At 42.5% G+C, this 288,358-nt stretch overlaps 3 protein-coding genes and 2 long non-coding RNA genes across 15 annotated transcripts; 3 read left to right on the forward strand and 2 right to left on the reverse strand.

Moving 5' to 3' along the window:
• The first annotated feature begins 122 nt into the window (after window positions 1-122).
• On the forward strand, window positions 123-6,132 carry LOC142601928 (uncharacterized). The gene is made up of 3 exons (XR_012835504.1): window positions 123-562; window positions 3,142-3,228; window positions 5,981-6,132. It is a non-coding gene; the product is annotated as an uncharacterized LOC142601928 (long non-coding RNA).
• Window positions 6,133-10,176: 4,044 nt separating this feature from the next.
• LOC142601929 (uncharacterized) lies at window positions 10,177-12,487 on the reverse strand. Its single transcript, XR_012835505.1, has 3 exons — window positions 12,429-12,487; window positions 11,967-12,040; window positions 10,177-10,376 (listed from the first exon to the last, which is right to left on the reverse strand). It is a non-coding gene; the product is annotated as an uncharacterized LOC142601929 (long non-coding RNA).
• Window positions 12,488-14,012: 1,525 nt separating this feature from the next.
• On the forward strand, window positions 14,013-59,409 carry RRAS2 (RAS related 2). Its single transcript, XM_075755096.1, has 6 exons — window positions 14,013-14,364; window positions 46,074-46,161; window positions 46,875-46,977; window positions 49,302-49,410; window positions 57,359-57,477; window positions 57,946-59,409. Exons 1-6 carry the CDS (start codon window positions 14,260-14,262, stop codon window positions 58,031-58,033), a joined length of 612 nt encoding a protein of 203 aa, XP_075611211.1. The 5' UTR covers window positions 14,013-14,259; the 3' UTR covers window positions 58,034-59,409.
• Window positions 59,410-77,600: 18,191 nt separating this feature from the next.
• TUB (TUB bipartite transcription factor) lies at window positions 77,601-234,454 on the forward strand. 10 transcript variants are annotated; one of them, XM_075755112.1, is made up of 14 exons: window positions 77,949-78,070; window positions 192,658-192,709; window positions 194,143-194,305; window positions 205,856-205,990; window positions 217,238-217,405; window positions 220,982-221,053; window positions 222,019-222,140; window positions 223,029-223,220; window positions 223,772-223,884; window positions 224,994-225,108; window positions 230,197-230,295; window positions 230,693-230,864; window positions 232,194-232,319; window positions 234,213-234,454. In XM_075755112.1, exons 1-14 carry the CDS (start codon window positions 78,015-78,017, stop codon window positions 234,335-234,337), a joined length of 1,710 nt encoding a protein of 569 aa, XP_075611227.1. In that variant the 5' UTR covers window positions 77,949-78,014; the 3' UTR covers window positions 234,338-234,454. The 10 variants fall into 10 exon arrangements, with proteins under 10 accessions (XP_075611217.1, XP_075611218.1, XP_075611222.1 ...); XM_075755102.1 differs by lacking the exon at window positions 234,213-234,454 and having other exon boundaries at window positions 77,601-78,070; window positions 205,853-205,990; window positions 232,194-233,320; XM_075755103.1 differs by lacking the exon at window positions 234,213-234,454 and having other exon boundaries at window positions 77,620-78,070; window positions 232,194-233,320.
• Window positions 234,455-250,632: 16,178 nt separating this feature from the next.
• Window positions 250,633-270,363, reverse strand: RIC3 (RIC3 acetylcholine receptor chaperone). Of its 2 annotated transcripts, none has more exons than XM_075755129.1 (6): window positions 270,154-270,363; window positions 262,337-262,560; window positions 260,946-261,024; window positions 258,547-258,640; window positions 252,419-252,564; window positions 250,633-251,309 (listed from the first exon to the last, which is right to left on the reverse strand). In XM_075755129.1, exons 1-6 carry the CDS (start codon window positions 270,299-270,301, stop codon window positions 250,819-250,821), a joined length of 1,182 nt encoding a protein of 393 aa, XP_075611244.1. In that variant the 5' UTR covers window positions 270,302-270,363; the 3' UTR covers window positions 250,633-250,818. The 2 variants fall into 2 exon arrangements, with proteins under 2 accessions (XP_075611244.1, XP_075611243.1); XM_075755128.1 differs by having other exon boundaries at window positions 252,419-252,567.
• Window positions 270,364-288,358: the final 17,995 nt, after the last annotated feature.

The following is a 288,358-nucleotide window of genomic DNA, read 5'->3' on the forward strand; positions in this document are numbered from 1 at the left end:
TTTGCTTGCTGTACCTTCTGTTGCTGTTCCCCCTTGCTGAAGCACCTATCTCTCTTATCTCTCTTTTTTATTGTTAGTTTGTTGTTGGGTTTTGTTGTTTCTTTGTCTGTTTTTTTTAAATTTGGGAACATCAATCCTTTTCTCCTCCCAGGAAACCCAGCGCAGAGCAACCCAGAGCTTGAAGGAAATGGTATCACAGCACCATCAGGAGATTGCCAGGTGGTAATGAGAACATGTTCAAGGTGTCCATGTCCTTGCAAACCTGAGGAAAGAACCATGCAGGGTGGTAACATGGCAGCTGTTCTCCATGTTACAATGTGGTACAGACACCTTGAACAGATCTTTGAGTAAGAGTACACCACTAAATCAGCCACTCATTTGGACATCCATGCTCTGGATAGACCATGTGGGAGATTCACAAGGAGAAGGTGTCCTTTGGATCCCATTTCTTGACCCCACAGAGTCCACCAGAGAAGAAAAATCCAGGAAACCTCTTCAGCTCACTCCTAGCCCCAACCTGCACCGGCGATCCCCTGTGCCAGCACTCCTCACTCCAGCTGGAGTAAGTGGGCTGCTTTTCTAGGAGTTTCTTTTTTGGGGCAATTGGCAGGGGGTATGAGTGGTGGCTTCTTCCACTAGAGTTTCTGGTTCCTCCAGAGCCACTGAGTTATGCTCCCCAGAAGTGCCAGGTAGGCCAGTTAATGGAGCACAAGGAAGATTAATGTCAGCTGTGTCCCCCTCTCTTCAGAGACCTCTTTAGGTGTAGGCTGAAAGGACGCAAAATGGCAGCAGGCTCCAGACCACATGGTGACCATTGGGGCATCTCCTCTCCATAAAAGAGAGCGGCACAACATCTGGAGTGCAGGTGGCCTTTCATGAGGTCCAGAAGGCATCGCTGCTCCATGAATAGAGCATTTTGGCCAAAAGTCTAGGTACAGAGCAAATGGCCAGTTTCTCTAGAGATTAAAAAGGGAGAGAACAGGACAGGACAGAATGTCTTGTGTCACTGTGGATGGCAGAAAGAAGGTTTCCTTAATAAAAGGATGCTTTTTTTTTGTCCTGCAGGATGCAATCAGCTGGTTCCACCCCTTGCCTTTCTGGCCCTTACAAGTCTCACTCCCCCATCCGTACGAGCTGCTTACACAGCCTTATTCCCTCTGCCGCTCTCTCCACTGCCTCCCAAGAAGCAGACAGTGAGCAAATCTCTCCTCACCCTCCCCCCGTTTCTGAGCTGCATGGCACAGCCACTTGTCAGCTGCATTTTTCTCCAGCAAAACACGTAGCCCTCAGCCTGTGATGTTTCCCGAGGGTTGTGGAGGCAGCAGTCACAGCCGCATGCCAGAATTGTCAAAAGGTCAAAAAAGACGTAGAGGGCCAGGGCAGACACAGTTAGAGTAACCATGCTTGCCCAGAAGAGGTGGGTATTGAGGTCCCCTTCAGGGTTAGGGGGTAAGCAGGCAAACCTAAACCCCTCTTCTGGGGAGCAGGACTCCTTCCACTTTAACTTGCTCAGTTCACCCCGTTAATGAAGGCATGGTCAGACATGGGGTCATCATCTGGCTTCTCCAGCTACTCACAGACTGCAGAAAGCTGCATAAGATACTAAGGGCATAAAGCTGCTGAAGATATTGGTCCTTTTTCTCCTGGTCCAGATGGAAAGGTTCAGCTAATTCCTTGCAGAATCTGTGTAGAACTCAGCAGTCATCAGGGCTGCAGTGATTTGTGCGGCTTGTGCAGTTTGCACATTTATGTCTAGTCTGTCAATCAGGACCTGCCATATTGCAGTCAAAGAAAAAAGCACATTCCACTTACTTACTCACAGCATTTCATAGTGTGTGGTTAAACTAGCCCTGTCCTCCATTGTTGTGTGGGAAGGGCTTCATCACCCAACAGCACAGAGGGCTTTCAGCCTCTTCCACATGATAGGCAGGTACCTTCATGCTGTGAATGATCCTGCTTGGAAAGAAAGTTTCAGCATCACCTTTGAACCTGATGCTGGAGGAGGGGAAAACACAGATATCATGAGGCCTTCTAGTGAAGCCTGCCAGGATGTCTATAAATCTGTGTTGGTGGGTCCACTGAGCCCTACTGACAATTGAGTGGTAGCCCTTACAGGTTAGGCAGTTGCAGCTGCTCTGGGACAGGCACTGGATGGGAGAATGGGTCTTGTCACACAGGGAATCTGTGGAGAGCAGTGGCCTGGATGTTTCAATGGTACCTCTGACTTCTGCAGTCCCAACTGAGAAGGTTTGGAGGATGACCTCAGGATCTTTAATCATGACTTTGTCCGTGTTGGATTTGTCCACCACAGCCTGCTTGGCCGCTGGGACTCAGGGGTGACAAGGCTCTGGGGGGCAACCACCATGCAAGTGCAGTGGTGGTGCCAGCAGGTTTAATTTTGTAGTTCTGCATCTTGCTGTTGGTTGACCCACTGGTATGAGCTCATCTCCCTGGCTCAGAGTCTTCAGCTGACAAGGGACAAAGCGATTACACAGACAAAGACTTTCAGAAACTCAATGCCTGTATCTTCTTCCCCAGGCAAAGGGTTGTCCAGGAGGAGCCACTTCATTCTGGGTGTCCTCCTGGAGGAGCTGCCATAACTGCAGTATGAAGCCTCTCGTTGTCCCTCCACCAGTGACCAAACTCAGCACTGGGAGGAGGCCTGGGCAGAAGGTCTACAGTGTCACCTGGAACAGGGCAAGGAACGGGTGAAGCAGGAATATGATCAAAAGCAAAGAACTCGTGCATGGGAGGCCTTGTACCAGAGAGGATGGCTGGGGTAGGATCTGGCAGGTGGAAAGACAACTTGCAGGAAGGCAAAGCTTCAAACCTCCTGCATGGATGTTCAGTCCAGGGAACCAGACTGCATCTTGTCCAAAACGGTACAGCAGTGCATACCGCGGCTGCAGGGACCTTGGCACAGTTGAATTGAATCTCTTGATGCACTCCTATTTCACTGCAGTCCTTGTTAACAGGCAGTTTGCGAGCAAGAACTTAAATGTTTTCATTTGCGGGGGACCAAGTGCACAAATATTCACTTGTGTCTTATAAGCCGTTTTGAAGAACTGCAAATCTAATGCACTAGACTTGATGCCAGAACCCAGCAAAACTGCAGGTCACTTACTGTGCTTCTCTACACAGCTCCTCACCGACGTGATAATGTGAGAAAAAGTTGCTGGTTTCCTGTGCGAGCTCTGCCACGGCCAGGGAAGATGTGCTGACCTCGGGGTGAGATATCTTATGAACACTCTCATCACCACTGAATGGGTTATTTAGCATCGTCTCTGCTGATTTTCATTTTCACCGCCTTCCTTTTTGTCCTTTGCTTTTTAAAATATTGCTGGTTAAAATCAAGCCCTAGCCTTGCCAATCCTTTTGGAAAATGTCCATGCACAAGTTCTACCTGGGGAACCAAGGAACACTTTAGCTGGGGAAGAGTTTGCTGGAATATTGCTGACTAGCGTTCATTTACCACAAGGCAGTAAGGGAAGGTGCCATTTTAAGCACAGGAATTCAGTGAGTGGTGAATGCTCACATTTCAGTGGGCTCACAGTGTAAGCTCCTCAATGTGACGGTTTATTCTCTGTAACTAATAGAAAGATAGATTTAGATTTAGTGGTAGGTCTAATGAATATGATAATTTGTTCCATTATTATTTTGTGTGATTACTCCTTTTTTTTCAATATCTTTTCCTTTAATTGAAGATTTAATAGTGAGTCAAAGCATCTGAAAAATTTTGCTTTGCATTATGGACTTTTAAAAACAGGAGTCAGAGTTGCTAGTAACAGAAAATCCTAGAGATGTGTTTGTTCGATTTTTCTGAAGGAAATTATTTAGCAAGTAGAACATTCGTCTTGCATGATGCTTATCAGAGAAGACAGAATTTAAAAAAATTATACATTGAAAAAGTAGTGTCTGATTACATACAACATGTTCTGCCAGATATTCTGAGACAGCACCAGAAGGCACCACATTTCAAGTGGCAACAATATGTCATGGAAATATCCGAAAAGTCTCCTTTTCAGCAAAATGTCTGTTTATCATGCACTTGTTATCAAGCTGGCCTGTTTGTTTTTACCTTAATTTCCCCATTCTTCAAGCAGTATGTACATTTTCGCTTTTCAGATAGATTCTGATTTGCAGTGATTTAAGAGCATAAAGAAGCAAAATATATATTTTTTTAAAAAATATATATTTAAAATTAATTAATTCCTACAGCAGCTATATTGATCTCATTGATTCATATTGACTTCAGTCCCTTGTTCTCATGTACATAAAAAATGACAACAAAAATAAAATCTATTTCAACGGCTTCTTCACCTGCGGTGCTGGTGGTGGTGATTTAATAGGCTGATTTAAAGGAAGATACAGGGTGTCTGGAGAAAAAGTAAAGGGCTTGTGTTGTTTGTTCGACAGTATGGCTCACTTGACTGATGTAGGCTTTCTGTGTATCCTCAGGCATATTCCTTAGCGTGTTTGTGCTTGAATGCCCTGTCTGCGAACAGGATAATAATATTTCTTCTGTCTATTTAGACGGTAATTTCCATGTGACAGAAACTGGGTTGTACGACGTGTTGGTACAGAATCCACCGATGTGATCCACTAATACTGGTTCTTTAAACTGGTGGTAAAAAAAAGCAGCTTATACAAATAAGAAAAATTAAATGTTAATTCCTCAACTGAATCTCAGTACAAACTAATTTCACATATTTGAACAAGTGCTTTTCTTGGCAATAGGCCTCACTGGTCAAAACCTGATCTGCTGACCACCTTTGAACTAAAAGCTCAATTGCCTCTGGAGACAAACAGAAGGTATTCTGAACGTAGAGTATTCTGCTATGCAGGCAGGGTTTCCTTGAGGTATGTAGATTGGGGCAGGAGGAAAAGAGGAGGAGGAAGAAGAATTGCAAAAACTCTGAAACAGCCTATTTTCTCACCTCCAGCAATTCTTCCATGCCTATTTCCTCATACCTAAATTGGGGCAAGCCAGAAGACAACAATTTCACTTGGGTAGTGTCTGTTGAGTTTTGGAAAAACACTGTTCCAGGTCTTTAAGCTGTTGTTAAACGGTACCTCGGAACACCCAATATCCTGAGAAGGGGCTCCTTGGCCTGTTGATGGTAGGAAGAATGTGGAAGCGGGGGTGACTTCATTGTTCATCGTGTGTTGAGATGTACAGGGAGTGTGATGAGACCAATAGGCTGCAGGACTTGGTGAAGGAATCTGAGGACAAGACCGGCAGAGGAAATCAGTAGAGAGGGAGTTTACCAACAGGGAGTTGCCTGCAGAATGGGAAGAAAAAAATTGGGAAGAATGGTAGACAGCAGAAAAAGACACATTTTAGAGGATTTTTACATTAGCATCTCAGTTCTCATGTCCAAAGAAAATGAACTGCTGAACCCTCTCCCATTCACCCGCAACTAACCCTTACTTGATGAAATGACAGCGCTGAGGCAAATTGTTGTAGGCTGAGAAAACGGAGCTTCACTAAGCAATAGCAGTGATTTCAGCAAGCTGTGACATTTAAAAGCACAGACTAGCCTATCCTTTGCTTACTAGCAGTAGAGATGGCCTATTATGTTTAATGGGCAACCATGGTCAGTAGCTAAGAGTCAACCAAAACAGCGAGGGAAGCTTCAACTGTTTGGGCATCTTGGAAGTATGAAGAAAAGTGGCGCTTTGGTGATAGGATGCAAGAGTGGGGACAGGAAAAATAACCCTTTGAAAGAAATTCATGTCCTCAGGCAGCTTTTAGCCAGAGACAGAGTAATGTTTATGTATCTGTGAAACTCTTTACAGACAGGACCTTGCTGTACAAACCCCATTGCTAACAGTACTGTTTTAAAAAGCCAAATAGGTGGTGAATCCTCACTGCCCTATTTTTAGCACTGGAAATTTAAAAGATGAAGTGAGTGTTTTGAAGGGCAGCTCTTCTGGCTAGAAGCTAATCCCACATTATATGGATTTTTTGTCATTTCAGTCGCTACCAAGAGATTGGAGCACGATATCTTGAAGAATCAAACACTGGACAGACAACTACAGGGGGTTTATTGCTGCCAGACCAGTTCTGATGGTTCAAGGAAGAGCCCCACAGGTCGTATGAACAAAGGGCAAACCTTCCGCTGTCCTCAGGATGTACCTGCATTGCACAGGTAAGTGCACGCTGTAGAGGCAGGGCGAGCAAATAGTCTGGGCAATAAAATCATGGATCCGTATATAAATGTGCTTGTTTAAATATACCTCCTGCCCTATACTGCAATCTCAGTTGTTTAAACCACTCTGAAGTACTGAATCTTTTAAATCTCATCATTTCATAGTCTCAGACATCTGGTAAACTCCATCTGTGCTATGGAACTATGCTATTTCAAGGTCATGCATTTCAGTAAATGATTCCTAGTGCATTTCGCTCCTGTGTGGATTTAGAGTTCTCAGAATTAACCAGACGGATCTCTGCATCCGGCAGAGGTACTGCAATACTGGGACAATGAATTCTAGAAAAATCGCATCAGAAAATTAACACACAGGAATGGGTCATGAAGGGTAAAGGGAAATAGAAATGAGGCTGCGAGGAAATGGCCTTACATAAAGTGAGTTTATAGGAAATAGCGGAGTTGGCAGTTTGCTAAAGAAATCCTATGAAGCACAAACACACCCCCCCTTAGTGCGAAAGGACAGGAATTTTAGTAAGACCAGAGTGCCTCAATCATTAGCTGTCCTTTGATCTCAGCGTAAGAAGGAAACATGCAGAAAATGAAATGTAGGTCATCATACCAAGGATTTATACTAAAATGGTAATACAAGTCTTTATGGTGGAAATTACACTGTAAGTTAGCAAGAGAAATAAAATGCAAGGAAGGATATCTCTGAAAGTATACAAGTCAAAAGAGGGACTTTAAGCTCAAGTGCTGTACAATACCAAGAAGCGAGGAGAAAGCAGCAGGGAAGGGAAACATAATTTTTTTTTTCATTCTTTTCTAATAGACTTAACTGCAGTCAAAGAACAAATTCTCATCTACGTACAGAACAATGTATGTGTTGTTTCTGAATTACATTCTCTCTTTTTAGAACTTTTCTTTAATTCTTCTGGTCATTCAGAATTCTTGTTTTCTCTCCCCAGCATGGAGCTTCTGAAAATGTAGGACATGTGCCTTCTTGTTTCATCATCCAGGTTATTACTGAAATATTTAATAATCCCAGATCGGCTCAGGTCTTCTGGGTAGTTGGGTGGTACCATCCTGTTTTGTCAATGAACCACTAAAAATTACCTAGTCCAGTGTTCCCCCCTGCCCTGCTCCCACTCCAGTGCTGCCATCTACCATAACACTGGGAACTAGCCTGTTTATCAGCACATCGTGAAAGGCAGTATCAGAAGCTTTACTAAAACCAAGATATAGAACGTGTACTGTCTGCTCCTACCCAAATACCTGTTAATGGATCATAGGAGAAAAATATTTTGATTTGACACAATTTGTTCTTGGAGAAAAACATATTGGTTGTCAGTTACCTTCTTGTTTTCTTCTAGGTATTTACAAATAATTTAATTATTTAATACTTCTTCCAGAAAATGAGATTAGGGTGACTGATCCATAATTCTCTACTCTTCCTTTTCTCCCTTTTTAACACATTTATCCTCTTCAGTCTCCTGGACTTCTGACCCGTCTTCTATAAAGTGCTGAGGGCAACCACCAGGGCCTCTGAGACTGCTCACCATGTACTTTACAACAAATTTTGTCAGGCCTGGCTGATTTAGTCCAACCTACCTAAATTATATCTCACTCTTTCTTTCTCTATTCAAGCCAAACTATCATAATTAAGTGGATCTAGATGAGCAGTAGGGGTGCGGAAGCTTTGTGTCAGTGGTGGAAATGTGGCTTTGACATCACAGCTCTCTTGGCTGCACTATTTTACCAACTCCAGGAAAGCAACAGAAGCCAGCTAAGAGGTGTCCACAAACCCTCAGGTGTTTTACAAGGTGAGTGGCAGTGGCTTCTCAGGGCGGGTGGTAAAAGCTAACTACCTCTTTCCGTTTTGGGGCAGCAGGATCATGCATGACCGAAATGCATGTGAAAATCTGCTTGTTCCCAAGTGTGAGATTCAGGGGCTGTTTTGGATATCCAGGCATTTCCTACTCAAGAACTATCTTTTTGTTATCCTCCCTCTCTCTCATCGCTCTGTGGAAACATCATAAATGCAAGAAAGCCAATAGGTTTATGAGCGTTAGGGGAAAATAAGAAGTTTCTTATATCCTGTACGAGGGGAAAAGAAACCAGCAGCGTTTAGCCTTCTGGTGGTGAAGAAAAAACCCAATTTCTTTTTCTTTTGTGGAGGCTCTGGTCATACTGTGGTATGTGAAGCAGCTGGGTGCATCGATGAAGGTAGCCCATTTTCTGGCCGAGGAAATCCAGCTACGGTTTGTGGGATTATCTTTCACAGCGGTGCCGGTTCGCTCCCGTCTGAAGCCCCCCAGATTGTGGAGGTGGTGGGCACAGTGAATTTGGCTGCCGGACACCCTCAGCTGGAGGGGGCTCTCCCACAGTGCGGCAGGAGAGAGGGGCATCTCGCTGGGGTGCGCGCATGAGCCTGGCGGGGTGCACATCCCCCAAACTGCCACAGGCAGGTGGCATGTGCTGCCATTGGGGACGCGCACCGAGACGAGCACGGGGACAGAGAGTTGCAGGTGTCCCCTCAGCTCTCGACCCTGAGCTCGCCACCCGTGGGTTCACCACAGCAAGTCAGGAGCTGCAGGGCTCTGCCCTCTCACGGGGGGCATGTGCTGAAAGGCAGCTGCCTGCTCCTGAGAGACAGCGCTCAGCTTGACCCCTGCGTCGGGAAGTGGTGAGCGCAGTTACCCACCAAGGCATGGGCACCATAACACAAGCTCCTCTGAGATGCTGGGGACCCCCTAGCCAGCAAGGTCTGGCCTTGCCCCAACCCTCTGGCCCAGGGACAGGTCTCCAAGGATGCCGTGAAGACCCCTGCGATGGTATCTCTGCAAGGTGCACGACCAGCGGCTGAGGGAACGCGTGGGGCTCGCCAGCCTCCGGGGAATGCTCTGGTGTCGTCCCACACTACGAGTCAGATGGGTCCAGGGTGACCACAGCAGACGGAAAGAGGTTTGCGGTGGAAGGGATTGAAGGCACCACGCTGCACGGTGAGGCATGGACGTGGCCGCTTTGCCCCAGAGGGCCCGCGCATCTGCCCCGAGCTTGCTTCCCGCTGCGTGTTACAGCCAGTGGTTGTACCCCTAGTTACTCACTTTATCTGGAAAGAGACCAGAAAAGGTACAGTCTCCTTTCCAATAGAGTCAGGGACATCTTGAAAGTAGTAATTTATAGGCGATTTGTGGAGAAATTGGCTTTTTATTCTGGGCTTGGGCTCACTTTTATGGTTTTAGGGTCCCTGGGGAAGGTCTGAAAGGTACTAGTTTGGGTTTCTTTCCTGCTTGTTTCTTATGCTAGCAGTATCAAGAAACAAATATATATGTAAAATATATGTAAATATATAACATCTAAATATATATGAAAAAATCCACAAACACAACCACGACTGATGCTAGAGGATTGCCTGAATGCCTGGGTGTGTAAAACCTGACCTGTTCACCAAAGGACTGATACTGGTGCGTTCTTTAAAAAAAAAAAAATTTAAAAATTCGCCCACGTTAATTGCTCAGTGGAGTTACGTAAGTGTTAGGGAAAACATATACCATCATAAACTTAAACAATCTTGTCTAAAAATCCTATTCCTACGCAGTTTCCTTTACTCTTTTCTCTTGGTATGTTATTGTTTTGTAATTACTACTGGGTATAAACACATCTGATTTTCTAAAGTAATCATAATAATTAATAAAAATTGACAAGGTCATCTTACAAATTACAGCGAAAAAAGGGGAGATGTAGTACTTTTCCTTTGTAGATCAATTTCAAGCCTCAGTGAAAATGACACATTTTGAAGTGTTTACTACAAACTACTTTACTGGAATAGGTAGATACAAAAATAAATGAACATTTATAAAAAGCTGTAGCTACTTTGCTGAAAATAGTTCTACTTCTTACTCAGCTAGAAACTGATAAGTGTGTCTGAGGAGAAATGGCTTATCTTTTAATTTCTGGGTGTTCATTGTAAGTGTAACAAATAGATCACATTTTTTATACAGTGGAAGAATTATTGCCCATTTTATTCTGAATTAGGTCTTATATTCCTATCCCAAGGAAAATCAAATTGTTTAGAACTTTTCTCCCAAGCTTCTTGTTTTATGGCTTTGAGAAAGCTGGTTTCCTCCCATCTTCTAGTCAGCAGTGGAGTTCTGGGTGGGAATTGCAGCATATGGATCTCCTTAGGTCACAACATCCGCAGCGTATGAGGGGTGATGTTCAAGGCTGTGTGAGCAAGGTAAATAAACAAGTGCCAGCATTAGGTGCATATACAATCCTAAATTAGTGGAATAACTCGGCGTAAAAGTTACCTACGATGCTGACTCATGTCACAAAGATTTCATAACTTTTTTCTGTGATAAGCCTGTGAACAAGTTTTCTTTTAATTAAGCTATTATGTTCTCACAGAGCACTTTTTAGCTTTCAATATGTCACGTCTCCTAACCTTCCAAACCCACATCTTTGCCAGGCTGCCAATGTAAAATAAAGTTCTGGATCTTTCCCCCAAGCACTTCCTGAAATCTTTTTTTTCCTGTCATTATGTAAAGCGCTATGGTGCTCTTTCTTTTAAGCTTGCCATCTGGATGTCATTCTTGATTTTGCCTCTTTTTAAATATGCATATTCAGGCCAGACCTGAAATGACGCAGCTTCTTTCTATGTAACAGTTCTAAAAGCTGTACTTTCTTTCCCAGACGTTTCATCAAAACTTTGGTGATGTCTTCATCATCTCAGGTCTTGGTATTTCGAGTTCTTCCTCTCTGTTATGAAACCCTGCGTTTTCTACCTCCCTAGGGATATGCAAACTGGTGCTGCAAAGTTTCTTTCCCTGACTGCATGGACCATACAAACCCCCTTTTGAATCATCTTCCCCCACCTCCTCGTACCAGTCACAAGTTTCTTGCCTTCACCTTTTCATAGAATCTTTTTGGTTGGAAAAGACCTTTAAGATCATCAAGGTACCTCACCACTCAGCCCTTCCTAGGTTAGCTGATCTTGAAATGAAACCTGGCATGCATTGTATCCTCATCTCCATGACTTTATTTACCTGTAAACCTGTTGTCTCCCAAAACCGGGGCTCACAGCAAGGGTTTGTTGGGTTTTTTTTAACTTTTTTAAAGTAATGGATGATTGTGTTAATTGTTCTAATCCTTTAACATATCTGTCTGTGTTGTTTAAAAAAACCCAAGATTTTCTTGTAGAATTCAAAGATTAGATAGGCACATCAGCGAGAATAGCTATTTAAAGGATGTATAATGAAACTAAAACCTAAAAAAAGATAAGGGAAAATAAAAATGTTTGTTTTTCTATAAACCAAGAAATCAGAGACCCTGTTGCAATAGTTTGCATAGAGATTACTGTGTTCTTAAACCTCATTTAAAATCTGCTTTTCACATCACTGCCATTCCTGACAGTGAAGTTTACCGGTTACTGTGCTAACAGACAACTCTGAGATCGTAACTGTATTTTTATTTAAAAACATCCAATACTTGATAAACTAGCAGCAGTTCACTTTCTGTTTTCACTTCATCATAGCCTGCACTTTGGTTTTTCTCAAGCTAGAGAACATAATTAAGAATTAGGAGAGCAGACTTGTCCTGCTGGCTTAATGCTCACACAGGTTGGGGTTCCTGACCGTGGCCAGTAAGTGGATTCGTGGGCGAGAGCAGCAGAACCGGGACACGTGGGAAGTAGCTCGTTTCTCACAGCCAACCAAGTCTTCAGGCTGCCCATGTTTTAGAAACTTCCTGAGTCAAAACTGTGTCCCTGATTGCTGTGCTTCGAAGCTGCTTTATGCGCCGTGACTTTCGTCTAACCTTTTGTCACTCAGATGTAGTTTTGTTTTCCGCAGCTCCTCGTGGCAGTGACTTCCACAGCTCTGTGGACATGTCTGCGGAAAGCAGTATCACTTTTTGTTTGTTTAAACTTGTTTCTTCATACTGTCGCTGGGAGTCCCTTAGTTCTCCTATTTCGAGACTTTCCCTGTTCACCTTTCCCTGGGGTGCTTAGGACTTTACAGACCTCTGTTTTATCTCCCACTCACTTAGGTCTTTTCCGAACTGGAAAATGTTAGGCTATGTATTCTCTCCTGTGCGAGTTGTTCCTTATTTCTGACCAGCCAGGGCAATAAGGAAACAGATGTGGAGAAGCGGCTTGTCACTACAGAAGAACACCAAACCAAGGGGGCCTGAGTCCTGGCATTCCTCTTCCAAAACACAGTTGTGAATCCCAGTGGCAAAGCGCTTCCCTCACCCCCTCTCATACAGTTACCCCATTACCTCACAAGGTATCAGTTTGTTTCCTGTGCGTCGAATGCTCCTCCCTTCCACTGAGCCAGAATGAGCACTGAAAGATGTTATTTATTATTGGTTTATGTTATTATTGTTGGCTTTGGTTTTATAGTTTTGCTTTTTTAAGCAGAGAAATCCAGGGTGAGAACTTCGAAATTCAGCGTGACAAATTAGGAAATGGTAGAATTAAGATTATGGGTACATCATTGATTTACCCCATGTGTATAAACAGTATCATGTTAGTTCTTAATTAGCTCCACAGCATGTTATAGTTCTGTGTTCATCACTGCGTCAGGCAGCCAGCTAACTAACCGGGTCTGTACAGGGAAGGAGGCTTCTGCCAGTGGGACCTCACCTCATTTGTTGCCGAGCCAAAGCATGCGTTGAGTGCAGAAAGTCTGGGCTTCTTGGGTGAATAAGGGGAAGGATCCCTGGATTGCTGTCCCTGCCTCCCTCACAGCTCCAGTGCTGTACAGGACAAGTCCCTTCAACCAAGGTTTCATAGGTGGGCACTCCTGTTTTCCTTGTTTTCCAGGTGGGAGGACCATGTCTGCATCACAGACCGGTTGGTGTGGATACACCATTCAGGAATGCAATCGCAACTGACTTGTCCTGTGCTAGCAAAAGGTTGTACATATGTTTATATATGTAAAAACTATATGACTTTACTGCTATATTTCTTTCCTAAAAGGGGAGAGGGAGAGTGAAGGGAAGAAGGAATTACCTGAAAGTAAGTCTACCAGCAAAAGTTCTGTTTCTTTGTAGCGTGTGCAATGGCCATCTGCCTAGTGTTTGGGATGTCCAGAAACATGTCAGACAGTAAATTATTACCAAAATAGGTCGGTCACTACTGAAAGCAGTGTTCTGCCCCCAGCAGAGATGTAAAGGACCAAGGTGATTTTACCACAGACTGCAACCAGAGCGCTCTGACCGCATGCAGGAAAGGATGAATATGGGGCTGTGACACCCAACGGTGGGTGACACCTGGGGGAGAGGGTGCCCTTGATCCGAATGGCCTAAATGAGTGGGAAACCCATTCACGTGGGTGGGCACAAGAACTCCTGATGAAGAGCGGGGAAGGGCTAAAGCCTCCGTGGCTTGCTTTCCCCTTTCCCTCCTGCTGAGTCTCTGCCCGACGCTGCCGATGCTTTGGCTTTAAACCCCTCAGTGCCGCGGCTCGGCCTCTGTCCGTAGGGCACTAACACCTCCTTCCCCGCTCGGGGGTATGCAGAGAGGCTCGTTAATGCTGATGAAGCACTCGGCGGCGGGAGGACGGGCACCTCGGCAAAGCCCATGGGGAAATCAGTAATTACTTTAGCGCTCTGCTCGGAGGGAGAGTGCGGAGGAGAGGGGTGACCCAGGGGCTGTCATAACCCGCACGTTAAAAACAAAGCGGTGTGGTGTGGTGTGGTGTGGTGTGGTGTGGTGCCGGGCATGGCCTGGCAATGGCCTGCCGCCGGGCCACGCTGCCCCCGGGAACGCAGGGCCGGGGCAATGAGCGGCAAGCCCCACCCCCTCATGCATATGGAGAGATGATTAGCATACCGCTGAGGTGGTCCCGCCCCCCGGGCGGCCATTTGTAGCCGCGGCGCCCTGGCTGCGGGGGTGGGCGGTGCTCCTTCTCCTCCCCTCTGCTCCGCTCGGCGTTGTCGCACCGCACGGCGGGGCGCTGCCGGCGGCGCACTCGGCGGAGCGCAGGGGCGGCGGGGCCTGCGGTTGTTCAGCCCCGGCGGGCCGAGGAGGAAGGAGGCGAGCGGGAGGGAGAGAGGCGCCGGACTCGGCGGCGGCGCTGCCGCGATCGGCTCCGCTCGGTTCCCCCATGGCCGCGGGCTGCAGGGACGGCCCGGGGCAGGAGAAGTACCGGCTGGTGGTGGTGGGCGGCGGTGGCGTGGGCAAGTCGGCGCTCACCATCCAGTTCATCCAGGTGAGGGGCCGCGGCGCCTGAGGAGGGGGAACCGGTCTGCCCGGCCGCGGGGCCTGGGCGCTGCCCGGGGCGGGGGGGGGGGGGAGGGGGGGGCCCGGGGCCGTGGCGGCGGGCGGCAGCTCCCGGAGGCGCCGCGGCCGGCGGTGGCGGGTCTCGCCTCGCCGCCGGGCGGGGAAGCGGGAAGCCAGGGGCGGGGAGGCGGCGGCGTGACCTTGAGGGGCCCGGGGCGGCGGTTGAGGCGCGGCGCCCCGGGGCGGTGCGAGCCCCCGGGAAGGTTCTGGAGGGCGGGAAGGGGCGGACGCCGCCCCCGGCCCGCCGGGCGCCTTCGTCGGGCGGAGGGCTGCGCGGCTCCAGCGACCCTCGCCGCCGGGGTGGGGTTTCGCCGCGCCGGGTCGGGCGCGCACAGCGCCGGAGGTGCGGGGTGGTCGGGGCCGCCGAGGCGCTGGGACCGGCGGCCGACCGGCGGCGCGGGCGGGGTCCGGCTCCCCGCTCCGCCCGGGAAGCGGCAGTCGCGGTAACCGGCCGCGGCCGGGGGAGCAGTGACACTTGGCGTCCGGCTCCGAAATAGCTGCCCCGGGGCTGAGCCTGGGCCGCTGGTGCCGGCCCCGCAAGGGGCGAGGAAGCTCTGGCAGCCCCGCAGTGTCGGAGGGGGGTTGCGGGCAGGGGGCACGCTGCGCCAGCTCCGGCCAGCGATCGCCCGCCGCCCCTCTGAGCTCTTGCTGTTGATGCTTCAACTTCTAGGTAATTGAACTTCCCCCCCTGTTCATTTTAAGAAAAAAACCATGACAGAATAGGTGATACAAAGTGTGCGTATCAGTCTCATAAGGAAGAGTCATTTTTCTCTGATGCTAATTCAGCCATACCCCCTTTAATTCTTTTCATCCTCTGCCCTGTTGCTTTTAGCCTTTCTACCGCTGGCATGGGAGCGTTATTAATCTACCTCTGTCTGTTTATGGTGGAAGGAGGAGATAACTACTTGCGTTCTGCTTGCTGGTATTGCTGATGGCAGATGAGCAAATCTGGAGGAAATGACTTTTTGTTTGTTTTCTTTAATTCCACTGAGGAGAGGCTAACCCTAAGATAGCCTGTCTGACAGTGAGGCAAATTTCTCTTTTAATGCTCGGGGCAACGATATTCTCAAATAATATTTTGTTAGAACAGGTGAGCTGAGAGCAAATAGACTATTTATTTATTTTGGATTTTCTTCACTAGTGCACACATCCATGTGTTCATTAGCTGTAATATTTTGTTGAGAACTTAAGCTCTGCAGCATGGGTGTGAGTAACTATATAGAAAGCAGTACTTTCCCAGTCTGGCTAAGTACTGGATAACTGAATGCCTAGAAGATCCAATATTGTACAGGGTGTTAAAAGAATTGATGCTTTAGGAGAACTTGTTCTTTGGAAATTAGTTTTAACAGAGCATTTGAGATGGAATTGAAATCTGTGTTGTGCAGGTGCCTTGTTTGTTGTGTAGATAGCTGGTCAGGTGCTGGTAAGATCCTGACTCGCTGACCTGTTTGAAGATGATGGTGCTAGAATAACTGCAGTCCGCTCTGTGTGGATTGAGTTCCTCATTGCTTGTATATGAAGATAACTTCTGTGGTTGAGTGAAGCTGGTTTAGCATGCCATTCACTCAAGCATGGTACTGCTGCTTTGGATGGTATTGCCTGCATCTTCCTGTGGGCATCTGAACTGGTTGTGACAAATGTGTGCAGCTGGGCATGGCTTAGGTTTTGTTCTGAGATGCTGCTGAAGGGATCTCTGGAGTCCCTGGCTATGTTAAAGGCTTTTGGATAACTTCACCTTCACAAAATTGCTGTAATTTCTATTAAAGACATAAGGGGGGGGGGGGAAGTGAAGCTTGCACTTGATGCCTTGATAAGTCCATTTAGTTTAATAGCAGTAAGGTTCTGCTGAGTACTAGGTAACTTCAGTGTTTGAGTGCTGGTAGAAGCTTGTTCTTTAAAGTAAAAGCTTGTGCTACACCCCTATAGAAATAGAAGTTTTGGCTCAACTGCTGTGACTGACGCTTCCAGCAAATATCTGCAAAAGAGGAACCTGTGTCTGTGTTGTCACATAAAAAGCTCTCTCCAAATTAATAGTGGAACAAGAAATAGTTCACTTTGAAAGAGTGATGAGGGAACAACACTGTAGCATGAAGCTGACACGTTGAGGGTGAACTTTTCAAAACAACTTATTGTCAGTTTGTATTAAGTTATCTACATCTTTTTGCCCTCTCAGCTGCTTTGTCTTGAGATAAAATATTGCCACCACAAAGTGATGTTTAGCAGAAAATTGAACCTTTTTGAAAAAAAATGAGAAATAGCTGGGAAACAAAGAGCTTCTGAGCAGAACCTCAGGTGACTTAAGAAGAGTTTTGTATTGTTTCCGTGCTTGTTACATAGTTACAGACTACACAGAGACAAGGCTTGGTGTATTATTTATATACCAGAGTATCTTCCTGAGCTCTTAGGTCTCAAAGCTTATGATGTCACCAAGTGTGTGCAATGCCATGCAACCACTTCTGTAGTTTTTGTATGGCAAGTGTGTTGCCAAATACTTTGTTTGTCTTTTGAGACTGCATAGAAACTGCTCCAGATTGTTTTAAAATTGATTACAAACAAATCATGTGCTTCATTTTTGGAATTTTTTAGGATTAAGTGACAAACTTGTAGTTGCCTTCACTACAACATGGAACGATGCTTGCTCTTGCCACGTGACAAATCTTGATGTCAGTGAAGGATTTAAATTCTCTCTTGCTTCTTTATTGCTTGTGTTTAAAATACAGTTGTCAACAACTCAGTTTTGAAGCTTAAAAAGGAAATTTTCTTCTTACTGATACTAGCAAATACTTCCATACTTTGTCTTGCTTTCCTATAATCCTGTATTTAATTTTCAGTAAATTGGTACTCAGGTATGGTTACTCTTGCTCTTACTTGAGTTCTGCTGATTACTTTCCAGTAAACCAAGCTGTTGTGTTGATAGGATATCATGGGGAAGCACGTGCAGTGATTTATGTTGTATCTTTGAAAGACTAAGGAGGATTCATATTTGAAAATGGGAAAACTCTTCCTTCATTTCAGATGAAAATAAATGAGAACACGAGGAACTGAGGATGTAGAGAGAACCAGTTCATCTTCTGTCTTTTGCCAGCTTTCTAGGATTTGCACACAGCACATCCTTGCCAGCCTTGTTTAGGTGTGGAGGGGAAACAGCATTCATTCTTGCAAGAGTAGTAGTGGCTGAGGTTGGACTTTTATTGTGGTAGTGATCAGCACATAAAGCGCTCCGGTGCATGGCGTCCTGTGTGCGAGAGTATCAGTTCCTGAAGATTGTTGTGCCTCAATCTGCGCTGAAACAACAATGTTTTTGTGAGGAGGCTGAGTGAGCGAACCCGTGTCACACAATGAAAGCTCTTTCACATACTGGGTTCAGCATGGTTGGGCTAATTTAGTATAGCGCAGTAGGAATGGTATATGAGATATAACTGGTCACGCACATATAATTGCTTGTGATCTTGCGTTTGCTTCTCAGAAGTTCATCTAACAACTTGGAGAAACTTTAGAGTACAAATTACCAGATCAAAGCTTTTAGCAGTTACATGACTGGTGTGTTCCTCAAAATTCTTTCTCTGGGGAGATAAACAGAGCTCGATATTGCTGTTGGTGGGCCAGGATTCCATCCTGGAAATACAAAATCATTTCCTTTTAAATCAGGATATATGAACTTACTGCTGTCGAGCCTGTGACTGTTAAGACAGGAAGTGAAGACGTTTTAATTGCAGAGAGTTGACGGGATCTGTCACAGCTATAAACTTTAGGAAAGCAGCAGTGAATGGTAGTTCACCATTACACCACAGTATTCTGTAAAACTGTAAGTGATAGAACTAAGCATTCCTTCTCTTATTTAAAACATACACAAATAATCCATCATGCTCACATCCCAAGAGGCAGAAAACTTTTAAAATGCATTGCAGCCAGTTAACTGGCCTCTTAGCAGGCTGAGGTATTTGGGAGTATGAGCTGTGCAGAGCACACAGCTGTTGCCACAATAGCTTTTCTCCAGCTGTCATGCAGAGGTCTGTCACAAAATACCCCACATTCCCTTCTAACTCAACCCTTTGTAATATTCAGGTTTCCTTGCTCAAAGGGAGTACAGCCTAGCAAGTACCTAATCACCCTCTGCATTTTTTTACCCTGCAGTTGCTGTTCACTTCATGTTGGGTTTTTTTGTTTACACTGAACAATGTATAGCTGGTTTTAGCAGCATACAGCAAGAAAGCCACTAATGTCTTATTTCAAATCTGCTCTGCGAAGTAGTGGATGCTTTTGATCAGAATTATTAAAAATATTTGTCATACTGTTTTTCCTCATCATAAAGCTATAGCTTTTGTGTTGTGACAATGATGTGTATATTTTTGCATACTGAGTAAACTTTGGTGGCTTACAACAATATATTATTTAATAAATGTCACTAGAACCTTGAGATGGTATTGACTGGATGTAGTTGAGTGGGGCTGAGTTGAGCTTAGTTTGTCAATCAACTTAATGTTAGCTATGGTAATGCATGAACACATTTGAGACTGCTAAGACACTTAATGCAATATAAAATATATGTAGGGGTCCAGTGTTTTTTTGGGGGGGTGTTTGTTTACTGATTTCATGCTGTATTTACAAGCATAATTCTTACTGCCAACTTTGTATAATAAAATATTTTTCCTGCTGCTGTTAAACTGTCAGTAACAAGTTCTGATTGGAGCTGAGCTTACTGTTCTACTAACTAGTGAGTAAAATGAGTTGGATGTAGATTTGTTGACTCTCTAATGTTAATGTCAGACACTTGTCTGAAAGCAAGCATATATGACTTGCAGATAGGTGGTGAGCAGCTGTTCATGCTTTTTTCCTTTCCTTTTCCAAGCTGCTACTTTCACAAGACTGTTAGTTCTCATTAAGTAGCAATAAAGCTAAAGGTGGGTTATCTCAAAGTATCTTTTATCTCTGATATAGCTGTTGGGCAAGAAAATAGCTTGTTCAGAATTTTATGGTAAAGCTCTGAATTAGAGTAGTAAAGCAGATTGAAAAGCAACAACTGAAAATGCAGCTGGTGTTCAAGCTGATGCACTGGATGTTTGACAGACCCTGATGTCTTAGTGTACCGCTTCTGCGTGCTGGGCTTGGGGGATGTGCAGATCCCCCTGCAGTTTCGAGGTATTCTGACTAACCCTTGCTGACCGTCCAAAAAAAAAAAAAAGTTCTTCAAGTAAGCACATAAGAAAGTCAAAGGAATAAAATGCCATGAATTCCAGGCTGCAGATTCATGCAGGGCTACGTTAGGACTGGTATGCTTACATTTTGATAAAGCGTGGGGCCTTCTTACGGTAAGTAGTGCAATGTAACGCAAGGTGACAAAATACAGTTTAGGACAGTGAGTGACTGATTGTTGGCTTCTATAGAGGTTAAAGGTGGGAAATAAAAATCCTAATCAAAACAAAGCACTTGTGGTGGAGTCACCTGAGATAGTAACGGCTGGTTGTTGCACTTCATGTGAAACTTGAAGTTCTCGGCTCCCTGCTTCCTAGAGCAGTGCTACCAAACAAAAGGTTTGTCTCGCTCGGGTTAGCTGTAGATCTACAGCCTGGGAAATGTAGTAGATGACTTCAGGCTGAACTTGCAGGCAAGAAGGGAGTGTCGGTTTGCTTGTTAGCGTTCTGGTATTGCTAGCGAGGGTATAATGCATCGTAACTTAGCCAGCAGGGACGCTGTGTATTAATGCACTTAAAGGGTAGAACTAAGCTGGGTTCAAAAGCTGGCATAAATTTGGAGTAGTGCTTAAACTTTGAGATGCTGATCATTCCGGCTTTGAGGAATTTACAATCCTTTCCCAAAGTGAAATTCCTTTGGGATAACTTAAACCACACTGCAGTCAGAAAGCACCTTTCCATGTGTGAACCCCTTGCAGCAGTTGCTTATATAGCAAGTAAATATTGATGTACCTTTTGGTTATCAGGTTGCCTTGTTGCCTTCTACCGCCACTTGCACAAGGAGTGCTGGCACAACTTCCCGGATTACTGGCCGGCATGCCCTTTGCACTTAAGGATGAATAGGCAGCCGCTGGCACGTAGCCCTGTTCCTCCTTCCCGTGTTAGAGGGAGAGGCTCCTGGTTTTGGCTGGAGCTCTGAATTCCGGCATTCAGTAGTGGTGCTAAAAGGGTGGCTCTCCTAAGTAGAGCCCTTATATTGAGAGAATTTTGAAGGACCTGAATGGCTTGTGTTTGCATACCTTAGGCAACCTGTCTCCATTTACCTTAAAGCGTTACCAGCACTGAAAATGTTGTGACTGAGCTCTTTGATGTACCCAAAGGTAAATACCAGCTTCATGAAGTGAAATGTAGCAGTCTTCTGGCTAGCTGATAGGAAGCTAGGTTTTTTGCAGACCTTCCTAAATGAGTCACTCTTCAGGTCTAGACTGGTATGACACAAGTGGATAATTTCTCCGTTGGTTCTGATGATTCAGGTGGCTTAGCTGCCCTGGTTTGGTAGTCTTGTCTTCAACTATGGCCATAGGCACTGTTAAAGGAAAATGTAACATCCAGGTAAATGCAGCACTTGCACGCTTCTTGAAATAGAACATATTTGTAATAAAACCAGCATTAAAACTGAGATCACAACTGTAATTGCTCCTTTCTTTTTTTAACTTTCCCTTTGCATATAACACGTCCAAAGATTTCTGTATGTAACTTTGATCAACCAAGTCAAATTTCTACTGAAAGGGGTAGAATGAATGGGGTCCAGATTGAAAAGCTTAATTATCAGTAATACCGGTAGGCAGTGTTTGACTGGCAAGTGGTTTGCCTTACAGAGTTGCTGGAGTTTTGTTTCAAAACACTGATAGTAGTGGTAGCCTGTTTCAGCTCTCTAAGTTTGTAGTGTGGGATCCTAGGTGAATCGTTTGTGTTCTGAGCAGTGAGTGCGGCGCTGCCTATTTGTCTTGAACTGTGTCTGTCTTCACTGAGAGAGATATGCCCTGTGATCATGAACAATTTTTTTTTTCTCTGTTCTTCTTTACTTTCTGTTCTTTGCTGGTTTTATGTCCTATCTCACAGCTTAAGTGTGGTTGTAGCTTGGGTCCAGGATAGCCTGTAAGTCACTTTGTGGGAACAGGTAATAAAAAAGAAAATATTTCTTTCCTCTCTTTATAACTTAATTACTTGAAATAGATAGCAGACAAAAAGAATGTTTACTTAGTCTGCCTTGCCTGTTCTTACTTAGTCTCCTCCGATGACACACCATGCACATACTTAAACTAGTCACATCTCAAAGTGTAAACTGCCTGATACGTAGCACTGCTTCTAGATGGAACTTCACTTTTTTTATAGATTGCTTGCTTTTACTAGGTTGCTTTGAAGAGGGCTGGCTGGAATGCAGCGCACGGGCTGTTCATGGTTAAGTTAAAGAAGGTCACGTATTCATGTCTGAAGCGCTTGATCTTGCGACTAATCAAGCATTGTGCACAACTGCTGCCTGTCATTAAAGTGAGGTCAGGGTTTCTTATCTGCTGTTGGAAAGGGAAAGGCTGGAGAATTTGCACTTTAGCTGTCCTCAAGTATACACAGAGCCTCAAACCTGAGCACTGGGGTGGGGGGGGTTACTGAGGAGAACTGTAGCACAATTCTCTAGTTATGCGGGGAGCTGCCAGGAGCTTTACTTACAGATGGAGATCCTGTTGGATGATTAAGTTCTGTAGTGAATTTTTGTAACATACAAATGTGCTCACACAGAAGCTCACAAAGGGCTGAAAAGGAGAAGGTGTATTTCCAGAGGCTTGTGTGGAGCTCCCCAAGACCGCAGTGGGAAGCGAGGGCTGCGTGTGTGGCTGTGCTGAAGCCGTTGCAGGTCGGAGCAGTGTGCCGGTGCAGCTGGAGAAGTTGAAGGGCCTTGAAAGTGAGTGCAAGTGGATGGTTTGTTTGCTTTTTAGAAGGGACAGCCAGCAGGGAGGCACAAGGCTAGAGAATTGTTTTTATTCTTCAAGGCTGAAGAAACAGGGCTTTGCTGTAATTGAAGGCTTAATTTGATAAGCTAGTGCTACCAGTAAGGAAAAATGCTCGACGGGTCCCCATGCTGCCACAGCAATTTACCACTATAGTTACTTACTCCGTCTAGTTCACTGAAACTCCACGAGTGATCAAAGTTAAAAATAACTAGGGAATGTTTTTACCCGGGATCGGTTACCCCTGTCTGGTTCCCTGTGCAGCTCTGCAAACAACTTCATCTGGCAGTCGTGCTGGTTTAACCAGACCTGCACCAGCTTCTCAGCTGTGTCCAGACAGTAAACTCTAGTTTCTGGTGAATCTAGATAGGAGTGCGTTCAGCCACTAGGAATGTACACAAAAGGGCACTATTAAAGATAGTGTGAAGTACTAGCCGCTAGGACCAGCGTACATTAATAATTAACTAGATGTTAGCACTGACACATAAAAATGCTACAGTTCAAGCAAAAAAAAAAAATAGTGTAACACTAATAACCAAAGTACCCTACAAAGATCTTTATGCAAAAGACCTATGAGAAGTATTATTTCTCAGCAGAGTAACCTTAAGTACACATATTCATAACTATCATGTATGTCACTTTCTTCAAGTCTTTTAAGCCAGAAAATAAACTTGAGCTTCCACACAACTTCCAAGCAAATTATTTTTCCAGTCCTGTTCTGAGTATTCCATAACTGTAGTGAGTCACTAGTTATATTTGCTAGGAAAAGGAGAAATTTTAAAATCACTGCAGCTACTGTTTTGAGTTTTTTCTGACAAAACTAACTTGCTCAGCTCATATCACAGAGCATCGTCAGTATTCCTCATTTAAGCAGATATAAATCTATAAACCTGGCAAGCAAATCTGAATATTTTGCTGCTTATGTGGTGAGTAGACTATTAAACAATAGGATGCCGGTGATAAATCTGTGTGAAGAATCTGACATCTTTGTGTAAAAAAGTGATCTGCTAAACAACTTCTGTTCTTAGACTTACTGTATGCAAGGGAAGTAAGTGGGATTATAATAATATGTACCACTTGAGGTAGGGGGCCTCTAAATTGCATGTTCCTAACAGTATTTCTGTGATTATGTCTCTTTATGAAGATCCTTTATAATCATGTGTAAAAAGTAGTTGTCGATAATACACTTGTGTATGTGCTACCAACTCTACTACTTAAGAAAAAGACCCTGTTAAAAATGTGTATGTTTTCCCCTATTAGCTCATGCTAAGAAGTCTTCATTAGCAAAGCCTGATAAAATAAGCAATGATGATGTATTTAAAAGGATTCTGGCTTTGGATGACCCAGCGTTACTGCAGTTATGAGTGTATTTGTCCTGCAATTTCTGTTGCTGCTTATGATTTTTTTTTTTCTGGCAGTTCATCTTTGAAGTCCTCCAGAAACATACTATCCTTGCCCTTCCATCTTATTCTCCTGCCCACCCCCCCACCCCCCCCAACAACCCCGACAATGTTATCTGAGTCTTGACCACCTGTCAAGATTGAGATTTCCAAGATGCAAATATGTGCTGTCTCATTTTGATTTCCTGTACTTTGACTTTCCTTTAACTGATGTCCTCCTCCCCATGAACCAGGTTCTTACCCTGATGGCAGTTCTCAACTTGAGATCCTGCACAATGTATTGAAATACCATGGGTGGAGACAATATCTCCTGTAGTGCCACACTGAATTTGGAAAACCTTGTTGCTAGGTTGTATGCCATAAACAATTTCCAGACCCTCAAGTTTGAAACTATACCTCTGAGGCCCAAATCCTTAGTGCATAAGCAAGGTAAACCAACTCTGTAAGTTAAGCCAAATGTGTCTTGCCTTACTGTCTGAGAGTATTTAAATGAGAAGTTTTAAACTGTGGAAATACCTTATTTCTACCTCTGTAGGGGTAAGGTGTATGTGGTGGGGTGTCTTTTTTGTGTGTGTGTTTATAGAAATGAAGTGTTCTGCCTGTGGCATCCAGTGGACAGACCACTTTAAAAGTAGTAAGGTGGGATATTCAGTGCTGCCCCTTAACAGGTTATCACCAACCAACAGTGCTGCTGACTGCTTAGCTTTGGTTTGGATGCTTATGCTTCTAGCTCTTTCTAGTCCAGAAGTCCCTTCCCCTAAACTAAGGGAAAAGGTACACTAAAGCACCGTACAATCTTTTGTATGGCTTAAGTACTTGTGTAGCTTTTGGGGCAATATTATTTTATGTTGTACAAGTGATACTACCAACTGCCGAAGTACAAAACCTTATTGCAGCAATCAAACAAGATGAGAGCTTTAACCAAATGTTTAAGCTGTATACCATGCCTGGATTATTGGAGGCTTAATCATCTGGAGGCACTCCAGAATCATCAACAAATCATCAGAAGGGAATTGGGCTGCTCACTGTAACTTCTTGAGCGTGATTTTAGCATTAAATGTCTTCGGCAGTAAAAATAACTTAAGATGCTTCTGCTTCTAGCAGTTACGCGGTTCACAACTTGCTCTGTTACATTGCTTCAGCTGTTGGGGTCAATCCTGTAAGAAGGATCGCAAAGCCCCAGGTACAACTCTGTGTAGGTGATGTGGACTAACACAGCTCTGCTGAGACCCGTGTGCAGGCAGAGCAGGTGGGGGAGGGATGGGACAGGCAGAGACTTCTGCAGCCGGTTAACCACTGCAGAAGATGTGTGTACAACTGCATGAAGCCTTGTGCAATGGGGGAAGCTAACCTGTTCCAGCTCTGCTCGAGATGGAGAATGAGACTTAAGAGTGGTTGCTCTTATCATGTAGAGCAAACACAAGAAGGGTTGCAAAATGCCTCCTGTGTATAACACTGATGAGTGAGTCCTGTTATCTGATAAGAGGATGTTCAGCTGAAATCTCTCTAACTTTAGACTGTGTCAGATCAGCTAATGGAGCAAGAGGCTTGATTTCTTTTGGGTTCAGCTGAAATGTCAAGGCAGCTCTGAGGCTTCAAGCTGTTGTGGTCTTCTGACTAGTCTAGCTACAGTAGGTGCCGGTGCATCTCGGAGACCGCTGAGAGTTAGTTTACTGCCTGTGAGTAGGTTAGTGCTTTGATCCCCTTGGGTATTAGCTCTGAGAGCATTGCTTTGTGTGAGGGGACATATTTAAATTGAGCATTTTGTTTTTAACAAGGATGTTTAAAATCTGAAAAATTTCTGAATTCCTGTGTCTGTGGCCTGAATCTACCAGCTACAGAAAATGTTTTGTCTCCTATGGAGTTTCTGCTTTGTTTCTATCTTGCTGGAAAGGTATGCTCAAATATATTGATGCATACATCTCAAGTTCTTTGGATTTAAAAAAGACACTTCAAGGCTTAGCTTTTGAAGTTGTTAAAGACACTTTTTCCTCTTGCTATCTAGAAGTTTTTGCACCCATTAGAATGGATATAGTCTGTATAAAGGTAACCGAAGGACTTGATAATGTTTTTGTCTGTGAAACTAGTTTTTAAGTCATGTATATGCTACAAAGGTTGATGAAATTCACTAGTATTTGTAGATTTGAAATTGCCCGGTATCTATGTTGGTGGGACTGTAAGGGAAGAGAGCCTCAGATCTGAAGTAGTCAACTTTCTTGTCCCAATATTATTTGCGTTCTTCCAAGTAGGTTACATTCCACACATTTTTAATAGTGGCTTCCCCTCCTCCATAGCTGCTTTGACTTGTTTTGTGGGAGGACTTGAATATTTCGACTGACACACCAGAAGCCTTCTCCCAAAAAAGGAAACTGATAATAGAATTGTTCACTTTGAGTGGAATTTGAAAATAATCTCATCTGTGCTGACTGGATATCTGTTTAGTGGAATTGCAACCTGGGGTTTTAAAATCCCACTGAGTTAGGGATTTTGCTCAAGGTTTAAGAGTTAGGAATTTTTCTAGCTTAAGAGCTAAAATTACACCTTGAAATTCTGTTCTGTGCATTTCTCCAATTTACAAATATTCTGAAGAATATAAACAAAAGCCCTGCATCTCTTGACGTGATCACCTGAAAAAGGCACTGGCTGCCTCCCTGCGTGAGGGAAGGTGGTGATCTGGAAGAATTTGTTCAGGGTGATTGCAGAAGATGAATAATTTAAGCTGTGGCCACTTGCTTGAGACCAGATAATTGAGACCGAGTTTTCTAACAGCTGGACGGCTTATGTTAAAAGTTAAACATTTCCTGCAGTGCACGTACTTTAGCTAGCTGTTTTGTACATGAGTACTTCCATGCCTATGTGAGTAGCCTGAGAAATTTAAAAGTATCTCAACTTTTCTGTGGTGCTAGTAGTTGTTATGAGATGGTACTGTGATTGCCTAACACTATTCAGCTAGGTATTTGTGATCTTTCTGTAACTTCTTCCTTGAATGGATTATGATGCATCTGGCCTCTCCTAAATCTAAAAAATATATGATGTGTAGTAGTGAAAGGGACTCACGCTACTTGACTCTCCTGGGCAAAACCTAGCTAGTTCTGTTACTGCTAACTGAACATCTCCGATTTGGAGCACTGACTTTTTGTCAGCTTCCACACCTAGGGCTTTTAAGTGCTCACCTGGCAGTGGGCTACCATAGCAATTCATAGGAAGATATCCCTAGATGTGTTTATATGTCTTCAGGATCTGGGAATCTTTTCCTAAACCTGAAGCACATAGGCTGTCAGTGCCAAAACATATTTGAAGAGGACTTTAACTCTGCTTTCTTTCTGAAAACAACAACAACAAAAAAAACAAATGCCCCCAACAAACCCCAAACCAAAAAATAAACAATGGGTTAGTGTGGTCTTGATTCTGTTCATCAAGTTTGTAATGCATATGGCCCATCTAATCAGTTTTGAGCTTTGGTCATTATGAAAGGTAGCTTTTAACACATGCACAGGAAGTGAGTCTAGAAGACATGATTTAAATTAAAATACTTTCTAATGCTGGAAGAAAGCTCAAAAGAGAAACTACTTGCCTTTAACTGGTAGCATCCACCCTGTTGCTGTAAATAACAATAGCTTTGCTGCATGTTAAAAGATGGCAGAGCTGTGTGGTAGTAATGCTGCATTCAGAGGCATGTTCACACTTGGTGAGTTAACCAGCGAGAAGATAAGGTGTTCTGAAGGGTTTCTGCTTGTCATACTGATGTACTGCCTGTCCAGAGGCTTCACCTAGGATTACTGGAAATCTGGACAACACTGAAGAGTCCATTAGTCTAAGTACGCTGAAGTTGAACCTGTTTCTAATCTATAAAACTCAGAGAAACTTAACGTGCTTTCCTGTGGTTTCAGTGCAGATGCTGGCTGCTTGCACATTCCACGCTCTGTTTTCTCTTCGCTGAATGCCCTTACCACAACATCACTACTCTGTAGAATATGGGAGCGGAAATAGCAGGGTTTTTTTTTAAAAAAAAACAAAACAAAAACAAAAAACCCACCTCTGATCAAACCCCATGCATTTTAAAACCTTCTTCTGAAAGTAAACAAATTGAAGGTCTTTGCACACTGATCACGTTTTAAGATAGCATTCACTGTACAGCTACCTCTTTATACCTTTACACAAAACATTTGCATAAGTTCTTTGCTCAAGAAAGCAATCAAATAATGACGTTCTCTACTTATTTAAAGTCATACTTTATTGTGTGTGCCTGTCAGACCAGGAAAGAATATGGCACATTACAATTTGAGTTTACAAGTTGCTGCATAGATGATTTTATTAATGAAAATGAGTGCTTTTAGGTGGAGTACACTCTTTCCTTCAGGATGAGATATTTTAAGCTGTCTTCCCCACCAGATGTACTATAAAGCCACTTTTTCAAGTGCTGCTGACCTGGTACACTATTAGAGGGCTGCGGCATGCAATGAATTTGGCTAGTTTGGCACAAGTTTCTCAATTCTGTATGTGTTATGAATCAGACTCTGGTAGTTTATTCATTAGCTGCTCGGTTTCTATCAATGTGAACTCATTTGGAGAGAGGACAACTTGAATTTGTTTTGTTTCTAACGTTTTCATTTGGGGATTTCATAATTGCTACAGACACTCCTGGGTTGCCTTCTTTCTTCTTGCACTTTGCATGGGATAACTAACTCTGCTGTACGTTCTGCACTGTGGCATCACCATCTGCTTGGGTTACGGCCTCCAGAAATGAGGTGGGGAATGGGTGGATTGCTTTGGAGGGGTCCGAAAGGCAGCTCAAAGCAGCAAAGTTGCAATCTTCCTTCTTAGAAAATCTTACGGGACCTGTCAAATTGAAAGACTGTAAACTAGTGTAGTGTAGCCAATTATGGCATTTGATAGTGTAAGTTTAATTTGTCATGTTAGGATGATAAACAAAAAGTATCTTCCTTGTAAGTCCATACCAGTCTGTGTAGAAATCTAATGCTTTCTGTGCTGTTTGTGGGATTCATACTAGTATTGTCTTTTCTGAGCTTGCTATCTGCTCTAAGAATATTGGTATGAGTAACATTAAAGGCAAAATATCTTAGTAATGAGCAAAGTAATGAGTTGCTTTTGTGGCAGTGGCTGTTTACAGAATTTGTCCTGAAGAAGGTAGCTTGCTTCACTGAGGATTTGTTACAAGTTGGTAATCATAAAATCGGAGAGATAGCAGCAGGTAGTGGAACCAGCTTAAGTGGTGCAACACGACTAGCATGATCGAGTTATTTTTCATCAGCTCTTGTCCTTCCTCGCTTTGATTAGACTTGTATGTGGTTTATGTAATATGTTTACCGATGCTTTTCATGACCTATAATCATATGATGTGCACCTGTGTTTTCCTGATAGCGATGCTTTTCTCCTCAACTGATGTCTGTAAAGGAATATTATATAGAGAAGTCAGCATGTATCTTCTAATGCAAATGAAGTGAATCGTGTGATCTGGCTGCTCTGGGCAGGCTCATGGCACCTTGTAAGTTTAGAAAACAAGTTTATTTGAGAATTTATGTAAATTCTTTGTAAGAATGAGAGCACACAGGGGACAGATGGGAAATCACCTTGCTGGAAACCCCCAGAACAAATCTTAACTATAGGCTGTTACAAAACTGAACTGTCTGAATTTGAGCCCTTAGTTTTTAAGTTCATGCCTTCAATGATCCTAAAATTTCAAAAGCGTCAGTCTTGAGGATGGGATGATGAACTGGCCAACGTGAATATGGTGTCAGAGAATCACAAATGCTTTAAACTTATATTGGTGTGCATCCTTTATTTTCCTTTAAAACTTGAATGCCTGCTAAAATACAAGATTGTGTTTTATTCAAAACAGGAGCAGCGGGAGAGGGAGAGAACAATTGAATCTTTTCAAGTGAAATTTGGTAAAGAGCTGTCCTTGAAGGCTTGCCTGGACATCCGTGGGTGGCTCTGAAGACTTAGCTGTGCTCCTCTTAATAAGAAAGTGCAACAGAAAACTGGGCTGGAATGTGTTCTAAATAAGCATAGAAAGCAACAATATTGCAAAAAGATGAGGAGAAAAGTATTTTGCTTAACTGAATTGAGCTGACGTCTGCTGTAAGTAAACTGTTAGTGCTTCTGTCCTCTTCTAGCTGTGACGGGGCATTTCCCTAAAGCGAAGTGTGTGAAAGAATAAGCTGCCATCAAGAGACCGGAACGACCTTTGGGTGTGGGCAGTCTGCTAAGCTTTGGGACACCAGCAAAGGCAATACTAGAAATAACCTCTTTGAAAGGTTTAGATCTCTGCAGCGCAGATAGTTCCCCCCGAGGTTTTTAATGTGAGGAGTAGGTAAGGAGCAAGGGAGGAATGCGAAAAGGAGGATGAACATTTCTAGTTCTGATGGGGGTTTGTGTTCTCTTGATGGTCTTAAATGAATCTACAGAACTTAATAGTCTCCAGAGAGTTTGTTGCTATACTGGAGAAATAGTGTTTTCATATTACAGCTCTATTTGCAGTGTTAATTTGCTAGCCAATTACTTATCTAAAGCTTTTAAACACAGCTTTGCTTGACAGAAGCAAGAGTGGAGAACGTCTGTCTCGGTGCTGCACTATCACAGCACGTGTGCCTGGGTTAGTATCTGGAGCACTTGTGCTTCCAACAACGAACTGCAACATCTATAGTTTCATCAGAAAAGCTCTTCACTGGAGAGCTCAGGTTTTGCCTGTGCATCCAGCTCTTCAAAGAAAATAAAGCACTGTTTCCTTTTAGCAGTTCGTGTGCTTCTGAATGAGACTGGCTGTAGCATTTGCTCTCAGTTTGATCTTTAAGCTCTCCTTCCCCTTGGAGAAACCTCACTCACAAACTGGGTAGAGGACTATTCTGGAACCTGCTCTAACTGCTAAACAGGATGTTAGAGAAGAAAATGTTAGACCTCACTTTCCAGTGATCCTAAGGTCTTATGTGACTCCAGCAAATGTTTCTGGCTTAAACCATGAATTCCCTAAACAACGAGGGATTGTCTGTGGATGTAGTATTCAATGCAAACCGTGCTTTTTATCTGTTACTTGGAATCAGCTCCAGCATGGGAAGTGATGCTCCTTGGTGCAAAACTGCTCTACTCTTTAATTTGCCGCCTTTACTGCTGCCATAAGTGGCTGCCCTGTAAAAAAAAAAAAAAAAAAGTGTTGACTGCATGTGGTGTTTGATTATGTTGCGCCTCAGCTGAATGTTTGCTTGCAGTTTCTTGATGTGGTTCGTAATAGATGTGGCTTTTTGTAATGTGAAAGTAGGCATTTGCACATAAAGCTGGTGTTGTATGGTGTGAAGCAGACCTTAACATGAGAAGTAGTCTGCTAATGCTCGTCTTTAGCAGACTGTTTCACTGGGTTTTGTTAACTGGATGAGGATGGTGCCTTATGGGAGATGTATTTATTTTTTTTGCCATAGTTATAACACATTTAGTTTGGGGGTAATTATATTCTGAGGTAAAACAGCCCTTGCTATTAAGATAATAAATTCTTTAAAAGTGTAAAAGACAGATTAATGCCTAACTGCTTAGGTCCTCTAGCTCAAAGGTCATGTGAAATATTTGTCTAACATTGGTAATGCCATAGATGTTAAGTAATGTTGGTTATCCCTATCTTCTTCTATTCCATGTGGTGTCTATGATAACACCAAGCAAAAAGCAAGCTCTGTCTGAGCTTCCTACGTGCTTCCCTGCCCTGTGATTTGGGGTGATGCTGACTAAGTGTGATATTACACCTGCAGGTGCAGAGATGAAGGGGAAGAAACACTGTGGTTGGTTTTAGTGTAAGCAAATGTTTTGCTGGTAAATATGCTTTTTTTAGATGGAAATTGATGCTTGCTTGACTATGTAGACGGAATACTGAAGGCAAGAGCATTTTTCATAAAATTTGAGAACATAAGCATGTTTCCATTTGACACTCTCTTGACTTTTTAAAATCTAGTTGCTGAGGCTGAAAAATTCTGGCACTGCTTAAGAGCATTTGAATTGTGCTTACTGGGGCTTTAGGATCTCTTCCCTTTTCCCTGTAGATCAGCTACTAAGCTAATTTTAGCAAGACAGTGCTTGTAACCAGTTCTGTGCTATGAAATCTTGCTCACATGTCAGGATTAGCAACTGTAATACCACTCGATAGTTTCTGGTTCCTGGAATTTGAATCTGTACACATTTCCCCATATGTAAGTTGCGACAATATCAGTCACGTCGTGCTTTTAAAGTCTTCCTTAACTGAGAGGATAAGGCCACTCAAGAATTTGGTTCTGTTGACCTCCCTTGTAAATGTTCCTGTTATGAATGATTTGGCTTCACGACCGTGGCACTGCTGGGGTGTGCCTGTGTGCAGCCACTTGCTTGGTGGAACGAAAGGGTGGGCTATCCGTGCATCCTGTGCCAGGAGAGCATCTCCACCTTGCTTGTGTCATTCTGATGGTGATGCGCCTTCATGCACGCTGTAAAAATAATTCGGGTAAAATAGGTAATGCCCAGTTTGATACTCTTGAGCTAAGCATAAGCGAGTATGGATTGGGGGTGAGGTGTGCAGAAAATGTTAGGTTGTACGTAAACATCAGGCGTTGGTCTGCAAATTCCCTGGTTTAAAAGTGAATTCACTGATTCTGAGCAACTCTGTGCCACTGAGGTATGGATGCAAGTGTAGCGTGGGCATGGGCACAGATCTCAAAGAGAAACAGAACACGGGCTGGAGGTACTGTGGGATGGTATGTTTGGGTTCACGTGTGGGACACTGCCACGGAGTGTGGAATAGTAACTTCTAAGCCTTCCCAACCATGAGTCTGGTGGTTTGGGTTTGGTTTTGCTTTTTGTTGTTTTTTCTTCTATTTAGGATAAAATGTTCTCTATTACCCCTTGTATTTCTTCTAGGAACTTAAGCTAACTGTCTCTGCTGTGAAAGTTCCAATACACATGGCTTTGTTTCTGAGAGGTCAGAAATTGAAATGCTAAATTTCCTATTGCAAACAATCCTCATACACCATATTGCATCTTACCACTTGATGAGAAAACCAGTCTGAATACCACTGTTGTCAGATGTGAAAGAGTAATAATCTTTGATCTTGAAATCTGCTGCTGGTGGTAGTAAGAGAGACTATGAAGACTTTCTCCAAGGACATTAAGATTTAACTTCTCTGCAAGCACTGATTAGGCTGGAAAGAAAAGCATTGTATTCTGCTGCTATCTGTGATGGAAAATACTCAGTGTTACTTTTTTCAAAGTAATTTATCCAGCTGAAGCTTCGTTTCAGTCACACAAGTCCACGCTGCAGGTTCTTTTCTTACAGAAACCTGGAGTTTTTGAAAATAATGGTATTAATTTGAACCACTACTTATGAAGCAGTAGTGTCTATCTGTGAGACTAGCCTCTGTTTAAAATACTTGTGCTTTTCAACAGGCATCGTGCCTCATCGTGATTTCAGGTCAGCCAGCAGCATTGAAATATGTGTCGGTATCTCGCTGCTGAGATGGGGGAGGATTTCCCTGTCTTGTTTCAAGGGTGGAGTAACATATTGCATTGCTGTACTAGGTTTGGTTGACAACGACCAAGTCCGATTTTTTTTTTTTTTCCTCCTTTCTGTCAGAACCAGATCTGTCGAACGCTGTGCCCAAGCAGTGGAACAAAACAAAGGGAGCGCTTGTGTGCCAGGAAGATCTGAACACACTGTCCCTAGTGCCAAAAGGCTTACACAGCCTGCCCTGCCTAGGAAGAGATCCCCTTCCCTTCTTTTCGCTTTCACAATTAGGCAGGTTAACCTGACACCTCGGGTTAGAGACAAGGGAAAAAAACCTGCTCTTAAGCTTTTTGTTGTTTGGCTCTAAATCCCAAACTAAGGTTATGAGTACTCCTCCATGTGTCTGGGTTAAAAACCTGACGCTAAAATGTCAATCTCTTGGAAAAAACCTCTCTTCACAGAGGGGACTTTAAGGCTATGGAGCTTATTGCTGGACTCAAGAGTGGCTGGTATGTAGGTGCTCTGTTCTCCTTCGTGGTCCCTGTGGGAGCCCGTGCGCTGGCCCTGCCAGGAGCTGCTGAATCTGAAAGTACAGGTCATGTGGAAAAGAACACTTGTTGACCAGTACAAATTCTCCCCCTATCTGAGGTTTTACTGCTTAGCCACAAACTTCTGAGAAATGGTTTCAGAAGGCAGAAAGCACGTTTTCATCTTACAATACAGTGTGATGACTGATACAGATGTGCAGAAATACCTGGTGTTGGGACATGGCGGGTAGTCCCGACTGCTGAGCTGCCACGGCTGGTGGGACCACAGCGTGGGGCTTGCGTGCGATGAGTCCATCGCCCTGGTTTGGTATGGCTCTCATACCAGGTCTCTTGTGCTGTGAGGAAAGCTTAAGGACCTGCTGTGTTAAAAGTGTGTATTTAGTGTGTTATCACCATGTAGCATTTCTAGCATGAATGTTTTGTTGATAGCTTAACACCCACAAGCTGCTCAGATACCCTTTGCTAATGGGAAATTGCCTATTATGTGTTCATTTTAATTGATTTTGCCAATATTTCATAGGTAGGCAACCAATTCTTTCATTATCATTTAAAATTTTCATGACTCAAAGATAAACTGCTTTGTGTATTTTACTTAGCAGGATGAGGATTTTGGAGGAAGGCTAATAATAATTAGTCTTACTAATGAAAGTAGATGGCTAAATAACACAGCTGCCATTTGAGCATTCTTGGCACTTCTGGTTATGGCACTTCAAAACGTGAAGATTATAGTAATTGTCTGTAGTCTGCAAAATGAGTCTAGACAGTCTAATCTCAGGCCAAAAGGTTGGAGTTGAATAAATACATAATTTGGGCAAATAAAGCTGTTAGAACTGTGCTTATCTTCTGCTACAATGGTTCTTATTAGATATAAGTGCTATTTTATAGCTTTTTCCTAAATAATTAGCTTCTAATGATAATTCAATAAATCTTAAAGTAAAGTACTCCAGACTTCACTAATGAAGCTGAATGTCTTCATGTTGGCTATTGTCCAAACTGGCATTCAGAAATTCCATGGGATTAACTGTGGTAATAGGAAAAAAATATAGGACAGGACCTAGTGTATTGCTATCTATGACTACAGTGATCTCATAGTATAAATGAAGTGTATTACTGGTTCTGAAAGTGTCATCTTAACTTTTAATTACATATGTGCTAATGATTTGCTGTCTCTTTTTCTAACAGAACAAGTGGTGTGAAGAAACCTTCTAGAAGCTTTTACTCCTTTGTTTCAGTCCCTGTTTGGCACTTTTTTAATATATATAAACACATTATATAAAATACGTATGAGTTGAGGGAAAAGGCATCTTTTAGTGCTATGCTGTGAGCTTTTCTGAAATGTGTGGATGTTTAAAGGTAGTTGCAGTTGACTAGTATTTGGGTGGGGCTTTTTTAATTTTTAGTTAGCAATTTGAGCTGTCTGGTCTCCTGATCATGTTGCAGGCAGCTGGGAACCCCGGTGGAAGGTCAAGAGTAGAGATGACAAAACTTCCCTCTTCACTGGCAGGAAGTCACTAATGTAGTTCAATTGTATTGTGAAATACTATCCTACAAATATTTAATCCTAATTTGAATCATTCTAGAAAACTGTAGGCTCTGGGTTTAATGGGCTAATTAACTTGGCTGTATCTCTCTTAAACAAATATTTTAAGAGGAAGTGCATGGAGAACTTGTCTTCCCCAGGCTTTCTACCTGGATCTCTCTGCTGAACTGGGGTCCCAGTCAACGTCTGCTCTGAAGCTATTACAAACCTACAGAACTGGTAAAAGTGCCTGGCATTGTAGAGAACTGAAATGTGATAATAAATATAGCAAAAGGTTTTGACTACCTAAACCAAATCTTTACTTACTACTTTCAGAATAAGAAAGGTATTAACTGAGAAATTTTTGACCTTAGCTTGCTGTACAGTCCCAGGGCTCAAACACTTTTAGGCACTTAAAATGTGATGTAGGAGTTAATGTTACTAAAATGCACTAGAGTTACTGAAGTGAGGCTTTATTTTACTGGCTTGTTTGGGCTAGAAAAACTTCTTACTGCATTAATGCAACTGTATGGGTCCAAATGTCCATAACTTAGGCTAGACAATGTGAAAAGTCCGATTAATGAGCAATTTGTTTGCAACTTCAACTTATTTTTAAAGATTCTGATTTGACATGAATACTTGCACTCTCCTCGAGGCTTTTTTTTTTTGCCATGGAAATAACTTTTCCAATTCGCATTTCAGTACTTCCAGTTCATTCCTCAAGTTGTGAAGTGGTTTCTTTATTAATAGACTGTAAATGCCCTATACATGGGTCTCCTTATAGCCTGTAACCTGAAGTCTGTTGCTGACTGTGCTTTAGTTAGGTTTAAGTTACTGAAATGAAGAGCTATTTTAATTGATTGTAAGTCTTATCCTATTACTCTACTTATATTTATAAATACAAAGCTCTTACTTTACACCATATATTTTGAGGTGTTCTAATGATCTCATGTGTATCAAAAAAGGTATTCCAGTAATTTTACTTCTGCCCCACCAGGGGACTTTTTTGAGTAACCTTACTTTCTTTTCACTTACAGCTATATTCCCCATTACCTGGTTATACAGATACCCTAAAATCAGATAATGTACTACTTAAAAAGGTACTGTGGGTGTCTTGAGGTGGAAAAACTCAGTTCATCCCGAAGAGCTTGTGTGAGCTGCTGTGTTGAAAACTGTCTGAACCTGATAAAAAATTTTTATGGATGAAAAGATAGTATGTAGTGAATATTTTAAACATTCCTTGAATTGCAAGTGGCCGAGATCAGGAAGATTAAGTACTTGGTGTGTTCATAGTTCTTGCACGTATTTACTGTGAAGCAAAAATGAAGTTAAATGAAATCAACTTATCTATGCTTGCAGTGTAGAGTACACTTTACAGTCAGACATGTTTTGACTTGAGCAATTGCATAGCGGCCTTCAAAGAACTTTGTAGGTACTTACTGGCATTAAAAGACATTAATTCAAGGCATTACAGAGAAGTTTTAACAGTGAAAGTGTACATTCTCTCATCTTGAGTAATGGAAAGTGCATCACCAGGAAGTATTCAAGAAGCCGAAGTTTAGTGTGTGTGTTGCCTAAAACAGGTCTCTGAGTGTACTTGATGTTTGGTGTGGTTTGATTTTTGAGAAATTTGAGAATTGGAGGCCAATGTTCACAGGCTGGTGAGCTGCTAATACTGAATTGATATACAGTGTGGAGAGCTGCAAGCTAGGAACTGACAGGAGACGTGAGCACAGTGCAGATTTAGCTTGAGTTTGAAAGGTGAAAGCTGTTTTTAAAAAAAAAATCAATCTGCTGGTTTTTAAGGAATATAGTATTTAAAAAGATGTTCACATGCATTTAAAAAAATATTTAAAAAACCCACTCTCATCAGTATTCCTGTTAAATGTATGTAACCAGTACCCACTCTGTCCATAATTCAAATGTTGAGGCTGCGTTAACGCTTTACAACAGTTAGCATAACACTATGTTTAAGCTTGGCAAGACCTTAGCAAAAAGGCACATTATCTTTTTCGATAAAGTAGTTGTAACAGTTGTTCTTTAAACCTCTATGATTTGAACTCACACTGAGAGGCTGCCTTAGTTATGTTTCAAAGACATTTTCCTTTCCCCAAGCAAATCTGCTGTCTCTGGGTAGATTCTTATTTTTTTCACAGAATCTTGTAATTATCTGTTTAGCAGTTAAAAACTCTTCAGATTTCTGCCTGTAAGCTTGAGCTGTTTTGCAAGTTGTGCCTTGGGTGCCAGGTTTGAGGGAGAAGAGGAGGGAGATTCTTTCCTGTGCTGCTGTGGCCCAGGTGGGGTTGGAGAAGGCAAAGCTGCTTTATTATAAGTGGCAATTAGGGGAGGGCCAAAAACTAACAGGCAGGTTTTTTAGGAGTGTTGAAAGGTGTAAAGAGCTGATGGATGTTCCCTTCCAGGGCACAAAAGTCAGTCTGATTTCAGTCTTTCGTCTTCCTGAGTCTTTGTTGACTGTGTCACCTGCACAATAAGTTGATGCTCCAGAATCAATGTAGCTGTAATCCCTAATGCGGGTTGGTCCTGCTGAACTGTGGATGACATCTGTGGAATTTCCTAGCATATGGCTATCTAGAGAAACATCATTAGAAACAAGTGTGTTTATGGATACAAAGTTCAAGTGTTTGTTTAGGAAATGGGAAAATTGAAGGTGCATAGATAGAATTCAGGTATGTGTGTTAGTCTTCAGATTGAAGACACTTTACCCTCTATACACCTTCTCCCCTTGCGTGTCCCCCCCCAATCCCATCTCATGTTTCCCAACACCTGTGAGGAAAAAACAAAGTTAGTTTGGTTTTAGGCACTTTGGGTAGTGACCACAACAAAGAAAAGAGCTGTTGTTGGCTATGTGTAATAAATATGCCCATGCACTAAACAGGTTTCTTAATAGCTTTCTTTTTCTGATGTGCTTGTTCGGTGATCACTGTATATATGGAGGGGCAGGGAGTAGAGAGAGGAGAATATGTGGCTGTATAATAGGACTAACTCACGCTTTGCTCAAGCAAGCACAAGCTCTTGACAATCCTTGCCTTGCATAAAAAAGTTAAGAGGAGGACTTACCTATATTTAACCAAGTCAGATGTTTATTTTTGTATCCTACCGTATCTTATTCAGAATTTCAGATTTGTATCTCTTCCATCTTTGAATTATGTGTTGGGGGATAAACTAATGGGTGCACTCTGAGGCTGCCATGGGTTATTCAAGAACTTCGCTTTCTCTGTTATGCTTTTCTTTAACAGAATCATTAAGATTTGATTAAGCATGTACCTGATCATAAATATCAGTATTATATGTATTTGTAGTGCTAGTTCTTCAGGAACAAATGAAAACTTTTCAACTTGTGTCTGAATTTCCAAAGGGTTTGGCTTATATATGGCTCACAGCATCTTTCTTTAACTTCTGTTTAATCCTCTTCTTTCTTTGTGTCTCAGTTTTCACTGTTCATGAAATTATCAAGTGTTTCACATCACTGGATAATTGCAGTAATTGTAGTTAGAAATGACATCTGTTTCCCTGGATAGCCATAACAAGGCTGGGAGTATACATTAGAACAGTGGGAAGTAGTGTAAAATGAGGGAAGCATAATTGATTGTTTACAAGAGCTGCCTATCTTTTAAATTTATATTTTTCAGAGGAAAGGAACAGGTGTCTTCCTGTTTGTATAATTAAAAGAAAGTAACTCCTAAAGATTTGTATGAATATGGGATAATTGGAGGAGGATACACCTGGCCTTCTGTAGTATGATCCAGTGTTTTATTCATTCTCTGGAGCCTGGCCTTTACCAGCACAATTCTAGACCTTTGGTCCTCCCCTCTCCCCGATGTTCAATACCAAAATACTCATCCTTATTCTACAAAGCTGCCAGCAAAGCAGCTCAATGCTCTCTCGAGTTTAAAACTATGTTGGGTTGCTGTGGGTGGCTCCTGCAGCCTTTGCGGGACTGTTCCGTGCAGGCCTGAGCCCTCTGCAGAGGTGACACTCCCTGGTGTCAACCCCAACAGCACCCATCTCCTGCTCCCCAGTACCAGCTGATTAGAGCTGTCTGGAAACACGGGGTCCTAGTGAGCCACCTGCTCTGGGAGAGGTGTGTTAAGTACTTAGCCTTTGACAAGCTTGATGTCTAATCAGTTCTGTGCTTTTTTTTTGGTGTTGGTTTGTTTTTTCTGTGACCCAGGTACATGGGGCTCCACAAAATACTAAACTTGTATGTTTTGCTGTGTCTGTTCTGTTACTCTGGAATGCAGTCTGGGTTTAAGTTTGCTTCCAGAAGTCAGTTTAGATTTTTTTTTCCTGTATGTTTTCCTTGTTTTCTAGCCAGCCAACTCAGATATTTCTAAAGAAATTACTTTAGGAGCCTCCTTTGTGTGAAAGGAGGTTCTTCAGTTAATCTGTTCACGTGCTGAGGCCCTAGCAGCTGTTCTGCTGGGCAAGTGAGTTCTGGGTCTGGGCCAGCATAGTGCTTGAGCATAGTGGCATAAGCCTGTCCTCAAGGAACATGTCTGTGGTGACACTGAACCTGCTTGTGCTCCTCTAGGGACAGGGATGGAGATGTAGATTAAAGCTCCTTGAAATGGTCTCTGACCTCCCCTGCAGCCTGGAGGAGGGCACAGTGTGGCACTGTGGTCACGTTAGGATAGACTTGGCTGCCATGTCACTCTTAGGTAGAAGAGCTAAAGGCAGAGGATGTAAGACTTCCATGGGTGGCAAAGCAGTGAAGGTTATACACTGATGTATGCAGTCAGTCGTTTAGATCTTAATTTGTGGTCAGAGAAAGCTTTTACCATGTTGGCAAGTACCTCAAACAGAAAGGTATTCACTTACGGTCCTACTAACTGGCCAGGGCACTGTAGTCCTGATCTTAAACTCTGGCACTGACTCTGTCTGACTTAGAACAAGTGTCAGAAATACTAATTTAAATGAAGCAAGGTGTTTAGAATAGAACTTGGTTGGGTTTCTGTCTTTTTCTGGATTAAATGTTTTTGATTTTATCAATGTAGTATGTGATAGGGCTGTAGCTGACACTGTTGTTTGTCCTCTGCCCGCGGTGTGAAGACATGTCACTACAGATCCTGAACTGGACTTTACATCTGTCGAGTGGGACAGGAGCAGACAAATGTTACTGATGAAGTGCAGAGGAAATGAGGAAGAAGCTAGAAAAAAGATGATGATGTTAGTGGTAGTCAAAGGAGAAACTGCCAAAAGAAATACTCTGTCAAGTAGCACTTATAGCCTAGGAAATGTCTTGGGATCATGTATTTCAGGTATTTGGGAATGTATGCAAGTCTACAGCTGAAGCTTTGGTGTGTAGCATTCACCAACATGTTTGTTTTAAATTCTAACTTACAAATTATAGCTGGGAAGGATTTGGGGGCTATTTGCAATGCTGAAATTCTGGATGTTATTTAAATCCAGAGCTGGCCTGTAACTTCAGCTGGAGGGTGGAAACCCTTGTATTTACTTGCCTCCACTGGGCTGAAACCAAAAATTTAAACATGTGGAAAAAATTCAAATAAGCAACTAGTGACTCTTTGAAACATAAAGTGTATATTTAGTAAATACAAATGGAGATTATAGATGCAGCAAGGATGAATATATATTTTGGCATGTGCCACTCCTTTAACTTGCCCATAGTGGTGTGCTTTCACTGCGCTGGCCTGCCTTTCATTGCGTGCTCTTCAAGCTTTGTGTAAAGATAAAAGGAAGCACGTTTATGCAGCCCATCTCTGGACTGCAGCTTATAGCAGCTCCCTGTTGATAGCGTCTGACTTCTCTCTCACCTTAAAACTTAAATGTCAGTGCAAAAGAAAGTAATCCAGTGGCTTTCCAGCTTGTGGAATGTTGATGAGCTTACGAAGAATAAATAAGCTGCATAAGAACTGTGAAACTTCACCGGGCTTCTCCATCTTTCCATGTAAGATGCCTTCACTAAGGGTAATTGTTTTTATTAATTTATGGAGCGGGGCTCCTGAGCTTGTAAGCGAGTCCAGCTAATGGAGGAATTCCCTTATGTGTATTAAAGGCACCGTAACCAAGGGGGAGAAGATGATAAACTGAAAGCAGACTTTTCACGTTCTCCTTGCCAAAAGACTTGAGTGATTGCAACAATGATTTAGGGATTAATATTACCTTAAATAGAGAAAGACTCCAGAGCAGTATTCGCTATAGTAGTGTCATTGTTCCCCAGCACCGCAAGCAGAAACTCCTGTGAAGGTCAGGTGATCGTGTTTGAAACGCACACACTTGTCATCCTAAAATGTATAGGAAGGGATTGTGGTGGTGTGTTGCCCAGCTGCAAGTGGTGCAGGTGGTGTGGGGATGGGGTTTTTTGTTGGGTTTTGTTTAGGGATTTTTCCCCTCTGCAAAAGGGCTTGTGTCCTTGGCAGGCTTTTCCATCTCTGGACTTGATTGCCTCAGCAGTCTTAGAAAGAGGAAACCTAGAAAACTTGTTGCATAATATTTTGGAGAAATTGAATGGTTGATGAGACTACTGGGCTTGGCTTCTCATTTCCCTTCTAGGAGGTGGGTGGAAAGAGCCTTGATTTTGCTAGTGATTAAGGGAGTGGTGTAACACAAGAGCATGTTCAAGTTACTATCTTCATAGAAGAAACTTACTTCTAATTATTTCATGCAGGCAGTGGCCAACTGCGGTGGAGCCAGCTGAGTGAGGCTTAGGTCTTCCGATTCATCATAGAAACTCAATGGTTCCTAGAAGAGCAGATTTGACAACCTTGTCTGTAATGGGTGACCCTAGAGAGTGGTCCAGTGTGTTTTGTACCAGCTGGCATCCGAGACACCTGCTCTAGCCTTCTAGTATTTTATAGTTTAGCAGGGCAACTGCTTTGAAGTGTTAGATCTTACACGTATGGCTTTCATAAAGGAGACAGCAGCAGGCAGGCCTGGGTATTCAAACGCGGTGGCATCACGCAGCATCGCTGCGCTAAGCATGTGCGTGCTCCTCTAATTTGTCTGGACTTGGCGTCAGTTTAGAACCAGTAGGTTGGCAGTGGTTTGCATCTGCTGGAATTGCACACCTGTTAGTCTTTTTAGCAGTTCTGCCATAAGCTCCTTGACCTCTACAAAGCTATTTTATGCCGGTGTGTGGTCTTGGGTGTGCGGGTACCTTCCCACTGTTGCAGGACAGCATTTGGAAGTAAAGGTACAGCCTCATGGAGTATTTCAGGATATGCTCTGCCATCCCTTAATTCTTTAAATGCTGACTCTATAGCAGCAGTAGGGTCCATTTCTGCCCAGATTGATAAATACTGCATCTGCTACATCTAGTTTTTGTAATCAGCCCTGACTGAATAAGGCCTGCGAGCTGTGGTTGATGTGCTTCCCTGTGGCAAATAGTCCCAGTGCAATTTGGGAAGACTCCTTCAAAACCAGCAGCTATTTCAGGCACATTAGTTTTGTCCAGTGCCCGGAGGTAAACCACAACACTAATTGCCTCGCAAACCTCTCCTGTAGTGGCTGTGACAGCAGACGTGACAGCGCAGCTCCATGGGAGGGAAGAAATAGCTCATAAGAAGCTTGTTAAACGGAGGAGCTTGGGCATCTGCTCGTTCTGAATTGAGGTGTGGCCGATGCTGGATCGGGGAACTTAGTCTTGTTCCCTTTTTTGAGGGAGGAACTGTGTTCCATGTCTTTGTACCTAGTTTGGCACTCTCACTTGGTGTGTAGTTTTGTTTTGTTTTTTAAACAAACAAAAACCAAAAAGGGTGGAGGGAATCATAAAAATGCCCTGGAGATTACAGAACGTGCTGCAGTTCTTGGCCCTTGGACACATAATAAGGAAAATATGAAGAATCCCTCTGAGGTTATTATGGTTTTCTTTTTTCTGACCTCTCTCTGTGAAAACTATTGCCCTTGTTGGATATAAACTTGCTGCTTCAGGTGGTCTACTAATACTGATTCATGGGTGTGAAATAAGTTTATTCCAAATTCTCCCTTTTATTTAAAATTTGGTACACTTTACTGCTTTATTACATGTACGGAGTCAGTAACTTTGACTTCTGCAGGATAGGGAAATGAAACTTGAAGCTGGAGAGGGATAGGGAGTAACTTCAGAGTGCGTGCTTTATCTTCCAAATCAGAACCCTGAATTTCTAGATATACTGATAGCAACACCATGTTTTAGTTGCCTAATGTGTTTTTTTATAAATATCACTTTCTTTAATGAAACATAGGACTTAAATTCTCTTCCTTGTGGTCTTCGCAAGTCAGATTCTGTACATGATTTTATTTACACATTTGTGTGTTCACGTAAGTGAATTTCTCTTCCATCTTTCAAAGATTGTTAAAGGCCACAGAGGATTCGAGACCTAATTTAGAATTTATGAAGAAATTAATTCCTCAAAGTCTGTTCTTGCGTTCCTGGATAACACCTTTTGAGTCATGAATACAGGCAAAAGAAAAGACAAGAGCAGTTTTGCAGGCTGTGCTTTTTCCTTTTTAAATCTTCAGAGAAGCAAGGTAAAGGGACAACTTGTAGTTGGAACAGCATCTTCTGGGGGCTTGTTCTGTGGTGAGATGTTCTACTGTCTGCAAATAAGCACTCTTCTGCTGGAAAACTTCACGTTTGATTGTGTGCTCCATTGAGGATCCTATGCCTGTTGGGTGGTTTGAAATTTTTGGGGGGGGTTGTTTGGTTTTTTGTTTTGTGTGAGTGGGGTTTGGGGGATGGTGGTGGAGGGGAGAGATTGCTTAGCTTGGGTGCGTGTCCTAAAATAAGGGAGAAACCACTTATCGAGAAATGAGCAGCTTGACTTAGACGAAACACTGTGAGAAAAGAGTGAATCTTGTGTCACAGGTACCTCTGGTGGGACAGATTGCTAGGATTTTAACCTTCTTAGAGGAACATGGTGGTTTTAATTTTATTGCTACATCAAGGTAGCTAGTTATACAGTGGTGCCATTGATGCAGAGCAACTGAGTCTACTGTGTAGGTATATCCTGAGAGGACAGTTTACTGACGTCTATTCGAAATGCAAAGGAGACGTGCAGAGCTGTTCAGCGTCTCTGCTCTAGGGGCCAGCAGTCTTTCAGCGTGGTGCCAGATCTAAATGACTAAATCAAGATACTCTTCCTGTAGCCACCTGCACGATGGCAAGGTTGTGGTATATGACCATAGGTTATACATCATATACACAGCTGGTAAAATGTGTTAGAACTGGTGATGTGTTCCTCTCGATACGGCAGCCACAGCTCTGTTGATGAGCTGTGCTGGGAAGCCCGTGTCGGTGCTGTTCAACCAGAAAGCTAGCGTGGACATGTGGGCGTCAGCGGAGCGTGGTCAGGACACAGTACCACAGCCAGCCCTCATCGGCAACTCCCAGTTGAAACTGGACGAGAACAAATGCAACCGCATTAATAAAACCCTATCTGCAAGAACAGAGTTAGTGTGTTCTGCACTGACAGTGATGTGTCTGGAGAAGGTTAGTGGGCTAGTGCTGGAATTTCAGGTTTGGTTTGGGTTTTTTTTCTTGTTTGCCCTATCATGACATCTGTTACCTTGACTTTAGTAAGTTTAGAGGAACAGAGTGGTGTCTTGTTGGTACTTTTGAATTTGTGTGATGGGAAAGATGCTTCAAGGAGAACTATTAATTTTCACATGAATAAGGAGATGCACTCTAGGTGATACCTTAATGCAAGAACATGCCCCCCTCTTTTTTTGCTTCTTAGGAGCTAATATGTAGTCTTAAAGCGTTCCTATTTCTGTACTGGCTTACAGAACTGAATAACGTATGCAGGTAGTACTCCTTCAGTTACTGTGGCATCCACCTGAGTGCATACATGCCCATGTGCTTGATTTCTGAACAGTCAGGGTAGTCTGCCTCCCCAGTACCTGCTGCATGGAGCACAGAGGGGGACAAATTTGATAAGAGTTTGGATTTGTCATGCCAATGTACTTTAGTTTTGGGTGAAGATAACTTTGCTATGACTGCATGCAAGCTAAAAATTCATCCTTTGAAATCTAAACTTGTCTTCAGATAGTATTGTTACCCCAGTCAGTATTCAATACTAGGTCACCCAGTCTCTAGAAATACGCACCAGAATGCACATTGCTCTGTGGTTCGGGCGATAAGTAACACTGGTAGTATCTGGTGGAGCCTGGTGCTTAGGCAATGACTGACGAAGGTGTTCTGTGACTTCTTCTGCTTTCAGGAGTTGTCTTTTTGAAGGATGTGTGTGCTTAAAATCATTAAAACCAGGAGGGAAATCCTGGGAACAAGGATGATCCACTAAACTTTATTCAGCTTAGAAATTAAGTGCCACTTGTGCTGTTGCTAGAAACTGTTATAAAACTGCTAGAGAATTCTAGAAACAGCTGGGAAAATCCTGGCACTTACTAGAAATTACTGGCTCTGGGTGTGGGGGAGGAAATCCTGGAAACTTCTGAGAATTCCAAAAAACTTCTGAACCCAACCAGAAACTTAGCAGTTACTAGGGACCTTAAAAGCTGCTAGAAACTGAAAGCTTCTAGGGAATCCTGCTGGGAAGTGGCAGGAGTTACCATAAATCTCTAGAAAATGCTAGAAATTCTGTGTGAATCCAGTAAATTCAGTGAGTCTGCTAGTAATTTCTACATTTTAGGAGTGTTTACTAGGAATAGGAAAGCTGCTACCTGCTGTGTCTTTGGATGAGGTGGCAAACAGTTGTACACGGATGAAACCTCATCTTCCTTATCAAGTGTACAGTCTTTGCATCTTACTTCATGAGTGTCCTGTATGTGCTTGTCTTACAAACTTGTCTTATTTTCTGCAGTCCTACTTTGTTACGGATTATGATCCGACGATTGAAGACTCCTACACCAAGCAATGTGTGATAGATGAGAGAGCTGCGCGCTTGGACAGTAAGTAGCCCAACTAAAGCGTGGTACTAACAGCCTGTAGCTGTCAGCGCCTGTGTTTGCATCCGTATGCGTAAAATGTAATGCAGGTGAACAAGTGTGCAGCGTGTAGGTTTTGTGTGTGTAGCTGATACAAGCTACCTGCCTTTGTTTTATTAATGAGATACCCAGGATTTGAAGTGCTTATGCCTTGTGTCTGTGACAGTGTTTTTCTTTAAATTAAATTGGACTCTTTAAAGAATTATTCCCGAAGCCTTACTGCCTATAAAACCAGAAGAATTTATATAACTCCTGGCAGTTACCTGGGTGACATGGTGGAATGAAAAACATATAGCTTGGATGTTGTGTGCTGCTTCTCCCAAGTGCAATATAAATGCTTTCCTTTCAAAGTTCCCCCTTGTCAGTGATTTCTCTGAGGACAAAGCAGCAACCCTCCCATCCCCAAGTCTCTCTAAGCATTTTCCAGCTGGTTGTGAGTTAGCAAAAGTCCACCAAACTTTGTTCAGTTTGTTTGGTAGGTTTTGAATTGTTCAGTCAGTCTGAGAACTTGTTGGCAATCTTAGCAAAAATCCAGTAGTATGTGTGAAAAGTGATTTCTGCTTAGCTACGATGTACAGGAGAGGCTTTCACAATATCCTTTTAGTAAGGATTTTTTTTCCTCAGTCTGTACTCTTAAGAATATGAACTGTAGTAATCAATGTTTTGCTTATGTTCAGTTCTGGATACAGCAGGACAGGAAGAATTTGGAGCCATGCGTGAACAGTACATGAGGACAGGGGAGGGTTTTCTGCTTGTCTTCTCAGTCACTGACAGAGGAAGGTAAGCCTGATGTAAATTTATTGTTGTAATTAGTCTTAAACTGCTGCTTATCCTTTATTGAAATAATCTCAAACAGAAACATTAAGTGTATGTTCAGTTTTGGACTCTGTGGTGTGGTGCTCTTTCAGCACTGATGAAAACGCATTTATAAACCAATCACTTATTGAAAGTGTCTGTCTCTTGCAATAGATGACTTGAAAGCACACACAAAAAAAGGCATCTCTGTTTACGCATTTCATTACAGTCCAGAATATTAGTTTCCTGGAAATGACAGAAGTTTAAAATAAGGGCAACATGCTATGGTGTCTGATCAGTTCTTGAAAAATATCCCCTTGCTGTGTGCTCGTCAGAGTGGCTGGTTCTGGCTTTCTGAACGGGTGTATCCGGTTCACGGTATGTCTCTGCATTCTTTTGCAGGCAGTGTTCACTGTACTTACTCCCATGAATTGACTGGAACCTGCATAGCTGATTGACCGCAGGGTTGAGATGAAACATATCTGATCATTGTATGAGTAGGAAACTGCCATATATATACAGACAATTGCTTAATATTTTGGCTGTGATCTTCCTCCACTGAGCTTATCAGATATGTAGTAATAAAGGAGAATTGCTCAGGGATCTGTACTTCCACTTGTTTTGAGTTGCAACAGAAGAGCAATAAAATGACAACAAAATTGTATCTGATTTTCCCCCCTTACAGGTTGAATCTAGGTTCTAATAAGTTAGTTCTAATCTTATTAACAGCTCTATAATGACAATTAAGATAAATATTCTATGGAGTGTAAGTGTGTTTCCATTGAATCTGTACTTTACACTTAAGCACTTAGGAATGCTGCTAAATTTATAAATTCATCTTGATGTACTGTCCAGAAGAGACTCTTAAAGGTATGGCAGAGATCTGGGTCTGTGGATTTAAGACATACCAAACACTTATATTAACATAAATATTTTTGCTACAGAGGACTGTAGACTCTTTTTTGAAGTAATCATGTGAACTTTGTCTAAAAATCTTAAGTTTTTGTTTTCCCTTCTGGCTAAGGGTCTGCCTTCATTTTAAGCAGATCTTGACACATTAAACCTGCATATCGCTCTCTTCTCTGAAGTCTTTCAAAGACTACTGAAGAGCGGTAGTTGTTCTCATTGTTGTTCTGATATCCATTTGATTCAAGACTTAACTTGCCTGTGAACAAAGTTTCTGCTAGCAGTGTCTGTCCTGCTTGAGTGGTGGAAAGTAATTGAAGCAAGAAGAAATCTAAATGACTTGGTAACTTAAACTCTCTTCCTCCAGTTGCTACAGACTTCTGAGCAGAGTAGTAAACCAGCATATCTAAATGGAGGTCCAAGTATGCTTAGTGGCATGCCTCCCTTCTAATTTGCCTTCTTATAATTGCTTTACATGGATGAGGTGGATTGGCATTGTCATGTCTGACTACGTAATTATTTTTCTTTAATGCAACTTTCTTACTGATGATCATCTTGCTTTTAGATTTTAGTTTGCAAATCTACATGTAAATGGCTTCAGACTATATGCCTGGAATTCAGTACAGTGCTTGGGAAGTATGTGCTATGAAGGATATGTGATTGTCTGCAAGCATCTGTGCTGAAGCTCCTTATGTTGCTTTAACAGTCTTTACTTGAAAGCAGTGATTTTTTTCCTCCAAAAATCCTTGTTTAGGCCAGAATTAGCTTATTTAATACACTGTCCTTGGAGAAGCTTTCTGCTTTGCTTACCTTCCCTTAAGGTGGAATATTCCTTACTGCTTGAACAGCATCAGTACCTGATATAACTTAGTTGTTAACTGGAAAGCTCCCTGATCATTTAGCTCTGCCAGTTTTCTGTTCTTAGAGAAATAAAATTTTCCAGCTGTGATAGCTTCCCCCAAAATTCCTAGAAGTAGCTGTGGAGGTTGCCAGCTGAAATATTGATCACCAGGGTCTCTAGACCATAGTTTGACTATTCTAGCCAGTTGAACTCCAAAGTCAGTATTTGTAGAATGGACTGTGGTTGCTTGATTCTCTGCAGCGTGCTGGCATCCAAGTCCCTCCGGATCAAAACGCAGTGAGTGTTTTGCTTACCCTGCAGCCCCACCTAAGCCCAGTGCATAGCACACTGCTAACTTGAGGATTTTTTTTTGGGTTGAGTGGTGAATGATTCTCTAACTGCTCATGCTGTGACAGTGGACTCTTTGGTGGAGTGCCTGCAGCTGTCTGCTTGTGTGGCACGGCAGGGTAAGTCCGAATAGGTGACTCATCGTTTCTGAACTTCTGCAGAACCCGATGATCTATGAATTAATACACTGATGCTCTACTTTATTCTTTTACAGTTTTGAAGAAATCTATAAGTTTCAGCGACAAATTCTTAGAGTGAAAGATCGCGATGAGTTTCCTATGATTCTAGTCGGTAATAAAGCAGATCTGGACCACCAAAGACAGGTAATTCATTTGCTGTTAGTTACTGCTCACTTTCTTCTAGCAACTTCACCATTTTCCTCCCAAAAATAGAATGAGAACAAGAAACAAATGGAAAAAAAATAATTACATACTAACAAATTCTAATGCAAGAAATACAGCTACACTCAGTTTCTGTACTTGAAGAATCTTAGAAGCATGATGGCATTCCGTACAGCACATCTGACTCAGTGGGGTTATGTTGAGACCAAATCTGTTCACATACAGAGTTGAGAGCTTTCTGTCATGACTTGATTACTCAGGCATGAACGTGTCTAATTCCTCTGTTTCGTTACTCACCATAGCGTGCTGTGCCAAGCAGAGTGCATTGCAGTACTGGCTCTAATGATCCTAAGACTTCAGTGCTCTTGCTTTTACCATTCACTGCTGTTACGTATAAATGAGTAGCCATTTGCCGTTTTCTTTCTGGCCACTTAGCTTCTGCGTAACTGACTTAAAGCTTTAAAAGTTGGAAGTACAGCAACTTAATTACGGTTGTATTTATGTACCTTTAAAGTTTTGAAACTAGTAGAGTTCAATCTCTCCTCTAGTTGTAAGAGAGCTTAAAAGATTTAGTTTAGAATGATTTAAAGAAGGAGCTTTAAATTTGTTTTTCCTATTTACTCTTGATATTCATCAAACGGTTTGACCTGAAATGAGAATAATCTTACTACATCAGCAGGGAAGGAACAGGCCTCAAACTTATATTCTTCTTCAGTAACCTGTTTCATAAGTTTAGTATTCTTTCCTGAGACAGTAAGGTGACTCTTAAAGTTTGGTAGCAAACACATGATTGACTTTTATCTGAGAGTAAACTAAATATTATCAAAACAGCTCTAATAACTAAGAGTTTCACAGGGAAAACACAGCTTTAAACGGTAAGATATTCTCGGATTTGTGTAGCAGGATGTGACTTAGTTTCTGTCTGCAAGTGCTTACACAGGTTTTGATCTTTGCTAAATGAAATACTTTCTCTGTCAAAAAACAGTGGCTGGAACAAGAAGAAAATCAGGCTCAAAGCAAAGAACACGAGAGTTTAGTGGGTTAGTATGTTGTTGTTGAATGAATTTCTTGAATACTGCATAAACCTTCAGTACAAAAAAGTTCTTATTGAGTGTGGTCCCTTTATTCACAGCCTCTTTACCCCAGATTCTGGTAGAAGGGTCATGACAAAATTAAAACCTATGCTGAAAGATAATGTCTTAAAAGAAGTTTTCACAGAAGTAGCTCTCAAACTCATCCAGAAGTAACTTCGTATACTCACAAGTGCACAGAACTATCAGCCCATCCCTGAGACAGCAGTGAAACTCTTTGACTCTTCAGTTTCCGTTATGTCCTCAGCAAAATTCCCAAACTTAATCTTGCAGTTCCTGGAGCATAACGTATGTTCTTATGCACAAATGTTGGCATGGAAACCATGTAGGTGAAACCGAACTGTTGTGCAACCCGTAATTGCTAAAGGACAAATATCCAGGTGCTTTGGGAGGGGAATAGCATCATCGCTGTCAGCCGCAGTTCTCAGGGGATGCCTGCAAATGTAGATGATAATCCTATAGATCATTCTAGAAACAGGTACAAACTTTGCTCTCTCTCGTTACACCATGTCTGCCTCCCCTTTAAAGGGAGAGGCGTCTGTCACCTGTTCTGCTGGTCCCTCCATATGTGATTCCTAGATGCTTTTTCAGATGGTAATGGGCTCAAAGCAGCTGTGTTCAAATTGCTTAACTTCAATTTTGCTGCTTATATCTGAACACAAAGCATATGTCCCCAAAAGCTTCTTTTGCTTTTTATGGCTATGTTAATTACCCTAATTGATTAGATGCTGACAAGCATAACTTTTGGTGGTATCACTCATGCAGTTTACTTGCAAATTGATAGATTCGTGACTTCCATCGTAAGTTGGGGCTTGGACAGCCTTCGTTGATGTAGCTGATATAGCACATCTAAGTTTGCTGAAACAGCTAGTTATATGTTCTTAACTCTTCCCTGCCCCTTCCCTGTCACATGGTGTGTTTTCAATTGGCCTTAAGTCACTCTGAAGGAATGGTTTGGGGATGCTGAGCTGACATAGTCCCCAGAAGGGAGAGGCTCTCCTCCCTCTTGACTTCACATTCCTGCTCTTCCCTTTGCTGGCGCTAGCTCTCACTTGAAGCACTTCTGTGAGTTGAATCATCTCTCTAGATGGGGAGAAAAACAGACGAGCTGGAATGGCTTTCTGGGGCCTGTGAGAGTTAAATCAGCTTGCAGAAAGATTGAGTGCCAGCGCTCGAAGCATGGGAAGGGGTGGGACTGTGGCTCAGAGCAGGGAGGAGTTGGGGTGGGGGGAAGAAAGTGAGACTTTGTCTTTTGGCAGCAGCAAGCAGTTAGATGTTATCAGCTGGATGTTAAATGTAACCAGTCTCTGCTTGTTGGTGGGGTTGATTCTGCTCTATCACGTGAACTCTTGATGCAGGCATCCAGTCAGTGAGTTGGACCAGCTTGCTGATCTGGCTGAAAACTAGTCCTGCCGCCACATTTCCCTAAGGGTGGAAAAACTCCAGCCTGACAAGCAAGGTCATCCTGCTTTGGCTACAGGTTTGCTGCACAGGCAGCCGTGATGGGAGGTCTGGGAACAAAGGCAAGAGCACTCCCTCACCTCGGTCAGGAGTGCTGGGGCGAGTGGCGAGTGTGGGGCATCCCCAGGCTGTAACTTGCAGGCAAAAACGTGAGAAGTGCTAGTCCTCTGCATTTCTGCATTTTCAGTCTGCTGATGTGTCAAATGTCGCTTGAGTTACTCTGTAAACCTGGTCAGCCAGGCTAGTGTGTCACACTGCGGTCTGCTTTCTTATCTGGCAGGTCTACAAGAAGTCGTCTTGCTCTTTTAAACTTGTTTAATCACAAATGTACATTTTTCAGCTTCAGCGTTTATAGAAATTCAGGAAGTTGGGTATGGGTTTTTAGAGCAAAACTGCTTGTACTAGTCATCTGCTTTCTTTTCCTGAAAGACAGGAGGCAACTCAGTGAAATAATAAAGAACACATGCTACCTCTGAGACCATAAAAGTAAGTTGAAGTAATTTAGTGTGTGTTTTGATCGGCAAATGATACTCAATAGAATTAACACACAAATCTTCCTGGACCTCAAAAGAGTTCAACTTGTACAAAAGTTTTAGATGTCTCAAGGGTCTGACCACACCCTTATGCAAGTAACTGTATTTTGTAGTTGAACATAGTGCAGACTGCTATCATCATGATAGCATAAATTTGGAAGCAAATGATGCATAACTAATAATCCTACAGTGGCAACTGTTTCTTGGGAAACGTGAACTGGGTTGTACAGCAGAAGTGCACAGATGATAGTATGATCCTGAAGTGTTAGGAGCATACCAAAGGTGTAGTCTAAAATAGTGGTGGCTATAATATACTATAGGTCAACTCACAGGTGTTTTTGGAAGGAGAGGTGAAAGAGAAAGTTTAGAATAGCAATTTGCTATGGTAATAATTCTATAGATAGAGTTAAGCAGACTTACTGTAATTTTGTGACTTCTGTGGTATGGGAGGCAAAGTCTTTAATATCTACATGTTAGGTTGATGAAGAAAAATGAGTTATTAGAGAATGAGCAAACATTAACCTTTAGAATGTTCTTGTGTGATAAGGAGTAAAATTACCAGTGTTTCCAGATTTCCCAATCAGTTACAGATTGGTGACTGTGAAACCAAAATTGAAGCACCATCTCTCATTGCTCTTTCCTTAAAGTAAATGCTGTGTAGCAGCCCTCTCAAATGGGTTAAGTCCGTACAACTCAAACAACACTGGATGTTTCTACAGTAAGACAATTCAGCAGAGCACCAGATGTTTTAGAAATAACCACTGCTGACGGAGGAGTAGACTTGTCAGTGCAGGGTACATATGACTTTTTGTAGATCACTGCTAGCTTCAACTGGGTCAAGTCTGATTGTTCCCCAGATAATAGGGCTTCAAGGAAAATCCAGGTTGCAACAGGAAAGTGCTTGGGTTTCGTTAAATGTTAGTTTTTGCTTTTGCATCATGACTGAACTATACAATGACCTAGTGCTAAGGTCATCTGCATTGCTAGATACATTTAAAGCAAGGTTTAAAGAGGTCCATGTGACTTCAGTTTATGCATAGACAAATGATGAGCAAAGCTGATGATCTCAGGCAAGCAGCCTCATGCTTTGACCTTGATCAGCATCAGCCTAGATGCTGGCAAACAAGCAGTTAATATGTTGGTTTTGCAGACTTGTTGCTTCACTAACAGCTTGGCCTGAGATGACTTATTCCAGGGGGGGAACAGGTACAGGGACCTGGGTAGTGACCTACCCAAATTCTATTAACATTTTGTTTTGGCTTTTTTCGTAGCTATTGTGAACTCTGCATGAAAGTGTGATAATAACTTCTTGAGGTAGTAGACTTTATAGCCCTGTACAGTGATGCTTCTGTTCTCACAAGATGGATCATACCTTCAGGTCTTCCCATGGCTTGCCTGATTTTGAGCTTTATAGATACCACATCAGATGCCTTGTTGCTGGTTATCTGAATACAGCAAGTCAATCTGTTTGAATATATGCCAGTGCTTCATAACTGCAGTTTGTGTGTACCAAAGCGACCTTTTATATGACTAGATGGACAAAATAGAATTAGTGGAGAGTGAACTACCCCTACAGGAAAGCATTACGGTAGCTCCCTGTAAGCGTGAACTAGCAGCACTCATGCGTGGGCTGGTGAAACAGAAAATCAGGATGACAGATGCGCTCTTAAGGGGAGTGATGGGGTGCTCTGCAGGAATGGGCAATGGCTCTGTGCAGGAGCACCATGGGATGACCATATGGAAGTAGAAATGGATTCCTCTCAGACCAGAGGAAGCACTTAACCTGTTACCTGCTAGCACAAGTATAACTTACACAGACTAGGGGCCACGTATCCAGGCAAAATACAGATGCAGTGTTAGGTTAGGCAGCCTTGTAGAGTTTCTTTAGGTGGAGGAAAGAGTAGAAACTTCAGAAATTAATATATTTCTGACAGTTCTCAGATAAAATAGTGAAGAGGGAGGGCCGTGTGAGAGACATTCACAGGATTCTTGTGCAGATGCTCAGATGGAAACTATTTCAGTAAGAGGAGTGTTACTTAGGAAGTTGGAGAATAAGCTTTTCCAGGTTTGACTTGCTCACTTATATCTTCTATAATGGTGTTTAATTTGAGAAACTTTTGCCAAATACTGACCAGCGTGAATGAATGATATCCATAACCAAACAGTACAATATCTTAAAACAAAAAATAAACATTGTAAGTGATTCCTATTCATATTCAGCTTTAAGCTCACTGAAACTAAGATATCTTCACTGTAGAATCAACACACACACATGTGTGTACACACAGTTACTACCAGAATATCTGTGGCGCTCTCTACTTCTGTCAAAATAAAATATAGTGTTCTTTGAAGAAAAAGAAGGATGTTTGTATTTTGCTGGTGACTTCAATAAGATCTCCTGTCACACTTACTGAAAAGTCTGTACGTGGCACAGGTTTGTCCTACTTCAGGAGGGAGAAAGGGAGAACATGAAGATGTAAACTTGGTTTTGTTTTTTTTTTTCCCAAGTATTTCTGTGTTTGTACTTACTACACTTCCCTCGGCTATGAAAATGGAACTGGTATGCTCTGGCCTCTAATTTACATCATGGACACTTCCATTGTGTGCCCAAAATCAAGTATTTTTTTTTAAACTGACTTTGGTCACTAAAATTGACTACAAGCTACTTGACAATATACTTGTAAGATTGACAAAAAGATTAATTTGGAATTAAGCAATTACAGGTCTTCTAGCAAATGTAATAAGGACTTTAATGTTGAATCTATAACTTTTAAAATGCAGAATACTATGGAAGTGTAGCTTAACTTTATTACAGTGTTAGTTTGACTTGTACTTCTAATGTGCTTTGGATAAAATAATGAAGAAAGTAGTAACCACATGCTTCTAAAGACTGGGCTCAGTTTTTCCTCAGGACTACACATTTCTTTCCAGTTATTTTTATTAGACTTCAGTCCCTCACTTTCTGGGTCTATGGTAGACTATGCCAGGGTGAAGAAAAGAGTGGGGGGTTGGCTTTGCAAAACTGCCATATCTGTACTTTAACTTGCTTTTGTCTGGTGAATGAAGCAGAGATACATAAAAAGTTCTCGAGATCCTTATGCAAACTCTCGGGGATTCTGCAATGTCATCAACATACTAGAAAACAGTCTCAATGTAGCCTTCATAAGCTTTGGAGTAAGGATATTCCAACAACTGGGGCTGGAAGGTGGAAGTGGGTTTGCTCTAGCTGGTGGAGCAAAAATCTTGAATATCATCCAGTTTTCAGACACCCATGTAGGACCAAAAGATCACAGTCAGTCTCACTTCATGTTCTGCAGTTAAAAATGCAGCTCTGGTAGTTTATCTTGAGGTCGGGTTGTTTTTTGGGGTGTCTTTTTTTTTTTTTTTTTTTGCTTCAGCAGAACTAAACGTAGAGTTTCTGTGAGTGTTTGAGATCAGCAGATGAATCCTGGGTTACTCCAGCTAATGGCACGAGGTGCTGGGGGCTCCTTGTAGCGCTTCATGAGGGTTTAGTGGGAGCAGCCCTCAATCCAGCAGTATATGTATGAATATAATACCAGGGAGGGTGCTAAGTAAGGACAGAGGAATCAAACTTACTGAGGTGCTGTGCATGAAGGCTCTCAAACAGCATGTGTAGCTGTTAAGCAAGTATTTTGCAAGCTAAAAAGTACTTCTGTATCTTGCACTGTGCTGAATGCCCCCAGTGATGCTTTTCTATTCCCATCTATTTCCATATCTGTGTAGCTGCTTAATCTAAGTGAATATCCAAGTGCCGTTTCAAAACTAAATTAAAAATTTATTTTTTTTGTTCTTATCGTGTCAGTCCTCTACATGCTGGTTTAATGTTTTTATGTGAAAGCAGTGTAATCTTTGACACTTCTTCCACTAGCCATTGTCTTGGCAAGATGTGTTGTACTTCCTTTTATCACTGAAAGCTGCCCTTTCCTCCCCAGCCCTAGGGCTGACCTTCCCGTGGAAGCCTCTCGTGCCTTGCCCTGCTCAGGGTGGCCTTCTGTTGTCTGACCTCGCTGCTTTCTACCTCACCCAAAACCATGCAGTGATCTCCCTTGGTTTTGCTCTGTGACCAACTTATTCCTCCTTCCTATAATGGTCCACTGGCTTCCTGCCTTCTGCTTCATCACTTTAAAATTTATACCAACTCTTCATGACGCTCATTATTTCCTCTTCATTCCCCTTTCCTCTGTTGTCCCAAGGAGTCAAGAGGTAGACAGGATTTCTTTCATATTTCTGGATAGCTTGAAGGCTTCCTGGATTTTTAGATCTTTGTAATTTAAGCTATGTTTAAAACTGGCTGCATTAATATTTTGCTGTGTCATAAATAGATTTTTAATGACTCTTCCAAAGATTCAGAAGCTAAACATCAGTTGTTATTTTAAAAGTAATAATCTGATTTTTTTTTCTCCAGATTTAGCTAGGAGAGGGAGAAGTTGAATTTAGCAATAGCATTCACAGTTTGTAATCCAGCAGATGTTGACTGACGCACTTGATTTGAGGAGGAATGGGGCGCTCTTGTCTGCTTATGAAAGAAAACTTGGTCTTTATTACGCAGAAATGAAGACGAGACAGCTGCAGTGAGGGAAATTCCTTAGAGGGTTAGTCTTTGTTGCAGAAACTTAAAAAAAAAAATTCTTCACTTGCATTTGAAAAGATGTATTACGTGGATTTATTTTCCAGTTGTATTATGTGGACAGTGTGGGAACTATTCTGTGGCCAAATAAGCATTATTATTTGAGGGGAAATAGACCCTTAACATGCATTTGCAGCATCTGCTGATATGAACATGCCTGCAGAAGCCTTGAACTTAATGATTGATGTCTGTTACAGGTGACACAAGAGGAAGGTCAGCAGCTAGCACGGCAACTTAAAGTAACGTACATGGAAGCCTCTGCAAAAATCAGATTGAATGTAGACCAAGCTTTTCATGAACTTGTCAGAGTTATAAGGTATGATAACTTAAGACCAGATAATTAACGCCCCTATGTTACAGCAAATGTATTGAAATGTAGTAGGAGATTGCTGAGAAAATTCTGCCTGTTGTTACCTGTAAACTTCAACCAGTGCTCTCTGTTACAAAATATTTTTGTGTATTAGGAAAAAAGTTTCCATTAATGTAATATGTATTTGAAAGAGAATTTCTTCACCTTAGTCTCTCAGATTTTATTGATTGCCTGCTAGGTAAGCCTTATAAAGAAAATCTGAGATTGGCCTTCTGTAAAGAGAAAAAAAATGGTGTTTCTTAAAAAAAGAAAAAAGCAACACCAAAAAGCTATCACTCGTTTAATCAGTAGTTTGAGTGTCAAAAATAAGTCCATCCTCTATAAAAGTGTAAAAACAGTGACTTTAAACACAGTATGTATTTTTATTTAACTGAAAATGATTCTGTGAATTTAATTTGAACTATCTCTTTCCAGGAAATTTCAAGAACAAGAGTGCCCTCCTTCACCAGAGCCAACACGGAAAGAAAAAGACAAGAAAGGCTGCCATTGTGTTATTTTCTGAGAATCCCAAGAACCAAGCTATCAACTGCCAGATTATTTTTTTTTCTTTCCATCATTTTACATCACTTCTGGTATTGGTCTAGCCTTATATGTGCATGTCCTAAAAGTGGTCACCAGAATAGCCTTAGTCCAAGAAGCTGGCAGAATAGTTCTTGAAGAAGACTCTGTCATCCTGGGGCAGACTTCAAAACAAAACACTAAGGCTGCTTCTTTAATACCACAGTTCCTTCCTTCTCTCTCTTAAGAGCTTGCACCTTGTGGAGTTTTATTCGCAAAGGAGATGAAACAAAACCGTGTAGGACAAGGTGTTGAAGTCATGCATAAGTTGTCTCTTGTGAATTAATTTATTTTTACTTGTGACGTTTCATTAGCTATTTCAGAGACCTATATTGAAGTATACAGAATACTTTTAAAAAAAAAAAAAAAAGGGGGTGGATTGGCTTTTTTGCCCTCAGTTAAATTAGACTTGAGTATTCAGCTAGCCTTAAGAAACCTACACTGAATTTCATTGTCAGCAAAAATTTTCATCTCTCATTTATGCTGCAGTTTTATTTCAGTGGCCAAAACAGTCTACTGTATTTATTTTATGAATCCAGAACAGCTACAGGGTGATTACTACTACTATTAGGATATGGCCAAATACCTGAGCTCATTCTGGATTGAGGCATTTCAGCTTATTAAGAAATTTCACATCACTTGTTTGGAAACAAATTGTGTCTTCCTTTGTATTTCTGGGTAAGGGATTAAGGAAAACTAAAATTGTAGCTGTTTTTGTTTCATGTGATATGAAAATGAATTTGATCTTTCCATTGTCAGAGATGATTAAATGTTTTTGCTATATACTTTTATACATTATTTTCTTATCAAACTAGTTAACAAGTATTTTTATATGTTTGTAAGCAAATATGCTTTCACAGCATAACTTGTGTATATGTAAAGATGAGTATTTAATTCTCACAGTTCACTTTTAACTGACAAAATGTGGGATTTGCCAAACTGTGGTAAACTTCTCCTTACTCTTCCGGTTGTACCCAAGAATGGCCAATTATGTGCCTGCCCAACACACCCATAGAGTAAAATCTAGTGTTGTGTTTTAATGAATTTCAGTATCCCTCACTAAAGACTGACCATTATGTGAATTATTAAACTGTAAGACTTTTAACTGATTGTTTAGTTAAACTGTGGATGGTTGTTTAATTTTGAGTTCTGTGGATTGTGTTTAAACAATTCAAGAGTATGTTCCCTGATATTGAAATACTGAGTGGTATTGCACAGTTGTCACCTTACTGAATGTGTCCAACAGTTCTTTGAAACTTGATTATTAAGCAAACCCTTGTATAACTTCAGGTGCTAGAATTAAAGATGATCTAACCATTACCGGGGGTAAGCACACAGCCTCTTTCTGACTCTTCCAACACCTGAATTTTTTTGGGGTGGGGAAAGGAGGAAGGTAATGGGGACCTGGTTAGGGGATAGATATGTACATCTGCACGACCTTTCTTCAAGCTCGGAAGTAAAGAAAAGCCATTGCAATTTAAATTGTGGTAGATGATGCAAGCTGTCTGTTTTGACTTGCAATACGTAGTCAGTGGTCCCATCAACAATTCTTGTGTTTTCAGGCTATGCTCACTGTCAGGTGCTCTGCTATACATGTCCGCTGAGAAAACAGCGCTTAAACAAGCTCACTTACCTTTATTGCAGCAAAGCATTAAACCCAGAAGTAACACTGGTGCCATGTATAGCAGAGGAATTTAGGGGTTTTTTAATGTAGTTTACATCTGGTTGTGTAATACTGTTTTGAGAGAGTAGCTTCCCCCCCTACTCCCCTTTCATGGTACTGGTAGATGAAAGGCTACTTGTGAATAAGGTGTAGAAGATTCAAACAAGTCACAGTGGAGTTACATTTGGGATATGGATTGCATTTTTCAAGTCAAATGTAAGAAATTACAGCCTGTAGCAAACACCACGTGTTAATGTAAAGCGCTCTGGAGTCAAATCGGTAACTGTGTGGCATTTGAATCAGTTAAGAAAACAAATGACAGGGTGTGTGTTGAGACTAAATTTGCAAGGTACAAATAGCTTTGTTTCATCATGATTTTTCTTTTTAATCTTTCACTCATGATTTGGTTTTAAAATAGACTGTTACATTGGTAGATCTTTTAATATGTAACTCGGTAATTCATAGAGTAGGTGGAGAGCACCACACCCTTGCTTTTTCTCATATGGAGAGCAGAATAGCTTTGAGGTGGTTGATGCTAAGCAACCTACTCCTGTCTGTTAAGCCGCATTGTAAACATGGTAAACCTTATAAGCAAGTTAAACAGAAGTGGGACCACCAGCTGCTGCTATGGAAGTCTGCTCTAAGGTTATTAACTAAGACAGTATATTCCTGTGCATGTGTGTTTAAGGCTTCTGCTGGAAAGGCCGTGCCGGGAAGTCTTCATGGAATGTTACAGTCTCTTTTTGAGTCTGGTTCATGCATGGCACTCTAAGGAGCTGTTAAATACGGGTGGGTTTGATCCTAGTCTTCAGACTTCAAGTAAGTGTTTAGAAAAGTAACATGGGTTTTTGGCTAGTGATGGTGACCTAGGCAGTCATGAGTTCGAAACAAAAGGTATCTCTAATGATTTGCTTTTCCAATTGTACCTGAAGGTAACGGTGAAAAATGGCGCATCTGTCCCTAGTGTGCAGCTTGCAAAGTGCAATAGGGACCTTGTCACACTTCTCAAAAGTAGAGCCCTGATCTATATGCCTTGGATTATTTGTGAATTTACAACATTGCCCCCTTGCTGCAGCATAGCCATTTAGCTGGCAACCTGAGAGTTTCTTAGGACTTTGCCTGGCAGAAGAAATGCTTAAAGATTTATTGCATATGTTTACAGCTACTTCAGTTCAAGGTCATGCTCATAAATAATTTAAATTCACAGTTCAGGAATTTGGGGTGCTTAAAATGTATCCACAAATGACCTCTTCCTCCTCCTAGACCACAGAGGAGGGTCTGGATCTTTGTTTCAAAGCACAAAATAACTCGCTTCTTTCTGGAATCTCCCACTGCTGAGCCTGCTGCTCCACTGGATGAGGATTGACCTGCTCTTAGGCAAAAGCCTTTTTGTGCTGTTGGTGAAGTCTTATGGGTGGTCCAGGATCGGGGAGGAATTGCTTACATGGAAGTTCACTGTAGTTCCTTATGCCTGCTCTGGTTAATGCATTTGCTTTCTCTCACCTAGCGACTCTTCTACATCAGTACTTGTGTGCTAACATATACAGGCGAAGAGTAGAATTTCCAGAGGTATTACATCACCTCCTCTAAAATCTGCTTTTTTGTGACATGGCCTGTTCAGGGGAAGTAGAGCCGCTGATATGGATGATAACTATAAATTTACCTTGATTGTGCAGAAAAGAGAAAAATATTAGGTGGGAGTGTTTGCTTGGTCTGTTTCCAACCTGTTGCATTGGGCATCTGCCTGAGCTGTGTGTCTGCAGCCGGTCAGCCTTTCTGCTCCAGGCTAAAACTAACTAGTGCAATAAAAGTGCAGAGCTGTGTAGGAAAAATCATCCATCTTGTATTCCTATCAAAGTTGTTTTCCTTTCATTTTTCTCGTAATACAAGTTTGCAGTGTTGCAGCATGCAGGACATGCTGTGCAATCATAGAATGGTTTGGGTTGGAAGGGACCGTAAAGATCATCTAGTTCCAACCCCCCTACTGTGGGCAGGGACACCCTCCACTAGACCAGGTTGCCCAAAGCCCCATCCAACCTGGTCTTAAACACTTCCAGGGATGGGGCATCCACAACCTCTCTGGGCAGCCTGTTCCAGTGCCTCAACACCCTCACAGGAAAGAATTTCTTTCTAACATCCAATCTAAATCGACCCTCCTTCAGCTTGAACCCATTACCCCTTGTCCTGTCACTACACTCCCTGATAAACAGTCCCTCACCAGCTTTCCTGTAGGCCCAATGCACCCTGGCAGCGCCCTCCCTCTTCCTGCGGATGGCTCCTCCACCACCACCTCCTGACACTGACAGTATGGTTGGCCCATGGAAGTGCTCAGTGCTCAGGCTGTTGGGCAGGAGGTGATCAGATCAATGCCCTAAGCGAGCCTGGCCAGCCCAGCACAGGGCATGTAATGAGATGAGCTGCTGTGAAAGGGTTAATAAAGCAAAATGTGTTAGAAAGGAGGTAACACCCACTGACACCAAAGGAAACTCTGATTTTATGCGTGGCCTTGTGGTTAGTCGTCATTGATAAACTTCAAGTCTGGATTCAAGGAAAAATATTGGCTAACGATCTTCTGACATCAGTATACGTGACAACATTTCACCCGTGGCATAGCCATGGCCATCGTTGACTGGCCTTGCAACATAATCTCATTACAAAGTTTTAATGAGCTTATTCCAAACAGAAGATTCTTGAAGTCAGTTGCCATAAGCCAACCACTGCCAAAAGTTGCTTGGAAAAGCTCAGGAATCTGTTAAACCAGGAATGTGTTTGTTCCCTTGATGGAGGCATAGATTTTGGAAGTTGGTTACCCTCATGTTCCAGAACCATGATAAAGGAAAGCTCAAACCCAATTTAGAACAACGCTCCAGCTAGAACTGTGGGGGCATGGTGGTGTTTCCCGTGTTACTCGGCTGCCCCGCTGCAGGGCAGCAGTCTCTGCCAAAATCTGCTTAAAATTGTTAGATGGGCTCTTGCTCGGAGCATCCCGAATGGTAAGTGCAGTGCTTGCCTCTGTACATACGGCTTCTCTGCCGTGTCTACCTGCTTCTATTGGGAAGCTACATTAAAATTGCAGGCTTGGAGCAGGCTCTGGGTTTAGAGCGTGGGGGTAAGCAGAAGTATGTTCGGGGTCTCAGTCCCCATGTTGCGTAGCACGTGTTGTAAGGCTAGAAAACTTGTGAACGGTCCTGACACTCAGATATTCTCATAGAGCTCTAACCGCAGGTACACTTGGTTGAGAGGAGTCAGTTTTTGTTCTTAATACTTTGTGGCTAAGTTGCTGTCTTGGTCTTTCTAGGCTTGTTCAGGCTATACGAGGAACAGTAGGAAATGGGGAAAATAACCAAGGAGTGATAATGAAAGGAAGGAGGAAAATAGCCTTGGTATTTTCCCATGTTCTAGCCCGAGTGCATTCAACAAACCAGGTGCAGAAATGAGGATGGGTAGGGCTGTCGTAAGAGCCTTTAGCTGGGAAAATAAAGAGCTTTAAGTGAGAAGCAGCAGATGTGGCAAAGGCAGTGGATTAAACTACAAGGCGAGCATAATGCCCAGCAACAGCACTGTGAACGCGTGCTCTGCTTGCTTTCGGTACGCGTGCTGCTAGACTTCTACGACTGCAGTTATTCTGGAGAGTTTGAGAGATTTCTGTGGATTAAATATGAAGGGCAGATGATGTCCCACACAAATGCTAAATTGCATTAATGCATATAATACAATCAGTAATGTTCCTGAGCCAGCCAGCCAGTAGTATGCAGAACTACGTGCGTCATCTCGCTGCCGGAAAGTGGGTACTAGTCTGGTCAGCTCCGTTTCAAAGTGCATCCTGTGAGTTGTATTAAGATACACAGTGTTTGGTACTCACTAATCTGTAGTGACATCAGCACTTCATAAATTACATTTTTTCTAAAAATGCTTCTGACATGGAAGTATTGTGGAAAAGGAGAAGTTACCATAGCAAAGTATGGGCACCAGAAATGTAAGTAGAGACAATGATAAAACCTCTTAGTTCCTTGTCTCTTAGTCCAGGCACGAATTGATGCATACAAGAGACGGTTTTCATTTCACTTGAACTGGACCCCTGAAGAGCAATAGTATTCTACAAATCCTTCTCTGAATGCTTTTTGCGTTTCTCATGACAAACTTAAAATTCATCTTATTCCGATAATATGAATAGCTTATATGCTTTAAAAATTATTTTGTAAAGCAGTGTTTTGAGACCTAACCAGGACCATGTATCCAGTCCACCATGCAAACGTAATGCAAGGTTGTCCTCGCTGTAAAAGGCTGTAAGCTGAATAGGTGAGGCTAGCACTCTCACAGAAGGATCTGCTAGGAGTAACCGGCGGATTATCTTTGTGTTGTGATTATGTATAACGCAGTGGGCTTGTGTAGGGAACCCACCTTTAAGCAAGGGGTGGAAGTGAGGGTAGAGAAGCAGTAGTAAGAGCCATGTGGAGTGAAGATGAAGGCATGAGGAGGGGAAACAGCTAAAGAAAATGCTGACGATGAGCATGGAAAGTTCAACCAAAGCTGTAGCAGCCCCTCGGTGCTCCTCCAGCTGCTGCAAAAGGTGCCTTGGGCTGCGTGGTGGCTAGGGGCGTGCTGCCACCGGGTTGCTCTGGCCCTGGAGCGGGTCTGAAATAAATTCCGCTATAAATATGAAATGCACGGGGAAACTATTTTATTGACAACCACAAGATGTCACTACTGGAAGGCATACGCATGGTTTTTAAAGGGCTTTTAAGCGCTGCTTTTACCGAGACCCTTGTACAGAGTTAAAGTTCTTAATTTTACAAGCAGGGTAGGAATGAAAGTCAAGAACCATAACAAAGCTGTTGATCTATAATTAAACGGGGCCATGTGTCAGTGCTATTTCAGAGTATTTTGTTCTGTGAACTCTGTAAAATCCAGATGGTCAGTAGCTAGGGAAAAAACGATGTATAAATAGTGGTTCTGAAGAAATTTGTGTGAAAAGCAGGAAGGATGTTTGCAATCTAAAACATTAAACGCATGTTAATTACTATATAGTACAAATACAGGAGACAAAACAAGTAGTATTTGTATATCATTAGTAATGTATGATATGCAGTCAAAAAGTTATGTATAAACACTTCATGCTCAGCTAAATAATACATCTGAATGAGGATTAGTCTTAGTATGAGAAAAATGTGGTCGTTCTCGTCTAGGCACCAGTCCTGACGTTTCCCTGAGGAGCAGGCAAATCTCTTGAACGCGGGCGGTGCTGACCTTTGAAAGTGAAACAAATTTCTAATGCTTTTCTCCTTCCTACTGCAACTTTCAGGCAACACCTGCTGCGATTTTTAAGCAGTAGAAGTTCACGTGTGCTCTAATATTTCTCCTACAAGCTGTAAAATCTGCCTGCCCTTCATTGCCTTTCGGAAGAATGTCATATTCCTGAACTGCCGGCTTCTTGTCTCACCGTAAAAGGCATTCTGTCCTATCTCTGTCTTGTGAGACTAAGCCATTCTGTGTCTCGAGCTGGTTTTTATTACTTACAAAATAAGCAAGTGACTTTATACTTGCCTTAAGTACCGCACTGACAATGTGACCTGGTACTTCTACTTACACAGTCATCCCTCTCATTCGAAAGGCTGACTTTCGGTCATCCTGAGGGCTACCCCTTCAAGGTTTTAGAAGTTATTATATGTTTGCTGTAACTTTTTGCTTCTCCCTAATCCTACTTTTAAAATATACATTTATCCAGTTGTATTTCTGGGAAATAGGAGGAAGAATAGCTCATGAATTCTGAATGTTTTGGCACTACTCTGGTTTTTTTTGGTCTTACGGATCCCTAATGTGCAAGTTGCACACCGACGTTGCTCACCTCCCTACTCCAGTTGCCTTTGTGAACTAGTTGTCATCTTGGGGTTTTTTTTGGGGGAGGTTGGGTGGGGTTTTTTTGGGGGTAGGGCGGGGTTTTTTTTGTGGTGTGTGGGTTTTTTTGGTTTTGTTTTTGGGTTTTTTTTGTAATTAAAAGGAAGCCATACATATCCTTGTTATCTTTTTCTTAAACCTTGAGATCATTCAAATTCTCATTACAATGGCCAGCTGAATGATTAGCCAGAGTCTAATACCACATTTTGTTGGTTTTGTAAGGTGTCTGGAGAAGGCATCTGTCGCTGCCAAGTCCTAAGGTCTGGGCTCTGTCATTGCTGATCTCTTCTTATGCAGTGCTGCCTGGAGCTGCTCTGTGAGGACTTCTTCCCAGTAGTATTATTTCTAGTGTCTTTGGAGAGCTCTGGGTATGCAAATAGAGAATACACACCTGTTTCCCACTTGTAGCACCAGAGCAATCCCTTAGTTCTGGCAATTACTATTTAACTTCTTCGCATTCCTAAGACTGAACCTGACTTACGCCTCTGGACTATTTACTAATTAAGATGCTGCAGATGATTCCTCGCTGGTTTTGCCTTTCAAGAGTTATGTATGACTTGCTGAACGAGGAGAAGAGGGGACTGTTGCTGAATGGGAAGAGTGATTTGGTGACAGTAGGCACATGTACGGCTGAGGTACCCAGTGACTTCGTTGCCTCAGTCGACCAACAGGGTTTCCCAGGCCCATGTGATTAGCGAAAAGGTACAACCAGAAGAGCCAGCGGCAGTGGACGGGGGTCGAGGCGGGGGTTACTTCAGAGAACTCAACCCATATAAAGTCACAAGACCTGACGGGCTCCATCCAAGGTGGTGGGGGAACAAGCTGATGTCCTTGCAAGGCTGCCCTGTCATCTTTGATGACCGTCTTTAATGGAGGTCAGGGAAATTCCTGGTGATTAGAGGAAAGCAAGTGTTGCACACATCTTCAAGCAGTGCCTGGAGAGCAATGTAGGGAGTCAGCCTTGCTTCTGTCCCTGGAAAGTCACACAGTGAGTCCTCCAGGAATGTGTTTCTGGGCACCTAAGAGAAGTGGTACATTCCTGTAGACTGTTCCCCAACCAATTTACCAGGGTCAATCACACCTGACCAGCATGATTGCCTTCTGTGATAAAGGGGCTGAATTTGTGGATGAGGGGAGAGCGGTGGATGTTTATTACCTCAGTTCAGCAAGGCTTTAACCACTTTCTCCCACCATATTTTGATACCACCAAGGTATCAAAGCTAGGACCTTGCAGTCTGGGTGGATGGACAACCAGATGGGTAAAAAACTGACTGGCAGGTTGGGCTCAGAGGGTAATGGGCTGGCCTCCAGGTAGAGTACAGTGACAAGAAGGTGCTAAAAGGGTTTAGCCTGGCACCTGTCATGTTAAATATTTTGGCAGTAACCTGAAGGAGACAACTGAGTGCACTCATCATGTTTGGACATGGTGGTTGGGGGGAACCAGGTGGTAAATGTGGTGGAATTGTCATCCAGAGGGACCCTGACAGGCTGGAGGAATGGCTCAGCAGGAGCCTTGTGGAATTTAACAAGGACAAACGCAAAGCCCTGCACCTGGGAAGGCAGGCAGGCAGGCTCCCCTGCAATGATACAGGCTGGGGACCGTCTGGCCAAACAGGACCTGGGTTCTTGGTGTGTCCTAGCAGCAAAGGCAGCCAGCAGCGCCCTGGGCTGTATTGACAGGAGCATGGCCATTAGGTCAGGGGAAGTGATTAACATCCTTCCTTTTCTCTGCACTTGTGAGACCCCATATAGAAAACTGCACCTGGTTTTGAGCCCCCTGGTACAAGAAAGATGTTGATCACCTCGAGCCAGCCCAAAGGAGGGTAACCAAGGAGGTCTGGGAGCTGGAGCACTTGTCCTGTGAGGAGAGGTTGAGGGAGCTGGTCTTGTTCAGCCTGGGAAAGCTTACAGGGGTGAGAAGGAAACAGCAGCCTCCCTGTACCTCCAATGAAGTCAGTGAGAAGACAGAGCCAGGACCTTCACAACAGCACGTGGTGAGACACAAAGGACATAAGTTGAAACAAGAGGTTCAGATTGAATATAAAGAAGATTTTTTTTCACCATGAAGACAGGCTGCCCAGAGAGACTGTGCAGTCTCTGTCCTTGGAGGTTTTCAGCACCTTACTGGATAAAACCCTGAGCAACATCGACTGACCTCATGGCAGATCCCAGTTTGAGCAGAAGGTTGAATAACAGACCTCCAGACATACCTTTCAACTTTATTTGTTCTATGATTTTTACAGAAGACCAGCATTTGAGAAAGGTACGTACTATGGAGCAAGAACTCGGTTTGAAAGGGAAAAAAGTTCTCCCACCTAATCTGATGATAACAAGAGTGATAATGGCTAACGTGCACTCAAATCTGTTATATCTGTGAGGGAAATTGCTGGTGATTCTCCTTTTGATACAAGAAAGTAGGTAAGAATATCATTATAATTGACGTTCTGGAGAGGTGTCTTTGGGATGAAGGATGCAGGCTGTAGCGAATAACACAGCTGCCCTGAACCTAAGCTGGAATAACCCTGGGTGCATATCAGGGTCTAACCTATCAAACTGTTTCGACCTGGACTGTGACAAGCACCCACCACGTGTTACCTTTGGTTTGGCATGTGGGATCGTACACCCAACCCATCGTAACTGAACCTGACCTGCAGCCTGAGCTGTGACGTGCACACTTCCCTCAGCTGATCGCAGGTGTTGGCTGGTGATACTGCGGTGCTCTTGGGGCCTTGATGGGAAGCCTGTCTAGTCTCTAAAGAACATTCTTGAGAGAACTTTTAAACCCAGCATTTTCAGTTAAAGCAGCTGATGGCTTCAGCTGAGCCGAGCGCCTGTGCCAGGTCCTGGTGTTGGGTTTGCACGCGTGCATGTCAGGAAGGATGTAGTTGCACCAGGCTACAGTGGCTGCCAAGGGCACGCCGGGCTTGCGTGGCAGGTTCAAACTCCTCAGAGATCCAGAAAGGGGAAACTAGTAACTAGAAGCGATGGCTTGTGCGACCAATGTGTTTGAGGGGGGTAATCAGGTACCTTTGTTATATTTCTGAGTCTGTTAAAGGCTCCTTCCCGCTACAGAGAAGTCAGTTGTTTATTGGCAAGAAGTAGTTTGTCAAGTGGGATGACAAGGAGGTGAACAGTGGTGGTTTGCAGCTCAGGTTCAGATTTTTTAGGTGAACAATGAAACAGGCTTTGTAGCTTGTGTGTGGAAGGACAAGGTGCTTTGGTTTTTAATTGTGAGCTGCTGCTTATGAATGGGAAATCAATATGTTATGAGGTTTTCAGTTTAGTTTCCAACTGATCACCTGCCAAAAGGTTCTGGCTACTTAAATACCCAGATACGGGTCCTCTGAAATCAACGCCCAGCACAAGAGCAAACCTCTGCTATGGTTTTATGGTCTGGTGAAGGATTTTGCAATTCAAAGCTCTCTTCAGCCAGAGCTCGATCAAGTGGCTTTTTTCCATATCTGGAAAATATGTTACTCATGTCAGAAAGACATTAAAAAGCTGGAAAGTGTAGTTGGGGTGTATGTGTTTTCCAGCGTGACATCCGCCATTGTTTTGTACAAGCTCCCCTGAGATCCGGTAGGGCTGACAGCTGCGTGGGGCTTTATTGGTATTTTTTGTCAGCTCTCCCAAAGACGGCATTTGTTTGAGGTGTGGTGGCCATCTCGTCTTTGGGTTGTGTGACTGCACTGAGGTGACAAAGGTCCTGCTTCCCAGCAGAGGGGGCAGCGTGAAGTATGTGGTTACTGGGCATACGTCTGTCTGGATTCCATTGCAAAATCTCAAAGTAACTTTTCGATATTTTTGTGTAGTTCATGTTCTGTTGTCTTAAAGTAATCCCAATTTCCCCTGACATTTAAACAACATTAACTTATTTTGTAGAGCTTTAACAAATACTTTTAAGAGGGTAAATTGGCTAACTTGTAACTTTTTTTTCTTTCAGATTCTGATCTAAAAATCCTGAAGAGCCCTGATTTAATGCTCCTGGTACTGAGTTTCTTCTCTAGCAAGATGTACAGTTCCTTAAAAACTCTCATGTCAGAAGCCAGACAGTGATGGTCCTTATTACTGCACTGCTTTAAGGACAGGACTGCCTGGCCAGCTAATTTATCCGCTGTCTCTAGTAGTTGCAGCAATCTGCAGGAGCATCAGTGGTTGTGTTCGTGGACACAACCAAAACAAGCATTAATGGTTTGTTCTGAATCCTGAAGCCGGCAGGCTGCTATTGCTACGGGACACCCTAGATGCTCGTTTGCCTCCCCACGTGGAGCTCGGTCCCAGCAGCGAGGACATTATCTGGTTTAATTAACCTGGAAGCTGATGCGCAGGAGGCAAGCGCTGGCTATGAGCTCGCTGGGGGAGCGTTCGGCACCCGTGGGAGCTCTGGGGCGGGGGGGACAGCCGGGAGCAGCACCCCTCTCTGCCCACGCCGCCTCACAAATGCGTTCAGCTGCTGCGGGCGCACGTATCGGGGCTGTGCGCTTCAACCTAGCTGCGATGAAGTCGTTAATGTTTTCTAATGCTTAGAGTTTTACTTCTGTTCCTTGCAGGTGATGTGGATTACTGTAGGCACAGTCGCTGTTTTACCTAAGCTTCTTAAAAATGTAGATATTTTAAAAAACTACCCTGGTCTTGTTGAACCTGATTTTCTGTTGGTAAAGCTAGGAACTTTTTTCACAGATATAAAGATGCCAGTCTAGAGGGATGAATGTAATATAAAAATCCCCCAGCAGATGGGGACTGGCATTAAAATAATCTTTTTTTTTTCTTTTCTTTCTATTTTTTATCTTTTTTTTTTTTTTTTTTTTTTTTAAATGAAGATCAAAGATAACTTCAACCTCTCTCTCAGTCTTCTAAAACTCAGGAATGACTTTTCACAACCTGTCTCTGGAGCTGAAGCATCTGGTACGGCTGCTGGACTAGAGTGGTGCTTTGGGGTCACGTATTACTGACCGGCTCCTCTCTGTGTGGCTGCCCACTGCAGTTACGCATCTTTCCTCTCTGCTTCTCCCAGGCCCTCTCTTATGTCATTTTTTGCGCTCTCCTCCCCGCTTCTATCTAGTTTTTCTCCATTGTTAGCTGGTCCATGTGAACAATAAGATCCACACGAGCAGAGCGCTGCCTTCTCAAATCGTGTGCCCAGGTACAGCCTAGCACCACGGGAGCCTCTAAACTAATACAAACAAAACTTTTTGAAACACAAAGCCTGTATGCAGCAAGCGCCAGGCTGGATAGATGCACTGTGTCAAATTTTCTGTGTTTTTTCCCAAAGAGCGGAGCGGCGAGCTGGCTCCTGGGGGGCGTCAGGGCTGATGCCAGCTGCTGCAGCCCAAGGCAAACACTGGGGAGCTGCTGGTGCCCCAAAGGAGGGGGATGCGGTTGAATGTAGCATCAGCATCCAGAGCGGCTTTGTACCCTCTTTAATCCAAGGAAAGCTCTAAATGGTCAAAACTGTTGTCACGGTTCATTTTCTTACTCATGTTAATGGAGCAACGCTTCACTGAAAGCTGCTATAACCACCTATCAACAATCTCAAGTTTGAACTACAAAAATTTCTGTATGTGTGGGAAGTTAGCAAATATTAGAGCGATGAGTAGGGGATGAAAAGAGCTAACAAGCTACTAAGAGATTGCTTTAGCAATTAGGACTGTACAAGTAGATGAAAGCAGCATGCAGTCCTTTCAGTACCATGCTCCGTGAGGAAGGCAGGGTCTGCTGAAAAATACAGACTAGCACCCATGCTGCTATGGACTTTCCATGGTTTAGCGATTATGGTATTTTCTACAGAGTAACTATAGCATACACGTAGTACATATAGCATTTTCTAATCGCACAAAAGGAAGAAAGAAGTCAAGCTCTCGTGAGCGCAGCGCCAATTCCTTGCATTTGTAATGAGAGGGACTTTGAAACAAGCATGGACTTGCATGGCCACCAAGAAGGACGACGGGTCTCTAAACACGTCCAGGCAAGAGACGATTATCGGAGGATTGGCATCGTCCTGCGCACACGTAGGAATGGGGGGGCTGCAATGCACGGGGTGCTGGCGCGGGGCTCGGGAGGCTGCAGGCGGTATGGGTGTCTGGCGGGGTTTCTTGGTGGCTGTCGGGAAAGCTGTGCTGCTGCCGTTTCCTTTCTGTAAGATGTAAACAGTGCTGCTGGCTTCTTCGCAAAGTGCTTGGAGACTGACGAATGAAGTTGTTTATTATATTGGGAGCAGAGTAAAATTATAATGACTCTTGGAGGGAATTTTTAGAAGCTGCGTTATCGTTTGAAAGGAAGATGAAATACAGAAATATGCCAGATGCTCTTAAGGATGTAAATAATCTCTTTTCAGACAAAATTGTTAAGCCCAACTTTCATGAGCTTTACTTTGGCAGGGTAATACGAGGGCATGTGGAAAACCAAACAGCAGCATTCCTCCTTCCCTAGTTCCCCAGCATAAAACATTATATTATTCAAGGCACTGGCTTATTAGTCCCTGGCACAGATGTTAGGTGGCCTGGAGTCTCCACTGCTCGTCCCGTTGGTATGCGTTTCTCCTCATTACAGCTAGCTGCTCTCCAGCAGCACAGATGCTTTTATGCTGTTTTCTTCTGCTGTGGTAGGACATAATGTACCTTGCAGCCTGTCTTTTTTTTTTTTTCTTCTTTTTTTTTCTTTTTCTTTTTTTTTTCTGGTAAAATTAAGTAGTGTTTTCTCACATCCATCTCATGCTTCTTTTAAGGCAGCAAAGCCCTGCGCGAGGAGGCAGGCACCCGTGGGCATACGTAGCATCTCGCATTGCTACGGACCTTTAGCTGCTGGAACAAGAAGAGGTGCTGAGAACTGATTGAGGATCTAAGTTCCTAAATCTGTTGGGAGAGGGTATGAGTAGCTTTGAGGCTCTGCTGACTTGCTTTATGGACCTCACTTGGGTGTGCTTAAACCCCGGGGATCACCGTGCTTGGGCTTAGGTATAAACCCAAGTCTCTTTCTTAGCGCAGCCCGGATATTTATTCTGCAGGGGGATGCAAGGGTGTTTGCCCAGGAATCAAAGGGTTTATAGCTGTTTTTTTTCTTGAGGTTTTCCTGTTGCTGTCCTAAAACCTGCCTGGTTATTGAAGGAGAATATGCATGTTTTGCTCAAATTGGCTGAGTCTCTCTGGAGCTGACACGCGCGCTGGGTTGCAGTAGTCTCCTGCTGGTATCTCATCAGTGTCACCCCGACACCCCTCCCTGGCAGCGTGCTGGAGCCAGTGGGTGTCTCAAAGCACGCCACGATGGTTTTCTGGAAAAGCCCCTGTTCACGTCGGTGCTTAGGAAGCCTGTGGCTTGGGGTTGTCTGTCCTCGCTCTCTTCTCTCCTCGCCTCCTCACCACCTGGAGACTCGCCGGCCATGGGATTGAACACCGGCAGCCCAGGAGGAGGAGGAGGAGAGGAGGAGTTTTGTTGTCGAAAGAGCAGGGAAGGATTAGTTAGTGCCCTGCTGCCCCGGCGCAGGTCCCTGTCACAGGGCACCGCGGCAGACCAAGGAGCACTGTCCCCTCCAGGCAGCAGCCCCAGGGCTTGCAGAAATCCTCGCTTGCGTAAGCACTAATTAGCAGTGCTGAAGGACTCATAATCTCATTGAGGAACTTTACATGGCTGTGGCTAGAAAACAACTTGAGCAGCGCTGACAGGCACAGCTTCGAGCCCTGTCTGATATGACGGCACGTCCTGGCGATTCGTTCCCTGAACGTGCCCTCGCTGGTGCTGGGTTTCTGGAGCAGGAAAGCAAATGCGGTAGTTGGCTCTGGCCAGCGCCTTTCTGGCTGGACAGAGACCTGTCTGTCTGTCTCCAGAGCTCACCTCAGAAGCAGGCTGGGCTGTAATGAAAGGATGGTTTCTGCAGCCACGGGCACCTAATGATGGGATGGATGGTTGGTCCTGAACACGATGTTTTGCTGGAAAAATTTCTGTCTGGGGATGCCCAAAATGTACACTTAAACCTCATATTATTTCAAGAATACCTAATCTGGGAGATGTTCTGTGTTGGGTTTTTTGACTCTCCACTGTTAAAAACATTAGGCACAATCCAGTGACTCAGCAGCTACTTTGGCATTTGTCTGCAGCATGATTTGTGCCGGCATGAAAATGCAGGAACAGTCTGTTTGCTTCAACACTGCTGCCAGTTTAATTTCCGTGATATTTCAACAACTCAAGCCAATATTGCAGATCATGTTTATTTGGGGGGCAAGGTCATTTGCCATATACTAAACACCTGAAAAAAGGAAGGTTTTGTGCTTTCTCAGTGCTCGGTTCCAACCTTTCCCCCAGCTGGCACTGGGATGGTCACTGTGGTGCAGGTCTCCAACACTTGTAAGGAAGAACTGAAATTTTATTACTGCTCTGGCATTAACATGTTGTAATTCAGAAGCCTAGCCCCCCCTGCTCCTCCAGCTTTGAAGTGCTCCCCATATCTGCAGCGGTCAGAGGAATCTCTTGAAACAGGGAGCAGACGTGACTCATGTCGTGTGTGTGTAGACATGCCCATGCACAAAGACGTGACGACACATGCCCTGTGGCACTGCTAACAGAGCAGAGCAAATGGCAAGAAAAACATTTCTGTGGCTGCCTGAGCTCCAGCATGGGTCTGATTTCTGTCTCTTCATCTTGCATAAGGTTACAAGTGCTTCGGCTTCCCCATCAAATCTGTCTTGGAAATTTCAGGTTTACAGCAATATTGTCAGCAAGGCAAGTTGTGGGGTCAGATGGCAGAAGCAGAACCAGGAGGCTTGCGTAAGGAAGATACAGCCCAGCCGGAGCTGTAGATACAATTAATCACAGACAAAGGCTTCACTGTCAAAGACATTAGCGTTTGTATTGAATTAGTGACACAGAAGTTGAGAAACACCTGGGAGGAAGGGTTGGGGGTTTGTTGCGTGCCCACATTCAGGGAATTTGCCATCCACGTGCCCGAAGCAGGGAGACACTTGGGTCCTAGGAGGCTAAATCACCACCCAGAGTATTTTTTCTGAGGAGTCTCAAACTGTTGTTAACCTGCAGCACAGCAGCGGAGAAGTTGCACTTGTTTTTGTTCTGGAGCTTCTCTTGTCCAAGGATGTGTGTGGAAGGATCTCCCAAAGAAGGCACAGGTAAGTTCTCAAAGCACCAGTCTGCCAAAACGATGCTCTGTCTGTATTTGGAGATTGGAGGTGGGTTTTGGGTTTTGGTGTGTTACTGATGAGGAGAGGCTGTGCTTACCATGAGATTAGGCAAAGTCAACCCAAAATCTTCACGACCCACCTGCCGCAGCGTGCCAGGACAGTTTTCGTTTCTGATGACAGTATAAGGAAGCAAGGCTGCTGGGATGAGACAGCTCTGGGTGTACAGCTGCGTTTCCCCCAGTTGCAGCATGAGCTGCCACGGTTGATGTTCTCAATGCTCTGGTCCAGGATGAGTGAGAAGGAGCCTGAGGTGCCGGTGAGCTACATTTTGGCGAGGCATGTGGGGAGGAGAGCCCATGCTCCAGCAGCTAACCTGTGCCGCTTTTATTGATGTGTTTGCTTCTAAAGGAGGTTTCCCTGGGATGCAGGGACTCATCAGGGTGGTTTTTCAGCTGCTCCATTGTGGAAAATGTTGTCCTGAGTAATCCCACAACTGAGTAAATGGCCAGGTTTCAGTTTGCCCATTTACAATTTTCTTAGCATGAGCACAGCAGTGAGCAGATGCATGTAGGTGGAGGAGATGTGTTGTGACTAACTCTCTGCTTTCCAGATGGTTCGTTTCATCCAGGTCACTCCATAAGGGTTCTAAATGAGATAAATGAGAATGTGCTGTCTATACATAACATCAACAACAGCATCTGTAACAGGAGTCAGGAAGATAAACTCACAGGGTATACACAGTTACAAGGAAGGAAGCTTGGGTCTGGGCATCTTAATTGCCATTTGAAGGAAACCTGGATGATGTTTTTCCTGCTTGAAAGATGTGTGGCCAAATATCACCCATATTCAGAGGTTTGACTGGATTAAAACTGGTACATGAAAAAAGCTCTTAGGTTGGTTCTGCCTATCCTGATGTGAGGGGATTAAGGTCTTGGCCCATTCACCCTCCCAAAATAAAGACTGGAAATGAACAGATTGATTGCAGGCATTCAAGAGAAAGAGGATTTAACTTGAACTGAAAGACCAAGTGGATCTTAGATGTCCATAAATACCTTTGAGCTAGAAACAGGAAGGTGTCTGACTGTCTGCAGGGTGAAGCTCTAGGAGCTTCATTTACCTTCTGGAGCTCTAGTTGTTTCTAGGAGCTCTTCATTACCAGCCTCTGGAGCTTCAGGCTGAGACCACTCATCAGATATGGTTGTTTGTGAGAGGAGGGTACTGGGCCTGGTTAACCCAAGTCCGTTCCAATCCTTATTTATATATGTTTGGGATTTTTAGTTGTTTCTACTTGGAGATCTTACTCTTAGGAGCTGGGAGTGCATTGCATGGCTTAAGAGCAGGTCTGGGCACCTGGCTGATCTTGCAGCAAGTGAAGGGGCCAGGAGATGCTAACACGGGCCAAAGAGCCGAAGCTGTCTGGGAATGGTTTGAAAGAGGTCCCCTCATCCCCTGTGCATGTACATAGACATCCTGGGTCATGCTGGGGGCTGACTGTGCTGACCTGGCACCACTTCCGGTAGCACCTCTCTTGGTCAAGGTATGGTCAGGTCTTCTCAGCAGCCCCCTGTGCACGTGGTGTTACAGGCTATTGGGAAGCTGTAGCTCCTTAAATCAAGAGTGAAGCATAGGGCAGAGCGTGGTGTTTTGAGGCTGTGAGCAGGACACAATGCCCTGAGCACAACTGTGCACAGTGAGGTCTGAGCAGCTCTGAACCAGCTTCTGGAGAGACAAACCTCCGCCTGCCTACACTTGATCCTGCAGACGTCCTCCTCGTCCTGGGAGCATCCACTGAGCATTGTCAGTAAGGCTTGCTTTTGAGATGTGCTGCCCAAACCAAACTCTTTGGTAGGAGCTATGATGGCTGCCCCATCCAGAGGGCCATTATCCAGCTGTGTGTGTCATTGCCCAGCTGTGCATCTTGGCAACCAACTGTCACAAAGATGTGGCACTGGGAAATTGATGGCAAGCAAACATTTTAAGAGGAGATGCAAGAACCACTAAACCATTGCATGATTTGAAGGCAGACTGGGTCAATCAAGTGGCTTGAAAATGCAGAGATGCTGTACAAGTTCTTCTGAACTTCCCCCCCCCCCCCCCCCCCCGAAAGGACAACTACAAGTGGATTTGAAGGAAGACCTTTTTTTAAAGTTGTTCAGTTTGAACTACTGTCACACAGTCGCCCTCGTATTGAGGTTATCAGAACTGATCAGAAAATATTCAGTGATCCAGCAAGGTCTGATTCCCACCAGTGGGCACTGGGGAGCAGAGCAGCCCCCGTGCTGCCTGCAGCTGGTGGAGGTGAGAAATGCCTCTGGGAGAGACCCACAGGTCCTCGGCACAGGGCCCGACACGGAAAGTTGCTGGTCCCCACCGGGGAAACGCGGGCGGGAGCCACGAAGTACGGTTTGGCTCTTGGTCCTACGCCCGAGACCTGCGCTCAGAAAGAGTCGTGTCCAGTCCGGACGGATGTCATGCTGACACCCCTGCTCTGGGGCAAACGGGGCAGTGCAAAACCGGTGACGAAATGGGGTACGCAAAGCATTTTTGCCATGCTCCGAGTGACTCCAGGAGAAGTCCGTACGCTGACCTGTCAAGCGCAGGGGCTGCGGCGGGACGAGTGGCGGGGCCATGTCCCCAGCGGAGAGGTGATCCTGAGGGGCTCCTGACCCCGGCCGTCTGCCAGCACTGCCCCTGCACGCGGGGATGTGATCTTTGTCTGACGGGGAGATCACGTTGGCGAGACCCAGGGACCTGTGGCGGGGTGGGAGGCGGCTGATGTCAGAGCGATGGACCCGTATCTGTGGCAACCAGAACAAATAAATAAATAAATAAAGCGTGTCTGCTGGAGCGGGAGGCATGCAAGCCGCTGCTCCCGAGCACGGCTTCGCTGGAGATCTCTTAAGCAGCTTAGCACCCTTGCTCCAGTTTATTACCTGAGCGCCTTTGTGTCTGCCCGGCGGCTGAGAGCATCCTGCCGCCGGTCCCCTCGGCAGGGACCCCGGGAGCTCCCCCCTCCCTCCATCCCTCCCTCCCCGGCACGGGCAGTGGTTTGTTCCGTGCATCCAGAGCTCGATGCGAAGCCGCCGCTCGGCGGTGAATTTTGGCCCCATCGTGCCAGGCCGGAGGCGTCCGTCCGCATCCCTGCAGTGGGCCCGTCTTCAGGCAGGTGTTTGATTTCCAAGGCTGGCAGCCGGCGCCTGCGGGAGGCGAGCGATGCTGGAAGCGCCGTAGCCGAGCCAGAGATGGATGGTGTCGGCAGCAACAGGACCATGTCTTACAGCAGATGGAGTTACAACAGGTATTGTCTATTTTGTTTTGGTTTGTTGTTTTTTTTCAATTTTTCCTTCCTGATATTGTAAAACCGGCAAGCTGTTTATATAAACTGAGACGGAGCCACCTCTTCCAGAAAGCATAAACCTTTACTGATACTGCTTTTACAGTCTGAAAGACACTTGAGGCACCCCGGTTTCTCAGCGACTCGAGCAGCGGCGTTTGCTGCTGTTTAGCAGGTGTTTGTCTGGAAAGCGGGGTGGTGGTTTTGCCCTGCTGCGGCGGGACTGGGGGATGCTCCCAGCTCTCTCCCCTGAGCAGGGTGACTGAGGTGCAGTGACTGCCTGAGCAGTCGCCCAGACTTCTGAAAGGTCATCTCTAGTAACTACTGCTCAAAGCCAGCACCTAGATGTTTTCTGCAAATATAAACTAAAGCTTGGGAAAGGAAGGGGCTGGGAGCCAGGATGTGGCTAAACAGTGATATTTTCAAGCCAAAGCTGTGAGGAATGCTGTGTGCAGCCCAGGTACCACAGAGCTGAGGGGGCTGAATTAGATGTCTCACTGAGACAGCTGAAATATTCACACCATCTTTCATATCAAGATGCAACTACGTATGTGTGTTTTTCCTCTTCCGGGGAATGGGAAATTATTGTAGCGTTAGTTTTGCTTTTATATGATTCATGGTTGTGATTGACGGGTTCTTTGAGTCTGGATTAAAAAAAAGGTACAAACTTCATATTTTTTTTGTCCTCCACTTTTTGTCTGTGTAGATGTTACACCTGAAAAGGAGCCGGATGCTAAGCAGTGTTAGCATCTCACTGAATCACTACTGCAAGCCACCACAATATTCTGAAGAAATAACCTTCAGAAGTGATTTTCAGTGCTTAAACACATATTCAGTGTCACCCACACTCCCTAGGTGCGTGGGTCCATGTGGTTTATATGTGCATCTGGAGAGTTTCACTCATTTTCAGTACATTCATATTGCCTCACCAGAAAATATGTACAGATGCATACAGTGGTGGCAATGGGAACAGTGTCTTCTTTAAAAAAATGTGTTTATGTTTATGTACATGCAAAGCTGAGTTATACAACAAGCTATGTTTTTATGCATATATTCTCCCACACAGAGGATGCTTTCTATCTGATGCCACGTCCTCAGAAACAGCAGCACTGAGACCCTGTAGTGCTCAGGTCTGTCCCACGCAGCCCAAGTTTGCAGCAGTTTTGATACCCTAAATCTACAGTAAACAATCCAGAAATTTCACAAAACCACCTCTTGAATGCTTTCTCCCAGTGCTATCACCTTTTGATTCAACCTTTGTATCGCTTGTGATGTATTTCTCCAGTTTTCAGTCTTCCTTACTGTGACAGAGAAGGCTCCGATGGCTGGCTGTAAGCCTTGCACCCGGGAGGTGTGCTGCACTTGTGAGTCTACCCTGCTTGGCTTTCGTACTGCATCTGGGGGGAGACGTGCAGTGTTTCGGTGCCCAGGCACGCTGTCCTGTCCTCCCACACCCCTCTTGTGCCCAGGCCCAGGACAGGAGAAGGAGCTAAGTCTTTTGTATCCCAAACGCCGGTGGCTGCCATTTGCGGCTGGAGCATGTTCACTGCCCCATCTTTGGTCTCACTAAGCAAGGACAGAAAAAAGGTTCAGGGGAAGTCTCTGCCAGGGAGGGAAGAAAATGGAAGGAGCTCGTTTCGAGCATCTTTGAATATCTGCAGTGCATGCCGAAGCCTGGGAACATGGAGTCTCCCCCCCCGGGCTCGGCTCCGACTGGGCGCAGGATGCCTTTCTGACCTGCAGGCTCATGTGAAGCCCCCGCGGGCTGAGATCCTCCCATCGCTCCTTACCTGACTGTTGGGGCTTGGATGAGAACGTGAACTTATTGCAAGATTTCATGGAAGTTGTGCTCCAGTGTAGTGAGTTGTAGAGGCGTTGCTAGTCAAGTTAAATAACGTAATTTGCTTCTTCCTCAAGGGACGCTTGTAGCCTTGGGCAAGAAACGCTGCTGCTTGTAAAGCAGGATTAATGATGCTTGCCTCGTTTACAGGAGTCCTGTGAAACCAAGTGACAACGCTTGGGTTATCCCTCCTCACCAGTGGCCATAAAACATCACAGCTGCTTTTGGGGCAGCTGCTCTGTGGCAGAGTGTTTCAGGCCAGGGTTCCGCCAACAGCAGCTGGCAACTGATAATTTTTTTTGTTGAGTAAAAACATAATATTTGCAATTCTTAGCTCTGTTATTCATTGCCATGTGACCTGCAGAAGTCACCGTGCTTTTTTTCTTGTGTGTTCCCCCCTCCCATTTCCCTGGAGGCAGGGGGGGTTTAGGCACATACCTGTCTGCACGGACGCGTGGGGCAGCACCGTGAGCAGCCAAGCACTGTGCAAAAGCTGACAACTGCTCCTCCGGAGGCACCCCCGGGTTTCTCCTCTTGGTGTTGGCCTCCATGAATCAGCATTGCAGTTAGAGGGACAGGGCTGATGGAGCAGCAGCTGCCTCCCATAAATACAATTGCATCTAGCATTTTAAAAAATGCTCGTGGTCAACTACAGCAGATGAAGGGAATTAAACAGAGGTTTTGACCTCTGGACTCTGTAAGATGCATAATGGTAGAAACTCATGGAAGAGAGGGGAGTTCCTATGTCCCTTCTAAATGGCCAAGCATGTGCCTTGCAGATGAAAGCACTTGTGTGCAGCGTGCTGACGCTTTTCTACTGGGGTTTATCTGGCATTTGGGCCTGTGACTGTGGTCTTTCCTCAGACTTGCTGCACGGGATTTCTCTATGGGAAAACCACTGCTCATTCCTGCAGTGCAGGAAGTTTGTAGTTTGTGCAACGAAGAGCAAGTCCAAACACTGACTGCAGAACTTGAGGTGAGGGAGCCCCATGCAATGAGAAGAGATTGTTCAACAATGTTCACCTCAGCTGCTCTCCTAATCAAAGCAAAGCTTCCTCCTCCCCCCTGCCCAAGACTAGACCAGTGTGTATGTGAAAAAGAAACAGGTATAATATGAAAAGACTCTTAATGATTGTGTGTGGCATTTCCACATCTGACTTGTTTGCCTTCCTAAAAGGTCAGCCATATCTTGGGCACATCTCCGTCTTCCTCCCGTTTCAGTGCTGTGATAATTTCCTTGTCACTCTGAATGTTGCCAGCCGAAAGCGGAGGATAGGCAGCAATTTAAACAAAAACTGAGGATATTTTGAAGGTCCTAGAAACACTCAGGACTTGTGGAGTCAGCCAGCTAATTCCTCGAGTAAGATAATGCCGCTCTTTCATCATCTGCCCTCAATGATATGCTGTTTTATGGACAGTTACTACCCATTTCTATTTGGTGTCTTGTCTTCCTGAGCAACGCACTACCTGCTCGCCGTGCCTATGGCCCCCGGGTGTGCAGAAACGCTTGTCTTCCAGAGCAGAGCCAAACCTGCGCTTTTTCACGTTCTCAGTTTTCAGTGCCGGTGCAGGTTTTGGCAGCTGGGCTGTTGCCCATCAGCACTCTTGCTGCCTCCCCCCAGCTTTGTCCAGGGCCTATGCAGCACTTCGCTCTCAGGGATGCCGCAGGGGGACTAGCAGAGCATTTCCCCATCAACCTCTTCAGGAAATGTTCACCCATCCCAGTTCACTGATTTCAGATATCATTTGTACAGGCATAAAAGCCACCATATAGTACTCTCTTTGGGTCTGATGCACTCCTGTAGGAGTTCATGGTCTGTATGCAGGGAATTCTACTTTTAAGGGGCTCTGCTCTGTGTCATGGCAGTTGCTGGTGGTACCCAAGTAGGACTTGAACGCGGTGTGAAGTTGGTTTCCTCTAGGCAGCTTGCAGCTGTGCAGTTATTGAAACCACCCAGCATCAGGAGTGAAACGAGCAGCAGAAGATGGTGCATTCAGAAGCCTCCTCATACTGGCACTTTCTGGAAACGGAGGTGGCAACTGGAGGTTTTACATAGCGCTGTCTGTCATATCCTGGTGCAAATGGAAGGTCAGAAAGAAGAGTCGTTAATAGGATAGGAAGGGGAAAATGGAGAATAGGTTTTGGCTGGTATAAAACTGAAGAGCCATTCTCGTGAGCTGGGACACCTGTTTCCTTTAGAGCACTTCCAGTAGCTGGGATCAGATGGCCAGAAAATTAATTCTCAACAATGCCACCTAAATTTGACCACTGAAATTCAAAATGGTGCTCATGAGGGCTTGAGGGAGCTCTGATACCGTGGACGTAGTCAAATCCAAGCTCTGGGAAGGCACAGTTTAGGAAAGTGTGCAGAATTCAGTCAGCCCATGGACACAGGAGACCAGTTTGAAATCAAATGTATGGGCAAATACTGCAGACTGGGAATCTGTGGTATGTGTTTGGAGAAACTGTGCAAGGCAGTGGTGGACTGCGAGATTTTGCAAGGTTTTTCAAGTGTCACTGGACTGTGCATAGCTCATATGAGAAGCGTCACAACTGAACGGCTAGTCCGGAAAGGTTTTCTGTAGGAGCAGTAGAAAGTTTTGCAGCAGAAGGAATGGGTAACCCGTAGGGAAACTGAGTATCTGTGCGTGAACAAAGATGTTAGAGCAAAATGCCAGCTGTGGAGGCAGCAAAAGCCACACGTGCTTCCCTGCTTCCTCATGTTTCTTCCTGAGATCAATAGTTTGCAGTCTTTCTCCCCTGTCCTCTTTGCTTCTTTTCCATACTTATTTTCTATCTTTTTCCTGGAGGACTTTAGTGAAGCTATGCCGGGCTCGCAAATTACCACATCATTGTCATTAATGTAGGTTTTATCCACTAGAATTTGGAAGTATATTTTGGGGCACTTACTCCCAGGATGTTTCAACTGTTGGAGACAGCTGAAAGCTTTTTTTCTATTGGTCTGTTTCTTTGGTCTATTCTGGATATCAGCATTGTTTGTGGCTCCCTTTTGAAGCTGCTATTTCTGTTTCGCCTTTTTTTATCCTGTGTTGAAAAGCTGTGACTGTGTATTTGCGTCATAGTGTTGGAGGGTTTCGATCTTAGATCTCATTTTTTGAAAGTTTTTAAACTCCTCTACCTTGATCTTTTCTGGGACGTGCTGCCATCAATGAGTAAATAGGGGTTGTCCTCCAGACTTCATCCAAAAGGGATATCTTAGGGAAACTATAATTTCTTCTTCCTTCTCTTCTTTGAAGTGTGAAATACCAAAGGTGTGAAATACCAAAGCACGTACAATTGTTACCCCCCCGCGCTTGCTGCAGCGAGCACGCTTTGACTGCACTGAAGAGTGGCCCCTCTCTGTTCGCAGCGGAGCCGTCTCATGCCCTGGGCACTGATCTGCCATCAGGAGATGGAGGGCACGTCGTGCCCTGAGCCCCTGTTGATAGTGGTTACTCAGTCTGCTCTTACGGGGAGGCAGCAGGTTGAGGAGGCAGTCCCTTAGCCACCACCCCTCCTCCCTCCCCTGCCATCTTCTGTCCTTCGATGTTTCCTGGGGTAGATGATACCTTTATGGCTGTAGCTGTTGGGCAAATCACTTGGGTGGACAAGAAGTGGAAATTGTCCTATGGGACAAAAGGAGTGGGTAGGATTAGCCAACCCTGAAATTAAGCCAGAATAAAATGTTTACCTAATGGATAAATTTTAGGATTTACATATCAACATTGCACACTTAGTTTGCTGGAAATCTGTTATTTTTCTTTCATAATAAAGTATCATAATATCAATTACATAGGAGGACCTAGAGTTTGGGGACAATGTTTCCTTCCTCAAGTCAAAACAGTAGGAATAACCTGCAGGTGCATTTACATGCATCCTCCCGTGCTCAGGATGAACGTTTCACGCTGGTTGTCGGCACCTCCTCGAGGTGTATGAATTCTCCGGGGGCTGCGTGGTGGCTTGTGACAGCCTCAGAGAGACGTGTGAGAAACTTCTGTTCCTGCTTCCCTGAAGGAGAAATGTAAAAGCTTCTTAAACAGAAGTACCTGAGAAAATATTTTAAACCTACTTGGCTTATGCACAGCATTGCAATCCTAATGAAAGTAAGAATTGTGTTTGGAGCAGTAAACATCACCAGCAGCTCGGCAATGAGAGTGAAGGGTAAGTTTTTAAAGGGAAAACCAATATTACAGCTGATCTTCAGTTCATCCATAGTATGTAACTTATTATTTAAGAGTTTACAGTGAAAAAGGGACAATCACTTATGAAAGTTAGCTTGGCAGATGCCACTTGTGTGCTCAGTCATTTCATTATTTGTTTTTGTTTACAAGCGCACAAGTTGGGCCATGGCAATTGATGGACCTCACTGGTATGTAAAACCTCACCTGAAGCTTTCAGCGGGCCCCCCTCCCAGGGGTGGGTAGTGCAAGACTTTGTGCTCTCCGTTCAGAATTGGACTGTCATCCTTGAAATCCACATCTTCAAACCTTGGATAGACAACTCCCCTATTTGGTGGCTGCCTCTTCATCCACGCACATGCTTTAGACTTCCTTCACATCTCACTGAAATTTAGCTCTGGGTATTTCTACTTCTGGCTCAGTACCAGTGATATTACTTCTCTCAAATACCAGTGAAAGGAAGTAGAGAACTTCAGTGGTTAAAGGTATTTTCACACAATATAGACCTGCTTCTGTGCTTTGAAGTGAAATGTGGAATAAATGCTATTGCCATCTACTGTTACCCCCTAGCTATAATTCTAGTATCAAGACAGAAATGTATTTTTGTCTCTCTCTTTTTTGTTTTTTGTTTTTCTTTGGCAGTCTAGAAGGAATTCTTAAGTTTAAACTAGTTTTAAAAGGCATGCTATTAAAAATGCAGATTTTTCTTTGTGAAGATGTGGGGTGAGCAGTATAGTCTCTAACTATCAAGAGTGAAGGGCAATATAGCAAACTATCTCAGCATTGTGTTGCCAGTCATCTTTCTTCACGGCCAGAGAGCTCATCATTAACAAATTCCCAATAACAAATTTTGTGACGAGACTTCTTTTAGAAGAAGACGGAGAGAAAAATAGAAACAAAATACACATATCTTTTGTCGGTACATTTGTAGAACTCTATAAAAGTTCCAAGGACTCTGTAAAGCTTTATGCTTAAAACCTACATTCAGGGTTTCTCTTGAAACGTAAAGAAAACTCCAGCATTTCTTCAGAGTAGAAAGGGCAATAGGAAACCAGCAGAAATGGCCACGAAGGGAACGGAGTGTCATAAGCCATAAGAAACACTCGTTAGCCCTTTTCTCTTTCCTCCTTTGGTCGTGTCGCATGCTCTGTGTGAGTGCCTTTTGTTACCGTGACTAAAATACACGCTAAGTGCCTCATCTTCAGTGCTTGAGGGCACAAAATTGACCATCTCCTGTGTGCTCGAACATGTGCACTGCACAAGGAAGATCGAACATTGCAGCTCTGAGCTGTCAGAGACTCTTTGTGCTCTCACTGCAGTTTTCAGAATTAGACTGTATCTTAGAGAAAAATCAACAACATCTCTCATGATCTGCATTATCATAAAAACTTTTCTCTCTCCTATATATCGTTTGTGTAAGCATCACTACTAATGGAAGTCTGAGAAACAATGTTCACTGCTGAAAACCAACAGAGCATCTTTCCCCCGCCTCAGAAATGAATCAGGACAGACGAGCAATCCCGGCTGTCGGCACGGCACGCTATGCACGTGCGTCCAGCCAGCGAGCAGCAGCGCACGTGGCTGTGGCAGGTTGATGGGGTCTGGGGAAGCTTGCTCATCGCTGATTTTAGGGAATGTTTCCTCAAGAAGATTAAAAAAAAGGAATATTCAGCTCATTCTGGTTTTTGCAAAGGCTAAAGCTGATCGATATTTCACCATACCAGCCAGCAAATGGCAATTTATACCTATTGAGTTTTGTTTGTTCTTTGTGTCTCTGAAAAATTAGTATATCATGAGGCTTTGAGATGACCAGACCGAGTTCTGCCAGCAGTCACCTGTATTTGTAAAAGAGAGGGATGTTAGTCAACACTTGGATATATCTGAAATGCTTGAATGCCGAGGTCAAGAACAGGGGAAGGCTTCAACAGCTGGTATGAAAACAAAGATGCTCCCAGAGGAGTGCAGGTCTTTGAAGAGTAAAATGACAACAAATTGGCTCAAAATCAATTTCAAAAGTATTTTTTTAAATTGTAATTTGACTGTAGGAGTCTACTACATGGGCAATCAGCCAGGTAAGCTACTTTGCTTAAAAAAAATTTATTTAATTCCTTGTTTTTATAAACTTGTTGTGACATGTGCTTGATTCCTTTTATCCTACTGGTGCTATGTCATGTTATGGTCGTGTTAGTCTGACAGACTGCCTCACCATGTCAAACATCCCATTACTTACTGGTGAGGTAAATGTATCAGTTCAAATTCCTGCACTAATTTGTGGGTCCGTAGAGAGACAAGATGTGTGATAGTAGTCTTCTAGTCGTATTTGGATGCTGTTACTCCAGAGATAGCTCTCTCCTGTTTCGGAAAGTCCAGTTCATTTTGCAATCTCACCATTTCATGCACCACCAGCAGCATCCTCCTTCCTGCTGTGCATTTTTGCCGTCTGTGAACACCAGCAGCTATGTTTTGCATGATGGAATAGTTCCTCGTAGTCCCTGCAGGCACTGATGACACTGATATTAATGTTAAACTATTGATCTGTTCTTGGTTAACTGTGCACACTTACCTACATTCACTCCTGTCTTCACAGCTTGCTGGCAATTCTTTAGAAGATATTTCTTGAAGTTAAACTTTTCCAGCTTTAAAATCCTATTAAAAAATCCTGTTCAAACATCTTCAACTGGTACCCATGAAGTTTCAGCCAATTCCTTAATGCTTAGCGTGGCTTTTCTTGCAGGTTATTTTGCAGACCTGTAACCTAAACCCCTACCAAAACACAGGGAATTTGCCTGGCTGGCTGAAGGTGCTCGCGGGGAGCTGGAGGAGCTCTGCTTCTCTGCGTGTCTGGGGCTGCGTAAGGAAGCTGTCCAGAGGGACTCAGCACGGGATATTAATCAGATGATCATTCCAGGAGAGACTGACTCCACACAGACCATTTGGTGTGTCTGCAGCGTGTCCATTTCCTAATAATAAAACTGTGTTTCTACTTTATTCCTCTCTTGATCCCCCCGCCCCCCGTAGTACAATAGAAGTACATCTCCAGCTGAAGCTGCTGGATCAAGTTAATTTCTCACTCCATGCTATCTTGTTAACTTCTTTGATGGAATAAATTAAGTGTTCTACTTTTTAATCTAACTTGGCTAGCTTTAGGTAGAAATAATGAAACTTAGGCTTTATAACAGGATCTAATAGTTTTGAACTAGTTTTCAGAATGAAGTTACCATGTGTATTGTAAAACAGTTCATTCAGAGCTGAACAAACTTTTTGGTGGGAAGGTGCAGATAAATTTGAAGGAGGAAATAAAGAGGGGCCAGTAGGGAAGCTGGTAGCTGTTGGTTGTTAAACAGCTGCTGTGTCTCACCATAGAGCAGGTGAGTTGCTTTTTGTGTTCGTGCAAATCATTGCTGGCTACCAAGAATGACACGTATGGTCAGTGGATTCAGTTGGTTTTAATTACACGAGTCTAAATTAATCTTAGACCAGCTAACTTGCACAATGCAGTTTTCTGAAGATGAAGCTTTCTAAATAATGCATAGTTTATAGTCTTCTCCTAGTAGTGATGAGTGAGTAATAGGTAAATACTGAGAGGGACCTGGGAAGCAATGGGCCTGGAGCTGGGCTCCAACATACTGTGTGAACAGAAGCTTTTCATGTATTCTCTGTAGCTCGCCTTGCATGACGTACTGTGCTTGAACCAGGCCTGAAATCCAGGTGCTGATAGATAAGTGTCACCTTCTCTTGGAAGCCGTGGCTTTGCCCTGGACACTGAAGGCAGCAGTGGTTTGCTTCCCAGGTGTGTTCTTCAGTGTGCACAAACACGCTGCCACGTTTTTCCAGTAAGTGCATCACCCACGCCACCGCCACCTAAAATTTCACTCCTTTTATCCTGAGCGCGCACAGTGTAAACTTCGTTTTTCTCTCTGGCGCGCTTTGTTTTTCTTCTCTCCTTCCTAGCAAGCCCTTAAATGTATTTAATTAGCGGGGATTTTGAAATTCAGTTTGGGCCACTCACGCAAGAAGCGTAGGAGCCGGTCTGGGCTATGAACCCAGGTTGAGGCCAAAGCCCGTTTAAGTCCCTCCTTACAACCCTTCTGTTCTTCTGCTAATCACAGTAAGAGGATTAGCTTGAGGAACACAGGATGTTGAATACTGCAGTCAAAGATGTTCATATCAGACTCCGGGCTATTTTCATTCACCCCTTTGCAAATGTAAAATGTCTCCCGAAGCACTGGGTGAAATGAGATCCAAGGCAATTTACTCGTGCCTGGAACATATGTGTATACGTAGCAAGAAAAGGAACTTCGGACTGAAAAATAAGAACTGGCCTTAAATCTGGCCTAAAAGAGCTGAGATTTAATGCTCCAGACTTGTTACAAGCCAGAGCTTTTGCTCCCACTCTCCACTTGTATTTGGAAGGAGTTGTATCACCCAGACATTATTTGCTTTCTCTTATGAAAAATAAAGAGCAGCCATACAATATCATACTGCTTTTGTTGGTGTCTGCATTGTACCTTCTGTGACGGTGCGCTCCTCCCAGCAGCTCCTGGGGCAGGTGGGCTGCTCTTTGCAAGGGAGCTATTTCTGTTCATGATTTTTGGAGCTCCTAGAGCTGAGCTTCAGTCTAACTACAGGGATTATTAAATGCACCATCTTAAATATGGTATCATTAAATGCAAATGGGCTGCCTTTTGCTCGGGAGGCTGGGAGGGAAGGCAGTGATATTTTCCTGAAGCTTACTGTCTCCTCTGGGCATCAGCTCTTGGATGCCGATCAGGCACAGGGAAACACTGGCCTTGCTGCACGCAGCCACTCTAGTGCTCCTGAGCAAGTGAAACCAGAATTTGTCCACCAGGCACCCTCCTAGGCAGGCTGGGACTGTGGGCATCCCGAACAAACGTGTCTGTGCCCGGGCGGGCAATTGGAGCTCAAGTGTGGTGACCAAACTGTTTTGTTCGCTGCAGTGTCTTTACCATGTGCTATGTACATTTGATATATTCACTGGAAAATCTATACGGACTAATAGGTTGTTTTAAAATGTAATTAGGGTAAAATGTCTGCAAAAGAAGAAGCATTTGTTTTTCTTATCCATCACAGCGAGGTTTTTCTGTTGTCTAGATTGCGCTGTAGATTTGCTAACGTAGTGCAATGAGATGCTGAATTAATTAAGGATGCTGTTTGTGTGGGAGACAAGTTGTGTCTGTTCCCATCTCAGCACACAAAAATGCAGGTGTTTAGGTCAGCTCTCATCGCTGTTTAACAAGTATGGGTGCTCTGCTGTGTTTTCTCTGCTCATCCCGTGCGAAGCGTTCCCGCCCAGCCTGGGGGAGCTGTGCTGTGGGAACAGCCCTGGATCATGGGTACAGGGTGACGCTGAGGCTGTTCCTGCTGTGATAATCCTGCTTTTGAGAGGAAGCTGTGCATTTAGCTTTGACTCAGCTTGATTTTTTTTGGCATTGACAATTATCTTTCTGCTAAAAGTCTCTCTTTGCTTTCACTTTGCCTCCATTAAACTGTGGGATTGTCTGCATGATTTGAAATACGTGCCTAAGTCCCTTTTCTGTGGATCTTACGAATCTTGCCCAGAACAGCATTGCAAAGAATATTAGCTTGCATCCTATCTGTTACCTTCCTGGCTGCTTGGTTGGTTCGGACTCTGTCACAAAGAACAGCTGCTAGTATTTCTATGCATTTAGCATTCCTATGTACCGAGCAGCATAAAAGTGCTTGTGCCTCCAGTCATGATATGATGCAGTGACTCCATTTTTTTACTAAGTTTCTCTTCACCACTCTTGTGTAGGTAGTTGGAAAGTCAGGGTAGGTGACTTTGATAAGAATAGGCAAGGAGAGAGGGAGTGATAAAACAGACTATCTAGCAGAGAACAATACTAGAGCCCTTTAATGAGCCTTTTCTAAGATTCAGACTTTTAATACGGTGCAGAAATTATGCAAAAAGTTTTCTAACGTTACTTGGATTCTGTCCACATGTACCGTCAAATTTTTCCTGCGTAAGTTACAGCAGGTCTGTAAGTTACAACTTATTTTTTGTTTGAGACTACTGAAAACTCCATCCCTATGCAATGAACTGTTCAAACCTGTACTCAGATCCCACGGCCTGTGATACGGTGAGACTGTTCTTAAATGCGTATTAGAATCACTGAAAACTCACCTTCGCCTGTATGTTACGCACGAGGGCGGTCTCGCTGCCCTGCTCTGCCAGAAGAAGTGAGAACAGCAAAGGTACCAGAGGAACATCTCGCTGTAGCAGTACCGATTTGTTTAAATCTGAGTTCAGCTTTATTTTAGTTACAACCCTGTGGGCTGACATTTAACTGCAGCTTCGTGCTCTCCACCCTGGCCCTGGATGGGCTTATGAGTCTCTGGTCTATGGATTTTAAAATTAAAATAATCTCATAAGACACAGAACATTGCCGAGGAAGCAAGAAGTGTTATCCAGTATGTTTTAGGGAGTTTAGCTGCTGAAGTAAACCAGCCGCTCTCCGTCTTTTGGTTGCCCAGGCACAGGAGGGATGTTTCTTATCGGGTGTCGGAAGACAAGAAGGCTCTAGAATCAGATGTTCGCAGTGAGGTTCGCTCTGTGGCACGCCCTGAGGGCTGCCAGCATGCTCCCTGTTATCTCTGCCATCCTGCTGGTCCTGAAACTGTGAACCTTACCTTTCCTTCGGGGTTTTTCAGACACCCTCTGGGTATCATACAAGACTTTTAAGGCCACTAGATGAGCCCTTTTTTAGCCAAAACCATAGTGTCATCCCTCAGTCTGGAAAGGTGTTGGTGCAGGAAATATGCCTTTGAAAATACATGAAGATTAGGAAGATGGCTTGTTTTCCTCCATCTCTTTCATGTCTTCTCCTTTGTATTCCTTTTTTGCTGTTACTTTCCTGTCTTGTCTTTTCTTTCCAGTTTTACTGCAATTACATCCCTGGCGATGGACCATCAGAAAAAAAATCAGACATTATTTTTGTCGCACCTTGGCAGCAGACAAGGCTAGAAAAAGTGAGGGTGGATCTTCACAGCCGTTCACTTGGTTTAACCCTTGCCCGAGCCATCGCGTGGAGGGTTCAATTGCCTTCTGCATCAAATCTGTGCTGTCTCACTAGCGTATTATCTGCCAGTTGGCCAGAGCAATATGAGCTGTTATACTGAGATATTAATTATGTTCTGAAACAGTATTACCTCGTGGTGGTTGTGCAGCGAGCACAGCTTTGCAGTGCTGAAAGCCTTGCACATGCAGTGGTGGGGCTGCAGCCAGGCAGCTCTGTTGTAGGGGAGATTTACATCGTGACTGACCTTTTTTGTAGATTTTTCTGTTGTTGTTTTGTTTTGTTTTTTAATTAGAAATGCTTCTGGATTACCTAGTAACAAGCTAATTTTTTTATAGTATTAATTAAAATAAGGAATAAGCTTCTTTTCCAACTGGGCACTGTTGGAAATGGCAAACTGGCATGCCTTTTTTTTTTTTTTTAAGTTTAATCTGAAACAATACAATTTCTTAGTGGTGAGTAACTGACGACATGTTACTGCTGACTTGTGCTGGTGGGTTGTACGGCTTTTGGTGGAAATGCCTCTTAGGTCTTAGGACCGTGCTGTCCCACTCTTTGCTGCCTTCTTACATTGCATGTACTGTTGCCCCAGGAGAAGCTTGTTTTTAAATGAACTCTTTTGCAGAGAAGAGAGGGGACTATGCATGCTGGGGCTCTTTCTTTGCAATACAGTTCTTTGAATAATTTCTCTGTTCCCAGGGCACATGGTCTCTGTCAATACAGAGGGGTTTAGTCTCAGACTGAAGAAATATCAGCTGTGAGGTGTGCAGAAGATGAGATTGTCTCTTTGTGTTGTTGTTGTTTTGTTTCGTTTCTTTTAACCATGCCATCTAAAATAGAGCACAAACAGGAAAAGGCACCATCAAATAGTGACTGCCATGTGAAGGCAAGTAGCAGCGTAGAAGCTGCCAGCAAAGCCGTCTCCCGAGGACCTGGCTCCAGAAGCTGCTTGTTCCAAATTTCCTCCTGTGCTTATGCGCAGAGCTGGAAACTGCTCTCTAGCACCGTCCTTCGCTGTGAAATGTGTCTGGGTGGGAGCGCTGACTGCATCCTGAGCGCTTCTTTCAAAGGAAATACAAAGAAAGACCAGCACCTCGTTTAGGAAATCGGGTGGGGAGAGGTGTTGAGGGCACTCGCCTGCCTTTCTTCTCCCCCACTCTCAAAATACCTGTTACCAAAGGGTAGAGGGAATGGGGGACCCCCCTCCCAGACATGCAACCAAATCCTACTTGTGTATTCAGCTGCCTTAAGCTTAGGTAGGTTCCCTGCCTCAAACCCTGAATATGCATTCTCTTTTCTCCCCTCTACCTGCCAATACATATCATAGTCAGCTGCCTTGCTAGGTGCTGCAAGGCAGAATTCCTTCACATTTTTTGATTAAATCAACTTCAAAGTTCTGTTTAATTGAATAAATACACCTTATTCCTACTTCCTCACTTAAGGCACTCATCAGAAAACATTACTCTCATCTGGAAATTAGATCACGTCCCCTGGAGTTTGCATCATAAAAAATATGGTCCATGTCTTCAGCGGCCCCATGGGCTAGAAGACAGTCAGCTCAGCTCTTCAGCTCATGGCCATAACTGAAGCTGCTGAGCACCCTTTGTAGCGGAGTTGCCTGGAAAGTTAGGAAATATGTCTATAGAAAATGGACCGGCTATTATGAAGCTTTGGAGAAGCCAGTCCTGGGAGTTTTCCTGCATGTTTCCCCCTGTTTTGAGCCTGTTTTATGAGCAAGCCCCCGAGCGGCTGTTTGGTTGCCAAGAATAAGTGTTACCAAGAAGTGTTACTCCAGAGCGCTCAGTCACACACAGCACTGAGCGCCTGTGGCAAAAAATAGCTTTATGTAGATTGCATGAGTTACTGAGAGGAAGCTGAATTCCCTGAGGCTTTTGTAGGAGGAGGGAAAAAAAAGGCTTTTTTGTCCAACTATGTCATATTCATGCAGTAATGCCAAAGCACGATGGTGTGCTGCTCCTGCTTTTCAGAGGCACCAAGATTAATTGCTTTTCTTCTGAGAACAAGATATCTGAAAGATATAGTGATTAATGACATAGCAGGCTTTCCCCCATCCCTGCAGGTCAAGCCTTCATGAACAAGAACGAGGAGGCTGCTAGCACAGGGCTGGGATTTCTTCCTGAGACCCGCCAGATCCAGAAACTTTTTTTTTTTTTCCACTCTGTGCGTTTTTCCCTTAATAGAAACTGTCATCTGTAATTGAGACTATCACATTGAAATGTGAGGATAGTGCAGAAGTGTATGTAACTTAACTAATTCTGAGCCTGTTCATCCCCCTTGCTAAAACAGCCAACATTTTTAGCAGCCCTATCCCTATTTTGCTATAAAAACAAGGCAAACCTCCATCGCTTCTTGTGACTGCATATCCCTTGCCTGGTGCTAAAGGGCATCAGAAACACTTTGTCAAAAGCAGAGCCTCATTGTGCTAGATCCTGCGCAAGCACCGTGGCTGGGTTAGCATCATCGGGGAAAATACATGGAAGTAGAGACTGATTTTTATGAGTGCTGGGTAAAAGTAAATGCTGCTGGGGAACATGAATAAATAGTTTGTGAGAGATTGCACATGCACAGGCCCAGGAGTTGAAACTGCCTCCCCATTTCTGAATACCCACAGAGCGGGGTTTCCAGCTGGGTGAATTAAACCCCAAGGCAGAGGTGGAAATCGGGTTACCTCCTTCAGCCTGGGCTACGTCTGTTGTCCTTAGTGGTGTTGTCCTCATGTGGCACACTGGTCCCAGCACAAACTTTGTGATTTTTAAAATGTGGTTGCATAGAGTGGGGTTTGCCTCCTGTGAATTGGACATGTGGGATTTGGATAAGCAGTTTACTACATGTGTTGCTGTAGGTAACTGAATCTGATTTGGCTGACTTTGATGTTGGTGAAACACCAGGCATTTCCTACACCACGTACAAAAGAACAGGACAGATAAAGTACCTGAACCAACAATTTTTCATGGACTTATTTCCACTCTGGTATTTATGACTCAGCAGGTTTTTCTTTATAAGCCCCCCATAAGGTGCAGATTTTTACAAAGTACTATTTCTTTGGTCAAGGTTTCAGCATATTTTAGATTTCAAAGAAGTGATCTTCTAACTCCAGTTCTGCATTGGCTGCGTAAAAGTCATTTGTTACTAAGTCAGCAGGAAGAAGTTGAAGATAACTCACATACATTCATCTTGAAATACCTTGTAAGTTTTTAAATGCAAAATCTTGGAGCAGGCTGAAGGAGCATGGCTTTGTCTTCAAGGCTTGATGACATTAAAAAAAAATGCTTGTTTTAGCTGTCACAAAATAATTGAGATGCTTCTGAAATACTGTTTCAACTTTTACTCTCCTGTATGTTGAATGTGAAACAGCTCCTGTTATTAGCAGTTATCTTTTGTCATAAATATCTCCCAACTCACGACGACCTGTTTGCCAGATATATGATAATGTCTTGTTTGCTGTTTAAACAGCAAAATGGTAAGATGCTAGTTACTTTACTGTCACTAATTAAGTAATTAATTCATCTGGGAGATGTGTTGCTTATTTTCTCTCATTTTTCAGATGAGTTGAGTTTAAACCCAGGTCACTTGAATGTACTTTAACCATGGTTGAGTCAACAAGTTTGCAATTACTGGCCCTTTTTTACGTAACAAATTTCCAGTCTGATTAAGCTGTGAATTAAGCAGAGCATCAGTCTGCTAAACAAATCCAGACATGTTTTTCAAATGATAGCCCTGGCATATTGTGAGTGAGCTTAGTTAACCAGTCCTCAGAATCTTTGATACAAAAAGCCCATTTAGGGGGAAAAAAACCCAACCCAACCCAAACCAAACCAAAACAAAAAAAACCCAAAACCCAAAAAACCCCACCCAAACCAAACAACCAAAGGACAAGCGAATAGGAAATCTAGCTTTTTAGAAGTGTAGGGAATTAGTAACATTTTGGCTGAATGCTGAAAAAGACCCAATGTGTTTAGAGAAGTGCTGAAGTTCCTTGGCCTCCTTTAAAACACTGCATGCAGATTTTCATTCCTATGGCATTCCAGATCCTCTAGTCAAGAAAACATAAGCCTGATATTTGCACACACAGGCTAGGAAGGGGAAATATATAAATAGCCACAGGTCCTCATGGAGAACTGAAAGCAGAATGGTTCCTCTGACCTGTGGCATGCAGGAGGAGCGACGTGGCCGATGCCGTGCTTGGTTGCCCGTGGCTCCTGAGGCTGGTTGGTAAGATATCTGGCTATAGCTGGTCCTTGCACTCCACCGAGCAACAAAATATTGACTAGAAAATGATTGTATAAGAAACTGCAGCCACACCGAGCTGGCCTGAGGTTCAGAGGCACAAAGGGTCTTGAAGGGGTATGTTTTTACGCCAAAACATTTATTTGCGTTATGCAGTCATTTTGCAATATTGGCAAAGGCTGGCAGAGACAGGGAAGCGCTGGGTGCCCAGCAGTGTGATTAGCATTTTCAGAGCTGGGCTTGCCAGATGCCTGGGTTTCAAGCATTCAGTTTAAACTGTGGTCTGGACCATTGGAAATCCAGGGAAGTCTGCCTCGCAGCGATTGCAAAATGGAGGGACACGCTGCTTCACTGCCCACTGCCATGCTCAAAATGTCACATCTGCTCCCTGTCCATACTAGCAAGGGACAATTTCTGAAGCATATCCTTTTTACAGAGCTGGCAAGAGCCAGATACCCCCAGCAATGCTGGGGTTTCATACTTTGATGCTTATTGAATAAATTAAGGGTAACGGAGCAATCAGAAATCATAGAGTCACAGTCATACGTATGCTTTGCTCAGATGGCCTTGTTGGAGGCCTGCTTGCAAGCATCACCCTATGCTGAAGAGTGACTGGTTGAGTCCTGAGAGCCCTGCTGGTCTTCTAATAATGGACTTTGGAGCAACCAAAAGTGATTTAAATAGGAACCTGAGCCCTCAAATAACGATAAGCGACAAGAATTGTGGCAAGGGAAGCTAGTCTACAATGTGACAATATTCCCTGACTCCGTAGCAAACTGTTTCACAAAGCAGCCTCTTGCTCACATTAAAAATACAGAGACTTTAATATCAGAAGTTTCAATGAGTTTGTGCTGTCCCTGATCAAATGAGAACTTTTCAATCCAAATTCACCATTATAGCAGAATATGATCTATATGAAAGAACAAAATACCTATCTATAGACTTTTCTTTAGGCCGCTTTTAAGCAGGGGCATGGGGGAATTTAGCAGAATTTGTCAGAAGTTTGGGAGAGAGCAAAATAAATCAAAAGCTTTAGCCCCAGCTCCCACCCAAACCCTACAGCCTTAAAATAGTGAAAATACACTTTAAAATGTGCACCCCTGCCTTTAATTCTATGCAGCGAGTGATGAGGTGTCATCTCTTCAAGACTTTGCAGTGAACTTGGTGCTGGGGGTTTAGACAGCCAGGTGCATTTGGCAGGTGGGACACTGCTTTGGGAAAAGGACCATCGGGTTGGATGAAATGGATACAGAAATAAGGCAGCCTGGCATAATCTGGACAGGCACAGCAATATAACTCTGAAACCAAGTCTGCCTGGGAGCGGTTTTGGATATTGGAGCTGGAAAAGTTTTTCTGACGTATGTTAGTTTGGGGAGAGAAAACCAAACTCTCAGCTATAATTTTCTCCTTCCTTAATCAACTTCTCAGAGAGATGAGATATGAGAATGTGCAGCATGCACAGCACAGGCGAGAGACCCAAAGATAGGTATTCAAGAGCTCTGCCAATATTCTAATTTGTGCTATGTGCTTTCTTTATTGGTTGAGAGACTTGGTCAAATAGAGTAAGTGGGTATTTTATTCAACTATGATTGTACTGTTTGAAATATATTGGGGAAAATGAATAATTGATATCTCATCAGACTGGCTAAATTTGGAGAAAAAAAAAGTTCAAATATTTTCAAGAGCCTATACTATAAAGTAGTTTAAATAATAGATGACTACATGTTACTGTGTTTCACCCCTCTCAATCCATAATACATTTTGGGCATGTATTCATTTTCTTAAAGTACAAATATTCTAAAAGAAAAGATGGTGGAAGAAATATTTAAAATTGGAAATCAGCACAAGTGCCTTGCTGCAGGCCAACAAGAAAGGGAGAGCAAATTCTTCACGAAAAAACACAGTAAACTTCCTCCCACGTTACATCAGTGATATCCCCCAAAAAGATGGTGACAGTGTAAACAAAGGATGCTGTGTACAAACCCCTGAAGGGCTGTACATAATCACGTTATGTGGATACATATTATGCTGAGATAGGATTATTTTCTTTGCCAGAAAATTCAAAATATTTTTGTTTCCTTATGTGGAGTAACTGTACTCAGATTTTTTTTTATGCGAACAAGTGCAAAGTATCTGTCTTTGGCTTAGCAAACAGATACCCTAGTGGAAGGTTTTATCTTTTTAACTTGCAATTTTTTTGGGGTGGCCTTCTGTCTGACAGCTGTTTCTGCTGCACAAGGGTGTTGTTCAGTACATCCCAGGTATGGCCAGAGACGGTTGCCCTGACAATTCACTGCTGATGAATCAGACTTGTTGTCTAGGCAACTGCCTTCAGCTCTAACTGGAAAACGATGAGTTAAGACCAGAATCTTAAAACTGCGAGGCCTCCAGGGATGGTCTCATCACACTCAAGGCTCTTCTAAACCTTAATCTTTACAGGCATGTGCTGTAAAGGCACAGTCTGAGGATGTAAGGGGGAATATGGCATCAGCGAGAAATGGCAGATGATTTGCTGCAACGGAGAGCTGCAGCCTCCTCCACAGTGCAGGGATGGGGGAGCAGGTCTGATGCCTGGGCGCGGACTCCGAATCCCCATGAGGGGATGCAAAAGGTGGAGTGGAAACACCGAGTGCCCTCTCGTGCCTTGCAGATGTCTGGCATTTCTCTGAATGATGCAAAATGTCAAACTCTTTCCCTACTGTTAAAATTTCTGTGCTGGTCAGAGCAACCTTTTATAAGGTCCAGCACAGACAGTGCTTGGTAACTTCATGGAGAGAAGACTGTTTAGGAACAGCTCTTGAGGATTGTTTCTCAAAAAAAAAGCATAAAACCTGCTATTTCTGGCTTTTCAACATAGATGCATGCAGCGCCCTACTTACGTACAGTACGTTAGAGCAGGTTGCGTTTCCAGTCTTGGCGCCAACCTGGTGTAAGGGATGATGACAGAGGGCACAAACAGATTTCCTTGTTCTTCTTGGATACACACATCTTCAAAAAGTTTTCAACTAGACTAGCTCCTTCTAACACAGTGGTGGCAAAGTTTGCTCATTCAGAATTATACGAAATCAGCTCTGACATGGGAACCTCACCACACACACCTTTGAGTGTGCAGCTGGGCAGCTGCTAAATAGCATGAACCAGGAGTACCAAACCTGGAAAATTTACAGGGAGTGTGTGTGTATATATATTGGTCTTTGATAATTCTGAGTGGGTTTAAACCAATGTGCTGAACTGACAAAGTAATAATTTCAGGAATTTGTGTAAGTGATGAAGAAATGTACTTCCCTCTCCTGAAGTGGCTGTGGTGAGGGTGTCTTTTCCAGACCTGTGCTTTACCTGTGAGGATGAAACTGTGGGGACTGCAGGTGCTCTGTACTGGGGAACGTAGGGATGATGGTCTAAAACACAGGTGCTAGGGCAGAAAAGATGGATGAAGCTAGCAGGCTAAAGAGTGAAATACAGGAAGACAGGTAAGTGAGAGTCAAAAAACCATATCGAGCGTCATCGGGTAAAGGTTCAAAACCAGCTTCCTCCCTAGGGGACCTCCATGCATAGCCCATCTCCAGGGACTCAGCTGTCCACTCCTGCCCCTTGCGAGCATGGCTGGAAATAAAGGAAGTGCCATTTGTTAAGAAGCTGAGCTGACTATTGAGTGGAACATAGAAGCTTTCATTATATTTTGTCCCAGTAAGTACAAACTATCTGTCTGTATTTACGAGAGTTGCCAAATGTCTGTCTTCTACATTTGTGTTGACAATCTGTGTGGCCACACAGACACTGTTGTATAAGTCTGAATAATAAAAATTTAGGAAAAGATAGTCTTTGGAAATAGAATATAGTCAAAATTGGTTTGGTTTTGTTTTCTAGTAGAGCAAAGACCATTGCTTCTGTATAGTTTTCTTTGGAAGTCAGTGAAGCCTGCGTAGATGAGGGTTGCAGCTGTTAAGAACAAAAATTATCTGAAGCTTCTCCCCTTACAATGTTGAATTTTACAGGCTGGTGTATGTAATATAAAATCTATCCACTGGTAATCACAGTAACAAATTACATCTGTCAATACAGACAGATGAAGCACATTTTGTATAAACATGTAGAAATGGTCACCTGAGACCTCTGAGGCAGAATAGCTTTTTGTTGTAGTGCTTCTACCAGAGTCATCAACAATCCTGACAGTTCTAGCTTCCTGCTGAAATTGAAACATTTCATGGGAATAGATTAATTACTGCTAATAATCTTGACAGAATGCCATCAAAATATCTTGTTTTGATTTATATGGAATATAGAATGCAAGTCAAAACAAGTTACTGGTGCTTGAAACAACATACTTTGGAGTTTTAAATTTAATGTTCTCAATTCTTCATTAAAATGAGTTCTTAGCAAAAAACTTGGACTTTCTAATGTGGAAAATTGTTCCAAATCGATTCCAGCTCATAGTTTTCTTTCCTCTTTAGCTTATATTTTGACCAAATCTAACCAAGGCATATAAAAGAAAACTTATTCTTAAAGTGGTGATTATTGAGTTTGTGAAATCTCTGTATGAATGTACTATTGGTTCTAGATTTAAAGCCTTAAAATATATTGACCTACCGAAACTTTTGGAGGCCCACCTAGGATTGTGCTGTGTCTGAGATGCTGAGAAAGACTTTCATTCTGCTTACCAGACACATCAAATTCTAAGCCCATCACTTTTCTCTAGGAAAAGATGCTATGACAGACCTTCTTAAATGTGGTGCCGACTACTTTGTCAGGAAAAGGTAACCTGCTGCGGCACAGGATCCCACCACAGCTGTAGCTCCCTGCTGGATCGCAAGAGGATTCATGGGATCTGAAAGCAAAACGAATGAGGTCTCCTCTTTTTTTGTACGATGTCATGTTTATTTCACAATGAAATAGGTGCAGAGGAGTGGTGTGACTAATATTGGAAGAGGAGAGGAAGAATGGTAAAAGTCCAATAATGGATGAGAATGTGTGTGTAATGTGCTATAAAATGTATACTGCATTACAGCTACATAAGGTAGCTCAAGACCTACAGTCACACTGCGTCTACGTCTTTCCAGGCAAATCCTGGCGGTTAGATGCACCGGTGTGTCTGGGCAGCACTGGCTTGCAAATCCCACTTTTAAAAGTTTGGTTGAAGTGAAATGCTGCTGAATGCCGGTTCAGGCTCACTTTGCTGGTTTAGAAATTTCCTCTTCTGTTGGACTCGTGTGATAAATATTCCTCTGACTTGAGTAGCCGGGCTCAGTGCCAAGTTTCAGTAAAGACCTGGAAGTGTAATATCAGGGTCTGTCTGTTGGAATCTCTTATGTTTAACATTAAAAAATATTTTACATTTTGCAGGAGTGCATGTGCTATACAGACATGAACAAATACTGGCTTCTTAAAAATAGAAAGTGAAAAAGCAAATACTTTGGCTTATTGAATTGAGTCAAAGTCTATGGAAGAACTTTGTTTATTCCCCTGGGCTGAATTTGAGGCGTTTTGTGATGCCTTAGGCTTCTGAACAAAAACTGCAGAAACACCTGGCTGTTATTTTTTTTTTAATCTCCGTGAGAAATAAAAATTACTTATGACGGCATTTAACTGTAACTGTAAACAAGATTTATTCGGCACCTTTACAGCCATTTGCCTTTTTTGGACTTGCTTTATATGATACCTTTGCATCCGTAAATATTCCAATCTGTTTCTGTGAAGTTTGCATAGCACTTCAAGAATTCTCATAAGAGCAGCTAAAGCAGCCAAACTAGTAGCTGTGCAAATATATTTAAAATCTCACTGTGGCTCACACAGGAGATTGGCAAGCATGACAGAGGAGGTATTTTATCAACGTGTTGCCTGATACTTAGCATGTAGGCAAACACATCCAAACTTGCTTGCCTGCTGGCATGAAATGGATGAGGGAGCTAGTTTGGACCACTTTTAAAAACGCTCTGAAACTCTACACGCTGTACTAAGGATTACTAGAGCTAGTTGCCATAACCATAGAAGCCATTATTATTTGCATCCAGTAACTGATTTTCCCAGTTTAACTTCATTGCTTGGCAGCTTTATTACTTCCCACTTTTCTGTGTTTTCTATAGATGTAATGAGCATTGTGGTTTTCTTGGTTAGTGTAAGTTTAAATTATTCTAGCAGAAAACTTTGTATGTAAAGAAAAGTTAGGTGTAGAAGCATAATTTGTTGGATGTAGTAACCTATCAACTAAGTCAAGTTACAAGGTGAGATGTAAGGAATTTTCTGTATGTAAAGTGGAAGGAGGAAATACTCTAAAATCCAGTCTGCACTTCAAGGCAACTATCATTTGTGTTTTCTGCACTTACGTGTTGCAAGACAGTGTTTTAGCAACTAATGTAACAGGGAATGTAATCTGCATTCCCTGCACAATTGAGATGTTAACACCTCTATTAATAGGGGAGAAAACGTGGTGCCAATTTTTTGTCTGAGAAATAGAGATGCCATATTGAAATGTATTAAATAATTAATATCCATATGTTGAATCTCCTGATGTCTCCAAGTCCTCCCATAGCAGTCCAACTTAAAGCAGAAAAAACTCATTTATTTTTCTAATTGACATGAAGAGCACTTGTCATTATAGACAGAATGTGCTGCCAGAAAGTTTTTAGCTGGAGCATTTGCCGCTCTTTCCAGCAACCTTTAGTTTCGTGGCACAGTCAAGAGATAGTTGAAGGTGCCAGTAAGTAAACAATCAGGCAGCTTAGTGATTACAAGTTTATGGCAGACCTATCTGTAAAGCCCATGGAACTGAAAACCAGACTTCTGATGGGGAGGGAAAGGAAGGAAAAGCTGTTCTGGGGTCAAGTAGCAGCTCTCTGCTTGTCAGCTGCAGTGAATCCATATCCTGGCACTTGGAAGGAGTGTAAGGGGCTACTCATTTTATTTGGGATTCTTGGCAATTATTCTGAATATCAAAAAGCTCTCTGTGTCTGAGGCTGCTGAAAGCAATGATTAGTCCAAACTTCGGCTCAAGTAATTGAAGAGGGATTTATTTCCTCTCATTCTTTTCCCTGGGTGTTTTTAAAAAGTATAATATTTGTATATAAATACTTGTTCTCAAAGGATTTGGGGGTTTTGCCAAGGACTGTTCATCTCTCTTATTTGGTAAAAAAATAGAACCCTAGATAGATGAGCTTTTCTCTCTCCTCCCATTTTTAGTCTGTCCTTACACCTCAAACTATTTCCTAGTACAAGAACTAGGAGCCAGCAAATGAAGCTAGTGGGAGACGTGATCAAAACAAGGAAAAGGAAGTAGTTTTCCGCACAGCAGGCGACAGACGTGTATCTGCTTGCCAAAGCAAGCTGTAGATGCAAGAGGGTTTTTTATACAGAATCAAGGAGATTTGACTCAGGAAATGCCCTGAATTGAAAAGACTTGAAGGCTGGAAGAGAAGGTATCCTTTTTTTTTTAAGGCATGTACTTGCTTTATTCATTCTTTTCTCTGAGTGTGCAGATACCGCTCCTGCTGCAGACAGGGTGCCCTTGGTCTGAGCCTGCACAGCTCTGCCACTCTTCTCACCGGATTTCATGCTTCGCACTGTTAGTGTCTCCATGGCTTTTATGGAAACAGAATAACACCCCAGAGGTAACTGCACGTCAGCATTTGCTGATGTAACCCCTTTGAGATGAAAGGAGCTCTATAAGTAAATATAAAGTCATGTTCTAACCTAGTACTTTTGATGAGACAGTGAAATGATCTAGAGGCCAATAAATGTGAATAGTTCTCAGCAGGTTTTTTGCAGCTATCCACACTTCAAGCAAGCAAGCGTTGTTGTCTATAGCTCATAAAATTCCCACTGAAATAACAATTGAAACTGATAAGACTCTTACCCGGAAATCTCTGTGTAGACAATAAAAGGTGCCCATCCTCCAGATATAAACAAAGAGCCATTGAACCTGTTTGAGTTGAGGAAGAAAGACAGATGGTATGGGCAGAGAGGGATTCTGCAGCGCTGGATAATACGTCTCCTTTCTAGCTCGTTGGGGGTTTTTTTAAGCACCTCCACGTGCCGCGTCTCTCTCCCAGCTTATTCTTCCAGTGTCAGTAATAGTCACGAGGTGGAAGCAGAACTTGCTGTGCCAGAAGGAAAGATACCTTTCCTTCTCTGCCCCTTTGACTTCCAGCCTGGCTTCAGACCAGGACAGTTGTCACTTCGTTGTTCAGGGCAATTCCAGATGAATTTGACAGCCCGTATTTGGAGTGAAAAGGAATTACAGCACTGCTCATGGCCCAGCAGGACCAAGTCTGTAAGACTATGCTGCCATCGATGGTTATCTCCCACTTACCCAAACAGGTGTCAAAGAAGTACTTTTGCCTTAAATCTCTTTGATTAACTGTATGTGCCGCATATAGATAAAATGAGTTAATGATAACATGTAGCCTGGCCTTGCTTTCCTGTCTTTCGCATATAAATAGGGATGAATGCAAGCAGACAAAAAATAGGAGTTGTTCCATCATCCTGAGGGTAAATTGTGGCCAGAAAGTACCTGGGCTCCCCTTTGAGCACCATCTGCCCTTGACTTGAGTTCTTAGCGATATTTAATCAATGAGTGTATTTGCCCGTTGAAGAACTAGCAAACTTTCCACAGAAATCGCTTTCCCATTAAGCAGCACATGCGCTGTGTTGCCCCTGCCAGTGGAAGCCATGTAAAGCAAACCAGAACAAAACAGGGGAATTCGTCATTGTGTGGGTGGATAGGCCGGAGAGTTGTTTGGTTTTTTCAGATGTATCTCTTACAGCACTGGTCATGGAGGAGGACTAAATCCTGCTCTCTTCAAAGCAGTAGGTGGGATTTATGTCCTGTCACGGTTGATTCCCTGGCATGGAAGGATGCACCCTGAGGAGATAGGGGGATCTTGAATGTTAATCACTAGCTAAAAGGCTGAATACTGTTCATTAAAAAAGAAAGCAGAATAGAGATACGTTTAAAACAGTGCACAGAAAGAGTATGAGTGCTGGAAGAGAAGCAGCTCAAAAAAGAAATAATACTTGGCAATTCTTCTGGAGACTGATGCACAGGGAACATCTCACTTAATCTGTCACAGGAGAGCTCTAACATCAGGGGGAGGGCTGGGAACCAAGCCCCAAAACAGCAAAAAGTTCAATTGTCTTGCTCTGTGTTTAAACACCAAGAGGAAATTAATACAATGTTTCCCCACCTGTTCCACTGGGACTGTAGTTCTTCAAAATGCTTCTCTTGCTTAGTGGGCAAGAAAATGCCAGGAAACATCTAATATTAACAAGTCTGCTATACCAAACTATTGCTAGCCTAGACTTAGACGCATTAGTTCTAACTGCTTTTCTCTATGCTTTTGTTATTGAACACTTTAATTCTTGGAGGGGCAAGAAATCTCAGCTGTGGGATTGGATTCTGTTGCCTTGCACCCTGTAAGGGCAGCCATGCAAAAAGATTTCTGTAACAGATCCGTGCTCCGGAGAGAGGGACAGAAAATAATTGCAAAGTCATATAAGCACAGACTGTGTATTTGCCGGTTCTGATGGCTGTATGGGAATATGAGAAAGATATCTGCATGTACTTCCTTCGTCGGGGTCATGGCACAGCCCTTTGATCAGAGACGAGCAAATTAACGAACTGCCGAATCTTGGTCTGTATGTCTGTCTTTTCTTGTCTCTGACACAAGGAGGCAGAAAGTTTCATCCAACAATGTGAATATGCTCTTCGGTGCTTGCTACAGCTCTTGCAGGAGAGGTTACTTCTTACAAGTGGGCAGCGGGGTGTCATTGTGTTGTTGCAAAATCTCTGCCAGCAATTAGCTCATACGCCTCTCAGGAATAATAAGAAACAAAAAGCTGTGGGCCCAGTAGGATTGTGAGTCAAGAAATGCTGCCTTCTTTAGTACATTGCTAGTATCCTACTTGCTGTTATGCTGCCTAAATGCAAAAGGCTAATTTTTTCAGGCCACCCAGTCATGTAAAGTTGCCTGATTTTGCTTTTATATTTCAACACAATTTTTTCTTTGGCAAGGGTTTATTTGCTGTTTTCAAACAGTACCTATGCTTCAAATGCTTCAGTGATTTGAGCAACTTACTTGAAAAATACCATAGCATTTATCAAATTCATGACAGATTAATGTTGAAATTTGGTGCATTCAGTTATGGCTGGGAAGAAATTGAATACCTCCTATGTTATTAGTTGTAACAGCCTAGTCTCTTGGCATTAAAAAAAAAATAATCTGATTTCCAAATCGTCTTTACATGCTTCACCAGCCAGTCCTCCTTTAATGCTATTACTGATTTTGTTCCTAGAGACTTGACTGGTTTTTTTCCTTAAGATTGGGAGAGAGGAATTTGTTATCCAAAACTGCTTTTGAAATTAAAAGGTTGGACAGGCCTCATTACATCAGCGAGCTGAAAGTTATTTTAAAGGAAACACCAAAAATTATGCTTTTCTAATTGAGTGATGTAGATATGTATGCATGTTGTCACAGAAGTAATCGTCCACTCTCTTGATGCCATCCAATGAATCTTGATGTAAAATTCAGGCTCATTTCTCAGCCACCTTAGAATGAAGCTCTGATTCTCATGTGCTTTAAATCCCACACTCAGTGAGCAAGCAGGGGAGACTGGGGAGGCTCTTCCATCCGATGGGCAACCAGTGAAGTATGTACACAAAGCTGTAATAAAATGCAATGTTTCCATAATGGCAAAGTGGGGAGGTAGCCAGGAGCGGTGTGTCCCAGGAACACCTGTGGGCACAGACCCAGCTGTGAGCAGATGACTGGTTCCTGCACAGCCATGCCTGCTTCTTGTCTGACAACAGTATGCCTTTGTGTCTCGCCGTGTTTAGCTCAAATAACTACCCATATAAGCGTAAGGATTCGTATGCTTGCATTCTCCTATCAGCTCTGTAAGGTTAAATAAACATTTAAACATGTTCAGGGTTAGAGCAATACTCTGCTGTGTTCTGCTAGTGACAGAGCAGTGGTTTTGCTTACCAGTGGATTGTTGGTTACTGTCTATCATCAGTGAAATTTAACTTGTTTTCTCTGTACAGCACCTTGTGTGTGCTATTTCATTTGCATTAAGCATTGCAGGCAACCATGGAAATGACCTTTTTTAATCAAAAGGAACCATTTGCTAGTCAAGTTCAATAAACCTAAGCTGGCAAAAACATCTGCTCTGATTTGATAGTAATGAGAATTTTACAAATTCCACGGTAAAGTTATCCTAGTGCTGTTTTTCCTTGGTTATAAACCACATGCATTTAGGCATTTGCTAGCAGAGACAAGCATGAGAAGCTGAAGCATATCTGTTCATGCTCAAACTAGGGCATCAAAACAGAGACAACAATTTCTGAAACGCAGCTGGTGTCACCAGGCAGGTGATTGAAATAGGCTTCAATGCTGTAGCAAGTAAAGATGTAGGTGCTCACCACAGCAATCAATGTGTTTCTGAGCTGGTAGACCTTAAAGCACGTGATTTAGGTGTTCCTAAATTAGGATCAAAAGGCATAAAATATCCAGATGTTACTGAACTTGATTAAGCAAACAACAATTAGATTTCCAGTATGTTGCAGCCCTGATTTCAACGTTTTCTAGACAAATGGCAATAGATAGCAGCAGAGAATCTGTTTCTTCATATTGTTCCGCTGTAACACAGATGTTTATTGCAGAGCTATTCTGCAATTAAATGCTTTTAGAGCTGACCGTGTGTTATCATGCTCTGTAAATTAATCACAGCTGAACTGGCCAAGGCCAACACTATTTCTTGGGAAGTAGCTAGCTGATGGAGTCTTTCTTTAGATGAAGAGGAGGAAGAAAACACAAATCTGCTCTGTAAGTAAACATTTATTTGAGCTTGAACTTTGGGATGTAGCTCTGCTGTTTGGGTTATGGTATGAATGCAGTCACTTTGTATTGCTGATCAGATAGGCATGGGTATTTAACAAGTAAAGTTTCTGTAGGTGAGACATATTCATGGGCAATTATGGAAGGTTTGACAAGAAAGTGGAGCTAGGTAACCCTTTTACCCTGTGTGGGTATCACAAGAGGAGGATTGGCTGTAGGGATGAATGGCTAGTATATAAAAGCTGACCCTTTCAGAAATTGTGTGCAGTCTCTTGGGGAAAGCAAACTCAAGAAATATTGTCCTATACCATTCTTTGGAAAAAATATTTTAGCAGTGAAAAATGTTGGAGAAATAATTATTTTGCCAGATAAAGTATTTCTCTATCTAGATGTCCTAGGTTTTCATGGACTTGTTGCTTATGTATTTTAGGAATTCATTTATCTAAAGAAGCTTTCCCCCTCTATCTTGACTTAATTACATGATATAAACTCAATGAAGAGAAGCTATCTTTGTTTTACTGTGAAATAAACTTACTCATTTCAGTTCTATATTTTTATCAACGACTGGAGTTAGTAAACAAATGCAGGCAGCTTCCAAGCATTTTCTGTTTCTGGTTATCTAACAGGTATTAATTAACTGACATGGAAAAAACCACTACTAAGAGGGAGGTACTTCAGGCCAGGAAGATATGTCCTTATTATGTCCTTATAACATGTGGTGGTGGCACAGATGTAAAAAAAGTGTTTGGAGCTTATATTGGAGATTTGGTCATTTCTGCTGAGTGTGTTTCAGTACTTTCTATTTGTTGAAGCTGTACAATGGATAGAAAAATGCTCTAGCTGATGATTATTGCACTGTTGATTCTTATGAATCAGCAGTATATTTTCGTGCTGTGAGCTCATGTGGTAAAAAGACTGCCTGTAGTGAGGTCTGCAAGAGCTGAATTTGTGCTTAATGGCTCTTGCAACTTGATCGGGAATGTGGATGAAATTACAAAAGCGTGGTAATGCTGCAAGCAGACGTTTTAGACTGGAGATCTGGTGTTAGAAGCCAGCATAACAAACAGCGTTTTCTTGTCTAATGTTGGCTGGAAGCACTGGAAAAGCAGACCTTACCAGGAGGGTGGAAGGATGTGAATACATCCTATAGCATGGTGCTTTGCATCCCTGAGGCAGGAGAGAATTTTCAGGAAAAGCTGGCGTGCCTTGATTTTTGGAAAATGTACTTTCTTAAATTTTGTGACTTGGAAAACTCCAATTATGAATATATGCAACACTCGAATGTGTTTTTTATAACTGTTCATCAGAGAAACATTTGTATTTTAAGACATTCTCTTTTTCTAGCTGTGGACACTATTAAGTGGCACCTCACAGAGTCTGATGGTGACTCTGGAAGTTGGCTTGGAGGCTGTCACAGTCAGGGCTCTTGCAGGTTTCAACCTTCTGTTACCTGCCCAACAGTATGACTGTGGGAGGATCAAGAATTCACCCCACTGCACCTGGCGGCGCAGAAAGAAAGACTGGAGGTGGCTGCTGCCTTGTGCAGGTCGCTAGTTGAATAGAGAGCATAGATGCAGGACAAGACGACACAGGAGACAGTATTGCCAACTGATGAGAGAATGAGAATGGGTATTTTGTATTTGTTTGAGCTTTTCTGGTATTACAATGACAACGGGCAGTATGCAGAAAGATGGGACAGGAACGGGAGTAAAGAGAATACGAAGAGGAGGATGATAAATAGCTGAAGACAGGCAAAGAAGGCTGACCTGGCAGAGACTGAAACAGATTTGGAGAGGCTGGAACAAACAGGGAGAGATTCAGTCAAAACTACCTTCTTACAGGTATTCTCCGATGTCTTCCTGGTTACGTTTTTTCTGCAGAAGCTGAGTTGGCTTTGGTCCCTGTCTGGCCAATGATCTCTTGCACTCCCATGCACCCCCAGGTGCAGACCCTGTCCTGCCCCTTCTCCAGTGTAGCAACACTTGTTTAACTGCCTGTTGTAGTGAAGTTTTCTGATTTCTTCTCTTAAAAATACAAATTCACTAATTATTTCCTCAGCTATCAGAGCCAAATTGCAGCATTAGAGGTTGACTCTGTTGGAGTTTAACCCGCTATTACTAGCTCAGGGAAGAAGTTATTCTTTTTACCTTTGCTCTTTCATTTGGGAAATAAATGTAAAATAGGTTGTCAGGGTTTGTTCAGATTGTAAAAATCTTTGCTTCTGATGAATAAAAAATGCACTTTTGTAATGTTGTGCCTGTCTCAAAGGATTTGAAATTATACACAGAGGTCAGATTTCAGTACTTAGTGAAACTTGCATTTTATATTCTGTAAACATCAGTGGTGTTTTTCTTTGAATAAAGCTGCAACTTAAGCGTACTTCCAGTAATTTGCCTTCTAGTCCTTTTATGCTAAATAAGGCAATTGAAATTCTTCCTACTTCTTCAGTCTGAAAATAGTTTCATTAAAACAAATGCCTGCTCTGCTGAGATTTTTGCTATCACAAACATGTTCAGAGGTACTGATTTGATCAGGATAAGCACCACCAACTGCAATCTTAATTTCACAATCTAGTGTCCTTAAACATAAGCAGCGTTATCTGTGTTGCTGTTTAGGAGACTTTATTTCTTCTCTGAGAGGAGATTTTTGTTGTTTTTTTTTTCAAATTCAGATGTAGTTGGAGTGAGAATGTGAGCATGGAGCTATGTGGAGCGCTACAAGTTGTTTTGATACATAGCATCCTTTTCCCTGAGTTACTTCCCATTTCTTTTTGGTCTAGTTGCCTTACAGTTTGTGTAACTAAATGCCATTTAGATTCTGACCTGTTTCTCAGGGTCTTTACAATGGTCTAAGTCATTGTAGAAGGTAAGAAACCTTTTCTGTGTGAACTATCCAGTCAACAGGAAGGAGAATGTTCTACCAAACACACAGGGAAGCCACTTTATCCAAAAATACATGTGCACATGCACAAAGGAAGCCAAGCATACATGTGGGAGGAAAACAAGCTTTATCCCTGGTGGAAACAACAGATGAAATGTTTTTCTAGGCAAATGGGACTTAGGGTGGCCATGTACTTTTTAACTATCTCTGAAGGACCTTGGGACCTTCGATGTCTGGAAAGAAATTGAAAGGCGTAATACATAATATGTTAATGATAAAAAGGGAGCAGGTGTGTTTTCTCTCTTGGTAATTCATAATTAATGTTTTCAAGGCTGGAGAAGGTAGAGTTTTTCTGTTTGGTTTTTGGTTTTTTTTTTTGTTTTTTTTTTCCCTCTCTTTATAACTTGGGGAATTTTAGAGCACAGTAAACAATGGGTTTTCCATTCCAGTGAACAAGCTGTTCCAGGCTCTCAAGCTGTAGCTTTTAGCCCATTAGACTGAATCCTGCTGGAATGACGGATGCTGCAGCTACCATTCAGTGTTGGCAGTCTGGTGTGTCTCCACGCTTAATTAGTCAGGGAAATCAGCTTGAGAGGCAGCAGTTGCCTTGACAGAAGCACTGAGAGAGGTTAGTTTTCATGTGTTGGGTTTTTTTAATGCAGTCAATGTTTGGCTCCCAGGGGGTGACAGTTGGCTGGACCCTGAAGCAAAGGAGGTGGAAGAAAGAGTGAGCATTTAGCCAAGAGGTGTAGGAAAAGCCTCGCAGTAAAGAGCAAATGATTACGTTCTTTTGGCACAAGCCTACTAACCACAGGGCAGTATTTCAAGAGCATGTAGGAGCTGGGCAAATTGAACTCTGGCCTTGCTTTCTGAGCAGCTGAGTGCCTGCCTTTCCTCAGCATACAAAGTAGCTGTGAGATAGCACTTTAACTACATAAGATGATGACAAATATTCTCGGTACAGCTCCCGAGCCAGACACCAACTGTTGCTGGCGTTTAGGCTCCACAGGGAATGGATTGAAATCATACATCATTTGGAGTGGGCCATATCCTGTGCCCACCTACTCCTTGGCTCTTTTTCAGGCAAGATGGGTCTGTCCCAGTCTCTGTAAGCTGAATATCAGCTCTGATGACAAGAAGCTATGGTTTGCTCTCAGTGCAGATAAGGCAAACTGTTCTGGGCTGCATTAGAAGGACGCACTCAAGCAGACCAGGGGAGGTGCTTATCCGCACCTACTTGGCACTGGTGAGACAGCACCTGGAGTGCTGGGTCCAGTTCTAAAGGAGACGATTCCTCCCCAGCTGCCTCTGGCTGTGACTGCAGGCTCTCTGCTTTTACGTGCTTTGCAGTGGGTGCTGTTGCTTGCACTGGGCAGGAGAAGCATGAGATTGTTTTGCAGCTTATGTAAAGGGCTCTGTTTCCTGGCTAGCTGTTGTTTTTTGATCTTCATTCCTTACCTGTCTCTATTTCAAGTGTTCCATAGAGACTTTCAGCTAGTTCCCCAGGGCTCAAGCTCAGATGGTACAAACTGTTGCACCTTTGTTTTGTTGAAAAAAAAGAAAAAAAGAAAAAAAAGAAAAAACACCACAAAAAACCCAACTCACTGGGTCCAGTTGCTGTGTGGAGTACTTGCTGTTAGATACTATGTGGCAGAAGGCTCATCTGCAGTATAAGCATGGCAGATATAACAAACACACTAATTAAAGCAACTCTTCCACTGATGTCTCACTAAATTGCACTCTTGGGTAGCTGATTCTTTATTGTTATTAAATGTTCTCCATAGGATCCCCTCAAATAGGGGACTTTCTTCTATCTATGTTTTTTGAGAAGAATGGTTCTTTTGTGCATTGGCAGACATTAAATTAGAAACAGTTTTTGTCCATGTTCTTATAGAAACTCACATATAGTCCACTAAGGTGCCTGGAGTTTGTAAGCCCACTGGACAGGCAGAAACATTTGGGAAGTAGCAAATGGGAGGGAAGGCAGGTACAGTTTCCTAAATGAAAGTACCTAAGAGATGCCTACAAGGGGAGTGGGAGAAGCACTGGATGATGCAAGGAGATGAGCATTACTAACCAGACATCCTCTACCCGGGAGAAATGCCTGCTACCCATGTCTGAACAACATTGCTCCTTTTCTGTCGTTCCCCATTGTCCTAGATGTGCATTCTGTTCTGTTAAATATGAAAACACTGTATTCAATGGGGGTTTTTTGTTGCTGTATTTTGGGTTTTGTTGTCTCGTTTTGTTGTGTTGGGTTTTTTTTGTTTGTGGGTTTTGTTTGGTTGGTTTTGTTTGGTTTTTAGCTTAATGACATCTAGAGACATTTAAACTGAGTTTAAACTTCATGTGAGTCTGAATTGGTAGCAGTAAGAATCAAATCAAGAGTATAAAGCTAAGGAATCGGGAAACTCAGGAGTTACTCTTATTTTGGGAAAGTTCGTGTCTAATTGTAGTAATTCAGGTAATGTATTTACCTCCAATAGCATGACAGATCTATAGTGGAACATTTAAGAAGTAGCACTGAGTGCCTGTAGACTAAAAGACTGCTCAGCATTGGGATGTTTTCCTTCGCACAAAGACTTTTGTCTCTTATTTTCAATGGGCTTATGCCTGTGAGGTGAGGAGCATCCTCCATCTTCATCAACCTCACCAGGAGTTTGGGATGCTTAGCAGCTGTTGGACTGGTCTCCAACTGTGATGTAGTATCTTTGTACACCAGAGCATGACTACTTTGGAGCAGTCAGTAACTTACGCTGCAGTTAGGCTTGAGAAACTTTGGAGACTGAGAAATACGTATGCTCAAGTCCAGGTCTGTCCTCATCCAAGTGAGAAAAGTAGTTGCCTTGAGCTTTGTGTGTAGTTATGAAAGATGTATAGCTCAAGGGCAAAGTCTGTCCACCTAAGAACTATGCCCCAACTTGGATCTCTTGAGCCACGTAAACATAGGTGGGATGAATCCAGGTTGTAGCTAATAATCCTGAAGCAGCCCTTGATCCTTACCTTGCTTAATTTTCTGAAGCAAACTGTTGTGTTTATTGACATACCTTTTGTATCTTCCTACCGCCATTATAAAAATACTGACTGTGTGTCCTGGTTTAACCTGGCAGGCAGCTAAAACAACCACACAGCTGTTCACTCACATATACACCCCTTCCCTAGCGGGATGGGGGAGAGAGAATCAAAAAGAGAAAAGGTAAAACTTGTGGGTTACGATAAAGACAGTTTAATAGGCCAGAAAAGGAAGAAAATAATAATAAAAGAATATACAAAACAAGTGATGTGCAGTACAACTGATCATCAACCAAAGCTGATACTCAGCTAGTTCTCAAGCCAAACTGCCACCACCCAGTTATGTATGGAGCATGATGTCATATGGTATGGAGTATCCCTTCAGCCAGTTTGGGTCAGCTGTCCTGGCTGTGTCCCCTCCCAGCTTCTTGAGTACCCCCCGCCTTCTAGTTTGCAGGCCAGTATGAGAAGCTGAAAAGTCCTTGACTACCTAACGACAACCAAAACATCAGTGTGTTATCAGCATTATTCTCATTCTAAATCCAAAATACAGTACTATACTTGCTGCTAGGAAGAAAATTAACTCTCTCCCTGCTGAAACCAGGACACTGTGTGAAGTACGGATTACTGCTCTCCCTCTGTTTTTCCTATAGCCCAAGACAATGGCAACTTTACCCGAGTGAAGCTTGCTTGTGTGCTGTTGTAAGTGGCTCTTCAGAGTAAAGTGGGTTATGACTGAACTAATGAAGCTTCTGTCTTTTGGGTTCTTTGTCTTGATCCTGCCAAGTATTTTATCAGGTCTTTAAACAAACTAAATATTCCTGACGTGGTCCCAAGTGTCCTTTTGCAACGGGGTTTTGCTACATTGCAAGCATACTTCAGCTGCTTGCTTTCTTCAAACAGTTCACAGCCATGTTATTAAGAGCAACATGCTGAAACCTTAAGTAAAAACCCCTTTAACTAAGGCAAGCTCCTAAATCTCTGCAGGACTTGAAGGCAATTTTACTAATTTTTACTAGAAACACTTGAGAGAAGACAGAGAGCCCAGCACCTTATACCAGAAAGCATCTGAATAACATCACATTCATGAAAGCACCTGAAAGCCTGTATAGTATAGCATGCTGTTTTAAAACAAGGAAGATGGCTTGTGGCAATGCTAGACTTGAGCTAAGAAAAGCTGTGAAACTGTCACAGGCAAAAAAAAAGATGATCAGGGAACAGACTTCCTTGAATGTGTGCCTCATAAGGGCAACTGGAAGTGACAGCTATAAAGCCACACTGTTCGGTGGCAGCTTGAGTAAGTTTTGTTTGCTTCTAATGCAAAAGATGGCCTTCTCACAGTTATAAGGTTAACCCAGGCAGTTCACAGTGAATCAACAAGACAACTGCTAATAGGGGACCAGCGAAAATATCCAGAGGAGCAGGAGGAGACACACGAATCCTTTAGAGAGTATTTGATAAGGTGCGCCCTTGTACAGGGAACAACAACCTGCAGACACCAGGTTTGCAAACAGACCTTGGAAACTCCAAAAGTGTGATTTTCCAGCACTTGATTCCAGCTGAATCAGCTCCTGGAGAAAACTAGTCTATATCTCATATGCGCAAAAGTAGCTCTGTAACGTTCATTGCTCACAGTAGGAACTGCCTGAAAGTAAGGCTTTGAACTAAAACTATCTTTCATATCTCTTTTGCACAAATTTGACTCAATCTTATGGTTTGTATGTGGATGTTACAGACCACAGCCTGTCAGTGTTGTCACCCTTTGTCAGTGCAAACCTTTTAAGCACAAATAAAAACCCTCACTGTAAAGAACTCACCTTCCCTGCCAAACTCTTCAGGCCTGGCTTGCCTGTGGCTTGGAAATGTTCATGGGAACAGTTCTCTCTTCCCCCAGATCTAATAATAACAACTTTTTTCCTCAGTATCTAATAATTTTTGCAACCCTGTGTGTTATAGAAATGCTAAACTCCTATAAAGACTGCTTTCCTATAGAACCAGGAAAAAAGTGCTTTGTTGCTCACTAGTAATGTAGCCAGAGGTCACTGAGGACTACCACGCTTCGTGGTAGTACAAAGGGCCAAAGGTGGTAGAAGAAGCTGTGCAAAAGCTTAGACACATCATGCTATATTTTAGAGCATTCATGAATTTGTTTCCCTTTGCTATTATTTAATAAAAATTCAGGAATGGGATAGTATTTATTGACAGGTATGTTCCTGTGTACTGTGCTCCCAAAGCATGGTAAATGGCAAAGACTCTCCAGCTTTCATGTCTAGCTTCGGCAGAGAGTAATTTAGAGAAGTGTGTTTTGGTAGAGTTGAAGCCTAAAGCTAGATGGAATTATAAAATCCAAGAAAAGTCTTACACAGCATGATGGAGTAAGGAAAAGGAAATTTTGGTAAAAGTGTACATTTTGTTCACGTGTACCTCGTGGGGGGCACAGAAGCCACCAAACACCTTTGATGCAGTGTTCTAAAGCAAATCTGAAATGAGCATTGGTAACAGTTGTTGTCCTTTGGTTTGAAATGGTCACTTAATATTCACGTATATATGAAGTTTTGCGATTTAGTTTTTGTTTGATTTGGGTTATTTTTATTTAGTTTTTTATTTTGAACAGAATGTGCACAAAGATTTTGGGGGTTTTACTCTAGATGTATTTTTAACTAAGGAAAAGTATCTGACCTGTTTTTTAGTTTAGTTCTAAGAATCATTTTCTTTATGATAAACAAAGGCCTATGGATAAAATTGCAAAAAAATAGATTGGCTTTTGGACTTTGGATTATGAAGAGAAAACAAACACTTCAGAAAGCTCTCAATAATTGGAAATAATATGACTTTCTGGTTGAAGCTCACTTTTACTGTAGTGTGCAAGACTTGATAATGGCAGTTAGGAACCTTTATCATAGGGGTATGCAGAAATTTCTGCGGGGGCAGCTACACCTTAATGTGCTCAAAGATAAAGAATTTCCACCTTGTTGCCTTCAGAACGAAGGTCGAGGCTTCAGTAATACCAGCTGTCAGTCCAGCCTCTAAAAAGGGAGAAATATCGCCATCTTGAGGTTACTATTCTGCATGGTAGCTAAGATAAGGTAATGAGAGAAGTATTCACCTACAACTAATTAAAAATAAAATATCTTAAGTTCTGTTTGAAAGGCTCTGATCGAACACAAAAATAAAGTTACTGCCATAGAGAGAACTTGATTTTTCCTTTAGCTGCACCCTTTCTTTCTAAAGAAAAAAAACATTGATGAATAGCATTTGTCAGGCTGTCAGAATCCTATTAAAATAGTAAGTGTTCCTTTGTTAAATAAAAAGAAAAAAGCCCAAGTGATATTTTAAACATATTTCTTAATTTTAAGACAGCCTAACTACCACTTGTGCCTTCACATAAAATTCCTGCATTCATTTTTACAGGTATAACACCACAATAGACTCAAGTTCTTAGTAATTATTAACATGTCATTTTGTGTGTTTTGACTGTACAAGTTGATTCTCTTTTGGAAATTGTAACTCTGTGTAAATTCTACTCTGCCAAGAGCCAAACACAAAAAACCTTGTTACAATTCTACTTTTTATCGCCCTAACACTGATCTATTTTATACACAGTGATTGTTTTCTGAAGGTCTAAACTGAGGGTACAGAGGAATGTAATCTGAAATATATGCCTATTCCTAATTCTTAAGGTTATTGAATTAAATGATCCAAGATCTAACTGAAAAAATTGAAAACAAATGTTGAAATTTAGCCCTTAAAATGCTTCTAACTTCAGTACAATGTATGAGGGGGTTGAAGTCCAACAGAATTTCACAATACTTCAAAGGCAAGCTTTTAGTGCTTCCTTCCAGATGAGACTAAAAGATCATCCAGGAGCAATTTTATAACTCTTTTGTACATTCTTGACCTGGTCATTGGCTTTCTGATTAACTTTGAACCCACTGCTGAGTGCCTGTGTTCTAGCTTCTTCCCCCATAAAAGAGGCGATTGTCTACCTGAAATGCACAAATGAGATGAGATCCACAGTTAATGCCAAATACTTTCAGAAAATGGTTTTTCTGTGTAGATACGAATAACAGTAATTGACAGGACATTCAGAAGAGTTGGGGAAGGCAGAGTGTATTAGCACTGCTCTGTGCTGGTTCTCCGAGAGACTTTGCTGCAGGTTTCTGAATGTTGGATAAGTGCCCACTACACACCTCTCAAAACCACCTCTGCTGTGCTAGTGAGCGCTGCTTGTGTTAGTTACATCATGGCATCATCTTACTTTTAGAGGAATTCTGTATTTCTGCAGCTGTGGTTGTGTGCATACTTTGTATTATGTATTATTATTATTTGTATTATGTTTACAGTTTTCTTTTTTTATGGGCTAAACTACAGAAATAGTACCTTGGCTTTGAGACAGAGTCTATGGGAAAGAATTTGTGGAAATACAGAAACTGTAGTGGATTTTACAATGGAACAGCTTTTCTCCTTCCCTCTGTTCTGCATCCCTCAGACTTGTACATGCTAACTACAGTGATATTATTTATTTTTTAACGGGGAATGGATTTCTTCAATATCCCATTTAGTACTTCCATTCCTGTTCTAAAAAAAAGATATATAGGGCAAAGAGAGTGCTCAAAATAGAAGCTTCAGAAGTCCTGATTACTAAAGGTTTAGAGCTGTTTCAGGTCAGGGTAGAGGTCTGACTAGTCCACTAATTTTTCTGACAGTAGCTAGAAGAATATGCAAAGGGAACAGTGTCAGAAGCAGCCAAGAATATTTCGCCACCCATTTTTCCACTCAGATTATCAAGTCTGATGTTAAAAGAGCAATGCAGACATATTCAGGCATTTATCTATATTCACACACACAGGACTTTGTTGTTGGTTTAAAAAAATAACTCAGCCATGCCAAGAATCAACCTCCTGGCATGTAATTCAAAGAAAAACACTTCTTACTGGATGCAGGTATTAGCATAAAAAGTTACTATCAGATATGCTAGTGAAGGGTAGAAAATAAGCATCCTCATTCCTGAAACCATTACAGGCCAAGGAGTGGAGGTGGTAACCCTTTAAAATAGGATCAAGCCGAACATGAAAGAGGCAAACCATTTATCTGACTCCTTTCCTCTGCCATTCTTGATCATAGGCTAGTCCTGGACCCTGGAACGTACTGAATGGCAGGTGACTGAAAATGTGAATATCCATCTTCCAAAAGAGCAGTGCTGTGGCACTGAGTGGTTCTGGGGTGCACTGGAAATTGCCTGTGGTCCATGGTGGAACCCTCATTATTTCAGAGTTAATGATGTGAGTGCCTGGAAACAGAATGGAGCCACTTCTGAGTGATAGCTATGTCTTTTGAGCTTGGCACCCCAGATATGACAAAGACTCTGTGACTATTTGTCTTAGGAGATACACAGGTAAGATTAGAGCCACGCTTGTGGAGATGGGAATCAATTTTCCCTTCTAGTCCCCCCTTCTTCTCCTAGAAATCAGAGTGAAGCAGAACTGGCTTGAGGGAATGAAATAACAGAAATCTCTTGTCATTTGTAAGAAAATAAACTAAATGGATCTAGCCCTTTGGTTACTCCCATGTTCTTGCTTTCTTTCCTGACAAGTGAAATTATGAGTCCATAATTGTTCTTGGACTGTGCCTTCTAGATGGCAAATACTGTGATTTAGTGCTAAACTGCAGTATTGGTGGCTCTGAGAATTTACACATCAACAGAAAAGAATTTTCAAAACCCTGAGTTTAAAATTAGTTTAGATACTTTATTTTGTTCCAAGACTTCTCAACATTTCAGAGGTTATGGTTTTCAAGCTTTCCTCCATAAACCTGTCAGCAGACTGCCTTTATAGGAAAGTGGATCATCTTAACCAGAGGCCCTTCTTTAAGAAAAAAGGTTAAGTTTCCTGAGATTCTGGATAAATATATTGTTGTCCATGCTTGTCACTTTCATGAGCTTCCCCTTTATCCTTTAAAGGAAACAACACATAGTTGTCATGTATCAGACCAACTCTGCTCTAAAGCTAACTCTGCTCTTAGATGCGTGTCCATGTTCTTGGTTCCCCCGTCAGCATGAAGACTGTGGGATCTTAAGGGACTGCACTGAGGATCGGAGGTTTGGCTTTAGCCTGTGATTTGTTGCAGGCTTCCCTGCTGCCTTGCTCAAGTCCTTTAAACGCTTTGTCTGGCCTCAGTGAGGAACAATGAAGATGCACCAGTGGTGCCCTGAGCAAAACTTCGTTAATGGGTAGTGAGGTTTTTCTATACTATGGTAGCAGAAGGCATTTTGGTACCTCAGCAGCTTGTGCCTTGGTCTGAGACTCCTGTTCCCGACTTCTGGTAAACCAGGTGGTACTAAGCTCTGCCTTTGTATTTGAAAAGATTTCTAGTGTGGGGGTGTTTTTCTCCTGACAAAAGATAGATGAAAATACAGCTTGTTTACAAAAGTGAGAAACTGGCCTCATGAGAGCATCGGCTGTGCAACAAAGGTAGGAGGAGAGGAAGACAGCAGACTGTGCAGTGCTATTGATACTCATTCCAAGCCACTAGTTTTGCATTTTTTCTTTTTCTTGCCAAATTATAGATCAAAGTACAGGCCTGAATGTGCATGTTAGGAAAAAGCACTCAGATAACTTCTACGTAATTGTGTTACAGCCCGTTATTGCATTAAGACATAATTGTCGATTTCATTAGAGTTAATTGTTGCAATTTTAATTTCACTATCAAAGTGAAGTATCCTAGCTGTAAGAAGCAGCACATCATCTTCTTTTGTGTAATGGCCCACATGTTACTACACGTCCAAGATCAAGACTTGGCTATCTTTCTGAAAGACAGATTTGATTTTAACAACAAACGATGGGGTTTGGAGCAGCAATTACTGGGTGATACTCCAAGTCTCTTTAGGCAGGAGGTCAGAATGGCTCTCCAGGGCTAACGTGTCTGATTGTGGTAAAACTTAGATATCTGTGGTACTTTTTTTACAGCTTTTTTTTTTTTTTTTTTTTTTTTTTTTTTTTGGGAAGCTGCTTAGCCGCCCTAATGTGGTATTAAGCAGTTAGGCAAGCAGCTCCCAAATCTTTTCATGGATATTGAATTGCCTTGGTTTTATGTTCCCGTAGGATGTGTTGGGGCCGCTTTGCTTTTGGATAGTACCTCGTGTGAGCAGGAGGTAGATCCTCTGAAGTGTCTTGCACCAAAAGCTGTCTCTGGCTGTGTGGAATATGCAGTGGTTTGCTTCTTTGGATCAGTGTGGGGGTTTGAATGGTTAAAAACCCTCTAAAACATAGTAGAAACGAATGCATGTGTAATTTAAGCAGGACAGTTTATTATATTATATAATCTTATAGTTATTTTTAGTGTTGTCGACTCTCCACAAAAGACAGAATAACCTTTGTTAGAGTCTAGGTACTATTACTTCAGCTTCTTTACTGGGAGGGGAAAAGATGCTAAATATGATTTAGGAGGTACTTAAAATTGTATAGCAAAGCTGCTCTTAGGGAAGGCTGTGATAAGAAAGTCACTTAAGGCTAAAATTAACTGGTTTATCTCAACAAAGGCCAGGATTTGCTCTTCTAATGGCTTTTAGTGTCCATTTTCCTCTCAACCAGGCAGAGGCAATAGACAGCAACTGAAAAACCGTTTTCTGAATTGAAAGAATTAGCAGACGTTGCTGGGAAGATGAACTCGTTTGTTTTGTTTTTTCTTTTCCTTGTTGACTGCTTTGGGCACTTGCGCTAAGGTGTTTGCACTTCCGTGAGGTGCCCGTAAGGATGCCAGGGGCAGCGCTTGTGTGAGGAGGGGAGTGCGCTGCCTGTGTGCACCCCATAATGGAGGAGCTCAGAAGCTCCACGGGCAGCGAACCAGTGAGTCCTGCAAGGCAATTTGTTTTTTCTAGGAATTTCAGTTTTTACTTCCAGGCTTTAATAGAGTCTCTTTAAAGGGCCCGTGGGTGGCACCGAACCGGTGCTCGCTGCTATGGAGAACGTCTGCGCTGACACCTCAGTGAAGCGGCGGCCGCTGAGGGAGGGCGTGCTCCGGGGCTCTCCCGACTGGGAGGCTCTGCCGCGGGGCTCGGCTCCAGCGCCAGCCGCGGCTCGTACCCCGCGGCCGGGCAGGGTTACGGCGGGGACCTGCCGCCTCTGGCAGCCGGCAGTAGCGCCTCGCGCCCCCGCCCTGCCGGTCCCCCCGCCCGCCGCACGGCGGCCGTTAGCAGGTAACGGCCGACCGCGCGCCGCGTTGCTACGGGAACGTCGCGCCGTTGCCATGGGAACGGGAGCTGCGGCGCCCCCGGGCGGTGCGGCCCGGCCTCGCCGTGCGGGCTCGGGGTTCCCCACGGGCCGGCTGGTGTTGGGGGGGTGCCCGGGGGGGCTCTGCCGCCTCCCCGCGGGTTTGTGGCGGACCCAGCTGCCCTCCCGCTGGCCTTCTGATCGCGGTACCCTGCTGGCAGGTCCCTCCTTCACCTCGGGGGAAAAGCAGCTGGTAATAGGAAGTGAACTCTGGCCTGCTTCCTCTGCCCAGCTTAGCCAGGAGGAAGAACAGGCACCATGTCACAAGTCGGCTTTGCAGGGGTGCGGGCACCAGCCGTGCCACGGTATCACCCCCATAACGCTTTAGGAGCACTGTGAGCACGAAGGGCTTGTGTTCAAAGCAAACAGCAACACAGCGAGTTACGGCTCACGCTGAGCCGCCAGTTCAAGTAACGCAGTGAACGGATCTTGGAGAACCCAGGCTTGGTTTGGAAGATGCTCCTAGTTCAAAGTGTTTCCAGGCCTAATTCAATCAGAGGTCAATCGACTGTCTCTGTGCAGTGCCAGCTCTGCTTGCTCTTTGCGAGTGGCATTTATGCCCACACGGAGATGCAGTTTCCTACAGTGTCAGCTAACAGGTCTGTGTTGTAAAAGCCACACAGTGGCCAACAGCGGAGGCTTAGGGAAGGGTGCAAGAGCAAGGCAGCATCACTTAACCTGGGCAGTGAAGGCTTGTGTCTTGCAGTCCAGAAGTCTTAAGTTATCTGGGCTGTTAATGACTGATTGGTCTGTTTTTTATTATTGCTTACACCAGTGGATAACTGGGAGTAAAACCTTGTTATACTAGTGTGGTGGGTTGACCCTGGCTGGGGGCCAGGTGCCCACCAGAGCCGCTCTATCACTCGCCTCCTCAGTAAGGCAGGGAGGGGAGAAAGGAAGATGGAGAAAAAACAATCCCAAACTTGTGGGTCGAGATAAAGGCAGCCAGACCCAATACAACTAGGCACAGCCTTTCCTTGAAATAACGAGTCTGAGGATAAGAGCTAAAAATTAGGAAAGAAATAAAATGTTGCTGACACAATGCAGCTCCCGTGGGTTGGGATGTTGCTGGCTAACTAGTGAGCCTTGCACATCCTTCCTGTAGGCCTGGGTGCTTGCTGCATTGCTTGCTTCACATGAAACCAAGCCCCAGACCAAGGGTTTTTTATGTCATTCCTTTGTCAAAAGGCTGAATTAAGACAGCACAGTTTGGCAGAGGCAGGGAGGTGGCCTTTCAGATGGAGTCCTGGCTCATAGGCAGCCAAAGTCCTGATGTCTGTGTACAGCCCCAAGCTTCAGCAGGGCGGAGCAGAGAGGTTGTGCCTTGAGCCCTGGTGGGTTATCTCAGAAGGTCAGCGCTAGTTACGGGGAGGCAAAGCTGCCCCCTCTTGGGAAGTCAAGAAGTCTGTAAGCACCTTCCAGATCAGGAAGCAGCAGTGGAGTAATAAATCACCTCTGTCATTGGCAACAATTGTCATCATCCCAGTCGGCCCTGACCTAACCGGCCATGCAATTAGCACCTATTTGCACTCTGTGGTTTCCTTCAGTCAAGTTGTCATTCATTGCCAAGACTGTTCTGCCAGCAGTGCAACGCCCAGGGATGCCAGCACAAGAAAGAAAATGACATTTTGAGAAGGATGTCATTTCTTTTTCAACACTGCAAAACATCCACCCATCTGTCACAGAGGCATGTCTTCTTTCCCGGCACTCCAGCATCTCTGTATCAGTCACACATGGAGTATAGCTCAGCACAGGGGAATTTATCAAGTTAATGTTATCAATCATATGCCAGTTCACATTACTTATGAGTGCCAGAACCACCTTCTTTTCACCCCTTACCATCAGGTTTGGGCTCTTATTTTAAGCTTATCCTAGAGAAAAGAGCTGGAGTAAACACAAGTGGGGATCCAGCGCTGAAGTGTCTCTGGAAGACCAAGCTGGCTTGCAGACAAACTGAATGTCTGTATCCTGAAGAAATCTGCTGTCAGACTGCAGAATCTGAGGTGGAATGCTTAAAGCCACACATAGCTGATCGCTGCCCAGATCCTCCTGCTGCTCCTTTCTGCTTGAAACTCAGCCTGGTACCTTTTGTCTGGATTAGGGGGTGCTGATCCCTTACAGGGGAAGAGACCATGTGTCTTGCCTGACGAGCTGCCCTGCTAATAGCAAACCAAATAATCTTCATGCTGTTGATTCTGAAAATCACGTTCAGCCTAGTAAAACACTAGTTGCAGCGTTACTTAACATCTTGGGGTCTGATCTATGTTTTTCAGTGCCACTCTGTGCCATTTAGAAATGGTACTTTGAAAAGTATTCAGTTAACCATTGGCGAAACATGCTCTGTGGCTGTAATGAAGTGTCAGGCGCACAGTAATTAATAACATGCTGCAAAGTTCTTGCTGTGTGAAAATATAGTATCAGGTGTGCCTATATTACCAGAAATACTTTCAGTTTAAATTGACTTGGAATTTTGGTTCATTAAACTGTCAGCAACTCTCAACAACTACAATAAGGAGAAAACATTGATTAGTAGCCTCAGTAACTGCAGGCATGTTTATAAGAAACTCTGATTTGGCTCTATGAACAGGAGCTGGCTGTAAATTTTAGGCTTCTTTTTAAATGTTCATTTACTCATTACTGCCATATTGATCTCTTATAAAACTCAAAGTCCAAGTCACACTATTGCATCAAGCCATGTTAGAAAATGAACATTAAAGCATCATTAAATACATGGGAGTCTGAAACAGAGCAAAGTCCAGAGAAAAGCCAATATAATTTAACATAGAATATTACACATTTTGTATATAAATTCATATTTGTAAAGTTATCTGGAACAATTCCATTGCTACGCTATTTAAGAATAACTTTATTTTAAAAGGTATAAAGTATACATGGTGCACACAGTCTTACTGTAAAGAAGATCAGACAATTTGCTGTTTTGTCTATGAATTATTTAATTTGCTCAGATGTTTCTACTGATGTCTTCCATCCAACCTCTTACTGCCACCTTCAGTAATATCTCATTCTTTGAGACAAGAATTTTATTTCCTTTATCAGGCATTTATATATGTGTCTTGGGTATCTGTGTGTCACTGCTGAGTTAGAAATCAGCCATAACAATACTGGAGAAAATTAATTCTCCTTGTGTCTCACTCAGTCACCTTGAATGCCAACTTCTGGAGTGAGATAGCATTTGTCATTCTGAGAGTGCCGCTATTTTGTTGGCGAGATAAGATGAAAACTGGGATTAGTAAAGCACGCACATGGCTTATCAGGCAGTTCGGTGGATGCGTTTTAGGTTTGGAGGACTATGAAAGATGAGACCAAATCAGGAACTTTTATGCTTAAGCCTTTGCAAACTTGAAATTTTTTGAAGCATCTGTATTTATCTATATAAAAGGCACCTGGAATTCATCTGACTACTCCTTGAAGAGACAAAACTGAAGTATCACCCCTCAATGGAAAAGTGATTGACACAGGGAGCGCCTTTCCAGTCACTGGTGGCAAAAATGCTTTAAATGTAACAATTTTAAATGAAGCTATTTATTTGACTACAGAAGATGGAGGTCCCTGCTGTAGGCTGCTGGCCAGGTGTGCTCACGGGAAGGAGTGCAGAACATGAAAGGTATAGTAGCGAATACTGAACAGAGAAGTCGACCTGCATGTATTGCTCCATATAGTGGTGACTGTCTGTCAAGGGTGATGTGTGCTCATTAAGCAGGCCTATAAGGTTGCTCCAAGGAAATTACTTCCCCCCCGCCATCAGCTTTTTGTCCCCTCCTCACATGGAGGGGCCCAGTTCCTGCTACTACAAGCCCTGAGACTGAAGGCTCCCTTCCACAGGGCAAGGAAGAGGCAATGCTACCCCCGAGGGTATGTCTGTGTGATACACTGCTGACCCTCTCTTTGAGCACCGAAAGAACTAACTTAGATATGAGCGTACAAGACAGTAACATTCATGGCTTTGCTGCCTGGACTCATTTGTCCTGACGAGCAACAGAGTGTGTAAGTCTGGAGGATGCTGCGATACAGGACCGATACCGTTTTGGCAGCTCGTGTGCCTACATAGCCTGGAATTATACTGAGCTTGCCTGTCATTTGTGACTAAGGAAGTTTTGCAGATGAAGAAAGAAAAAACAGAGATGGGTCTAAATTTCTTTTGTTCCTAGTTTGTTGATGTGAAGATTTGCAAAAGGGGAAGCTTTCTTGCCTTTCTCTGTAATCAGTATTGCAACTGCCAAGGAATTCTGCAACTCTCGCTCCTTCCAGGGAGGCACCACCATCAGTCGCCACCTCTTATGTTGACTCTTAGGATACAATGGCCTTACCTTTGTTTTCCTTTCTGCAGCCTGCTAGTTCAGTGACCCGTGTGTGTGGCTATGTCTGATTGCTTCTAATGGTAAAGGTGCTCCAGCTATCACAAAGCTGTAAGCTCTGCTTCTCCTTCAGGGCTCTGCCTTTCTTCTAGTCACCCATTAGGCCTCCACATTGGAAGAGGAGGAAAAAGGAGATTCAGCCCTGTTCCTCTGAGAAGAGGGGATTTTCCCCCATGCCTCACAGACATGAAGGAGATGCAGAAATAGAAGACAGGGATTTTTCTTGCTCCTGTAGAATAAATTCTGCTGGCTGAAACAATAATTGCTTTTCTCTCTGAAAACCTCTTCCAGCCAGACCAGCAGGGGACTATGAGACTGGCCAGAAAATTCAGACTGGATTGCCTAGAGGTTTATTACTGGGATGATGGTCCAGCTGGACTGAAGAGATGGGCAGGCTGCGTTGAGGCTAACCAATATGTGGGATCAGTGTGAGTGCTCTGCGGTTCATGCAGTGCTACCTCCAAATGTGTGGTCAGCTCGCAGTGTGATGATTGTGGAACTATTTCAACCCATAAGCCCAGCCTCTTCTTAGTCATAACTGCAGGTTTAAAACTAAGGGTGAATTATCAGACCGTGCGGTAGCCAGAGAACAATTATCAGCTGTTTGTAATTCAAAGCATGTCTCTGCCTTAAATTGTCATCTTAGAGAAAACAAAAAACTCCCCCCCCCAAAACAAAAACAAAAAAACAAACACAAAATCACTCCAAAACCTCCTGATTATTTTATCTCGAGTATTGTAATCAGCATAGCTGAGTTAGGGCCAGAATGTGAAAATAGATACTCAGAATTTGCTACTTCTTTTGTAGTAATAGGTCTGTTAGTATTTGATTTTTTTGATAGTTTGCTATTTGTTTCAAAGAAAAGCGTGATGATAGCTTTTCTGCAATTATCTATCATCTGAATATGTTACCTAAACAATGCAACATCCTTCAAATGTCCTGTCTGGTTTTAGCTGCTCTGAAAATGTTTTAGTTTTGACTAAATCATTCTAAAAAAAATCTAGTCATCTCTGCTAGCAAAATATACTTAGTTTTAACTTGGGGAATAGGATGTGGCACTTGTACTGCCTGAGAATATCTTTAAAGTAAGCAAATGCTTTATGTCAGGTTATTGAGTGCACCTTTTAATGAACTGTCTGAGTGAGAAACAGAAAGATTGTGGGGAGTGATGTTAGGTAAGTAAGTACCTGTCAGGTGGAAAGCTGATGGTTTAGGGGGAGTGGTTAGTTGTCTAGAACTGTTACGGGGTCTGGAGTGGAAATATATAGAAAATGCTGGCTGTTATTAAAAAAAATAACAGCAAAGGAGGGAGGAGGCTGGTGCAGGGAAAGGACATGGTGAAAGGGTGTAACACTGGGTGAGTTCCCATGCCCTTGTCTCTAAGCCTGCCCCCCAGGCAGGAGCAGACATGTAGCAGGGCAGCAGGGACATGGACTATCCTGCCTTTCTGAGCCATTAACCCACTTTATTTTCGGCACTGGACTGGTGGTAGTGGCTCTCCTACCCTCTCTTAGGCTAGGTGAATACGGACTATCATGGCTGCCACAATGGCAAGGTTGAGGAATTTGGTTTTGAACCTTTTTATAGCATCCTCAGAAAGGCGCTGGTGCTGTGCTGTGTGCTGAGAGAGGGCACGTGCTAGCAGGCAGGATCCCTGCAACAGGGTGTGCAAGGGCCATCCCAAAATGTTACACTACCAAAAATGTAGACCTCAATCCAGGGCCAAAGGACAGCCCACAGAAGAATTTCCTGGGTTGTACAGCGGTGAGTCTTGTCATCTTGGGAAGGCAAGTGGAGAAGTCAGCCTCTCATCTCCTCCTAGTGTCCAAGAGTGACTCCAAAAGAGTGTCCAAATGGACCAAGCCATTTCAGTATTCTGAAATGGTGATATAGGAGGAAATGGCCCTCTATTCATGACCTAGACACAATTAATGCCTAGCTACAGACAAATAGTTGTTACAAATAAACCTGAATCCTGATGTCTGGTCCCATTTGATAAAACAAGCTTGCAGATCTAGTATTTAAATAACCCTGAAGGCTGGTCACAGAGACCTCCTCTGATTTCCCCTTCCAGCTGGTCTGGAAGTAAAATGCAAATCAGCTTTCGAACAAGCTGTGTGTTTTAGTTCCCTCACGTTTATCAAAAAACACTTAAAGAATGTTTTTGAATAGAAATAAGTTTTTAATTTGGAATTTGGAGGAAGGACGGACTTCCTTTTGAGAACTTTCATTTTCTCCTACTTAAGTAACTTGCCGGCTACTCCAAATGCTAAATGTACAACTTAATTCAATAAATGACTCAGATAAGTACCGAAGGAATGTTTTAAAAGTCCTAATCTTCTTTTCTAATTTAGCAATGAACAATCTAGGATTATGGTTAAAAGATATTCATCTGAAGCTTGAAATGAGATGGAGGCAGTGAGGGTACGTGAGACAGGAAAGTTGTCACAGACAGAAGGATTCCTATCAGGAAAAGAGGAGTGTGCAAAAAGAGATTCAGCCAGGCTAGAAAAGGGGAAGGGTATATCATGGGAATAAAAAGCTTTACGTGTTGATTCAGAAAGCAGGATGTGAGAGTGAAGGCAGAAGCTCTCTACAGACACTCTGGAACTGGAAAAACTGTACCAGAGAGATAAGCAAGTCACAAGGATCAAGTTGAGCATGGTTATTAAAAGTATCTATAAAGAAGATGATTGGGCTAATGTCAGTTCAAATGTGGTGATTAAAGTTAATGGGAAGGATAATATGACCAGGAAACAGAAAGGAGGTGAATGAGATGAAATTTATAGAGCCCTCTTTCTGTTCAGGTTCAAATTGTGTTACTAAATCTGTTAGCCATTTTGTATAAACTGGAAAACAGTGGAAATTAATTATTTATTTAGTTTTGCTACCAGTGGCTTGAAAAGACTTTAAAAGCCAGAAAATACAGATAAAACTATTCAGTCTTGTCTGGATTCAAAATACCTATTCCTATTCCATTTCTGTGCACCTCTCTCAAGTTGTCGTTATTGTTTTCAAGCATATTAAAAATTGTTTTCTATAAATACTTTTCATCGCTTTTGGTGACAGCTCTTAGCATTTTCTCAAACATGACCTTAACTAAGTAATCCCAAAGCAATCTTAAATATAAATACACCAGGTGGGAATGTTGTTATTCAAAGAAACGAGGTAAATGCACTAGACTCCTATGAAATGCCATACTGCAGGTTCTTCTTTTAAATCTTCTGTTGGAAATGTCTCGTTTCTGCTCCAGCTGCCTGTATTTTTGTTTAACCTAGTGATTTGATATTTACCATAGCAAGCAGTTGTACTGGTATGAGGGAGCGGTGCCAAGAAAGTAGAACTGGGTGGCCTGGGAGCCACCAGAGCTTTCAGCATACAGCTAAGGTGTTTTCTCTCTTCTTACGGTACACCTAATATACAACTTGTAGTTCTGTCAATGCCAGTTACCTAATTGCAAATTAACCTGTTTTACCTAAGACAGCGGCAAATTCTGTGTCTGGACACTCCACAGAGTTTTGCCCCAAGACAAGTTATTACATACAGGAGTAGAAACTAGCTGTGAATGCTAGGCTAGGTGTAGATGCTACAGTGATGGGTGATGTGATGGATAGATGATGAAAATTAAACAAGTTTCAGCACCATAACTTAGGTTTAAACACTGTAGTCAATCTGAGTAGGGCTGTGTTAAGAGTTCCTTTAGTCCATTCTAACCAGGAAGAAAATTCAGAGAGATTTGCGCTGATTTAGAAATGCAACATGGTTAAAAGCAGTTAGTGAAATAGCTGAATTTTTTGTATGCCAGGTTGCAAGCTTTGTAGGCTACCAGCACTGAAATACTGGGAGGGAAAAGCCTTATCTGGCACATTCTAATACAGTGTACTTGAAAGAACCAAGCTGTGTAGTTTCTATAATTTTCTTCATCTAAGAATATCACATAAAATGGTGCTGCACTGCAAATTAGAAAAAAAAAAAAAGTAATTTTTTTTTACTTCATTTATACAACTTCAAGCAACATCTGAGAATGTAGTCTCTAGATGTTTGGATGGTAGGACAACAATAGGAATTTAGAGTGGAAGTTATTCTTTCTGATTTGATTTTTTTTTCCTATAGATTACAGAAAAAGAAATGTGAAATACATACTAATTGGATATTCTTAGCTTTTATTTTTTCAGTTTCATTCTTGCATGTAATTGACAAACTATAATACTCCTACTGAAAATTGTAATTGTGCAAAGAATTATAGCACTTAGTTTATCTTAAAGAATATCCAAAATTACAGATCAGTATCAATAAAATTATAACCAAAGAATGTAGACACTTATTTTCACCATTGTAAATTGGAAAAAAATAGCATTCTAACAATATTTTAATTACTTAATCTATGGGGAAATGTTTAAAAGAAATTATGTAAGGAAAATCCCAGTAGGTTTCTGATGAGATAGAAATAGCCATGGTTATAAACCAGTAATAGCCAGTAGCACTATGTAGGAATGAAAGCAAAAATCACTTACGAAAGCCCATGTCTGGTTTTTCAAGATGCCTCATGTTGTTTTCTTTCTTTTAGTATGCTATTTCCAAAATCATCTAAGCCTTTGGAGTTAAAAGCTATACTTTGGTTGATATCCAGGTTTTTCAAAACATTGTAGGTTTATGAAAACATTGATTATCTATGGCCAGTGACACTTACTGTAAGATTGTCTAGATGAGGCTTTTGCCACTTTAAATTGAAAGAGCATGAGAACAGCTTGGCAAAGTGATTCCTGATTTATGTATGCATGTCAGCATTTCACAAGTACTAAAATATAGCATTTGCTTATTTGCATGATGATGCCTGAGCTGAAAGATATCAATTTAACCACCACTGGTTTATTGGCTCTTGATCTTGCTTGTAGATAAATTTTATAAATGTGAAATAGTTTTATCAGTCCGGTGCTTTTTTTTATTCACGGACACCAGTATATGGAAATTAATACGATTGTTTTCTTCCGTACAGTATTGTATTGTGTGCATGAACATTGCCTGAAATACCATCCATCTGAATTTTGCAGTCGTCCTTAGCAAATGGAGAACAACACGGCTCGTCTTTGTGTCTAAATTCGTGCCCTTAAGTAGCAGCCCTGCTGTTCACAGTCAGGACTGCGAAGGGCACTAGGGCCAGTTGTGTCGGTACCTTGTCACAGATAACTCAGAAATGCAGGGTGAGGTCTGGTTGCTTGTTTGCTTGCTGCAGAACCTCTGAATAGTCCTGAGAAGGAGGTGCTTTTGCAAAAGAAAGCAGAGCCCTCTGCAGCAGTTGTGTAGCGTGGAGGTCAAGCACATAATGCAAGGGAGTTCCTGCTTGCTGCTTTTCCAGAACAAGCCTCAAGATTGGAAGTAACTGTGGTGATTTCATTCAGGCACCAAAAATGCTTTCATCCATTTGGCATTCAGCCCATTTTGGTGTTTTGTTTTTTTTTCTTCTGCTGTGCCACCTGATAGTGCTTCATCAGTCGAAGGGGTGAGCTGAAAGGATGTAAAGGATGTGCAATTAAAACATGCTACAGAAGTATTTATTCATTGGGCTTAAACCAAGACAGAGATTTAAAAAGAAACATCATCCAGGAGCTGGAGTGTTGCAAGAGCTGGTACACCTTTTCAGCTGAGGGAAAGGGCAGTATCATGGTCACCAGAATAGTCTGAATTTCAAACTCCAGAGTTCAGTTCAGTGAATCACATGTTTAAAGGCTTTAAAAAAAATGTATGATAGAACAAACTCTTCTGGGTGTTCCTTATTTAGAGCTAATTAGGCTACCTTGACCTGCAAGGAAATTGGACTAAGTGTTGCTGGGAACAGAGAAAGTATTTTTATTTCAGTTTTTGTCTGGAGGGACAGTTTTTGCATGGCACCCTTCTGTAACATTGGTCTTGTCGCATATATTATTTTTATCATGCGTGTATCATTTTGATTTACTAATTAGATTATTGTAACTCTAGAAGGTAATCAGGCCACTTTATTCACTTTTTATAGCTGTGGTAGAGTTTGGGAGGAGGAAATAAAACCTGCAAGCAATCCTTAAATCTTCTGTGCAATACACTTTTTCTTTTGCTCCCATTCCTCTCTGCAGTCTGGCAGTGATAAATGGGGAGCACAGAAATTAATGGAACTGGATATTTTTGAAAGCTTGTTAGTCTCAAAACCACCCGTCTGGATTGCTTAGTGTGGCAAAATTAGAAAATACTGAGCTTAAACTAGACAGGTTTTAAAACTGGAATCTTTGTACAGGCCAATGAAAAACATTAGAGTGCATGCAAAGGAGAAATGTTTGCTGATGCATTTGTAAAAAAACAATTCAAACATTAATACAGTGCTAACAATGTTGAAGACTTTGTAAACATACATTTGTAATGATTCATTCCCGTAATTAGTTGACCCATTTTTAAAGTATGAAATCAATAACTCTTTTTTGCTTGAGGGAACAAGTGAAAGCATTTGGGGTTTTGTTTTGCGTGGGGTTTGGATTTTTTTTCTGGTTTTTTGGGGGGGGTATGTTTTGTTGTTGTTTGATTTTGGGGGTTTTTTTACAAATGACAATGAAATAGGAGAAATTCTCCACTTTGCTTCGCTATGTCTTATTCTGAGAAGTTAAGGGCATGAATTTGCCCTTAAATATATTTATTTTTCACAGCTATCACTATTTTCAAGGGCAAGTGAAGTCTTCATTATAAATACTAAAGTCTTTCTTCTTAATCAGATTTTTAGAGAGATATTAGAAACAAATTCTAGCATTTTTCAACTCAAACATTTTTCTTTTGTTGTAAGGGGGAAAACATAATTTGGTGTGGCTCTTTGGAAGGTAGGTGAGCGTCTTGGAGAGACAGGCCAAAACAATCTCTTCTTACAGCACAGTGACCATGCTGGCTGCTGAGTGTGTGCCTGCCTGCTGCTCTCAAGGCATGTCCCATGTGCATGGGAATGAAATATAGGCTTTGCGAGGTCAGTGAGATTTCGACTCAAGATCAGTAACATGCTCTGAAGTCCTTCAGGAATTTCAAAATGCTATTATTCACCTGAGTGACTAGTGGGAAATGGTCACAAGGAGGCTGTGCAGGGTCTGCCTGGGGATGCACTGAGTCCCCTGCTCTGTTGCCAGCAGATTGTCCCAGTGTTTTGCCACCCTCATTGTAAAACATTTCTTCCTTATATCTAGTGTGAATCTACCCTCTTTTAAAACCATCACCCCTTGTCCTATCACAACAGGCCTTACTAAAAAGTCTGTCCCCATCTTTCTCATAAGCGTCCTTTAAGCATTGAAAGGCCACAATAAGATCTCCCCAGAGCCTTCTCTTCTCCAGGCTGAACAACCCCAACTCTCTCAGCCTGTCTTCATAGGTGTTCCAGCCCCTTGATCATCTTCATGGCCCTCCTCTGGACATGGTCCCACAGCTCCGTGTCTGTCTTGTACTGAGGATTCCAGAGCTGGACACAGTACTCCAGGTGGGGTCCCACCAGAGCAGAGTAGAGGGGCAGAATCACCTCCCTCAACCTGCTGGCCACACTTTGTTTGATGCAGCCCAGGCTACAGTTTTCTTTCTGGGCTGTGAGTGCATGTTGCCAGCTCATGTCCAGCTTTTCATCCAGCAGTACTCCCAAGTCTTCTCAGGGCTGCTTTCAATCCCCTCATCCCCCAGCCTGTCTTGATACTGGGGGTTGCTCCAACCCAGGCACAGGACTTTGCACTTGGCCTTGCTGAACCTCGTGAGGTTCACATGGGCCTACTACTTCTTGAGCTTGTCCAGGTCCCTCTGCATGGCATCCCGTCCCTCAGGTGTGTCAGCCGCATCACTCAGCTTGGAGTCATCTGCAAACTTGCTGAGGGTGCACTCAATCCCATTGTCTGTGTCATTGATGAAGATAGCCACCTGTGCCAGGTCTCCCAACATGCCATAGAAGAATTGCTGATTGGTTTTATTTCCCTTTCAGAATCTTTTCTAGTTTGCTATGCCCTCTTGGAAATGAGCGGACTAGGACTGTGCATAGTATTTGAAATATGGGTACAACATATATTGAATTGTTGAGGTTAAAGTGTTTGTGGTTTGTGTCCTATTTCTTTTTAATGGTTTTTAATTTCAAACCATCTATTGGCTTCCTCCTCCACAGTTTCTTTGAAACTTCACTAACTTATAAAAGTCTAATTTTTAGTGTAAGTAATGGAGTATTTCTGAAAAATGCATTTTCACTGGGGCTCCCATTCATAGCCTGAACAGGCTGTTCTGACACTGAAGAGTCTGCTGCATCTTCTTTTTCCATTCACGTGAGTTTTTTATTCTGTGTTAAATTGATCTAAAAGCATGGCTATGAACTTATTTATTTCTAAAATTGTTACTTAGTCCATAAAATTTGCATTCCTATGCTTGACTTACACGAAGTAACTGTTTTTAAGCAAAAAACAATTAAGTATTTTTCTAATGCTAATGCAAGCAGCAGAAACTCGTAATAAGTTTTTCACAGGAAATTAACAGACCAGGAACAAAATTCCTGATTCTCTGAAATAAGCAGTAATATTTCCAGGGGTTTCAGGGATGCACTCCACGTGAGCTGGCTGACTAATTTCAAAACACGGAATAGGTTTCAGAACATTGTGGCTATCTTCAAATGCAACATTTGAACAAAGAAACAGCTAATAGTTTGACTAAATACTTGGGCTTATCTTTCTTCTCCATAGGCCTATAGGAGCATACTGGCAAAACCAAGCAAAGGCTTGGTGAGTATGAGAGAACTGTTTGTCTAAGGACAATCAAGAGCTTGTTGCACTGCTACCTTCCTCTCTGTAAGCTCAGTACCCAGGAGCCTCATAGCTCAGCGTTGTCAAACTGAGTCAAATTAACTGTAAATGACGGGGTGATATTTATTTAGGGCAACTCTTGGCATACTGTTAATTTCGGTGTTCTACTACTTAAGGATTTGCTCTTTAGTGGAAAGCAGACTCATTAGAACAGTAAGGGAAGATTTTTATATTCTTTCTTGAAACATGTTGAGCGTTTTGAATAAAAGAGTAATTACAGTTGTTATAGTCAGCAGAACAATGTGAAGTAGTTTTACTCAGAATGATATGCAAGCACTTGTCAGTTTGCCATTCACAGGAACCTTTTAAAATGCCACAGTAGTTACTTTCTAAATGTGTAAATATTAAGTCACTGAAACACAATTAAAACAGTTATATTCAGGGAAAGGTATTCTTGCGTTTGGATTTTGACCACACAATCCATGGTAGAAAATCTATGTGCTTTCTAGAAAGTACTAAAATAATATTCCATGTAAGTTAGATTTCTTGCTTAAATGAATTTGACATTAATAAAAAAATCCCCCACCAATCACCCCCTCCAGTCTTGGTATAATATTGTACTGTCCGTAGTATTTAACAATAACCAATTTAAAAATGTAAGTAAAGGAGAAAAGAAAATTCTTATGGTAATGCATCAATTACAGCCATGACCACAATGTGTAGGAAAAGCTGTATTTTGCTCCAGCGATTTGGGGGTTCTCTGTTTGCAGGAGCTTACTAGCTTGTGAAAGATCTCTGCACTGGGAAGCACCAGGGTACGGACTCATTTTGAATGCAATGTGCTAAATAGTTACCCTGGTTCTAAAATACTTAAATAACAAAATCACGTACCTGGCATTGCTGAACCTCATTTTAATGTGTCAGATATTTGTACATGACACTATTCATCTGGTTGTTGCTGAAAGCATATACTATGGGAAGCCAAATTTTTAATCCCTGTTATCTCTCTGTAAATCTGGCAAAAGGTTATTGATTTCAGTAGACTTCCTGGTGAGATTTCTGTCTTGTATAACAGGGCAGAATTTGGGTTATGTTCTCATTTCCAAGAACAGTGGTCCTGCAGACTTCTGCAGCACTCCATGCTTGCTGCAATAAAGGCACCGCACAGCTCAGAAAACTGTCCGAAAAAGCAGAGGTGCTCCTTGACTTTTGAGCTCCAGCTTATAGGGTTTTTACTGCCTTTCTTCTCTCCAGCTTCTGCAGGCTGACTACAAACATTCATTAGGCTGCTGTATCATAAAAATAGACTACTTACAAAGGCATCAATAAGTTATTTAATTTAGGAAAAAAAATGGATTTGTCTTTTGTTTTCATTGCTGATTTTGAGAGAGAGGATAAATTGCATGATGAAGACCCTGGGGCTGATTTGGTAATCAGCTGGGCTTTCAACTCAGTCCCTCATGCTACTGGGTATATAAGAAAAGCTGCTGCGCTCCTTTTTCCGTGAAACATGCTCGACATCTTTGACTCTTAGAGAATCTTTGCCAAAACCCACTACCTATGGATGTACCCTTGCCGAAACCACCCTGTTCTCAGCTACATGACATCATACATAGTTTTCACCCCAGTGAAAAAAGAAAATATGTAGTTCAGGCATCCAGACACCTTTGAGCAGATTGCTAAGGCATTGCTGTCAGCAAAGGTTAAACCAGCTCCATATCCACAAGGAATATATCCTGAAATATACCCTTGCAACTGAACTTCCTTCAGTGGCTAGCACTGTTATTGTAGATAGTAGAATATTGTTTTTATCTTGAATGGTGGTGCAAACTTATTCGTACATGTTTGTGTACAGATGTGAGAGTACATTTTGAGGGACAATACAGTCTGTAGCTCGGATAGGATTCCCTGCAGGTGTTAAAAGTTATTTCTTAAATCATATAAACACCAATAAATGCTGACTGCAGGAATAAGGAGGTTCTTTGTGAAAACATGTTGGAAAATTTAAGATTCTCTTCACACTAGAGAGCCTGCAGCAATTTACCTGATACTCAGGCTGTTATTTAAGAGTCTGAAGCAAGGCACTATGTTTAAAAATACTAGTCATGATATTAGAGACCTAATCTTTTATACAAAAAGCTCAAGGAGCTTTGCTATTGACTGAATAGACGAATGAAAAACCATGCTGTTTGAGGTTTATGCTCGTGGTTTTTCTCTATTAATTAGAGACCCACTTCACATTTTTTTGAAACTTTTCACAAAATTGCCTGAAACCAGCTTTAATGATTTAAAGTTAAACCAATGTATAGTTTTACTTTGTGCCTTTTTGGTTTCTGCAGAAATGGTGACACTGGCAGGAAAGGATATGAGAGCTCATTGACTAAAAGAAATGGAAAAGTTGGTTGTGTAAGCAAGAAAATAATAAAGAATAAAGCAAGGTCAGCTTATCGCAAGGTCAGAAAGGTTCTCTTTGGGGGATTTGTTTGATAATGACGTAAAGAACAAATACTTCTAAGGAATACTGAAAACTAAGTGTAGATGGAATATGCCACAGAGCCATTTCTTACATCAAGACTGAAACGTGTGGTGTTTTTGTCTTGGATGAGGGGGTTTTTGTTCATTGAATTTTTTTCTTTGGTTCACCAGGACAGCATCTTCCCATGTGGCAAAATTTGATTGTGTAACACAAAGCAGCAGGTGTGGTAAGGCATTGAGAGTAATCAACTGTACAAAAGCAAGGAAGATCTATACTTTTATACTGCATTTTATATTGTAAGAGACAGCCATATGGGGGCAACAGTACAGCAAGTGCTTCTGGCACTGAAAAGTATGTGAGTCTCCATTTTTATTTTAAATAGAGAATGAAATGGACAGTCTCACAGGACTATATTTAGGGACAAGAAATGTATCTTCCCACCTACTACTCACTCAGTGGTAGATTTATGCAGTGACATATTCCTGATCATAGTAATTGTTTTGAAGAATATGTTGTATTTAATGCATTGCTTTCTTTGTCTCAGGAGCCGGAATATAATAAAACTCAAGACTTAAAAAGAATATGCCTTAGTATTTACCTCACAGGCAACCCCTTGAGGTCTAGCTTCAGCAGAGGCTTTCAGTAGCTGGAACATCAGTCAGGGCAGGAATAAAGCTGGAGCAGAACATAAGTAAATGGGGAATGTTTGAAATATTCACGGTGTAGTTGGGAAAACAGTATCAATGCTGAAATCTGGGGCATTGTCATCTCTCTCTCCTCCCTCTCCTTCCCTCTCTATTTCTCTCTCTCTTTCATGCTTTTTGTTACTATGTCTCCAGTTTGGCACATGGAATTTTTAAAAAAGAACTGAAGTGTATTAATGCTAGATTTGAATTATTCCTTTAAACAAAATGTTGCACTTGATTTTCTTTATGTTGTTATTATGCATGGTAATTCTTCTCTAGTCTGTGGAAAGTTGTGCTACCCCCTACAAACCTGTCTGAAAGTGGTGTTAGCTCTTTAGGACCGTGACAAGTCAATTCGTAAGGCTCTGAATAAAGAGGAAATAGTCTGGTTTTGAATATGACCTTCCACACTGTATCTTTGCCACCAAGCTACTCTTCCTCTTGGTCTGAAGTGATAATACTGTAATTTGACCAGAATACAACTGGTGAATTGACTGACAAAATAAGGATTAAAAACTTGCTCAAGGTCAGTGTCAGCCAGTGGCTGAGCCAAGAGAAGAATCCTGGTGTCCTGATGCACGGTATGGTGCCTTTCCACTAGGCCGTGACATCACTGTTGCACAGATAATGCAGTATAAAAATGGAAGGGGAAAAAAAAAAATGTCATCTGAACTGTGAGCCACCTCCTTTTCAGCATTAAATGAATAGCAAAATCCTACAACAATGCAGTCAGACAGTTGCCCATGATGTAGGTCTTTGTATTATGGCTGGTACTTTTAAAATACACCATAGAAAAGGCCATGCAGAATCATCTTGAAGCTTATGTTAATTTTTAACGGCAAGTGCATTTTTTGATCTGCTTCAATTGAGTGTGTATCTGTTGATCTTGTTTGCCATACTTTCTCAAAGACATAAGACTTACCAGAATACCTGTTGTTGTACAGCTTTTACTGCAATTTTGCAATGGGGTTACACTGCCACAATATTTCTGGATGATATTCTAGAATCCACATAAGAACATTGTCTTTTTTTCCACATCTTTAAAGAAAACAAAATTAAACAAAAGAGACTTTATTGCAGTGGTGACGTTTAGCCTTCACTTTTCTAGGGCTATATTCCCATCAACCTGGCACTGAGCAGAAACAGGACTTCTGCTTTGCTTTTCATTGAGAGGATTTGTTTGGGATTAAGCAAGCCAAAGGTGTCTAAAAATCATACTGTGGCAGCTGAGTCACCTGAGGATGTCTCTCTCTTTGATCATGTGTTTGCCACGAAGAGACATGTGAAGCCACGTTGTTGGTGTCCCTTAGAGTTGTGAGGTTCAAAAACCTGTGTCCTCAAATAGTCTATGACTCACCTGTATCTGCAACCTTGTGACCACAGGATTTTATTATTTTAATGTCCTTCCAACACAGCTGCCAGCAATTCTTCTCCAAAGCTTCTCATTTGTTGAAAATGCAGCTGTCTGCTTCCTTGCTGAAGTCAGCAACTGTGCCTGTTTTGCTATTACGCTGACAGATTGCCTTTAAGTTGCCCCTTTGTTTTTTGCAGACCTTAATGGATATGCTACTTGTCTCTGTTGTTCTCTGAGCCTTGTACTTTGAGATTTGCATTCCAGCAATGTCAGAAGAATAAAGATTCTAAAGCTGTATTTTAGCATGGAGAAACTGTATTTTGTCTTCTGTTGCTTCTAGGAAATTAATTTCCATTCAACAATGATCTTGATGTATTCTCTCTACTCTCTGCCTTACACTGTCTTTTCCATCTTTTGACACTGGATTGCTGCATAATGTCCTGCTGAATGCACAGAAAGTTTAAATGTAAAACTTCTGTTTTGTTCACACCCCAAGCATTTGACAGAGAGGAGTTTTAAAAATGCAGTCATTATATTTCATAATGGCAGTGTAAGCTGGAATAGTCCTTCAGGACAAGAGCAAGGGGTAGCCAGTACTGTTGGTTTAGAAGACGGAGCTGTGGAAGTCAACTCTGACTCGAGTTTCCAAGAAGCAAAGTCCAAATGTGATCATGCACATGGACATAAGCCTGGGAACTTGCTGAATTTTGGAAGAGTTTTGTTCTGAGAAAGATTCGAGGTCATTTTAGAACATGTAGCTCTTCAGGAGAAACAAAGTACTTCTGTAGTATTTTGGTTGATTGATTGGGTAACAGCCTGAGGCCTGGTTTAAAGAGGAATCTGAAATTTCTTAGAAAGGGCAGGAAAGAATTCGGATTCAATGAATATTATCCTTGGATGTTTAGTAGATGAAGAGATGACAGACATGATCATTGTAGCCTTTTAAGTCTTCACACCACGTAAAGCGAATACCAGAAGTGCCCACTGCCTGCCTTTGTCTCCTGCATTCAGTTCAGTTCTTGCAGGCTTTTGCTGAAGCTTGGAAGTGCCTCAGGCTCCTCAGTACCTAGACTGAGTTAGCATGAAAAGCGTATGAATGCAGTAAAGCATTTGAATAGGCTTGAATTCCAAGTTTAAAACAGGAATGCTGAATGCCAAATTTGGCAACCTTTGGGAAAGTGGAGGTAAAGCCCTGAACTGAATTGCCTTTGGGGAAGTTTGAGTTTATCATATGAGTTTATCATATGAGTTTGACTAAAACCCATCAGTCTAATGGCTGCTAGATGCCCATGTCCTGCAGAGCTGGAGCCTAGTTCACTCCTAATTAAAATTCTGCCTTTAATCTGAGTGAAGATGGGCCAGAACAATTTTCTTATTTCCTTTCTGCCCTTTCTTAGTGTCTGTGCAATGTTTCTGTCTCATTTACTCTCATGGGGTCTGTTCAGAAGCAGAGCAGGTGGGTGGCAATCTTGGGAACCCAGACTTGCATTTTGTTTGTAAATATTTCCAAGTAAGCAGAATTGTTTATTGCTTCATAGTTCTACTGCAGGACTCCCTCCAACCAATTTTCTCTTTAGGAAGAGGAGGAACAAATTGCTTGATGCACAACTGAAAGATACTTGCTTTGGTGATGAAACCGTACTCATTGAGAGGACCACGGTAGATTGAGAGACTGACCATACTTTGAACATGTTACCTGTTTCTTAGAGCTGTGAGTAACCTCCTGAGAGGTGACATATTTACAAAAGTAGCTCTCCGTCTTTTTGCCACAAGCATGGACTTGCTGAAAATAGACTCCTCAAAGAGGAAAAGTGAGAACAGTGATTGCAACTGCTCAGAGCCACCTCACGCTGTACATGAAAAGTATAAAACTGAAACGTATGCTCAGCTGCTGGTACCAGCTGTTACATTCATTATAGTAATTGCTACCATTAGTGTGCTATTAATATTTCTCTTACAAACTGGTAAGAGAAATCAAATGAAAATGCAAAGTCTGCTCCATCTGCAACCATTTGGGTTCTTTGTGGGTCAAGTCACACAAGCAACAATTTCTAGCAATGCAGTTGTCCTCTAAGGAAGTGGTTCTTAGGAGAAGCTTCATTTCTCTGAGTTACTTGTGAAATTTCCATTTTGTGCTAGAGAAGAAAGACAGCACATAAATTTGAGAGGGCATAGATATAGAGGGCATTGCTACAGGATCTGCTTGCCTGTTGCAGCAAAAATCTAACACCTTGCAACATGCAGCAGGAAGCTCTCTGGGCCTGTCCAGCCTTTGGTGTAGCTTTGTACAACTTGGAGACCCTGGAGTTGACAGTGAATGCAGCCTTTTACCAAACAGGCCATGCAGGACTAGGTCTGAACAGGTGGGTTAGCCTCCGGATTGGAGGCAGGATGCTAAACCACCCTCAGATAGCTTTGGTGTGAATCTGAGGTAATGTCATTCTGACAATTGCAAGGTGCTCCTATATCAGCTCTTCATCACCAACATCTTCCTAGAACAGCTTTATCATGGGCCAGCATCTGTCCCTGTGATGTAGGGTTTTTTTCCTTCACTATCCCCTATTTTTCTCCATTTCTTTGGGGAAATTCTCATTTATGAAAGTGCCATTGAGTCAACATATTTCAGCTCATGAGTGCTAATGCTGTTCACAACAAGTAGCTTGAAAAAATGTTTTAATTTCAATTTTCTTTTTCATATAAACTATTAGAATGGAGAATGTTGCTGATCTAAATGACACATTCATCTGAATGATGAATACTGTAGCTGAGAAAAGATTTATCTAGTTCATCTTACAAGAAAATGCAAAGTACTGGAAAAAGTTGCTATATGGATGGTTTGTGGTCTGCTCCCCTTTCAGCTGTTATGGAAAAAATGATTAATCAAAAGTACATTGGTGGTAGAAGTTAATTATTTAGTGATCACTAAATTACTTGAGAACCCTATTAGTACTGTTGTCTGCAATAGAATTAATATGCTAATGCTGCATACCTATGGCTATAATGTGTACTATTTCACGGTGACCTGCGTACACAGTCACCACTGTATACTGAATACTTTCACTGAAATAAGCTGGACTTCTTCTATGTCTGCTCAACCTTACTGCTTGCTTTTGCAGCACTTTGAGACTCTCGTGAGATGCAGCCTAAAGTCTCAGCACTTGCAATTTCTGAAGCCTGTCCATTTACAGGGAAAACACTTCCAGTGCTTCCTGTTGTAGAGAAAATGTGAGAACCAGAATCCTAAAGCTAAAATTCAAGAGGCAGCTCAAAATAGCCCCGATTTATTTGGGAACAGTACAATTTTTTACAGCCAGTGCTGTGGCATTGGAGAAGCGTGGCATGATTTCTGGATGCACGGGATCCTCAGTGCAGGTGCCTTTTTCCCAGGGCTCCCAAGCTCCTCTGAAAAAGGTAACCACTTCTGCATGGTAGTCCATTTGGCCACCTGCAGTCACAAAGTCTTGAAGAGGCTGTGGCTAAGCACAGCAGTGAGATGGAATGGGCTTCTGCCTCGAGAGATTGGAGGGCAGGCTAAATATTCTCTTGCTTCCCCCATATGCCTTCATATAAATGCACAGAAAGTCGCAGGACTGCCCTAAAGGACGATTTCACCACACACCCTCCAAACGCCTTGTCTGACTTCATGGAGAGCAGTGAGAGAAGGAGAGGAATTTGCTGCGTCTGAGGGGATGTGCTGCAGTTCTACTTCAAAGCATTAAGCAGCAGGTAGTGTATTGTATTTTTTACTTCCAAAAAAGTGCCTGCTTAAACAGCAGCTCCCTGCAAAAGCAGGTGCTGTGTTTCTTCCTGCACTGATAGGTGTCCATTCTTTCTTTAGCTGTACTGTGGGCAGAGCTTGTGTCTTGCTGAAGCATGTGAAAGCGCCTTTCTCACACTCTCTGCACGCCCTTCTCCTCGCTGCCTGGAGGGTGAAGGATAGAAAAGCTGGTTCTGGGAGTTACCTTCTTCATTATTCTGGATTTCCCCCTCATCCTCATCTAGTGTCAGCTTGTTCACGCTCCAGGTTCAGTGAGAGGGAACTTGTTTGCCCATCAGATTACCTGACTCTCGCAGCAATTTCATGCATCCTCAGAAGCAGAGGAAGGCTGTACTCTCAAAGTGAACTCTAGCCCAGGACCAGCAAAGACCTGACTATAAAGTTTGTCCTAGCCAAAAATCTATCACTTCAAGGAGAGGCAAAATATAAAATTTGATGGATTTGGAATAAAAGAGCAGTTTATTCCAGAAGTGTCATATATAGCACTGATTGAAGCAGCAAGGGTTGAGGGAGACCCTGGTTAAATTTTAGCAGCTCATCATTAATACTGCATCTGTCATGTTTTATGATAATTTACGTAGTATTACAGAAATAATGGACCCAAGCTCTCAGCTGACATAAATCTTCATCACCCCGATTCAGTGAAGTTCTGCTAGTTCCTTTCGAAATTTGGAGTTTTATTTGCAGTTCTTATTGTTACATACAATATTTTCCCTGTTTCGACAGGGTTTGCAGTATATATTTCAAGTAACAAAGACAATGTTGATAAATCCATCTGAATGCAGAGTTTTCGCTGCAGATTAATAACAAGAAGTTGATCTCACAAAAGGACGAGTACCTCACATTGCTAATGCAATTAAAAACACTGAAGAGGTCTTGCTATGGTATTAGCTCTTAGCATTGCAGCTCTCCCAGCAAAAATGTAATTTGATGTTTGTGCTGCCACAGCAAATTCAATTTTATTAATTCCCAAGTTGCATCCCTTGCATGTGAGAATACCCATCAATTTGTCTCTATGAGTTCTGTTTCCTACTAATAAGCGCAGTGCCTTATGATCTGAGAGACATGGAACCAATCTGTTCATTTGCGAAGTCATATTTCATGTGACCTCTGTTTCACTTCTGTCATTTTCTTTTCCTCCGACTTCTTCCCGCAGTTCCTTGATCTGAGCTAGGAATGGGGAACATGATTTTCAGGGCGCTCTGCTTCTGAAATGTGAGGGGATAGAGACAGGCAGAGAGCCAGGGCAGCAAAGGTCTGGAGAAAAAAGGGCTATGGGCTGCTACACTGCCCAGGCTGTGGAAACCAAAGTTTAGGATGTCATTTTGACTGGGAGTAAAAGGGGGAAAAAAATTCAGTAATGTTCACAAATTTGGCCTAAAGGAGAGACCCGAACATATAATGGTGTGACCTGCCAGCCATTCTTTCAAATAGATCATGCAGGGCTTAAATATAAAGCCTATGTGCTGGCAATCTTAGACAAAAACATTTAAAAGCTTTGGGCTTGAAATCTGATTTAAATTTAAATCATAATTGATTTTTTCTCATTTTTATTTTTATGAACAGATGGACTATAGCTAGCAGTTGCTCTTGAGGAGTCTTTAAAAATGTAGTTCTGTGAACTGTTTCCCTGAAGATTGATACAGCTGCTATTTCTTCAGCTATCTCTGAATCATCCTCAATTACTATACGTCTTTATAAAATAATTATAGGTTTTATCCAGGAACTGAGCCGGGCTCCGTATTTTTCATAAAACCCTTACAGAGGGTTGGTTAGCAAAAGACATGGTTTTACCCAACAGAGTTTTCAATTATTTAGCTTTGAACTGTTATTCTCTTATTCAATGTTTTGCTACCATGCAGCAGCTATATTCCCTTGGAACTGAAATGGAAATGATTTTGGCTGGTCTATCCATCTCTTTACACTTACTAATTTGCCTGCCAGAGTAAATCACACACAGAACGAACTTGGAAGAGTTATTAGTTCAGATGAAGCTATTCAGACTTAAACCAATAAATAAATTATGATCTTGCCCTGGAACATCTCTGCTTGTGCAAAAAATCAGTCCACTCTTTCTCCTTCCCTGTGCATATATAATGGGGAAATACTTTGTAGAAAAAAGGCAGTTTTAAGTGCAAGACAAGAATGGACTGAACGAAAGTACCGGGCATTATCTCTGGATGACAGGGTGATGGAGGTTGGGTGGTAGTCACGTGGAATTGTCATCCAATAACGCAAATACAATTTACAAGAGTTCATGTCGTCCTTGCCCCTCTGCATCTCCAGATATATCTTTGAGGGTGTCTTGGCCAGTGACAGATGTGTTGCAATAGGGTGGGCAGCAGGTGAAACGCCTGAGCCAACTGTACAGGCAAGACAGCTCCTCACGCATGAAGGCTGGTGGGTACGCTAAGACATTGGCGGTAGGAAACATTATGTAAAGGAAAGGCTGTGTTCCCTCTGCACCTTCTGGTTTTGCTACCATTACGGACACCTTTTACTCATGGCAGAGATCAGGCTAAAATACTAATCTTTCTTCTGGAGAAATGTGAGGAATTGGGGAACCATATAGCTTCTGTGTGCCTTTATACAATGGCACAGGAGGGGATTGTTCTTTTAGGATGACTTTGCAAAGTTATAGATTATCAGAAGTGTTGTCAGTAAAATAGATTTTCAACTCTGTAGAAGTTATATCTCCATCTTTGTTTTCTCTATTATTTTGATGCACATAACCTGTAATTTATATGCACTGCTATGGAGGATTGCACGCATTAATCTCTTGCCTGGAGGAATTTTCAGCATGTATGTCACTGAAATGAAGTATGGGAGGAGTCTAAACCCTAGCTTTTCTTCAGCTTAATGTGCTCAGTGGCTGCTGCTGGAATTTTGCAAGGCTTCTTAATAAAAGTTGCCACTTCCAGCCAGATGTGTTCCTGAATAACTTCTGAACTCTTGGCGTTTCCAGTGCTGGTAAACTACGTAACGGTGAACAGCCTAGCTGTCCTTTGGGGATATGATTAAAACCACTGCATTCCCTTCGGTTTAATGAAGTAAGGTTCATTTTTCCACCTCAGGGGGCACAGTCTGTTGTAAGTTGATTTAACTGACTCTCATTTAGGGCATAAAACTTTGGATTAGACCTCTGTGCTCTGTTTTCTTAAATTTCTCTGCTGAAGATGCTTGTTACGAAACAGCGAGAGAAATTCCTCACGCCCTTGAGGACTGGCTGGTTAAGTGACAAATGCTCCTGTGACGGGGAACAGTATGTTTAGTACCTCAGGACTGAGTGCTCAATAGTTACTTCAGTGACCCGGCTTTCTTAAAAACATTACAGATTTTAACTTAATTTATAATGGCCTACAAGTTCAGCTTAGTGTAAACTGATTTAGGGGTTTTTTTTTCCGTGTTTGTTTTTTGGGTTTATACTGCAGAGCTCCCCATCCAGATAATGGCAATGCTAGGGCAGATAAATACATCTAGGGGCTGTCCTGCATCACACTTTGACTGCCTTGCATGTTTACACTGTAAACATCACATAAGGAAAGAGAGACCTACGGGTGAAGCGACTTGTTCAAAATCAGGTAATCAGGCCCTGGACTGAGAATCTCATTCAGTTGAAATTTAATCTCATGTGCCCTTGTTAAATTGTAGTTTCCCAGTTTGCTGCCTCTTTTGATGCTTTGCTTTGATGCCTGGAGTTCTCTTGTTCTTCAGGGGCTACAGGTGCTCATAACACTACCTTTGTTCATGAATATTTTCTTTTAAATAAAGGGATGATAGATTGCTTCAGGGATGCAGCTGATCACAGGATAGGAAGCATAACTCAAGCATCTCTGGAAATAACTTTGTGGTGCTGAAAACTTGACATTTTTCAAGATAAATATATTTAATCAATTCTGCTCTTGAGATTACAGTTGGGACAGAAGAACGTCTCCCTTTGTGTCTGCTTAGAATTCATTTCATGTCAGTGGGGAATGAAAATAATTTCTATGCAATGACACAAATCATTGATGGCAGGTGTTAAAAGAGCCCAGAGTCTCCATTTTATGTTTGGTCAATGTGTGCTTAGCGTCATGTAAGCAGGCAGGGCTACTTGTACTACTTGATATTTTTTACAACTGCTATACTGAAGGAGGAAAGTAGACTTATCTAGGGTGGGGGCAAGATGCACAGAGGTACCCTCTGTTTTACTGTCACCCTAAAGTCTCTCCGGTGGACACTGAAGTTTTGTTAAGCAGGATGCCAATATGAAAAACTACAAATTTTCCAGTATTCTTTTCTGATTTACAGTTAAGTCACAGGTGTCATTTTAAAGGAACTTGTATTCACTGATTCTTCCAAATATTTGAGTTAATGAACAATTTTCTCTAAATATCCAGAGTTAGATTTAATTTCAAATAATTAGAAATTGTATCAAGGAAGGCTGGTACTAAATTAACATTAGGAGAGCGTGGTATAATACATCTTGAGGCTGGCTAGTATAATTGTGTTTTCCTCCTCTCAGAAGGCCTACCTTGATCATATTAGGCTGACCATAGAATAAATGTGCATAAATACTTCCACCAGTTCCAATGGACTTCTGGAAATGCCTATTTATTGCCAGTTATTTCCTTCCAGAACATAATTTGCATCTGAGCCACAGACTGCCCTACAATATCTTATCTCAATGTAATAATACATTTAGATCTGTTGAATTGTCTAAGCACAAAGTGAGTAGTAAAAGGAAAACCAAGAACTCTTTAACTAGTATTTGATAGCTAGGGCAAATGGCAGGGAAATACATAACCTCCAAGAACAGCACTCCGCGAGGCTGGGTACTTTCAGTGGAATTTAACACCACAATATATTACAGACCAATTTGGTTTTAAAAGACAATTTGAAGTCAAATCTGCCATTCAGAAAAATATGCAGTATATTTCAAGTGTTGCTCATTTACTGTATGGCTGGCATGTTTTGTACAACAAAATTAATTGCCATCAAGCAGTGAGAAGTTTGCAAATCGGAAAAAAACCTCTTAATACCCACCATCTGCTTCTGTAGCACTTCAGGTGCTGTGTACCTTTGCATCTCTCATCTGTGACTCGTTTCTAATTGACTGACTTACTCTAATATCCTATTACAATATGTGGTATTTTTGGAGGCTTTTCATTGTTGTAGAGGTGGGGTTTTTCCCAGCTTGCTGATATACGGACCTTTTGTGTCTAGTTTCTCTGACTGTATTTAGTCTATTAACTCCAACTCTGACTTCTAAACCTGAGTCTCCTGTTCTCTGAGTTTATTTTTTTATATATGTTTCTTCCCTCTGTTCTCTCTTTTTCAATTTGCCCATTACCCCTTAGTGAACTTTTTCAGTGTTTTCTGGATTGGTTGTGGGTTTTTTCTGTTTCTCCTTGACTTAATTTCCTTCACTGAGTCTCAGTTTCGCTTTGACATTTCTGTATAAAAGAAGGGTCTTATTGTTAACTGGGTCTGCTTGAGAGTGAAATTGGAAAACATGCTGAGAGGCACAGAAGGGAATTTCTCCAGGTCTTTGAGTCTGTGTCTCAACACATCTCTCTCATACTACAGTACAATACAGCACTGGCTGAAAACGGGCTGTTACGTTACCACCTTCCTAATGTAAGGGAAGACAGTGTAGGCAAGGATCAATAAATAGCAAATGTCAGAATGAGGAAACTGCTTAGCAGCTCCTGAGGAAGAGGCAGTGCTTTTTGCAGAGTGGATTCTCAAGGGTGTTGTTATGGTTAGGACTCCGCGAGAGGAAGCAGAGTCACGCAGCAGGTAGAGCAGCAAAAAGCCTGTGCCAAATATCCAGCATGCACAATTGCTTCAGTATGGTTGCTAGAAGTACAACATGTATGTATATTATACATATATATACAACTTATCTATATTCTTCTCCCAGTATTCTTTGGGGAAAGGGCCATCAGTGGTTTTGGTACAGACTTTCAGTAAATGCAGAAAATCTGGTATATTTTTTTTTGTCTCCACTTGCATTTTATAATACTCCCTTCCCCTCAACTCTTTTCTACTTCTTCCCTGACTCAGGTTTCCTTCTTGCTTATCTTCCAGTTAAAGTGTGCTGACCCTCAGAGATTAACTGTGCTGTCCAGGGGCAGGTGGGGCAATACTGCAGAGACAGTAAAAATCCCTTCCTGAAGACCTGAACCTTGATCTTTCCTGAAGAATCTTAATAGATTCTTTAAATCCAAGAAAAGGAGACAAAGCTGTGAAAGGAAGAAAGGTAAGCTGAGGCACTGCCACATCTTCCATGCAGGAATGGGCACGATGGGTGGTACCAGCAGCAAGGCAATAACAGACCTGATGTCCTGAGTTGTCTCATGCCCTGTATGTTTTTGTCCTCCTACTAAATCCGGGCCTGTGATTAAGCTTCCACTTTTTTTTTTTTAAAGTAAATGCATCATATCTTATACCAATGCAGATTATCTGTCAGGCTTCACATTCTCCATAGCCTGTACTGTACATGCATATTCACAGAAGGAACATTGCGTTGATCTCAGTCTCCTTTTTATTTAGTCATATATAATACATTTTGGGTGAATCTGGAATTATCCCTGCACTCAGTCAGTTTGTCTTTATAACTTGCTGCTCCTGAAGAGGGGTCGAAGGATGTGGTTACAATTGTATTACCGATGTTATGATCCAGACCTGAATGTCTGGCACATGAAGGAACCAGGCACGTAAATCCAGCTGACTGTGCAACTGGAAGGATAGAGGGGAAAATGTGGTATCAATGCAAGGAAGGTGCAGCTGGATTTGGCTTAGAACAGGAGCGTGGAACTGTCATTGATAAGGAGGTGTGAAGAAATCCCAAGGAGTCAAAGTAGCAATTCTTGCATTGGATATTAGAGAAAAGAACATCCAGATACATCTACCTACAGTAATTCAGGAAGCAGAAACTAGATGTTGGCTGAAAAGGGCCTGAAAGGCCAAAAAAGGAGATTGGTTTATGCAAAGCAAAATGAAGAAGATAGATTTTCATACAAGGAGATGTCTGTATGAAACCTGCACAGGCTCAGAGAATTTTGTATCCATGTAATTTCTATAAAATAGTTACTACACAGAAGTAAGCTCACTTTCACTATTTGATTTATTTTCCTGATTTTAATTCTTATCCCAAAATTACACGAGAAATGTTGCTTTACCTTATCTTCTGCCATGCAAGAAAACTCTCTTTGAAGAATTTAATTTTTTAAAGTGGAAGTCTTATTTTAATGATCCTTTGTGTTTTCTTTACAGTCCTCTTTGAAGGTATGAGTATATGTTTTGCTTAGTAATTAATTGGTGCTTAAATACTTACGATTTTATGTCTAGAAGGAAAATTACAAGAGCTTACCTTCCTGTCTGGCTGCCAGGAAATACATTTTGCAAACAATAGTTCCTCTGACTTTTTAAACAGAAAAACAACACATAAAACTGCTTTGATTTGTGTTTGCTGATGCGGGGACTCTGCTCAAGCCACTGAGGAAGCTAATGAGGAAAACATGCTCATGGTCTGCCAGATGCAGTTCTTCTCACAGAAGAACTGTTAATAATTCAGCATTGGGCTCTCCCCCTCTGAATGAAAAGTGTGGAGCTGAGGGCTGCAGCACCGCAGGGGCTGGCCTAACATGGGTGCTCTCCCCTCCGAGGGTGGTGGGACCTCGCCTGCTTCGTGCCAGACCCCTCGGGTGCTGCCTTTCCGAGGGGCTGGTGGTTGCGCAGTCAGATAGGACCACCTGGAGTGCCTCTGCAGGTGGGTGCGGGAGGGGAGGACCCCCCCCCTCCATGGGTGGGCGCGAAGGTGTGCTGCAGGTGGGTGCTGGATGCTGGGAGCTGCCCAGCAAGTATCTGTTAAACTCTTGACAGCCAAATCACTGAGAACCTGGTAAACAGTGAACTAAAACATTTTCTAAGAATGTGCTACCACATAACAAAACAAAACAAAAAGTCTCTTTAGGCTGAATCAGGTTATTGAACACAGTGTCTCACGTTTAGCTTATGTTGAACTATTTGGCCACAGCTGCAGTCATCTATTGAGGTAAAGTGAAAAAATGCTGTGGTGAAATCAATACCATTAATAGCTCTTGCAAACTGAAATTCTCAGCCAGCTGTTTAAGTTAATTTTGTGTATCTGTATATTTGAAATTATCGCCAGTAGTATTAGATTGTAATTCAGGGAATCACTGAGTAAGCAATGCACACTCATCCCGTCCTTGTACTGGCACATACGGTGCACTCAGAAAGTGCTTGGCACACGATACCCAGAATATAATTTGTATGCACTATAGACGGATGTTTTAGTGAAGATCAACTGATCAGTTCCTAGCTTATCCAGAGACTTTAGCTGTAGGCAAATGTGTTGGTTTTGCGTGGCAAGGTTTTGGTAGCGGGGGGGGCTACAGGGGTGGCTTCTGTGAGAAGTTGCTAGAAGCTTCCCCTGTGTCTGATAGAGCCAATGCCAGCCGGCTCCAAGACGGACCCGCCGCTGGCCAAGGCCAAGCCAATCAGCACCTCTGGGATAACATATTTAAGAAAGAGAAAACCAGTTAGAGAGTGCTTTTGCAGCCAGAGAGAGGAGTGAGAAGATGTAAGAACATCTGCAGACACCAAGGTCAGTGCAGAAGGAGGGGCAGGAGGTGCTCCAGGCGCCGGAGCAAGATCCCCCTGCAGCCCGTGGTGAAGACCATGGTGAAGCAGGCTGTCCCCCTGCAGTCCATGGAGGGAGGATGAGGGGGTGTAGAGATTCCACCTGCAGCCTGTGGAGGACCCCACACCAGAGCAGGTGGAGGCACCTGAAGGAGGCTGTGACCCCGTGGGAAGCCCACGTTGGAGCAAGCTCCTGGCAGGACCTGTGGCCCCGTGGAGAGAGGAGCCCACGCCAGAGCAGGTTTGCTGACAGGACTTGTGACCCCGTGGGGGACCCACGCTGGAGCAGTTTGCTCCTGAAGGTCTGCACCCCGTGGAAGAGACTCATGTTGGAGAAGGCCGTGAAGGACTGTCTCCCGTGAGAGGGACCCCACGCTGGAGTGGGGGAACGATGAGTCCTCCCCCTGAGGATGAAGAAGCGGCAGAAACAACGTGTGATGAACTGACCGTAACCCCCATTCCCCGTCCCCCTGTGCCGCTGGGGGGGGCGGAGGTTGAAGCCGGGAGTGAAGTTGAGCCCGGGAAGATGGGAGGGGTGGGGGGAGGTGTTTTTTAAGATTTGGTTTTATTTCTCATTCCTCTACTCTGTTTTGCTTAGTAATAAATAAGATGAATTCCCTCTCTAAGTTCGGTCTGTTTTGCTCGTGATGATAATTAGAGAATGATCTCTCCCTGTCCTTATCTCGACCCGTAAGTTTTTTTTTTCATTGTACCTTTTCTCCCCTGTCTAATGAAAGAGGGGAGTGATAGAGCGGCTCTGGTGGGCACCTGGCCCTCAGCCAGGGTTAACCCACCACAGCAAACTAAATAATCTAGCTCTTGCCTCAGTTTATCATCTCTAATATGAATGCGGCATTTTATTGCATTACAAAGGTGATGTAAAGCAGTCATATTACAAATAGTGTCATATATTGGCCAGAAGTGCAGATGATTGTACTAAGTCAAGCTAATAAGTTGCATAAATTCTGAAGGGAAAATCAAGTCTTTCCATTGCAAGCGCAAATTTATTTAACACATTCTATTGGAAAGAGAGCAGAAAAACTGTAATTTAGATACTTATTCCTGGTCCTTTTGAAAAGTTTTACTAGCTAGACCATTTTGAAGCAAGTACATTAAAATAATAACTTGATACTATTTAATCTCAAATATCATCTGAAGACTTCAAATGTTTTCTAGTTATAAAAATGCTCAGGTATTCTAAAGCTAGTTTCCTGTTTTACTAGCCATTTTGACTCCAAACAAAACCATTCAAATCTTTTTTCCTTGTACAGTGAACTCAACCTCATTTAAATTTGGTTGCAACTCTGTGCTAAAATGTAATGGAACGTTAATTCTTTCAAAACCTGTGGCTTTTTTTTTTTAAATAAACTGACTTCTTTGAGTAATCATGTTTAACGGAAGAAGAAATCTAGAGGGTGTAAAATGAGAAGGTCATTATCACGATGTTCCAAACCTATGGCAAAGCATTTCTGGTTCTACTTACAAGTTCTGCTAGGAGCATTTCAATTTTCTGGCTCATTGTCAGGTGAAGTGAGCAGCTTTTAAGGGCAGATAAGTCATGCCTGAGTTTGAAACATCAGTGAGTTGGAAACATCTCTGAGATCAGACGGGATTTTGTTTGCTTTTTTGCTTAGGTCCCCAATAGCTAAGCGTGAACATTTAAAACTATATCCTCAGCTGGGGTAGACAGTTTTAGATCTATAATTTAAATGGATTTATTTATTTATTTATTTACATTAACTGGAAGTAATGTCTATGCATGCTTTTACAGAACAGTTATGAAGGATGTTCTTAGCTTCAGATTAATCCTGAGGCTTTGCAGCATTAAGTACAGTTGCCTACTCACCATACTGCAAAGGAAAAACTATTTAATACGAAGAAATAGTTTGGGGTTTATCCTTTGAGCAGGCTAAGACATGCTACTGTTTGCTAACAGCTTATGAGAATTTCAGCATGGCTCTCCCAGTCTGAGTTGGAAGAGCTTGGTTTTGTCCTGAAAGGACACCACAGGGTCCTCTGGACTTGCCATGAGGACAAAGGGAGATGCACTACGTTCCCCTCTTGCTGGTTGAGTGCCAAATGATGCACCTTAGCTCACAGGAACAAAATGAGTAAGAGGCGTACATTGAAATACAGGAAATTCCATTTAGACATAAGATAACATCTTTTGACTGTGAGGCTGGTCAAACAGCAGCATGGGCTGCCCAGAGAAGTCGCAGAGTCTCCATTCTTGGAGATAATCAAAACTTGCCTGAACACAGCTCTGAAAGACCTGCTGTAGTTGGCGTGACTCTAGGCAGAGGGGACAGACGAGATGATCTCCAGAGACACCTTCCACTGCCATCCATCCTGTGATTCTGTGAAAAAAACCCAAGGAGTCAGAACTAAAAACTACCCTTGATTTTTAGAAGGGAAAAAACCAAACAAAAAGTGACTTATAATTTTCATGGGCAGTAAACTGGCATTTGGTTTGCCATGAATTTATGGGAGACATGTACTTTGGGCGGGGGAGTCTTTTTGAAAATATGTCTTTTTGATTTGGTATTCTAGCTGCCTTGAGTGACATGTAAATAGTGTGAATGGTTCAGAAAAGTTCAAAAAGCATCAGTGCAAGAGATAAGAGCAAAATTACTGTGTAAAATTTGGTTTAATAATAACCCTCAAAGGGAAAAGAAACCTTTAAAAGCAAAATCTATGTGAAATAGTATGCTGAAATGGGATAGGATTATCCAATTTTGTATTTAAGCACTATCATAGGAAAATTCATCCTTCATGAACAATCATTTTAGGTACCAGGATGTAGGACTAATGTTAGAGGGCAGCAAAAAGGGGAGTCTGAAGGGAAGATATAGCAGAATCCACTTCTAGCGGCCCCACGGGATTTAGATGAATGTTCAATGGGACAGCAATTCCAAAGATGACAGGAGCTCTAATTATGATTATACTAGATTCTTACTCAAGTTTCAGTGACTCTATGTGCAGCAGTCACATAGGTTAGTCTGTTGCTGTGCAAGACTGTTTTCACCTTAGTAACAGGGCTTATTACTTACAGTGGAGAATCAGAGCATTGGCTATATCCCGTGCAAGATTTTGAGATGCTAAGTGTCGTTACAGGATCTGGTAACAGACTGAACTAAAAACTTCTTTAGCAGGTGTGAAAAGCAGGCCACCAGTGGCAAACACCGTGACAGTGGCGTACAAGGTTGGATTTCTAGTGCTGGCAAAGTGAGCTTAACAACTTTCACTCCTCAAAAGTTAACATTTTCTCCTACTTATTTTATAGGAATATGCAGATGTAGGTGTCAGCTTGATGTTAATTGTAAAAAAAAATTGATACAGGATCTCAGTGGAGCTAGGCAAGTTCAAACCAAAGTGACTAAAGTGAAAAATCACTCTGTGTGGTGAGGGAACTCTATTCTGTTATTGCAGAATAGATTTTATTTCAGTGTGTTACTGATCAGTATTTATGCTGCACAGCCTCACAACAAAGAAACAGAAACGTACTTATTGGAACGAGAATAGATGAAATACAGTAAGGAAAAGTGAGCATTCATGGAGAGGGGGAGAGGAACAACCATGTAAAGGCTGCAATAAATCTTTCATATACCAATTTGTCTCCTTCCCAGCGTTTCATCACCAAATTGTTCACCTTTACCATAAAATTTTCTTGTTATAGTTGAAATTGGGATGTCAAAGATAATGCCTTTTTTTCTTACTAGGGAAACAAGATTTAACCTGGGCTTCTTTCTGTTTAAGGCACAAGGACGGTGAACTTGGCAAAAGCCTCATCCAAAGCCCACAACAATGAGCAGAATTATCTCTATCATGTCTGTGGTATTACTGAAGTGTTTACGGGTAAAAATACCATTCAGGGCTTCGATTTTATTTGCTTTGTGTGAGCATTTTCTTCTTTTTGATTTGTGAAAGTTTTAACGCCCTTACCATCATCCCTAGAGTTTATTCTGAATTTGTCTCAACACATTCCAGAACACACTGCTTGGGAAGAAATCCACTGACCTTGCTGAATTTCAGTTCATTATACAAAACCTCAGCTTTTGCATCTGGTCCTAGTTAGTTGCAGAGTTTGATTTTCAAACAAACAACAAGTAAACAAAATATCCTAGATACACTCACAGCTGCTCTGAGCGTTATACAGACAAGTTCATGAACTTTGTTAGGAACTCTAGGTTTGTAATGAATGCAGATAAGTTTTATTTGGCATGGTTTTAATTCAAATATGATAGCTTGATTTTACATATATTTGCATGGAAAAATCTAAACACAACCACTTCTGTAGTTACGCCAGCACAAACACATCCCTATTCCTTGTCATTTGGAGCTTAAAACTAGAAATGTCCAAGCCAATAAAGGAAACCCCACAATCCTTACACGTTTATGCCAAATCTGTCCTGTTTGTGCTATTATAAGATTTCAAATGCTGGATAGAAGTGTTTTCTGCACTATGCTTGAGCTGATCCAGAGACAACAAACTGTCAACTTTTGCCCTTTTAAAAGACCTAAAAAATAAAGATTGAATTAGGCTCCCAGATGTCTTATGAGTGGGTTAGGAAGTGTGAGTTAGGGTGTGTGCTACACCGCAGCATAAAACCAGGATGGGTCCGCAAATAAGAAAATCTACAGTGTTAATTACTATACTTTTCCTTTTTCTAAAATCAACCTTTTTTCAGGTGAGCTAAAAAGGCAGATGAGACAGGAATTTAATTCAATACCTATCCCAAGCCTCCTACAGCAGCTATGAGGTGTAGGAAACCTCCTAAGCCACACAACACGCAGACCTTTTTTCTATCTGTAGCACGCAAGCTGTGAACAGTGCCATGCCCAGTAGTGCAGAAGCAACAGTGGCTCTAGAAAGAGGAACAACAGGAATATAGATAGATAAAAACCTCTCTATAAAAGATACTCTGTGAATTATTTCAAATCAGTATATACATTTACTACTTCTTTTTTTTTCTCATGGGCTAAATTATAAGAAATTAATTCCCCCATCATGGGAAAATTAGACTTTAAAAAGTTACTAATCTATACATTTAGGAAAGAGCTTACATCGGTTTCTTATTTTACTCCTTGCTCAGGTTCTCCCAACCTCCCTTTCAACAAAGTCCTCCTGCTTTGATGTCTTGCTCTCTACTCAGATTGCCAGAAGGCTCTAAGTTGCAAATGCGGGTGTTTTCAGCTGTTAGATATTGGTGTGTTGTATTATTCATCATCTCAATTAAAAAAATGTATTAGTGGGACACTTATTTTACATAGAGGACAAAATAGGAATAATTGGACAGGTAGCACGCTGTACATAGAGGAAGGCAGTACTCAGTGAGACACGTCTGGCAGCGGAGGAGCTGGGTTTGCATCTACGTTGGTGCTTTCCATCTGTTTCATTTATCCATCGTTGAACCTTTAAAGCACTGTTTTTCTAACAGACTACCTTGCCCATCAGCCTTCTATCTGAAACTAATTAAGCATGGCTTTTGAGAACTACAATTCTATTTACAGACAGCACCTAGAAATCATCATTGCATGTAAGCATTTTTTGTTACATGCTGGTATTTTTTCCTAGTTTTTGTGGTAGTAGTACTTGGGGAAACTGGCACCTACAAAAGCCAGGTCTCCCCAGAGCTGCTGAAAATTATTAGAAATGTCAGTGAACAGATCTGCACCTCAAGGGCAATCCTGAGGCTTGTTACACAGCAAAATGAACACCTTGGTCATCCTCCTGGCAAGGAGTTCTCTTTAACTCTTGCCTTGTCATTCAGAGTTAGCTCTGTGTGCCATGCAGACAAAGCAGAGTGACGCCCGTAGGAGCCTGGTGAGTGGGGACCTTGCTCAGAGTTAGAGATGTGTGGTAACCCTGCTCTTAACGCTGCCAGCCGCAGAGGGCTGGTGATCACCTTTCTGCTCAGCTCACCTGCTTCAGCAATGGGGGCAGAGCACTGCCAGTGAGAAAGACCCAAAGCTGGAGAGTGAGGCAGTATAAAAGCAAGAAACCCAAGATGGTAAAGGGATGGGGGAGAACCGGTGTGCGGGAGGATGAGGAAGAGGTTGGGGGCACAAGTAAACCCTACAAAAGCAGATAAAATACCAGAGAATTGTTTTTCCTTTCTCCCCGTACAATTTTCCTGATCTTTCTTCTCCTCTGTGACAGCTCTCTCCAGATGGACGTTATGCTCTGTGCATCCCCATCTTCCAGGATACGCAGACAGTCTCCCATTTTGAACATCCAGTAACCCTGTATGCTTGGGATTTGTTAACACAAACATGGCCTTGGGCTGCTTAAATGACAGTAAAGCACTTCTGTATTTCCTGTCACTCAAAGGTTCTGAGGGATCTTTTTGATGTGTGTGCATTAGCTTGTCTATCAGACCTTACACTTACAGCTTTTTGAAAATAGATGTTCTAATCACCGGTCTTGAGAGCTTTTGACTCTGAAGACACGAAACTCTTCTAGTTTTTGTCGTTCTTCTTTTCTACAGAAGCCTCAGTAAATGGGCATGCCTAAAAAGCACGCAGCTTAGTACCGGGAGACGGGATCTCTCTCCTGCAGCCGCCTCCCCATGCTAGTAACAGTGCCAGGGGGTGGCGAAGCCCGTTGGTTTACCCTTCCAGGTTGTGCCTGACTAGAACGGAGGTCTGCCAAGTCCAAATTATCTTATCCACATGGACGTGAGAGAATTCTTCCGTAAAGATAGATCTCATTTTGACTTCTGGAAAATGTTTAAATTCTGGTTTCTGGCTTTAAAACAAAATAGCCTCTCAAAAGCTTATGACAGTGAAGAATATGGTAACATTTCTGTTAAGTGTGCCATCTTCTGCTGACTCTTCCTGGCTTCCTGGCCCCAGCCATGTTCTTTGGTAGTGAACTCTGCCATACAGTTACATTGTGTGAAAAAAAGTATCTTCTTCAGTCTGTTTTTATTTGCTAAATTATAATAGTTTCCTTGGGTTTTTATGCTGTAAAACCAAAATGAAAGTTCTTTTTCTACTGTTCCGCTCTACTATTTCTGAACACATTTAAAGTCCCTGTCTCTATTTCTTCAGGTGAACATTTTTGTTTCACTCTCTGCTCAGATTTGCACCTTCCCACAGCCTTCACCCTTCCTTCTAATTCTGCAATACCTTGCAATGGGATAACCTGCACCGTAGCCTTCTGCCGCATGAGTTCACACCATCAAGAAGACGACCAATGTTGCAATCTGGAGAAGGCTTAGGAGGTCAGAGCTTTCCTTGGGTGTCCCTCTCCATCTTAGCCTTTCCAGGGTACAGTGGGTGCCACACTTAACTCTTTGGTGGTTTACTGCACAATGCCTGTTCTGTGCGAAAAGGTGACTTCTGCTAACTCCTAACAGTGGTTTCTTTAAATACCTCCTCTATACACAGTACAAACGTTACCTACAGCAAAACTTCTGAGATACTAGGGGCCAGACTGCCATTATTCAAAGCAAATAACAATTATATTTTTCAGTAATCCTTATCTTTCACTAATTCCTTCTTTCTTCAGATCATGTCTTTTTTTCCACAAAGTCAGGAACCGTTTCTGTAAGCGTATAGTCTGACACAGACGAAGGGGAGGAGGCGGGATTCACACAGTCAATAGTTTAAACGGGCTTTACTTCTGCTTCTGTAGGGCTGGTCTTGCCGGGATGAGCGGTTGGCGGCCTATAACGCATTTGGGTAGTGAAAGCCGGGCTCCGCCGGGAGCGGTGACCGCACCTGGCTCACAGGCAGCCTCCTTAGCCTTCCAGTGTGGCTTCCCCAGCAGAGCCGCCGGTGCTGTTGGCCATGGCAGGCCCGGCAGAGGTGGGCTGCAGCCACCACGTCCCAGCCGCTCTGCGTCACCATGAGGTGCTGGTCCTGTGCGGGCAAACAGAAAACATGAATTTTCTCTTAAGGGCCGTGTCAAGCTTTTGCTAACAGACCCCAGGCCGTGGCTCCTCAGCCATTTAGGGTCGAGTTATTAAATGTATAGATTTTGCTGGTATGGCTGGACTGAGAAGAGCCTAAGCGCAGGCTGACCTCTCCTCGCACCTCTCCCCCGCCTCAGCCGGCTGCGAGGGCTGCCCGGCCGGTGCCCAGCGACGGGGGCGACGCGAAGCACACCGACCCGAGCCGAACCCAGCGGCCCCCGGCCCTCGCCGGCCGCGGCGCCCCGCACATGCCCAGTAGCGGCGCGGCTGACGGGGCAGGGGCGGGCCCGGCGCGGAGGGCGGCTCGGCCCGCCTCGCCCGGGCGATGCCTCAGCGCGGCGGCGGCGGCAGGGGGAGGGCAAGCGGGTAGCGGCAGCGGGGACGCGGCGCTGCTGCCCTGCCTTTCCCTGCCCGCCGCTGGCCCTTCCTCCGCCCCCTCCCGCGCTCCCTCCCCCCCCGCTCCGGTACCCGTCTCAGCCGCCGCTCCGGGCAGGGAGGAAGGGCTGGGAGCCGCCTCCCGCTGCCCCCGGTCGCCCCCCTCCCCATGCAGCCCGGCCCGCCGCTCGGAGCCCTCCCCGGGGGGATGTTTCTGCGGCCGCTGCCGGGATAACCGGCGCGTCGTCCGCCCCCGCCCCGGACGGAGGATGCTGCCCGCGCCGTGGCGGGTTCCGACTCGGGCAGCAGCGGCCGCGTCCCCCTCCTCGGCTCCGGGCAGCGTCGCCGGGGAGAGATGACTTCAAGGCACCAGGCGGACTGGATCCCTTACAGGTAGGGGGCACCCCCGCCGGGGGGGGGGGGGTGGGTGCGCCGGATAGAGCGGTGCGGGCGCGGCTGGAGAGGACCGGGGCTGCTCCTGGGCTAGAGCCGCTGCCCCTCGGCGGGCTCGGGAGGTCGCCGCCGGAACCGTGCCTCGGCGGCGGGGTCGGGGCGGCCGGACCCTGCGCGGGGCGCGGCGGGGAAGCGCTGGGTCCTGCCCGGGGGAGCGGGTCGCGGGCCGGCCCCGTGCCTGCCGGCTGGCGGGCGCTTTCGGAGGGGGCCCCCGGTCCCGCCTCCCAACTTTGGGCCGGTCCCGCTCCGCGAAGTTCAGGGGCTGGTCTCTGGGGAAAGCTGTCAGGCCCGCGGCGAGCGGGAGCGCCGCTGGGAGAGCTGCGCTCGCTCCGTAGCGGGAGAGCTTTCCTCCCTGCCTCCGCCACAGGGCCCCCCCCGGCGGGTCGGGCGGCAGCAGCCAGAGCGCTGCGCCGTCGGTGGCGGCCGATGCCCCTCGGCCGCGGGGACCCCCGACCCCGCCGGGCGCTGGCGGGCGCTCGCCGGCCCTTCCTCCGGGCGGCACCGAGAGCGGGGCCTGGGCGGGGGGGAGGGGGGGGCGGCGGGACGGGCAGCGCGCGGGCGCGGCCGCTTCCTCGCGGCGCGGAGCTCCCGCGGCCGGCGGTGCCGCCATGGCGAGGAGCGGGATCGCCATGGCAGCGCCCGGCGGACGGCTGCCATTGGCTCCGCCGTTGCCATAAGCTACGGGAGCCGCCGCGCGGCGGCTGCTGCCCGAGAGCCCCGTGCGTCAGCGGGCAGCGGCGGCGGCTCCGCGGTGCGGGAGCCCCGGCCCCGGGATGTGCGGGGCCCCGCTCCCCCCGCGGGGCACGCCGCTCTGCCCTCCGTCGCCCCGCAGCGCTGGGGTGGGGTCGGCTCGGCGGAGCCCTTCCCGTGCCCGCCCCGAGCGCCCGGTTTTGGAGCGGGAGCGTTTGCCGCTGGAATAGAAGAACAGTTTGTTTCGGACTTGCCGGTACGAGGAGAGAGCGAGCCAAAAAAGATTTAGCTCCGGGCGGGACGGGCTGTGCTGTGGAACAATAATAAAGCCGTTCCCGAATCGGCTGTTCGGGCTGACGTGAGCGTTACGGGTTGTTTTTTTTTTTTTTTTTTAGTTTTCGTTAAAGTCTCTTATTGCAGAAGGAAATCAGGGGCGTTTAAAAAAGGTGTTCTGGATAAGGCAGCAAAGCACATTTGTTTCCTTCGGTTGGTTGTAAATAAGGGAGATACAGTAACGTAAACTTTTTTTTTTTTGCTAGAGAATCATGAAATGAATGATATTTACAGAGCGCATTTTAAAACAAAGACAGCTGTTTAAGCAGGTCAGTTGTAGTTTGCCCCATTCTAAATGACGATATTTGTAGTGACCATATGCCACGATGAGCGCAACATAAACACAAATAAATCGCTCCTTAGTACAGAGAAAAAAATGAAAGAGTGGATGCACAAGTAGAAGCCTGCTGGTTTAACCTGTGCATGTGATAGTTCTAATCAATAGAATAATCAGAAAAAAAGGAATCTGATTATAATGAACCCGAGAATATCGCCTCTCTCTCTCCAGTAGCTCTTTCAGACCATGTGTTTTGAAAAGACGTAAGGAATTGGCAATAAGGCTTAAAAAATGACTAGCGGATGCTTTCTGATGCAATTTGAAGCCTTGTAATGAAGGCAAAAATACCAGAAGAACAGCTGTTCGTGGCTCTTCCCAGCAGCAGAGGAACTGTTTCTCCGTTCCCTCACCGCACACAAGGCTCTGCAGGGGCCAATGCCAAAAGTTTGTTGAGGGTTTTTGTAGCTGTGGACTTGAAGGAGAGGAAATAAAACATCTCTTCTGTTTCTGCTCAGTGCAGTTCAGAGAAGCAAAGGTAGACAAAGCAGCAGATCTTCAGAGAAACGCGGATCTGATGATACTCACGTCTCTTCGAATATAATGTTATTCTTGAGTGTTAACCACGTGTTTATGGCCAGAAACTGCTGAGGACTGCCCCAAACCAAAAGGCAGACAAAGTACGCTTCTGCTCTGAAGTGTCTTTTTTCAGACTTCTAACATAGAGTTCTCTCAAGACGTTGATTTATTTTTCAGTGAGAGGTCTATCGTTGCAAATCTCATGGAACTTGCATGTTTAAAGCATCCTCCGGGATCCCCTAAACATACCCGGGAAACAATAATTGCTGAATGCGTATGTGACTGAGATTACACGTGAAATCACTGTATTAGTAAATTAGGTCAAAGTACCGCTTTGTAGGAGTGAGATACACGAGGAGAGGGAGAGGCCTGATGCGCACCCCTTGGAACAGCTCGTCTCCTCTCTGAGAGAGCAAAATGCACCATGCTTATCTGCTCTGTTGCTTCAGATTCTTGTTTACTGTGGAGAGTTCAACGGTTGCTGACTCTCAAAGCTTGGAGGGCTGTTCCCCACCTTCTTTATGGCCTGGGTGGCGTGTGACAGCCAGCGATGTCACTGCTGCTGGCGTGGGGGACAGAGCACGGGCTGTTGGGCGTGCTGAAGCCTGTGAAGGCGTATGGGACGTAGCCTGAGCCTCGCTGATGTACAGCGTGCTAGAAAATGCTGCAAGCCCTTCTCTGAGCTTGGCGAAGCTGTTTCAACTTTGGCACGGACTTTAAAATGGTAGTATGGCTCCTAAACCTACGTCGTTCCTCCTAGCAATGAAACGTACCTGCAGCTATATACCTGAATTAATTCAAGCAGAGAAGTGGTTTTTTCTTTAGTAAAATGTCATATTTTTCCTTACGATCGGTTCTGCGTGTGTCGCGCACGACTCATTAGGCAATCCACCTGCGTGTCCAAAACTCACAAAACAGATTATACTTCCAGTTTTAAGATGCTGAGAACATTTTGAGTGAGTTAAGAAAAAATAGTAGGCAATTCTTTCAGTGTCAGTACTAGCTTTTTCATGTTGAGGTAGATAAAAGATTCATATTATTTGTGAATTTGCAATTTCGACATTTTGCCCTTACTGTCTTCTTTTTTTTCTTCTCTTATGTATTCTGCTTTTGAAACACTAATAGTCATAGGATGAAGAGATCTGAGTTTGCTAATATGTTATCAAATACAACTGAGGGAATTATTTTTAAAAACTGAATAGTTTGCATTTATTTTCATGAAACTATTTTGTAGATAGAAATTCAAGCATATGATTAAGTGCTTACTCATATGAAGCTACGTACCAGGTACAACAAGCTAGGAATTCTTTTTTAAATTGAACCCATTTTTAACAACATTGCCGTCCTTTATTATAAAGGATCAAAATAGTTTAGACTCAAGTAAAAAATCAGTTGCCGTTCATGTAGCTGCCCCAGAGTGGTTCCTGATGGCAGTTAAGAGTAAGATGTAGCTTCTTGAGGAATTATGTTCTCAAGCACGGTGGTGTTTTCCTTTGGTATCCTTTAGCAGTTTCCAGTAGAAAATAGAAAGCAGAAACACCTGGCAATCATTATAGATTCACAGGAATTAATTTTTTTGTTGCTCAGAAATAGGTTTTGGTTTCATGTCTTTTTCCTGAACTCATTTTTATTTTATAGAATTTCTGAAATTAACATACTCATTTTTATTTTATGCTGCTGTGTCTTGAATAAGTGAGTACATTCCCCGTACAACGTAACTCCAGTTAAATGAAACTGTTGCTAGCGAAGATAAAAGCATCAACACAGTCACAGGAAGGTCCTAGTCCCTGTTGTTATTATTATTACTTGTTCTTATATTTTCACCTGCTTCTTTAACAATAAACCTTAATGCTATAACTTAAAAAGGAGCATTTACAACACCACCTAACCTGTTTCATGAGAAGTATATAAACCTTGTCAGCTGACGCGCGCGGTCCACATAGGAATAAATTTGCCTCAAGTCCCCAGAGCTCTCTGTAGAGCATCCGTGTAATTCTCCCGAGGCTTGGTTTGTGCGGGTAATGCTGCCGCAGCCCAAGGGGAGCCCCCGAACTGTGCCGTGGGGGGTCTGGCACTTTGCACGGAGGGTGCTCTGTAAAGCAGGTCACACAGCATGCGTTCGCAGGGGCATAATGCGTCTTGATACGTACACGATGATGGTAATAATACACATTATTTTATTTGTGATTATTTTATTGCGCTCGATTTTTTGTAGCTTTTCTGAATGCACTCTGAAGTTTTAAGGCTGTGCTTAGGTATCGCGGCTATAAACAGTCCACAGTTATTTATTTGCAAAGCTAAGGATTACAGTTGGATGAAAATTGTGGAGCAGAGCTGTGCTGTAAATTCATGAATCATGGCAATTAGAGCAGATAAGAAGATTTCTGAAAGTGTGATGTGTAAACAAGTCCTGGAACAGGACCGGGCTTGAAGACCAAGGGTGTCCCACGCTTGTTTCTGTGCATTTGAGGTGTTGGCATGTTATCTACCCTTTAGCCATTCTCCAGGCAGCAGTGCGGGTAGAGTGCTCACCCCGCTGCAAGGTGCAGTTTGTGACCGAGCGCATCGCGATGCAGCAAGCTCGCTCTCGGCTGCCTGCTGTAGGGCACGGCGTTGGTACTTTATGAGAGCTGCTATTTCTAAAGAAAAAGGTACAAAGAGCGTGTGTCTCCTCTGCTCTAAATTAGGCTGTCTTGTCTCAGGTTATTGTGATGTATAAAATTAGCCTAGTCGGGTGCTTTTGAAACGTTTAGGTTGGAGCTCTGCCTTGATGGGGGTCTGTGCCCTCGTGTGGGGTGTTCCTGCTGGGGTGCAGAGACTCCAGCTGAGATCAAAGCCCCGTGCTGCCCAGCGTCAGTGTTAGGGAGCTGTACAAGCACATCGTCAGAGGCAATTGCTACCCTGAAGCTGATAGCCTAAATCAACCAGGCAGAAAAGAGAGGCGAGGAAAATAAAGCATCGCTTCAGTTTTACCAGTGAGGGAAATAGAGACCCGGGGAAGTTGCGGGGAATTGGCTTAAATGGAAATGGGACAAGGCTCCAGGGAGATCAGCAGCAGAGCCGGGAGTGAAGCCCAGTCGTCCTGCGCGCTGCGGCGTGCCGGAGGTGGATTTAAGTGAGGGGCTGAAGGGGCTTTGCCGCCTCTTGCGGGGTGCGCTTTGGGCCCCAGGACAGATAAGCGGATGCACCGTCCTGTAGTATTGTGACCCCCGACCACCTTTGCGGGATCAACATCCAGGTCGAGACTGAAACTCACAGGCCAGTGGGTTCCTGGTCACGACAATCGCTTGCAGGTTTCTGGCAATGGCAATCGTTTATGAGCCATCTGTGCCAGATCTGGATCACAGCCAGAAGGCGGATGTGAAACGTTACGTCTCCTCTTGCAGTTCCCTGAGTCGTCTTCTGCCTGAGGGTTTTTGGACTTTCCTCAAAGCTGCATCCATTGAGACATGCAAGCAGCAGCTTACTGGAAGGTGGTACTTTTTATTAGTAACTAAAAATTGCCGTTCTAGAGAGCTGGATTCTTTATACACTTCCTCCTCGTACCTCTTCCCCTCATATTAATGACTTCTTTCCTAATTCATGCTTTTCTGTTCTTTCTCTTTATGAACAGACTTCTTTTTGCCATTTGTCCCTACATCTTGGTCTCCTTTACCCCTTTTTTTTTTGCTTTCTTCTCTCTTTCCCACTTTGAGATTATTCATGAAAATAGGATTCTGTCTTGCCAGCTATATGGTATCCTTCTCCGTAAACATTTGCTCTTTAACTTGTATTTTATTGTTTGCAACTTTTGAAGAAATCCATCCCAGCTTCTCATTGTATTATTAAGTAGCTGGTACTGTGCAATTTTTTTAAGCTGAATATTTTTTTCAGATTATCAAAAATTAATTGCAGTATTTGCAGCAGATTATTCAAAGATTATTGCTTTAAGCATAGATGTGTTTATTTTATATCTCACTTCTTGCTGAAGCTTTGGTTACTGCAGTATATGAAGGCCAGTAACTGGGATTAGGAGATGCCCTTCTTGGTGATAGTCTGTATCATGCAAGTAGGGGCTGGTGGGGCACTGAAGAGCTGTTCTCTCGCAGTTTTGCAATCTCTTTTATTATGACATAGTGGCAGGATGATACCAGCGAGTTCTGAGGACTCTCAACTGAGAATGCAACGCTTCTCTGGGCTCTGTTATCTTTTGTGTTATGCTAATAGTATACAGATACACAGCAAGGCTGTATATCTTCTGTATATATTCTTCAGTCTTCGGTCTGAAGAATTTTCAGTTTAGAAGATAGGTACAAAAGAAGGGCACAAAATACAAGCGGAAAGATCAGGGTGATTGTTGCCATACTTCTTGTCGCTTTCATTTTTGTTACAGACGTACGATCATCAGCTTCTTTTGACTCTCCTGTTCTTAAGAAAATGGGAAGGAAGGGGATAGTGACTGTGGTGGGTTGACCTTGGCTGGATGCTGGGTGCCCACCCAGCCGCTCTATCACTCCTCTCCTCAGCTCGACAGGGAGAGGAGACAAGTAGGATGGAAAAAAACTTGTGGGTCAGGATAAAGGCAGTTTAATAAAGCAAAAGGCTGTGTGCAGAAGCAAAGGAAAACCAAAAGATTTATTCTCTACTTCCCATCAGCAGGTGACGTCCGGCCGCTTCCCGGAAAGTAGGGCTTCAGTATGCGTAGCAGTTGCTCCAGAAGGCAAACATAAAAAATGAATGCCCCTCCCTTTCTAATCCTTTCTCTTAGCCTTTTTTCTTTTTTTTTTTTTTGGTGTGTAATTGCTGAGCAGATGTCATATGGTATGGAATATCCCTTTGGTCAGCTGGGCTCAGCTGTCCTGGCTGTGTCCCCTCGCGCAGAGGTAACTATGGGAGAAGGTGGAAAGATTGGAGTAATTATTTTGGAACAGGATGAGTACACGTGATAAAAGATGAAACCTTTTTTTTTTTTCCAACATAGTTGTTTTACACCAGTTTGTTTTATCTCATACTTGATGGTAATGTAGCTTTTTTTGCTTTATACATGTTCACTAGCCGTGGATGTATTGCAGGTCATCTGCTGAATCATTTTAGTTTATGTCTACATTGTGTAGCTTTATGACATTTAGGAAGGTTTTTAAATGCTCAGTTTGCTCTGCAATTAAATTATTTACTAGATGTATTTGTATTTTCTTCTTTTACATTAATAAGAAGCTAAAATATATCTTTGCTTTCCCTTTCAGTGATTACAGCAGAAGTAGCTTTCATACTTTTGGATTGCTAATAAGTTGGGAGATTGCAGATTTATCTATTATTTATCCTTACAGGGAACAAGTGACCCAATTGAAAGCACTTCCTTTGGTGAAATGCAGTAGGGCCTTATACAGCAGAGGACAGTAACCGCTTCTGCTAGCGCGGGAACTCTGCACGTCTTGGATGTTGATTCTGCGCAGTCGACTACTACCCTTACACCTGGAGGTAGGGATGCCGTAGTGTCTAACGCCACCCTCTGCCTTACGTGTAGTTGTGTGGTTACTCGCAGGAAGCGGTCACAAAGAGGTGCCCCAAGAGCTGTTCTATTGACTTAGAAGGGAATTGGATTGGCTCCACGACCTTCTCTGAGCTGATCTTTCAGCTGAGCAAATAATGGCAAGTGGTCTATAATACATTAATGTGAATGTGCGAATGCACTTTGTGAGTGACATACTTATCATGCTCTCTGACAACGCGAGTGCCCGAGTCATGCTTTCATGAAGTTGAGTTTTAGCTTGAGTTCTCAGATGTTTACCAAAATTAAGTCTTGAATTGCAGATTTCAGTGGAAACCTCGTGGTTCCTGTTGAGAGGCATGTTAACGCAAGTCTGTGAATATCATAATTCGTAATTAATATAACTCATTTGACACAGGTAATGAAACCACAGCATGAAGTTTTTAATGGTAATTTTAATTGTAATCACAGTTCTAACTACCTGCAGGTGAGAAATTACAAGATGATGAAATTCCTTGATTAATTTCAAATGATGACTAAGTTGGAAATTGTATCTGCAAATGAAATGCAGATACATCAGTATTTGATCCATGTTTAGGGAAGGGATCAAAACAGGATCTGCCTTTCAAATCTGGTATCAGTTTGAAAGCAAAATGAATAAAGTTAAAGGCTGGGTATTTCCACTGATGGTTACCTGTGCCATAGCAAGAAGCGTATGGAAAATTGGTCTCTGTTTTTTCCAGAGCAGGTTGTTGCTAACCGAGCTACTACAGCAGCATTTTCACTTGTCTGCAGTAACTAACACCCCCCCCCACACACACACATATTGCATTATGTTGCAATTCTCACTTCTGAAATTTGAGGAAATTATTGGATATATTATAGAAATTAAAGAATAGATAACTTGTCTGGACAATGACTTAGACTGCTCAGGTCAGGTTGAGCGGCAAATGAAAGCCTAAGACTTACTGTACCTTGGAATGCATCCCACTATTTTTGGCAGATATAAATCCCAAGACTCAAGCCAGGAGTGTGAATTTCCATTAAAGAATCTTTTGCAGATGCAGCGATTGCATGAACTCTTCCATGCCTACCTAAAGCTTTAGGTTAGTTGTATGGGTAAATAATGTGCCTTTTGGGACACTGCACCTGTAGAGCAACGTTAAATAACGTTAAAGATGTCTCTGCACACCAATGAATCAGACCTTGCGAATCGATTTTTCCCAGTTACTGAATTTTAAATCACTTCACTGGCGGTTGCAGCAGATTTAAAAAATGAAGTACAAGGTTTTAGAGAAAGTTTTTGTGCTTGCCCTAGAATAACACTAGCTTTGTTTTATTGCCCGCCCCTAAGGCGGAGCTCAGATGCTTCTGTGTATTGCATATGGTTAAATCTGTGCAATGATGGAGGTGCTGAGAACCCTGTAGCTTTGCTTGGTGTTGAATTGGTTAAATTCTTTCCTTCTGTATTTGATCTCTGTGGTATGTCCATGCTGCATACTGCAGTGCAGTAGAGAGACACTTGGGCGAGCTGCATATGAGCTAACACAGATACTGAAAATCGTACAATATCATCAAAAATGCAGAAGTGATTTACTCCTTTGAGGAGCAATGCAGTTCAGGCTGTGAGGAGCTATGGTCTACCATAGTTAAATCATTTCCAGGATATGTGTTAGCTTGTTTACAGCTAGCGGGATATCTATCACAGCACAGTTCACAAAATGAATGTAACTTTTAATTTAAAATTCATTATTTGGTCTACATTGAGAATGTTAATTTTTGGTGCTTAAGAGCACTAGCCACCTGTGAGCGACCTAATCTAGGCTCTGGCTTTTCAGAATACTAGGGTAATTCTTCTTGGATATGTCAGGTATATTAATTACGGAATACTATATTAATACCCAGAGAAACTGGGCCATCATATCACTGCAAAAAGATCATGACATCGCTAGAAGTTTGAGGCATCCTGGAAGATGCCTTTTAAGTGTTAGCTACTTCAAATAATGAGACAGTGCAGTTTTCTGGCACTATTGATGGAGCTTGAAAAATAGTTAATTACTTCCTTGGGGCTTGAATATCACTCACAGATTTTAAAGATCAAGAAAAACCAGCACAGGAGAAATTTAAATGAAATGAAAGGCCCTTCCCTTCCCTTCCCTTCCCTTCCCTTCCCTTCCCTTCCCTTCCCTTCCCTTCCCTTCCCTTCCCTTCCCTTCCCTTCCCTTCCCTTCCCTTCCCTTCCCTTCCCTTCCCGCGCATTTTGATTCTCGCACACCTTCTGTTATTTATTCATTTAATGCTATATGCTTGAGGCTTTGCAAGATAGAGGTTGTCCTGAGCAGTATTGAAAGGAAGAAAAGTTTTCCAATCCTGTGCACCCTGTTTCAGAATGATTTCCAGATTATTCTCCTGGAAAAAATGTGAAATTACGTTTGCATAGCCTGGAAAGTGGGATATGCAAGTTCAAGTGTTCAAGTCTCTTCCCTGGGTGTTGTATTCCTCAGGAGGGTATTTCTAATACCTCAGATGAGTGCCTAGACTTTCAGATTAGCTGTTGGTGTGGGCTCCACCGCCCTGAAATTTTATCCTGAAACTCTGGAGGTCACTGAGTTTACAAGATTTGGATTTGATCAATTGATATTCTTTTACAAAGATTTCTGGCAAAAGAATCCAGTGAACTCAAGACTTGGTATGAAAGATTTTAGGGTTTAGAAAATTAATTTTACTTACAATAAAATATAATTTCTGAGAGCCATCATTTCATTGAACTGGTACCAAATAATATAAGCCATAACAAAAATTGAAGGTGATAGTAAAGGCAACTAGGAGCTCATTGGAAATAACTCTGGAGTTCCGGGACTTTAGGTTATCGGTTGTTGCATTCCATTAAAATAGATTTTAAAACAGAAGATTGAAGAACATGTGCAGAATAGCTTCAGGCTGGTGTAGGCCTTTCAAAGGATGGAGTGTAACGCTGCACAGGGAGCCTTGAAGGGTCTGTGGCTGGATTGTCAAGAGTGCTCAGGGTCACTCTGTTTCTCTGCTCAGGTTATTTCCTTATCGTGAACCTCTTTGAAAATCTGAAGCTTCTGTTGAAAGTATTAATGTGGTGGAGGGAGACGAGAGAAGAATGACTATTGTGCTGTCTAGTCAAAATGACAAACAGCATATAACACGTTGCAGTTTTTGTGTGTTCTTTGGCAAGAACAACTCATTCTCATCTGAAAAAGCTTATTCTGAAGAAAAACGTAAGGTACATTAGAGGCATAGAAGTTTTCGCTGCATTGCACGATGAATTGTAAATACGCCCAATCGACAGTGCAAGGAGTCCTCAAAGTAACTCTCTGTGCGTTGGGATGAAAATTCCACCCAAGGGGTTTTAGTTTACAGCCAGCCCTGCAATATTGCACTTACTGTGGACTTGGGTTACCAATGCCAAATGTGACTGCGTATTGCAATAAATCGTACGTAGAAAGATGGTGTTGCGTATGATTTTGCTTTTCACTTGATGACTTCTATCTTGTTGCTAATTCTTCATCAAAATGGCTACGATATTGTTTCTGTATTTTTTATTTTCACTCCATTAGAATAGCTCTATAACTAAAAATGATTGATTCACTATTAATAATTCCCTAAATTATTTACTTTGTGAAATGAGAGACATTTGTTTTCTTTTTACATCACAAAATACCTTTATAGTCAATACTTAAGGAAACTTACTCAGCTTCTGTGATTCTTTCCATTTTTGCATGAGTCCTCTGTATCTGGAAATTTGCTCTGTAGCGCTGTCAAATGGCTGGTGTTGGTTTTGGGGAGCATAGTGTATGTGCTGCTGTGACAGTGCCTGGACATTGAGTTAAATTTGTCAGTAAGTCAATGGCAATATTTCCGCATGATCTTCCAGCTCTTCTTAAATCTTTTAATAATCATAAAGCAGATAAATATTTGATCGGGATATCAGGTCTGCGCTCTCATCCAGGAGCTGTCATCAAAACCCTTTCTAAAGTAGACATCACAGTCAAGCAGAGGTCCTTCTGTCGGCACGTGGGAGCCGGGGAGAGCAGATATGTTCCGTGGGGAGCAGCGTGGTTTGCAGCACACATAGCTTCAGCAATGCGGGCGAGCTGTCTCCGATGGCCACTGTGTCACAGTTGTGAGGCGGAGAAGCACGCTCCCGCTTCCCGTGCACTGGTAGGTGCACTGGTAGCGGTACAACGCTACCCCAGAATGATAAATGCTTGGGAAGGGTCACGTAGAGGAACCTGTTGCTGTCTTGTGCATTTCGAGCTTGCTTGGGCCAGCTGGCTTGCTTTCCGTAATTCCCAGGCTGAACTCTTCCCTGTCCTCTTCCAGTTTTGGCTAGGTCCTGAAAGAGCGAGGAAACGGGGCCCCCTGAATCTGACAGAATGAAGCGGAATGAGATCCACTGGATGATCCTGCAGGCTGGAAGGGCTCACCTTGTAACCTTGTATCCTACAATAAACGCAAACTCACGGGTTCTACGTTCAAATATTAGAGCGATGAAAAACGTGCAAACAACAGTGATCACATGCTGCATCAATTAGATGTTTTGTGCAGTGGGCAATCAGTGCTCTATAAAGAAACCAGAAGATACACAGTCACATGTATTTATCCGAGAGGAGTAGAAAAACATCTGCTGGTGTGTGTGTGTTGATTAGACCCAAAGGGGGGTCTTATTTTCACTCTTTTTTTTTTTTTAATGGTCCAACAGCTAAAATGATCCTTTCTGCCTTACTCAAATGCATTTGGAAATATGTTCCCACAGTGCCAGAAGTGGTTTAATTACATCTGATACGGTTAAAAGGGGTCTCCAGCTTTGCCTGCTACAGCTTGCTCTATCTGAGAGTAGGTGCGATTGCTTCTTATTCCTACCGTTGTCTCCTTTTCCCGGCACGCGCCTGGTGACACGTGGAGTGGCCGTGGCTCGAGAGGTCCCTCAGTGGTCTGGATGCACCTTGAGGCGGTGCCGTAGCGCACTGCCCGACTTGTGTCTCACCGCCACGTGCTGCGCTGCGTGTGGAGCTCCGGGAGGTGCTGCAGAGGCGTATTACCCCTGAAATACAGCAGAAGTGTGGCTTTTCCAGCATAAAAACTCAGTAGCGAGATCAGGGAAAGAATTCTATTTGCTTTATCTTCTACTTCCATCCTTATTGCCTCTAAAACAGATTATCCTTTTTATTTCTTTTGTATTTCTGTTTGTGTATAAGAAATCCAAATTAAGATAATAAGAAGTATGCATATGTTAGACAAGAAAAACATGAACCCAGTAAAATTTCTCCGCAATGTATTGAGGCTGGAAGGGATCTCCTGCATATACCTGTAAGAAGTCATCCTAGGATCAGTACAACTTTAGAAGCCAGAATTCCTATAGCTGTCATTTATGTTTCCCTCTGTGGATTCTCATTAATAATGTCATTGAGCTGAGCCTGAAACCTTCCTCTCCGCAGAGAGGCTATTTAAGGTCTTTGCCTCTGCCCAGCCACCACTTTCATCATGAATCTATTTGACTTAGAAAGACTTACCACTCTCTAATTTTAGTTGAGATTAATCAACTGCAGAAAAAACCCAATGATAGACATTATGAACAAGCACTGGAACAGGCTGCCCAGGGAGGTGGCGCAGTCACCGTCCCTGGGGGTATTTAGAGACGTGTAGATGTGGTGCTTAGGGACATGGCTTAGTGGTGGAGTTGGCAGTGCTAGGGTAACGGTTGGACTCGATGATCTTAAAGGTCTTTTCCAACCTCAATGATTCTATGATTCTGTGAATGCCTCTTTCTTCCTTAAGAAACCAGGCAAAATCCCCTCGTTATGCAGATACTGAATTGGCAGTGAAGGAATTTGAAGTTCGAGTGCTCTAGTCAATTTTTATTACAGAACTCCTGTGAATGAGAATCCTTGAAACTTCTAGAGATGCACTTGTTCACTGCTGTCTTGTACTCTTATGCAAAATGTATCATTAATATACATGTTTGATGTGAGACAGAGAAGAAAACTTAAATACTTCTCTGACAAAGACCTAAATGTTTTGAATTTAATTTTACTTGCACAGTATGATTATCTTCCTGTTCTAGAAAATCAGCAGCCAGTCTGATAATCAGACATTTCTCTTCTTCACATTTTAATTGAAAATGTTTCACAGGAGGGAACTGGCAGGCTTAGAAGTCTGTCTACTGGCAAGGCCGTATGTGGCGCTTCAGTCCCCAGCGGAGATTGCTTTGGCTAGAATTGTTGCTAACAGACATTCTAGCAGGTGAAGTGGAATAATTAAAATGGCAACTTCAGCCACATGTTAAAAAAAAATACGAAAAGGACGGCAAAAAGCCCTTGCCTGTGATGATTTGCTATTGAAGTCACGGCACCCGAACATCTCTTTGTTCAATAAAACCCCTTTACGTCTTATTCTTCCAGCCTTCGCTTTACAAGTTAAACATGAGGTTCAGACAGCCTCCTGCTAAATAGATTTATATGTTTTACTGTGCTTTTTGTATCCACAAAAAGCGCTGATAAACTTTTCTGTACTGTTTGTCAACACAGTCTTTCTTTAGCAGGTAATCTGATCTACTTCAGCTCTGATCTCTTCAGTTACCCAAAACCAAAGATGGTTTATCTCTAGACTTTTTAAAAGGCACACTGGAGCAAATGAAATTCTGCTTGTTTTCTTTGTTGAAAAATGGAAAGCACAAAATCCAAGACCTGTAGTATCTTGAATTACCTCAGGACCTGTTTCTGTCCTGCTTAAACACATCTGCCGCAAAGAGCGTGGCTCTCATCGGTGATACCTCTCTAAAGCTGCGCCGGCTTGGAAATGAGAGCTGGAGGTGGCTTTATACAGACTTCTTTTATTTTATTATTAAAACATTTCGCACAGGAAACAATTTGCACTTTTTCTAAATACATGGAAAGTGACATTTATGAAAATCTAGATTCTGGTTATTCTTTCCATCTTGAAGCTATTTTTGGCAAGTTGTAAACGCAGAGGAAACAGTACTTCTCACAGTATAATTAAGTATTGAGGATTCGTTTAAGCTCCACACGTTGAATCCAAAGGTTGAAATTCAGTGTAGGACTATCGTTCATCTTTTCTTTAAAAAACAAAGAAGAGAATAAGAACCAAAAACCTCAGACCTAGTCATACCCAATCTTCTGTACATCTGAATTATGTTTTAAAAAGGAAAGCTTATCTATTCTATGCAGTCAGTAGAGTCAATAGATTTTTCCTATATTATTTTTGGCCAATTAACTTATCTTTGTCTTTCTGTGATTTCATAATATGCCTGAAACTTAGAGAAAAAAGAAGAAAAAGACAAGGGAAACAATTTTTGTCTTAATTGGTAAATGAACTGCAGTGTTCTCAGTATCTGTATTTAGCATGAAAACAGCCATTAGAATTGCAGATTTTGCTGTCCATTTTGTTTCGAGGAACTGACAAACGTACAATTTACAATCCTATGTAATTATAATCTGATTCTAGAGAACTGTAATTTTTACCAATATCTAGAAATAGATCATTTGAGTGTAAATTTTCAGTACACTCTGTGCAGGGATTAATTGCACAACTTTAATGAGAATTACACTGCTTAATTCCTTAGATATCATGCTGGTATTGTATCATTTCTCTATTTTGAAAGGTCAAATTATACTGAAAATCTGTAGTAGTATGTGACTGGCAAAGAATGCTTGTGGGTTTGTATGATAGCTCTTCTTTGGTTTATAAAACATGGTACCCTGTTTGCTTAGCAATTGTCAAGTTGCGAGAGAGAAGAAGAATGCTTAACTCAGGTAAGAACAGTATAAAAAACAGTAGCTTGGATAAATGCCGAAATCTTTTTTTTGATCTAATGCCTTTGGATATTTTGTTGCAATTACAGATGACAGCTGCTTGTCGATTTAAGAAAAAAACCCAACCCTAAAGTGGACACACCTTTTTAAATATAATTATCTTCTGCATGCTTTATTTTAAAGAAAAGCTTAGTCTTTTTGCAAACCATTTGTGCAAATCCTAGGAGTTTTCACATCAGTCGGAAAAACCATCTTACTCTTTTTGTCTTTTTTTTCCTCCTTCTTCGTTACTGTTTGATGGAAGTGGTGAATATTTGACAAGCAGTTTAGAAAACAAAGATAAAAACTAACGATTTATCAGCCTTTTCTTCTGACGTTCACCATTTCACATGCTATAAGCTTTTATTTTGCAAATACTTAGCTATTTGAGTGATCCGCTGACTCAAGTGGCAATATTTATGTCCAGCAATAACAAGTTTTATTAGTCTGTTCAGGATCAGAACCCTAAAAATTAGGAGGTGTCCCTGTATCAGACCCTATTTTCAGTCATCTTCAAATGTGGTGAAAAAGGTGTTCTAGAGTCTGAAACGGCTTGCATGGGGGACCAGCGGAGGCTCTCGTACGGTACCACGCGGGCTGTTCATGTGAAGATGTTCCCAAGCCTAGAACAGTAATTTGGAAAAGACAGTTGCACTTAGAAATATGAATTAGTTGGGTCATGATAGTTAGCTCTTAATTTTCCAGTAATTTGATAACCACGTCTCCTCTAAGCTGTACACTGGAGAGGAGATTTTTCAGACGGAATATAGTTAAATATGAGGAAATAATGTCTTCTCAGGTTATCTGTTGAGAGGTCAAGCTGGCAGAACAGATAATGTATTACTTTTATCAAGTCATCACACTTCTTGCTAATTAAATGCTTTTTTGTATTTTTTCCATTTCTATATCACTACAGCAAGGCATTTCACATAGCTCTGTGTAGCTCCACACATATCTTATAAAATGTTGAGAGAACAATCCAGAGTAATTACTAAACTAAATGATAACTTCATTGGGGGCAGTTTGAGAGAACCAGATGAAGACAACTTGATATAGTCTTAATCAGTTAGAGGTTGCATTGCCGGGGTATTTTGGGGTTTGTATTTGCTGAAATATTAATGGCATATACTATATCTGGAATAACCCTGGGGGAAAATCCCAAGGTGTAGTCCCCTCTCTGTACTGCATATACTCTACCTTCTGTATTTTCCCATAATTTTCAATTTGCGATGCACACGTGCTTTCCGGGGCTGCCCTTGCGAACTAAGCGTTTTTTGAGTGTGCTGCATCGCCATGAGATGCTGATTGAAGATTTGATTACAGACTTCCTGGCTTAACATTTTAGCTTGATAGTTGATTTGAACTTAAAACTTTACACATCAGGTGGATTTGTGCGTTTTCATGATTCATATCAGGACGGATCATTCTAGTTGCTGGAATCTTTTCGTGCATCGAGGCAGACTGCCGCCAGGCTGGAAAAAAAGCTTTGAGCGAGGAATTATCAGAAATGGAGTCAAAAGGTCGCAGGGTAGATTTCCATTAACCGTTGGAGTTTTCTGAGTGGACAGGTATTGTTTTAGATTGTATTTTTGTGACAGAATTTTGATGATGGAAGTATGAGATTTAAATAGCGGAAATCTTCCCTTTGTGTGGCACAGGAAGAGCCCAGGCTTGTTTTTACTTCCTAATATCATTTCCTCCAGCACACTTCCTGGGGTAGAAGGTGCCTCATGATTGTCCGATGTAACAGAAATGGTCACAGAGTAATCAAGAAGCAGCAATAGTCGGGACTCTGATGATTCATAATGAAGATGGAAATAAAAATATTCCGATAATGAATATTTGATCGGTTTTAAATTTGACTAATTTATTTGAAATACTTAAAGCTGATATGCTAAACTAGGTATATAAATTCCAATCGGTAAGCACAGTTAATAGTTATGAAAATAACAAATGAATACAATTTATGCAATGTACGTATCTTAGTATGCAACAAAAAGAGTTGTGTTGCTTAACAGTGTTGGTTCTGTTACTTCATGTGACACTTCCAAGTACTTATAAATGCAACGAATGCTTTTTACTATTAAAAGGACTAATTTTTTGCCAATTCGAAAAGCAAAAATGCCTGGCAGCATATTTGAAGTTAAATAAAGTATAGTCAGAATACAGAAGTATGGTATAATGGCACAAGTTAGGTTTTTTTCCTAAAATGTGTAAAAAAAGTAGTTGTTGTGGGTTGAACCTGTCTGGGGGCCAGGTGCCCACCAGAGCCACTCTATCGCTCCCCTCCTTCACTAGACAGGGGAGAAAAAGTACAATGAAAAACTTACGGGTCGAGATAAGGACAGGGAGAGATCATTCTCTAATTATCATCACGAGCAAAACAGACCGAACTTAGAGAGGGAATTCATCTAATTTATTACTAAGCAAGACAGAGTAGAGGAATGAGAAATAAAATCAACTCTTAAAACACCTCCCCCCACCCCTCCCATCTTCCCGGGCTCAACTTCACTCCCAGCTACAACCTCCGCCCCCCTCAGCGGCACAGGGGGACGGGGAATGGGGGTTATGGTCAGTTCATCACACGTTGTTTCTGCTGCTTCTTCTTCCTCAGGGGGAGGACTCCTCTCATCGTTCCTCTGCTCCAGCATGGAGTCCCTCTCACGGGAGACAGTCCTTCACGACCTTCTCCAACGTGAGTCTCTCCCACGGGCTACAGTCCTTTACGAACTGCTCCAGCGTGGGTCTCTCCCATGGGGTGCAGACCTTCAGGACCAAACTGCTCCAGCGTGGGTCCCCCACGGGGTCACAAGTCCTGCCAGCAAACCTGCTCTGGCATGGGCTCCTCTCTCCATGGGTCCACAGGTCCTGCCAGGAGCTTGCTCCAACGTGGGCTTCCCACGGGGTCACAGCCTCCTTCAGGTGCCTCCACCTGCTCTGGTGTGGGGTCCTCCACAGGCTGCAGGTGGAATCTCTACACCCCCTCATCCTCCCTCCATGGGCTGCAGGGGGACAGCCTGCTTCACCATGGTCTTCGCCACGGGCTGCAGGGGGATCTCTGCTCCGGCGCCTGGAGCACCTCCTGCCCCTCCTTCTGCACTGACCTTGGTGTCTGCAGAGTTTCTTACATCTTCTTACTCCTCTCTCTGGCTGCAAAAGCTCTCCCTAACTGTTTTTTTTCCCTTCTTAAATATGTTATCACAGAGGCGCTGATTGGCTTGGCCTTGGCCAGCGGCGGGTCCGTCTTGGAGCCGGCTGGCATTGGCTCTATCAGACACAGGGGAAGCTTCTAGCAGCTTCTCACAGAAGCCACCCCTGTAGCCCTCCCACCCCCCCGCCACCAAAACCTTGCCATGCAAACCCAACACAGTAGTATTTGTTCATTTTCCTAATATGTCATTTGACGTGAGATTCTATATAGCTTTATAACTTGTATGCTGCTTCCTCCTCCTGCTTATTCTCTTTCTATAATGATTTGTACTAGAGAAAGTTGGAAACTGACACAGGCTGAAATTTGCTCGGAGTAGTTCAGCTTCCTTGGCTGGTGATTACACACAGATGTGGAGAAAATCACTTAATGTAACAGGGGAAAAAAGCTGATAAGAGAGCTATGGATTTGATGGATGGACTGTTCAGTGGATGAGAAATTGGCTAGATGGTTGCATCCAGAGACTAGGGGTCAACGGCTCAGTGTCCGGATGGAGATCAGTGATGAGTGGTGTCCCTCAGGGGTCCATACTGGGACCAGTGCAGTTTGTTTGAGTGCACCCTCAGCAAGTTTGCAGATGACTCCAAGCTGAGTGATGCGGCTGACACACCTGAGGGACGGGATGCCATGCAGAGGGACCTGGACAAGCTCAAGAAGTAGTAGGCCCATGTGAACCTCACGAGGTTCAGCAAGGCCAAGTGCAAAGTCCTGTGCCTGGGTTGGAGCAACCCCCAGTATCAAGACAGGCTGTGGGATGAAGGGATTGAGGAAAGCTGGACATGAGCTGGCAACATGCACTCACAGCCCAGAAAGGCAAATGTATCCTGGGCTGCATCAAAAGAAGTGTGACCAGCAGGTTGAGGGAGGTGATTCTGCCCCTCTACTCTGCTCTGGTGGGACCCCACCTGGAGTACTGCGTCCAGCTCTGGAATCCTCAGTACAAGACAGACATGGAGCTGTTCGAGCATGTCAAGAGGAGGGCCACGAAAATGCTCAGAGGGCTGTAACACCTATGAGGACAGGCTGAGAGAGTTGGGGTTGTTCAGCCTGGAGAAGAGAAGGCTCTGGGGAGACCTTATTGCGGCCTTTCAATGCTTAAAGGAGGCTTATGAGAAAGACGGGGATAGACTTTTTAGTAAGGCCTGTAGCGATAGGACCAGGGGTGATGGTTGTAAAATGAAAGACAGCAGATTCAGACTAGATATAAGGAAGATATGTTTTATGATGAGGGTGGTGAAACAGTGGTGCAGGTTGCCCAGAGAGGTGGTAGATGCCCCATCCATGGAAACAGACAATCTATTATAATGCATACTTTTTTCCTCCACCCATAGAGAACAATACGTAACGGAGATAATTTGACCAACTGTGTGCTAGAGCCATTGCACTTTGCCTGACTGTAGCCTGCCTGTGTTGCCTCCTTTCCCACGCCACATTCTTCCAACACAGCGCCCAGACTTAATAGTAGCTTTGAAAGGGAGTTACTTGCAGAGAAGAAAGGTCAAAGGTATATTTGATGGCTGGAGTGTGGAATGTGATTTCTTAATAAACACCCAGAAAATCTAATGAGGGACAGAGATTTTGTTGGCTCTACTGTAGTTTCAGCAGTTTCCCAAAATAATATAATATAATATTAATATAATAATAATGTAAAAATATCACCTAGTTATTTTGCATACTAATAGTGCTGGAGGAGGGAGAACTTTCATCAGAATTTGCTGATTTACTACGTGAAAATAATTCATGGAGAAAACTTGATCCTAGAAAAGTTTGATTGGGCAAAATTCCTTTGGGAATTTCTTTGGTTGCTGACCCACCTAGCCCCTCAGCAGCCTCCACAATACACGACTCATCTCGTGTGCTTCTCACTCAGTACTCTGTAGCTGCCAGTGCTCCTGAGACCTTCCATGTGGCTGATTTTGGCAGTCAGGCAGGTGGACAGGCATAGGATTAGAGATCCCAGGGCTGCCAGGGGCTCAGTTCTGTAGGTGTTTTATCTATTCTATAGAAAATGTGAATGCTTTTGGTTTTCTTTCTGATTTAGAGCAGATGTGAGTTTTAGGATGTCAGATTTCAAAATCTGGAGCTGATCAATATAATGGAATGTTTTTTCTCTGACCGGCCCTGCCATCATCACAGGCTGGAGCCTGTAGTGGTGATCTGCCAGTGCTTCGTGGGGTAGAGCCCCCCTAGTTCTCCAAGGACCAGAATTCTTGAGTGGAGGCCAAGAACAGAGGATGGGCTCACAGGTCTCATTGATGTTTGCTGTGCTGAGGAACCTCCATGTATGGATGCCAATCCTTGAGTGGTTTCTTACATACTGGATTGTGTACCGTAAAGGAATCATTCACTGTGCGATGCCATCCAATTCTCTGTCTCCAGGAGTTTATAATTAAAAACCCCAACCTGGAAGCGTTTATACGCATGCACCTTTTTATATCATGTGAAATTAGTGGGAACACTTTCATGAGATGGGATTAAAGTGGTTCAGGATCAGGGCCAAGTATGCAGCTCACGCTGTATGGAATACCTCATCTGCATAGAGTGCTGTTAGAAATAATGACTTAGTTTTCATTATTGGGTACAAAATCTAGGGCAAATGGTGTTTGTTACTTTGGCCAGCCATCAACGTCTCGCCAATCTTGGAATCCGTATCGTCTACTCAGACACTAGGATCTGACAAACTCATTTTTCCACCGAAAATGTTGCCCACAATTGTCAGAATTTGCTGCTGTTATAGAAGGTAGCTACAGAGAATGAACTCAAACCAAAATGAAAGAATCTGCTTTCTTCAGTTCCAGCAAAAGAGTACTAGATTGGGTTATAAAGATAGTATGTGTAGGGGGGGAAAAGTGACAAAATATTTGGTTTCAGGGTTAGTATTTATCATGAAATGACATGTCTTCCCTTAGAAACTGTATTCCATAGAAACTGTAAAACCACCTGTAAAAAGGAAAAAGGAACTCGGCTGTTTCACTTCACTAACATCTCCTATCAGAGTTGTAATTCTTACTGTATTTTTCTTCAGCTTTGATTACTCAAGCAGCTAAGGGAGACAAGGTAGTCTCTTTTGCCTTCACATTTTCAATAAATTGCTAGCTTAATTTTACTGTTCCTTTAAAAATCCAACAAATACAACTGTATCTTTTTCCTATCCTGCCCTAAACCCGTAGGTAGGCAGTAGGATCTATTAATAAGTTGCTGCATTAGTGAATTAACCTCAGATATCATCTTTTTCAGCAGCAGTGTATTTGATATACATATTTGTGCTTACACGCCTTCTGCATGGAGAAGCCTGGCTGAACACCTGCAGCATTGACCCTATCGTTGGGATCAGTGTTTTGTTTGTTAAACACTTCACCATAATACTATTATTTTAAAGGCCAGCATTGTTTTTAGGTTAGTTACTGTACCTGTAACGCTTCATTCTTGCATCACAAAGGTGTTTCCAAAAGGAGTTAAGACCTGTTTGTTAATCTCATTTTACAGGTGTCTTGGAAGGTTACACTGTTTGATGTAGAATAGGTCCGGTATGCTGCCAACTGGACAAAACCATGCTTCATAGAACAGGTATGAGAGAGGGAGGGAAAGGAGCCAGCAGTCATCTTATGCAGCTTTTCTCTTGATCGCAATGGTTCACAGTCTGTTCTGTATCAGAATCGCAGAGGTCTGTTCTAGATGACATCTTTTACCAGTGGAATGGAAGAGCCAGTGTGGTCCTCTGAGGTCTAGGTGGTCGTCTGAGGTCTAGGCAAAGAACTCTTGTTCTGCAGTGTATGTATTGATTGATGAGAAGCTCAACGTGAGCCGGCAGTGTGCGCTTGCAGCCCAGAAAGCCAACCGTGTCCTGGGCTGCATCAAAAGAAGTGTGACCAGCAGGTGGAGGGAGGTGATCCTGCCCCTCTACTCGGCTCTTGTGAGACCCCACCTGGAGTACTGCATCCAGCTCTGGGGGCCCCAGTAGAGGAGAGACATGGAGCTGTTGGAGCGAGTCCAGAGGAGGCCACGAAGCTGATCAGAGGGCTGGAGCACCTCTCCTATGAGGACAGGCTGAGAGAGTTGGGATTGTTCAGCCTGGAGAAAAGGTGGCTCTGGGGAGATCTAATTGCAGCTTACCAGTACCTGAAGGGGGCCTGCAGGAAAGCTGGTGAGGGACTGTTTATGAGGGAGTGTAGTGACAGGACAAGGGGTAATGGGTTTCAGCTGAAGGAGGGTCGATTTAGATTAGATGTTAGAAAGAAATTCTTTCCTGTTAGAGTGTTGAGGCACTGGAACAGGTTGCCCAGAGAGGTTGTGGATGCCCCATCCCTGGAAGTGTTTTAAGACCAGGTTGGATGAGGCTTTGGGCAACGTGGTCTAGTGGAGGGTGTCCCTGCCCACAGCAGGGGGGTTGGAACTAGATGATCTTTGAGGTCCCTTCCAACCCAAACCATTCTATGATTCTTTGTGTAAGTGCAGCCTTCTTATCCAGGCAATGTTTTTCCTTAGTTCCTGCTCGTTTAATTTACTGTTTGTTGTGGTCAGATGCTTTCCACATTAATGGCTTGGTGTTTGTGTGTATATTTAACTGTTTTAATGATTGAGATTGGTTGAATTTTGGTGCTGAAAGAGAAATCAAACTGGCTGGTAGGGCTCAATCTTTCCCATGGCTGGCAGCAATGCATTTTCAATAAACACACTTCCTGAAAGTCGTGTCATTTGTCATCTGGAACCATCTGCATTGCAGGTAGTGTATCTCCAGGTCAGGGTTTGTTTTTTCCTTCCCAATTTTCTCCTATTCAGGCACTTCTCATCGCTCTACTTTAAATACAATTTTAGCATAGCTCACATAACACCCAAAGGCTATTGTGTGTTTGTGCTCCATCGCTCATGTTTATTAAATTCACCTTTCTCTTTTGGGACATAGATTTTCTTTCTAACGTTGTGTTCAGTTTGTGTGTGTTGAGGGAGGGCAAGAAGTAGCCCAGCCATCCACCCTTCCCTTAGGTGCTATTTTCATTACCTGCTATTTACTGCTGTGTGCTATCATCTTATTCACCTCTGTGTAATTGCAGAGAATGAATCTGTACAAACATTAGTTCAACTGATCTTTCCAGGGCAATGGTGGCAGCCCTGTAGTTCGGGTTATTTAAGACACTCAGAGTGCTTTAGGGAATAGTTTTGCTTTTCCTCTCATTAGATCTTTTCTAGGCTTCTTACCATCCTCACCGAAAGCTGTCAGCCTAGATGCTTCAGATCCTAAACTGTCGTTTCTTTTTCCCAGTGACTTCAGTTTTGTTACTGGAAGGTGAATGGCAGTTTTCTGATTGAACTGAAGACTGGATCTCATTAACACAAAGCATATCTACAGTACCTGTAGAGCTCCTGTTGTTCCCTTCAGCTCTGAGAGTCTGTTGGGCTGTTTGCTCTTGGTCAGTCCTTCGTTATATATATATCCTGTAATACACCTGTCTTCCAACATATTTCTACCTGACTCTGATGATTTTTTTTTTTTAAACTTATTCTGAGTAAAACATTTAGAAGACCTGATTTCTACCATTTCTGTTGGTTTGATATACCTCTGAAGTCGTAACAATTGGAGATCTACTTTGATGAACTGTGGTAATCAAAACAGAGCAAAAGTAAAATTGTGTCGTCATGCTGAAGGTTTGGGTGGAGTTTAGCGTAACAATTATTTATGTGGAATTAAGGAAAAAATATGAATGTGTGTTCCTGTTGTTACATTTTCTTTCAGCTAATCTACTTGTATAATCTGCCCTGTAGCTCAGTTGGGACACTGATGTTCAAGTTATGCGTGACATCCAAGAGGAGGACACTGTTCACAGAATCTGGAAGGGACCTCTGGAGTTCTCTAGTCCAGTGTCCTGTTCACAGCATGGTCAGCTGTGAGGTCAGACCAGGTTGCTCAGAGCTTTAGTCATTTGGGTCTTGGAAATGCCAAGGATAGAAACTGCACAACCTTTCCAGACTGCTTGGTATTAGAAGGCCGGGATTAGGTCTCTGCAAAGCTTTCCCTTTCCCAGGCTGAACAAGACCAGCTCCCTCAACCTCTCCTCACAGGACAAGTGCTCCAGCTCCCAGACCTCCTTGGTTACTCTCCTTTGGGCTGGCTCCAGGTGATCAACATCTTTCTTGTACCAGGGGGCTCAAAACCAGGTGCGGTTTTCTGTATGGGGTCTCACAAGTGCAGAGAAAAGGAAGGATGTTAATCACTTCCCCTGACCTAATGGCCATGCTCCTGTCAATACAGCCCAGGGCGCTGCTGGCTGCCTTTGCTGCCAGGACACACCAAGAACCCAGGTCCTGTTTGGCCAGACAGTCCCCAGCCTGTATCATTGCAGGGGAGCCTGCCTGCCTGCCTTCCCAGGTGCAGGGCTTTGCGTTTGTCCTTGTTAAATTCCACAAGGCTCCTGCTGAGCCATTCCTCCAGCCTGTCAGGGTCCCTCTGGATGGCAGCCCTCCCCCCAGCATATTGACTGGTCCCCCCAACTTGTCATCTCTGCAAATGTGGTAAGGGTGCACTCAGTTGTCTCCTCCAGGTCATTGATAAACATATTATCTCTTGACCAGGTGCAAATACTTATCATGTGACTGAGGAAGGATGGAAGAGAAAATATTAACAAAAAGTGTTCTGCATTGACTTACTGGAAAAAGCTTAAATTTTTTAAAGTGTTTTTTGTTCTTTTTAAATCCCCAAAACAGAACTGTTGGGCAGACAGAATGAGTGTCATAGATCTTAATGTACAATGGACATTTAGATAAACCTTACTGACGCAAACAGGACCAACATTCCATGAAGGTCTCGTTCATTTACTGATTTTTAAGCTAGTTTGCCAACCAGGATTTGAAAAGAAAATAAAGCATTTGGTTCTGTAATTATTTGTGCAACTACAAATTCAGTCTCTGCTTCCAGCCATCTGCCCTGCAGGCATTACTTTTAGTGCCATTTGGATCGCTGGCACACTGTATGATCCTCTGTATCTTCTTGTGTTTTGGGGCTGACTTGCTGCTGATAATTCTGATACAAATGTCTGGTTTCATATTCCTGCTTTTTTTTTGCCCTATCCTTTTGCTTTATCTTTTTTTATTCTTTTTTAAGGGTCTTCAGAACAGCTGCGTGGGCAGGAGAAACAATGCTGTATTCGTGGACAGGCATGCTCTTATTTACTGTTTCACAGTGAAACAAGTTTATTCCTCTGAAGTTTCACATGAAGAAATGCAGTCTTCATTTCTGCAGCAGTTGTGGTGTCTGTACTTTATGGGTCAGTTCAGTGTTAACTGATAGATAATGGCAGGCTGTCGTCCTCTCTGCCATATGAAGATGGTGTGGGAGAAATCCAGGAGCTTCTGCTGTTGGCAGTAGAAGGGCAATCTCCTTGGGCTGCTCCTCAGTGAAGATGATGGCCCAGGAAAGAAGTTACTCATTTTACCGTAAAGATCTGCGGATTTTACTCTAAATCGGATGGCCGAGTGACTGCTTTGGGGTCAGAAAACCTTGATGATTCCTTGCGTGAGGGGAGCCCTCACAGCCTTTCAGAGTGATTTGTTTAATTTAAAAGTCTTTGATTAAGGTGTGTGTCTGATATAACATTGCTCTCCCAAGAGGCTTCTGGTGAACTCAGCACATGGTGTATGTGGGGGAGCTGACCTTATTTGATGTGGGGGCTTGCAGGTGTGGGCACTTTATAGAGATTGCTGGCCTCGCTGGTAAGGAATTCGTTGAATTTCACTTGTTTGAAGAACCTAACTGTGTGTGGTTCCTTCTGGAGCATGACTTCAGCCTGCAGGTCCCTGACCCTGTTATTGGGCTTTTATAGTAGCATTTCATCAGTGCTGCTGGAAAGCCTGTTCCTAAAGGCTTAACAGTAACGTTATCCAGAGCACTTTGGTTTTATGGAACTACAGAGATTTTATGGAAGTATAGAGATTATAGAGAAGTGTAATTGGGTGAGTATGACAGATGGTATCCAATAAGCCAAGTGCTATCTCTTTGCAGGAATTTTATTTCATATGTTTTTAGAGATTTTGTAATGTTCAAAAGGCACATTACACTCATTCTTGTCCTTTTGATTCAGCCTTGTTCTAAAAGATCCCATAATCTGCTTCTCTTGACGCTGCAACGTACCAGCTATCTTCAGAGCAAAAGGGCACATAGAAAAGATCTGAGTGATCTTGAAGATTAGTCTGATATGGTGTATTTTATTATTTTTTCCTATCTGGTTTGATCATGCATCCTTTTTGAATTGCAGCTGACAAAATGGCAGAAGAAACTCAAGATGAAAGTATCTCCTTTAATTTTCCATTGCTTCTGGTTAAGTGTTTTAAATGGGAGTAATGTTTTCTTATGCAGTCCCTCATCTTTTTATAATGTGAACTGTTTTTTTCAGAAATTTTCCCTATTTACACTCATTTTGCTTGTGCAAAGGTCCCTGATTTCACATAGGGTTTTTGAGTGCTGTTGTTAGTAATGTGTTTATCATGAAGCAGCAGAAAGAGAAAATACAAGGGTGATACTTTAAAACAGTGTATGAAAGTGTCAGGTTTAGCCCCAGCTGGCAGCGAAGCACCGCGCGGCGGTGGGATGGGGAGGAGAATTGGAAGAAAAAGGTAAAACTTGCGGGTTGGGACAAGGGCAGTTTACTGGGACAGCAAAGGAAGAGGAAAAGAAGAACCATACTTACAAAAGAATATACAAAGTGGGTGATAGGCAATGCAGTTTGCTCACCACCGGGAGCCCGATGCCCAGCCTGTCCCTCAGCAGTGATCCCTCTTCCTCGGCCAGCTCTGTTTGTATACTGAGCATGACATCGTATGATCTCAAATACCCTTCTGGCTAGTTTGGGTCAGCTGTCCTGGCTGTTTCCCCCCCCGCCAGCTTCTTGTGAAAATTAACTCTATTCCAGCCGAAACGCAGGACAGAAAGTTTAGTGGTAGTATACGTCTTTGCTTGTTTGACCAGGAACACTTCTCACTGCAATTAGTGCTGGGCTGCAGAGATGTGATAGATGTGATTTTGGACCTTTGTCCTGGCAAAAAAAAGTTATTGTTATGGAAAATACTCCTTTATGAAGCAGTGTCAGGAAGGAGCAAAAACATTGCCTTATTTGTCAGGCAGAGACAATAGAGCTGCTTTATTGTGTCAGACTTTTTCTTTTTAAAAAAATAAATAAAATCAGTGACTACATGCATCTTGCACATTCTAACTGAAAACTTTTCTTCTTAATTCTTTTTTCTTGCGATGGCTTACTGAAATATGAGCAGTTTGCATGTTCAAAGAGTAAAGGTGAAGTACTTGCTGTGAAATGTGTTATTTGAATTAAGGCTTTTCCAATTTTACTTAAATTGAAATCAGTCCATGTGGAATTACAGTAAAATGTAGCAAGATGTTGATTTACAGAAGCTCCTGCCTTCATCTCAGAAGTAAATTGTGGACCTTCACATAATAGTGAAGCTTCATCTTTAAAACCCGATTGGTCTTGGGTTTCTCTCTAAATGATTTTTAAGGAATACAGATTATGAAGAATTTAAAATACTAAAATTCTTGCTTATATTTTTGTCTTCATTATGAAATGCAGCAGTATAGAAAACCTGGTTATATTTGTGTAAATTGAATTTAATGTTGACACTGTCTCTGTAAAATAGATTTTGTGTCTTAAAAAGGTGGTATGAAAAGTAACACTTCTGGCAAAAAGCTGATTGTTCATTTAATATATTTCCCTTTAGAAAATAGGAGGTGGGGATATTTGAATTAAATGCCACATATAAAATGTGAAAATAATGCTATCTAAATTTAATACTTAAGTCTCTGTGGGCCTTGGTCCAAGCTGCTAATATGAATCTTGAAGATACATTGCTATAGGGTTGACTTCTTAAGTCCAACTCTAGTGGGTGGGTTCCTCGAGCTGTGCATAGATGGATGATGGGTCTTCCCTGGAGAATTATCTGCAAGGAAATATATACAAGCTCTGATTTGTTAACTGAATTTGGACTACACTATTACTGCAGACCTGAAGTGCTGTTTACAATATTATACATAGTGTAAAATTGCTTTTTGTTTTAAATGGGGTCAAAGCCATAGCCAAGATGCCAGGTGGATACATGGTACTTGATCAAATAGGAGTAAAAATGAACCTTGCTGCATCTTCAGGATGCTTCATCAGACTGCTAATATGTATGCATTCTCTTCAATAATTCAATTTTCATGAATTATAAAGTTATATTTCTCTATTAAGACTGACTGAGTCTCATGCTGCTGCTGGGATTTTCTAGCATCACATCAAACATGTAGGCAGAATTGCTCTAACAGCCTCTATGCTCTCTATGAGATTATTTCTTGTAGTGGTCCTGCCACGTTACAGCCATAGTTTTTCCACTGTACAGGGCCTTTAGTCTCTGACCATCCCAGTTATTTGGACCACTGAGCACGGCCACTTCTGAAACTGGGCAGGATAGGCTGGGTCCTCTCGGTGCACACAACTCTTCCAGGGGAAAGAGCAATTGATTTCTGTTCCTTCCAAAGACCAGGAGGTGCAAATGCTCTGCTTCTGCTCCTGGACTTCTGTGTTTGCCAAAGAAATAAAGGGAAGATTCTCTGCATTTCAGCTTTGAACCCTGGAGCATCTGCCAGAGTGCATGGTCTGCCAGATGCCATGGCAAGATCATCTGCTGCCTTGTTCTGCAAGGCTGCGTTGAAGTGTGAGAAGGGGTCCAAAGGATCAGTGGTGGTAACACACATCTCAGATTCTGCTGCAGATGTTTTTTAAGGCAGCAAGAGTGAGGGCCTGATAGAATTGCTATGGAAACAAAGCTAATTTTATTTATTTATTTATTAATAACCTGATGGCCCTTAATGGCAAATCTTGGGAGTTACCCAATGTCAGGAGAGTTCTCCCACTGAAAATGAGGGAATGTGAAATATTGGCTGCTGATCAGCAACTCCAAGGTCCACTAGTCCTGTAGAAAATATTAACAAAGTACACAGTCCAACTGGAGTGCTCTGCTTTTCTAGCAGAAGAATATATAGGCTAAATTGGACCCTCTTTTTATTTGGACTTGCGTAACGATTATTTAGGCATCAAGAAAGGGCAGAACTGCAGCTTTTCACTGATGCTGGCCTTGAGTAACTGTTAAAATGGACAGAGTTGGTGGTAATGACATCGCTTTTAAGGCCTTTTTTACACTGTGAAGGATTCAGAAGAGTGGTGTGTCTGTCTGGTGGGAGTAAGGCCTTTCAGTGCAAGTCCAGTAATCTGGAGGGGGAGAGAATTGTTGAAATAATTGTGTTCTGCTGAACCTCGGTATCAGTGAAGAGAGCTGGAGTGCAATTTTAGTTGTTGAATGTTACGGCTTAAATAATGCAAGGCTTGTAGCTAATGCATATTTACAAAAGGATTGTGGAAAACAACCCAGAACTTTATAAAATATGAAGTGAGAGAATGAAGGACCTGGAAGTTCCAGACAAGCTTGTCAGCTGGTTTTTAAGATGTGCTGCTTTTGGTGTCAGCTTTGATTGCATATATTCGGAGGCTTTAAAAACAACGTCTTGCAGTAGAAGGGCAATATGGAGAGGTGTTTTAGCATTACAGCATCCACAGTTTTTGGATGGAGGTTCATTTTTTTGGCAGCCCCTTGGTGTGTCTGATAGTTGCTTTGCATTCGTGGCGTGCTGAATCAGTGCAAATCACACTCTTCCTCTGACTGGTGTTTGCTGTGGTGTTACTTAAACTGCCGCATTTACTGTGGTAAGGTTGGGTGTAAAGAGACCTGAGGGAGCTGTGCTTGTTTACCTGATCCTGAATTTATAGAATCATGGAATGGTTTGGGTTGGAAGGGACCTTAAAGATCATCTAGTTCCAACCCCCCTGCCAGGGGCGGGGACACCCTCCACTAGACCAGGTTGCCCAAAGCCCCATCCAACCTGGTCTTAAACACTTCCAGGGATGGGGCCTCCACAACCTCTCTGGACTTGTTGTGGCTTCTCAGGGAGTCACAGGTAAGGTTTAGAACCCAACCGAGGACATTTCCCCGCTCCCTTGTTCTGTGCGGTGTGTTATGCCAGGATATGGTGTGATGGCAAAGCAGGGAAAGCTAGAGTCATCCAGAGTGCTTAGACACCTTGTCTGTGATACAGAATTTAGAATTATAGCCAATCCAGCATAATACCAAAACCCGTTATATTCACATAAAGATAATTACTGAAATGCTGGTTTATGGGAATTCCTGAGAAGTCTATATACAGCTCATGTAACCTGTCTGAGGGAGTCAGCACGGTCTGATTTATAAAGCAGATGACGAGAGAAGAGATCAGAGTTTTCTCCTTAACTCTGCAAACGACTGCTGGAGTGGAGCAGTAGTGGCTCCTGAGCTCTCTGGGTAGCATGGCTGAAGATGCGTTGCTGCCTCTGCAGTTCTTATGGTCCGTATTAGCATCATTACCTGGTTTTGGCTTTTTTCAAGCATTGTCTGAAATGAGGTGGATTTGCTCGGGCCATTAAGCCTGAAACTTTATACTTAGGCATCTTCTATTCAATTCTTTGACCAAAGATACCTGTTTGGGTAGTTTTACTTTCTAGCAGTGCAGCTAATATGTATTGCAGTTGTAGTCAAGCACTCTTGAAAAAGACCTGATATTGTATACCATGGAGGAATGTGTGTCTTCTTTTTATAACTTTTTTCCATAATTTATCAAACAAAGAATACATGGTGTGAAGCAGAACATTTTTGTGAATGTGAGGGATTTTCCTTTTTTTTTTTTTTCTTTTGACTATGAGTAACCTGTTACCTCTACAAGAGACTGTAATTTCATACTTAAGATACTTGTCCAGTATAGTTTCATTCTGTGGAACATCTGCCTTTTGGAACATATAACCTGTGTGTAAATTACAAAAGGTGATTGCTACCAATAGTGCCTAGTTTAGGTCTTTGATGATGCTGGCACTGAAAAGGGGGCATGCTGCACGCCTTTATTAGCTGTCCGATCTAACTCTACTATAATGTTACTGTCTCCTAAAGAATATATATTAATACATGGGAAGTCACAGTTTTTATGACATTTCCGTTGCAATACACTTTGGTTGTATGTAGGTCAGAATCCAGGTTCGTTTGTCCTAGATTTTTGCTTTTTTGATTGTTAAGAGTCATTATTAAAAAAGGGACTAATCTTTTATAAAAATGTGCTGTAAGAAAAAATGGATTCTACTTGCAAGAGGCTATTTTTTTTGTTCTATAGCACTATTTTCCTCGTAGATGATACATTACAGTTTAACAGATTTAATTATCTATGTTCAATGCTTAACCATAATGTTCTTACAATAGAGACCTTTGTTCTCCAGAAAAATAAAGTGTAGTCAGTAGTTGGATAAAATACTTCACAAAAATAATTTTCTGATTTCAATGCAGTTTAGTTTTTAACATCTAATTAATGAAAATTATTAAATGTGCAGGAGTTAATCTCCCAACTAGCAACAATTAGCTGACAGAAATATGGAAGCGCACGATACTGTTTGTCTTGCCAGTCTCCGAAAGCTGAAGTGCATGGCAATCGGTGTGACTTTTCAGATATTCAGGAATAAATTCTGGTTTTCAGTGTGCAAAAGATTAGACGATTAATTTTCTGAAGGTAATTTCAAATACTGCTGAGTTGATAAGCAGCTGTCTTACACTCCTCACTTTTTATATGCTTTATATGCAAATTTTCAATCAAAGCCCTGCTGTATACATTGACCTTTTGCATTAGAAGACAGTGGAGAAGAACGCAAGCTGTAGACCATGGAGTTTGCATTTCTTTGTGAACTGGCTGAATGTATATTTTTATTGAGGATTATGTGGACCAGAGTTTTTTCAGTTTTTCATGAACTGCGTTTAAATTCTCAAGTCAACTTTTGCAGGTTAGGGCAGGAAAACTTCCGTGGATCATAGTGGGAGTTTTATATGAATAACTCCTGCAAGAGTTTGCTCCAGTGATTGCCGTTAGGTGTTGTTTTGAGTGATAAATTTGTTCCAATTACGTACCCTTTGTTTTTGCAGTGTTCTGGACGATGAGGGGAGCAGCCTGCGTCAGCAGAAGCTTGACAGACAGGTAAGATTTCGCAGGGTGACCTTCTTGCTCTCTGTAGTTTAGATCTTGGAGTAATGAAATCATCGACATATATCTGGTAATTGATAGAAAATTACATCCTCTGATTTGGGAATGCAAAAGAGAGGTCTGTGGAGGTTACGGCTTACTTAGAAGTATAACTTGCATTGAACTTTTTCATATGGTTGTGGTTTGAGTGATTATCATTTTCCACTGCCTTGGGTTTGTTTTAAGCTGACTTACAGTGTATTTGTTACCCCTCTGATGGACCAGAAAGGACAGAAGGTTCTGGCAGACATGCCAGCCAACAGCGGTTTACCACAAAGTTTTTTACATCTTCTCTTTTTAGTTCCACGGATTTAGCCCTTGTGGCTGTGAACTAGTGGTATTATGTGCTATGTTGCTGATTTTGCTACTGTATTCCTGCATGACTTGTACAAGAAAATGATTCGGAATCTCTTCTATGAAATCTTAGGGAATTTTGCCATCAAGTTTTAATGGTGTTTGAGGTTTCCACTTTTCCATTGATTTTTCTGTGGTCCCCTTTTCACGAAACTTTGTCATGTTTATAGTTAAACCTTGTGAGTTTAATTTTATGTTGTTCTATTCATTTCTTCTCCCATGTCTATCAGCATCTCATTTTCAAGTTCAAATACTTTCTGCTTATGCCATAATCTTGCACTAGATTCTGATCGTTTTGAAGTCACGTTGAGGTGTTCCACGCAACTTATGGAGCTGAAAGAGTCAATTTTCATTCTTCTTCTTCAGTTTTAGTGTATCTCCTTTCTAAACACACACACACAAAAAAAAAATCACTCTTGCAGGAGCAGGGAAATGGTAAGGTAATGGATAAGTAAAATTAACAGTTCAGTTCTCTGAGGTTGTGGAAGAGGGCTCAAAGAGAGAGGTGCCTGTGGTGCCATCAGATGCTGAAGGTTTTGATTTTCAGCAGGTTTAGTTGAGAAATTCAAGTGTTTAATTAAAGTTCATCTTGTATAGTTGTTAAATTAGGCTCATGTCCAGCATTATCACTTGATTCTAGATTGTAAAGTACCTGATTTTAATTTACAGGAACTTAAATTGGCACCTCTGCCTCATGCCCTTGCTTACCCTCCCGTTGCTTCACAGCCACTGCTCTCACACTGTTGTTTTCCCAAGGGTTATTTCCAAACAAGCTCTGATAGCTGGTAGACTGCTCAGAAAGATCTGTTTTAATTATGTGATGTTTTCAGCAGAAGGTGTTTTAGCAGTGGGTTGGTTGGGGTTTGTGGGGGTTTTTTTAATTTTTTTGAAAGATTTCCTATAACCCAATATCCCACTTGCCAACTGCTGCCACAGGAAAACTGGAGAAGGTGTAAAGATATCCATGGTTTTTTGTCAGAGATTGCTACTGTTTGGAGTCCCGTAACAGATGCTTTTCTCTGTGTTTTCCTCAGCGAGCATTGCTAGAACAGAAGCAGAAGAAAAAGCGCCAGGAGCCATTAATGGTTCAGTCCAATGTGGACAGTCGTACAAGAACGCGCAGGACGAAACATTCCGAAGAACAAGCACCGTTGGTTGAATCGTATCTTAACAGCAACAGCAGCACCATATATCATGGTATATGAATATGATCTATTGCATGTATATTTACTACAGGTCATAGTATGATGCTCTCCATGTTAAGCTTATGCTAATGAGAACAAAGGTTGTTGTTTTGGCTTTTTTAGTAAATAATTGATATCCTTCACTTGTGTTTGGGGACAAAACCATCTGAACTTGCAACGCTAGCCTAACAGGAGGGAGCGAGGTAACCACCCGCCATTTCAGCACTGTGGGGAAGAGAGCGCGGCTTGTCCCTTCTGCCATGAATATTTAAGTGTCTTCAGCCTTGGTTCCTACTGAAGTAAAGCTTACGCTGTTCCACTCTATATATTTCTCTGTACATAATTTTGCTTAAGCTTGACAGAGTTGATAAATCTGATACCTGTTAACTAATTTCAGCTAAATTTGAATACATTAATTTCAAAGATACTGTGTTTCTGCAAGGTTCACTAAAATAGGTGAGTAGATACAGAAGAACATTTCAAGCTTGTACAACATGGTCTACGCTTTCTTATTAAAGGTTACAGAATCCAGAAAGGACAGAGGTGCTTTAGGTATCACAACCTTAAGAAAAAAATGTGAATGACATTTCTGTATTGTTAGACTTCAGAGAATGTAATCGTCAGAAATAAATCCTAAGGAAGTGAGTCGTTATTCAGTTCTGTGCCCATATGGAACATGCTTGTGGGCTTCCTAATGATGGTAGGTGCACACTTTTCCTCAGGATTTCCTAGAGGGAAGCTTGGGTAACCCTTGATCAATATTGTGTCTCTTGTAGATCTCATTCCAGGCTGCCGGAGTGTTATAGAGAACAGTAATTTTCAAATTCTCTTGTTTTGTAGATGATTAAGACAAATTTGATTCATAAGCCTCAATAAGCATAAGGCTTCCTGCCCTGGGTTTTGATGGGTATGTGCTACACAGAATTAGTACAAGAAAAAAAATAGTGTAGAGGGCGTGAGCTGAAATCTGCGGGCACTGGGAATGCTGCTGGCTGTTTTCAGGTTGGGAATACTGCTAGGAGGCAGAGTACTTAAGGTTCAATGTGTAAAATCCAAAACCTAAGATGCCTTTGTGAATCTATGTCTGGAAAAAACCCAAACCAACCAGTATCCTAGTCTTAAACAAACAAAAAACATAATCCATCATTCAATTCTGTTCTCTATCAAGTATACTGCACATGCTATGCTTTTCATCTGCCCTATTATTTCATTTTCAGTTGGTGGTCGCATCTTTAGATCAGGTATTTACTGGACTAATGAATCATGCTGTGAGAAGTGCAGGTTTCAGAGTCTCTACTTCCAGTTTGCTATTGGTGGAATTTTTTCGTGTGGTTACAGCTACAGAATTTATTGTTGGAAACTGGAAATTGCATTGATTAAATGTTAAGGCTTCATTAATCATGGTCCTTTTTTATCTCACTTCTGCGAGCAGATAGGGTACCATAAGTCATTTCAGATGGAGAATTATTTTTTCTGTTATTATTATTTTAATTACGTTTTTCTAATAAATATTAAAAGCATTAGTAATATTTCTCTCTCTTTACTGTCTTTTTCTCAGGGTCTGGGAAGGAAATTTTTAAGATGAAACTAAATTTCTTTCCAGTCTGACCTAAGAATTTGATTTAGCATAGAATTTTAATTTTTTTAAAATTATTTTTTAATCGGAGAAAACAGAGTTTTTCTCTCTTTCCCCTTCCACTCAATAGCTTATCAAAAGTACAGAACTGTTCTAAGAAATAGTATCTTATGGTACAGAGGTACAGTTGTATACTGAACCTTCTGTATTGTCAGTTGAACAAGGTTGTAGTTTTCACAGATGACAGAAACAGACATTATTGTCCCATAAATGATAACAAATTTCATATCTGCACTAACTGAGCTAAATTTTGCAACAGTTTGCACCAGAGTGGACTTTCTGACTTAAGTGAGATTAACTGTGCTCTTAAGGTAAAAGTGACCTTTCCTGTAATGTTGCACCACACCACTTACTGGAATACTTACTAATTTATACTCCTTAAATCAATTTGTTCTAAATTTGTCTCTCAAACCCTTTCAATATTTCACAAGGTTTCAGAGAAGCAAAAAAAAGAGAGTAATGTTTCTCAAATTCAGCCCAGAGTTTGTTAATCCCTGGGGACAGCTGTCCTTGTAATAAACTGTGCAGTTAGCAAAAGCCAACTTAGAAGAATTTAATTACCCAGTAAAGTGTTTTATTGCCTTGTAAAATCCTTTGTTAGGAAAGTTGCTTTTGAAAATACTGTAAGAACTCCAGAAGGGTCCTTTTTTGGTGTCATCATCTCTGGGAATGTGCTCAGTGTCTTAGGTTACGCTGTTTGCATGGTACGTCGTTAGGTTTTGGTGGCCATTTTTAACCATGGTATTCAGCTTCAGGGGTGGCACTTTTTTCCCCTTCAATGAAAACATTTGTATGTGGGAGTGTGGGATGCATGAGACAGCTGGGCTGTTTCTAAAGAACTATTCTGCTCTTTTCCGTTCATTTGTTGCTGTTATGGGCATGCTGATTTTAAGTTAAGAATGACTCTTTGATGGGAGTTGACGGTCTGCTGAATGAACTACATTGCTTGGATGAGCATGTTTGTGAAATCAATTCCTGTACTGCAAATGCTACAAAAAGAACGCTTCTTTCCACCTATTGTCCTCCTCTACTCTCTTTCTTCCCTTGTACTAATTCTGTGTAGCACAAAAGTACTTGTTGATTTCAACACATAATTGGATGCCTGTGTGGAGATATGTCTATCATACTTTGAGCAAAGTAGGTCAGAGATAACATCTCAGCGCTTCTGAGATGTGAGGCTTTCTGCGCTGGGAAGTTTTCTTTCGTACGCTGCCATAGCTTATTCTGATGCAGTTATCCGTGCTGCAGTGATTCCCTGATGGGCAACTCTACTCTGGAATAAAAACTCATTTCATTCCAGAATAATTATCAGAGTGTGAAGTAAAAAGTCAAAGTCACTTTTGTTCTGGAATAGAACGTCAGCCTGGTGAGCTGTTTGTAGGTAGATACAGTGGAACAGGGTGTTTTGCTAGTTAAGGTGACCTTAAGTTTTCCCACATAAGGGAGCCCTTGGCTGCTTTTGGACCTCTGCAGGGAGCTGCACGGTGACTGCTGCTAGTCCTCTGGCTGCACCTGCATTTAATTTCATCCAGCTTGGAGCCGAAGGGAAGTGCAAGTAAATCCAAGATGCGGTAGGATGGAGGGATATTCGTGGAGGGCTGGGACCCAGCTCAGCTGGGGCAGCTCACAAAGGGGATAATACAGACGGGTGCCGACGCTTGTGTCGCTCAGGATTGGAGATGCTGGGACCAGTTTAATTCAGAGTGAAAGTGAGCAGGTACAGGGCTCTCTTGAGTTTCTTTTTTTGTTAGTTTAGTAAATAGCAAAGTGGCTCTGCTGAAAGCCTGCCTCCACAGAGTGAGGAGAGGAATTGCCAGGGTCACCATACTGTTTCCTAGATACCTTCAAGCAGCGAGGTGACATGTCGATAGGATGAAATGGTATCTCTGTTCCCTGCCAAGTGTCACCAGCAGCTCCTCTGGGTGCTGTCAGACTTTTAAGGAGATGGGTGCCCTTCCACTGAGGAAGTGGCTGTGCAGAATTCACCACACAGGAATCTCCAGACAGATCATTTTTTCTCAGTTCCTGCCCATGTTTCACCTACAGGTAAAAGTTTTCAGATCCTGTAGCATGCGTATGACTTCCATGTGGTATATCTTTCTAAAACCTTTTGGTTGTTAGCAAAATGCTTAATTAACTAACAACAACAAAAGTATTTATCTGCGGGAACTGACATGAATTAGGTTGAACAGGCCAACCCGAGAAAAAACGACTCCTTGGCGCTCCAGTCCACGAGTGGTTGGTTTGAGCCGGCGTGTTTGCCAGCGGTGACGCAGCGCTCGCCTGGTGGCAGCTGTAGGTCAGGTAGGACCAAGCGTGCAGGAGATCGCTTGTGTTTCTCGGAAAGGATTACAGAGATGTACTTAATGGGAACAGAACCTCTTGTTCTGTGTGTCTAGGAGGATGGGCGCAGTAGGAGGGGAAATAGTTTCATGGCAGCTTTTCTAGAAAAGTCTGGGACAAAGCTGAGTATATGGAGGTAACAGAAAGTGTTCATGTAAAATGTGGTGTCCTCCCCTCCCAAATGAAGGTATTAATACAGTTTTAGGACCATACTTGCAGGTTAGACCCTAAATTATCTGCCTGCCATTTCAAGCAAAAGGTATCCTTCCATGAAGTTCCACGATGTTTGGCTCCAGTAGTTACTATTACAAATAATGCCTCTCTCTCTTGCAGTACCAAATACAACTTAGTTGTGATTTCATCATTATAAATAGCAAACTAAAGAATCAATAACGTTTTGTATTGCTATTACATTTACATTGTTTATAAAAGACAACAGAGTTATTTATTCACTGGAATAAATTTAATCCTTCTGTGTAGGAGAGATCACTTACAAATTGCTTTGTTTTTGTTTTCTTGTGTTCTTGTTTATTTTTGATTTGGTGTCCTTTATAAGGACATATTGCTACCTGTTTGTTTAAAGTTTTTTATTAAATTTTACTTGCCATTCTGTAATGCCTCACAGTCACATCTGCAGGATTGTTTTCATGTATCTCTGCACCACTTATTTGGTGAAGTTTGTTGAAAACCTGGACAAACGTTTTAGCCTGATATGACATTGCAAAACTCTGCTGTGAGTATAGTTCTTTTCAGTCTGGATTGCAAATACGTACTGAGCATTCCTGGAGCCAAGTAGCATGCAGAGATACACTAGTTACTGCAACAATTTAATTACTTTATTTAATTACATTTAATGCAAATGATGAAAGCCCATTTTTACAGAGAAGAGTAATTTTACTTCTGTGAAAATGGTGAATTTCCACTGGGGAACGATTTTTCTTTTCACGGCACTGAGGAAGGCAGAGATTTGAATGAGTGCCAGATATGCTTTCATTAATATTACCATACTTTGTTGCAGCTGTGGCTTTTTCTTTTTTTTTTAAGACTCAAAATTAAAAATGTTTTCAATTAGATACTCTGAGAGTAATTTTCATGGCAACTTCCAATTTAGAGATTTAGATTAACCATGTGTAAAAAGGCAAAATTACTTTCTTACTTTCCTTCTTTGACATTTGGCAGCACATCTAGATGTAATGGTTGTGGGGTGTGTTGATCAGACTTCTGATGACAAGTCATAGCTCTGGATTGTTAAATTTGACGTCCCGTTCTGCTCCTTACCATGAGTGATGGGAGAGAGTTTTCTGATGACTATCAAGCTGTCGACTTTATAAGATGACATCAGTTAACCATTCATTTAAAAACCCATATATCTGCGAGTTCATCAAAACAGCGTCTCGCCATCCCTTTTTTCCACTGACCTTGAAATGAGAAGGTATTAGTTTATTTTTTGAAGATGGCAAGGAATGTTCTGTGCACAAGGCTGTTAATACTGCGAGATCAGGCAGCACTCCAAGTATCATGTGGGCAAGATACTTACCTTCCAATAAGCATATATTCTGAAATCTCCCTTTCAGCTGCAGTCTCTTCACCTCAAAGAGTCTTTGATTTATCAGCAGTCCTTACTGCGCTAGTACATTTCCAAAATAAACACACTAACCCAGCAGCAAGGATCGGAGAGCAGTGGGTAGCAAGTGGTTTAGAGGTCTTTTTGTGCTTCTTGGTACTGAAAGATTTGAGAAGGAAGTTAAGAGGCAATTGCTCAAAATTGCTTGAAAAACTCCGTTCTCTTTGCTTTAAAGTTCCACTTAACGTATATTTACTTTCAGTGACTACTTCCCAGCTAGCTGCTATTTTCTGCCCGTGACAATCGCTGTGTCCGGGAGGTGAGGATGCCCCAGCACGGGCGATGCACCATCCCACGTCTCTCGACGTGGGAGGCTGCAGCGTACATGGGAGGGGTCCGTGGAGCAGATGCGGTACCTGGAGCGTGGCGCAGGGTCACACGGCTGGAACAGAGCCCGCGGGCAGGGTGTGGGTGGAAGCCCCCAGGGATTGCCTCGTCAGGGCAATTAGAGCCTGCTCGTGCCTGATACACAAAGTAATTATGTAATTTCTTACTGTCCTTAATCTTCCTGGCATAGGTTTTTCATGGATAATTTTAGCTTTCCTCATTAGTCGTCTGCTTTCCCAAAGAGTCTAATTCATTGCTATTAACTCTCCATTTCACATGCTCCCTTTCTCTCTCCCCCTCCCCAGGGTCAGGCAGCAGGTATCTGGGGGTTAAGAAGAATCTTTTGTTCGATTCATTCCTTTGTTCTTTCTGAGGAAATCTCCTTACCGCAGTAAGCTTTTGATAATGTCCTTAAGCAGCACCAGGTTCTCACGTACACTTGTTCCTTTTTCTCAGCCCGTTCACATTCAGTTTCACTTACGAGTATTTTCATCTTCGTAAAATCAGCCTGGTCAGTACATCAGTGTTTGGAACAAAAACTGCAAGGAGCCATAGGGAATTTACAGGCAATGTGATTTTTTGGGAATCTGGAATCTGCCTGTAAGGTGCTAGTTGCAGCGATAATACCTTTGATTGTAAGCATTTTGAAGCAGAAATCTAATCTTTGTATGTGATTAAATAGCACCTAACGTACCAGAGTCCTTGCCCTCATTCAGGCCCTTGTATTTAACTACTTTTATTGTCTATATAAAACTAATAAAAATATTTCATTGCATTGTACAATATACGGGATTTGCCCAGAATATTTCAGAATATTGCTTCAGAATGTTTCTGGTAGAATCCAATGTCTTTTAGATAATTGTAAAAATGCTGGACCAGTTCAGAATCTAAGCTGATCAAATAAAGTAATAATGAACGTAAGCCCAAATAAGCAGCAAGATTCACTAAGGCTAGAACTTTACAGAGTAAAATAGCAAGCCATTCTTACAGTGAAACACAAGAACATCTTGGGCAGCAGTAAGAAAAGACAACCAATTAGCATGGGTTTGTTAAGGTACACCCTGACTGAACTGTCGTTTATCTTTCTTTGCGTGATACTCATTCCGGATTTCACTTCTACTGTTGAGAGGATGTTGGTAAATAGAATTAATATTTGCCTTATACAGCTGAGCCAATGATTGCATCACATACCTCATCAGCTGGTTCAGCCTCTTTCTACTTAAGATGTTTTCCAGACAGACTGCATAAATTTTTAATGTATCCATTTAATTTTTTTTCTTTTTGTGATTTTTCACCTACTTCATTCTTTGCATAATGTACTGATCAAACCCACTTTTTTAGCACACGTCATTTTTATGTGATAGGGATTGCTAAGTGATGATTCATAGATTTTGGGGGGTTTTTTTTCTTCCCCTAAGATCATAAGAGTGTGCAGGCACTCATATAAAGAAAAATGGGCATGCAAATGGAACAAAAAATAATCTGCATTTTCATTGCATGCTACTTTGAAACTAATTTCCTATGTGAACGTCTCATCTTGAAGGCTAGATGGAAAAACATCAAATATGTGTGGATAAGTGTCGTTCAATATTTTTTTCAGTTCCGTATTGTCTGCATCACAGATTATTCACTTACTTAGAAATTGCCTGCTTTCCTTTGGTTGCGAGTTGTAGCTCTATCCTTGAGGCATGCAGCGTTGCCCAATGCAGAACTGGCTCACGCGAGAGGCTCCTTTTTCCTCCTGACCGCGGTCAGACCATTGGCGATGCAAGGCAAAGCCAGGACATCGCTCTGCTCTGCTTTGATGCAAGTGCTTTTACACTCACCTTGTACTGTAGTAGTTAATAGACTACGTGTTTGTTGTTCATATTTTCTTTTCAGCTCAGATCATGCACTAATACCCTATTCTGTGCTCTTTTCTGTCTCCTAAAAACTATTCTTTTATAATACCATATTGAGGTTAGTAATCAGTGCTAGATTTAATGAACATGCATGAATAACACTAAAACTAAAATCACAATCGTATCATTGTTTTATTTGAAAGCTTGCCATTTATCCCAAAACTATTTATTGTAATTTATGAGTCCAAATGAGAATGAAACGCCAGATCTGAGAGCCCAGCATTATTTGCGCTTTGGAATTCTGTCTCACCGCGACACGTACTCCTCCATTTTTGTCTTGTTGAAATGCAAATTCTAGTACAAACAAATAATTCTAGTAGAAAAAGAAAATCTCTGGGGTTTGGGTTTTTTAAGTGAAGATTTTAATAACTTGGGGTGGGGTGTAGAGAGTATCAGGCTAGATTTTCAAGTTTAGTCTCCTATTGGTTAAGATAACTATCAATAGGGATTTTTAAACTTGCCTGAATTTCTTTTTGTATTGAAATTACTGCATTTTTGAGTGACAGTCTTTGAAACTCCATCCCTGTAGAGCTGCATTTAAGATTCTTAATTTATATGTCCTGTAACACTGCTATCATTGCTTTTAAGTTTTTAACATCCAACTAAGGACATAATCATATTGTCATATCAGTGAATATTATCTAGGGAGGCCAGTTTATCTCATTTTCTTCATTATGGTCTTTCCTGCGGGGAGCTATAAGTTGCTTCATGGAGTTATCCAGAGTCTGCGGAGGATGCAGGTGAGAGTTTGCCTCAAGGTTCCCATCCTGCTGAGAAGGGAAATTCCCTTCAGACTGTTACTTCATGATCCAAAGTAGTAGTAAAGGGCAGAGGGGAGGACATTTGATCCCGTGACGACGTGGTGGGGGATAAACATTGCCTCTATGAATTGCTTCATCTCCACAAAGACAGACGAGCAGGAGTGCTGGTTTGAGAAGTTCAAAGCTCCACATGCAGAGTGAGTACGGAGGGTGTTAGAAATGGTCATTCTACAACTCTCCAGGGCAGGGGAAAGCATTGGAAACAGAAAACAGAATTTTTCACTTTGCTCCACAGCTGAATCTGTTGGAGCCACTGAGCAAGGCAAGTCCGCAGACCTCTCTCTGTAGGTCAGCAGGCTTCAGAAGATAGCCCGTTGCCCACGGCTCTGCCAGGACCAAAGGCTTGCGTGGCCCTGCTGGCAGGAACTGCTCTGCTGCATTAACCCCAGTTCCTACTTGCACGTGAGGTATTTGGGGAGGTCAGCACTTAACTGCACGGACGTAGCCCAGTCCCCTGGAATTCAGTGCTGTCCTGAACCGAATTTGTACAGTCAGTAGCAAAACTACATAATTTCTTGGATATCTGCAGTCACAAGAGAGAACATCGGTGAGCGCGTGAGCCTTAGCTGATGTCTGCTATTTGCTGAATAGTTAATAGCTAAGAATGAGATGGTGGGGTTTTGTGGTGGAGATGACATTTTGGGATTTGATTTGGATTTATTTTAGAGGTAGTGCTTTAAATGTAATGTTAAAGCTCAGAAAAGCATCCTTTAGAAACAGGAAATTCTGTGCCAATTCCCTTCGTGAACCCAGCTGCAGTATCTGCACATTTATGGTTTAAATCTTATTTTGCAGCCTCCATCACTTATGTCTGAAAGTCCCATTTACCAAAGAGAGCAGTGATGGTAAATGCTCAAAATGGCTACTGGGCTGCAATCTTGTCTTGCAAAGCGATGGAAATATTTCCTTCTCTGTCCTTTGGAGCTCCATCGCTGGACTTGTAATCGGATATCTCTTGCTGAAAGTCATGAGACAAAAGTAATTCCGAAAGCTTCAGGCTTTTACTTGTTAGATCAAAGGATGGCTGACAAGTTAGTGAAGATAAGTCTGTAACTTTTCAATTAACAATGTCAGAGTGTTTCATCCTTTGCTGATTAATTGTTTCTTTGGCCAAGTAAATGATGCATCATCTGAATGAATTGATATGGCCGTATTTAAAAGGATTTAGATAACTGTCTGGTCATTTAATATAGGTCATTTGTAAAGTACTGAATTTAATTATAACATGGATTATCATCTTTAAAAACTAGGGTGTGTTCTTTTCATTGTTTTAAAGAGAGACTGAGCTACAAATACAGGATAGGTTGCATACATGGTAGACAGGATGGAGGAGTTGGGCAGCGACAAGTTCTTTCTTTGGGCTTTTAGTCACTCCTCTACTAACTTAATGTGTGTTCTCTGTAAAAGTTGAACTCCTCCTCTGCGTAAAGTGAAGAGGAGCATGTGTTTAGGCATGCCTCAGGTGCTCGTCGTGTTGTGAATGTTACGCCGTTCACAACAGCTTGCTGTGCTGGGGAGGGTAGCCCTGGGTTTGTAAGCCACGGTCTGCACAGACATGGCTAAATCTGTTTCATCTTACTCCTCTGAGAAGCTCCTGGGTGTTTCCATAGCTGTTCGTGCCCATGAAGGGTTTGGAAACAGGAAAGTTGCCTCGCGGACAGAAGCCTGGGGAGAATCTCCCCCTTCAGAGAGAGGTTACTGGCAGCCCACACGTCACCGACCGTCGTTTGGTCTTCTGGGGGTTTGTGAAGTTTGTTGGGATATTTTCGAAGTAATTTTATGGGCAACCAGTGCTTTCCAGTAAGGTTCCTTAGTGGGCTTTCTTTATCCTTTTAAAGACAGCACTTCAGTTTTGGGGAAAAGAAAGGGACGGTGGGAGGCCCCAGGCGCCAGGGTGATATTGCTCTGAGATAGACCAGAGTCACGACGTGAAGCCAGTGGGGCTCAGCCATCAACAGGGACCAGCAGCTGGCACCGAGATCTCGTAGTGCCCACCTGCACCTGCTTTTGGATGGGCTGTGAAGTTTGATGATTCCTTTATGTATTTCACAATGGTACTTGCTTTTATGCCTTTGTAAACTCAGTAGTATTTCACTTCAAGGCTTGGCCCGGCCAGAAGAAAGAGTTACTGTGTGTATTGCTTTCACAGGTTCAAATATTGACCTCAAAGTATGCCACGCTTTTAGGAAATGATAAAGCCTCTCTTTACTTTGAAAGCAACTAGCATTGCATGAATTATGCTGACATTCAGAGTTTATGCCATGCATAATGTGTTGGGACTTCTAAGGAATTAATTAATTAGTGTATGTTACAAGGTAGGAGGAGTTTTTAATTTCAGCTTGGGTATAGTTTCACAATAAAATGCATGGCCGTTCTATTCATCATATTGTGATGTATACAGTTGTGCAAGATGTGTTGTGAAAATAACCTTCCGATGATTCCTTGTTTACAGGGTTAGGATGTAGCTTTAAGCATAGACACTACAAATTCTAAATAAAATTTTTCTGCTTTCATGCCGCCATTGTTGATTATTCGTCTGGCAGAGCTTTATTACGAGGAGAAGTGCTTCCTACAATAGCTCAGCAACACATTAATATTCTGATGTCACTTTTGGCCTGAAAGTTAGGACCCGATATATTATCAGGAGGCGGAAAACAAGTTAGGAAATACATCCCAGCTAACCTAATGCTTTCAGGTTTTTTTACTGTAGCTGTGCAAATTCTGGTTTATTTGACTCTCCTCTCTGCATGAATTGTCTGAAATACCAAACAAACTCTGCTATGTCTGCTTACTCTTTTATGCCTTCACAGAGTTCTCAATTCATTCTCTCTTCTCTCTCTCTCTTTATTTCTCTCTCCTCTCTCTCTCTCTGTTTTTCTTTTTGGTGGGGTGCCCTGAATCTCTCAAGCAGTGCAGGAGGCCGAACAGGAAGATGTAAAGGTGGTAGTGGATGCCCAAGCTCCGAAACCAACTAAAAAAACCAAGGCAGCAGCTGCGAGCTGTCAGACTGGCAGCACCAGAAAGGAGAAAAAAGGGAAACACAAAGGTTAGCTGCATGCGGCTGAATGCCAGATGTTGAACTGACTGCAAAATAATTTATTTTTCATTTTTTTAAATTTCTTTGAGTTTCTGAAAATTGCCTGAAAGTAATTCTTGAAATTTTTATGAGATTGGAAAATGTGGGTGACTTGGTCCTGTCTTAGTATGTACAACCTGGGAGTGAAGGAGAGCTAAAATTTGTAAACTCAGTCTTTTCCAAAAGAGCGTGTTTGTTCAGATTGCAGAGGAGGGAAAAAAAAGTACTGATGGAAAGATCCTGATGTTTTCCTGCAGTGTTAAAGAAATGAGAATCATCTTACACCAATGTGGGTTTTTTTAGACTATCTGTATGTAATGTAACTTGGCGAAACAACCTTAAATTACAGTCATGTCTGTCTAGGCTCTTCCTGAGGTTTAAGCTCTATACAAATTAGAGGTTAAGCAGGCATTTTGAAAATCAATTCAACAAAACCGAGATAACATCCTCAAAGGGGTTCTTCAAGTTGTTACTTCAGTGTTACTCTATCCCACCTAGTTGACATACGGGAGGTGTTTGTATGAAAAAACTTTCTGCAACGACTTTAGGTAAGATTAGGTAGACAAAAAAAATACACTATTGATAATGACAAAAGAGTTGGTAGAAATGGTGTTGCCATTATTAGATTTACTATTAGAGCTATATAGAATAGATGGAACAAGTAATGTGAACTACTTTAGAGACACGCAAATTTTATATATATTTTTATACATAGAAAAAGAGAAATGTTTTTTGTACCAGAACGTACAGTTTCTTTTTACGTGATGGCAAATGACTAATGAAGTTAATAAATACCTTTCTAATAATTTTCCATTCTTGGATAAGGCCACTGTAATGCTGTCCTGCCTGGACTGTATGGTATTCCTATCTTGTGCGTGTCTCTCTATTACTTCTTAAGGAAGAAAATAGTCTACATTCTTGACAAGTCTGTTTAAAGATAGCAATGACTAATAAGGGTAATTATTGAGGTCAGAGTATTGGGGCTTATCTGTAGGGATTTTGCAGGACTTGAGCCTATCTTATCAAAATCCTTTACACGATATCGCAGCTTAATTCTTGAGATCTGAATCTACAGCATCTCTGTCTGTAGTCCCTCTGGCTGCCAAGGGAGCCCTAGGTTAGACAGGCTTGAGAGTCTGGTCCTAAGGGAAAGACTTTATTCACGTATTTGAGGGGGGGAAAAAAAAAAAAAAAAAAGAGATGGTGTGTGTCAATACCTAGGCTTAAAATAATAAGTAAAAGTCAAAGGTAAAATTAACTGAATGTAAAAATTTTTGGCAGAATAAGTGAACAGTTTCTGATGTTACCGTAAAAAGTAATGCCACTCCAGCATAGTAATCCAGATGCCAAATTATATGTTGAAGTACCTCTTGCTGAAGAGTAAAAATTCTTTTACTAGTTTAAAAGAAAACCTGCCTTAGGCTGTAACTGAGCACTGTGTGGGATAATACGTAAATCATGGTTACTGCACAACTTCGACACTCTGATCTCATATACCGCCTGTTTTGCCTTTATGGGGTGTCTATGCCTGTACTACGCTCAGAACTTAAAATACCGTGCCGGTCGGTTACGGTAGGTTTGATGTGACAAATCTGCATTCTGTAACACCGACGTGAGTATACCTTCACACATTTTCTAGGCAGTTTTCTGATGAGTTCTTGGCTAAAATATTCCAAGTACAAACTCGCCGCCACAGACCTAGTGAGGCACATGGCAAGAACCCGTCATCATTTGAGTGTGTGGTTTCCAGGGCTGTTCTGCAGACTCTGAACTCTCTCGGAACTTGCCTGCTAGGTTACTCCCCTGAGCAGCGTGTGCTGACTGTGAAGGACTTGTGCAGTTTTTTATTATCTCGGAGCAGGTAACACCTAGTATTTTTCTCATATGCCAATAATATTTTCATTCATTTTCTGAAACATTCCCCAGACAGGCAAATGTTGGCATATTTTAAATTAAGAAGCAAGTTGTGTCAGTAAAAGTAATGTCACTTTATGCAGACTGAGAACTTTTGCGTGCTGATGCTGCTGTAGGTGTTGGAAACTCGTTAGCTATAGAAACCTCTGCGTCTGCTGCAATTCCTATTGCTCATCCCACTATGCTGCACGTGGTCTTCCCTGGCCTTCAGCATTTGCCCATCAATTGCATCTTATGTATATGTTTCCATAGAGCAGAGGTGTCATTCATCATTTATACTAGAGAAAATGTTAAGTACCTCCTCTCCTGGAGTTAATGTTGACGATTAGTAACAAATCTCAATTAACAAATATCCCTGTCAGTTAAAGCATGTTTGCAGCATACACATAGCACCTTCTGTCCAGCTCATCTACTTTTTCCACATGCTGGTATTTAACTGTTCATTCCTGTATAATTTCACCCATGGAATCCTATCTAGTTTGTCTTTGATAGTGTTGTAAACTTGGAGTGTTTGCAGGGGATTATAACTGGATTTCCAGTCTTGCATCCTTATCAAAGCTGCAAAATATTTCGTTATTGGATGAAAAAGTAAAACCAAATGTGACCTTAAAATTCGAGAGGGATTTTACTGATCAATCCACTACAGACGGAGCTAATTTGTGTTACTTTGGAATGAAGAAAATGCAAGTGGTAGCAGAGCCCTGTAGCGGAACTTGTATCATTTTTTTCAATTACTTTTAAGACTAAATGTGAGTCTTAAGAAAAGATTTTTATAATAATGTTGAATGGATTTGCTAATAACTTCAGATCTGCCTAATGAAAATAGATGAAATTTAAATAGTTTTATGCCATTTTGTGGCACAAGAGATTTTGTTGGAGGAAGTTCAATGGTAATTAGACCAAATCTTGGAAGTTTTAGGTGGTTCTTTTAGCTTTGCAGTTGCTTCAGGTTTTGTTTCTACTCTGACTGCTGTTACCTTTGTATGATCCTGTAAACGAGCAGAATGGGTGCTGAGGGCTGAATGCACTGTACAGGCTAAAACAGCATTTTAAAGGTTTCTATTAGTATTTAGCTATAGTGAGCATTACCTTTCTAAGCATAGCCAAGCTCTTTGTGCTTTAAAGAAAAAAGAACCTTTAGACCAGATCCTATGAATAATAAGCTAATTCAGAGAAAAAATCATTGAATTATACATGAATAGCTCTTGAAGCTGTAGTGTAATGATTGTACCCTGGTCTTAGATGTGTAATGCGTTTTTAAGTGGCTCGAATAATGATGAAACTATGATCAGAACAATGTGCTAAAGACAAACGCGAGGGAAATATTAGGTTTAATGAGGTTACACTGAGATAAGGCAAGAAAAGATTGCGGCTAATTGCTCGTGGAGAGCTGATTGTGCCTCTCAAGTTAGGGGTCAGTGCATTGTGTAATTCTGTGATGGTCACTACAGTATTTAGCAATTTTTTTTCTAAATCTCTGATTATTACTGGTATTTCATTCGTAATGATGATATCTGGTATACACTGCCTGTTTTTAAAGAGAGACATCATTTTTGTGGGCCAGAGCCTGCAAATGCAGTAAAACTGATGAGATTGCACTTAGCTCATTAAACTGGTGTTTCTGAAAGCTTTGGGGTCTCAGTTTATTGTTTGATGTAATATTCAGTATTGGGGAAAAAACCCAAAATGTAACAAGTGATGTGTAAAATGGTTGTCTTTCCAGCGGAGATAGTGGCTCAAATTCTGGTTTGATTTGTGATGCTAGTAAGGGGTGATTAAGGAAATTGGTGAACCTGGTGTACAGTATCACTAGGTGGGTCAACAGAAAAATAATGCAAACAAGTGAAAGTAGTTGCAGCAGGAACCTGTGAAAAGTATGTACCCTGCATAATATTACAAGTACGAAACCCGAGCATGTTTAGATATCAAATATCTTGATGATGCTTTAAAAATGGCGATTTCTGAAAGTATTATGGGTACATAGTGGTGTGGGGTTTCTTTGGTTGAGGTTTTTCCCCCCAATATAGCTTTGTGAAGAAATTAGTAAATATACTGGATAAAGTGCTTTTTTGGCTACGTGCAATGAATAGGGCAAAAACAAATCGGGAAGATAAAATGAAACCTTTGAAAAAACCCAGAAAACCATGCAAAGCCAGGAGTTAATTCAAAGTGAAAACTGACATGAAAATTCAGGAATCATTCTCTGAAAAGTTGTGGGGGTTGGTTTGGTTTGGTTTGGGTTTTTGTTGTTGGTTGGTTGGGTTTGGGTTTGGATTTTTTCCTAGCACTCTTGCACTTACGCATGTAAGTATATTCTGGGAAGACTCCGCTCTGAACTGCACTGGTTCACTCACTGCCATGGGCAATATAAATGAAGATTTTTGTCACTCAAATCAGGAATCTGAATGTGTTTAAAACGTTTAAATAAACAACGCCTTCCCAGCAAGTTTTCTCTTACGTTGTACATTAAATGTCTATCGTATGTTGGGTATTCCCTGCTGTTTTTATGAGAGTCAGAAAGCAAACGAGCTGCTCTGACACACAGCACTTTTTCTGCCAGGATGGCTAGTTCATGTTTTGATTTGCTTTGCTTCCTCCCTGTTTCGTTTCTGTCTTTCGCGCCTGTCTGTCTGTTTTGATTTGTGCATCCTGTCCCATTTTTATATGTAACAAGCAACTACATTAACACTGGCTGGCTAAGAAAGCGCCATTTGTGGGGTAAGAAGCATCGTTTCTCACTGTAACACTTCCTTTCTGACAAGGGGAGCGAAGTTCACGTAGAGTAGATTTGTCTTGGCTTCCCTGTGCGCTAAAGAGAAGCGGTAGGAGGAACAGTAAGTGAGTTTCCATCAAGAAAAGTCCAGTTATTTCCGGATCTGACAACCCTTTCAGGCTATGTTTTGGCAACACGTGAAGAAATCGTTTTGGCCTCCTCAGGATAGAGATTTATGAAAGTAGTTCCTGCTAGAGGTTTCTAGATTTCGTCAAGCTGAACATACAGGTTAGTGCTCAAGCACTTGCTTTTAGTGACCTGATCTGGTGTTGGCAATAGTCCTTCTGACAGAAGTTTGGACAAAATCGCCTCCAGAGGTCCTTTTCTAAAAAAAATTGCTATTTGCCTCCTTTCCCTATAAACAAATCCCTCTGTGATTTTGTAGTTGCTTGAACCCCTGTCAGAGAATGCGCAGCCGTTATGGGAACAGGCATATACTGGGAAATGGCTTACAGCTACACTATACTTAAGGTTATTCGGACCTAAAAAATAGACCAAAAAATGCTTCCCCCCCCTTTAAACACACTGCTTTTTCAGTAAATTTCTTTTGAGGAGAGTTTTACCCAACAGTGAGATAGATATATATAGAGAGAGATCCAGATTTTTTTTAAATTTTTCTTTTAAAGCAATGGAGTTCTGAATTTCTAGAAGTAATTTCATGATATTTCATTCTAGCCATTTTATTAGAGCTTCCTAAGCAATCATTCTGAGAAAGAACCTTTTTCACTTATTGATTTGTGTATTACTACTTTCCTGTGCCACTGTTCTGGAAGTAAACGTTATTACTGTCAGTGGTCACACTTCTTGATAAATGCAGATTTCAGAAATATAACCAACTGTTGTTTTGTCTTTTTAATTTAAAATGTAGATCACTTGAGACAATAAAAGCAGAAGCAGGGTTTGTTTTAAGCCAAAGACAGAAACTCTGTTCTGGTGTCAGTCTGATAGGTACAGATTTCTCTAAGGATAGACTCCCTGTCTCTGACCTCAGAGGAGGCCAGCCAGCGTTTGAGGGTTCTGCTGCCATCTCGAAGTTGGAGGAAGAGCTGCTCTGCAGTGTTCTTGAAGAGCAATTGCCATTGCAGCGTTACAGCTGGCTGCAGCCTTCCGAGTGTCATTCACGTGGAGGTGACTTCTGTGTCGCATCGGTGGCTTATCTTAACCTGGGACCTCGCCTTCGAAGGCACGTTTAAAAAACTAAAAGAGAAAATTTGCTAGTGTGCCTGCATTTGCTGCCAGCATGTTTGTAGAGGAAGGACGTGCTCGTTGTAGAACCCTTGTACGTAGTGAGGTCAGAAAACGGAGCCTGAGATTTTCTCTTCCTGAGACCTCCTGCCTGACCTCGGTGGGCTCCTCGGCTCTGATCCGCAAAGGGCTTAAGCATATTCTTAAAGCTTAGTCTGTGAGCAGTGTGCCTGACTTCACATGTTGAATTTGTGCTTTAAATGCTTTATAAAATGAGAACAAGAATTTTGGTATCCTGCAGTTCCTAATGTGTAAAGTGGGGACAGAAAAACTTGTTTTCTATGCTCTGTGTTCCTTTCCTGATAAGAAATCTGGTTTGCCATTCAGTCACTGAGCTCAATTAGTTCTCTCTGATGTACAATACTCTTCTTTCTAGTTTCTTTCTTAGTTTGCAAATGTCCCATGAAAAAATTCTTAATTTATTATTACAGTGATTTTCAAATAATTCAGAAACCTGTCTTTTCATGGTGTCCTAGGTGCAGTAAAGACTCTCTGTAAATACTCAGTTAATCATTCCTTCCTGTACTTGCAAGTTCATGTAAAAGAACCAAGAGGAACTAACATTTGCTGAAAATCTTTTCACGGCAAAGTGTTTGCATGTATAAATACATGCAGAGAGGAACATGATGTATATAAATACAATGAGATTCTTTTCCCGCAAGATCCAATTACTGGGGATTCATGTAGTACATAGTCAGATACTTAAGTAATGTTTTGGAGAGCTGACTCACTATGCTTGTGCCTGAAATCTGCTGCTGGGTAGTTTGTCACGTATTTAATCTGTAACTAATTTTTTCATGACTACCATTGTGCATGGTGCACTAGTGTCAGATAGCAAAATCCTTCCTCGCATTTGGTCTCGTGCTCATCTCTAAGTGGTGGCCACACGTATCAGCTGCCTGTCTGAACTTCCCCTGGTCGCACATAGCTTGGTAGTAAGTAGTCTTTTTGTCCCGTTTGACCTTCACCCCACACCCTGCCGCCCCCTTTAAATTTTGAATTCTCTTTCTTGATTATCTCTTGAGCAATGAAATAATCAAAATTGTGGTTCTGGCCTATCCTCTTTAATTTTCTTTCTGCTGTAATATTACAGTGTCATTAGACTGTGATGACTTTGAGAATTTCTCTGATGGAGTGTCTGGAAGTGCTTAATTTCTGTCCAGTTTTGAGAGGAAGTTCCACTTGAGCCTGTTACAGGTTCTGGGTTTAGACAGGACTGTTCAGCAGACTGATCTAAGCCAAGTGTTCAGCGTGAGTATTCCCTTAGTTTCCTGCTTGCAAATAGGCTTAGGAAGTGTATTTCTTTTCTGAAAAATCGTTTTGAAGATTGTGAAGCTGAAATAAAAATGCATGAGGCTCAAATGGATACCCAGAACTGCACTTGTAATGCCCTACTAGTGCTGTTGGGGGGGGGGGGGAACCCGCCCCAAAACAGCCTCTAGGGCCGAGGAGGAGGGACCTCCATCCCAGGTAGGCTGCGCTTGCTTAGTTTGTCAGAAAGAAATTTGGTAACTACATCTAGTAGAAGTGAGATCTGTATACAGATTGTCTGTATTCCTTTTAGCATCTATCTGTAGGACATATCAAAATGGTTGGAAACTGTTCAGCAGAAAGCTGCTGGGGATGTAGGATAGAGGAATGTATGCCTGGTGACCCTCCCATAAAGAGATTTTCTTTAATTGCTGGCTTGGAACAATAAAGCAAGGTCTTGATTTCATATCTTTGAAATGTATTGTCATTACTGAATCCAGTGAGACTGAATGGATTTTGGGTTGTTGGTCCGAACTCTAGAAGCTGAAACAGGCATAACGTGGTATCATACAATGCACAAAAGCTTAGATTTGCGTCCTGTACATCATAAATGCTAAGCAAAATTTTGCTACTTCATTCCTTTCCCAGTGCTTTCAGTAGCAGTTCTCTTCATTATTTATTTCATACCTTTTCTTTCTCCCTGCATTCCAGACCTGGATCTTGTGAAGTTTTTGTGTAGGTAGTAAACATTTTGTGTATTTAAAGCAAAAGGAAAAATAAATCTTATGTAAAAATCCCATACCTGACATCAAAGTTAAGTGCGTGTCTACCTAATGTATTTTGAATTTCTTAGGATTTAGATGAATTCAGGTTATTAAAACATTCTATGTGGTAGTTTGGATTACCAGCTTTTCAGAGCATGGTACTGTCCACTTATAAATATTGTCTAGAAGATAGAACAGAATATTTTCAGTTGGAAGGGACGTCCAGTGATCATCTGGTCCAACTGCAAGATTTTAGGTGCTAACAGAATACAGGCATTGATAAATAGCAGTTGATAGAATGGAAATGGCAGCGAATGCCCGTTTTCTGTTGCATTTTTTTCACTGGCTCTTTGTTTTCATTGCCGGTACCTCTGGGTTTCATCTCGGACGTGACCATGGCAGAGTTAACCAGAAGGCCTTTACTGAAGGGAATGGTGTTCTGAGGGTTGTTTCAGTCTTCCTCTTTCCTCCCTGCCCCCCTTCACAGCTGCCTCTCAAAATTCCCTTTTCTTTTTAGCAGGTATTCAAGGACATCTCCGTCAGGGTTTTTTTTTCTACATGATTTTTGGGAAAAGCTGTAGAAAACGCTGACCGTAGCAACAAAGACTTTCTTTTTGGCACAGCCCGCTCAGCTCCTTCGCCTCTTTTGACCCTGTCCTTAAACTGGGAAACTTAGAACTACAGACACGAATGATTTGTTTTATTGCACAGTGAACCATCCTTCCAGTAAGTGGGTGGAAAGGAGTCAGCGAGGCAAAGAAAGTGAGAACACAGGGAGAGTGCCACCATTACACAAGCTTGGAAATGTTTTTTCAGACATGAGGTGGGTGATGGTAAAGCTGCCTTTGGAACTATGACTTAACAAAGATACGTTTATATCACGTGAGGTAGAAAAAAGAAATGTGTGTGTATGCTTGCGTTTAATACCATTTTACAGATGCATATATAGCTACAAAGATGCATGCACACACACAGAAATATTGAATAGTTAATGCTGCATTTGCCGCGAATCATCTATAGCATCTAACACAGCAGAGGGTCTTTTTCCGCCCCCGCCCCCCCCTCTGTCTGGCTATGTCTTCCGTTCCCTTAAATGGGGTCACCACTGGAACCATTTATAATGCTTAATAACACAATTGATTTTTCTTCTCTAAAAGTGTGACCCGCCAGCGTAGCCTTTGTCCTAACGCCTGATAATAATACGTGATGTTCCTGGCAGCACGGGATGTGAGTGCGGATGTTCTGCAGGCATCAGAAAAAAAAAAGCAGGCTCAGTGCGATGTCTAATGCCGTCGGAGGCATTTCGTTTGCTGCAGATCAATGTCTGCTTTGAAGCAGAATAATTAAGGTGATTTTGTTCCTTTTGAAATGGGTTCTCAAAATTAGGTTTTTATTGTCCGAGGCTTAATAAGGGGCTAGATAGATAGGCATGAGCATCTTGTTAAATTCATGGATGCTTAACACTTTCAAAATTCAGAGCATTAAGGTAGGAACCTAACTTTAGGCAGCCACTTTAATGGTGATGGTTAATATGGTTAAAGCTATCTGTCTGTTCTAGAGCACCTTTGCTGCAGTGCTTATCCTGAGATAACTTTTAAGGAAAACGTTATTCTCTTCACTGCCATATTATACCTGGAACATAGGAAACAGTACTGTTCATTCTGCAGAGCTCCTGTCTGAAACTGTCATCCTACCAAGATGAGAGAAACATTTCCGTGGACTTTGTTTAGTCATTGAAGGTTGGATGGACATATTGTTTATTTGTTGTTGTTGTTACTTTTGTTGTAAGTAAATCAGAATTTCTAGGGTTGGTGCAGAAATTGCCAGATAAGGGTCTGCGTGATGCAGATGAGTCAATAATTCCTTGTGATCTGGAACTCTGTGAATTTAATACTGCTGCGGTGTCGGACTGCACCTTGCTAGGTAGCTGCAGAGCCGGTGCTGTTCCTGAGGGCTTGGACCACTCTTTTGTCCACTTACCCTTCGTGTCGCAGTGGCATTGACAGCAAGTACGGCAAAGGACGGTTAAGCATGCTAAATGTGTAATCCAGTTGTCTTTTAATGCGAGTTGACAGCTGCTGGCAAAGTGGGTTGAAAAAGGACTTCTGCTGCAGATCACAGTCTGAAGAACTCCCAGTGCCTACAGCTCCTTCTCACATGATTTATTCAGCTCTGTTCGGTGTGAGAAGCACCATATTCCTTTACTGAGCTAGCTCATTGTAATGCTTGCTAATTTTCCACAATGTTGCTTGCTTATTAACAAAAATTTTAGAACGGCAACGGTATACAGGCTTATGTTATTTACTACATCTGTGCGTGATAATATTAGCATATTTATTGGTTGGTGCAAAAGTGCATTTTTATATAGCTAATTTAGTAGTACCTACCAGCACTATGTCTTAACTAAGAGCTGAAGTACATTTGCAATATGATGTTTTAACTTGCTGTCCTGGAGAAAAAATATGAAGTTAGCTTTTGAGAAGAACACACCACACCCCGTGCTTTCATTTTTCATTCTTCAGGGGCGATTTCCAGCTGCAAGGAGGTAAATAGTTTCTGGGTGTCATCAGGAGGCACGGAGTCAGGGCATGGCTGAGGCTGGAAGGTGCCTCTGGGCACTGACTGGTCCCGTGCCCCTGGTCACGGCAGGTTCCTCAGGACTGTGCCCGGTCGGGATTTGAGTGTCTCAGAGGATGGAGGTTCCAGGGAATATGTATTATTTTCTTTGTAGGTTCACTCTGATGTTTTAACTTTATAGCAGTTTACTAACTCAGTAGGTGTATTTAGGCCTGTTAACCTGCTGCTCTTCCTGTTGTATACATCGCTAGATCTACTCGGGAATTTTCCAGGTTCCTGAAACTTGAAACATCAGCTCATAGTAGCAGTGTTGTTTATTAGGGTATATGGCATCATCTGGGACTCAGGTTTATCTGTTTCTGGACCAGTTGTGTGTCCTTATGAAAGCTTCATCTGTGTACTCTGTCGGTCCTCTCCAGTGAATTTCTTTTCTGTTTAGTGTTCAGTGTTTTGGGTGCATGGATGGGTGTGAGGAGGGCAACAGTGAAATCCTGGAGATTCTCTAGTGCCATATGTGGGAAGTAAGATGTTTGCCTTGGAGGCTAGTTTAGTCTTGTTTAAGTCTAGAAATATTATTGAATATGAACCTCTGATCTCTGTTTCTTAGGAAAGATACTTTTTGTGAGTGAGCAATTCTCTTTTCAGTAACTTCTTGACGCAAAGACAACTAAGGCTATTGCTGTTGTCTGACAGGGATTGATGGCCCGGCTGCTTTTCAAGATGACGTTCAGAAGATAGGAAGTCAAGTGCAGATCCTCACTGTTGGACAGTCTAGCCACGATGAAGATGATGGAGAGAAAACGGCTAGTGGCCAACAACAGCAAAGCAAACAAGATCTTAGAGCAGCAATGCAGAAAAAAGGTAAGTAGCCAAAGCTACCTTCATGTTCTCATTGCTTGGCCTGGCCTAAGAAGAGATTTTTACTCTGTGTTTCATCTCTTCAGAGCATGTGAGGCTCTGTTCTATTACCAAAAAAAAAAAAAATTTCTCTCTCATCCCAAGGAACAGAGCTCTCCAGGCTCTCAGGGATGTGGCTTTCCCATCTGCAGTGCAGTGCTGCTATTAAGGTACCACGCAGATGCTCATATCCATCTGTTCACATTTTTAGATTATGCAACTCTGGAATTCACTTACTTGAGGGTTAAAAAAAGAGTAGAGAATAACAACATTCAAACCAGGATATTTATTTTAGTTGTGTTGCCGTTAAACATTGTGTCGTTTTCACAATGTGTCTTCATGCATGCATGCTTGCAGAAGTGAAAATTACAGCACTGTGTATTTTGCAGCATTTTCCGTGCATTCCCATTCCTCAAATGTTCTGGAATATTTCTTTTTTTTTTTTTTTTTTCTTTCTTGAGGCATGCATGATTTGGGAGATAGATTGTGTATGTACACATTCATGCATCTGTCTCTTCCTTCCTGTGCTGTTGTTATCTCACGTTAGACGTTAACTGTAGGAAGCAAAAAAATCCTAAAATCCTCACAAAGCTTTCTCTGAAGGCATTTGCTCAGGAGATGTTCTTCTTCAGTGTACAGCTTTTGAAGAAAAGATGGCTCAAGCCAAAATGCTCTGATGCTTTAAGAATAAACTCTTTGTGTATAAAGAGCAAAATGTAAGTGCAAACTTGACTCATCTATAATAGACTATTCATACCTAAATGCCCAGCTCTTGTCTGCAGAGCAGTTCTCACTAAGGTTCATTTTTTCTGGGACGTTACTCTGCAGATGTGAACAACTTCAACTGAAATGGGCAGATTTTCTCCAAGTGTGGTATTTCCTGGGCATTTCAGGCGGAGGGATGTTGGCATGACTAACAAGTTCTGATCTGTGTGGTGATTGTGTTGCCTTAGACCATGGCTCAGAATATTTAATCATCAGGCACAGTACTTACTAAAGCTGATTGACTTAAAAACTATCAACAGACTTCTCAAATTAGGTCAGAGCACTCAGATTTTTACTCTGGGGGATGTTTCTATATTTGATGTTTTTCCAGGTTAAGATACATTTTTATTCTCTCCAATTTTTTGTTTATTTTTTAAATAGAAGCAGTGGGTGGGATTTTTTTGTTTTGATTTGGTTTTGTTGTTTTATATTCTTAAATATCTGATGTGACCTTTTTTTACCCAGGTCTGAGTATACTCCTGATCAGAACAGACACTGCTTAGAGTAGATCACTAGTATGCTTCAAGGCTGGGCAGGGAGCGCTTTTTTTTTTTTTTTTTTCTCTTTTTAATGGGAATGCTGAGATTTACTCATTTTTATTAACAACAGAGCTATGCTCTGTGAGACACAAATCAAGGTATCAAGACTAGACTGTAACTAGCAGCATCTCCACAAAACACTTTTACTATGCATGTATGGTTTGCCGCTCGATACCAACAGAGGAGGCTTGTTAGAAAGTTTTGAGTATCCTCATGTTCATGGGAAACTTTATGTAGAGCTCAGGCTTTTCATATGGATTCCTGCTGCTGCTTCACTACTTGTGGCGTGTCCTTACTGGCATGTCCCCGCTGTCTGGAAAGCATTTAGAATTGCTGTCTCCCATCAGTCCTTCTCTTGCATGGAATAGGAGCAAAAGGAGAAGAACACAGAGATAAATGCTAACTGGCCTAATCAGAAATGCTGCGTCCCATTAGATTTGCGTAGCCCTGATCTGTGTCCACCCTGCTCTTTGACGCTAACTTTGTGGAGAGAAGCCTCTCTCGGCACGTGTCTCCGCTTCCCCAGCTAAAAGACAAGAGTTTATAGGCTACCTGTGTGTGAAAAGAATATGCCGCTTGCAAGAAAATGCCAAATGTTATATTTGATTTCTCCATCTGTTGGAAATTGCCATACTAGAATCATTTTCCTCCTGCAGGAAATATTTGTCCTTTTAATTTCAAAGTTTTAATGTGTAGAGATCCTCTCTGGCAAATGAATCATTAGGACAGAGCCAGACTTCCTGAAGTTTTAACACTGAATAACTAACATTTAGTCTTCATGTTTATCAGTTTCCTGTATGTTTCTGTAAAGAAGACTTGGAACGAGCAATTTGGTCTTAGTTCTTCTTTGCCACCTGAAGTTACAACTGTTTTGAGATATAGGGAAGGAATAGATTTGATTTCTGGGTTGAAAAACAAAACAGGAGCTGTCTGAGCATTCTTCTCCACAGGTCCCGAGTGCAGACTTTTCTAAGGCTGGCACAGAATTTTCACCAGCGGAATAATGGTGGTGCAATAATGAGCACGGATGTGAAAACGAACTGGTTACATCTGTGCATATGCAAGTCTGGCTTTATTGCACAGCTGCCAGCTGAGGAGGTGGATTGTCTCTATTACCCGTGCATAGTTGACTAGAATGTGGTTGTCATTATCAAGAAATAATGCTTGCGATTAATGAGCGTGTGATTAATAATGAGTGAGTTCTACAGGCTGTGAAAATATCTGTTGACCTGTGAGCTCAGGCATCCCTTGCACAACCAGATCCTGTTGAAACTTTTTGCTGTTGCACTGTGCGGTGTATGTCCAGATTGGGGGAACTGGCGAAGTGGATAATGAGACCATTTGTGGGGCAGCTGAATGGAATACAAGCATTGCATATGCTTCTGTTTTATACGCTCGCTCTTATTACTCTGGTGGTGTTTCATTATCCAGAGTGCATCTGGTGTCAAAAGCTATTTTAAAGGGATATACATTGAAGTTACTGGAAGCAGCAATAACATAAAAAGTACTTAAATGCATTATTTGATGTCTTTTTTTTTTTTTCTCATGCCATTCCAAAATTTGAACTGTAGAAAACCATTATTGATACTATCTCTAATGTTTATGCTTCTCTACATTAGTTTGGTTCAGTCTCTGCTTGTTGCAGACCAAGCTCACATTCCGAAAGACTAAGCTACGTGAAAGTCTCTATGCGTGTCTGGAAGTCCTGGAAAAACAGTTTAGAGAGCCTGAGAAAGATGAGGACACACTGGGCACAGGGATTTAGGCAGAATTTAGGCCATGTGAATATGAGTCTGAATACTTTTTTCAACGTTACTGAACAAATATTTCTGTAGAATCTGTCTATATCACTTGTGTTGATCAGTTTTATTTTTTTTGTGCGTTAGAATTCCAAAGTAAGCCAAAAACCCACCATGGAGGGCACATCATGCACAGAAGGATTTGTGGCACAACTGTTTAGCGTGGATGATGTTTTCTGAAGCTTCAGCTCTGTGATCCAGGGCTTTTTGACTTTATTCAAAGTACTAAAAAAGAAGGTGACAGCAGGTAGAAGTAGGTAGCAGGTGAATTTGATTGTGCAGAAAGATAAAATATGCATAATCGAGAATTCTGGCAGCAGCATTATGGTCCCATCCAGTAAATCCTTAACCCTGTGCGGAGTCCTGTTGACAAGTTAGGCTTGTTCACTCAATTAAGGGTTTGCAGAATCAAGCCCATGGATTTTTTCCTTTCCCAGATCCCCATGCAAATACATCCTGGTCCTCTTCCACCTCCCAATCCAGTCTTGTCGCCTTGGACCATGTTCCTGGTAAGTACAGAAGGAAAAAGTTAATTATGCCCATGCTGCTTGGCTCTGGAAATCTTTGCGTTTCATTTATCCTTCTGCATTGGACTTACCAATAGTGGAAATACTGGACCAAGTGTTTTATTTTTTATTTAGGAAAAGAACATTGCGTAGTTAGCCTCTAATATGTGGAACTTGGAGTTTCAACCTGAGTACAGGGTGGCTTCATCTGCATGATACTCCTTGAAAAACTAGGCCTGGCAAATGTCCCACCATTGATGCTTCCTGCTGCTAAGTCCTGTTTGATGTTCAAAGTTGTGTTTCCCTTTGAAATGTCTGGGGCTTTGAGTTCTTGTAAAGTCAAATTTTTAACTGCTGTAAGGCAGTTCCTTTGGCCGGGACTGATACTGATTTTTTACATGAAATAAATATACATGAGAACATTTCCTTGATGTGACGGTTTCTTCTCAATGCAAGATCTGCTCTTCTTCAGATCACATAGGAACAGTTAAAAGTGTGCTGTAGAAGGGCTCGTATTTTGATTGTTGAGGTTTCCAAATGGCTGTGATAGGTTGTCCACTCAACTCCAATTTCAGGTTTAAGATTCTGTGTTGTTTTTGAAGTACTTAATTGGATTAAGAAGATCTGAATTTAATTCCTGACTGGATATTGCTCCTCTATCACTGGGTAACTCGATAGGCTTTGGCTTTTTCAAAGTTCCACATTCCTCTCTGTGGAATGGAAGCCATGATATTTCCTTTCTCACTTGCTGAAATGTTGTGGCTTCTTGGGGCAGGTACTGTCTCACCCACGTATTTGTACACTGCCTCGCACAGTGAACCCCCCTCGCACACACCCTCTCTCACCTGTCACACCCTCTCTCACCTGTGAGCCTAAGGCTGCAACGCTGTCATAAGTGATATCGTACAGCAAGTATGGACAGCTTTAATGTATTAGCATTTCATAGAAGTGCACCGCTTTCTCCTCAGGCATTTCTAGCAGCATGAATTTTGATGAGGAAGAGGATGAGGAAGATGAAGACAGCTCCAGTTCTTCACAGTTAAACAGCAACACCCGGCCCGGTTCTGCCACAAGCAAGAAATCCAACAAGGTAAGGGGTGAGTGCCAAAGCAGGAGCATGCCGGCTGCTGCGCGATTTCAGAGCGCAGCGGGGATAGGCCTGGCTTGCTTGTTTGCTTTTTAATATGCACTAGAGTATCTCCAAGGTGATTTACTTTGTGATGGGTTCACAGGAGCAAGCAATGAAAATAATGACTTGGAGAAAAGAATAGCAAATGTTGTCTGAACTTGAATGAAGAGGAAGGTAAACAGTAAATATTTACCTTTCTCCCTCTTGCAGGTGCTCAGAAGGATCTTTTGTTTCTGTTGCCTTTTTCTGAGCATTTTCCCACCCTGCTCTCACTGCTACCATCCGAACATAAAATAAGGCTTTGGCTTGTTCAGATATTTTAAAATATTCTAAATCACGAGCCCCTGCTAAAGGTGTTGATGGTGACCCGTTACATACTGCACTGACTTCTCATCTCCGTTATATCTCTATATCTAGCTCAATCTGCCTGTCCCCATCCCCTTTCTCCTTTCCGCAAAGACCATCGCTGTCCTTGGGTATGGCCTTTCTGAAAAGAGAAGTGTGGTGAGGTGGGAAGGTGTGAGACAGGCTTGGCTCTGTAACGTTACAGCACTCTGCTTGTGCGGCCGCCCTGTCCCTCCTCGCCAGGCGTGTCTGTACGCTGAGCATCCGCGGCGCAGAGAGCTGCTCCCTGGGCCACAGGTGGCCAAGAGCTTGACCGACTGGATGGGGATTGATCCTTAGCTTGATAAGCTGCCTTCAAGGCTGCTGAGGAATCATAATGGGGAAGACAATATGTCCCTTGTATTTATTTTTTTAAAAGTGCAGCTTCCATCAAGTGTCATTCCTTTGTACTTATAACCTTGTAAATCAAAGTCGAGGAAATCTGAGTTTTCCTTACCATTTTAGGAAGCTGCGTCAGCCCCCAGTCCTTCCACAAATGAGCCTCTCATAGATGTCGATGACCTCGAGGAATTTGCCATAAGACCTGCTCCTCAGGGCGTCACCGTCAAATGCAGAATCACAAGAGACAAGAAGGGAATGGACCGAGGGATGTACCCTACTTATTACCTCCACTTGGAAAGGGAGCATGGTAAAAAGGTCATAAAATAACTTGAATGGCATACCAGTTGCATCTGAATATAAAAAAATTATTAAAAGTCTGAAGAACTCTTACAAAGAAAATATAATCTTATATTTTAAATATATTTTTACTTTCACTGAGATCTGCCATACAGTCTTACAAAAGCAAAACAATAGTATCCCTTTGTTCTACTGCCTTTCTTCATATGTCTAATCTTTGGCCTTAAATAATCCATGCGTGGCACCTTTATGTGACAGCTGCATTCTGTGGCCTGAAAAGCATCTCTTTTCAATTCAACTGGAAGAGCCAGAGCAACTTAGAATGAAATATGTAACAAAATAGATCAAATTTAATTATTTAAACCATAAATAATGGACTGAATGGTTGAGAAGTCACTTTCCCTTTCCAGATTTTTATCTGGTTTTGCTAAGTGCCAGGAGCCCTTCAGTTACTTCTCTAATGATGCTGGAAGACAGAAAAATTGCCTATGGTTTCCTTATATCAAAGCAGGAAGTGGTGTGTGCTAACCCCTTTGGCATTCTAGAATATGTTTTTTTGCACTGCTTAGGTGTTTCTGTTAGCTGGAAGGAAACGAAAGAAGAGTAAAACCTCTAATTACCTCATCTCCATAGACCCAACTGACCTGTCTCGGGGTGGAGAGAGTTTTATTGGAAAACTGAGGTAAACACTGATACATCTAAGAATTTTCTTTATATAATATAAAGTTCATTTGGGATGAGGAAGCCACTGTGACTTCTTAATTAGAGGCTTGACTACATTGTGTGATAACGCTCTTAAAGTTCACTAGTATCCAAGGCGTGTTTTCAAAACATCTTAAGTACTTTTATAAGATCCCATTTTCTTAAAAGTCAGCAGGACTGAAGCTCGTAAATGCTCAAAGGCCAGATTCTCAAGAACGTATGAGCACAACTTACCTTAATGGGGTTTTCAGAAGTGCATGAGTAGATTGTGTCTAGCCCCTGTTGATATAAATACTTTGGAATAGAAGTTCTGTCTGTTAGGCAATCTGAAAATCTCTTTGGCTTTGCCCAGTTCTTAAGATCCTGATTAGAGTTATTTACAAGTAGTGGAATTTGTTCAGAACCACTTGTTTCTTTTCTGTCTGTCACCCCATCATCCATCAGTCTGTCATTGATACCTACATGGAGCCTCTCAGCGTATGTTTAGATTGTCTGTGCCTGAGGAAAAGGACTGTGCTGCTAATTGCTGTTTGCCTGTGTGGGTTTCGGATCTTTATGCGCTATTTATTGCAGTGCAAACACAGAATGAGGATAATGTGGTTTTAGTACGTTCTAAGTTGCATTTTGCGCTCCTTGGTGTGATTTCCATTTAAATAGGGAAGACTGATCTTATTTATAACGTTATGAAAATCACTCTCTGTATTCTAATAGAGTCAGTAGTCAGGTAAGAAAGCAGATGGTTTTGTAGAGAGTAAGCATATTTTAAAAACCAAGCCAACGAACAAAATAACCCCATCTGAGTGTTTCCTTATTGCTTTCTTGAGTTTACCAGTTTGCTAGATGGCCTGAGAATTCTCCAGTGTAATGATAAGGGACCTTTAGTATACTCTGCTGTACTGTACCTTTACATTTTTTTTATGGCCATTAATCCAGGAGTTGCCATTTAGTTGGGATTAGAATTAACAACTATTTATACTCGGTATTATTTGTCTTTCCTTTGGGGCTACGCTGCAGTAAAGGATAGATGTCTCTGGCAGCATTACTGACCAATGGTGATTGAATTTTCCTTTTTTTTTTTTTTTTTGATAGATCAAATCTTATGGGAACTAAGTTTACAGTTTATGACAATGGAGTAAATCCAATGAAGACAACATCAAGCCTGGAGGCGAGTATCCTGCGTCAGGAGCTAGCTGCCATTTGTTACGTAAGTACTGCTCACGGGCAGAGGAGGCAAGAAAGGGCAGTTCAGTTTCTGAAATAGCACGCTGAATTCCCTTCTCACTTACGATTATGTAAATCAGCATTCATACTTTGATGTAATCAAACAGCTGATCTTCAGGAGAGAAACCAGGAAATTCAGTGGAAAATAGAGGTGAAAAACGCCGTGCACAGAACCAGGTTGCCCAGTTCTCGCTTTTGGTCAGAAGGTGTTGGAGCTTTTACATAACCCTCTGGAAGAGGTAGGATGCTTCACAGCCTGCAGGCACCCTCCGGGGGAGCCTCCTGACCTGGAAAGAGCTGTGCACATGGAATTGCTGCACTAAAGTACCGTCGTTTGTAATGGCATTCTGGAGGAGGCCTCTCTGATCCAAAACACGGGTAGCTGGAAAACTGGGTCTGTAGCACTAGCTGAGAACTGGAGTAAAAACTCTAAAACTCCTTTTTACTGGGGAAAAAAAAAAAGCAAACAGACCCCAAACAAAATCCCAAATTCAATTGAACGAGAGAAACCACCCTTTTATAGGACAGTAAACAGCATTTGTCAGGGGCAATGCAGACAATCAAGACTTGAAGCACAGTTGCTGTTTCATGATTACTGGATGACTGACTGGTTTTGGTGGGAGTATTCTTTCTGTCCAGAAATCTCTGGGCCCAAGAAACTCTGCCAGTCAAAATTGGTATATACACTGCTACAGAAAGTTTCCTCTTTTCACAAATCAACAACTTTTGACAAAAAATACCCAAGAAACACTTTTCTGAGAAGTTCCTGCCTGGCTCTAATCAAGGATACCTCAGACCAAGGTCCAGCCATCCCAGCAGACACCCTGCGTACGCACAGAATGCGTTCCTGGAAAGGTTGGCTTCAGGATGCGGGGACCAATGCGTCCGGAAGCTTTTGGCACGTGAAAAGGAAAGCAGAGACCCATCCTTTCCGTGCAAAGTGCTAAGAGCACTGAGGGGTGGCAGTAGTAACTGCTGAAGTGTTCTTTTCCTGCTGCTTAGGATGCAGTTTTTCTGCAAATATAGTATAAATAGCCTATTTGTTCGCGCGTGCTAGTGTTCAGGCACGTGGCCTACGGCTGTAGACAAACAGACAGACACACTTGTACCTCTCCATTCCGGTTGGATTTGAAAAACTCTGAGAATTGCAGAAAATCCAGCTCACAGGATTTACCAAGAAAGTCCAGGATTTGATGTCAGTCTAGAGTTTGACTGAAGTTTCAGTAGGAACCTAGGAGAACTTACATGTTTAATAAAAGGTGATTTTACTGGTTTATATAGGAGGGCATTCCCTGGAGCTAGGCAACTAGTCTTCTGGTGCAAACTGGAAATACAAGGAGAAAACAAAAAATAGTTTAAAAAAAAGTTATATATTAAAATTTAGGCATTGCTTGTCCAAGATGGCAACAATGACATTTGAACCATTATCATTACCAAATAAAAAACTCAGTTGTGGTCAGCAGAGGTAATTAGAAGCGTGAGTGTTGGAAAGAACAGAACCATGGCCACTGTTTGGAGAATGTGGTGAAGATTAGCTGCTTTTATAGGCCTGGTTTGAGATCAGCAATTTAAAACTTGTGTGTATAAGAAAACGACTCGTTCCCTTGATGTTTTGATACTCATGGAGAAAGGCAGCAGGCTTGCAGGTGTGCTATGGCCAGAGGATAAGAGGAGATCGAAATGGCATTTCGTTGCTAGCCAGGTTTGTTAAAGTGAGATTATTGTTCCTGGCTGCAGCAGAACCACAGCAAAGAATGCCAGAAGGAGCACTCCCGAAACACCCTTGTCCTAAGGTAACCTTTTAATTCCTGCCTTGAGATTTTTTCCTGCAGCAAAAACTATATTAAGCAATACTTTGAAAGCACCGCTATGCCTCTCACTGTCTCTCAGCTCATCCGATCCAGTACCCATCTGAAGAGCGAGCTGTACCCCCTTCCACCAACTCACTGAGCCCAACCTGCCTGAAGCATCTCAGCAGGTCTAGTTTAGACGGGCAGGAGCCAGTGATGCATCTATTAACTGTGGGATAAATGTGTTGAGAACTCTCATTTAGGGAATAAAGTTAGTGCAAGGACGACGTTTTATGAGGTGCTGTTAGACATTTTTACTCTCCGCACTGATGGCGGGCTAGCGTATTAATAAACCTGCAGCAGCACCTAATGGCCGAGTTCAGAATCGCTTGGCAGAATTTGTCGAGAAGCAGGGAGGTGTAAACGTACCATTTGTACCAGGACTATCTGCGCTGGATTCCTTTATAGCCACAGTATCTCACAATTCAGTTTGCGTCGGGTTCTGCAGGCAAGGAGCTCAGCTGATACGCTGAGTAATAAACTACGTGTTTCTACTCAGGCTTCAGTCCCTTGCGTTGTGCCCCAATGTGTAGTGGGTTCTGTGGTTTGGGCTTCCGAGGGAATGATAGTTTCTGCAGGATATATTAAGGACAGGGCACAGCTGTGTGAATCCAGTCCAGAAAGAGAAGTGGCTGAAGGAATATTGGGGTAATTAAATCGCAAAATCTCCTGGGAGCTGTTGGGATATACACCTTGCAGCTTTTATCATGGCAGCTATTGCCACCATAGCGAAACACTCGCATCATTTTATGGAAGTGGGTAAGATTTTCAAAGCAACCCAGGGGAGAGGCTCTGTGCTTTCCCAGTCGGGTTTATCGTGATGCCTGCTCACGAACCGCTCACCGGTGGGGCCGAGGCAGAGTGCAGCTTCGAAGCAATGCTGGGCCAAATCCTTCGCTGGTTTAAACCCTTGGCGTGCTGGTTGAGCCCACAGGGCTCTGCCAGCTAACAACCCTTATTTTGAGCTGTAAACCAAGGCTGTCAGTGGCATTAAAATGGTGTGAAATCAGATTTTGTCCCATGTTTCCCTAATAATGCCATTTGTAGTCTTGAATTTACATGCACAAAATTGTGGAGGAGGGAAATAAAAGAGAAGCAGGGAATGAGACAGGAGATAAGGGGGAATTAATTTTATTTGGATGTAGGTAAATTGGAAAGGTCTGTTTTTAATTAAAGCTCCTCTTTTGTCCTTACTGTTTGCCTCAGATGTGCCACGTATTTCAATTCTCTACCTTGATTTTAGCAAGAGGGTAGCACTTGCCAATAAAACATTTGATATCGTTGGTGTCTGATGTAATATGCAACTGGAAACCATTCCCTTATCATTTGGCAGAAGTATTGATTTAGTGTTTCTGAGTAAATCCAAAGAATATAGTCCTGTTCTTTCAGAGTGATAATACCACTTGTTGGGAGGGAAGTGATTCAGCGCTATTATTTAATTTTACCTTGAACAATGTCTTCAACCAGTCAGCATCTAAATTAATCGTATGTAGCATAACTGCAGCTCGACAAGAAGAAAAGCTTGTAAGGCATTGCAGAGAAGACCAAAATTGTCAGCAGTTAGTGGAAAATAAGCATAAGCATGAATCTTTTCTTAGACATTGTCCTCTGCTGTGCTGAGTCTCTCCTGCTTATAAAATCTGCTGCCAGTCATTTTAGTTTGAGTCTCACCATGATGCAGAACCAAGTATGTATTTCCAGCTGGTTTACTCTGCCAAAGGCCATGACAGAAGTGATTCAGAAAACAGGTAGAATCTTCCTGTTATGAAGATATATGAACATACCTGGATTGCTTCAAGAGTATTCCGTAAAATAACTCTTGCGTGCATGAAAATCTTTAATGAGTTGTGTAAAACCTCCAGGTGTTTTGCTGAAACAACCAAAGCTCTTTCAAAGGTCTGATGGATGACAAAGCTTTTGCACGAGTGAATTTTAGGTGGCTATTTTCAGATGTTTCCAGTGAGTTGAGATGTGTGGATTTTTGCTTGCGAAAATAGAGATGTTTAAAAAAGTTTAATGTTCCTCAAAATCAGGACACTTTTATTAAATATATAAAAGCAGAGACATCTGAATATGTCACTGCTGAATGTCCTGGTGGTAGAGCCACACCAGCGGGAGCCTGGAGGTGTCCAGTTCTTGGCATCTTGCGATACGTTGCTGGGAATAGCACCAATGGGAATTTCCTTCCCAAGATTCCTTAGTGTCTGTCCGCAGCCCTTCACTTGGGAAAGGTAGAGGAGAAAAATGCATGCGACGGGGGGGGAAGAAAAAAAAAAAAAAAGAGGCAGCACAAAACACGAGGAGATGCACTTTCCGAGGTGTCACTGTTTCGTTTACTGGAAATAATGCTAAAATAGGCAATCAGGTTTTACCGAGAGGGTTGGAAAATATCGCCCTTTACTTTTTCAAAAGTAGACAACGACCTTTTGAAATATTTGACCCCAGTTTCTTCTGTGGAAGAAAGAATGCCTCAGATAAAAATGAGACTTCAGGCCTATTTAGATTTTAGTGGTTGTGTTTTGAGAGGATAGTGCAATACTGGAGTGCTGTTATGCAAAGCTGGTCAGAAAGCCATCAAATGGTGTTTAATGGAAGAACTTGTCTTTTCCACAGATTTGTTTTTGCTGCCCATGTTATTTCTTCACTATCCCTGCCTTCATAGCTCGAAAATTTGCATTCATGCTAATGTGTTTGTTTTTTACCGTGCTCATCTCTAAGCATAACATATCTGAAGACTTTGAAAACCACAGCACTGCTAACAGATGCTCTTACTGGCAGCTCCTTCTTGTTTGCTTTTGTGCTGGCGCTGGAATAAATGGAGCTGGTCCCATCTATTTAATTTTGTCTCTCATCAAAATGTGTGACTACATTTTATGATTTTTAAATTACAACTATTTTATTTTGGGATCTAGCAGTAGCCAAGCAATCTGGTTAGTTCATATCCTTTTTTAACAAAGGGCTTTTTTTTTAAAATTGTATTAAGGTTGCTGGCAGCCAATGCTAGGAGTGTTTTTGGAAACCTCTCTATTTCCATTTTTCCTGTTGTTGGAGCTTCTAAGACAAAGCTAGAATGTTTGGCAGTGCCAGTGAAGGTAGGAGTTTCAAGATGTTTTTTAAGTTGACTAACAAATAAGTTCCCTGGGCTGCTGCTGTGTCTCTCTGTTGAAGAAATTAACTTTAAAAATACAGAACATGATGAACTCTTTTCTAAACATTTTTAGGAAACAAATGTCTTGGGGTTTAAAGGACCTCGTAAAATGAGTGTGATCATACCAGGAATGAATATGGACCACGAAAGAGTTTCCATCAGACCACGAAATGTAAGTCATACCCTCAGTCAACAATAAAAATTACTTGAATTCTTTTTCAATTAGAGTTGTTTTTTGCATTTCTGAAGGTTTAAAAACCAGTATTTGAACAATTGCAGAACAATGGGATGTGTGACTAGTTTTGTGACTCACAAAAGCACTACAAATAATAATGTATTTTGGTAACAAAAGATACAACTAACCTTTTTCCAAGCTGTGGAAAGGACTCGAATGCACATTTGCATGAAGATACTCAGAGTTCTCTGTTTCATTTGATGATACTGTGCTGAGAGTTGAGGGTGGCAGTTTAGTCTTTGGGCTAGGATTTATGAACGTGGGTTTTTTGTGTGAATTTATTTTTTGTCTTGTGAGTGTGTTAAAGTGAAGTGTGTCTGTGTGGTGCATGCAGGAACACGAGACGCTTCTTGCAAGATGGCAGAACAAAAATACAGAGAGTGTCATTGAGCTGCATAATAAAACGCCGGTCTGGAATGATGACACCCAATCCTATGTTTTAAACTTCCACGGGCGAGTCACACAGGCCTCAGTGAAAAACTTCCAAATTATTCATGATAATGATCGTAAGTATAGCTCTCTGTTGGTAATGTATAGAAACAGTACTGCATACACAGCTTGACAGGGACCCTACCCCTGTGTTGGTACCTGAGGGAGTTCAGTTTAGTTATGTGGGTCCAACTTAACGCTGCTCTGCCTTGTGGTCACGACATTGATGCAAGCTGGGTGTTGGAATGCTCATGCTTTTAGGTGATTCTGCGATGTGTTATCTTAGTTTTCTCCCTTGGCTGCCCGGCTTGTGAACTGAGCAACAGCTTAGAGTCGCTTCTGCTCTTGGAGCTGCGGTGCTGCCAGACAGCAGGACCGTGGGGCGGTGTCGCTCCGCTCAAGCACTTGTATCACACAATTCTTCCTTGGTTTTTTTGTTCACTCTGGTTCCCATACGCTGCCCAGCTGGAGACGGTGGCAGTCAGACCCGTCCCACTGCACATCTGCTTTGCTGTTACTACTTTTTTTAGCATTGGCCCGATGGAACATCCAAACAACGTCAGGACTGCCTTTCACAGCGTCCCTGGGACCTCACCGATGTGCTGCTTTCTGCCAGCCACATACAGCCCCCTTGTTCCTCAGGCTGAGGTACAGTTGTGGGAGCAGGGATAAAGATAAGTGCTCGAGTGGAGTGATGCTGCCCCGCTTTAGGCAGGCTGTGGGGAACACTGGACACTGGTGAAAGGTGCTGTGCCAGGCTCCGAGGGCAACACTGAGTTTGAAACATCGGTGTATGCATTCACTGCATTTTATAAGGTAAAACAATTGCACCTGCTTCCACAATGAAATATTTCAAACAGTGAATGAGGCTGAGATTTCCTGTTGCTGACAAAGAGTACAACAGGCAAAAAAAGCTGAGGAAGAATTTCTGAATATGATATAACAGACAGACATGATTAGGTATCGATCACAATCATGCCTTCTCTTCCCCCGTTATCCTTGCTTGTCCACTTGCCAGAAGTTAAGTAGGAACAGAATTAATTGGTTCTTGGTACATGTGAAACTCAGCGCTAGGTCTATGTAAGAGCATTGAGCATTCTATAAAAAGTGATATTCTCTCTGTGCTTGCAAAACCTACTTTTTATCCGTGTAATTTTTTTGAAGACAGTACCAAGCCTTGCAATCTTTTATCGCTCAGCTTTTCCTGACTCAATCTATCCTTGCTTCTCCCTCTGCTATCAGCACACCCACTTGCATGAATAAGTGTTGCGAAGTTTGATGAGCGAGCGTGTTTTGTTTGTATTTTCGTTGAGCTGGGCCAGAGGATGATGTTGAACGCATACTTACTTAGTAAGGGCCGCAAACAAAAGTAACGCTTTCTGACTTTTTTGTGACCTTTCTTGCAGCTGACTACATCGTGATGCAGTTTGGCCGCGTGGCTGAGGATGTGTTCACCATGGACTACAACTACCCGATGTGCGCGCTACAAGCCTTTGCTATTGCCCTTTCAAGTTTTGACAGCAAGCTGGCTTGTGAGTAAAGGGGCATGGGTGAGCATCCTCTCAAAGGAAGCAGTTTGCCATACGGTTCCCAATTCCTGCTGGTGTCGCTTACGGTCCGTACTAAACAGGCCAGGGAAAGTGCAGTTTCGGAGGACCGCTCTATTGCTGAAGAGAAAGTAAAAGGAATCTTCTAAAAATTCAGGACATTCAGGAAATAATATTTTCCTTTTTTTTTCCTGTCATATTTTTCTGGAAGTGTCATCAAGTTTGTGTAAATAGGAGTTCTATCTCATGTCCTTGATTATGTTATGGAGATGTGCCATGATGTACTGTACCGTGGCTCTAGTAGCACCATTATAACGGTGTCTTTTTTAAATCCAGAAAGGGCGTGCACGCTCAAAAAATTTCTTTTTACATTTAAGAATTATTCCGAGGCTGCAATCATACCTCGAGGTTGCGTTCCTACATCGACTAATCAGAGCTTCACATCATACAACGGAAAAGAAAGATCACAAAAAAGATGCACTTTTTTGAATTTGCAAGGATCTCATGTAGTGTAAAGCCAAGTCTGAGGGTTGAAGACCTATACGGGACTGAACTTGATGCATTGCTATTGTATATGTAGAAGGGCATGATGAGTTTTAATTGCAGTAGGAGGAAATGGAAGAGTAGAAAGCACAAAACAATGTCGCACAAGTCACTTGAATTCCAAGCTGTCATTATGTTTTAACATCTACCTGCTTTTTAATTTGTTTCAAATGAGAATGTATTTGGAGTGCGGAAAAGGAAAAGGAAAATGTCTAGATGCCAAGAAAGCATAACTTATGTTGAATTTGGCATGTCGCGTGTTGGGAATTTATATCCTTGTATTGCTGTGGTAATTCAAACACATATTTTGTATGAAGTGATATAAACAGTTGGATAAAAGGCTCTCTACAGAGAATCTTAATATTTTGAACAGGCTGTGTAAAGCTGAGGAAGGTAAATGGAAATATTTTATTAAATTTGTCTGGCCTTTTGCGATTTTACAATTTGTTGATTGCATTTTTCGAACTTTCAGCAACAACCACTTTTCATATTTATTTCCTGTTGTAAGAACGCTTGAAATCGATTGAAACTGTGTATGTTGTTCTCTAATGTAAACGTGCCAGCTACTGAGCTAAATCCTTCTAGGCAAATCTAGCGTATGCTGCATACAAATGAGACACTGGCAGGACACAGAATAGCTTAAAATAGTGTGGAGTTTTGAGGGGGGGGTCTGATTTATCTGGAATATATAAACAAACACCATTTCAAAACACAAGCAAAGAACAAGCTATTCTCTTCTCTTCTAAACATCTCAAAAGCCAAGAGCTGCACCTGAAAGCACACTGTAAAACAGCTTTAAAAATAACGAGTCTTTCTGCCATTGTTCTTTACAACATGATCCTAAACGGCACACAAAGTAATAGAATTTATATGTAGTTCACCAGAAGGGTATTGAAATGTGAGTGAAGTAGTAGTTGTGGTTTATGCTGTGTGTATTCAGATTCTCCTTTTTACTCTTTATAGACTCTTGCTTTGCACAACCAAAGATTATGAAATGAGAAAATGAGATCAAATCTGCTTGTCTCATAGCTGTCAGTCCCTTTTTGACTATAGGGGACAGGCCACAGGGAGAGGACGTGCCATTGGGACTGTATAATTTCAACTAATAAAAGAAATACGCTCTCTTCTTCACATTTCCCTTCAAGTCTCCTTCCCAGTATACAGACAAGGAAATTTCAGATAAGAGCTGGAAATCGGTAATTGCCAGCATTTTTTCTAATCTTTTTTAAAACCTATGGCAAAAAAAGTCTGCTGGCTTCAAACAGTGTTTTGTTGATGGACTCAGCCTGTCAAATGTCATCTTTAAATAACAGGAGGCTCTGTCAATTTTTTCAAATCTTTTTGCAAAAAGTCTTTCCACGCAATGGTATAAAATGGAAAGACACCTTTTGTTTGAGAGAAATGAGGAGTCGGTACCCTCGGTGAATGAACAAAACGGTGAGTCACGAGCTGCAGTGTGATACTTAGGCTTTGAACGTGGATGCTTTGTTTTCCCCTGTAGCTGGTGGTTCCCACCGCTTCACAATCTCATCTATGATCTCACTTTGAATTTTAACAGAGAGGGCCCGTATGCCTTCGATTACCTCATATCAGTCTTTAAAAACTAGCTCCAATGATAACCAGAATTTTTGGTTTAGACTACTGCAAAACCAGACAGGAATTCCCACCGCTGGTGCTAGGTGTGATGTGGATTTCAAGAACTCTGCAGCATGGGAGTCGTTGAATTCTGTGGCTCACCAGCCATACGTTTTCTTTAAAGCCTGAGAAAGCGGCACCTGACAGAGTTTTCTGCCTCTCTGCACAACACTGGGTCAAAGTGTCTTGCGGTGCAAATACACAATCTGCTGGCTTTAGTGGCGGAGTTGCTTTAGGAAGGGTTATTTTTAATGTGGATCATGACAATGGTCTGACTTCCCTTACGGCCCCACAGGGAATTGGCACAAAAGGGCAGCTCGGGTGCAGTGAGCTCCTGCCCGGGGGTGAGAACGAGCGGCTGGGGAAAGGCAGAGAGTTCAGCTTCTTGGGACAGGTTTGCTGCCAGCACATTGTGTAACTTCATTCTCACTGCCTGTTCTTCCCAGGCTAGGTATTTTTTTTAACCTGTAAGCGTGCCAGGAGGAAAGTGGTGACTTAAATTCCCATCATCTTAACAGAATCATACAGAGATATCAGCCAACGAGCTACTAAGGAAAAAACTTCCCCACCATAAATTGAGGTCACTAGAGGGGGATGTTAACCTGAGACTAAGAGGAATGAGGAGCTCTCATTAAATCTGGTTCAGTTACAATAGGATTTGCGCCTAGCAGCCGTTGCCAAAACCCTGATTCCTCGTTGAGCAAGGTACGTACTGGGTTCTTTTGATTCACTTGACCATTGCCGTCTGCTCCAAAAGCAGTTTCTTTTAATTTAGCATCTATATTATTTCTGATGGACACTTTCTGGTGAAGAGCACCACTGCATATCAATGGAAGGTGATATCACAAGTTTTCCAGCACATCTCCAAATTTTGTTTTCCTAAGTTGGTAAAGTCGCAGCAGGTTCTGTCTTAACATACAGTCATACCTGAGGTTACACAGTCCTCACAAAGTTTGATTTTTTTCCCCCCCCCCCCCCCCCCTCCACAGCAGCAATAAAAGCTTGGCACTAGTATATATTTTCAGAGATATATGCATACTAAAGTAACTGAGGAGTAGTTAGTGGCACACTCATAGTAGCTTCTGCAGGGCCTGCATGATGTCAATGTGCAACAGGGCATAACCCTGTTTACTCCGTGTGACAAAGAATATGGTGACACCAAGCTGTGCATTTCCTTCACATAGTCCTAGTGAGTGTTTGGATACAGTAGATTTAATATTATTTAAAATCCTAATATTGATGATTTTTTGCATCTGCTGTTGATTTTGGCAGAGAGTTGTAAACAAATTCCTTGCCTGAATTGCTCATAGGCAAATACTGCATGCTTTAATGAGAGTTCTTAATCTAACTTGTCACTCTGTTTACATCAAACAGTTTCTCCCTGGCCCTTTATCTAATTTTCTTCATCTCTGATGGTTCTGTTCCTTCTTATTCTCTTCACAATCCCTTTATCTTTTCTTCAAGGATGTGCAACTGGAAAGTGTTTATTTTGACAATATTAGTCAGTGATGTCTCCGCAGATGAGTAATGCCTTCGGTGCACATCCAGTGATGCTGCTACAATAGAAGCCTTATCAGAAGGGTGAATTTGGCCCTTTGGCTTTTCAGTAGAGTAAATTAACACATTAAAAGGTAGCAGATAAAAAAGCTTGCCTAAAATATAATCAGAATTTTTCTCAGTAAACATCCGGTAACCAGAGTTCCCAACCCATTGGTTGCAAATCAATGAGCAGAACTGTCCACGAGCCTGGAGGCAGACTGTTAGACAGATTCCCTTTGTAGTGCTGCCTTATTTTTGCTTTTTCAAAAGGTTGAAAGTGATTTTTGTGAGCTGAAATGTGTTGCTGCCCTAAAAGAGAGTTTATTTTTCAGAAGCTAGACAGCACTCCACTCCTTTTGTAGGATAATACGCAGCACATAAAATAGTAATGTCATAGGCCATTGTTACACATTCTGATGCTAAGAAGTCTGCGAATGGTTTTGTAATAATTACTGGGCAAATCTCTGGCCATTCAAGTTGCCTTACAATGGTGCTGGAGTTCCCAGCTGGCTGTCCTCGTGAGGTACTAGAACTGAAGGAACTTTAGTGAAAAGGGCTCTGTAATAAAATCTGGTAGCCGCATGATCGAAAAACATTATTACGGAGTCAGATGACACCACTAAGTGTTATCAGTCATGGTGAGCCAAGGCCATCAATTCAAACTCTCTGGGTTTTTGCTCCCTTTTAATGAACAAAAGGAGGGGCTTTCAACAAGCAGAGATGCCAGTGAGGTCTCTAGAAGTACTAAGTGCTAGACCTACTTTCTACCTATAAAAATCTTACCTCTACCCAAGTGCTGCCCATTAAAAAAGAAGGAAATCAATCCTGACCTTAGTATAGCAAATCACACCCAGTTCTTGTAGCTTAACTTCTTACAAATTTTATTATGAATTTATTAGTGATTTCACATAAGGCTACACCAAGGACTGGATGTGACACAGCAAACGAGTTGCCCTGAAGAGATGATGACTCTAGACCAGTATCAGAATATTTTGTCTGTGATTATTTTAGTAGGATAGGACAGCGGGTTGCCTGGTGTTTTGGGGAGAGCGTTTCTCCTGATGTGTGGCAGATGTCAGAATAATGTGGGTTTGATCCTGTTGTGTTCTAACTAGTTCCCCTATACTATCCCACTGCTCTCCTAAAACATCATTTGCAAGATTTTTCCTGGGTTTAGAGAAGCGTGTGCTCACCAATAAAATATCTTCCCTTGGCAAATTAAGGACAGCACGTGTGATAAAACAGTAGTCACCTTTATTAGAAATATGGGTTGATGATTCTTGGATTTCTCTAAAGGCCTCATTTTTATTACTAGAAGAAAGTAATTTTATATATATAAATCTTGCACTAGAATTAACCCAACTGTAGGTGCAGGCTTCTCTTGTATGTGCTACTTAATGAAAACGGGTTTCTGTTGTTCTTCACGTACGAAATGCACCTTCCAGGGTTCTGCTCTGTAAGTGTTTGTGATTAATTACATAGGTATTTTTCAGTTCTTTCTGTTGCTCGCCAAGGAACTAAGAAAAAAGATTTGCACAACTATCTCGATGTTTTGGTATTTTGCTATGAACTATAGCTCAGTAGCTGATACTCACAAATGCCTGTATATTGGATGAAAATGCATTAAAACTTCTTTTATATGTTGTATTTTATTTAACTGCCTAGAAATTTTAGATTCCCCTTTTAGTAAGGGGTATGTTTATCTATACCTTTGCTGGGAAGGCCTGAATTAACTGGCGCTCTTGAAACTGTTTAATGGAACCAGTACACAGGTTTGCTAAATTGCTTTAGGAAGACACCACAGTTCAGGAAAATTATGCTTACGTTTTTGAGGAAAAAACACACCTTTCTATTCACTTTATAGTCAGATTACTCAATAACACTGAAAGCTTATCATGGTTTTATTTAAGTCTACAACGGGAGTTTGAAACTTAGTCTGGCAAAAGCTTGCTAGCACGTGAACTGGAATAGAGTCCTACTTGAGAGTCAGAACCAAGCACCAGGGAATAGTCGTGCATCTTTTCTGTGCTTAGGTACCGCCTGCATGCAAAAACCCCACCTCCTGAAGAGTCACAAATCTGTGTTAAAATCAGCCTGAGTGTTTAGGCTGTCCACCAGCTGTTGGAACACAGGCCTGGGGATCCGGTCACCTGGGGTTTAATCCCAACTGTGTGGCTTTGTGCAAATCTTGTAACCTCTTTGTGCCTCAGTTCCAAGAAATTGAATGGAAATAATAGTTTTCGGACCTGCCTACATCCCCGTTCCGCTGAGAGGCTTCTCGGGAATGTTTTGAGGCTGGTGGATGGCAGGTGGTGTTGGTGTGCTAAGTACCCTATTTAATGCTCACTGGAGGAACGCGGTAATATATGAACGATTTTCTGCCACCTCTGTAGAAACTGAATAGCTCACCAATCTCTTAGGATAAAATCTTGACACTGTTGAACTCGATGGGAATCTCATCAATGATTTCAGCGAGGCTTGAATTTTTTACCTTGTGTCAGTTTTGGTCACTAAATGTGCAGGGAAAACATTAGGGACAAACCATCTGAAACACTTTTCCTTCTCAGTGATGTGTTGTTGGTTGTGTTTGAGTTTGCACCACCAGTTGTTTTAAAACTATGATTCCTGAACACATTGCAGTGGTTCAGTTAATGCAATTTCCTATTTATGCTTTTCTGTAGCAAACTGAGACACTTGGCGATTGTGCTGCAAATTGCCTTTTTGTACTTTTTTTTTCCTTGGATGTGACTCAGCTGTTCAAAACTGTTGTTACTGCAGACTTTGACTCTGTAACACACATGTGATTTAAAAACAAGGAGTCTCATGATTTATGACTACCTTTATGCTCACATGGGATGTTTACAATGCAATCTGTTTCTCACATTTGACCCTGTATCTGTGGCTTCTCGCTGAGGTTATCCCAGTTGGCACAATGCCATTGGAACCATCGGTAATTTATAAAGTGAACTCTCTCAACGTAACAGAATTTAATTGATAAACATTTTTAGAGTTTTTAACATTAAAATCTAGCTAATTGTAATGCTTACAGCTTGGGTGAAATTACAAGGAAATTATTTGTTCAAAATTTTCTTTCCTTAAGCTTGTCTTGAAGTTTGAGCTCTCATTTAAGCAGTAAGCTCCTGATCCTGCAGCTCCATCTGTGCAGGCAGAATACAGTTTGGGCTACGCAGACTGCCAGACTTTGGCTGCAGGAATCCGTCAGTGTCATCAAGACACAGTCAGTGATGGGATTTCCAGAGTCCTAACAAGAGTGCACTTCCTAAATCTCTTGGACACTCTTGAACATCACATAAGAAATCGTGTACCTTTCCTATGCTGACTTACCAAATAACAGCAGGAATATTTGCACTCCCGTTGAATTTCATTCTATTTTTTAATTTATTTTAAAAGGCTATGCTTACTGTCTAGGCAAGTGTAATTTTATCAGATATGTAGTCTTGATGTCTTGGAAAGCAATGTCATGCATCACTTATTTTTCCAGTGCAGAAAATCTCACAAGTACACAAAACCAGGGTATGTTTTGTGACAGTGGGCTGCTTCATGCTGTGAATGAAGTTCAGTGTTCAACAAGTTTGTGAGCTCTGGCTCCTCCTAACAGGAGGTTTTCATTCCAGACTGGGGACATCAGAAGACAACCCAATTATTACCACCCTGTTCTCCTCCTTCGGGAGAATTCTTGTCCTCAGTGGCTAGAAGTAAAACTATATTGATCCCGATGTGTCTTTAAACATTTTTTAGCTATTTTTAAAAAATTTTCCAAGATGTAGTTTGAGCTCAAAGAAAATAGTCTTTGAAGTAGCTATATGTGTGCCAAGTTGATCTGGTTGAGAGGCAGCTGCCTTCTCCTGCAATTTTCTCAGTTGACGTATGAGCAGTGCTTGACATTCCTGCTGGAAAAACATAATGTAGCCATTATAAAACACTCTCCTTGGGTCTTGCCTTATGATACTGCACCACTACGTTTATTTCTGAAGGTCAGTACTTCCAGTGCTAAACACAAATAGAGCAGTGTTGTCTGCTAAAGTCTCTGCCTCATATTCAGCTGCCTTACATGTGGAGATTTGATATCTGATGCTAAAAGTAGAAAATTTTCATCTAAGAAAAACCCAGGATTTCTAGGCAAAATCATTAACTTTTAGTGCTACATGGCTGGATTGACAGAGGGCTTTTTTTCCAACCAGGGATCTTACTACTGGCAGAGTAAAACCATGAAACATCATCTGATACCCTGTAGTGTACTACACAACAGAGTGTAAGGACCTGGTCCAAAAATAGGTTCTTCTCTCACCAGAATGGCACCGCTTCCCTTGGGCGGGGGGGGGGGGGGGGCCTTTGTGTTGATATTTTTATGGTTATTGCTGTATCCTCCATCTTGGGGCCAATCTATGATTAGGTCAGTAAATACCAGCCATAACGAACACCCGCAGGCTAAAACCAAGACTTCACAAAGATGCCATACATCGGCTAGTAAAGCCTTACAGCAGTCCCGGAGCAGCAGGTAAGTATTATTACCCTTTAATGGCAGCGAAGCTGTGATTTGCAGTTTATAAAAGCAAACAGACAAACAAAGAGTTATTTTTAGAGTCGGCACTAGAACTAACTTCTTAGTCCCTAAACCCGCATTCTAGCTATTGCCATGGGTGACCAGCTAGTAGGTAGGTCTCTGTTTTGAACTTCATTGTGAAGACTAAACTGTTTCACTTCGGTTTGGAATACTGAAAAACCAAACCGCATTACTACGTAGAGTTATCATCAGGCAATTGAAATTACACTGACATTGGGTTTCATGCATATTAATTTATGAGGATGGCCCAGAAGAAACACGAGGGTGCTGGGCAAGTGTCAGGAACTCAAAAGTTGCCCAGCAAATAACTTAAATCAGGCCCACTGAGTTTTCCTAAGTAGAAAAACAGTGGGGCTATATTTCATTCCTAATTATTTATTTGGAGAGTCAGTGTTTTATAACGTAGGCTGAAAATCTAAAAATGCTGTATACTGTTAATTCTAACTTCTGGTTTAAAGTAGGGCTTACAGCAGTGGTGCTTACTCTTACAAGATTTGTAACAATGCCATCTTAAAAAGCTGATTGTGGAATATGGCTCTTTAACTACAATGGATTCTTGAGAGTTACTGATTTCAATGCCACCGACAAGGGTTTTTTGTTGTTTTTCTTTAAAAAAAACCCAAAAACCCACCACCCAACAACCAAAAAAAAAACCCCAAACCCCCCCAATAACTGTTTTCAAAAGCACTGGTTATTCTGTCTTTTGGACTACACAGCACAAGTCCATGAGGATGAATTCCTGTTCACTGTCACTTCAAATACTATCTTGCAGGTGATAGATGCTTTCCAGCTTTTTCTTTCTGTGTTACTACAATTTCCTTATTTTGTTTTAAGCTCCCTGATTCTTTTTCCATCTATAACTTTCTCTCGATTCAAACATGTACAGGTTTTTCCATAGGGGGACACTCCAGAAAGCTAAGTCAGTGAAACCCATAAAGTTAACATCTGTGAATTAAAGTGTGTTAAATCCCTGTGTGTATGTTCCCATTTTGAAGCAGGGTGGCCTTCAATTCCAGTTGCATAATCCTCAGTGGGGTATTCATCACATGCGCAGTTCAAGGTTATTGGTGAATTTTAAAGTGCTGAGTAGGTTTCCAACCAAGATACTGGAGAACATATGCGAAGGGATTCACCCTTCCGTATTCTCAGGGGGGCAATTAAGACTTTCAGTACAGCATTTCTAACAGTTGGCTCCTTGAATTGTACTTGCAAAGCTCAGCGCCTACATGCTAGAGACCACGTTTCTGAAGTCCTCTTTTTCTACTGCATTGGTTTTCAGCCCTCTCTGAATTATCAACACCTGTATAATGGACTTAAGCTTCCTGACAACAGTATTCTTTGGATTTTGCGGATGCCCAGGATCTGGGGACTGTATGCTAAAAGCAACTGCTTTACTCATATAGCATGGTGTAAATGATGCCAGTAGAACTAGGTTTATTTTTACAGTGCCCATCAGAGATATGCTTGTTTCTCAGAAAATAATCTTCCTTTCTCTTTTTCTTCTTCATTTATATCTGCCTGGATCTGGAGGACGAGAGCCCCTTTTAGCATTCGTGCAAGTAGCCACCATGTAAGAAAAACACACAACAGGTTTATTATGGACAGGTTTATCACTAAGCAATGTAACTATTACATGCTTACTGTCATCCTGCTATGTAGCTGTGCATGTTTTTCCCTGCGTGCTGTTTCCCACCCTGTGTGCTTGTCACCAGTCAGAGGACACTGCTGCAGAGACATGCATGGAAGCTTAGCAAAGAAACTGCAGAACCGAAGCCATTAAGACACAACTCTCCTAATGCTGAAGAAAGAGCTCCTCCTGAAGGCAAAAATTGGGACCTGTAGCTCTTATGTTACTTGAACTTTTCGCGTGTTTGCATTGCGTATAAGAAGACAACACTTTTTAATTCTACTTGCACTATATTGAGCTCTAAGCCCAGAAAAAGGAACGTACAATCCAAGGAGCGCAGTTACAGAGAAGCAAGCAAAAGTGCAAACGAGCTCCATTTACAGATGTGGAGGAACTCCAGCGTGCAGGCAAGGCAGTAGTATGTGCTGGGGAATGACAGCAGGGCAATTTCTTGCCAGAGAATTAGCACACTGCTTGGCATCGCTTAGAGCAAGTCATGGATTTCAGTATTCATTGATAGGCTACAATGGTCACTGCTTATGTTGCGTTACATTGCTAAGAGCTCTGCCCATACCATTTGTTTCTCTCCTAAACAGCTTGATTTAAGTGCAGATTTCTTCATGATAACATTTTCACCCATTTATTTCTATTTCGGGCCTCATCCAGAGCCTGCTGGTGTAACTGAAGTTTCTTTCTAACTTCCATGGTGTCTCCATAATGCCATGCTTGTGTGTCTCTCTAAGAGTCCTGATGTCATCTTGTCTTTGTTTAAAAATGGGCTTATCTGCATCTCAAAAATTGGGCAGTATTGGCATGAACACTTAGGAAAGTGGCTTTGGAAGGGAGGCCAAATTTTGCTCTTAACGTACATCCCATGAAGCCTTGTTGGCACTCCAAGGGGGATCTAAAATGTCTATCAGTGAAGAAGTTGACCTTTTCTATTAAATGTGCTGTCAAATTCTATGATGTCATTACTGCAACTAAACAGGGCATTTAGAAAAACAAAACATTTCTAATAGTTGCCCATGTTTTAAGGGTAGTACTGGATAACTGACCCTGCACAAGAATCGGCAAATCACACAGGGAGTTTCCCTGAGAAACGAAAGTCTGTAAGAAACAAACCTCTTACAGTGGGTTACTGTAAAACGTGTATGAAAAAAAGACAAATATTGGAGATTTGTTAATTTTGTTAGTATCGTAAAAGTGTAACATTCTTTTCTTGTGATTGAAACTAACAGTTTATTTCCAATTAAAAAAATACTGTATTCAGTGAGAGGAAAATAGGGTCTGGAGGCATGTACGAAGTCTAAAGGGGCGCGCATCCATGCCCAGCATGGCAGGGTTCTCAGTATCAGGAGTGGGTTTAATTTATGACTTTCCCAACATTTTCAAATGTTAGGTGTACAAACATATGTGCTGTGCACGCACACATATACATACGTATGTGGTCTTAAAAAATTTCCTTTGGTGATATCTGGGGATTAGTCAGTCGTCTTTCCCACTTTTCACACTGACAGCATAAACCATGATAGTAATTTGTCTTGGTGTTAATTATTGTGAAATATCTCCAAAAGACTGTTATTTGAAACCTCTTTGAAATAATTTTGAAGAAGGGCAATCTTTATGTGGAAAAGGTTAAAAAAATTCTCTTAAATGCTTTCCATGTAGGTGTGTCTTTATTGCAGATAGCCATCTGCTTTTCCTTTTTCCTCAGAGCTGTCTTTTCGGTGGGATTGATCCATGCAGTGAGTCAATTCGTACCCCATAATTACAAGACCAGGGCTTTTATTTCTCCTTTTTGAACAGGTCCTTACACTCAAGAGTAGGAGAACAAGGGAAAAACTTATCTGAGACACCTTTAGAAGTATCTCAGAAAGTAAATGCTTTTCAGGTGGTTAATTTCTGAGGGTTCCTTGTAGACACTGAACTGGTTTTGGATTTCTCAACACTGTCTTCATCCAACTAATGACAGTCTGAAAGATCCAGTGTTTGGGAACAGCTGTAGAAATACCCATTTTAGAACGTGTTGGGATTGTATCTGCCTGTAAGGAAAGATACACCTTTTTTTCTGACTTGTTCACTTAAAATTCAAGAAGCAGAAAATGTAGGTGCTACATGAATGTTTCTGTCTCCATAAAATAAAAAAGCAGTTTAGCTAGGGTTTTCTTTGTTTTTATTCTCAGAGTAAACATCTTCTAATTCATCTCTTTGCCTTTCTTAAATAAACCAATGATGTACGGTAGAATTTGAGTACGTTATGGTCTAGATTTCCTTTAAATTATATGGCGTTTAGACAGTGGAAAATATCAAAATTGACAAAAAAAGTCTTAATTTGGAGAACTGACATTTTACCAGTCATCTTTTTTTCATAATGCCTGTAATACTTGATGCTTGTTTGCACACAAGACTGTCTTGACCTATTTTGAGCAGTCAGGGATGTCATTTTTGTTCAGACCTATATGCAGTTTTAGATAAATCTGCAAGAATGTGCTTTTACAAAGTAAATTAGGAACGCTCTCTGCTAAAAGCGAACAGTTACTAGTTAAGAATGCTGGACACACCTGTGAGATGATCCTTTTCTAAAATGCTTGTCCAAGACATTTCTGTTTCAGAGAGGGGAAAGCTGGAGCAAAGAGAGAAAAGAAGTGTCCTGTAAACAGGAGGAATATCAGCTCGACGGCTGCTGGTAAGCTGCCATACGAGGTATCGCAGGCTGCACTCAGAGAGCACTTATTGGTACTGGGGTGGGGTGCCAAGGCGATCCAGACCTCAGGACCGAGCTGTTGGGACTCTGGCACCACACACTCAACCTGCAGTACTGTCCTTTTCTTCTTGGGTGCTGCAAAGAAATACGAAGCCTTTAGCTCTGCCACAGGTATTAAAAGGAGTCCTAACACCCAGTTTCTGTGTCAGCGGGGGAAAACTCATTGGTTTTTCATTTTGGTTTGTTTTTTCGCTAGTGCTGTGATAGAATTATTTCTCAACTCGTGCTGCAGTGCAACGTGTGCTTGGTGTGCCTGTGGGGACCGTGTTGGCCCACCAGCCTAACGCCCGGGACGCAGCTGAATTCCGCAGTTACCTATGCTAAGGGGTCTGAAAAGAGATTCTGGACTTTTACTTGTCTGCCAAAAATGACCTTTTGGTAAGGAGCGTGGGAGGGTGGAAGACAGCAAGGTCAAAAACCAGACTGGGCTCAGGAATTAAACTTTTGTTGTTTATTAGGAAGCTTGGTATGTCAGGCACAAATGAATTGCTTTCTATTTCTCTCAGTGGTACAAGGAGAATTTCACTCCCAACACAAAGCAGAACGGCTCCAAGGGATGTGCTGATCGCCACCAGTAGATAGCCTGCTCGTTAGGCACCCTCGGGGGACAATGGAGGTTGGTGGTCCTTGCTCCACACACCAGCGTGTGAGGACTTACAAATGCCTCCCACTACTGTAGTGAGGGTCCTCATTAACACAGCAGGCTGCCTCTATTGAACAACAATTTGTGTGTGTCTTCATATTCGGTGCTGTAGGCCTGGGCGAGCTGCTCGCTCAGTACAGAAACACTGACCACAAAAGGATGATAGAAACACCCACCTGTATCCCACGTTTGTGGGCGTAAGAGTACAGCGTGCACCAACAGCGACTCGCTGGGTGTTGTCATGAGTCGAGCTGTCCCTAGCAGCAAGATAATTCAGATGCAGTCTGTAGCAGTATTAAGATTATTGCACTTTGGAGCGTGGACTTTGTTATTCACAACCATTTACTACATTTTAGCTTCTTAATGTAGGAAAACAGCTGTTTAAACACTTGTACTTCACAAATAACACCACTTTTTCATGCATTTACAAGGTCTTGCACAAAATTGTATGCACAAATTTGCCCAAATGAAAATGGTGAACTTTTTAAATTTCACATACTTTTATAAGCAGCAGGAACTTCAAGTACATCATAAGCACATATTTTTATAGACAGGTAAAATTCCGTAAGTCCACATTTCTGTTGGTTGCGGTAGACCCGAGATGGCAGCCTTGGTTCTCATGGCAATGGGTTGGGCTACTGCTGTATCTGCAGCAGCAGAGGTATGTGGGTACCATCACTGGCAAGTCACACGTAAGGGCTGTGTGCTTGGCAAGTCCTGCAGCTGTGTCAATCCGTCCAGCCTGACTTTCTACAGAAGAACCAGAACTGTCCATCATCCCATTCTTTGCACTCAGTCTCTCCACTCCTGTGGCTTTTGGGAGTATTTAAAGAGTGTTCAGGGGACAGAGGGATAGATGGGTGATGTTACTTGTGGTGGAATGAAGGCAGTCCTTTAACAGCTGTCTTTCTTTGGTATTAACATATTCACTAAATAAAATGTGGCATGCAGAAACACTGTGTATCAGCTCCCAGGTGTTGTAGAGGCGCAGCAGGGATTCCCAGTGAAGAAAACACTAGCCCTGTTCACAGAGAGAGGTCAAACTACTGACATGGTTAAAAGAGAAAGACTGTGTTGAGAGAGTCCAGAATGTGTTGAAACAAAACCAAAAAAAATGTTAGTTTACAAAATGATTCAAAAAGAAATACACTCCAAATAAAACAAAGTATTCAACATATTTTCTCTATTTTCTCTCTTCCTTTACTATGAATTAATTTTTGCAGTAGTAATTCTTTATAAATAACAAATGTAAACATCAGGCTACAGTTATAACCTGGAAAAACAACGAGCCAAAACAAAATGCAAAGAGATCTCTCAAAGGCATATACCCCTTGAATGGCAAACCCAATCTGAGTGTGCAAGCCAAGATGCTCTTCTTTTTATTTCTCTTTTTTTTTTTTTTTTTTTTTTTCCCCCCAAAACCACTCAAGTTACACCCTGGTCATCTAGAAAGACAGCTGGTCCATAGTGGTTACACATAGATGTTGTTAACCAGAAGGCCAAGCACTGGAACGGGCTGCCAAGGCAAGTGGTTGAGTCACCGTCCCTGGAGGTGTTTAAAAGACGTGTAGATGTGGTGCTTAGGGACATGGTTTAGTGGTAGACTTGGCAGTGCTAGGGTAACGGTTGGACTCGGTAATCTTAAAGGTCTTTTCCAACATAAATGATTCTATGATTCAAATGAGCTGTTCAGCATACTTCTAGTACTTCCCAAGTCCCAGGGCTAATCATAGAATGGCTTGGGTTGGAAGGGACATTTAGAGGACATCTAGTCCAACCCCCCCTGCAGTAAGCAGAGACATCTTCAACTGGAGCAGGTTGCTCAGGGCCCCATCCAACCTGACCTGGAATGATTACAGGGGTGGGGCATCAACCACCTCTCTGGGCAACCTGTTCCAGTGTTTTGCCACCCTCATCATAAAACATTTCTTCCTTATATCTAGTCTGAATCCTATCGCTACAGGCCCTACTAAAAAGTTTGTTCCCATCTTTCTCATAGGCCCCTTTTAAGCATTGAAAGGCTGCAATAAGGTCTCCCCAGAGCCTTCTCTTCTCCAGGCTGAACAACCCCAACTCTCTCAGCCTGTCCTCATAGGTGTTACAGCCCTCTGAGCATCTTATGGCCCTCCTCTGGACACGCTCCAACAGCTCCATGTCTGTCTTGTACTGAGGATTCCAGAGCTGGATGCAGTACTCCAGGTGGGGTCCCACCAGAGCAGAGTAGAGGGGCAGAATCACCTCCCTCAACCTGCTGGCCACGCTTTGTTTGATGCAGCCCAGGATACATTTGCCTTTCTGGGCTGTGAGTGCATGTTGCCAGCTCATGTCCAGCTTTCCTCAATCCCTTCATCCCACAGCCTGTCTTGATACTGGGGGTTGCCCTGACTCAGGTGCAGGACCTTGCACTTGGCCTTGCTGAACCTCATGAGGTTCACATGGGCCTACTACTTCTTGAGCTTGTCCAGGTCCCTCTGCACAGCATCCCGTCCCTCAGGTGTGTCAGCCACATCACTCAGCTTGGAGTCATCTGCAAACTTGCTGAGGGGGCACTCAATCCCACTGTCTGTGTCATTGATGAAGATATTAAACAGCACTGGTCCCAGTATGGACCCCTGAGGGACACCACTCATCACTGATCTCCATCCAGACACTGAGCTGTTGACCCCTCTGGGGTTGTCTCTGGATGCCACCATCCAGCCAATTCCTCATCCACCAACCAGTCCGTATCTCTCCAATTTAGAGAGAGGGATGTTGTGGGGGACTGTGCCAAAGGCCTTACAGAAGTCCAGATGGACGACAGCTATAGGTCTTCCCTTACCCACTGATGTCGTCGCTCCATCATAGAAGGCCACTAGGTTGGTCAGGTGAGACTTGCCCTTGGTGAAGCCATGCTGGCTGTCTCGAATCACCTCCCTGTCTTCCAAGTGCCATAGCTTCTAGGAGGATGTGTTCCATGATCTTCCCAGGCACAGAGGGGAGGCTGACAGGTATCTTTCACTAGGCCACGTTCCTCAAAGCCCCAGGCAGCCTGGCCTGGAACACTTCCAGGGATGGGGCATCCACAGCTGCTCTGGGCAACCTGCTCCAGTGTCTCACCCCCCCCTTATGACCAGAGGCAGTTCCCTCAGCCTGCCCTTGTGTACCACGTGTCCCAGCCCCTCAGCATCTCGAAGGCCCTGGGCTGTGCCCACACCCCCCACATCAGTGTCCTTCCTGGGCTGGGGAGACCAGGAGGGGACAGAGGAGTCCAGGTGCAATCACCAAAGTACCCAACAAGAGAGGAAGAAAGCATTTTTATTGTTATTTTCTTAGTTTATTGGGGGGGTGGGGGGGTGGGGGGATGGGACAGAAGGGCTCACACCACCCAGGGCAATCAACACAGCAATCGTGGGTGCCCGGAGATGGAAGGGGTGGGTGAGCCCACAGGACGGCCAGGTGCGGAGCTTGGGCCTCCCAGCTAATGGCAGATGCAGTGGCTGGGACTGGCTGTCCTGCACCACCAGGTGTTGTTCTGATGCCAGGTGTTCCTCTGAGGCCAGGCGCTCCTCTGATACCAGGTGTTCTTCTGAGGCCAGGTGTTGTTCTGATACCAAGCGCTCCTCTGACTCCAGGCGCTCCCCTGCCAGGAGCTCCTCTGATACCAGGCGCTCTGATGACTCCAGGCACTCCTCTAATACCAGGCGCTCCTCTGAGACCAGGAGTTCCTCTGAGGCCAGGCACTCCTGCAGCATTGTTGCTGTGCTGCCATGGCGGGGAGCCCTGGCACGATGGAGCAGTGCCAGGGGAGCTGCGCTGGAGGTGGATCCACCTCCATCGGTTCTTCTTGATCCACGGGTGGATCCACCCCCATGGGCTCCACATAACTGTCCTCTGCCTGCAGCCGCCTCCTCTTTCCCTGCAGTTCCTGCAGCCATGCCTTGTCTCTCCTGCCACGTAAAGATGGGCAGCCACTCTCTTCTCTCTTGGACCTCTTGTTTCCAGGCATCCTCGGGCGGATGAGGGGGTGAAGCATCCAGACATCCCGCTGGCGGAAAGGGAGGCGCAGCTGCCTGCGCCAGGTCTCCCAACACGCCATAGAAGAATTTCTGATTGCCAAGTGTTACACGGACCCGTCTTCTCCATCCCCTGGCCCTGCCCGTGGAGCATGGAGAGATGCCGTCTCCTCTTCATGGAGCCCCCAGGGAGAGGGGAGGAGAGAGCCTGGTGTCCTTTGGGCTGCTGTGCCAGTGCCACGCAAGGAGTCTGTCAGAGGCCATTGAGGGAGGTCCTTGGGCCTGGAGATGGTGAGGTTTCTTTTCAGTCTGAGGTTCACCTTCGATCTCTTCTCTACTTTTAAGGACAAACTTTCTTGCTGCTTTTTTTTTAAATCCCCAGGGATACTTTTAGTGTTCTTCTCAAATAAAACGTATGGTCCGATTCCTGCACTCATCTGGGAGTTTCACCAAGATGTTCATCATGACTATGGCAAAGAACAACTCATAATGCTTCAGTCTTGCTCACGCTCTTCCTGGAACACAGCATAGATTAGGCTACTGGTTCTGCAGCACGGAATAAACTGGGAAATGGGCTGTGGGTTGGGGCAGCAATGAATTTTGTGGGTCGTAATGACAACAGTTTCTCAGGTGTACAGCAGCAGTGACACAGTTGAGAACGAGTCACGTGCGTGACTATGGTCTGTTCTGCTGATCAGTTAACATTCAGGTAAAAGAAAGAAGGCATACTTTCTCCTTCAGCTTCCTGGTAATCTCAAATATATATGGATTTGATTAATTTTCATAACTGATAGCAGGCAAACATGTTTTTGAGAAAGTCAGAACAGACAGTTGGTTAACTCTGGGATGACAACAGGCAAAACCAAGGATGGTTTCTTCAGAATCAGAAAGAATCACAAGTATCTGAACAGAATAATCTGCTCCAAGATACCAGTCTCCAAAAAGCAAGGACAAAGCACTGTTGGCAACATCATGGTCAGCCATGACAAGACTGCATGAAAGAGGGCATTGGCTTCCAGTTCAGGTAGATGATCTGACTGTTACCATGGGAATGAAATTGGTACAACAGGATGAACACAGAGAAGTCTTCATCAGGAACAATGACAGTTTATGACCTCTACCTTCACCATTGAGATAACATCCATTATTGTCGCTATTACTCGAGTCCTTTTGTGTTGCGCTTTCTCAATGTGCCTGTTTCATCTGAATCGCTGGCTTTTTGCTCTTTCAGTGCTATATTTTCACTTTCACACTCCACAGACAGGTCCTCTTGCGTTGATTCTTCTGCTTCACTGCAGCTCTCACAGTGGAATCCAGAGTTCTCCGCTATGACAGCAGGATCATCATCCTCGTAACAACAGCAGCACTCCTCAATGATTTGGCTGTAATGAAGGTCCCTCTCCTCTTCACTGATACCAGTTACCTCGTCCTTTTTCTGCATTAAATCATGACTGCCCCTTCTCATGGTGAGATCAGATAGCAGGGTTTCATTGCACAGATACTCCTCATCTTCCATGCCCTCCATTCTTTCTGCCAGCTCTTCTGCAGAGGGCTGGCTCAGGTCAGGGTAGTCTACAAGGATTGTGTCTTGTTTGTGCTTGAAGCAATCAGAATTATCATAGATGGGATAGGTCTCTTCTGGATAACCTTAGGAATAAAGTGATATGCAGCTTGAAGTGTTACCAGCATTTAAAAGTAGTACTGACTTCAGTGATGGATGCACAAGTTTGTTATAACAGTTGGTTTTAGTACTGCCAGTGTAAGTGTCATCTATTTAACACCATGTATATGTCACAGTATTAAATCCATGGCAAGAATGTGCAAAACATGACATCTTGGGAGATGATGAGAAAACTCCATTTATTTTTAGGGAGCCAGAATAACAACCCTGACTTTCAAGAGTGAAAATCTGAGCTTTTCTGAAAGCTATGGGAGCTAACAGGTAAAAATTGTGTGTCTTAGATCTTTAAATGGATCAAATTATTTTGTTTCTGTCTATAGATTGACTGACCCATGTTTTGAAGATTTTTGGTATAAACAGCATTATTTATAAAGTTGAAAAAACAGGTATGTCAATGACTTTGTGCATTTCATTTTAGAAAATGCATCATGAAGTTGACTTAAGAAAACAGAGCTTGAGGCCACTGTTTATGCTTTATGTTTTGGAACATTTTTGAAAGCTTCTTAAAGAGCAAGGAATTAAGTCTGCATTTAAAATTATGATAGTGAGCAGCTCAACTAGGATATCTTGAAAACACATTTATGTAACAAGTAAACACCAAAGAATGGAAAGCCATTATAATAAACAATTTTTAAAAGACAGACTTCCTGGAGTCGACTTTTACAACATTGCAGCAAACAAAGAATGACTAATCAAAGTAAAAACTGTAAGTTATCCAAAACGTATTGATACTGATTTCCAAGGGTTTTATGATTTTGCATGAAATCTGGCCTGGCAAAGAAAGGGAGAGATATAAACCCACAGCAGCAGATGGAGTATCTGTGAATATTCATATGCCACTTTTGGCAGCAGACAGTGTAGTGTTTACACTAAAGGAAATGCTGGATGCCTCAAAATTTATTTTCTTTCTATTATGGTTGGAAAAACAAACCACCTCTTACAAAGTTTTGAACACTCACTTCTGAAAAGGAAGGATAAAGTTAACAAAACATTTTGAAAGGATCTGGGACTATAAGTAATCCTTATTCAATTTTTCTCATAAGAGAATTTTCTGGTAAGAAAGACTCTTGCTTACCTTCCCAATCTTCCATGTAAGGAGCTTCTTCAGCTTCCTTCTCAGGAGAGATGCCATCTATGAATTTTCCTTCTTTCATAACTCTAGTAATTTCTCGGAGTTGCTGAAGTAACCTTTTTTCCTGGTCTGTTGTAACATTTTGAATCCTGCTTGAAAATATTAGACACCAGCATTCAGTCCATTATTATGACAGACTATTGACAGAGTTTGAACCCAACTGTTTGGTCCATCCCAGCAGCACAGTCTGACGAAATCTGGCTGCAGCATGATCACTATTCAGCATCTGCATGTGGTCTGCACTTCAGCTCATCCGTGTATCCCGAAAGCCTGAAAACTTAAACAAGTAAATGAAGGCAGGTACAACCAACGTGAGAGCAAGATGAAAGCAACACACAAGCAAGAGTTATGGTACAAAAGACATTACAGAAATTTCTGGCCTTTAAAAGAGTGTTAGGTGAGAATTAGAGGGCCATGTCTTGTTCGAAGCATTGTAAGAAAATGTAATTCAGAACCGATGCTACATTTAAAACAACTTGTAGGGCTGATCATAATGTCTCACATAGACTAATGTCTAATGATCCCTAATTATGACCATTAAAGGTATTACATTTGCAAGGCCTCGTTAAGAAGTAAGTAAGTCAGCTGGACAGATCATCGTATACAGAGTCAACAATGCTGCCTGGCAGGGGGCAGGAGAGAAGCAGGAAGGAAGATTTAAAAATGAAAAGAAGGTGTTACATTTAACTTTAACTTGCCCTTTAGAATCAGAGGGAGAGTGGGAGAGGACTGAGATTTTTTATCAGATTAAATGCAAACTATAATATTGACCGGTTCTACACTGCTGATTCTAGTAATTCCTACTGCTCAGGTAATAAAATTACTGTTGTAACAAAAATGCTTCCAACAGATAAGGTCATGTAGTCATTATATGTTATTTTCTCTGGAAGAAAAACAGTCTCCTAAAAATCTTATGGACAGGAAAGAAGTATTTGGAGAGTGGTGATCTGAGCTCTACTAACTCACTCAGTAGGTCAGAACAAGAAAGACGCTGGTTGTACTTAGGGGTGAAAATGGTTCTGACTGTTGTGCTTGTTTCACCTTGAGTTTCAAGCGGTTCTTGAGCAGGTGTTCGATCCCTGTATAAGTGCCAGTTCAAGCCTCTCAGGGGACCGAGGCACTATTCTGACTCACTTTTGAATCTCGCTGTGTTTTAGGCAGGATCTGTTGCCTCTAGTTACTCAGAGAGGGTGGCCCTCAGCATGCTCAGAATGCTGAACCGCAGGCAGTATGTGATGTCAGACAGATGATCTCTGGTGACCTCCAGGCCATCAGATAGACAGATAGATAATCTTGAAGATTAGACAGCTGCTCAGCGAATCTTAGGGGTTAGATGGGAAGAGGGGAGCTGGAAATAGATTAATTATCTTGGATTTAGGTGATTAGTATCTATCTAAACCTTGTTCTGGGTACCTGCATTCTCATAAACTTGAAAATTAGCAGCATCCACCTTCCATTTTCCTCTTATTGACTGTTGTGAATAGAGCAGTGCTTTAATAGGTACCATGTGCTACTCTACACATACGGGTATGACGGTGATGTGGTAGTTACTCCACTAAAGGCCGCAGAGTCATACCGGTTTAAAGCCAAAGAGATTAGCATCATACTGCTGGTTTGTGCGATGGTGATCGAAGTGCCGACCCTGGGCCAGATGTTGTGCACAGCTGCACACACAGTTGTCTGTAACTGAACTTAGCTGAGGAGCAGGCCCACTGGTTTCATTAGCAGCTACCCAGGTTAAACTGACTGAGATCACAAGGCAAAACTTCTCTGCGCTTCCCCCGAGGGGCACTTTGGTCCATGGCTTGAAAAGCTGATACGGTTCCAACCCTATATGGAGGTTGCACTGAGTCCCCTCGAGCTGCGGTGGCAGTTTGTTCCCCAGAACAAGCGAAGGTGGGAGATGGCATCTTCTCAAAAGCCTGGGTTATGCAGATGTAGAATTTGAGATGTGAATCAAGAGGCACACAAAAAGAAATGGTTTCATCAGCTAGCTGCCTTTGACAGAAGCTGTAATAGAGCTGCCAAACTAATCCTCCTTTTATAGACAAAAGTGTATGTAATTTGAATATATATCACCTGGATAAAGACAGAGGCCTGTCTGTTTAGCACAATCAGGAGATATGCTAGCTCAGATAATAGGATCAGTCAATGCAGCTGCATTCACTGTGGCATTTCATATAGGAAAATTCCTAATATGCTGGATACTCTCATTAGAAAGCACTACTGTCTTATTGCAACGCAAAGTCTCTGTATTTCAGAGTATTCCTCCTCCAGATACCTTGCTTAAAAGACAAATATCCCTGTAGAGAGGGAGAAACCAAACCCCATGCACCATTTCTACTTCATTTAAGGCCTCTAGGAAGACTTACTGTAGGATGCTGGCAATGTGTAAGACATCTGGCTGCTTGCGTACGGGCAATTTACCAGGGTATAATGCACTTATGAATACTAGAAGGACAACAGATGCAAAAGGTTTAGAGTGTAAGAAAAGGTCATTATTTCTGCTCTGTGTGTTTGTAGCTCCAACAACACAGCTATTACTTTTCATAGTGGCAATGCTTACATTTTGTAGAGTCCCAAAGTGCTCACTAACGGATAAAGTAAAGGCTTCTTATTCTTACACTGAGATCAGAACATTTCCCGAAGAGCTATCATGACTGCAGTGAAAATCCATAATCTAACATGGTATCTCAGACATGTCAACTGGTATTTGCTTGCTTCATGATCTTAAAATAATCACCATTAAAATGCAGCTATAGCCCAATAATGGCACCCCACAGTGTATAGCCTCTCTCTCTCCCTCCCCCACATCACATTTGTTCAGTTTATGGTAAAAAGGCAAGTTTTTCCAATTGACAGCCTGCTAAGCAGGACTTTAAAACCAGGTAATACAGCTGTATTATTTCTACCTCTTACCTAATTATCAGAAATTCAGTTTTTTTTTTTTACAAGAGAGTATTGTACAATATTCCCATTGAGAAAAATATTTACAAGTGTTCTTCAATTTAAAGTGGTTTCAAAATACCAAATTTTAGAGACAGTGGTGAAAAGAGTATACGTAAGACATCTGTGAGAATGGGTAGGGAAATCTTTTGTACCCAACATTGAAACACTCTGCTAAAAGCCTGGAAAAAAGCAATATGCATGCTTTTAATGCAGAGTGCCCTATATAATCGTCAATCAAATCTTTATTTCTGAATCATCAAATTCCCAGCAAGGCTCCCCTTCTTTGCTGAGAGATACTGCACTATAAAGGCCTACATTCAGAAACTGGAGTTACTGAGGTCCCCTTAGTGATAGGATGTGATGATAAACTACAAAACCATATAATTTAAATTTATAACCTGTTGAGAAAAGTGGTGGGAAGAGTGCTAGATTTTCTCAGAGCTGTGAATCATTATATCCTTAGGTGCTACGTACTACCCATTTAAGTGTGTGCATTAGGTAACAATTATCTTTGTCCATCTCTTAGTTTAGGTTTGGTTACGTTGCTGAGGAGCCGGCCAGGTAGTTCTTTCTTCCCCTTGCTTTCTTACCTTGCTTCTAGTCCTTGCTAATACATACTAGGCCTTATTAAAAGTACCTGTGCTTGTACTTTTTGCAAGTTTTGCATTTCTGGAAAAGTTTCTGTACTTAAGGCAGTACCAATTCCAACTGGTACGCTGGTTTGGAGGTTGGTCTTCAAGCCTCATTAAAAAAAAAAGCAAATCCAAGTTCCTGCCTGCCTACCTTCTACAACACAGGGCTGGACAGTACTAGCTATGGACAGTACTAGCTATGGACAGTACTAGCTATCCCATCTCAGAAAACCAGCTAAGAGTATTGAGAGGTCTTCCAGCCTCACTTCAATCAAATGCTTTTGAAAGAAAAAGAAATGAGCAGGACAAGCCACAGCAAGAAAACAGCACGTACACTTGCTACAGACGAAAGCAGAATAAAATCACACAGCACAGTATACAGTATCCCTTTGAAACAGGATTTCTTTCTATGGTACAGCATTATCTAAGAATACACTGTCCTTCCAAACTCATCCAGATTTCAACAGCAATGCTTTTTTGAAGAAAATATACAAAAGTAGAATGTCTTTGGATTCTAAAAATCTTCACTAGGAGAATGTCATAAATCCTGGAGCAGTTCAGCCGGGAGGAGAATGCTTCTGAAGAATAGTGAGAGGACACTGCGGCACAAGCAAAGACCTCAGCACTATTACAACCACTGTGTGTTACGGTGATACAGTGGGGTTTGTGACAGTGCAAAATACGTCCTTTGGTTACTAACGCTTCACTTGGCAGGCTGGGAGTCTCTTTGCCATACCTAGTATGATGGGCCAGGGTCTCACTTGGGGTCTTTCAGCATTAGTTTAAATTTGATACCAGTTATTTCTTTCTCTGACTTTGCTGCTATAAGGATTTCTGTTTAACTGCATATTCATAAATGGAGCTCAAGTCATTTTTGCTCTCTTCCTCTCTCCTTTTTATTTAAATCTATCACCATCCAGATTGAATAACCCTAGCACTGTACTCTGTGCTCTAATTACACTTCCTAACCATATGTTTTATTTTAAGACATTCATCCAGTATTACTGAACTTAATGAGTATCACAGTGTAGATTAAGAAACCTTCAAAGTCTGGGTGTATTTGAAAAACAGCTATTATTTGCTCCATCTAGAGGTGCTTTCCCCCTTCTCTTTAAAGAGGCTACATTCAAAATTCTTTATTAGATTCAGATTCTGATTTCCCCTGAGGCCTTTAGATCCATCTATATAAATAGTTTGGTTGAACAAAGAAGGGAAGTTCTACTAAATAAAGGCTCTGAGCCAATAACACAGAGAGGAACAAATAGTGGATCGGACCCTAAACCCACTTTCTCAGTAAAAAATATCCTATCCTGAGAGTCAGCACAGTACCTGAGCAGCTCCTAAGCCTATTTCTAGCGGGCTGAAGGTACACGTAGAGCATTGCATTAGGTCTCCAAAACAGAGATGAATAATAGTCAAAATAGCATCCTCCTGTTTCCCTAACAAAACCAGGGCAGCTCAGGGGTTCTTCTCCCGCTGGAGCCTGGCCTAACGCAGCACGTCTGGCACCTCGCCTTGCTGAGACGAGCGCAGCCGCCGCAGAGGGCACTGCGCAAACCGGGCAAAACTCGACGCTCAAAGAGAATGTGGTTTGAAGTGTAAATGAACACAACGCGGAGGTTTGGCACAGACTTGTTCCTACAGAATGGGTTAAAACAGGCATTGGCTGATCCAGACAAAGTTAACGTGCGTTACAGCCTCAGCGGCTATCTTTTTTGCTTGCAAACATGACCTTAATATTCATGGTATTTAAATTTTCAAACACTGCAGTTATGCATTGCCCTATTGATGTGTTGTTACACTCCTTATGTAAAACATAGAATTGTCTCCAGTGTTTCTTTATAATGTAGAATAGTCATCTCAGATTTATAGCAAACATTAATAGACATAATAAATTTTTAAATTGTGATTTTACAACTCTTTTTTTTTTCTTTTATATTTCAAAGCAAATGCATGGATTTACTGGTTGCAGGGTGGAACTAAGTTATGGAATCAGATTATTATACAATTCTGCCCTTAAAGAAATATTTTATGGATATTCTAACAGGCATTTACACAGATTATAACAGCATTTCTATTTAGAAAAATAATCCATAACACTGGAAAATAACATAAAACAAATGGGTCTCTCAGGAATCATTCAGAACGTTACTTTGGTCAAATAAGACAGGTTGTTTTATATACTTTAAATCTAGACGTTTTATTTTCTGTTTATACATACCTGTCATTATCTTCCAAATAAGGCACTATACAAAGGGGGAGGGTAGAGATAGTTGCTTTTCTGTTTAAGGATAATGAAGTTAGGAAAAATGATTTATTTTAAATACAGACACAGAAAAAAACTGCAGAAAAAAAAGTGTGATGTGTAAAATCAAATTTCTACAATTTGAGGTAGTGACAAAAATGCTGTTTTAATATAGCCAACGTAAGAAAGCTTGATTTCTAATCAGAGCAGAATCCCTCCTTAAAATGCTGTAATTTGAAACATACCTGTCACAGTTAGGTCCTACTATGTTCATTAATTTTTCCATAGCTTCTTCTGTCTCTCTCAATTTTTCCTGAAGTTGGGTGAGCTCATAGTCAGCTGTAAAACAAACAAAATCCCAAGATCTGTCAGTAGGAGCTTTGAAAATGCAATCCTTGTCCCATTATCACAGGTAGCATATGCTGTACCAAACCAAACTGGCTGTGAGGAAACTAAAATGTGCAGTTTAAAGAGCTCTACCTACTTTTCCTGGTATAAGAAGGTGAAGACTGTTGCCAATGGTAATAGGACACACAGAAAGCACCTTCTTTCAAAGGCTCCCAAGCAACCTCCCAATAAGCAGAGAGACTAGGCCACTGTAAATGCCCTGGAGATTAAAGCTTACCTTTTTTTCTTTTTTTTCCCCTAAGGAAATCATAGGGGTTTACTGTCTACTGCAGAATTAATAGTTCTCATGGAATTTCACTGTTAAGGCCTTGGGAACAGAGACAAAAGATGACTTCAGTATTATCTAATGAATCTAAGATTTGAGAAATCACGTCTTTATCAAAGAGAATAAAGTTCATGGGCTTGATGGCATCCAACCCTGTGTCCATAGTGCAATAGTAGACATATAAGTACACATGCAGGAACACCCATACTGGCTATAATATAGCTAAAAGGGTTAGCAGTAAAGATACAACAGCATGGACGTCAACAAAAATGCTTGTGCTCCTTGTTTGGCTTTTGTAGGTCACACTCAAAATCCTATAGCTGAAACCTCATTGTTCCCCACTGCAGAACAAAATGAGACCAGCCTGGGTTGGTTAAACAAGCGATAGGATGAGAAAATGGCCTCAAGTTGTGCCAGAGGAGGCGTAGACTGGATATTAGGAAAAAATTTCTTCACCAAAATGGTTGTCAAGCATTGGAAAAGGCTGCCCAGGGAAGTGGTTGAGTCACCGTCCCTGGGGGTATTTAGAAGACGTGTAGATGTGGTGCTTAGGGACATGGTTTAGTGGTGGACTTGGCAGCGCTAGGGTAACGATTGGACTTGGTCATCTTAAAGGTCTTTTCCAACTAAACGATTCTATGATTCCAAATATTCAGGTGCTACAGGCAACACCTGTTTAAGCAGCACAAAGACACAATGGAGCTCCAACATAGTAGGAATGGAGAAAGCAATCCACAAACATCCTGCTTTTGGAAAGATCCCTATTCTGCAGAGAAAGTCATTACTTAATGTCATTATTTTGCACATCAGAGACTTTAAAAATAGGGGAAGGGAAACTGGCAAAGAGAAAGGAAGTTACTCCCTCCAAGCCACTATGTAAGTGGTGACTCAGTCTTCAGGTTCCTAGTCCAGTGACTTGTCCCCTGCTCTGCTAGAGCTTGCCACAAATGCTTTAGGAATACAAATGAAGAGCTCTAGGAAAAGGCAGAATAATTTTCATCACCAGTTCTTTGGGTTATAATGACAGTAAATATTTAACTTACTGCAAAGTTAGTTTCTCTTACCAAGCATTAGAGAAAAAAAAATACAATTACTATTACTAATAAATTGCACAAAATTGCCAGGCACAATGCAGTACAAGTGCACTGAAAATACAATCTATAGTGCTGAGTACATTAGGTATTCCTAATATATGCATTAATGTCAAGATAATTACAGCTATGTTAAGACAATTACCTTACTGCTAGCACTTTCTATAAAGCCCTAAGTACTTTTCTTCCCTATTACAATTTAGCCAGCTAAACACAACGCATTTAAATACTGTTATGGTAACTACTCATCCAATCTTCAATAGTAAGCTTATTAATTTATCTAATAAATGTCTACAAATAGCTGAATCTATCCCACTGATGTTTAGGTAAAATGACAGTAACATTCCAGAATACTGTTTGTTTGCTTTATTGCACTCATCGAAACCCTGAGCATTGCAAAAAATGAAGGGAAAAAGTAGGAAAGTGCCTCATGATGGCTAAGAATTCACAAATTCAAAAAAAAAATGAAGCTCGCTTCTAATAATATCTTTATATATGATTATTAGAATATTACAGATTATAGAATAATTACAGACCGACATCCTATTACCCATTTTTAATCATTAGGTACATAGCTTTTCAGCAAATCTGTAGTTAATTCAGTGAACCTAGTGAAAAGCCATTGCTTCCAGTGGGGCTTGGGATCAAACTACTATCGCAGAGTCTCATTAGCCGAATGAGATTAGAAAGTGACGGTGCAGTAATTCACTTTAAATCTTGCTCATTCCAACACAGAAGCTTCTGGCTTGTTCTTTATGGGGAAGGGGGGTGGGGGGGGGAACAGCAGCTTTACAGTGTGCGCAGAACTTGAAGAACCCGTTTGGACCGTGGCTCTACAGGGTCAGCAACTACCCGGATACAACTCAGAAGTCATACTCACTGATTTTCCTCTTCATGTTTCCAGGTGCAGCAGTAGGGCATTTCCTCTCTCCAGCAGTAGTTTTCCCCTTGGAAGCCAGCTTATAAGTGAAAAAAGAAGAACCTTCTACAAGTTACAGCTATATTACTATGTACAGTAATATATAAGTCCCATAGGCAACAGAAGAAGGAAAAGGATAGGAAACTAAAATTATGCCAGAAAGTGACCACAGAAAAGCATGTCCAGCAGCAAAAACAGACAACCATGAAAGATGCCTGGGAGATCTTGCTAGCTGAAAACTCCTAAAAGACATTTGGAACAAATGATATTTTTAGGAATAGTGAAAACATAACTCATAAAAAATTTTTTTGTCATTTTAGCATATTTATCTGTTCCAGCCTGACCCTGTAATTCTTCTGCCTGTAGGAGGGAAAACCCAGTGCACTGGGCAATTATTATGAAATAAAGAACAGGTTCTGAAGGAATGATATGTGACCCCACTTGTCCCTCTTGCAATGTTTTCTGCCGTTATCCCTCACCAACCTTGCACCTGCAGCAAAGAAACCGGCTGGCTCTATATGGAAGCTGCAGGCTATCCATGTCTTTCATCCTCTCTGCGTTTCATCAGTTCACCCAATTCACCTCGTTCTTACCTCTGTCTGTCCAGAGCAGGCTCTACTGTTTGGACACTGCTCACTCTGGAGTCAGCCCCCAAAGGAAAAAACATTTCCACAAGTCCACTTCTCCCTCCTCCCACACAGCTGACTGTCATCACCTACATGCAAGTCACGTCTGTGTAACAAAAAGCCATGAGAACTTCAAATCACACGTGAAACACTTGAGGGGAAATAGGGCTGTGCTTTTTTAAACTAGCTTTCAACCAGTTCCTCAGCTGGGGTAGTTCCAGCGTGGCCAACACAACCTTACAAACTCCCATTCTCCAACAACGTGGTGCTTTTGTTCCAGATGGTATGCAATAACTGTACTCCCTCTCACTTTACATGCATAACACAGTACATAGCATATACAGCATACATAATATATAGTCACACATAATAGAAAAGGATACTACGTGTATATCCAAAATTAACCTAACATTGTCCTGGACATACACATTTGGGGGGGGGGGGGGGGCGGGGGGTAATTGTAAGAGGTCAGACTGTAAAAATTGTAAGAGGCCAATACAGGATCACAGCAAACCACCCCTGCATTCTCAGCTACAGTCTTTGCAATGGCAAACCCCTGAGGATACACCAATCTTTTGACCACCCGTCAAAGGTCCAGCACAAGCTTTTTTTTTTTTTTTTGAGCAAGGCTGAAATGGAACCAGGTACAGAAATGGGACAATCATTTCTGTTTTGAGGGGTTTTTAGTTGTTATTTCCCTGACTTTTCAATTTACATAGGTCTTACCTTAAATAAAATGTAGAGGATATATAAGAAGATGCCAAATCCATATATCGGGATAATCTGCCCCACAAGACCTCTCCCAGTTCCACCAGTGCTTCCACCACCACCTCCACCTGCCTTGGCTTTGGCAACTGCTTCAGCAAGGTGAGACCTCGGAAAATGGGGGGCAGCTCGGCTGTCGGGAGTGGCCTGGTAAGGCATCCGCGGTGGAAAGCGACCAAGCTTCCCTGCAAAAACACACAAACTGATTACTTTTCTTCCGTTACTTTTCACCCTTTCACATGCAGCCCAGAACTGCAGCAGGTGCGGCTGACCTCTTTTCTCTACTTTTAAATACACCACCACTGATGAAAAAAGTAACTTGTTGGGCTGTGAGTAGTAGGTCTGTAAACTCAATCCTCAGTCACTTACTACATGCAGTGCTAGGAGTTAGGTATGCACAATTACTCTCTTGATTTTAAGAAGAGAAAAAGCTTGCAGGGCAATTAACAAAACACGGAGTCTAACAGGTATGTACCTGTCCAAAGACCCTGTGAATCAGCATCACTAACGGGATGAAAACGCAAACTCTTACTTTTGGTTCTCTGCTCTAAAACCCCCAACAACATACTGGTTTTTTGCTGTGAGCCTGATCTCGCAATATTACGCAAAGGCATGTTAACGCATAAACCCCTACCCATCTAGCATCCTGACACACAACTGTTTGCCCACTGCAGATTTTCAGCTATTGCCGTAAGAAGTAGTGTTTTACCTGATTTTGCCAAATGAATAATGAAAGATAAAAGCAGTGGCACCTCAAGCTGTTCTCCTTAAAAAGGTGTTGGGTAAAGCAGTGTAAGAGAGGAAATTGAATATAACTTGGGACATACGGTCTGTGGCATTTTAGAGGGGGAAAAAAATGGTTTCTAGCCTTGAGAGAGGCAGATGTAATTTAAAACAAGAAAGGGGAGTGAGCATAAATGGATGCACGGGTGCTAGTGTAAGACTGCAGCGAGCCTAAAATGGTGCTGTGGATGATTTCATTCAACTGAAAGGCACTGGAACCTCAATAAATCTAAGCTCACGCATTAACCTATTTTCTTGCTGCCATCAATTCAACAATTTTGCCACAAAATTCACTATTTTACTCCTCTGTGTACTTGACATCCTGCCTTCTAGCTCCATATCCAGCTTGGACTTGCACCTGCACTCCTTTCCACCGTTTGGGACTGAATCGAATTGCTCGACTACTCCTGGATGGAAGCAGCAGAGACGGGGACTGCCAGGCCGGGCTGCAGCTCACCCCCTGACGCCACCCGCAAACCTCTCCCTCCCTGGCGCACGCAGCAGGAAAGCCAGGCAGCCTGGCCACCGGTCACTGCCGCGGGGGCAGGCTGCGTGCACTTGCATAAAGAAAATGAAAACCAGCTTTGGAATAGCACCAAGAATAACTACCCTTTCTTCCGTAAGTACCCAGCTGCAAATATTTTTATGAGAAGCAAGACAAGAGAAAATTAGATCAAATTAACATTCGCTTTTGCTAGGAAACACCATCAGAGGCAGCTAAATTCTTGAGCACAGAAAATTACAGTAAATATGTATTAGGAAGTGATATCTATAATTTGTGAAGTTCTACTATTAAAAACACATGTTTCTTCTAAGTGATGGCGTATGTTCTTTGAATGCTGTATGCTTTAGCAAAATTGCCCAGGTATACCACCAGTCACCAAAACCGCTCTCAGACTAGGTCAGGCTTAACTTTGAGGAAGCTGTTATCATGCACTTCCATTTTAGTGAATTATTCAAAGTCTGTGATGGAAAGCATAGCATCTTATTTACAAGAAAGTCCCATTGCTCCAGGAGGAATGCCTTGTAGCAGTAGGTCGCTGGGGAAACAAATGTGATGTCATGTAGAGAGCAGTATCACTGAGGTGGGGATGAAACCACAGGGCAGATAAACCTTTGTAAAACATCTTATACTCATGCAAGTATTCTTTATTTAAAAAAAAAAAAAAAAGAGATGAAGAAAGCCGAAAATAATTGACAAAGATGAAATTGTATTTAAAGGGAATAGTTTTCTAAATTTTCCACAAGGCCTCGTTTGTGCTTTAAAAGATTCCATTCAAAGATAATCAGGCCAAAGGGACACACACTAGTCATTTCATTATCAAAATAATTTTAAAGGGGAATTTCATGGCTCCTAGTTCTAAATCTTCCCTGTTGATTTTTAAATTTTTATAATTATTTCCTTATTTAAAAAAAAAATTATTTTCCATATTTTTTTATTGTGAAGAACCCATGCAAATTATAGAGGAAATTGATGGAAAGGCAACTTAAAAGCACCATATGCACACAGCTGTCAAATACTGAGTATATAAATGGAAATGCATAGTGATTTGGATGCCACTGTCAATTAAACAAGACACCTCATGCAACTAAAAAACCCAGCACCCCAGCACACACTCCAGTAGGTGATGTGCCTGGATTCCACATTTCCAGGGATGAAACAAACCACCTTCAAATGGAGATGACGACATACTCTCCATCAATAGCACCAAGTGACACTTCCACGTGAGCACAGAAGGGCACGTGCTGGGTCCTTGTTTGCTGCACCATCCAGTCGCCAGTGCTGCTGGTGAGACTTCAACAGGACATTTCCCGTGCTGTGGGAAGAGGACTAACCTCCATTTAGGTTTGAAGGGCACCACAGTGCTGCTCTCCTTTTGAAACGTTTCTCAGCTCCCCTGGGACAGCCTGAGAACTTCATGCAGGCCTGACTGCTGCATGTGGCAACTCCACCAAGTACACCCTACCTGGCTTTGCAATCTTTTTACCTAAAGTTTACCCAACACGTTTAATAATTTGTCAGTTTTATGCTTCAAATCAACTTTGCAAACAAGCTACAGGGCAAGCAGAGTGTGTTTTGCCTAATGCTGTCCCTTTAATAGCGTTAAGTCCAAAAATGAAATGATGCCCCAGCTAATGTTTGTGTTTAAGAGACTGAATGCGGATGAAGTCCTTAATAGCAGCATCACATTAGAATTACTGCGGGTTTTAAAATCTTTTAACAATATTAACACTCAACTGAAAAAAAGCAAATGTTAAAAAGTATCTTTATAACACATCTAATACAACAGCCAACCAGTTGATAATATTCAGACCATCCAAGTGTCTTTTTTCCAAGGAAGCTGCTCTGTGTTGTACCTAATGGAGTTTAGGAATTGCTACTGAGCCCATCTTGACTATTGACAAAGTTATTTAGACTTAAGTTACTGCACGATTCAGTAACTCTTAGTCTAGATAATAAGTCTTTCTGCAACATCTGACCAGCTGTAAAATGCTGGGATACATACATATATAATAAAAAAATAAAGTTTGACATAGAGGAAGTATATATGCGCTGCGGCTACATTAAGTTTGCACTCCATTCATCAGGAGATTTACAATACATGACTTCATTCATAAAATATGCATGTTCTTCAGACCCCAGGAAGCGGAGGAGGAGGGTTAGAGATAGCAAATGGCAGTCTGGGAAATGTGTGTGACTCATCCGAGCTGACAGCAAAGCAAAGGATGCTGTTCTCATCACTCCTCAAGCAAGCTGCTCTTTAGGGTGGCAGCACCCATAGTTCTGCCCATGCTCTGCTGTAGGCACTCTGCCTTTTTTCTTCAATTCCATCCAAAAAACATAGTTATGCTACTTTGGTTTGGAAATGCTAAGATTAAGTGTGGTTTTTTCCGAGTAAAACATTTACTATTCCTTACTGTGCATGCAAAAACAACCAAACAAAAGAAATCACAGACCAAGAACAAACCAGCTTTAACTGAAAAAAACATGTGACAGCGGGATACAGAACTATCCTCCTGCCTCCGACATGCAAATTCCAGTCCTCAAACTTATCTTCAAACTGTCTAGGGATGGTTAGGTGCCATTTACATTTTCCTGGTAAAATGTTCATTGTAGTGACTGAAAAAGAAAACCACTGCTTTTTCAGACAGTCACGGGGATCAGAAATGAAATACGCTTCTCTGAGAGCCAGAACTCAAGAGTTTTGTATGTTTTTCTCCCCTGCTCTGTTGGACTTGATACTTAAAGACGACACATGCTCCAAGCAAAGCTTTTGCTAAGTAGGTTGTGCAAGACCTCCCTCTCTGGTAGATGCCAATAAAGAGGCATTCATACTGAAGCCTTCTTCTCAGGACGCTTGAATCGTTCTTTAGTCCCTCTCAGCAGTGTATTTTCATAGAACATTTATTTTCTCTCCTTCTCTCTCCAATGAGATGAATTGGCCAAAGGGTTCTAAAGCTGCAAATGGGAACACACAGAAAGACACACAGACTCCATGATAAAGCAATATTTGATTTTCTCTAGACTGAAAGTGTCCTCCTAGGTTTTCTTGCATAGCCTCCACGTTTAGTATAATAGCTTAGAATAATCTATACAGAAACTGTTTTCTTGACATTTAATCTAAATTCTCTTTCAAGCCCCCTATATCTTTCTGCCACTATTCTTTAACACCTCCTAATTTCCCCAGCACCTCTGCCCACAGAAAGCCCAAGTAATTAATCCTTTTTATAACACTACAAATTCATATTCGGTTCACTCTCCATTTCAGTATTATACACTGTCACAAGACCCATGTTTTAGATTTTTTACATGTGCAGTCATTTATGTTACTATAAATATTTCTGATTCTGGCAGACACTGCAACATCAAGATGAACTGGACAAACGGTATGCATGCATTTAGTTCTTGCTCTTTTACTGACATTGACAAAATAGCCCTAGCTGTGTTCCCAACAACACAACTTTAGAAACCCACCCAAAAAAGGTCAGAAGGAATGGCAATTTTGAAATCCTTACTTTAAACCACTGCATGGATGTTTTTAATGGACACAAATGCTTGAACATTTTTTATTAAATATTGCAGGTAGGGGTTGAAAACACAAAACCTACCCAAAATGGAAACATCTTAATTTTCTTAAGTAAGGACACCTGCGGGCAACTGATGTGTGCATGGCACAAATCCAAGCTGGGCAGAGGCGTTACCAGAACATCATGTATTTTTCTTGTAAAGCTGATGCCACTTTATTGTTCCTAAGAATGCAGACAGACTATAAACCTATTGCCATGGAGCTGTAAGGTTTTTCTTAACCGACCAACTTAGAGAGCAGTTTTACAAAATGCATGGCATATATTTATGAACACTACACTTAAAACACTCTTTAAACAGCTAGTAGCTCTTTATTTTCCTCTCTTCCAAAAGATTTTTAAAAAGAATAAATTATAACATCTGTCCGTGAAGTAAACTGGAAATGTGATACATTCACAGCAAATTCTTTAAGTTCTTTCATATACATGAAACTACTACTGTGAAAAAGAACCACATTCCTGTCTGGAAGATATTAACTTCTATAGTGCTATGCTCACCATTTTCCTAAAAAAGACCCCTGAAAATGGCTTTATTAGAGAAAGTGCCATTCCCATGCTTAAAGCCTGTTTCAATAAAAAGTCTTCTGATAACATTGACTACTAACAAATTGTAGTAAACTTTAAGAATGTTTTATTCAGAGCCATTTTGCCCCCAGACTACAATAAGCACTTTATTATCTTCAAGAATGACATGATTACTTCAAGTCCCTGAAACTCCCGTCAGGTAACTGCAGTTATCAGTTCACCGGAAAGGAAGAATGACTAATGACAGAGATATGAATTGAACTGTTCGATCAAGATTTATTCTTCCAATAAAAAAATAACTTCAGATTAAATAAAGTTTGGTCTATAGAGCAGGTGTAATGAAATCCTTGCTATCAAATTGGAAATACAGACTATAAATTCTCATCTGAAATGGATCAGCTGCGGTGAGGTATTACATCCTCGGCCAAAGCCAGGTGCTGGGCTGCAACAGAGGAGCATGTCAAGCGCTCGCTCTGCACCAGGCACACGCTAACTCGCGCTGGACTCTGATCTCCTGCGGGATGATGGAAAGAGTATTTATGTTATCTGTTTTAAGCATTCAACTGTGGCTGTGATTAGTCAGCTTACGACAGCTGTGCTTAAAGCTGGCTGTGCTAGAACGGGTATGAACATCATTTATCAGACAGATGTTGCTGAAAATAATTTGGGGGCAAGTTTTTTGTTGGGTTTTTTTTAAGGTAATTTTTCTGTCAGATCAATTCAACCCAGTCCATCCTGCAGCCAAAGAAGCACCAGAACATTAGCTGACAACTGCCTACGACTGCACCTCTGTGGGAAAACAGTTTGTCAAACTCCGTCATCTGGTATCGCTGCGGGATCAAAGTCAGTAGCTCTGCTGGGCCAGAAGTTAATGGAGAGACAAGCACCCCTTCCCCGAGGATCTGCTCCCATCCCTGCTCCAGGCAGGTGACTCCACAGTCCTCACCAAGCCCCTCTGCTGTCTGCTGGGCCTTTGCAGGGCCCAGCACCATGCCCTCAGTGCCTGCTCTTGATGCGCTACCAAAAAAATCAGCTACCATTCCGGTTTTCAGTGTTAAGAGATTATGGAACGAAACTATAAACCTGTAGATCTACAGTGCTGATGAACCTATACTCAAACAGAATACACACAACCACCATGGAAGCGTAGCTGTAGTACTGAAGTCATACATTTTGATTGAGCATAATGTTGTTTCAGCAGTAACTTCAGCCTCTATGTCCTTAAAAACCCTTGGTCAAATGAAATCCATGTCACTGAACTGCACGGTCACCTAAGAACCAGGCAGCTGTTAGAAGGACGCAGATAAAGTGACTGAACACAAGTCCCTGTGGGGCAGCATCCAGCACAACCTCCAAGTTCTCTGTACTTCCCTCAGCGTCACCTCTGGCTCATGGGCAGCCCTGGGCAAAACTCTTTTCTCTGCCAAGCCCTGGGGCTACGATACTAGCTACTTCTGTGAAGTGCCTTGGGGAGAAAAACCTACAGTAAAAGGCAATGGGCATAAAATGAACGGGAGATGCTTGCACAAACCCACGCCTCTACAACTTACAGGAGGCGACATGCAGAGTGGGAGGGCAGGCAAGAAGGACATCACTCGAGGGATTGCAGGGACAGGACCCGAGTCTACATGAGTCATCATGTGGCACATTTATTATGAGAGTCACGTGCATGAAAGTTAAGTTTGAAATACTGGAGTATGAAACTGAACAATGAAAATGATTCAAATGAACTTTTATTTAATATGCAACAACAAAAGCATTCTGTACAGAAAGTAACAAAATAATGCTTTCAAATAAAAAGTGATGTATCACAATGAAAAAAAAAAAAGTAGTACGTGTCCTTTCAGTAGCTTTAGTACCTCACTTACCTAAAACAAGTGAAATGAAATTTGGAAGATTTTAAACTTTTTTGAGGTTAAATTACAGCAAAGATGAGAATAAAAAATTCAAGCTTTGGCACTCCACACGTCATTAAGGAGAGAGCATGAGAGTGACACGGTTAACACTTATGGGAAGGATTGGCTACGCTACGGTTTCATACCAGGCGGCAGAGCACCTTCCAGACGCGCCGTGCAACCAAGGACCGCTCTCAGAGCCCGGCCGGCGGCGCCAGCATCCCCGGGAGCGGAGAGCTCAGGGGCCGGGCCCAGCGCAGCGGCGCGGCCCACCGCCGAACGCCCGGCGAGCCGGCGGCGAAAGCCCGCCCCGTCCCGGGCTCACCGCTGAGTCACCGTCCGCATGTGCCTCTCGGCCCCCCGAGCAGCAGCCGAAAAACAGACCTCGGCATTCCGGGGAGGGGGGGGAGTGGGGAGACAGGCGGTGAGGAGCGACCCGCCCTCGCCTCAGCGGAGCAGCCGCCGGCGGGGGCCGCAGCGGCCTCTTACCCTCGGGCGGCGCGGGCGCTGCGAGCGGCGCAGCCCCGGGCTCCTGCCTCCCGCCGCCCCGAGACAAGAAGGTCCGCGGCAGGAGGAGGGAGACGCAGAGCACCAGGCAGGAGACCATGGCCACCCTGCAGCACGTCGAGTACGCCATGGCGGCCGCCGCGCCGGGGCCGCTGCGGAGCCGTTACCGGACCGTCACCGCATCGTTCGTCTCTGCGCAGGCGCAGGCGGCTCGCGCAGGCGCCGGCGCGGCCGGGCGGGAGCCTGAGGGAGGCGCGGGGCGGTCCCGGCGTCTGAGGGGCGGTGGGCGGTGGCGAAACCTCGGCCTTGTCCTCTGCAGGGAAAGCGCTGAAAAGTGGGGTGTGGGCAGGCGAGGTGCTGCTCTGGGTTGGGTTCTTACAGAAGCGGCCTTAACCGCAGAAGCGCAGGTCAGGGCAGGAGGGTGCATTTGGATTCCCAACCCCGCCATGTTTTCCAGACTCTGTGTCCCCCCCTTGACTGTAGCACTGCAAACTCGTTGGGGGGAAAAAGAAAAAAAAAGGCAAAGACATTGCCCCTTTTTTCCTCCCTTGCGAAGGGTTTCAATGTCACACCTGGCCTCTGCTGGTGGCAGTGATGGCAGGACGGAGCAGGTGGGCCCTGGGTGCTGAAAGCTCTGTGGTGTCTCGCCATGCTGAGAGCCCATTTCGGTAGCAGTAGTACGATTACCGGCGCTCCCCCTGGCCTGGGAAGGGGCCAGAGCCTTTCCTGCGGTGGGAGTGCTGTTGTGAGGGCAGCTGGGCTTGCAGGGGCAGGAAAGCATCTTGGCCAAGAGCTGGTTGAGGCTGTGGGTCACCCGGGTTCTCCATGTGGAATTGTTTCCCCGCTTTGAGCACACAGGATGGATGTAGAACAGTCCAGACCATATTTAAAATTAATTCAATTTACTGCAACTATCTAAAAAATTTAAAAATTACAAATGTGCATATATTTTCAAAAGAGAGCTTGAAATTTGCACACTGTCAATACATTTGTTTAGGTTGCTGCCATGCAAAGTCATCCTGAAACCACCTTCCCACAATACTAACAATAAAAGATGGAAGTAAAGAGGGAAGTTCATTGTTTGTACTCGTTCATTTTCACCGACTTAAGCAAAAAACTGCCAGTCATGTCAAATTAAATTATATGGGTTTGTATTTCCATTATGTTAGACTGTATTACTGTAGTTGAATTAGACTATTTTCCATGGGGTCTGGGCTGTGACTACTGAATTTAACTCACTTTACGCAAGAGCTACCCTTAATTAGACTTGAGCTGAGAGCAGAATTGCTTTGACTAACGCTGCAGACCGCTACAGCAGCAGAATACCACAGACTCTGCAATTACTACAAAAGAGATATCCACTGTCTGAACAGCTGGAACTGGGCGGATGATTCCAGAAATTGTTCTCGCTGAGTGCCTCTGCCCTGGGGAGAAGCCAGCCCTTGGCCAAGTCCACCCAACCATTACAGGACTAACCTGGCTGGGCCGTCTCCTTCCACAGCTCCTTCACCCACCGCTCGCTCACCAACTCTCAGGCACCTCCCAGTAAAACTTCTGAGACTCCTTGCTCTCCTGGAAATAAAGAGTGGTGGGTATTATCGGTTAAGTGTCTGTGCCTCTTTCCTAATCTTGCCCACAGCTCTTGATGCGTGCAGTGGCAAAGTTAACAGGTAGGGACGTCAAAAGGTGCATCTCCCTGATCAGAAATGTGTCATCAGTCCACTGACAACAAATAATTCACTCAATCTGTCCTGAAAAATATATTGCTGTTCTCTGGCAACAACTACCATGAGCAGCAACTTTGGTCTCTTCATTGAAGAGAAAAAGTTTTTTAGCATAGTACAGTGGTGAGATTTTGCAGTTATTTAGGACAGTGGCTGATGATGCTGAAGTTACCCAAAGCATCAGTCCTGAAGCCAAAAGCAAAACAACCATCCGTGGCCGCAAGGAGAACACCACTGGCCTGGTATGGCACTCCTGGGGATCACTTTTTCCATTGGGATGTGCAGGAAGGACAAACAGCAACTGGGAGAGCACTGCCACCACCTGAGCCTTTTTAGGTGTTAGCTGCAGCTGTCAAAGGGTTGGTTTCACCATTGTAAGTGCCATGGGCATCAAGGCAGTCGATTAAAAGCACCGATATTTGGGGGCTTCCTTGCTGATTAGGTTTGGATGAAGCAGATTGCTTTTCCACTCTTACCTTGTTCCTAAGAAGGTCACTGGAAGAAATAAATAAATAAAGGCTTATGGCAGTTTTCTCTGTATTTTTCCTGGCAACATTCACAGCCAAGGAGCAATGGGCAGACCGATGCTCTATAACTAGCGTTTCACGTGGAATCACCAGCTTTCTGATCCCAGCATGGCACTTGGTCCGTGGCCACTCGAGAAGCCTACGGCAGCTCAAAGCCAAAGCAAGGAATTTTATACTGGGATTATACATAGTGTCTGCATAGATGTAATGAATCTTTGTGAAGTCTTCAATCATCAAGAGTTAAGTTTAAAAAAAAAAAAAAGGAGGACTTGATAAAGCCTGTTTTTCTTCTACAGCCAAATACAGAACTCCTGCAGGGGAAACCTGGGGTACAAGTCGTGGGCTTCACAAAAAGGACAGGTCCAGTCCTTCGTCTGTGGAAGTCGCAGGTGAAATCCTTGTGGTTCAGCTTGCTGTAGAACCCATTTCTAATTGTACAAAACAACCGTGAAAACAGCATCCTAACAAAGAAGATCAAGAGGATGTTTTAGATTATTTTCCCTTCTGGAAAGGAAAAATACCGTAAATATATTCTGATCTTAATATGTGTTTTTCAGACCACAGTCTGAGCACCACAAATGCACTGGTTGTTCACACGGGCCTCACAAAGGTCAGCCTTATGAAGTGGGCTTTGCTGTGTTTAGATTGCTTTGAATTGTGTTTGCCATCATGTAGAAAAAGATCCTTTCACAGAATGATGTCCTCCTAAGTGCTAGTAGTCATAAATATCTTGTCTGATTTATGTTTCCAAACTGATATAAATACAGCCTTTACAGTATTCAGAAACAACACTTACATAGCAAAGTACCTTCCAGGTAGTATAATAGATATTCAGCCGGTATTGATACCAATTTCCAACAAATGGTTTATTTTGAACTTCTGGAAAGGAACATTACAAATTAATTCCATTTTCTTCTTATTTATATAAGCCTGATATTCTCCCACTTCCCTGCCTCTCTGCTATCCTGTGCTTACCTCTCCCAGGTTCTCCTTAACATGCGACAAATGTTGAAAAAGTTTTTAAAGACAATTTATCCAGCTTATTTTTAATTTTTTTTTCCCTAAAGGTGTTGTTGGCCTGCTTTATTTTGCAAGAAAGCTCAAAAACCAGGAATAACAGTGTGAGTTGTGGAAATTGTACACGTTCATGCTACTATCCATGCTGGCAATATTGGCATTGAAGCAACCATCCATTTGCACAAATATTTGCAACTTATTGTAATTTTTTCCTTTCATAAAGGAAGGGTCATCTTCAGAAGCTAGAACCTTTTTCACATGTGTAGGTAAAGATCTGCACAAAGAGCAACTACTGCGAGCCACGGTCTATGGCTTAATGAATACCGAACTACAGATTACGTGCAACAATATTGAACAATTCTGAAAAACAGGAAAGGCATGAATGCTTGAGTGTGATTGCTGATAATTTACTGAAGAGAAAATTAATGTGAAAGAAGTTGGATTAATCATTTTAAGCCTGTCTTTTTTTGTCTGCTCGTTCTTGACTGGCCATGTATAAATTGCTCTAAAAATGAACGGTCTTTGATATAAATGTAAATTAGAAACACATTTCATAACTTAATCAAACTAAAAAATGACTGAAGAATCTCCTCATATGTCTAGGCCTCGCCGAAAGCCATGCTGTCACAGCTCCTCTCACCTAACTTAGGAAGAAGGTGCACGCACGCTGCAAGCATACTTCTCATTGCAGAGTATCTTAGTAGTAGAGCCAAATGCTGCGGTCTTAGATAAATGCAAACACCAGTAGGAAGCCCGAGATCCTTTCTTCTGAGGAAGAATGTAATGCCCTGGTAATTCCCAAATCTGACAATTAGCTACAGAGCAGACAAAAATCAATAGTCAGGCTGCACCGGCAGTATTTGCTGGGAAGACCTCTGCGGCATGTTGCTCGCTAGTCTGCAGCGAGGATTTTGTGCACAGCACAAGAGCTTGCACAGCTGGTGTCCTTGTAGTACGCTAAGCCCGTGCTGTACCTAACTGGTAAAAATGGGTCGCATCCTCTGTACCTTCTGTGGGGAGCCTGGAACAAGGATGTGGTTTCTTGTCTTTGGTGTGTAGGCAAACCTATTTGGCATATCGTCAGGTCTTCCCCATACTGAGAATTGGAGGATTTGCCCCTAAATGAGCAGTGTTGACTAGCGGCTTCCTGTGTGTTTTCCAACTCCGTGGTGAGTTGATGAGGTGACATCAGGTAACAGATGGGATTGCTTACACATTGTGATCAGGAACACAGTACAGGGGATGGTTTGACCTACGGACCAGGTGATGCCTTGCAGAGCGAAGACCCTTTCCCTGCATCTTTCTTGCTATCATTGATCAGCAGAAAGAAAGCTCAGGGTTGAATTCTGTGGGCCCTTCTGTCACTAAAAAAAAAACATAAGGGAAGTAGTATTCTGCTCCAATTAATTAAACAAACTGATATAAATTCCCCGCTTAAATCGTACTTTGCATATCCATAATCTCTGCACTACATTTTATGTATACTTTACCCTTGGGTAAAAATTTGTGAGCATATAAATGCTTTCTCATATAATCTTGCTAAAGCACGCTCTTGCCTATAAATATTCATACCACTGCCAAAACATTTGCAGGCTTTCCCCAAAGGTGAAATATGTGTAATGTACTTTGCCTTCTGGGTATAAATATTATCCAATACATTTTGGTTAATATGAATACACTAATTATTCTTGTAACCCTTTTTAAAAGGGTCATCCTCATGATGTGAATTTTTTAAAAATGTAATTACAGTAATTGGATACTTAATCTAATTAAAATTGGCTTTATCTTTAATGGGAATTTTTCTAAAGAGGCAGAATGACAATTGACTTTCTGATAATCACTGTTTTCTTTCAGCTAGAGGATGCATTTAGTACAGTAGGAACCAGAGAACATGGCCTCTTTACTACATGCCAGCCATCTTTAGAGCCAGTTAAATGGTATTTTTATCCATTACCAGGCAAAACTTTCACTTTACTTGGAAATAAAAGTTCTGCATCCCGAATCGATTTCATTGTGGCTCAGGTACAGATAATTTAGGGAGTGCTTATTGTGCTGAGTAGGATACAAAGCCTCCTGTGGAGAAGATGCTGTATGGGAGAAAGTGCCAGCCTTACAAAGCCTGCCTCTTTTGGTGGCTGTAGGCACAGTCACGTGTATGATGAGCCCTGCTGCCTTCAGGGGGTGCACCAGGACGGACCCCAGCATGCTTGGGTACATGTTCGTTCTCAATGGATTCAACAGCTCTCCAGTACAGAGATAATGGGGATTATCTCCTGGCTGTATAATTGGGATCAGCATTTCCAGCTTGCTTTCTAAAGGCATGTTCCTTGCTCAGCGTGACTGGCAGGACTGTCACCATTCAAGGGTGAAAATTGAGTCCACCTTGCCAGTTACAGGGAGTGTCCTTTATTGTTTTCTAATGCTGTTGAATGTAAAGCCAAGGAGAACAAGGCGATGGCAGAGCTGGGGGCTGTGTAAGAATGAGACTGGAGGAGTGGATTCATGTCACTAGCTTCAGATACATGTGATGTACACATGTATGTCTGAGACATATTTGTATTGATCAGTGGGAAATTGGTACTTTTAAGGTGGAGGTCTACTTTCAGATGTGATAGATCACACTATATTTTGCCTTCTTGGTGATAAAGGGTGCATAGATGGGCACCCTGTAGAGGTGAATACTGAGTCGGATGAATGCCACCAACTGAGAAAGCAGCACAACCCCCTGTCTGTGGAGCACATCAATTCACTCAGGGAGTGGAAAACAGAGTACCAGCATTAGAAACCAGGTGAGGCTCAGAAAGTTTTGCTTTCTGGATCTCTGAAGATTCAGAAACTCAGCTGAAAACTGAATTGAAAGAACTAAAAAAAAAAAAAAAAAATTACCTTGAGAAAGAAATGAAAACAGAAATTCCCTGGTAAAATGAGCGATTTTGAACTGTCATTGTGACATTGAGGAAGAGCTTCCCTGATGAGCTCAACAAATGAAAATCTGGCAAAACAAACAGAAAAAGCAATTCCTGGCAGCAAATATGAGTGACCCATCTCTTACATCTCTCTCGTGATCTTACAGAGATGGCACTGCCAGCAAAGGCACTTTTAGTGATGAGACTGGTGCGAGCCTTTGACTTAGGGTTTCATCCAGCCATCAGGCTGAACTAACTTGAGCACAACCAGCACCATGACCTGGAGAGGACAGGTTCAGATTTAAATATCCAGAAGCAGGTCTGTTATAAAGCTGCTGCACCTTTCAGGGTCTTTGCTTCTAGCTAAAGGCATTACTGGAAACCAGGCAAGAGAGAAAGAGCTTCTAAGAAAATCAATCAACTGTTTTATAGGCTCAGCTTGCCAACCAGTGTGTCCCTCATAGGCTGGTGTGTTTTCACATGACTAAAGTCAAAGAACAGAGATTTCATAGAGGAACTAATTATCGTTTCCTAAGAAGGATAATCATCCATAACACATCAACATCTACACAGTGTTTGCTAAAAAAAAAAGAATAAAAAAAAATTTAAAAAGAAAGAAAGAGAGAGAAAGAAAAAGTGTGTAGACTGGGCCAAATCATCATCTAGTGCAAAGAGGCCTCACTGGTTTTGAGGTACCTGTACTCAACTGATATCAGTATCAGTTTGAGGAATGATGCAATTGCCAAATTGCCAGAAGAGTCTTTTGCATTTCAGCCCCGCAGCATGGTGTCTGCTACAGCAAGACCCACTTGCAGGATGTCTGTGGCAGTGTCCAGCAGAAAATCTGTGCCCATGTCTCTATAAATGCTCTCTGTGCTTCTCACATCTGCCTGGCTGCTGGCCTGGGGAGCCTGTCTGAGCTGAAGCTTAGTTTCCATCCTTAGTTTCCACAGGAAGCTATTTTTTGTGCCCAGAGAGTTTCTGCTGAGCTCAGCCCTCTTGTAGTCCCCTCCACCAGGCGATCAGCTAATGAACAGAGAACAAGTTGTATTACTGTATTACTCTTTGGGTCAGGGTCAATAAATATGTGTTCTGGTGAGCCTGATGTGGAGTAGCAGTGACTGCAGAGGAGCTGAGGAAAAGGAGGATGGAGGTGATGGTGTGACTGAAATACTATGTTTCGGCACCAACCTGTATATAATATTTGTGATAGAAAAGAGGCCTCTAAGAGAGGTCATGGCATTTATCTATTGAAAAAATAATGAATTTTGGAGTGAAATCAGCACTGATGAAAAGAAACATTTCAATTAAAGGCAGGTAGTGGGAAAAGTTGATGATAAAATGAGTGCGTAAGTTCAAAACAACACCAAAAATACCAAGGAAAGCCTCTAGCTTCATTTGAGATCTGCTGGTGGTCTAGGACTGTAGCTTTCAGCTTTTTAACAACATCTGCCATATGAAAAAGTCAGTGCCAAGAATATTGAAAAGCATGCCATTTCCCATCAGGTGTTTTTACCAAAGTGATATGTTTGTGTAAGCTGAGCCATTGGAGCAAGAAAAGATTACATCATTTGGTAGCCTTCACTAAGTTTAAAGCTTCCAGATTGAAATTAAAGATGGAGGTAACACTGACCCACTCGACAGGGAGGATGTTAATGGCAAAACCCAGTGCATTGGTAGGTAAGCGGGCCTGCACGTGAAACACACAGGAATGTGAATGTGGTGAGGTTCTGTTCCTATTACAGAAATTGTGTTTGTAGATTTGGAAGTAGTTCAGAAGTGTTGAGGGAGGTGAGAAAAGGGAGTGTTGCAATGGTCAGCAGCACGGACTGTCATATTTTCAGAGCTGAAGATCCTTCTAGTTAGGGTTTTTGCTTTGGGGTCACTATTGGCTACTCAGTACAGAGGAGCTGAGCTAGAAAAATCTGAGCTCTTCGGAAATAAATTTTTGGCCAATCATAGGAATCATAGGAATTCCCATCCCTGTTTACGAGGCCAGTTCAAACTATGCTTCTTGCAGTAGCTCGTGACTGAGGAATCTTGGCAGATGCCCGTCTGAATGCTTAGAAAAACAGAAGCAGTTTGGTTTTGCGATCTGTCTTGGTTAAAAACTCTGCATTGCTGATGTTCTTTCCAGATAGGCTTAGTGGGAAACTAATATCAAACATTGCCCTAAGCATGAGAGAAAAGTATTGGTGGCTGAAGGGAATAAATGTGTTCAGGGAGAGGGGAAGCGGAGGGAGGTCTGTTGTCTCTCTTCTCTTTGCAGACATTCAAATGTTCCTCGTCCTGCAGCGGTACTGTTGCAGAAGGAGACTGCCAAGGAACGGACCTTGGCATGTACATATCCTACACTACCATTTTTCTTGTCTAAGAGAAAACTTGAAACTTTAAAGAGTTCTTGTAGGTTGGGAAAAGGAAATCCTGATAGATATTGGTACCAGTATCAACTGGTTATACTGAATTTATTTAAAAGATAATAAAAACTGATGCTGTTTCATGATTTCAAAAAGGAAGGACAGTCTGGAGTTGCAAAAATTTTAGCAAGTTTCTGAAAAGGTGTGATATAAAAATCTTCCAGTGGAGTTTAGGTGTTTCTAATAAAAGGAAAATCCTCGACAGACGGGACAAGACTTTTGCTTTGACCACAGTCAGAAAAGTGGGCGCTACTTTCTCCAATCCTACTATCCACAGGATTATTTCAGAGAGCAGTTTGACACTATGCACAGTAAGAAATGAACAGGCTGGGCAGCTGAGTCCTGGTGACGTCATGTGCAGCAGCTCTGGTACCTTGCATGCATCGCAGGCAGAAAAAAAAAAAAAAAAAGATTTGGATCCAAAGTATTAGTGAAAGACTGTGCAATTTCTGGATGTCCTAGCGGCCGGCATCCCTGCTGCATGATGGGAGGGGAAACCGTTCAGCTGGAGCTGTGTGCGGCTGGCTGGCCGAGCAGCCAGTGTACCCATGTTCCAGCTCTGCAGAGACGGGAATGGGACCAGCCGAGGCAGGTGTGGGACTAATGGGTCGCCATTTCAGCAGAGTGTGGATAATAAAGCACGGATAGTTCAGATATAGCTTCTCCCCAGCAGGGAGACAGTAATTGTAAGAAGAATTTGGTTTAAAAAAACCCCTTGGTTTTCACTGGAAATATGAAATACCCTGAAAACAAGGCCTGGGAAATTTGAAAGTAATTAGAATTGTATTCTAAGTTTGGGGTTTGTTTTTTTTTGTCTCTGTGTGTGTGTGTAAAATGTATGGTCTCACAGGTTACTTGATAAGTGCAAGTGAGGAAGGATTTAATCTTTTGCAGTTGAGCACAATTCCATAATTTGAGGAAGCAGTAAGAAACTGTTCTGCTGAAACAAGACCAGCTTCCCCCAGCGCTATCACTATGCAAACAGAAAAAGCACGCATGAAGTAGCTGGCCCTGGAGGGGGATTTCAGCCCTGCTTGTGAGGTAACACCGCTGAGCGGCTGCGTGCTTCACCTTTCGGTCTCCTGAGGAAGGGCAGCCCCAATGAGACGTGGGTGCCCATCTCCCACTCATTTCTAGAAGAAGGAGCTGAGGCAGGGAGAAGAGTTCCCCTCCGCTGCGGACAGAGCCATGGCTTCATCTTCCAGTTGGTCTTGGACCCAGTCTGAGAAGCTGAGCCTTGGAAGAGTGTGAGAGGCTCTTACTACAGGTCTACTACTTCAGAAAGGTCATGCATAGCAGCCAGAGGTCCAAGCTAATTGATGGAAAAGCTGGCTTTGGGGCAGAGGACAACTGGGGATATGGACAAACATAAAATCTGAGTAACAAAACTAATGTAGTGCGTAGAGACACAGGAGGTGTGTTTGGAGTTGGGGGAAGTCCTTCAGCAGCAGCCAGAACCACTGCTGAGTAAGCTGGTAAGATGGTCAATGCTAATTATCACAGGGTGGCTCAGGAGAGGCTGAGAAATCAGCCAATAAAATACAATACCATCTCCTTTCAGATCAAAACTGCAATACAAACCTCTTTACTACTAAAATCCCATAATCTGAAAGTATCTGTTTTTGGGTTACTGACTGCTGGGGGCATTAAGTAAAGTAATATTTCCCATTTCTTGATGGGCAATTCATGATGTGTTAGGGAACCTATGTTTTGTAAAGAACATCTAGCTGCTCTCACCATCTCCTTTTGATAGAAATAGCCCACCACACTCCAAACATCTCATCTGTTCTTGTTTGTCAGCAAAATTCTTTGATAACAAAGAGCCATGCAGCCATTTCTAACATTGAAACCAGGTATCTCAGCAACTCTTAATCCCTTAAATTTAAGGGATTGTTGGCTTTTGTACTTAATCTCTTGCTCTTGAAAAGTTTCTTTCATCTCAAGGTGAAAAATTTGGAAGCACAACTTCTGTTTTTCCAGGAGATGGCAGTGCCACTACAGAAAATAGCCGAGCAGTTGAGCTCCTAAGGTGACTGTTCTGCAATTTGCCAGCTCAGAACTCATATATAATAAGTTTTGATTTTTTTAAAAATAGATGATCAGATAATTATACTTCAATGACTGTCAAAAGCAATAATGATAGCACTCATTACAACTTTAAAGTGTGTCTGGTTTCCCAAGGGCTCACAACAAACGTTAATTCATCTGAATGGAAACAGGAGACATAATTAGGCAGTAACTCATTTCTATCACATACAGTATATGCTATAATTAATTTTTGCTTCGCGTGTTCACACTGGATGTTGAACTGCCCTCCTAACACCCATCTCCTATGCCCCTACCTGGGGTGAGCGCAGGTGTAGCAAGAGTTGCAGTAGCAGGCAAGTAGATGGTAGAGCCTGGATTCCATCCGAGGAAAGGGCACAGCACATCTGGCAGCACCCGGCAGATCTGAAGTATAAAGCAGGCAAATAAACGTATTGGAAATTAATAAGGAGCACAGCACTGCACCAGATGCAGTGGTATGCTAACTACATTGCTAAATAGATTGCAATATGCTAACTAGACCATCTAAAATATATTCTTGCTTTCGTGAACTGTGTGAGCTGATGCCTTTAATTTTCGGGTTGAGCTTGATTTCTGATTATTTTTGCCACATCATATTTCAAGGATTTTGTGTTATGATTACATATGATTTACTAAAAATAATAGATCAATGAAAAGATGCAGAACTTACCGTGCTTCTCTTTCTGTTCATTTATTATATTTTCGTAAGTCTTTCATTACAAAAAAAGGGCTCTATTCACACTAGAAAGGCTACCTACCAGTTCAGTGAGAAGAAGGCAAGCAAAGAGTTATTCTACACCCTGCTAACATATTCATATAAAACTCATCCAATATTGTTAAGACCTTTTGTGGAGAATCAAAAGTTAGCGAAGATTGTATTGTAATTCCTCTTCCTGACCTGAAAGTCACACAGCTGGATTCAAGTAGGCCAGAAATATGTGCTTTATAGAAACACCTTGTGGTTGGGTTTTTTTTTTTTTTTTTGAAGCTCTGAAAGTTTATACTGCTGACCCTGCCCTCCATACCAACAACCGAGTCTCTAGTAGGAACTCACGGCAGAAGACAATTTGTCGCAAATAGCTGGTGGAGGGAAAGATCCACCTTGTTCCATCAATGTCAGCCTCTACGGTTTCCTTCTAATGGGGCAAGAGTTACGTGCTGCTCATTAGACCTGAGAGCTTCTTGTGTTGTGGGACACGATCAAAATTTAAATACCCTGGAGGAAAATAATTTGCTGCTTGATCCAACAGCACCTTTTGAAGTCAGTGTAAAATGTTCATTAGCATCAATGAGATTCAGATTAGATCCTTGTTTCATAGTTGGCGGTAATAGAACATAATTGGCTGGTCAACATCATCTTTTGCAAGTCATAGGAATTCGTGGCAAGCCATGTCAACAGCAACCTCATTTACTGTAACAGCAGCAGCAGCAGCACCCCAATGCTCTTTACAGCCTTACGAGCATGCACGTGACATCATTTGCATCCCTCCTAGATGGTGCTAAACCCTGTCCCATACTGCGTGGGGAACATGTCGCAAAACACTCACCTCTCGTTTTACTGGTGGGTGCTGGTAGAAGGGAGTGTAGCATTTGTGATAATGGAGAGAAAAAGATACGAGAAGGAAATGCAGGTATTGCATAAAACTATTTTATGTATCAGTTAGTTTTAATTCTCAGTGTTAATGACGATGGTGAAGTAACTGGTAGTGGTAATTTGCATTACATACATGATAAAAAACATCAGGAAATTAATGTGTGTTGTGGATGATCTCCCCATTATTTATGCCTTTCAACTTATTGCATAGACTTTATGACAAAACACATGAATAAGATATTTAAATAATAACTTTTCAAATGTAACATTCCATGTATTAAACTCTGCATTGGATGAGTAGGACAGGTCAACACTAAGAGCTAGTCAAAAAGGAGCTCGAGTCCTGTGACTGATACCCATCATGTTAGGAAAAAGAAAAAAAAATAAATCATACTGATTTCTGACTAGGCAGCGCTCCAGCCAGCCTTGCGAAGTCCATCGGATGACTCTGCGCTGGTGGTAAGATGACAGCTAAGCAGGGCTTGCAGACTGCAAGTCAGCAGAGCCACCTCAGTTTATATCCACTCAGGATTTAATTCAGCGCTTGTATGAAATGCTGTCATTTAATGCAAGCAATGCCAACGCAGGTGTCGCGGACCATATTGTTTAGAGGTGTTACTCTGTACATGTGAACAACGATGAGCTAATACTGGAGCACGTTTCAGTGCGATAGCTAAACAGGCCAGGTGGGAGGCATGAGAACTAGCAAAAAGAGCACAGCAGGTTTCTGTCACACGTGAGAAACAGCCAAATATCAGGGGTAAAACACTTCTTATGCACATACCTGACAGCACGCAAATGCACAGACGATAAAACTCCAACCAGATTCTGTAGGAACCCTCCCCCCCCAAATGATGGAGCTGGGAGCAAACTCAAAGAATAAGACTGCTAGGGTGTTTGCAGTCATCCGTTATCACCAAGGTAATTTTCAGAAGTGAAGCCCTACTCCTTTGAAGGCACGTGCACCCCCCACACAAGCTCAAGTGGAGCCTGCTCTGGGGTGTGATTCAAATGCCATTCTTCCCATGCAAGAGACACGTGGACAGCCTGATGCCATACAGCACATCCGTCCCTCTGCAGTGCCAGGGAGGACTAGTTACCGGAAAACAGGCAGGTCAAAGAGCAGAACATTAACCAAGGTCACAGGGGACTTGCTATTTCTGGGGCATTTACTTACTTTCCATGTATCTTTACTTAAGTCATTCAACCTCTCTGCGCCTTTTTTTTCTGCTTGGTTGGGCTCCTCCAGGTGCTACCAGGACTTCAGCTGTGGTCCCCATTTTATACGTTTAGGGCTTGTTGAGGTCTCTGGGCACAACAGTGTTGCTGCTGCTGATAGATGATTCCCACATACGAGACAAGGAAGAACGACACAAGAATGTCTTGCTGTAGAAAGTCCCACTCTCAGAAGCTGTAAGAGGAGGAGAGAGCCTCAAAGAGAGACACTGCACCTGCAACAGCATAGGGATGAAGGAAGAATCAAGGGCTTGGTGAAAAGGGTAGAAATGATAGCTTACAATTTGCAATGATAAAGGCTGAGAAGACATTCAAGTTTAAATAATCTTTGGATGTGCAGCTGTAGGGACAGTTAATACGGAGTTCCCATTAAAAATCTCTCAGGAGATCTTGTAAGATTAAGTAAAATTAGCCCAAAGGCCCAAATTCTACCTGCAAATCAGGCGTCATCCACTGAAATGAAAAAGCCCCTGAAGAGCGCAAGGTCGGAGCAGCTGCACGGTCTGGCAGTCGCCCCGTGCTCGTGTCCCACACGTAGCCCCCCCAGCACCTCCCACCCGCTCCGTTCAGCTCTGGTCCCAGCCGCCGCGGCAGCTGGCTCTCAGCTCGTGGTTCTGCTCACGTACGTGGTTACGCTTTGAAAAATGCGTGGAGAAAAGGCAGTTAGCTGATCCCGTGAAGACCAAGGCTCGCAATAGCGCGGCATGGATGTGCCTTGTACAACTGCTCTTGAAAACCTGGAAAGGGCCCGTGGGCACCTGCCTTTTGGCTAGGTGCGGCTGTCAGGGCTGGGATTGTAGGCTCACACGTCAGTGACAAATAACTACAGTGTGTACATCTTGTGTTTCCTAACTTTCCTACTAAAAATTGATGTAGCTACAAAAATCGGTGTACTCAATTTTACATTAAGTGATAAAAATAAAGAAAAAAAGAAAAGAGAAAGAAAAAAAAAGAGAATGAAATAGAAAAAAGTAAAAAAAAAAAAGGGGAAAAAAACCCCAAAGACTTGTTAATGAATATGAGCTGATGCTGCAGGTTTTCCTTCCAGCCCCGTTAGGTCCTTAGGCTGTGCAGCAGACCATTGCGTTGCGCAGCCGCCTGCGTTTCAGGGTGTTACAGCTACGGCGATGAGGCGCTTGCCCTGATTGCAGACAGGGAACTAGTGGAACTGCTGCCGATTTGGGGGCAGGAGATGTGCGAGCCCTGGCGTTGCAGCGTGCCCAGTTCCTGTAATGCACCGGCCAAACTTTTTATGCCGGTCATTACTGCCTGCATTTAGCAAGCCCCTGGCACTGCCAAGTACCTGCACCTGCATGTAATTCCCCGGGAGTCGCTGGCGTTGGTGGTGCGGTTTGGAGCTCAGCAGCCTCGCTGCCGGTCCATTAACTCTGAGAGACGTTTATTACAAAGCTAAAATGTATTCAACCGTATCTCACAACGAATAGAAAGTGTAAGGTAAATATTAGGGCTGCACTTGGTAGAAAAAGTAAAGAATATGCTGTTTACCAGGGTAGCTATGAATGTTGTTTAATTTGTGTTGGAAATAGTTGCAGGCAGAGACCTCACCGCATTGCTGCAAAGCACAGCTCTTAAGCAGACTTTTCCTCTCCAATACTTAATTTATATTTCTATGCAGAACTTTTTTTTTTTTCTTAGATGAATTAAAATTTAGTACCTTTTCCTTTTAGTAAGAGATTAGTCTCCTGATAGCGTATAGGGCAGATGAGTGGTTGAAAATACTCGTGTACTTTCAGCCAGTAACTTGAGGCAGTCCTTCGGTGCAGATCCTTGAAGTTAGGTAATGTCCAACTCCAGATACAAGTGACACCGGTGGGAGTTGCTCACCCGTGCTCCCGCCATTGGAAATGCCATGACCAGTTAAAGGCAGGTGCCACAACACTTGGAGGACTTGCAGTCCCGCACTGGCTTTCACGCCACCTCGGTGGGGCTGTACCGCTCGGGGACATCGGCGGGACTCAGACCCTGTTCCACATCTGCCTGTTTCGGGAGCGCATCCTCACGTTTTTGGCCGTGGGCACTGTCAGTGACCAGATGCACCAGCACTCACGAAGCTGCAGTGATCTAAGGACAAAGCTGGGGCTCTTAACCCTTACCAAATGTCACTGGGATTTAGGCTAAGGAGGTTTGTGTCTCTGAAGGCATTCAGGTGCCAAAGTCCGGCCGACTGGCTGGTTGGGGCTCGGAACGTCGTGCCTGCGTACGGACGTGTCCCGCTGCACTGGCAGATAGTCCAAGGCGTGGTGTAGCTTCTCCAGGAGTGCCTCTGTACACGTCCATCATCGATGAGGGACAGTTTGGAGATTGAAATGGAGGATAATGCAGGACAGTAATTTAAATCATAGTACTTAATTGGACGTAAGGATTCCTAACATCCTCTTACTTTCCTAATTGCTAATATACTTAACACTGATTTTATCAATAGTCCATGATATATAAAATTACTTCATATCAACTCATTAGTTAATTAATTAGGAGGGGGGGAGGGGGGGAAAACAACAAAGCCAAAAGTAGACTGAGGACCCAACCTTCTCCCTGAGTGAAAGGAGCAGCTCTGCCTCCAGTGCCATGGCGCTAATTCCCTCTGGCCTGCATGGTTTTCAAGTTACGTATTTACAGCAATGCAGCTTTGCAAAGTACAAGTAAGAAGGAGATGAGGCTACCGCACCAGGGAAAAAACAAATTTAAAAATCTTTTTTTCAGCTTTTTGAGACTTTAGGGACATTTCCTACATTATGCAAGAATTAGGTGAGCTGAATGTTTCTGATAACCCAATGCAAAAACATAAAGGCATTTCAAGCCACCACATTTTGCTTCTAAAATAAGCTTAGAAAGAGACACAAGGCTGTTAAATGCAGCTCAACTGATGTGAAGTAACCCTCTAAGTGATGGTCTGGCCATACCTGGAGGTCATCTCATTTATTTACAATTAAGGTTAGGTAGGATTGATCCCTAGTTTGGTTTTTTTTGTTTGGGTTTTGGTTTTTTTCCTTCTTTTTTTTTCCTTTTTTGCTGGTCAAAGTGGGGCGGGAAATGGAAGAAAGCTCCTGCTCCAGTCCAGTGTTTTCATCACGCATTAATCTTCCCTTTTACTGTCCAGTGAGGCAAACTTTGATCTATTCTCTATTAATAATATCATCTACTGAGCAAAATGGTCACACTGTCTTCCCAACACTGGCAAATGGATGGTTTCATTTTCCTCATCTAGGATCTCCACGTACGTACCTTTTGCTGGGCTGGAGACCCCTCTGCCCAGCCTGTTCTTGACCTTTTCTCCTTCCGCATCCGCGTGTGGTGTATATAAAAGTATCTTTACCACTGAAGAAAATGTGATCACCCCACTAAAGTGAACAACGTGAATTTTAGAATTGCAGCCTTTCGATTTATTTACTGCAGAGAAACCCAAACTCCAGTGTTTGCTTCATGCTGATTATCCTTCTGGGGATATAAAAAAACCCCATCAATTTTCCATTTACCCTCACTTCTCCACTGCTTCTGTGCAGGCAGTCTATGGACACTGTTACCTGACTTTTTCCTCCTGTTGAAGACAAAAGGGAGAATTTTTGCAGCCACAAACTGTTACAACTGCCACTGTTCGCCCCATTTCTCTTCCCCCCCCGCCCCTCCCCAAACTACACTTACACCTCTGGTTTCATGCGACGATTTATTGCTAAAGAGCGTATTTTCTAGTAGAGGAGAAGAAGAGGGGGCGACTACTAAACAAACTCCAGTGGCTGTATTCAAAGTGTAATGCTTCTTATCACAAATAATTTAAAAAATGCAAGAACCCCAATTTGCAGCTAGGAGGCCCACTTGAGGGATCAGTTAAAATTTACTCCTTTATACGCATGCCAACTTTGACTTCAAAAAGACTTTATTCCCAAGGATAAACAACCCAATATTTGTGTAATATAATTAAGTGAAGGCATCTTTAAATGTCATACCAGCTTGTGCCATGCTTTAAATTGTTATGCATCAACAGAATTTAACGAGATGGCCAAGGATCCTGCTTCCTGCGTGAATGCGATAAGCCACAAATACTGTATAGCTCTTTAATAGATTGCCAAAATAAAGCATTTTGTATGCAAATTATTCATGGAGTGGCAAAGCTAATATAGTGCCAAAATTACGCCCACTGGTCCTCTGCAATTAGTAGTTAAGTTGAAGTATCTTCAAACTGCAGAATTTCTTTCAGTGTCTCCCAATACTTGAAACATCTTTTAATTTATGAAAATAGGAAATAGCAGCTTTTATTTTCCTTTTAAGGTTTAGGGTATGCACACGCTATAGCGGAGAGGTGGTGAGCGGGATCTAATCAGAATAATTGCACATAGGCTACCCAAAAAATAAATATAAAAGTCCAGTGACTTGTAAGAAAGTTGAAGGAGAAAGAAAAAAAAAAAAAAGGATTTCCCCCTCCCCAGCCCACACCCATAAAATAAATCATGTGAGCCCCGTGAAGTTGGGCTGAAAAAGCTAACTAAAAAAAAACCCACAGCAAGACTGAAATGAAAATACAAGATCTGGCTGACGGCCTGGAAGGGCTGACGGTGCACCCCACGTACAGCATCTTCTTGCCCCCCACCAAAATCTCCCTGTTTGAGAAACACCCAGGTCCTCCTAACAGCTCCAGGAGAAAACTTCCTCAGGGTGCACGAGGCGGAGGAGCCGCCACCACGAA

This window comes from Balearica regulorum, chromosome 5 (genome assembly GCF_011004875.1).
Source record: "Balearica regulorum gibbericeps isolate bBalReg1 chromosome 5, bBalReg1.pri, whole genome shotgun sequence".
NCBI lineage: Eukaryota > Metazoa > Chordata > Aves > Gruiformes > Gruidae > Balearica > Balearica regulorum.

What these genes read in the sequence shown, in the direction of transcription:
- RRAS2 (XM_075755096.1), top strand. Translation starts at nt 14,260, where the DNA reads ATGGCCGCGGGCTGCAGGGACGGCCCGGGGCAGGAGAAGTACCGGCTG. An exon ending in GAGAGCTGCGCGCTTGGACA is followed by an intron (nt 46,162 to 46,874) that starts GTAAGTAGCCCA and finishes GCTTATGTTCAG; the next exon opens with TTCTGGATACAGCAGGACAG. An exon ending in TCAGTCACTGACAGAGGAAG is followed by an intron (nt 46,978 to 49,301) that starts GTAAGCCTGATG and finishes ATTCTTTTACAG; the next exon opens with TTTTGAAGAAATCTATAAGT.
- TUB (XM_075755112.1), top strand. Translation starts at nt 78,015, where the DNA reads ATGGATGGTGTCGGCAGCAACAGGACCATGTCTTACAGCAGATGGAGT. An exon ending in CGCCTTGGACCATGTTCCTG is followed by an intron (nt 221,054 to 222,018) that starts GTAAGTACAGAA and finishes CTTTCTCCTCAG; the next exon opens with GCATTTCTAGCAGCATGAAT. An exon ending in AATTATTCATGATAATGATC is followed by an intron (nt 230,865 to 232,193) that starts GTAAGTATAGCT and finishes CCTTTCTTGCAG; the next exon opens with CTGACTACATCGTGATGCAG.
- RIC3 (XM_075755128.1), bottom strand. Translation starts at nt 270,301, where the DNA reads ATGGCGTACTCGACGTGCTGCAGGGTGGCCATGGTCTCCTGCCTGGTG. An exon ending in AAACATGAAGAGGAAAATCA is followed by an intron (nt 258,641 to 260,945) that starts GTGAGTATGACT and finishes TTTGTTTTACAG; the next exon opens with CTGACTATGAGCTCACCCAA. An exon ending in GTAGGACCTAACTGTGACAG is followed by an intron (nt 252,568 to 258,546) that starts GTATGTTTCAAA and finishes AATATTTTCAAG; the next exon opens with CAGGATTCAAAATGTTACAA.